Source organism: Dunckerocampus dactyliophorus, chromosome 9, assembly GCF_027744805.1.
Source record: "Dunckerocampus dactyliophorus isolate RoL2022-P2 chromosome 9, RoL_Ddac_1.1, whole genome shotgun sequence".
Taxonomy (NCBI): Eukaryota; Metazoa; Chordata; class Actinopteri; order Syngnathiformes; family Syngnathidae; genus Dunckerocampus; species Dunckerocampus dactyliophorus.
This window is the reverse complement of record NC_072827.1, coordinates 25,293,052-25,539,872: the sequence shown is the minus strand read 5'-3', so window position 1 is coordinate 25,539,872 and position 246,821 is coordinate 25,293,052. Positions and strand designations below refer to the sequence as shown.

Here is a 246,821-nt window from a genome sequence, read left to right as displayed (position 1 = left end):
GCTTCATCCAAACTGTCTGTCTTGCATTGCCTGGTGTGTGATGCACACATATTTCCATAGCCATTGGGGTTTGGAATGGCTTTCTGGAATATTCCTCCCCCGGTTCTTTCATAGCCTGTTATACCTCCCTCTTACAAGCTGTCGATGCAGATTTTGACCACGCCTCTTTCCCACAATACCCCATTTACGCTCTTAAAAGTAGGACCAGATACTGCTTTATTGTAATCAGGAACATCCATTGCTGGGACTGCGTATGGAAGATTTTATACAAGTTCTCTCAAAGTGGGCTCTGCAAAAGAGTTAGTGCAGTTGGCTCCCACTCATGCCTCTGGTGGATCACACTGAATTCTGCCAAGCAGCCTCCCACCTCAAAAGCTCCCCTGACACACCGATTCCACTGAACAATGGCTGCTATTGAACTCTCTATGTGTGCTTTTAATTGGCAGCTGGAATCTATTAATGCTGCAGCCAGCGGCCATGACAACTACATAGTAAATGACTAGCATACCCTATATGCTAATGAATGAAACTGTAAGTTTGTAACATTAACGGTAACATTCAAAGTGACAACATAGCACAACTTTTGTCTCTTGCTTCAAAAAAAGGGTGTCAAGAACGATGGCTGTCAAGTTTTACAGATGTGACTCACTGTACGGTCGTCTTTTCCACCCCAGGTCTATGAGCGCTATTTACCTTGAGATGTTAGAATTTCCATCATTTATATGAATGACTTGTCTTTCTTAACATCTGAGGTTCATTTAGGTTAATCAGGCTTACGATTTTATCCTTTCATTTCCCCTACCATGCAAGGCTGGTTGTTTTTTTTCACAGTAACAGGGATTAGGCATAATACACTGTCATTTCATTACGTTATCTTTTATAAATTGTTTATATCTCTCAAGGGGAAATAATATTCAATTTGCACTCCACTGTAGATATCGTGTTGCGCACCACACAGAGATGTCAGAATGAGAGGGTACGCAAACAGTGACTGCGCCCCTGAGCTGAGAACAGGGAGATTGGTGCTTTGCTCAAGGGCACCTCAACAGCAGCCCAGAAGCATCTCTTCAACAACTACTTACAATTTATTTTTGTCAGCAGCGAGACTCAAACCAGAACCCTCCGTTCCAAAGACCAAGTTACTGCCGAGTTATCCGCTGTATGACTCAGACATGCCATCTTGAAAACCTTAGTGGAAAACCTTAGTGGACTTAACATGTTCTGGTTTACACATTCCCTTCAGCAGATGCAGGACCAGAGTAAAGCAAACACACTTTGAAAGGATCGTTTGCTGTTTTCGAAGACTACATGTGGCCTTGTCCTCATGCTGCATGTAATGGTGTACTGCACACTATTATCACGGTTTATTGGTTCCACACCCGACCGTGATACGTGAATTACCGCAAATTTCTCTATTTATAAAGGGAATATTTTCATAGTATAGAAAACCTGCTTACAACCTCCTGAATACGTTTAACATTATTAGAGTCCGCTAGTCATAAAATAACACCCCCATAGTCCATTTTACACTCATATTACCATATATAGTAGACATAAAAGACAGAAAATAAGACATTTAAGGCAAAAATAAGACATAATATAGACTCACCCATGTTAGCATTAGGAGCGTCACATTATCACTAAAGGACTTCCTGCTGTGGCTACTGTCTAATCAATGTAACACAATGGGCTCACAATTCTCTACATATTGGAGCTGCCACCACGGGTGCTGTGTTTTTGTTTTTGAGTTTGGAAAAGTTAACACGAGGTGTAGTTTTTATTTCTATGTTGCTATGTGAAATCAGTGTGCCCAGGAAGGAAGTTCGGTAATGCTTAAAATACGGCAAAATACTTTAAGTATTACATGTTATCATGAATGTACCCGTTACTACATGGTCACAGCATGTATGTAAATCGATAAAACGTTGTTGGAAGTTTTTGGAGGTGTTTTAATAGCGGGCTTTCTAGGTGGAATAGGTGTGTCCCATTACTTTCCTCTTTTTACCTGTTTTTATATCTTTAGAACGCACAGAAAAGAGAAGTGTGTTCATGTCTCACGTAAGGATTGTGGATGATGGGCAAAATTCCCCAAAAAAGTACAGTTCCATATTGTGTGGGAGTCCCACATAATACACATTTTGTGAGTCTTGTCCACTGTCCTGTTTAAGTACAACAACCAGTGTTATAAATCTGCAACATTTTTATCACACTTCTTTGTCTTTGGGAAACCTGAAACATGACATAGCTGGTCTTTTGGACCCTCTATTGGCAGAATTTATGGTGTAACAAACCTGCGCAGGGCATACTACGGAGGTGGATGCTGAGTTGACAGCAGTCTTATCATTTCGAGTACCTGGTTTTGACTGGTAATGGTAATGGTTTCATTTCATTTGAACATGCATACAAGTGACAATGAAATTCATCACATAATACAATTCACAGTTCCACATGTCCAAAAAGAGTCGGAACAAGCTTATTTAATCCTACCCCCCATCCATTTCACATCTGTTGTGCTGTACATTTATTCACTTCCTGTATTTCATATGTGATCTTTTTAATACATAGAAAAGTGATAAGGTAATGTAAAAATATGGTAATATAATTGTCAAGGTTTTTCCACAATCATAATAAACAATAATAATGTATAATAATCAATATAATAATAAACACATAATAAATATAAATAAACATAACAAGTTCAACACTCTTCTTCCTTGTATTTTGCAAACATCAACTACTTGTATTGTTTCTTGAAATCGCTCATTTTAGTGCTTTGTTTGAATTCCTTACTCAATCCGTTCTATAATTTCATTCCACATACTGAAATGCTGTGGGTTTTTAGCATTGTTCTCAGCATTTAGCATTCATTGTTTAAAGTTTAGTTTTTCCCTGAGATCATATTTCTCCTGTCTTGTGGAACTGAAGGTCAAAGGTGTTGATTTTGCATGTCCTGTTTAACTTTGAGGTTCGGTTTGTGGCTGGTTGACTTTGTCTTGTATTCATGTTCACTGTAAATACCGTATGTCCAACCCCTTTATATGCAGCTGTTTGTGGAGGTGTTCTCTGCCAGATAATTATTTGGTACATTTACATGGACAGCAACTTTCCCATACAGCAGGCCAACTAAAGCAATACTTAGTATTAATAATATATTACAATAATTCATAATATGAATACAATTATTGATATTAGTTAGTTTAGTTGAGACTTGTAAACAGATTAAACACACTTTATGTTTTAGGCTTTTGTTAACTCTTAGCTGTGCAATATAAATTAATTAAATTTAATTATTTCCCTTTTCGTGTTTTTGCTATTTTGGGAACCTATCCCCGCGATAAACGAGGGAACACTGTATTTCACATTGTGTTCTGCAGGTAAAACTGTGATTATTCTCGATAAAATGTCTTTTGTGATAATATTTTTCGGGTGTCTGGAAGGGATTAAATGGATTTACATGGTTTGTTATGGGAAAAATGTATTCGGTTTTCAGTAGATTGATTCAGTTTTGGACAGACCCTTTGGAGTTGATTCGGAACAAAAACCAAGATACCACTTGATGTTGGTATTCTTAACTCACTCAATAGTTCCAGTTATAGTTAGCCAATACTTTGTCACATCTCTACTGTATGCTTGATCTGACCTCATACCCATACAAGTTGTCTGGTACGGTTCCCTAATAATTTACTCTGTTCAGTCATCATGACCCGTGTCCATATTGCTATAATATCACTATCCAAAATAAATTAAATCTTTTTGTGTGCATGTCTACATGGATGATGTTGGTGTGAAAGTGTGCCTACTGTAGATGTGAAAATGTACATATAAGGGGTGTCTTGGAAAAGTCGACTGTTCGCTGATTCAATTTGGAGAAGTCTGAGTCGACTATCAATCTTGCCGTCCAATCATATAAAAATGTCCTGTGATTAAGACTATACCATTCTGACTACACGGGTGGTGGTCACGGCTGCTGCTGAGCACACATTTTTACAAAGAATGGCTTTGTTTTTCTTACAAATAGTCTATTTTGATACAAAAACAGCCAGATTTGTTTTAATAAAGAATTGAAAATGACATGTATGTTTAACAGAAGACATACATTTACCACACATGAATAAAATCACCTGTTTCTCTGGCACAATCCAAATGAGCTGAGGTGAGCGCTAGCTTTGAATGCTAGGAAGACTGTCAACATCGATGCACTTATTGGCTCAAAATGGCTACTAAAAAATCATCCAAAGTGTGGAAGTGGGTTTCAGCTGGTTCTTTCTTTTCATTTCTGAATGTGACCTTCATGTGTAAAATGCCATGAGGTAACTGCTGTTGTTATTTGGCGCTATACAAATCAATCGAATTGAATTGAATTCAATTTGAAGGTTAACGATGACTCCAGAAAGTGAAGTGTAACTTGTGTCAGCAGCTTCCTATCACACAACAACAACCAACATGGCGTGTCATTTAAAACAGGTATTCCTGCAAATGACTAAATGAAGCTGCTTGTTTGGTGACTTTTAGTTGTAGAGGAATGATGCTTGTATCGTTGGAAGGGCTAAGTGTTAACCTTCAACAAGCTAAGTTTATGGCATTACTGTTTTGTTTTATGAAATTAGTCATTGACAGATGCTGGTATCTGACTGTACGCTTTCCATTATGTCCAATAATTATTATTTCCACATGTGGTAAAAGGCTGAAAAAGTCCACCATAACCAAAGTATGTACAGCACTGTCTCTCTTCTGTCTTTTTCCAGGCATATTATTATTGGCATTGCTCTTTTGGGGGGGTTTTCCACCTCAAACGGTTATGACTGTTTTGTTTCAACTGACTTTTTGTAACATTAATTTGATTGTTTTGGTCTGTCCAACTGTACAATTGCAGTACATGGATTTACTGAGACACCCTAATGTAATTTTGTATCTCATACTGACTGACATAGCACATCTGGCTGCGCAGACTGTGTGAAAGTTACAGAGCACATTCCTTCTGTTTCATATCAACAGATGTGCGTTCTAACTTACATAATGAATCCTCATCCCTTGCCTGCTTTGTCCTTTCATGCAATCGCTCGTTTGCTCGCTTGTATGGCTCTCAACATAAAAAAGAAGATACAATACAATAAAATACAATACAATACAATACAATAATAATAAACAATAATAAAAATACCACAAGCATCTGAAAAAGAAGAAGTCATAACATACAGTAGTTTTTATTTTACAATACAGCTAAACTTGAGAGAAAAGTAAAATATTGAGCAAAAAAATTCTGATATTACAAGAATAAGTTGAGTTATTATACAAAATAGCCATCTAGTCACATATTTGTTAGAAAAAACACTTCAACCCCAACCCACAATTGTATTAAACTGCAAACATGCCAACACCTTAACTGTTTGACTGTCTGTGAAAATGGCACTAAAGTGTAACTTGACAACATCTGATATGTTTATGCTCGTAATATTACTATTAGGGCTGTCAAATTATTAAAATATTTAATCACAGTGTATAAATTAATTCACCATGATTAATCACCATTTGCAACTATATCTGAAATATGCCAATAGTCACTGTATTTTATTAACAAAAATATAAATGCTAACAAATAAAGCATTATCACTACCAAGGTTCTAGGGCTAAATCTTGGTTCATTTCTCTGTCATGTTTGCATGGGTTCCCTACGAGTACTCCAACATTTTAACATTGTCCAAAATGTAGAAAATGGATGGTTATTCGCTCTAAACTTATCCAAACAGAATACATTGATGTTGGTATTGTTTTAACCCAAATCACTTTCTTTTATTTCACAGGTGACAACTGTTTTAGCCTTGGCGGTGGTCTGTGCATTCTGAGTGTTCTTGGTAATAAAAAATAATCAAATAAAATGCTTGTTTTGCCTTGGTTTTTTTTTTTTTTTTAGCTTCAAGTGTGAAGTTTTATGTCCAACATTTACATGTTTTACAGGGTGTGGCAACACTCCTGGAAAGAATGGAATAGATACTGAAACTGCCATGCCATGTGTGGAACCATTTTGTCTTGGTTGGACCCCGAATGCAGAAACAGTGGTTTTCGTGGCTCTCTTAACCAAAAAGGTTCCCGACCACTGATTAGAAAAGGTTTATGCTTGAAAATGCTTAATCTTGGCCGCGATCATTAATTAATTAATTATTTTTCGAAAAACTGATAAAGTGAGGGAGCGACGTTCCAACCACGATGGAGGGAAGACTGTTGATCCAAAGTGGGAATACTTCAGCCATCACAAAAAGATATTGGAGGTCGACTAGGACTCAAGCCAGTCATCCCTCGCCACTTTGAGGTTCAAATTTCGAGGCTTCACTCCATCACGGTTTTTCAAAAATATATCATACTGTTTTAAAGTTGAATTATTAGTCAAAACATATGCACGTTTAAGCTAATGTTACACATATTCTGCCTAAATTAAGCATTTCCAAGAATAACAATGGCTAAATGAAGTAAAATACCAATATAAGGCTTTCAAAAGATGCATTCACTTGCTGCCATTATTGTCGTAGAACAACACAGATGAGTTTTAGGGTGAGGAGTGGAAAAGGTCAGGGTAAAAGTGACCCGTGCAGACTAAATAAATGACCTTGTTCTCTAAAATTAAATCCTCGCAGCTCAAGCCTGGGTAAAAACTTATAAAATAATAAAGGTTAGGTAATATATTTGACCTTTTTTACCAAACGTTGTTGTTGTCCAAATAAAATAATGTGCTGATTGGTTCGAAACCACATAATTCACTGATGTGTTGGATGTTTCACAAGTTGCTCACTCCCACATCCCAGATTTGAACCTCTCCTAAGTATGTGTTCAGTATGTGACCTTGTACCAACCAACTAACTCACATATTTGGCAGTTTATATTCTATGCCTGTTTTCAAGTGGGAGTGCACTGAAGCTTTAAAAACATCCATTGCTTCCAGACCTGCAGCACAAAACTGCTACTGTCCAGTTTTTAAGTTGTTTTTGTTTGTTTGGGTTTCACAACACAAATATTAGTAATATTACATATTCATTCACTTGAAACATTAAAAGCTCAAGTTCGTACGTTTGTACACTACTCTTTACTTACTTTATGGGTTTTATCGAGACAATTCTCATCTTCTGAAAACATCTCAACGCAGATAAAACAAAATGAACACTGGGAGGTTTTCCTAGTTACACAGGTCATGTGACATTGTAAAGATTCAAAGACATGGACTGCAAAGCAAAATCTTTTTGATCCAAGCAGCGCTCATGTAAGAGAAAGTGTTTTCTCTGCTATTCCTTGTTGGACGTGCAGAGGGAAACTTTGAAAGCATCCAAAGCTATAAAATAGAGGCTTCACATAAAACCGCTGGATATAATCCACGTTGCATAACACATAAAGATCCTTTCAATATGGAGCTGAAACATCTTACGTTGAAGTCCAAAGCCTTACTGCACACAATGTTTTAAATGTTGGATATGTGAGGGACTCATCTTTGCCTGCATAACACATCATCTGACTGAAGAAAAAAAAAACAAAAACAGAATGGTTTTCAAAGTAGACAACCACTATTTCCATCATTGTACAGTAGATGCAGTATAAAAAAAAACTATGCAGAAAGACACAGGATGTAAAAAAAAATAATTCTCCCACAGACCGGTTATGTGTCCATGAAACACACAAATTAGTCCTGGCCCTTTAGGAAAGTACACCTAATCTCAACACAGTATGTGGATAAAAGACATCTGTCACAGAAACCTCTCCTCTTCAAACCTCTCCAACACCAAAGGCAAGAACAAAGAGCTGTCAAATCTGACTTCAGCGACAAGACTGTAGACCTCCACAAGACTGGAATGCACTACGATACCATCAACAAGAAGCTTGGTGACAAAGACACCATAAATACAATAATTCATAAATGGAAGAAATCCAAGATAACAATCAATCACCCTCGCTCTGGCAGGGTAAAGATGACAAGATGAGTAACATGAGAGACCAGCCCTGAATTACAAGGGAGGAGCTGGTTAACAATGTCAAGGGAGTTGGGAGCACAGTAACCCAAAAAAAAGCATTAATAACAAACTTTGCTGTGATGGTTTTTGTGCAGTGCCCGCAAGGTCCCCCTGCTCAAGAAGACACATTTACAGACCCGTCTGAAGTTTGACAATCAACAGCTGAATGACAAGGCTTGTGAGAATGTGATGTGGTCACATGAGACCAAAATTGAGCTCTTTGGCATCACATGGACTGGACGTGTTTGGAGGCAGAGAAATGGTGAATATGAGCCCAACAACACCATCCCTACTGTCAAACACGGAGGTGGAAACATTCTGCTTTGGGGCTGTTTCTCTGACCAAAATCCCTGCTCAGATGTGTGCAACCCTGGTGACCAACTACAAGAACCCTCGGAGCTGTGTGCTTGCCAACAATACAAATTCATTTATATCCTTTTTATATATGTTGTGTTTTTTTCAGGAATTTTTTTTACACTTTGTCTTTGTTACAATAATCGTACCAGAAAAATGATGCACTGTTCATGTCTTGGTAAGGGTTAAGCTTACAAAAGCAAATACTTATTTTCTCCACTGTATATGTACAACGTGTATGTTTGTGTTGCTGCTGTGCTGCTTTATAAACATCCACCTTGGCAAGGGGTGACTGTCGGTTCACATTTGCGTGACTCTTTGCCTGTGAGCTAGATTGTGTAGTCAAGGAAGAATGTAACCATTTCCTGCAATTATGGCTTCATCACAACACTTTCTATCTTCTTGGCTCGCAATAATTAGTGTCAACTAAGGCCCACTCAGCACGTCCATATCAAAGTGAATGCTTACACTAGACGGTCTTAATCTGACAACAGAGGAAAGAACTCCGGCAAGAAAAGGAGACGCCCAGACCTCATTAACTTAATTGGTCACGAATCATGGTTTTAGTATTGCTTCGGGGGGGTTGTTGTTCTGTTGTTTATGTGTTGTTTATGTTTGTATTTAGCTTTGGATGAGTCCATTTTTTGTTGCACAGGCTTTAAAGCACTGGTGTCAATATGTGATCTTGAACATGATCAAGGGAATGGCATGGTTGATAATAATATCCAGTCTGAGTCAGTCCTGATTGTCAGGCGGTGTTGACAGTGTTTTAATGACTATTAAATGTTTCTTAAAAAATAATCTTGTGACCTTATATTAAATTATTGTTAGAGAGAGCACAAGGCCAAATAAAAATGGCAGATAATAGATACTTTCCCCCTAGTTTAGCAGCTTGTGTGTAAGAAAAAGGTAACTGTGGTTGTCCCATGGCAGTCTTCCTGTAGGTGGAGCTAATGAACAAGACATGATTGATGACTACCAAACAGCATGAAATAACACCCCTTTGCGACAGAAATAAGGCTGGTGCTTCTGTGTGTTGCAATAAATGTGCTCCGGATATCGGAGGTTCAGAGTTGAGTATTAGCTTGGAGTGCATTACGGCCGCAACAGTAGCCCGTGTTATTATTATGTTGATTATTATGTTATTATTATTATTGTTATTGTGCCTGTTGTGAGATAATTCAAGCCTGCAATAAAATCTTGTTGTTTAGACGGTCATGTCTGATGCATGTGTGCCTCACCAAACATTACAGTAGCATTACTGACACCTTGTGGCCAGTGTAGAATACTACATAGCATCACATTGTTTCTTGCATCTTCTGAATGCCTTATATTTGTATTGAATTCATTTAGCCATTTTTATGCTTGATAATGCTAACTGTAAATTCTGGACTATTGAGCCCACCTGAATATAAGCCACACCCAGAAAATTATTGTGTACATATAGGCCGCACTTATCTATAAGCCGCAGGTGTCCACGCTGTAACATGGGATATTTACACAGAAAAACACACTGTAAACCTTGCAATCCTACCTACACTCAGGGGAACTGTAGTTCTTTTAGCCATAAATTAGCCGCACCGTTGTTTAAGCCGCAGGGTTCAAAGCGTTTGAAAAAAGTAGCGGCTTTTTGTTCAGAATGTACGGTAATTTAGGCAAAAAACACATAAAATTTGCTTAATTTTTTTGACTAACAATAGGCCATATTCAACCACAAAACAGCCTCATGTATTAATTAACATGTTTTTGAAATACAGCGATAGAGTGAAGACGCAAATTTTGAACCGCAGCGTAGAGAGGGACAACTGTATTCACATTTGTCATGTTTTTCTTTTTCCTTTGTCCTAGTATCGCTCATGTTCTATACTCTTAACAATGAGGACGATTATTACATCTACTCGGCATACTGGCGTCACGAAACAATTACAATTCCTGCATCAGAGATAAAAACCAATCCAACACAGATCAGAATGATTTACTTCCTGGCTCGAACCCGGAGTTTACGACGGTGTAATAAAAATGCACGGTGGGCATTTTCTTCATTTTGAAAATTAACCACGCAAGCATTAGCCCAGAATTGATACATCTCAGCTACGTGCCATTTTAAAATGTAGCTGACAGCTCAAACTTGTTTGTGTACAACACCTTTGTGTTCTGCCCTTACATGCCAAACACACATGGGTTACATCACCTACACTATGTTCCTGCAGAGGATGGATTTGTGCAAATATTTACACCATTGAACTTTCAGCCTCTATGTTATGCTGTTTTGTGTTGTGTGATCTTCCGGAATGGGTGAAATGTTAATCAGGGATAAACACATTTCGCTGTACCATTACCTCATCTTACATTTACACTACTATTTTTTTTTTACAAAAAATATTTCTTGTAACCATATTAAGTTATACCTTTATCTTTGGCCCCTGGTTTTCCTCCTCTTCTTTCCAAATTGTGCACCTGATGGCCTTGACTTTCTCATTTCCAGTTTTGTTGACAAAAATAGCGGCACTTAATTGCAGTCTCCCACCGTCACTCAACTAGCAGTCGAGGATAAACCAACTCATTGACTCAGTCACAATTCCCTCTTATTTATTATTTTTGTAGTGAAATAACATGTCTGAGACTCTTGGTCTGCGATATAATGAATATAATATAATATGAAGAATTAAATATGTTTTATTTTTGAGCAATTACTGCTGTAATTTACTTTTTTTTAACCATATAATTAACCTGAGCCAGGGCTGCGGCACAGCAGTGAAGTGATCACCCACCCCCCTCTGGTTAGCTCACTCATAGTCTGGTTAGGTTACATGGAGGACATTTGATGACGTCTGAGCAGCATGGGGTATCCCGCCTGTAGAGGGCGCACATCTGCCACATCCTGACTTGATGAGCACAACACAATGTTCCCTCCCTTCGCAGAGCCCCCCAAGAGAATGCCGCCCTGGGCAGTTGTCCATATGGCCCACAGCTAGAAGCGCCACTGGTCATAGTCCTCGTTTAGTTTATGAACAAAAGTTTAACAATGGTATCATAAGGAACATAATATAATATACTTGCACAAAAAAGACTGGGTTGGAGGAAGCAGGTTTCAAATCGGGAACCCTCCGGTTACTGGATAACCTCCTGAGCTACACCGCCCCGATTGCTCATTTCCTGTGTTTGACATGTCCACACTTACAATTTTCTCAAAAAAGAATGACAAGAAGCAAAGAATGTGTCATAAGTAGACAAATAACTTGTTACTGTTCCGTGGTAGACTATGGTCAATTATTAGTCAACACATATTGAAATACAAGTGATATGTATTATTCCAGGAAAATTACCTTACATTACATTACCTTAACACTGTATGACGTCAGTAATTTAAACTAACTCTTCCTCTCATTCTGCGTGAAAGTGGTACGTTTTTGGCTTCTTAAGTTTAGAAGAAATGCTAGATAGTGGTTGTCTCTAGTCCATGCAGCACATTTGAGCAATGTGCTGTAAACAAAGAATAATAGGAGTGTAAAGGTGACTAGTTCAGGTTATTTCAGATCTATAAGGGTCTAACAATGTTAAAAACCGTACTTACAAAGTCATAAACAGGATTTCTATGCTGTAACTATGAAAATAATACATTTCTTAACATTGGATCCCATGTCGTGGAAATTCATTTATCTCGGTCGGGTCTGGAACCGACTAACCGCTATAAACAAGGGACGACTGTAATTTGCAATTAAAAAAGGAAAAGCAACTAAGTGTAAAATCCCTGACTGGACTAAAACTTCTTCACTAGCCCACACATCCTGTTTTGTAGTAAAGCAAAAGACTTGTTAAATTGCAATCCTAATGACTTGATGACAACCAGGTGTCATAATAAAATCTACAAGTGTGGACAAAGCCTTGTGCTGAGAGGCGGGACATTCCCTTGTCACAAATGAAGACAACAAATGAAGCAACAACTTGAAAGTAAAGGACAGGTAGGGTTGTTGTCCAAAAAAAAAGAAGCCGATGTGTGAATGATTCATTTCATCCCCTTCAGATTTTTGTAAGTTTACCAAGATATGAACAAGCCCATCAGTTTTATTGTATGCTTATTGTAGCTGAGAAAGAATAGAAAAACATCAAGAAAAAAACACTAAATAAAGGTAATAAATTAATCTGTATTTGTCTGAATGAAAACACATTTAATCAGTTAAGAGATATTCGCCCACGCTTCGGAGCTCCATGCTAGAGATGTGCGAGTGATAAAGGAGTCATTCAAAACAAACCAGTTTTGTACTGAATCGGGACTCACAGGAACTCATGTCTGTTAACTTGTTAACAGAGCCACTAGCCACTAAATTAAAAAAGGAAACCATGTAACATGTCATTATTTGGACAACTGTTACTCTAACTGTATTTGTATAAGTGTATTGTCCTTGTGGAAAAACCAACAGATCTCTTCCTGCCGTCAAATCAACTCTCCTTTCCTCTTCCTGCCCGAGCTGCATCACAAGCTTCACAAAACAAATGATTCACTTGCTCAGCCCTCGATTTTCACTGACTCATGGGTGCTCGACGAGCATCTACAGCTCGGCATGTTGCACTATTGTTTGGGTTGTTATTACAGTTAGTTTTTAGAGAGGTTTATTTTTCAAAATATTTTGTACAAATGGAAGTTGTTCAGACATTCTTGCAGATTCTTGCATTGCAAGTAATTGTGAATATGAGCCCACTGACACCATCCCTACTGTCAAACATGGAGGTGGAAACATTCGGCTAAATCTCTCCTGAGATGTTGATGAATGAAGTGTCGTCCCTCGCAGTATCACAGTTCGATTATCGCTCCCTCACTATATCGTGTTTTTCCAGAAATTAATTAATTAATTATCGCTTTTTTTGTGGTAAACTATATTCTATCATTAGTCAAAAATATTAACTACAAGTGATATGTAGTATTCTAGTCACTCGGCGGCAGTAATGACACAAAACATTGAGACATTAACTTACATTACATTACCTTAACACTGCATGAAGTCATGTTGTCAGCCATGGCTTCTTAAGTGTAGAAGAAATAAATTTGAGGCTAACTGGTGAGCTCGCTAGCTTGCTACCTTATTAGCTCGCTAGCTTGTTAACTTTCTAGCTTGTTATGTAGTGGCCGTCTTGAGTTCTTGTTATTTCATGTTTACAGGGCTCTAATAATGTTAAAAGCTGTATTTAGAAAGTCATAAACAGGTTTTCTATGTTCTAACTATGAAAATATTCAATTTATTAACATTGAATCCTATATCACGAAAATTCACAGTTGGGTCTGGTACTAATTAACTGCTGTAAACGAGGGACGACCGTAGCTCATGCCTATTCAAGAATTTCTTGTTGTAATTGTGAATTAAAATTGTGAATTTCTCTTGGCGATCAATAAAATATCTGTCTAGCTTTCTATCTGTCTATCTGTCTATCTATCTACATTGTGTGCATTGTTTGCATTTTCAAAATGAAATATATTTGAACAAAAACTGCCTTCATAGTTCATAGTTATACTGTGCACGGTACATAATCAAGATGTATGCTTAACTACAGTATGTACACATGGCACAGTATAATCTAACTTGTTAAGCATCCTTGAAAGAAATCCACCATACCATACAAACCCTTCTCTGATGACCGAGCTTCTCATCCTATCAATAAGGATCTTGCCCTTTCAGTCACAACCCAAAGCTTGTGAAGTGACAATAGGTGAGGATATGCACGTAAATGGTCCGGTAAATTCAGGGGCTATCCACACGGAAACGTTTTCAAGTCAAAACGGCAAAGTATTTTATCGTTTCAGCCTTTCATCCACATGAAAAATGGCGTTTTGTCAGCTTTTGTCTTTGTCTCTACAGTTTGTGCCTAAGAAAAGAAAGCATTGCCAACACACAGGCCAATGCAGAATTGAGCCACAGAAGTTTTGGTGTAAATACATTTAAAAAAAAAACACACAAATCCCGCAAAAAATGTTTTCATGTGCTCCATGATAGATGATGAATGAATAAATGAGAAAACTAGATTTCTGGTAGGGTCCCATGGTTCTCATTATCCACTTTGAAACTATAACCCAGTGAGGAAATGAGACTGAATGTTAATGTGTTCAACTCTTTCATGCCTGCATTCAATGTTTTCAGAGATTCTAATGACTTTAAATGACTACCCCCTAAGATACTCATATAAACCCCAATATTCTTCTACTGTAGTTTCTTATTAGCCTTCTAAGACCCAACAATACATTTTGTCCTCTAAGGGTCACAGCTTCATTTCAATAAGGTTGTGCTAAGAAGAGATTGGAAAAAATTGGAAAAAAATCAAGGTGGAAAAAAATCTATCTGAACTAAGAAAGAGAATGGCTGAAATAAAGACATTGGAGGTGAGCAGTACATAACTGCTGTTTTACTATGCACATGACAATAAAACTCTCTTGTATCTTGTATCTTGTATTGTTCCCTCGTTTATCACAGGGGATAGGTTACACAAAATAGCCTGCAATCAGTGAAATCCGTGAAGTAGCCAACTCTATTCGTTTCCGATTATCATATATGTTTTAAGGCTGTAAAACCCCTAAAAAATACACATTATACACTTTTCTCAGACGTGCAATAACATTTTCTCACATTTTAAACACTCTCAAAGTTCAGATTTTGTTTGCTCAATCTCAATCTACTAGATTGGACACAATAAATTATTAAGTGTCACACCATATTCACTGCTCTTAATTGTGCTTTGTCCTGTCGCCGTTCGGCTGTAGCGTTTTTGTATCTTTTTTTCTCCTGCCGTGGGCCTCCTCGTCCTTGAACGGACGATTCATTTAGTCGTTTAGCTTCTTCTTCTTCTATTGTTTATTGGTGGTTAGCAAGCAGCTCACGCAGTTAGCTAGTTTGTTAGCTACGGCACAAATGAGATTGATTGACAATGGTCTACAGCCAATCAGGAAGCAGAACACAATGGGCGGGTTCTCCCTTAGCCAGTAAAGACTGTTGTGGCTCTGTATTTGGCCGGCTATTGTCTGCTGTGGGTTCCGAGTATGCTCCTACACGTAGGTAAACACACATGTAGGTGGAGCTGCATGAGTATACAACGCCCTCTACTGGTAGCAGTAGTAAATACAATAAGAGGCATACAACAGAGCACCAATAGATCGCTCTAATACACCACAAGGATGCAGAGCAAAATGCCTGTTCATTTGCTGTTAAAAAATTGCACTTAAAAAACCCACGAAACAGTGAATGTAGCAAGGGAACACTGTATATTACATTAGCAGGGGGGTCAGATAACATACAGGGTGCTTCGCAGTCTGCTGATATCTGGCCCAGAATGGCTTCCTGACTGAAACTGTTATACCTCGTCACATACGAATGAATTACATCACAAAAGAAGCCAACTTCTTCAAAATGCCTGCGTGTATAGGAGTTAGTGAGGAGTTAGTTCAAAAGAAGATACTTCCTTAAACGCTTGGCTGCCAACATATGTTTTCAGGACCCCCGACTGGGTCTTACTAGGGCACAGACATGGAGAGGATTCAGGACCCCCGACTGGGTCTTACTAGGGCACAGACCTGGAGAGGAAGCCTGATCAAACAGTGATACTTTGCTGGGGCTCCCCAAAAGCTTGTCACACCTAGGTACAGACAAACTACTAGTTGGAAGTTACATGTAATACACAGTGTGTTGAGTTATAAGAATTTTAAACCAATAAAGAGTTTTAAGAGTGTAAATAAATTGTGCTGGATGGTGGTCATTTCGTGCCGACACAGTGTTAGTTGTTGACTTCTAAATGACAACAGTCATTTGTCCATCGTTTACACGTAATTCATCACAATTAGTCACAGATAGAAAGAAGTTTTTATCTATAATAAGTGTTCCTTTTGAAATATCAGTTTTCAATACACCTATCAACATGAGTCTGGATAATATGTTTGCTTCATGCAAATCTTTGTTTTTTAAACATTCTGTTTTTTTTAAACAGCTCAACACAAAATGGGCCTCAATTTATAAAAAACAAACACAATGTACAACAAGTAGACATTAATAAGGTAAACTGTCCATCACTCAAATATCAACAGGGTGTTGAAAAATAAATATTGACATCTTACAAAAAATAAAGGGCTCAAGAACAGTCAGTAGTTTAAGGACTAGGACTGCGCCCATAAACTGTAGCATGCTATAGATTATACTTCACTTCAAAACACTCTTTTACAGACAAACACACACACATACCCCCTTGATACTTTGTAACACTTTTCTTGGTCTGGCAATTTCAACAGTGTGGAAGTATGACAGAACATGTACGTTTTGTTCTGTCCTCTTTGACAAACACAGCAGTGCAAGCACAAACGCTAATAAATAATAAAAATAATTTTAATAAATTCCCTCAAGAGCCTTTACTGCCATCTCATTGAGCGCTGTGTGTGTGCTTGCTCACTTCTGCCTTTGTCGCCACATACTAAGGTGACATAAGCTCTCCAAATAGCCTTTGGCTCTGCCTGCCGGTAACTAGCACCGCATAACCCAAACACCGTTGCGTTTTCTCAAACTACGGTGTGGGCCGAGGGTTAATCGCGCGTCAAAAAATAGTGGCATTAAAGGGAATTATAGACAATGGTCTACAGCCAGTCAGGATGCAGAAAACAATGGGCTGTGCAGACAGATGAGTGAGGGAAGAAAGACCCTCAACTTCCCACAATGCAATTCTTCTTAAAGGGCCAAGCTCGGCCTGTAACAACGTTCGTACGCTGTAATTGAATTTAATTCCGCGAAACAGCAAATCCGTGAAAGGTGAAACACGATAGAGCAAGGGAACACTGTAGTATAATTGTGACGTGATAGTGATGGCATAAAGAGGGGGCGTGAGTCGCATAAGGCATTACTGAAGGCCCAGGAATGAGATGCACCACCTGTTGCTGCTAAATACCTACATGACAGTAGTAAAATAAACACATTTTCTTACAAAGAGAAAAAAAAAACATTGTGGTATATTGTTAATAGAGGCGTAGATGGAGGCAGGGTATTCCTTGTTTACTACATTCCAAGACTCTCTTGTGTTTGACCTTGCATACGAAGGCATGGATTAATAAAAGGTTCCACTTGTGGAAGAACACATCTCCAGTCATACATTAACAACAGCATATAATAGGATCCATGACATGTGACTTGAGATTTAAGCCTGAACTGGCCTCCACATAACCTCATGGTAATTGCACACTTGGATGCTCCAGGTGACAAATGGCCCAAATATTTTGCTCTCAATGTGATTTGTTTTCTACGAATCAGGTATTTGCTGTCATAAATGATAGTAAGAATAACAGAACCAAATGTGCGAGCAAAGAAAGGCACTGTTTAAAACTTGTTTCCTTTTTTTCCTCCCCCCCGGTTAACTGGACATGTGATTTGAATTGCTGTCTTCTGCTTGATTTGCCTGGCAGTTAGCTGGTGTGCCTTCAAAGGAAATACTGCCTGCAGGCTCTTCAGTCAACAAGGTAAGTTATCGGGTATGGTAATTCATAAATATCATTCTTTGTTTTGTGTGTTTATACTATTTTAAATGCAGAACTTTGTAATGTATACATTTTCTTGGTCTGAGATAATTCCTCCTAGATGTTTTTATTAGTTTCACCAAGGCCATTTTTTATCATTTTTCCACAGATAGAAAAGTTTATCATTGATAATAATCCAAGCAGTATGTCCTGCATATACAGTATACCGTAATGTATTCCTTACCTTTAAATAACAGTTTGTCTTATCAAGCTAATACCTTTTGCAAACACTAAATATATTTCACAGCATACCTAGTGACTATGTACAGCATACAATCTACAGTACAATACAGTATTACATGTCAGTACTGAATATCATTGCAATTACAAAATGCATTGTAGGAGATTAGATAGAATTTTACTTGTTCTCTGGAGACAACAACAAAAAGCTGATAATTGTACAAAGCCTCCCCTTCAGCTTGGCAATGGAAAAGTTCCTCATACATTTCTCTAATACTGCATAATCAGATGCTAACTTTGATACTTACTGTGAATTGCTTTGTTATTTCGGTGTGCTGCTCTTAACCTTTGAAAATAGAACAAAAAGTCATTGACCCCAGATGAATACTCTTAAAGAATATTACTTTCGTGGACTAAAAGAGCTGAAAGCCAGATGGCAGCATTGTCAGAAATGCAAGAAACAATCTCAAACTTGTGAAACTGTTCAGGAACATCAGTTAAGAAGGCTGCCAGTCAGTAAATACTGTACCTGTCAATTATATCGAAAATGTTTAACATACTTTGTGTAGCGATACCTCATTTTTTTAATGAATTTGTTCTAAAAGGTCAGACAAAAACTGAAACGTAAGAAAACCGAAGCAATTTTTTCCATCGAAAATAACGTAAATCCAATGAATCTGTTCCAAATTCCCAAAATGTGAACAAAACACATTTTATAGAGGATCATTTGTTTACATGCAGAAAACAATATTGAATAATTCTAAATGAAGTGAAGACGGAGAGGAGCAGAAAAGACAATTAGTTCTTCTTTGTGTGGCCTTAACTTGCTTACATGACCTACATTATGAAATTATTACTCTCTCTGGAGCGGAGGGATACTAAAGCATTGATAAAAGGTGGAGGTAAACATTTTGCTAGAAATAGGACATGGAAATGAACATTTCAATATATGCTAATGTGTTGCTTCAAACATTTTAAATCAGGGGTTTCCAAAGTGTGAGGAGAGTCTCCCATGGGGAGTGCCCATTGCACTTTAAGGATGACATTGGCAAATAAAATATTACAGGAAACGCCACTGAAAACAGTAGTTGCGCCTCAGCACATTATGACTAGTCACGTCAAATGCAGTGAAAGTTGATCTAAACAAAAGAACATCTTTAGACAGTAGTTGGACATCATGTGTGTCATTTAACGGTACCTCAGCCATTCTTTTTCCAGGTTGGAATATATCTTCAAATATTTTAAAAAACAAGAATTAAGTGCACAAGTTTGAATTCATTTTGATTTTTTTCTGATTTACACAGGGTTCAAATTGTACTTACAGGTTAAAATATATAAATACATTTACATAAATCAATCAGTTTTTTTCTGTCATTCCCCCCATAGAGGACAGAATTTTGCTAATTTTGTTAACAGAACAGAGATCACAAAAAACGATGGAAGATGTTGAGAAGTTGTTGGTGTGGGTCCCTTCCTCCCTCTGCCCTCCCGACCTCTCCCTCCGCTCCTCGCTGTCTTCACCAACAAGAGTCTTCAATAAAAGTGATGTTCACTGTTCATTTAACCATTTCATTCGTCATTTCGCTTTTTGTATGTAAAACGATAATGATTCTCTATGAAATGTATTTTTTGTTAATATTTTCAGTGTCTGGAACTTTGTTTTTTTGTACATTTTAGATTTCCCCTGACATTTGGAACAAATAATAACAAAAAGTGAGTTGCCTTGCTGAAGCTTCCAGAATGTCTTTCAGCTTCAAGTTCAAGCCCTCATGGGAGAGTTGTAGCTTTACATATGCTGGGAATGTCTTTACATAAGTTATTGGGATGTGCCAATGTTTGACAGCCCCCAACTGCCACCAAGCTGTACGCTGTATAATCATTCCATCCTGGTATAATCATTCCATCCAGGAAAAAGAATGGTTAAAATAAATCATAAAGGACATACAATGAATGTATGTAATGTAACGTAGTGTATATTTGATTTTGTTTGTCTTTGTTCCAACAGCGCTACTGAGATATAATGTCGTAAAATGTTCATCAACTTGCTCTCCTTCCCAAGCCGCAATGTCAAATCACTAATTTCAAGACCTCAGCTGGAGTTTGTATGCGTCCTCCATAAAAATTCACTCATGGGACTGAAAACGTGTGTTTTTTTTCTCTCTAATTGGTCTTTAAAATCGATTTTAAACTGTTAAATTTGATTTGCGATTGATACACAGCACTGTATGTTGCAGTGAGCTTTGAAATTAGTGAAAGAGTTGTGTGACCAATGCACTGCACACCAAGCAAATTGATTTGAAGCCTTTCTAATAACTCTCGGAGCTGTAGTCATGACATAAGGACTCCAAACCAACACGGATATTTTAAAAAGACATATTTTTCTATGTGTTTTGGGCCACTCGTGTGGATGAACTTTATTTTAAACACCGGAGTAGAGAACACCAGTGATCTGATTTTATATGATCATTTTAACTTTTAAGGTTTTTACTGGGTTAGGTATTGTATTAACACATATTGTAATACAACTGTTATCTGACAGTAATGCTGGGTGTCATGACCGCGAAGAAGTTGGATCTATCCAAGCTCACTGATGAGGAGGCCAGTCATGTATGGCAGGTTGTTCAGCGAGACTTCTACCTGAGGAAGAAAGAGGAAGACAGGCTTGGGTAAGAAAGCTGTACCACATTCCAGTGTTTCTCAACTGGTGGGTTGCGGGTCTTTCCTGGGCACCCCCCCAACGCTCCGTAGTTATATTTGAAACTCGCTGTCATAGAAGAAGAAAAACATTTGTAAGTAGTCTGCTGCTAAGATATTGGAAGTGTTTGACTGTAAGCATCTCATGCTTATTAAATATCAGCTGTTTAAGTGGAATTTGCATCTCAAGTTGTCTATTTCATTGCCATATTTGGACGTGTTCGAATTTGACTTGTAAAATCGCTAATGCTAATCGGTAGCGCACATATATGGATTTTCAGTGTAAATTTGTATCGAGTTAGCGCATTTGTTTAAATGCATTTTGTTTATGTTGAATGTCAAAGAAAAAAAATCTGGTATTTTAATGTAAGTTTTAATTGACACACTTTATTTTGGAGTCTTTAATGAGAACATGTTATCGATCTGTTGCGCTAGCAAGAAAACCTTTACAGACACTATTTCTTAAAATAATGTTTTGTATCATTCCTGTCGTGGCACATGGTGTTATTTTGCACAACCTCAAATTCAAACTGCGCTGTCTTTTCATTAAATATTTATAAACATTTAAGACATTTTAGTTGCAAAAATATCCACAATTTGAGTCGCCGATTGTCATTAAGGTGTGACGATGGGTCCCGCAGCCAAGTCAGTTGAGAACCACTGATGTGCACTATCATTACATACCCTGTTTCAATTCTGCTTAAATTACAAATCCAATCGAAAGGTGCAACTGCCTGAGCAGAAGCATTTGCTGTGAATTCCACATTTCATTGGGGAACTACAGTGTATACTTTATAACTTTACATCATGTTTCTGCAGAAGGTGAAGCATGTTACTCTCGTGCTAACTAACACTGCTTTGAAGAACAGTGTTGAGTCTCACACGGAGTTTCGAGCATTGTTCATCCACTAGCTCTGTGGTACATTAAAATATACATCGCCATTGCGTCACGTCCTGGTGTGGCACTTATAAAAATTACACTCAATGTTTCAAAACCTTTGACCTAAAACTCATTTATTTACTCATACAAAAATGCAAGTCACGTCATTTTAACAAAACAATAAATAAATCAGAGCTTTTTTAGGTAAATGTTACAATTGAGATTTCAGTATACAGTGCCCTGCTGCTGAAATATACCAAAATGTGACATTTTCTTGCAGGCTTTTGGTACTCCTTTCAGGAATTTGAATAACCCATATCTGTTTGACAATCTGATTTGAAACAAATTAATACTTCTCACATTATCAGTCCAATCTGAAATGTCTGCTGCCTGTTCCCAAAAGAGCAGTGGCGCCAGATTTTGATTATTCAGACATATAGAATTAGTGCAGGTGTACATTTAGTTTGGTGATTCTGCTGATTTCAAATTGCAATTTTGTCAAATCAAAAATAATTGCATGATTTTTACAAGACCATATGAGAATCAACATATTGATTTGTGCAAAAGGACACAGAGAGACAATGTCTGGCAACAAGGTGTTGCTTAAGTCTTTACAGCTGTCTGAGTCCAAGTGAGTGTTTGGCTGGTCTCACATTCCAGAGGTCTGCCAGTGAAGCATAAATGTTCCAGTGCATGGTTTCAATCAAGTACTGCAATAAGGTTAGTGAAATTGCTTTACTCGCTGATCCTCATACATCAAATACTTTTAATACCATAATTGGTGGCTCACGTTTGATACTAGTATACGGCTACTGCCTCCTTTCAAATGTCAGGTTAGGACAGGGGTCGGCAATTAGCTTTCTCAAGGGTCCACATGAGAAACACAAAATGTTGTGAAGGGCCAACAGGCTGAATCAAATGACACTTAATATCAATTCTAGCTCTATTTCATCGTTTTGATTTACGGTCGTAAACAGGTTAACAACTAACTACAAAAATAAATCAGGCATCCTACTGGAAATTCACTTATCACAGTCGGAACCAATTAACCACGACAAATGAGGGTTTACTGTACAGGAGTAAAGATTTTGACTGAATCGCCCAATTCATAATTAATTTCTCTCTATATATTAAGTAAAACTTATTGGTGATCATCGGCAATGTGTTGCTTAATGTTGTTGAAATTGCCATAATTATTGTGTTATTGTTGTGTGATAGTGTCATAGTCTGAAAGACGATTATTGATGACTTTAAGCTGCATAAAATAAATGTGAGTTGTAGTTTTAATTTCCATGTAGTTGAGATGATGTCATCATCAATATTTGTCCAGTTCCTTGATGTCTTTGACAACAAGTACTTTTGGGTCCTCCAGTCCTTGATTTACCTTGATGTAGATTTTACAGTTAGCATGCCATGTTTCTTAAAATTTCCCCTGCTTCCTTAAGCCTCGTACTTTCTTAGCAATGTCAGCGTTGCATTGTGTCAGATGCTCATTTTCTGTTGACATTTGTTTCTTTTAGGTTGCTTCTCGGCCTTAGCAATGCCAGAGTTTTTTTTTTGTTCCTGATGACAGGTGTGGTGTTATTTGTCATTATAGTTATATAAGTATTTAAACACACAATTCTTACATCCAAAAAACACTTTGTCTGCCTTTTTCCAAAAATGATACTGAGTAGCGTTTGGCTGGATGTTTGGCAAGTTGCCATACGTGGACTTTTTAAAGTTGTGCCATGAGATATTTACAAGATCTCATGAAGTTCTTGCACCCCGATCGTTCACAAAATTCAGGAGTGGCATAAAAATCAAACCACGGATAACTGAAAAATACCCCAACCTCATGATATGGCACTTGTACATGTTAAAGAAGAGTACAACCAATTAAAATATAATATACATAAGTCTGAAAAGTTGCAAATGTAAGCTAGGGCCCCCTTAAAGTAGCTTTCTAAACCTTTGCCAATCCAGGCTCTGTGGATGAGTCCAACCACAGTTTGATTTAAGTCTGAATTTAACTTCACTTCGTTATTTGACCAGTCATATTCATTCATCAGAAACACAAGAAATTGGTTGATATTGTAGTGTTTCAAATACTGTAGGGGCAGATTGACATGACAGCACACCACTAATGGTCAGCAGCTGAATCTGCTAGTTTAAGGGATATTAACAAAGCCTTCCATTTAACCCACTAAGCTAGGCAAAGATTGAAAGGCCGAAAGGAAGGCTTAATGAAAAACACGCATCCTCTCATCCTTCCTGGTTTTCTGCCAACTGTCTGTTTGTTGTGATTATTTGTTTTGTTTTGTTTTTTTTACATTTCTTTTGCAACACTGCACGAAATTAGTACTTTTAAAATAATAGGCATTTTTTTCTTCAGGTTGCGCTGCTTTAACTTGAAGCGCTGAAGTTATTTGCATATGTAGTCGCCAAGACACACTAAAGGAAGGATGTGTTTGTTTGGTCAGGATTTTGGCTTAAATTCTTGTGACTTTTTAGTATAAAGGCGTACTGTAGTTCAAACAGCACTTGCAGCACTCGCTTCATGCACTGTGAAGTTAACGATACTGAAGTACAGTGGATCCCCACACATTTGCCATTCAGCATTCACATCCATGCAAATTTGTGGTCCAAAAAAATTATGATTTCTTTTATTTTTATTTTTTGCGCAAAAATAGGCTATTTTTTCCAGCAGAAAACTCATTCACGCTACGTGATAGTAAAGCATAAAATGTACAGTATACAGGTACAATGTAAGAACTCGACTTTAGTGTAAAATGGCAGCGCCCTGTGTGGCAACGGAAGCACCTGCTTCCACAACTTTGTTACAATCCGGCCTGAAAACATGCAGTGAGGTGAACACAAGTTAATACATATATGATCATAAGCCGTGACTGGAATTACAACAGACAAGCAGTGTGGATTAGGTACACACTGGAGAAACGCCTTCTCAAACTGCTAGCCGAGAAGACTCAGCGGTCTAGCCTCTTTAGAGGGAAATGGAGGCGGCCCCACAACAGATGGAGGCCAGGTGTCACGCTAGCCCGATCACCAGGTTAAAGGCTAAACCGTGAAGCTGACTTTCCGATCGATCGTCTATCATTATCACTTATTAGTGATGAGTACCTATACATTTTATTACTTATAATGTGTTTAATAAGTGTGTGAGGCATATTTGGGTCACTTGACACAGTCACTTTTGCTGCAAATTACCGAAATTGAAGGAGAATGTCAAAATCAAGCTAGCAGAAGGATTTGGAGGAGGAGGAGGGGTACCTTTGCAATCGACCGGTAGCTTGTGATCAACGTAATGGACACGCCTGGCCTAGAACATCTTTATGTAGACCAACCATTCTTTTCTTCATTGGTATTTTTCATTTCATTGGTATCATTATCGGGTGGTCCATTGTGGTTAGCATGTTGGCCAACACAGTAACAGTCTGGAGATCGGGAAGACCTGAGTTCCATTTCTGTGTGGAGTTTGCATGTTCTCCCCGTGCGTGCGTGGGTTTTCTCCGGGTACTCCGGTTTCCTCCCACATTCTAAAAATATACATGTTAGGTTAATTGGCGACTCTAAATTGCCCATAGGTATGAATGTGAGTGTGAATGGTTGTTTGTCTGTATGTGCCCTGTGATTGGCTGGCAACCAGTCCAGGGTGTACCCCGCCTGTCGCCCGAAGTCAGCTGGGATAGGTTCCAGCATGTCCCCCCCAAGAGGAGACGAGGTATAGAAAATGGATGGATGGGGTATCAGTATCGGTATAGGTAATACTGATACATAGCTAATCGTGATACTGTATTCACTTGGTATTGAATCGTTTACCAAAATTTGCAGTATTATTGCTCTTTATCATTAATTGGATCCCATCATGCTTTCATATAAACACATATCCAAATATACAAATCCAAGTATACAAATATCCTGTTTTCTCTTTTGCTAGGGATCTTAAGACCAAGATTAAGAGAGAAGACTCAAAGAAAGAATTTTTGGGCCATCAGACGTGGCTGACCGAGTCTTACTGTATCCGCTGTCTCAAACCCTTCAAGTTCCTGGTCAACAGCAAGCGCCAGTGTCTGGACTGTCAGCTGTACATCTGCAAAGCCTGCAGTCGTTACAATATGAGACAGAATGGCTTTGTGTGTGATTCCTGCCACATGACCAGGTAGGAACTCTTTTTCAATTGAAACGTGTAGTGGCTACCATTGACCAGGATTTTCTTCTTTTTCATCAAGTAGTGATGTTTTTAGTACGGATGTAACGGTACGCCAGAATTACGGTTGGGTATGTACAGTACTTCAGTTTTCAGGTCACAGTTTGGTTGATATTGTGTACAGTATGGGTACAAAATACAAAGCATAAAACTACTTAGCTTTTGTGTAAACAGCGTAAAAGATTTAAAAAATGAAATTGACTGCTGGAATAATCAGAAACAGCAGGAATATGGAATCCGGTAGTGGTACAGTCAGTTAAGAGGAGGAGTTCTGGTCCGAAGAAGTACGATCCCACGTCCTCCAGCTGCAGCTGCTGTACCTAAGAATACCGCTGATTGTCAAGTGGCTGTAGGTGAGCCTCGTTGCTCCATCCTACACCGTAAGTCAAGTGAAACACAAAGAAAGAATACCGAGAAGATGGAACAAAATACAAAACAAAACAGTTTTCATATTATTTGTGCACAAAGCCATCTTTTTATTTATTTTATTTGTATGTGTCCAAAGGGTCCTCAAGATTGGCACACTGGAATGGTATCACGAGAATGTGCGGGCACGCTTTAAGCGCTTCGGCAGCGCCAAGGTGATGCGATCACTCTTCAAGAGACTGAGTGGAAAACACACATACTCTTCTGATGATGATGCTGAACGTGAGTACGTTCTCTGGGTATTGTGTGATTGTGATGAAACGTATTTTGGCAGCTTTGACAAACCACTTTGGTTAAAAAATCAAATGCTTGTGAGTGAAAGGTAGCTCATTAATGGAATCCCAAATCCCGGTGGAAGTCTCTGTAGAGTATAATAAATGAGCGGGACTCAGCAAAGACTGCCTTTCAGCAAAACGATGGGGAAGCTGACTCAGTCTATTTGGCGGTCAAAAATCAGTTGCCAGATGGGAACAATGTGTTGAATTCACAGCATACAAACATAATGGGCCTGCTCTGAATTAGCAATGTGCCATCAAACCAGGCAATTAGCTCAGTTTTTCTTTCTTATTAATATAATTTATATTCCCCCAAATATATTTACTATTAAGTACGGGTGGAACAAGATCGCGCGTCACAAGATCTCGCAAGATTAAAACCTCTCGTGGGCGCTAGGCCTGGGAAGATCATAAATAAATGAACTAATCACACAATAAATGAAAATGAACTCCATAATTTTGCTGGCCGCTGTATATGCCATATGCATGCGTGTCTGTTTTCCTCGTCTCCCGCCTCCAAACAGACAGGAAGATGATTCAACCTGTTTCGGCACCTTGGCACCTTTGTTACATAGAACAAGTGCATGAACGGAGGGAGCCCTTTTGTCAGTCATACAGTCTCTTTGTCTCTGTGGGTGGAGGCGGGGCCGGTAGCGTAAACAGTATTTTTTTTTTTTATTTTGTTATATACGTCAATACATCAAACTGTGATATTTTTGCTCAAGTTTATCATAGCATCAGACTCTCATACCGGCCCCAGTTTTCATACGATTTGTTTTTTCACAAAAATTTGCCAAAATTTTGCGGGGTTTTTTGTACACTGGCTCAGTTATTGTACAATATTACGTGTAACAAACTGTTGTATTTTACTTTTTGGCACTTTTTGTGGTATTAATAGAGACATGGGCGGACTATACGCCCAGCATTGCATGTTTATTCAGCCAACTTGGATCACACACCCAACACCAAACCTTGCAATACTTAGTTTACACAAAACTATGGTGTTCTGGAAAGCGCGTTCATTTGGCACACACAAATGAGAATGAGAACAATAAGTTCATTCATCATTTATAATTATTTTTGCACTGCTTTTCATTTTATGGTGAAAAATTGCTTTGATTTTCCTACGTTTTAGTTTTCGTCTGACCTTTCGGAATGAATTAATAACAAAACTCAAGCTACTACTGTATAACAATATTAACAATGTAACAATATAAACAACACAACGACAGCATCACGCTAGTGTCAATCCAATTCTGATATGACCCTTGGTATCGACACTGTGGCTATTTGGCTGGATCTGCCCACCCATCGTATGTAACCTACCTAAGCGATTGGTGCTTGCTCAGTTTTTCCAACTGCAAACATCGTAGAATAGCAGCGTTCATTCTTCAGTATGCCCCACAATATTATTGACAGTCCCCCAGGATGTTCCAAAGTTGAACTCACAGGATGTGCAGGAAGTTTCCTCTTATACAACAAGATATCCCCAATGAGTAACAAGATTTAGCAGCTGGATTCAGTGCTGTGTGTGCTTGTATCTTTTTTATGACTTGTTGGCTTAGCATAACCATGACAAATGGTCAAGTACTTGTTCATGCATGTATGAAAGCCCTGTAAAAATGATTGCGTTTATTTTGACCACTACTCAAACTACTCAAAGCTTCTGGTGGCTAACACCTCCCAAACCCTCTCTGTCTGTGTTTCCCTGTGATTTGCATGAGACTCTTCATTCCTGTGACACTGAGTCAGTTTTTCACATAATAAGGCGTATTAGTGTCCTGCCAAATCTCTCATGAGATTTAATCTATTCCATCTTTCCTGTTTCCCCGTTCTGGCTCCTCACAGCTGCAGCCAGACTAGTGCAGTGGTCCTCAATAGGCGGCCCTAAAGCGTTCCTTTGGCCCGCTAAAGTATGAAAGCATTCAGTCCAATGAGAGAATTACTAGTTCATGCAGTACTTCCTCCGTTCTGGACGGGGCGTCACAATGAAGCAGCAGGAGAAGAAGACGACTACTGAAAACAGTTACTGAAAGTTGGACTTTTAACAGGGGCTGATCTATAAAATAAACATTTATTGGCTGTTTTGAAGGAATATACAGTAACCTGCCGATGCTCTTTCAGATGAAACATCAGAACATCTGAACATCAGCCTCTATTCCCCCTGGCTCGTGGGGCAGTTCTGGATTTTTAAATGTGGACCCGGACTTTAGTGGCTTGGTGCAGTAAAGATAAAAGTAAAAGATAATATGAGTCTATTAACTCTGACAAAAGCTAAAAAATTACTATGTGTAGATATCTCTGAATCTTTTTTTTTTTTTATGATAGCTTTTTGTCCTTTAGTCCTGAGGCATATTGTCTGCGCTTCCCACTTGAAATATAACTTGAAATACTACCAAGATAACAATTTGTTTTTGATTGTTACGTAACAACATCAGCAACAATCTCAATCCAAAACCTTTTCAGGACTCTTGGTCCGCAAGGCAACACCTTGATAAATCAAGCACAGTGGAACCTTGGCTAGCATCCTCCCCGGTTAGCTTGTTTTTCATTTAATGTTGAAAATTTAGGCCACAATTTTGCCTCTTTTGTGTGCCTTCTCCAGTTAGCACACAATATAGCGTGCATTTTTTCATGTTACTAATACACTGCGTGAATCCATCTGCGTCCTTAATTTATTTTTATCACAAAACATCCTCCCTTGTTAGCGTCACATTAGGTGGCTAAACAAAATTCGGTTAACGTCCCTTTCGATTAGAGTCGAACGCTAACCAAGGTTCCACTGTTTACTCAAGTAGTGAGCATGATCATGCCTAGCAGGTCTCCAAGTGAGATCACTGATTCATGAGTGAATTATAAAGAGGCAGCTGGAGTCCCAGTACAGCCTAAAACTGACTCGCTCAGTTGGGAAGCGATGCAGACGAGTTGTTTGGCAGGCTGAGCTGAAGAGACCTTGTGATCCTCCAGTCACATGTCTGCTGTTCTTTGCCTGAACTTATACAATCTTCTCATGACAGAAAGATGGGAGGCAAGATGTTTGTCATGTATGTTTATGTAAATGTTTATGCACAGTTGACAGTGGTTACCAAATGTCATAACTTGTTAAATATAATCCAATTAGATTTGTGAAAATACATATACAATGACTATAACCGAAACTACTTCAAAGTAGACATTCATGTGACCACCAGGATTAAATTCAACTTGCATGACTGTACACACATTCACTCTCTCTCTCACACACACAGACTTTTGTTTTACTGCTGGCCTTCTGCTGTGGTTCTTTGGTCCCTAAAACCTTGGACAGTGCCATCTTAGCGTGTTTAATGAAGTAGAAATACTTTGTTACTGAACTTAAGTTGTTTTTTGTTTGTACTTTTGTGTTTCTGTTAGGGCCAACTTTTACTTTTACTTTGCTTACTTTTACTTTACCATATTTTCAAAAGAAAATGGATCATGGAAAATGATGAGTCTGTTCAATTCCGACACTGAAGAAGATGACTTTAGTGGTTTTACTGTGCAGGAGGACGATGAAGACAGCGATTAATGTTTTTTTCTGTTAGGTTACTGTTTTACTAGCTGTATTACACACACTGTTCAGCATTGTTTGGGAAAAAAATTACTAAAAGTTTTAAAAAATCTTTCTCTGTAACCTGATTCTGTGTACTAAATATCCCATGTTACAAGGTAGACAATTGCGACTTATAGACATGTGCGGCCTGTACACTGTGTGTACAAATCTTTTTTATTCTTATATTTAGTGGGTGCAGCTTATATTCAGGTGCACTCAGAAATGATGGTATTAGTCATTAGTATTGTTACACAGTCACATTAAACTTGTCGTGCTTGTTGTGCCAAATAGGCTGGTAGGACTTGTCCTGAAGGGACTGTATGCAACTGGCTCAAGATCACATCTTTTTCAACCAAAAAATACAATACCACCACTGCCGGCTAACATATGTTACCAATAGTGATTGAAAAGAATACAAATACAAATACAAATACAAAATTGTTCTAAATTTTTATGAATTTTAATAAAATAACTGGCTTTCATGGCTGTCACTCACTGCTCACATTCACTGCTTGCATTTTTACTTTGTGTCCTTAAGTTATTATACTTTTGATACTTAAGTACAACTGATAGCAAGTCAGTCAAGTCATTTACTGACTAGAAAGTAATTTTTCTTGAAGGTATCTTTACTTTTACTAAGTATAACATATGGCTACTTTATACAAGGCTGCCCATGAGCAGACTGGGGTATGTCGCACATCATTTGTGGTTTTGTTTAACTAAATTGTCTGAAAAGGATTTTCAGTTTGTTGGCGAGCTTGCTCAACCTTTTCTTCCTACTTTAATGGCTCTACTGCTGCTGTTGATTATTCTTTTGTGTGGAAGCACAATTACCTAAATTATCTCAAATATCAATGTTCTGTTGTTGGAATTGCTAGAATAACATTGACATTATGACTTTCTCAGCTCTTGGATTTGAAGACAGTCGCATGGATGCCACTGATTCACAACATTATAATCAGGTACGTAAAATCAGTCTGAACTAAAAAAGTAATGGTGGAAATGTATGGAAGAGACTGTTTCTGTGACTGGTGTCTTTTATCCACATAGTGAGTTGAGATTAGGAATACCTTCTGAAAGGTACAGGACTAATTTGTATACTTCATGGACACATAATCGGTAGGGACTCAAATACAGTATTTATGACACTTAATCAAATTCAAATTCATTTTTAACCTGTCGGGGTTGGGAATGATGTCCAGCCCCAGGTGGAAAAGTTGAAGTGTCTCGGGGTGTTGTTCAAGAGTGAGGAAAGGTTGGCGCGCAGCGTCTGCAGTACCGGAACGTTGTGGTGAAGAGAGAGCTTTGCCTTCCGGCTCAGCTCTCAATTTACCGGTCGATCTACGTTCCTACCCTCACCTATGGTTATGAGCCTCGGGTCGTGACCCAAAGAACAAGATCGCGGATACAAGCGGCTGAAATGAGGTTCCTCCGTAGGGTGGTTGGACTCACCCTAAGAGATAGGGTGAAGAGCTCAGTCTCCGGGAAGGACTCAGAGTAGAGCCGCTGCTCCTTCACATTGAGAGGAGCCAGTTGAGGTGGCTCGGGCATCTAGTCCGGATGCCTCCCTGGTGAGGTGTTCCAGGCATGCCCAGCCGAGACAAGGCCCCAGGGCAGACCTCGGACACGCTGGACGGATTATGTCTCACATCTGGGCTGGCAATGCCTTGGTGTCCTCCCGGTGGACCTGGAGGAGGTGGCCGGGGATCGGGAAGTCTGGGCTTCCCTATTGAGACTGCTGCCCCTGCGACCCAGACCCGGATAAGCGTAGGAAAATAGATGGATGGATTATAACCTGTATTTAATGTTTTTTAATGTTCTGTCCCCCTCTGTTACAATAAATACTTCAGAGACACAAGCATTACATACACCAACTGTGGTTGTTGTCACTTTGATTGTTGATTTACATTGAAGAACCCTGTTGTTGAACAAGTCACAGCTGCAGAAAGTCATGTACCTTAACAGTGCCCTCTATTGTTCCTCATAGAGAAGTGTTCAAACACCTCATTCGCCTGGGGAAGTTCTGTCATGTAGAGAAGTTGCAATACAACACAATACACGTATGAGTCAGGAGCATCATTGATTCAAGATGTTAATTTCATGACTGTGGCACAAATATTTTAGTTTAGTCTGACAACTGTGTTTCATTATTCATACCACACCTGTGAGGTCATTACTTTCTTTCATCTTGTTTTAACTACCATTCTTCATTATTATTTTAAATGTGCTTTTTCCTTTCTTCTCCCAAAAGATGAAAAAAAACAAAAGGCGTCTAACTGTGGACCCTGTTGATTTTCATCTGGATTGCGGCATCAGATCAAGGCGACTATCTAATCAGGTATATGCCAAAATTTGTACTGCACCATACACGATGTTATAGGACATTGATATTTCAGACCACACGTGTGTGTACAAACACGAATACATTTATCATCTTAGTGTATTAACAGAATGCTTTTTCAGGAAACGAACAGTGGATGCCTGCAACATGCTACGTACACATTGTACATATTTACATGCTGGCAATACTTCCATAGATAATTGGAGCTTAAATTGGCCAATGAATTAAACAGTCAACATAAAAAAAGAATCTGTTGAGACCAAAATGGTCTCTTTTAGACCCACTAATGGGGTTGGAAAACGGGAATTAATTTATTCAAAAATGTACTATGTACTATTGAAGCTAAGAATCACAATTCACAGGGCAGGAGGATGACAGGATGAGTCCCAGCAAGAAAATACAGTCCGGCATCCTCCTGCAGCAGCCGTGGTGGTTAAAAGGAGCACTTATTGCCAATTGGCTGCAGGTGTTTGTCGTACCGCATAGCTCTTGAAAGAGAAGGATCAGAAAATGGAAACACAAAAAAAAGAATCAGTCAAGCAGAAATTATAACATAAAAGACCTACTCCCAGCCCTACTTTTAAACATGGAGGTGGAAACGTTGTGCTTTGGGGCTGTTTCTTTGCCCAAAATCCCTCCTGAAATATGTGCAACCCAGGTAACCAGCTACAAGAAACATCTGACGTCTGCTCTTGCCAAAAAGGGTTTCTTCACCAAGGACTAAGTCATGTTTTTTTATTGCCATGTATACAGGCATGTACTGGGATCAAGTACCTTTTTTCCTCAGTCAAATACAAATTTGTTTAGAATGTTTATTTAATGTTATTTTTTTCTGCTTTTGTTTTCTGTCTCTCTCTGTTAAACTAAACCTACCATAAAAATGATGGACTGTTCATATCTCTGTAAGAGGGAACACTTACAAAATCAGCAGGGGATCAAGTACTGTAAATGTGCATGAGGACTTGGATGTAGCTCTTCTGTTTGTAGACTCTGAGTTGTGAGGACAAGATGATGATAAATGTTGGTGAAAGGGAGTCGATACATGCAGAGGCTGACATGGTCTCTGTTTTCCATCACTTTTTGAAGGAGCAAAGCAAAAGTCTGGATTTCAATATGGATGTTGTGTCTGATCGTGGATTGACCCCACAACAAGGTAAAAAGTGGTGTGGAACCAGTCTTTAACCAGAAAGGTACACAGGGGTAGTTTGTCATCGTTTCAGTCCAAGTTTTGAACACATTTTGGATGGACAGTATATATGATGTACCATGGTCCTGCATTATTCTGTTCACTCTTTCATTCAGCTGTTGTCTTTCTAGATGACCCTGTGTACTCCGACCACCCGACTGTTCCGTCTCGCTCCATGTCCCGACTCAGCTACTCTTCATGTGGCAGTGGGAGTGCTGGAGGCCCTTGGGGCACCAGTTGCTATGCTGTAGGCCCTGATGACTCAGAGGAGGACCCAGTCTTCCAGTCCCATTTGAGACCATTTAATCACATTTCCCAGGAGAGCCTCAACTACCCGAACCCCCCACCACAGGTAATCAGTCATCCATCCATGTATTCTCTATGCCGCTTATCCTCACTCGGTCGCGGGCGTATGCTGGAGCCTGTGCCAGCTGACTTCGGGCGAGAGGCGAGGTACATCCTGGACTGGTCCCAAGTCAATCGCAGGGCACATATAGGCAAACAATCATTCACCCTCACATTCATACCTATGGACAATTTAGTGTCGCCAATTAACTAACATGCATGTTTTTGGAATGTGGGAGGAAGCCGCAGTACCCGGAGAAAACCCACGCACGCACGGGGAGAACATGCGAACTCCACACAGAGATGCTCATCTGTCATCCATTATGTAAAATCTTTTATTCTTCAAAGCATCTCCATAAATGGGATCATAAACATAAACACAGCAAATATCAATCTTTATATGGAGTCAAGGCCCCCCTTAAAGGAAACCGGCACTCTTTTTGGAATTTTTCCCATCATCCACAATCCTTATGTGAAACATGACCACACATGTCTTTCCCTTTTCTGTGCATTCTAAAGAGAAAAAGATCTAGCATGTGGGAGCTAACAATGCACAGTACGGCACACACGTATTTAGTCTATAAAGCCCTAAAAAATACCCTCCCAAAAATGCCAACAATGTTCTATTTACATAACTAACATGTATGTAAACCAAGCTACAGCGACATTGTTATTGTAGCAGCTAACAAAAAGAACAATTTTTTCTGGCGTAGTGACACAGCGCCTCAAGTCACTACTGAGAGGTAACAGTCCAAAACAATGAGATAGGACACCAATCTGTACAGACTGGGAAACAAGAACAAGCATATGAACAACTATGAATAGACAACCAAATTATCTGTAGCCGACATTCCATGTTTTATTTGTGCACGGCTAGCGTACTGCTGGACTGCGCATATAGCTGACATATCAAACACCATGTGCTCCATCAATCAGAATCAATACCATGGTGACTTACTGGATGGGCAGTCGTCTATCTGGTCCAGCTGGCCTGGGGCATCTTTTCCACTTGATTTTGGAAAGTTTGTACTACTGCAGGGTTTGTTAGCACAAACAATTCTTTGTTCATTGTGTGATACACACGAAGCCTTTCCATCACTGGTAACACTGTACACCACTCAGTGCAGCAGAAACACTCTATTCCTGTCGGCGTGGCAAATTCTATTGAGATTCGTCAGGAAGAAAACCGGATGAAACTAAAAAAAAAAACAAAAAAAAACACACTATCCTAACACCTCCTTTATTATCATGTTCGGCAGATCACTGACCTGGACAGACGAATGTCAGCTATAGAGACTCTGTTAAACCGCTTGCAGATCACTTTGACCTCCAATCAGGTAAGTTAGCTCACCAAAAACGAAAATATTTTGAAAATAGTAAGGTGTATTCTTTTGGCTTACTGTTTTGTTCTTACAGACTAAGGAATCTCCTCGGGTTCCAGACAAAGCGTCTCCTCCTCATGGGTGGGAGAAGGTCGACATTGAGGAGCATCAACTAAGACTAAAACTGAATGAAATGACATGTGACATAAGCGACCATAGCCTGAGTTCTGATGAAGAGGAGTCCAACCTCCAAAAGATGGCAGCAGCAGTAGCAACAAATCAAGAGGGAGACAAAGCACTCACCAGAACACCTTCCAGACCCACTTCGAGAGCAAGCATTGTGCTCCCCAGATTGACAGAGCTGAACCCTCAGCTGTCAGACTCTGACAAGGTAGAGCATCTGGCTTGTTCCATACTCTGTCCGGCATTCAGAATGTAAGAATGAAGGTGTAACATGATGCATATGACTAACAAAGCATTATTTCATCCACTAACAATAATACAATTTTAAAAAGTGTGAACGCTAACCGAACCGCACTGAAGTGACTACCAAGTATCGTTAAAATTTTGGTCTATACCAGAGTATCGGACTACAAGTTTGGACTTACTTTTGGAGATAAAGTGACGAACCGCTGTTGCTTGTCTGGGAATGCCCAACCAGTAGGAGGCCCTGGGTAGACCTAGGCCACATGGAGGGACTAGTTTCCCAGCTAGTCTGCCTCGGTGTCCCCCCCAAGTGGAATTAGAGGAAGTGCCAGCTGCAATATTTGGGAGGTTTTTTTGGCTTATTTCAGAGAAACTCTTCAATTGAGAGCGTGGAAAATAAGTGTCACATCCACGAGGAGGAGTCCAAGTCAGACTTTAAAGGTTCAACAGCCTTACTGTTTGAACTGGAGGACAAGATAGCCCAAGCTGCTGCTGATGTGCAGAATACACTCACTCAGGTGAGTCAAACACTTGCAGCATGTGTGTTTAATTGTGTGCAGTTTTATTATATGCCCGTTTTTCCATCTATACTAAAGGTGTCTTATATTGAGAACAGGATTGCTGCTCTGAACACTGCTGGCATGCCAGTGGACAAAAGGCTGAAGGTAAAGATGATTTTCTTTATGGCAAACTGAAGACCCATAACAAGTTTATAGCTTCCCCAGGGGGGTCAACTGAGAGTTGCACTCAGCATCCACAAATCTGCTAATATTGTTTGCAAAATCACTTTTCTCTTGTGTTTTTTTAACGAGCATTGTTGTACAGTGTGTCCTAGAATATACACATATAATTATATATAATTATATTATATATATATATATAGACATGTGATATACATTATACTTCTTCATAATAATAATAATTAGGAAAAAAAACAAGTAACACGTTAGTTGTTTTTTTTTAACTTAAACTAAAATAATTTTTAAAAATCAAAATGTTATTTACAATACTCCCTTGTTTATTGTGGTCATTTGGTTCCAGACCCGACTGTGAATTTTCTGATTAATAAATCAACCATTTTCGTAGTTACAGCATAGAAAACCTGTTTACGACCTTCTAAATGTGTTTTTTAACACCATTAGAAGCTGCTAGACATGAAATAGTCACCTTTACACTCATATTGTCCAATGTAGTAGATATTATCAAAGAAAATAAGCCATTTAAAACGTAAATAAGACTTGTGCTTGTGTGCGTTGCTATAAATGTGTCGTGACCAGTGTAGAATACTACATAGCACTGCATCTTTGAATGCATTTTCCGAATGCTTTATATTCGTATTTTAGTTAATTTAGCCATTTTTATGCTTGAAAATGTTCATTTATGTAAAAGAAAAAAGTAAAATTTGCTTAAATATGCATTTTTTAAAAAACTGATAATAGGCCGTATAAAATCACAAAACAGCATGATTTATTAATTCATATAGTTTTGAAAAAACATCATAGAGTGAAGCCGCAAAATTCAATGTTCAAATTCAGATGTGGCAAGGGATGACTGTATAATAATAAGACATTTTCAAAAGCATCTCAATTACTCGCTTTTTTCAGTATTAGCAGATGTCTCAGAATGTAATCCCTGTGAATAGTACAGTGTACAGTATATAAATATATACATATCATCTATTTTGTTGTGTTCCAATTCTTTTGTCAATACAATGTACTGTATGTCCCGTGTATTTTCTCATATGCTCTTCTTTTCTCTTTGGTGTTTTTTTAGTCTGGAATCACAAACCAAACCAGAAGACTTTCCCAAAACTTTCCCACAAGTAAGAACCAAAGCTGCTACCCAAGAGATGATCAGTTAAAAATTTGTAACCTTGTTAAAGCCTTGTGACAGAAAGAGACAGAATGGGAAACATTAAGTAAAGCTTAGAAATGTGCTTGTATTTCCATTTTGGAACACTTCTTTGTTGATAAGTTGCTAAATATTTTATGTGTACAAAGCACAAAGCTTTATTCGTCATGAAGTTATTTTTTTCTTTGTTTACAGTTGAAGTTATATCAGAATCATCTTTATTGGCCAAGTATAAAGAACACACAAGGAATTTATTGGCGGTAGTTGGTGTCAGACTAGTACAGGCTGGCCAAAGTGCGGCACGGGGGCCATCTGCAGACAAGGAACTTAAAATAATTAATGAAATTATGGAATAATAATTAAATTAAATGATTAGGGCTGTCAAATTATTAAACATTTGAATCGGATTAATCACAGTTTTCAAATGAATTAATCTTGATTAATCACCATTTGCAACAATGTCTGAAGTATGCCCCTTTTTACTGTATTTTATTGAAATAAAGATAAAAGACAGGACAGGATTATGATATATTTGTATCAAATCAAATCAAAGTTAAGTATAAGTATTGGGATAACACCCCAATGTTGCCCAAGGTGCTTCATAAGAATAAAAACAGCTTACAACAAATACTGTAAGAACACGGTAAGCTTGAATATGATAAAATAAGCAGTTATCTCAGCCGCTGCAGGAAGTACATCCTCTGCTGAGCCTTGTATAGAATGGAGTTGATGTTAGCCTCCCACTTCAGGTCCTGAGAGATTATGGATCCCATGAACTTGAAGGTCTCGATGAGTGACGCAAGGCAGTTTGAGAGTGTGTGGGGCAGCTGGGGCAAAGGGTTTCATGAAGTCCACAGTCACCTCTACAGTCCTGAGCGTGTTCAGCTCCAGGTTGTGCTGGCTGCACTAGAGCACCAGCCGCTCCACTTCCTGTCTGTAAACTTAAGGAGTCCGACAGCTGGACGTGTTGAGAAGCAGTCATTCTTGTTGAGAGAGAAGACGAGAGGACAGAGGACACATCCGTTAGGGGCACCGGTGTTCAATGTGGATGAGGTTATCCGCAAAGGTTGAATCGAGGTGAATGGACTCTTGTTTGTTGAAGACGTTTCACCTTTTGTTGACAAGGCTTCTTCAGTTCTAAAATTTTAGGCGTGGAGTTTTCCTATTTATGGAGGACGCAGGAGGAAAACTCACACAGTGAGTAGAACAGCTTACAGTTGAGAAGGAGTGCCTCCCATTCTGGACTGCAGAGTTCATTGAGCATCGTGACGTCCATACACCAGCTTTTGTTAATGTAAAAGCAGATTCCGCCACCTTTCGTCTTCCCTGATAGGTCTGTGATGTGGTCCGCTTGGTGGTGGCATCGGTATCCGAGAAGATGTAGCGCACCATCAGGGGTGCATTCACTGAGCCAGGATTCAATAAAGCAATCACAATGTGCAAAGTTTGTGTTGGTTCTTATAAGGAGAAGCAGCTCATCCATTTTATTGGGCAAAAAGCACAGATTAGCCAGGTGGACCAATGGAAACCTCTGCTGGCGATGCTTCACCAAGACAACGGCGCATTTCTCTTGTCTGCATCCTCTGCTACTCCCCCTGTTAGTATATCCAAAATCTTTGTGGATTTGTGAAGGTAGGCAGAAAAAATGTCTTGAGTAAACTGCCTGATGTCTAGCAAGTCTTCCCTAGTGAAAATGACCGGTGAAAATTCACCAAAAATGAAGAAAAAAGACAAAAACAAAGAAAGTACTCAAGAGCGCAGTACCGAGGCGGCCATGTATTTTTATTTCCAAATGTTTCAAACAAGACCACTACAAATAACCACTATTTTGGTCAGTAATACTTCAGATAGTGATGACAGACAGCAAGAGAGAGTTTAAAACATCGTATTGCTTCACTTATTTCTCCTGTTTTCTTGCAGAAAGCAGTCAACAAGCAGGACTCGTAAGGAGGAGACTGAGCCTGATGTGAGACAGTCCAAATTCCTCATTCGACTCAAGTCGATTTCGACTCAACTTTTATCCAGTAACATTTCATGCTCCCACAATGTCCAGTTAATCCACAAATTAACCTAAAAATGGTATACTGTATTGAATAGAATTATACTTACAAATGTATTATTTCTTAGATCTTACATAGTAACGCATGCAGTATCTCTCAGTGACTACTGTACATTGCTACCATTTGAGCAACCACTTTATTATATCTTCTCAATGGACAATTCAAAGGAAATGAAACTTGGATATACTCCAGAGCAGTCTAGTACAGGTTATATACAATGGGGGGGGAGTATTTCATACTAAGACAACGCAGTATTTGACTGTGTTGGCCAACACACTAAACACTAGACCACCGTGCAGCCCATATATATATATGTATATATGAATATATGCATATATATATATATGAAAATAAAGGATATAAATGAATTTCTGTCTGATTGAGTGAAATCATCATTTGATCCTTTACCAACCACAGACCGATTATGTGTCCCTGAAACACACAAATGAGTCCTGTCCATGTCCTTTCGGAAAGTACTCCTAATCTTAACACATTATGTGGATAAACGACAAATGCCACAGAAACAGTCTTTTCCATTCAGACCTCTCCACCACCACGGGCAAGACCAAAGAGCTGTAAAAGGACATCAGGGACAAAAATGTAGACCTGCACAAGACTGGAATGGACAACAAAACTTTTGATGCCATTACTGGTTGGACGATATTATCGGACATCGCTACATTTTTGGAAATTAAATTTGTACATGTTCACTGTATTGTCCCTTGAGAAGATGTAATTAAATGGTAGGTGAAAAGTGAGCGGTGTGATATCATATCTAAATATGTCTGCTTTTTTATTTAGCACATTGGAATGGCACTGATTTTTCACTGATTTATGTCTTGTGTTAACACACATATGATGGAAGTAAATTTTTGCTGAAAATGTTCAGCAATTAACCAATGTTTGTTTTTCTGCTTCAGTTGGTTGAAAATGAATTTCAAGTCAGTACTGGCATTGCTATATGGTGACCCTTGTGTGTAACCACGGTTCTAAAAATACATTTGTCTGAATGCTTGGGTCACGTCAAACATGATTTGCGAAAGTGGTGGGTCTATTTACCTGATTAGATTATATTAATGCTAAAATGAAATCATTACATTTCCTGTCAAACGTTACAGTGTATGATAATGATAATGGCCATGTAGGTTGTGACCCTATAAAGATCTTCAGCAATTATCTTCATGTTCTGCTTTTGATGTCTTTCAGTAGCAGAACACCATTCCTCAACTTCACTACAAAATGTCTTGTAAAGTAGCTACGGCCTGTAAATAATTACTTTAGAGTGACCGTAATTTGATTGCTGAAAATCAAGACACTCTGCCCGGCAATAAGATACTCAAATGTTACTAGACGTTTACTCAAAGATGCCATATAATTTCAATACAGTTAAAGTACGCCTCCTCTGTATGAAGTGAAAATTGTTATTACGATATAGTTATTTTGGAATATTACAACATATAGTAGTCCCTCATTTATCACGGTTAATTGGTTCCAGACCCGACTGTAATAAGTGAATTAAAATTAAATAATTTCTTTGGTGAAACAATGTTCCACAGTATATATGTATATATTTTTTGCACAGAAAATGTTTTTACTTAATTCCCAATCAATGTCCTTTGCAGAGGACTAAGACAAACAGAAATGATGTACAATGTAAAGCAGTTTATAGGTCTGCTTGCCTATATTTAAAAAATATTCTATTTTCAGTTATATTAGCATTGAACATGAACATTTCGTGGTTTTGGCGTTTTTGCAGAATTCATATTATTGAATGACTCTACAAGAGGCACTGGAAAACGTTGTGTTTTCAGTATCTTAAACATGACTTAAAAACTACAGAATTTGTACCTTTAAAAACACAATAACTGAATACATTGAACAACTTACCTCTGTTATGCTGTTTTTTTTTCCAGAATTGGTCGTAGTCCGTCTTGCTGAACGTAGTGAAGTTGTACCCTGGTGGAAACCGCGCCAACACTATCTTAAAATGTAGAGTTTCTTTAAATCATTTCTTACATTAGGGAGTGTTTTGCGCTTTTCAGATGATTAGAACGCTGAACACGTTCACTACTGGCACAAGTACAGAATTTACTGGTTAATTCCTCTGCAGGGAATCAACAGTCAGTCGGAGTTTTGATTTGACCTCCAATCATGCATATGAGAATCTGCTTGCCTGCTTAACAACCCACAGATGTGTATTTGTGGGTTTTTAATGTATTTTGATGAACTTTAACCCACATTGCACAGCATACATGAATCAGAACGACCCGCTTATTTGTTCCAAGTTTGTTCCTTTTTATGTACTCGTCCCGAATGAAGAGAAGAATCATTCCAGTGCCTTGTGAAAATGTTCGTGTACACCTTGAGTGATTTATTCGAAATCATCTGGAATTTCAGTATAAATAGTCTAATACCAAGCCTCACAGCTTCCAGTGCCTGCTCCAAAGTAGTGGTTATGTGGTCATTTGTACGAGGTAATTCATCTAGACGTGCACATGCCAGAGTAAACACGGTTTGGAGAGGCTACATTCAAGCTTTATGCTTTCAACTTGAAACCTTCAAAAGGCATTGAAAAACTACCAGGCAGCAGTCAGCTCGGAGTTGCCATTGAGACAGCCTAACCCCCACCTTGACCCTCAGTGTGACTAACATGTGACAATTTACTTAACCTCTTCAACTGTGGGCTTGAGAGGATCGTCAGACAAACCCAAAATAAATCATATTTTTTTTGTGCATTAGCAAATATTGACCCGTGGCTCATTCTAAAAATATGATTTAACAAAAAAAACTACCAATATATATAGAAGCAGTAAAACAGCAGTAATTTACAAAAATAAGTACAAAATCTTAAGAGAAAAAGGTTGTAATCTAATTAGAAAAAGTCATAATTTTACAAGAATGTCGTAATATTATGAGGAAAAATAATGTCATTTTAGCAGCATAAAGTATAAATATGAAAGAAAAAAAGACGTTATTTTTTTAAAGTCTGAATATTATTAGAAACCAACAAAACAAGAAATAAAGTTGACATTTTTGGAAAATTAGGTTGCAAAAAAAATGTATGTTACGAGAATAAATTCAAAATATTATGTGAAAGAAATGTATAACACCAACAACAGCAGAAATGAAAAAAAACAGCTGTTATTTCATGAGAAAAAAGTCAAAATATTAATATTTTAAAAGTACGAGAACAAACTCGTAATATCGTGTGGAGAAATATTGTCATTTTAGTAGAATAGAGTTGAAATATGAAAGAAAATGTTTTGTTTTTTTTTTTAAAGTCATATTATAGAAAACAAACAAAAAAATAAAGTTGTAATTTTGGGAAAATTAGGTTGGGGAAAAGGGTTATACTACGGGAATAAAGCCAAAATATGAAAAGAAAATTTACAAAGATTATTTGAGAATAAAGTTGAAATATTTGGAAAATTTAAAACAAGCAAAAATGGGGAAAAAAAAGAGCAAAGACCGAAGTTCATACTAATAATACAATTTTTCACCTAGATCTCAAGGGTGAGATGCTGTTTTTTCTTGGAATATACAGTATGTAACTTGTTAGCATATCGACATGTGTTGCCTTACAAAATATCAAAGTGGCCCTTGCAACCTTTCGTTTTTTTTACTATGTGGCCCTCGTTGGAACAAGTTTGGACATCCCTGGTCTACATGGATGATGGTGGTATGAAAGTAAAGACTGCGATGGTGACTGTACATGTGAAAATCTACATATCTTTGCTACCGGATAAGAGTAAATGCGGTAGAGCAATGACACTTGTACCACTGGAAGCGCTACGTGTTAGTTTTTAAATGCTGCTAAGTTTATGGCATTAATGTTTTGTTTTATGGAATTATTCATGACATATGCTTGTTTTCCATGTTTGCCCATTTAAGTGTTCGTGCTTTGAATTTTCTTCTGTTTTTCTAAAATCAGTTTGCTTGAACTTTTAGCTGACGTTTATTGCATCATGTGGTTGAAGTGCTCCAACAGGAATCATCATGTATTTGTGGTCATTTTGACCACTCCGATGAGTTTTGTGCTTTCAAAAATGATTGTCAGGGAGCAGTGCTTCTTGGATTGCGGTTTATTCTCTCTGTAGCAAAAACAAAACAAAACCAGGGGTGGCAAAAGGAGAGGGGATTTTTGTGTTTTGCTTTATTGCTGAAGCAGCACACATGCAGTCTTCCTAACTATGACTAACACTGCTGGCTTTGCATTTTTCCACAAGAGCCATAAAAGACACAGACTGTAATGACTTTCACATTGAGCTGTAAATGTGATCCACGCTCACATTAGACCAGTGGTTCTCAATTATTTTCTGCCATGCCCCTACTGGGGGTCAGAAATGTTTTTGTGCCAATGTGAGGCACAGTGACAGCCGGCCAGCCAGTGTGTAAACACAGATGCCATAAAAGTAGAACGGCAATGAGACTGATAGGTGAGCGATTAGACACACTGGTCTCGATTGGCTAAGCCCGTGTCAAGCTGTCGTCAATAGACTCCACATTTTACAGACTAAGGCTGAATCCCAATTCTGCCCCTTAGCCCTTCCCTTCATCTGACCCCTTGTCTTACCCCTCCCCCTACTCCAAAACCGAGGGCCAACGGAGAAACGGGACACCACTGGATTGTCATGACATCATCACCCTTCACTGCTTGCTGGCTGTGACATACTGTAGGCAGAAGAGATAATTCAATTGTTTGTAATAAATGTTCCCTCCCGTAATGTAAGGTGCATACATTTCTACATGATTCCATTGTTATATAGCCTACCTCAGAGCACCTTTTTTTAATAAAAAGGCACACATTTTTACAATCTGTGACGTTTATTGCAAAACAACAAACTCTAATAAACAAACAACTTACAACCAGCACTGTAAAAACATTTATAAAAATAGAAAATGTATCAAATATACATATGAAATAGAAATAACAATATAACAAACTTTATGAACATTAACAAATGTATAAACCTTATCAACTATTATGTCAAGGTTTAAAACCCTCCCTGTTTTGGCCTCGGTCTCCTCCTGCCGTCGATGTTCTCCCTCAGATTATTTTGTTAGAAAGTCCAGAATGGCATTTTGTTGCATTTGACTTTTCCATACTGGGATTACAGCGTTTGAATGGTCCTGGAGTGCTGTGCGGTGTAGCAGAGGGCTGACTTCAGTTGGCTCAGCATCTCCTGCAGGAATGACACATATGCATGACTGATGGGGAACAACTATTAACTCTTTGTAAATACAATAATAATAGTAATAGTACTATAGTAATAGTGTTCTGAAAACAAAGCGTGCATGGACACTTAACGATACAGCAACAAGACACCAGCGACACACTCCATGAGGAAGGGAAAGTCAATCCCTCGAGGACAATTGCAATTCAACCGCTCTTACTATATTTCATCAATGAATTCATATAAAACAAGCTAGAAAAATATTGTTTTCGGGCTTTTGGCCATCAAATTGCTATGGAAAGCCTGATTATTAGTCACACTAGCAAAAATGCTAATAAGACACTGAATAAATGTTACTGTTGCAGTGATTTAAAATGAATCTATGGTCTTTGCTTCAATTCAAAGTACACTTCTTTGTGATGCCACTGGATGCATTCCAAAAAATAAATAATATTTAATTAAATAAGACAGATACTGCAATGTAGAAAGAGTGCCGAAATGCTGCATGTGACTCTTGAGTGATTCTTCCTGAGGTGTGATATTAAATTAGAATAATGTCCCCTTGCATAACCAGAGCTTTATATCATGTTCCGCATGACAGGTTGGACTTTAGTTTTGGCTTTCCTTAGTTTTTATTTCCTGTTATGTGCTCTTATTTTGTTTTTTTGTTTCCTGTTTGGGCCGATGTGCAGCTGCTTTGCGGTCACTGGAAAGTGCATGCAGCGGTACCTGTTTCTCATTTAGGCGGAACCGCGTTATGCACAAAGAGCAAAACGTAATACTGTACAGTCATTGCAAATTGCTTATTCACAATTGAAGACAAGACTGTGGACATACCGAGTTTGTTGCTCTGTTTGGGAGGTCATCATTTGAGTGAGCCGCAAAAGGTCGAATCGAGGCAACTGAACTCTTCTTTTTTGTGGAAGACGTTTCATCTTTAATCCAAAAGGTAGGGCCCTATGATTTCCGCGATAACGGAATCGAGGACGGAATCGCGGAATTGGCCGATAAAAACGGAATCTACTGCTAAACCTAAAATCCCGCAGAAATTGACATAATGTGAGAATAAAATGCTGTCCTCGTGAGGAGAAGGAAGGTTTTTTTGTGGGGAAGTGTTTCCCAAACGGAGTCTCAGCACAAACACTAACCTGCCCCCTCCCGAACTAAACATGTCGAAACGGCGACCTGAAACAACAGTGAAAGTTGACGAAAAAGCTTCCAATACTGAATGGAAGCTTGCTGGGTTAGCTTAGTTTTGCAAAGCATGGTAGTGCGGTTTCAGGCTGTATGAGTGCGTTTACGCCACGTCAAGTGTTTTAAGATGCCCGTTGACGTCGTGGAAGTTCTGAGTGAAACAAGGACGAGAGGCACGTTTATTCTTGCACCCATTTCTGCAACCATGGTGGTCTTTTTCTCACCTGGCTTCTTGTTGATGGCTTAGTAGTCCATTCCAGTCTTGTGCAGGTCTACAATGGTGTCTCTGAGGTCCTTTGACAGCTCTTTGGTTTTGCTCATGGTGGAGGAGAGGTTTGAATGGAAGAAACTGTTTCTGTGTTGAGATTACGAGTACATTCCGAAAGGGACGGGACTAATTTATGTCTGTGGGGGTCAGAATGGACACTAAACCAGGCTGTGGGGGTCAGAATTCATGCTGGCTGGCAGGGGATGAAAAATGTATTTACATCAATGTAATACCATCCATTTACTATGCCACTTATCCTCACTCGGGTCACAGGTATGTGTATCCCCGCTGACTTCAGGCGAGAGGCGGGGTACACCCTGGACTGGTCACCAGTCAATCGCAGAGCACATATAGACAAACAATCATTCACACTCACATTCATACCTATGCACAATAACATAACATGCATATTTTTGGAATGTGGGAGGAAACCGGAGCACCCGGAGAAAACCCACGCACGGGGAGAACATGCAAACTCCACACAGACATTCCCAATGGAGATTCGATCCTCCAGATGTCCTGACTGTATTTTTTTTTACACATTTCATGTCTTTGTAAGGAGGTAAAGTTATACACTTATTTTCCCAGTGTATGTACATATTCCTGCTTGGAATCCATCTTTTGCACATAAGCTACACATCAGTGATGTAATACAGTCAAGTTCTCTCACTTTTAATGATTTAATTGTGATCAAGTGTACAGTATTTGCTCACTTGGCAGTCATCGCTGCCATTAGCAATGTTTTCTATTCTCTTCCTCCCACCACTGAGTTTTTCTTTGGCTCCTGCTGGACCCTCACACTGCTTTCTATTCATTCTCCATCTTTTTCTCACAACTCCTATGAGTCTCCCACGTCCTCTTCGGTCTTCTCTTGGTCTAATGACTCATCGTCCCACATGGAAGCACTTTCGGTGGGGATGTGAGGGAGCTTTTACTCAGAATGACAAATGAAAAAAAAAACAAAAGAGTGTGGGAGCAACCAGAAAATGATAAAGAGGATATCTGATGTTTTTGCCATCTATCAACATGTTTTTGATGAATACTTTATGACTGTGTTTTTGTGTCAGGTAATAAACAAGCAGTGTTTATGCCACGAAGGTGCGGCAGCTTGAGAAAAATCAAGAAAAAAACACATTTAAAACTTGCTAAGCTCATTTTCGTTTATGTGAATGATATTCTATACAGTTGTTCCTCACCACGTCCAGCTTAGAATTTCATGGCTTCACTCTGTCACGAGTTTTCAAAAATTTATTAATAAATCATTGAATATGGCCGATTGTTAGTCAAAAAATACTTGCTTTTTGTGTAAATTAAGCATTTTCAAGCAGAAAATAGCTACTGGTAAATGAACTACAATACAAATTTAAGGCAATCAGAAGATGCATTCAAAGACACTGTGAAACATATGTAGTACATTACACACTACAGTAGTGCACCACACTGGTCATTAAAAAAAAATTCCAGTGAGACACCCAGGCTTTCATTGCAAGTTTGAGTTATCTCACAACAGGCACAACAATCCCTAATAAAAACAGGCTATTGTTGGGAGCGTAACCCACGCCAAGCTGAAACTCAACTCTGAACCCTCCACGCCACTCCTGCTCTCAACACATTTATACCAACACACACGAGCTTAAATGTCTTAAATGCCTTATTTACTCTTATTATGTCTACTATATTGGGGAATACAAGTGTAAAGGTGACTATAGGGGTGTTATTTCATGTCTAGAGGGCTCTAATAATGTTAAAAACTGCATTTAGAAGGTGGCAAAAAGATTTTCTATGCTCTAACTATGAAAATATTCTATTAGTAGTAAAATTAGTAGTAAAGTAGGAATCCTACTTTGGGTGAATTCACTTATCATGGCCGAGTCTGGAACCAATAAACTGTGATTTACAAGGGATGCTGGTATATTTTTTACTATATATTTTTTTATGCCTACGGTGAGATAGGACAAAGCAGAAAACACCAAATAGTCATTTCCGGGCGTATTCACATTGGCCATTGTTGAATGAGTTTTAATTTAAAAAATACACACTCAAGATGAGAATACAAAGAATGTTCAAAAAGGTAGGAAAGTGCAAACAAAAAGGGGGGTGAGGCCACATGGAAAAAAGGCAAAGGTAAAAGATAACACAAAAACAGCATACAAAAAAGCACGAGCTAATAAAGTTTAGCTATAGCAAACACTTGATGAACCAGCAGGTAAATGACAAGGGACAAGTCATCCTGTTAATAAGACTGACAGGATTATAAAACAATGCAAGGCAAAGACAAGGACACAGTCCAGCATCTTCCTGCTACCGCTGAATGGCTTATAAAGGCTGATTGCTAGACTACAATCAGGCGCTGGTAGGTGGCTCCACCCCCAGGAACACCAAACAAGGGAAATGACAAGAGCTGGCAGTGGCAGAAAGACTGGCACAGGTGTGGTAAACAGCTTAATCACAGCCATGACCTGTTTGCTTATCTCATCACTTCTACTCTGTAGTTTGACTGCAACTTCATGGACTTTTTTCCAGTGTTTTTTGCTCCATTCTGAGTATTTCTATCGTGTGTGAGTTGTCATTTATTACTCGCAAGAGACGCGATCACATTAATTAAATAAGGTAAGGTAAGTTCAATTTGCAAAACAGTAGAGGGCAGTCTTGTCTCGTTTTAAGTTTGGCACAATGAAGGTGCCCTCGGGGAGCATAAGGGCACACTCACACTAGGTCAGAGATGTCAAAAGACCTGGGGGCCACTTGAGGCACGCAGCTCTTTTTTGGACTGGCCCTCGTCACTTCTAAAAATATATTTAAAAAGGAAAACTGCAAAAAACAACAGCAAAAATGCAAAATAGAGCAAAAAAGATGTAATGTAAGGAGAAAAAAAATTAAATGTTAATATTAGGGACGTCACGAGACACTCAGTTCATGACACGATACAAGAGATTGGGTCTAGGAGAACGGGACGGGACAAGATTTCAAGATCAATGAAAAGAAATACATGACTGGACAAACAGACTTTTTAATTTAACTGAGTGAAAAATAAAAATAAATCTAAATAATTATATAACAATATTATTTTGACACCAAATGAACCACTAATGTTATATCATAATTATATATACAGTGTTCTCTCATTTATCGCGGAGAATAGATTCCTAAAATAGCCCGCAATAAGTTAAATCCGCAAAGTAGCCAATTTCTTTTCTTTTTTTTTTTTTTACAATTATTATATATTTTTTAAGGCTGTAAAACCTCTCACCATACACTTTATAAACTTGTTTCAGACAGCCAATAACATTTTCTCACATTTCTCTCTTGTTTAAACACTCAAAAAAGTCAAAACTTTGTTTGAATTTTAATCAACCGTAATGATCAACACAAGATATTTCACTCCTGTGACCGTGTCTTTTCGTCCTGGCGCCGTTCCGCTGTACTGTAGTGTTTTTGTATCCTTGTGGAAACAAAATATCCCCACACCGGGGCTGTGGCATTTGGCTTTGGAAGGCATTTTTTTCCCTCCTAATTCCTACTACGTTACCTTGCATTGCTCCTCACGAGGCAACACTCTTCTGCTGTGTGTATGCTAGCAGCCCCGCCTCCCCTCACACAGAGACAAAATGACTGTATGGCTGACAAGAGGGCTCACTTCGTTCAAGCCGTTGTTTAATGGAGCAAAGCACAGAGTGAACCCTCTTCCTGGCTGCTTGGCGGCGAGAGAAGAGGAAAACAGACATGCATGCAATATAACGCGTCCGGTAGAATTACTGAGTTCATTTTCATTCATCTTGTGATTAATTAAAGAATATTAATGATTATTTATATCAATGATGTTTTTTTCTGAATCTCATCACGTTTTAATCTCGTCATAACACTAATACTAACAATCTTTGGCACCTAAAATACACATTGCCCCCAAAGGCCCAATTAGCAGTCTCCACACCCCTTGCCCCTGTTTATACCAGGCTTGTCCAAATTGCAGACCAGGGGTCATTTGTGGCCCACAGCTTGTATTTTATTGGCCCTTGTCACAGTCTAAAAATACAATTTCAGTAGAAAACTACAAAAACACAAAATGCTGGGACTAATACTGGTAATAATAAAAATACAATAAAATACAAACTAATAATAATACACGTTGCCGACTATTAACAAAAAGTTTATAACTTGTTTTTTACTTATACTTACATTTATACGTATAATATACTTATCATATTACTATGGTTTAATATGTTGGGTTGATTTTAGCCTTTTTAGAAATTTAAGTGTCAAAATGGCCCTTGGTGGAAAACATTGGGGCACCTGTAGTGTCTCCCATGGCGTGTATCATGAGAGGTCATCTTTATTAACAAAGGTGACCTCACCAACATCAGTCATCGCTATTTGTGGACATGTTGGAACACTCACTCATTCTTGTGAAATTAATGACAGGTCCTTTTGCTGCCTCATCTTTAGCAATTAAAAGTTTTATTTTATATTTTGTGTTCATTCATTAATATTTTCTATATATTTATTTACAATAAATTAATATATAAAACATATTGTCATTCATTGTAATTATTTTTTAAATAATTTGATGGTGTATTCTTTTTTGCATTAATAAATTCTGAATTAAATGAAAATGTTTTTGTACAATGTGTGTATATTTTAGGGGACACCCTGTAGAATACAACATGAACTCATCTCTCCCCAACAAGCAGGAAAGACAGGAAACGTGAATTACAAAGTGGTCGACAATGTGGAAGCCATATGGACCTTTCAGAATCGCAAAAATGGCGAGAGTTACTGTTGTGCTGACAACTATAAGTGTAATTTGATACAGAACACTTGTGTGTGTGTGTGTGTGTGTGTGTACGCACAATATTGTGGTGTGCCGCAGTGCAAAAAACAGAAATATGCAAAATATGCTGGCAGTAGTTGAATTGTATATGCAGCTATCCTTTTGTCCTGAGATTTGATATGAATTTGTCATTTGTTCAACTTTTTGTTTCATAGCCTACATACATGTACACGCACTGTACAATTGTATAAAAAATGCCTTTTTGCCCACGTGTTCAGACTTGTCCAGAAGAACACAGTGAAAAGCTCCTCGTGCATCATTGCATTCACTCCAATGTATTTGTGTGCGCGCACGTGTCACGAAAACCAAATTTACGTCTTACAGATGACTTGCAGGCCGGCAGGAGTCGGGTAGCTTCTCAAATTGTACTCCGTAGCTGACATGCTGCACAGTCATGAGGCTGCTGCTGCTTCAACACGTCTAGGCACTGGTTTGTCAGCACGTGTTCATAAACGTTTGACACAAACACGCATTGCAGTAGATCTCAGGATATTCATTCTTTGCCAGTTATGTGTTTGTATTTAAAATAGTAATTTAACTCTGAGAAGAGTCTTTGACCCCATGCATGTGAAAATAAGTACGGTACTGTAAAGTACTGTGAAGCGAAGACACAGTAAATTTATAAATACTGGAGTCATAAGTTTGGCGGAGCCACACAATTTGTAAGCAATTTGTGGATCTACATTACGCAATAACTTAGTGGTAATCATCAGTGACTAAAATGTATTGCTGAATATTATTGGATTTGACGTATCTGTTATTTTTGGAGAATTGCGATTGTTTTATTTCCTTGTAGGTTGTGATGACGTCATCTTTAATATTTGTGCAGTTCCTTGAAGTCTTTGACGAGTACTTCGCCTCCATTTAACTTGATGCCAAGTACCTTGAACATCCTCCCTTCTCAGACAAGGAGGGTTACGGTCGACTCAAAATGTCAACTCAGAATCTTGAAAGAAAAAAAATAGATGTGTCTTGTGGATAACTTTGAATTACATCATTAGAATTTCTTTGGCAGCCTCTGCAAACAGCAAATGATGTTACGATAGATGCTAACAAGTTTCAGCACTGCCCCACAAATGACATGAGATTTGTGCTGCAGATTGGTTGATAGATTTTTATTCTGTAGGACTAATTTGTATGGAATAATTTGATCACATCAGATCAACAGACACACAAATACTACATAAAGCTTATAACAAACACATGAGTGTATTACTGGTATCAAAAAATGGCCACAATCTCTTTTAGTCCCACGCAGATGGAAAGGGTGACGGTGGTTATCAGTTCTCCAGGAAAGCCACGTAGTCGGTGAGTCTGGCCAACTGCTGCTCATTTGGAACAGATGAAACAGGCGGAGGATCTGTTCAGAGAAACATTGACGGCAGATCGACAAGGGGACAACGGCTGAGTAATCAAAGAATTCCTTCATGAGTGTGAACGATGTTACGTAATACTGGGGGGGGGGGGGAAGTATGTACTTAATTTGAAAATGTATTTCGCCTCCAAACACATCCATTCTATGATGCCAGAGAGCTCAATTTTAGTCTTGTGTGACCACATGACATTCTCCCAAGCCTTGTCTGCGTCATTCAGGTGTTGATTGCCAAACGTCAGACGGGCTGGCCGACACGTGTCTTCTTTAGCAGGGGGACATTGTGGGCTCTGCAGGATCTCAATCCATAACAGCAAAGTGTGTTACTAATGCTTTTCTTGGTGACCGTGCTCCCAACTCACTTGACATCATTAACCAGCTCCTCCCTTGCATTTTTTGGCTCTCTCATAAACATCCCGACCCCCCCAGGGGAATCAACCTTGTCCCTGAGGTCCTTTAACAGCTCTTTGGTCTTGCCCATGCTGGTGGAGAGGTTTGAATGGCAGAGGCTGTTTTTTTTCCACAGATATCTTTATTCACATAAAGAGTTGTGATTAGGAATACTTTCCGAAAAGGAACTAACGTGTGTGTTTCATGGAGACATAACCCGTCTGTGGCAGACAGAATGCTTGCTCATTGATCAAATACTTATTTCCTGCAATCAGATAAAAATCCATTTATAACCTTTACTTCATGTTTTTTCTGGAATTTGTTGACATTCTTTCTCTCTCTCTCTTTATAAACGTAAATCCACCATAAAAATGATGTACTCTTCATATCTGTTTAATGGGCTAAACTTAGAAAATCAGTAGGGGATCAAAAACGTATTCCTCCCGCTGGATCTCTGATTTACTCGCTGCAGTCCACGTGGTTTAACTCGACACGGCTAGGAGACGAGAGGTTTCCGGTTCAACACGTTGCCAACATCTGCCTATGAGCTCACTGCTTCCCCTGTCACGTTAACAAAACAGCTAACAGAGTTGTATAAATTGAGACTTATTTCAAAAAAAAGCATATTGCATCACGTTACGTTCCTCTCAAAGGAGATGATTTCGTTCAAAAGATGGAGTTGATCACCAAAAAAGGTTTTCATAGCAGTGGCACGCTGTCCTGATCAATGATGAGTGAGCAAACTTGTTTCATGTGGAACATGTGTGCCGCAGATGTTGTTGTGGTTACAGAAATGAGGTCAGACCAAAACCTCCTTCTTATCTGTTTGCATCATTCTAAATGTTTCCACTTCATGAACCTTTTGAGGACATGTGATGACGCAATAGAACTCTAACAAACGGGGGAGGATGAGAAACTATACAGAATATGTTAATTGTTGTCTCATTAAGGTGGTAGATTTAACATTATTTATGTCTACAGTAAAAAAAAAAAGCAATACTGCCACCTACCTGGCTTTTTAGGCATTACCATCCTGGTAGTGGGGTCTGCCTGCCAGCCCTGACTCACCACACCTTCACACAGACGGTAAAAGAAAGTAAATCTCTCCAATTCTGTTCTGAACAAAAATGTCATCCCTGCATTGTGATTGTGCCATGACTTACCTTTGACAGCCTCCTCCACTGAGTAGCCCACAAAGGCAGCAAAATCCTCTGCAGTGATGGAAGTGTATGCCTGCGCTACTAACCCATAGGCCCTTTGCCGCGTACTCTCTGTGTACCAAATCAGAGAACAATGACATGAGTGGACAACTGTCTGGCACCCTGTGTTTAATAAGGCAGGGGTGGGCAAACCTTTTGACTTGTGGGCCACATTGCGTTAAAAAATATTTAAAACTATGTTCATATATAGAGTGGAAACTCTTTTTTTCTCTGCACTGGATCCAGTTTTAGAAAAATGATGGCAACAAATATGTCTCGGTTATCGTACGGCCAAACAGTGCGCCTGACAAACTGGTCTCAGTCTGACAGATTCCGACCAGGGAGTCCTTCAACCATCTTTATTGTGTGTGGGTGGTTCATTTGTTCAGAAAATTAACACAGAACGATGAACAACTCTCTGTCAGTCTCCTTCCGTCCTCCTTTCAAGTACGCCGCCATAAACTGATAAGGGGTTCAAGCGCAGTGCGTATTTCTGAGCGTTAGAGGCATCTGTGGGTATTTCTTTTTTTTTTTTATTTAGGACAGATTTTTCATTATTTCCTATGGAAAAAAAATATTTGGTTTTCGTATGTCTTGGTTTTCACCTGACCTTTTGGAATAGATTAATGACAAAAAACAATGTATTATTATTGTACAGTATACACTGTGTATATATAATTTTACACCTATAATTGTTACAGTCCACTTAGAATTATCTGTCTTATTTTAGCTGCAAGTGTCACACAAACTGCCGTGTGCTTTGTGCACTACTGCTCCAGCAGCTCTCGCATTAATGCCTCAGGGTTGTGGCCTTACGTGTTTTATATCCTAGCAACAGTTTATATGTGTATCAACAGTCCACTTCTGGTCATCCGCAGCAGCTAGCAGCCGTGACAATAACACGGTGGACGAGAAAAGACAGCTGGGAGAAGTCAAAAGATTTGTCAAGTGTTTTCCCATACTTCTGTCCTGTCTTCTCTCTCTCTACTGCTGTGCTTATCTATGATGATGTGTCAGGATGGAATACGTTACATTTTGTAAAGGTTTTATAAGCAGTGAAATATTTACCCCTCTTAAGTAGTAATTATTTTGTGTTGTATGGTAGTCAGAAAGACTTGAAAAATGACTACATTATGAAATGAGGAATAGAAATATTAAGTCAGTGTTGAACTTGCATTTGTTAAAAGTGAAAATGTATGACACTTAATAAAACGGCTACTGGTGCCGGAACAATTTTCTGGCAATGGATGAGCAGCATATTGGAAACCAATGAGTCGTGAGCAATTCCCCCAACGGAGCCAAACAGGTCATCTCAAGGGGCTTTCTGTAACCCAGCCCCGAAGTAGACATGTATTTTTATCACTGCCTCTTGACCCTTGGGAGATGACAGGAGCAGCAACTGGAACAGTCACTCTCAGTACGTCCTTCTGACACTCCAGAGTTGGCCCGAAGCATGCTGAGAGAAGATGTCTGAGTGGAGGACCGCAGTTTTATAGAAGGGGAAACAGGACCTCGCCTGTGCTTCTTTGGCAGTCTATTCTAGGGCAGCTATCACTTCTCACCCTCTCACCTCTTAAAAATAGACTCCACTTTTCACCGGCAAAGGCAAAGTCGACAGGACATAGCGATGCTTTTATTTTTAAATACAGTCTAAAGCCAAGTAAGAGCAGCAGCATACTGGGGACACATTCTGATGGAAACACTCCAAAGAAAATCCATACTTTTTGAATGAGCTCTTCCTATAAACTTAGTTTTCTGATTAGAGCTAACAATAAAGAAGGTCATGCACTTTATTTCAGGTTCACCCAAGACAATGTGACAATGCAAAATATCTAACCATAAGCTACATTTGAATGAAACAAAAACAATCTTAGACATTCTTTATATTAAACTTGACATTTTTTCCTCTTAACACCAACATTCAAGTGGTTCAGAAGTACAAAAGTATAAAAAGGTAAGGAAAGTTATGGATTCAACATTGATGTTAAATATTGCACTGAAAGACTGGCAAGTAATTCTATCCCACATCCCTCATTACTTTATATTATTAACATCCACAGGTCCTTGCCATACTCCCATTGGAAAACCTTCAAAAGCACAGCAGTGTTTTCAACAAGTCCACCATCACTTCAGTTTCCATTATTCCTCCTCTTCCTCAGCGTCATCAAAATCATCATCTTCATCATCACCTGACCCAAAGTCAATCTTTGCCAGGACCGTTTCAACGTGCTCTGTCGACACAGTGAAATGATCCATCTTCTCAAACCCTGGCTCTGGTCGGTCTTCTCCCATTGAGCTTTTAGCTGCATCTTTGGTTTGCGTGATCAGGCCCTTGGATGCCAACAAAAACTCAGCAGCACCACTCTGCTCCAATGCCCTCACAGCTGAGTCTGTCAGCTCGGAGCTCGCCTGAAGTCGTTCGCCGTAACGCTGAGCCAGTGCCCGTAGAGCAGCCACCTTCTCATCTTGCTCTTTCCCAATTTGCTCCAGCAGTATGGTTTTTCGCTCCTCCAGGACAGCATACAACAGGTCAAAGCGTTCCGCTAAGCCTTGTTTAGCACGCTGGGCATTTTCTTGTACAGCGCGGCAAGCATCTTCCATCTGGATAAGTAGAGACTGTAAGCGTGCATTACTGGCCACCAGACTGTCGATAGCGTTGCTCAGTTCACCCTTTTGGGACTGATAAACACTTTCTAAAGGCGCCACCTCACAGTCTTTATGCTGGCCAAACACTTTGCACATGGAGCAAGTGGGGGTCTGGCACGTTGTGCAATAGATGTTGATTCTCTCATCTTCATGTTCCTGACACATTGGCTCTTTTGACTCTTTAGGCTTCAGGGAGGTTTCTGTGTTTCCATTGCCACTCACTTCTTGCTGCTGCTTATAGATGTCGATGATATTCTCGACCAACAGGTTCCGCTGGAGCCCATGGACACCGTGGCGGTCAAGCACAACCTCAAACCTGCATGTAGGACAGCGAAAAACACCACCCGAGAAGCGGTATGGATTGCGCGAGTCATAGAGGTCACTGGCACAGCTTCGGCACAAGTTGTGTTGGCAGGGGAGGATGACAACAGGTTTGGTGAACATGTCCAGGCAGATGGGGCAGCTCAGCTGCTTCTCAAGGCTGTCCATGGGGCTTGGAGGGCGAACCAATGATCCTGTCCTCTGAAGATCCATGATGGAAAGTTGTTTTCAGGAGCTATCAGCTGAAGTTCTTTTTCTTGGTCAGCTTCAAATTGTTGTTTTTTAAATAAATAGCAGGATCTGCTCCACTCTTTTCAGTGTTTCCGCTTATGATATCATGTCCAGCTACTGCTACACTGGCTGGGAACTAGCAGCACTGTCCTTTATACCACCCCCTTACAGCTGGTGACATTTGATCTAACCAACCAAAGCACACATTCCCAACTGCTTGCTGGCCAGGAAGGTTTTCACAGAAATGGGCCCCCACCTACCCATTGCACCACGTGTCACATGTTCCAGTTGGCGATGTGCACCAGCCAACATTGAGAGACATGGTGGACTGAGAAATAAACAGGGTACATGTGACTGGCTTAAAAGGAACCCCGCATGACAGAAGGGGTACAATCCAAATGGTAAACAAGTAACTGTGAACATAGTGTCAAGTGGGTGGTTGCACAATTGTATAACAGTGGACCCCCGCACATTTCCGATTCAGCATTCACGGTCCTGCAAATTCGCAGATTTTTGGTCAAAACATTAGTTAGCATTTTTTTCCCCTCAGGAAAATGTTTATGTTTTCTCCACAGAAAAGATATCCCATTAACGATGAGTCGGTAATAATCTATAAAAACATGATAATACACACACTTCTTTACATGTACATGTCACGATAACAAATTTTGATGGACGACAACTGTCCCACAAATTATTGCAGATAAACAATATTATCGTCAATTTTTTTTTCATTAATTAAATAATATATGGCATAATAATGCAAGTACTCCATATCAAAAGCAACATTTTCTCAAGAGTATTTAACATTGTAAATGGAGCTTTTATATAAAATTAATTCAACAAACAAAAAAAAGACAGAAAAACCCCAATGAAAATAAAATTGTCTCTGAACAAAAATTGCACTTACATAAAATCACAATATTTCTGATGTTGAATCAGTGTGACTTGTGTAATTGTCTGGTTTTTGACAAAAAACAAAAACAGAAAGAACCTGGAACTACTCTGAAGTTCACATCGTGTGCCAATGCGGACGTCAGCTCCTTTGCACTTTCTTGATTGACTTTTAGCAACGCTGTGTGTGGAATACGCCGTTTACGTTTAATGGGGTGTAACGTTTTGTCGAGGTTTGGTTGAAGTACATGTTTTGGATGCAGCACAATGAGTTTGGTGCACAATGAGGCGTTATACTTCGGCAGCTGAAACGTAAGTTCAAAATAAATAAATGTTATGTCATGTGTTTTTAATAACTTGAATGGTTTTCCACTGATGGCATACAAAAAACAGTAGAAAAGCAATAGTCTATTAAAACTGCTTTCATACTAAAACCCACATGAAACTAAATGCTAATGTGAAGTTGTTCAGTTCACAATTGTCAACAGATCCACCAAGCAATTCTCATGCCTGACTTCCTAAGTGCCTTGTGACATACTGTACGTCAACACGCCTGGCAGCTCAACACGAGGCACCGCAAACATGACGCATAAGCTATTATTAAACTCTTGCAAAAGTGAACATCAAAATGATGCACATGTCCCAAAGTATAAATCTAAAGCCAAAAGACAAACTATTATTTTGTGTTTAGTATGTGGAATTACAAACTGCTTTATTCAACAGTTTATGTTCCAACACCTTGCAAGTATCATGACATGGTGTTTTAAATTGTACAAAAATAGCTGCTAACTTTATCAACTTGTTTTCCGTCTGGGGAAACAGCTGGGTTGAAGCAGTGTTCAACTGGTGGCCCCTGATGATTGTTATACAATCATGCATGCCAATAACAATGTCACTTGAGAGCTGGATGATGACAGAAATCTACATAACTCTCGGTGAAGATGTAAACAGGAATCCTCTCTGGTTTACTGATGAGGGTCACAACAAATTCCTGTACAAATGCATAGTGTTGCCAATAACAAAACATACAACCTATATAGTGTATCATTACAATGATTATACGGTCCCTCCAGGATTTCGTGAGCTTTTTTGTGATTGTCGCAGCCTAAAATGCCTGATTTGGCAGCAGCTTTTTCAAAACGTTGCGGCAAAAGTTGCAATTGTTTGAGGGTTATTTTTTCAATAATATTGCACCAGCTTGTGATTTTGTCAATTTGTTATCAATGTTTTCAAGACTTGCGTAAGTGTTCTTTGTAACCTTAACAACAAAAAGCACAGGATTTCAACATATAACTAAGTATGCTTCACTGTTTTTAATAGTTCTACAATTACAGTTTGACATAAAGAAAACAATTTGAAAGGCATATAAATACATATAAATGACGAACGAAAGGGATAAATGAACATTTGAGGTTACTTTTACCTTCAGTGAAGACGTGACTTGTCAAAGACACGATGTGGCAGCGAGATCAACAGGGACACCACCTTCCTGTTTTGCCATAATATGCAGTTACAAATCCCATCGTTTTGGCATTTGTATGTTGTTTGTTGCAAGCAGCGACCCGTCACACTTTGTTCGACGGTCCCTGAACGCACCATCATGCGTGTGCTAACTTTCTCCCATGCAGCACAGATAGACTATTATACTGTAATTTTGCCGTTTTTCTTTCAGCTCATATTTGGTCTTAAATGCTGATACTATGTGGGAATGCATAAAGGTTAAGTTTTGATGACTTATTGAGTGCTAACGTGCACATGTGTCAGCGATGTAATAATCTCTCTGAAAAACAAACTCCAGGCTTGTATTGGTGGATGGTGGGTCTGCATTCGTTTTGTGCTTTTAATTTGATGTTGTTCATGTCTTAGTTTTACACAATACAAAATAATAAGATAAATTTGATCACTATATTGTACAAACTCCCGGGAGTCTGCGGGAGATTTGTGGGAACACAAGCCGGCCCAAGGGTCAAAAAAGGTTGGGGACCACTTTTCTAACAAAAAGCAAAACACATCACAAAACACATCAACACTGCCACCTAGTTGTCACCACAAGGTACATCATGTGATTATGATTATGGGTTTGTTGCATGGCTGGAAAGAACTTTTTATCTTTGTGATGTAACTGGTTGTATTGAAAGGATGTTATACTGTTGCGGTCATCGAATTGTGGCGTTTCGTGGTTACACCGCACTCTATAAATTAATTAAAAACTTAGTTTCAACCTAAACGACTGGTTCATAAATACGAGATTTGCTAGAGAACTAGTAAGTGCACGTCGCTACACTGAGAAAGGACAACTTTTCATTATGTTTTCCAAGCAAGAGGCAGACTTCTTCAGAAAGTGAAGTGAAATTAGACATTGTAAAATGCTCAAAAAGTGGAGAAACAATGATCAATACTGGCTGCATACCTGTTTCCTTTCCTCCTACGAAATCGACATTGACAATTAAGCAGTGAAGTGGTCTCATCATTGAGACTTCTTCCTCCTAATAGGCCTGTCACTCCTTCTGTTGCAACGCCCCTCCCAGTATGCAAGACAACCACAGGAATAAATGTGAGGAGTTGCTCTCTTTTTTCTTTTAAAAACTGCTTTATTTAATTATTGGAGGTAATCTTTTTATTACTCTGTTATTACTGTACTGTATGTTCTTCATGTGTTATGTGTACAGTGTGAGTGTTAATTTAAGTATAAGTTTCGACTTACACTAAAGATTGAATTGACGACCTCCTTGTCATGTGATCATTTGCTGAAGAAACCGATGTACGCACAGAAAGTCAATGAAAACAAGGGTTTATGTAAGACTTACCTTGTAGAGCCTCCATTACAGGAAGGATATTCTCTGACCACTGGTAAGTTGCAATAGCTGTATAGATCCCAGGAAAATCTCGCTGCCATATGCGCTGGCCAACTGCCCAAATAGCTGTTAATTCAGGATTTGCCTGCATTAAAAAAAAAAAAGATATTTACAACTGTTCCATTTGCTTACTGATCAAGGTTCTGGTTTTCATAGTGTATTGTATTAACAGTGATCCCCAAATATATGTGACCAAAAAATTAATTATCTTAAGATGAGCTGGGTGCTTTTAAAAGCATCTCAGCATGTGCAGTTCACATACACTTTGTTGTAACTGTTATTTTAATTTGTGGATTTTACTGATTTGAATGTATAGGCAATAGTCAAGCCCCACAGTGGAGAATGAGTTGGCATGCTGGCCTCACAGTCAGGCGATCGAGGGTGCGAATATCCGTTTGGGCATCTCTGTGTGGAGTTTGCAAGGTCTCCCCATGCGTGCGTGTGTTCATGGGTTTTCTTCAGGTACTCTGGTTTCCTCCCACATTCAAAAACATGCATGTTATATTAACTGAAAACTCTAAATGGTGTAAATGTGAATGGTTGTTTACTGTATATGTACCCTGTGATTGGCTGACCTCATCCAAAGTCAGCTGGGATAGGTTCCAGCTCACTCGTGACCCTAATGAGGACAAGTTGTATCCGAACATCCTTAACTTGTTGTGATTAGTGTAGTTTAGTCTCTCTCTACACGCTTTATCCAAATTGCCTGCAATTACTTTTAATATCCACCAGATGGTGCTATTAAGCCATGCACCAACAGTGTCAGTAGCATGTGCACAATTGACTTCAATCAGTCATACTGTAGGTTGGATTAAAACTTCAATGAACATGTGGATCTTTCGCACAGTGGAATGATCAATTATCCATCTCATCAGGTTCTCCCCTTTCACTCTCTTTCTGTACAGCCTGAATAAGGTGATCTGACTGTTGCACGCGTGCAAGCGTTGCATGTTAATAAGTAATATTTAATTTTGACATAAACCAAATTGCCCAATTTTCCAAAATCCAAAAAGCAGTAGAGGAAACTGATTGATGGTGCCAACAAATCCCACTGACTATATTTGTTGGTATCTTCACATCAACATTCCTCTCTGCCTCTCACGTTTTAGAATTTTGTCTTACTTCCCATTTTCAAAATGGATCTACACTGTGTTCTTTAAATATTTCACTGTTTACCTCAGACACAGACAGGTTTTGGTTGTGACCAATCGTACCGTCACAGACTTGGGTGCGATTTTGCCTCCCTCTCCTGGCCCCCGCTGGCCTGCTTTCATACTGATCAGCAACTTCCCTGACGTTGTGGATTGTTTCCAGTTGTGAGTTGTTCTGATTATTTACATTTGCGGAACGTGGCGGCTGCCAATTACTTGCGAGAGGAGCGGTCACAATAATTAAATGACATTCTTATTACGCACACAAATGTAGTCACATGTGTTCAACGAGCGATTCAAAATGATACAAAAGTCAAACAGACTTTTGTATATTAGTATTTTATTTCTGTTACGAATTGAGTTGCAGTGTTTCCCTATCATTATAATAAAGCGGTGCTTCTTGGGGAGGGCTTTGGACTAAAGAAACCGACTGCTTCTATAAAATGTAAAAATTGTGACCTTTCTTTAAATAATGCTTGAGCTTTCTAAAATAACAACTTGACATATCAATTAACAACAGTACAGTTTTGATAGCACCAGAAGAATTGCACATATTAAAAATGGATGGGGAGTAGGGGTGTCACGAGATCTGGCAAGATTAAAAAGTGACAAGGTTCCGAAAAACTTTATTATAATAAATAATAAATTAATGTAGTAATAAAAGTAATAAATGAAAGTGAACTCAATAACTTTGCTGGCCTCCATATATTGCCAGGTGCATGTACGTGTGTCTTCCAGGAAGAGAGTTCACTCTGTGCATTGATTCAGTACCCACATGCTTCCTAAAACAACGGCAAACAGAGTGAGACTTCTTGTCAGTCGCTTTGTCTCTGTAGGGGCTGTGGGGCTGATAGCATACACACAGCAAGAGTGGAGCCTCATGAGGACCAATGCTTGAATATTCATGAGGAAGGTGAGCCCATCAAAACGAACGAGCCAGTATGTCGAATTTTTAAGTGGTAGCAACATAAAGGGCATCAGCTTGCTCACCTCAAACATATCCACCTTACCCAGTTTTCCCATCTGGGCAAAAAACTACACATCGAGATGCAGAGCCTTCGACCCGACAGCCAACGTTTGGTCAGCAAAGTAAATACAACCGGAATGGCGCAAAATGGTGTGCGTTCACAGAAAGTCATCGCAGAAGAAATGCTTGTTAGTACAGTTGAAAAGCCAGCATTTCAAGAAATGTTGCAAATGTTTGGCAGACAGGACGAATTGCGTGTGAGAAAAGACGTGTCACAAACGCTAATTCCGCAACTTCACAGAGTGAAAGATTACATATTAAAATGAAATATTGCATTATGATGATATATTATTAATATTATTATTATATATTATAATAACAGTTTATTTGGTCCCCAAAAATGTTAGCGTCGATTTGTGGGACAATAAACATTTCAAAATGCACATCCATTGTTTTGAGACTCCATTAAATTAAACAGTTTGTTTGTCCAGTCATATTTTCACATTACACTTTTCTTAAAATGAATGTTAAAGTCTCGCCCCGACCTCGTGGACCCAATCTCGTGCAACATCTTGTCTCATGGGTTGGGTGTCTCGTGACACCCTGACTGTGAAGTGTAACCCGCTTACCGCTTTTATTGCCTGAGGGATCCGCTTCCAAAGATATCTGCCATTATTCCTGAGGAATCCACATTAGAAAAGTAAATATTTGAAGTTGTGACAACTGAGAACAATGACTTGGTGGATAAAAACAATTATGACTTGGCTGAATATACACTACCGGTCAAAGGTTTTAGAACACTCCAATGTCTCTGGAGGAAAACCCTACATTTTTAAATGTTAAGATGGTCTGTCTCGCTTCCATTGTTATATCACTTTTTTCTTAGTATTTTTGTAGCAACAAATGACTTTCTCCAGTACAATGCTGTTCACGGGGGTATAGTACCATAGTGTGTTTCGAACACTGTTTTTATGCAGGCAGAGGAGGTAGGAAGTACTCCAGAACACCTGTAGGAATGAGTTGCACCAACTGCCATGCTTGATCAAGCTCCATTTAGCAGCACAGCTTTAAATTGTTGACCCATTTTGTGGCCGCTGAAGCAGGCCTTTTTGTATAATTCTGAAATACACATTATTTCTTTTTTTAACCTCTGGAACTTCACCACTTACCTTTGTACCATTTCAGCTATTCAATAAATAACTCTAAAAATTGGGTGTTTTAAAACTTTTGACCGATAGTGTATACTGAATATCTAATCAGAAATGTAAAATTAGCTCATCACTGACAAGTGATTTGCTTTTTTTCTTTCAACCAGTCTCTTTTTTTTTTTTTGCTCAATTTGCAACTAATCACAAGTACTACCCACACTTGACCATTGTGATGTTGTCAACGTCACTAAAGTTTTCTTGAAAATGTACAAGACACATTAAACTTACATATCGTTATGCAGTAAATAAAGCGCCAACAGCTGAGCATAAACTTGAGGTGTTGCAATGCCGCCTGGAGCCTGTTGGAACACAAAATTCAGTATGTTTCCATGCACGCAATATTCCTAAACAATAAGATGAAAAAACTGCAAAAACTGTTTCCCTCACAATCCACAGAATAGATTTGGCACGACCTGTTGGTCTTCGCTCATAAGCAAGCACATTCTAATGAGACTGTGGCGGTATGCATCGTAACTCTTGTTTCATAACACCTTCTACGCTCCTGCTTTGCCAAAGAAGAAGATGATGGAGCAGCAGGGATCAGTGTTGCCAATTTAACGACTTCGACCCTATACAAGCGAGTAGGCACGCATTAAAGGTGAAAGATAAGAAGTGTTTCTTACGTCATGCATTTACTCAGCAATCAAATACAATACAACAAATACATGCAGGGCACCTCCACAAACCTGAGGAGCGTGCATTACCACTGTCGTGAAAGGCAAAGTGTTCTTTGGCATGGCAATATTTTTGGACATAACTGTATAACATTTTTTTTAAAAAAGCCTTTGACCCAAAAAAGATAAATGCTGCAATCACATAAAGACGGCAGGATTAAAAATCAATGCAAAATGGAATACCTAGCTACCTTCTCTTTTGTTCTGTGAACTTATATTTCTGCATGCATTAGTTTTTGAGGCTTGTGTGTGTTTTTGGCATTTGCAATATTTTTCTTTTGCATTTGTTTTTGATCCTGCACGGTTTATGTGACTGCAACAGTTTGATTTTGATTTTGCAGCATTGCCCCGTTGCATGTGGTTTATGGTGTTTTTGGTTTTGCATCACTTCTGTGTTTGGAACGTTCGGACGTTGCTGTCGGCCGCCGTAGGAAATGTTTAATTCACATGTTAAGTAATGAATACGTTCGCGAAGCATTAACAGCGCACCTTGCTACAGGTGGTTACAATGACATGACATAGCAGTGGTTAAAAATACACACACTATTATCTCAAATCCAAGATAAATTTGTTAGCCTTTTAGTCTGCTATGTACGACTGAATGCTGATATTAATGCTATGTAAACATTACACTGCTTAGCTTGTTTGGCGTCATAATGCCAGCCTAAATGTGTCATCCTTTAGCCGCCAGCAACATAACGCTGGTGACCATAAAAACAACATTCTTCTCACACCATACTGAGGTTTGTTTTTAGCTGTCTTGTTAGCGTTAGCTAGTGTAACTGTATCGCCACGGTGCTTCAGACAACACACCCGACGCTATTTCTTTACAGGCACATAAATTAAAAATAAGTATTACAATACCTCCAGTTCTTGAGCTTCACATTGTTCTAGTAGTTTGTCAAAATTCTCTTCCATAATCACAGCAGCAGGCATGTTGACGATGATGACGAAGATGAAGACGTTGTTGTCTTGCCTTCCTGAATTTTTTCTTCTCTTGTGGGATTCTCGTCCATTCACAACACATCATAGCGTTACTGCCTCTAGTGGACACGCTAGAATAACAGGAATAAAAGCATGCCTCATTGGCGATTGGAAAACCGGCTAATATGAGCATTGGAACGGGCAGTCAATAAATGTAAAAATAATATTAAAAAAAATACGATTTTTAATTATTCAGAAACTCTTGTTGGAAGGGGAAACGTTATTTTACTGTATGGTTCATTTGTTTCAGACATGCTTAATTAATTACATTTAGGTTATAATTGCACAAATACACATGTGTGAAAAGAAATAGGAAGAAGCTGAGGTCGCTGGCAGCTGTCTGTCGGCGGCGGACAGATAGTGTTGTCTCCGCATGCAGCTCAGCCAGGCCAGGCCAGGCAGTAGGAGCTGCCGGGAGGTTGTGTGGCGGTAGACTGCAAGCCTGCTCGATTGCAAATTCAAGGTATCCTGTTTTGGTCTGGTGCTTCCACTAATGTTACCATACTCATTGACTCTCGTGTAGATTATTTTATTGATGAAAATTGTGCCAGTGAACATAAGATCCCCGTTCTGGTACTTATCAAGCCTGTGGTGGTTCGCTCCTTAGACGGACGGGCGTCTCCTGGCCACGGTCTCGGACCAGACATATCTTCCTCGGCTTTCTCTGTCCAGTAGCCATACTGAATCCATTCATTTGTTTGTTATGCCCTCTCGTTCTGCTCCCTTAGTTCTAGGTATTACCAGGCTAGAGTTTCATAATCCTTCTATTGACTGGGCTAACTTCAAAATTAAGAATTGGAGCATTTGGCTTGTCATGCTCATTATTTAAGTTCGGCTCCCACCTTGTTTCCATTATCCTCTCCTCAGCCAGATGAGGAGATTGATGAAGAATCATAATGTCTTTGCCACCTCATTGACCGATTGTGCCATTGAACTACTCCCGGATGCGCCGTTACCCAGTTCAAGGTTGTACAACACCTCTCAGCCTGAACAGAATTTTTTAGACGAGTACATTTCCACATCCCTGGATTCTGATCTCATTGGCCCCTCATCGTCACCGCTTTTTTTTTTTTTGTGGAAAAACAGACAAGTCTTTACGCCCATGTATTGATTACTGGGAGCTTAACAAGATTACAGCTAAGAAGAAGTATCCCTTTCCGCTTCTTGACGCTTCCTTTACCCCGCTCCACGGTGCTTCGCAAGACCACATTTAAGACCCCACTGGATTTCGAGTACCTCGTCATGCCTTTTGGCCTCACCAACATGCCAGCTGTTTTTCAAGCCCTCATCAATGACGTGTGACGGTATATGCTTGGACATTTTTCGTGTATCTCGACGACATCTTCCTCCTCCTTTGAGGACAACCAACAACACGTCCGAGCTTGATTGCCGTTGTTGCTGTTGTCTGCTCTACACCTTGTACCTTTTTGGGCTCGTTTTTGCCACACATTCTTGTGTGCTATGCAATCTGTACTATTTTTGACTCAACTTTTCTCTGCCGTCTCCTTTTGGTGAGCCCAGTTGATTCCCAGCCTTCCAGCTCAGCCACCTGTTATTTTATCTCGTCTTAAACCCATTTTTGTGGTGCTAGTTTCCTGTTCACCTTCTCCCTTGATGAACTCCTCCAAGGGGCTTTGACCAAATGAGCCCAAATCAAAATCACGGCTATTAGACAGACGGCCAGTGATAAATTGAGGCTTTTTTTGTTAGGCTGTTCCAAAGAATATGAGAGGAGTTTTTGATGACTCGCTTCCTTAATTCATTACAGCACCACCTAGATGCTGTGAGTCCTGTGTTCCGTACGGCCACCCACTTGCTTAAATCCTGGTTTTGATTCAAAGCCTCTTGCAGTGTTATTGTTTACTGTATTGTATTGTGTCTATTGTCCAGTCTAGGGTGTACCCTGCGAGGTTACTATCTCCGTTGGAACATCTTGATGTTGAGTTTCTGTGTTTTCTGTGTGTGTGGGTTCTCACCGGGTACTCCGAAAATATGCATGCTCGACTGGACCCTCTAAATGGTCCATCGGTGCGAATGTGGGTGTGAATACCCTGCGACTGGCGATCAGTCCAGGGTGTACCCTATCTTTCACATGAAGAATGAGCATTTATTGGATACCTGCTACCAGTTTGCATTGTTGCCAAATACATAATCAGTGTTGTGTTTTGCATTCTGTTCCCTTACTGTACCAAAATGACCCAAACTGTGACTTTAAACCATACATAAAGTAAGTGCCATCACCATACCAAAATTCACATTATGCGTTTGAATAAGAATAGAATAGCAACACGGATTAGAGGATATTCAAAAGATTTTCTGGACATTACTAGACTGGAGCGTTGCTGTGTTGACATTTGTCAGGCACCTTGAGTTGCTCTCTGAATACAAACATGGATTGAGGCGAAATGGCCTAGATTTGAATGTGTGTGTTAAAATAGCTCAACCAAAAGAAACTAAAATAACCTTAAAAAGGACAGGAAAGAAAAATAAAAGTTGCATAACACCAGGGACATTATCCGCGGGCCACATGTTACAAAAGAGACTGAGGGATTACACTTGGCACGCTTGCGGACAAGCGCACAAGGAATGCACAAAACCAGCTGACTGTTGGGATTGAGGGCGTTTTATGAAACTATTTTTTTTTTGGTCAACATTTGATATATGATGAAAAGTAACATTCAGAATGAAAGATTGCTTCGCTTGATAGATTGTTTCTCATGTGGGGAAATGAAAACAATTGCAATGATCTAAGAGCACTAAACTAAACCAGTGGAAATTAACCCCAGTGAATTGCACACAAGCAAGGCTTGGCAAGGACCTGATTGGCTGACATGATGGCTGAGTCATGGGGATGAAACAGATGAATGAAACGCCATAAAAGACCAATGCAGATAAAAAAAAAAAACAAAGTTAACAATGGCAAGTGAGAAAAGTGCTGTCTATATTCTTTTCTTAAATAAACAGCAGGAGAGGTACAAAAGTTTATTTGATGATCATGTATACTCTAAAAAAACTAAGTGATATTGGGCTTTTGGAGAAAATTTCAGGATTAACTTAAAAAGGAACACTATACTTTTTGGAATTTTGCCCATCATCCACAAGCCTTATGTGAGCCATCAACACCCGTCTTTCTCTTTTCTGTGCATTCTAAAAAAATAAATAAATAAAAACCTAGCACGAAGCAGCAAATAATGCACTTATTCACTTATTCCGCCTTTAAAGCCCTCTAGTAAAACTCTCCAGCGTTTCATCATTTTATATACACATGCTGTGACTCTGTACTAACAGGCACATTCATGATAACATATAATACTTAGTATTTTGAATTAACGGAACTTCCTTCCTGGGAGCACTGATTTCTCAGAGCCCGTAGCAACGAACGCTACTTCCGTCAACAACAGCAGCGTTACAAAACGGCTGGAAGCCGGAATTGGACCCCAAAGCATAGCCGACAAAAGAGAGTGAACAAAAAGTGATTAACAAAAGGCAAACTCAAACTGAATGGGAAAATTGTCAAAAACACACAAAACAAAGTACAACCAAAAGCTGGGAGAAGACACAGATAAAAGCTAACCAAGGGAGCAAAAGGAAGGAATAGCATAAGCTAACAAAGGTACTCATCAAAGGCCAAGAACAAAGGGAGCAACACGGGAACAGGAACATATCCTGGAAACAGGCGTAGGAGATGCAACAGTCTGGCAGGCACAGTTTGTCCAGGCGTGGCTTATAAAGGCCTAACGAGAAGATTGCTCCCACGCCCCGGACACGCCCCTCAGGTGCAGTGCAACACAAAGCAAATAGGCGGCAGCAGAGTAGCTCAAGCAACACATAACAAGCAACTTATGCCACTAATCATGGCAGGCTTTGTGACAGCCAACACCAGCTACTTTTTACTTTCACTCCCCCCAGGCAGAGAATAAAGTTACCCGGTGTTAGGCAGATCCAGCCGTAGTGAAACACTATGTCATTCACGTAGTGTTTGCATGTAGCACTAGTGCTAAACATTTCATTGACAAAATAAGACCATAACAAAACAGTCACTTACAATGTCCGCTCTCACCGGGATGCCAGCTGATGGGACGGCTGTATCTTTCAGCACGGGACTTGTGCATTGAGCTGGTCAATTCAGCGTAGTCCTCAGGTGAAAAATGCTGAGAGCAAACGAGCATGTAGCTGAGTCTTCCGAGTGATTTCATCGGGTCTAAATTGAGAGCCAGTATCCACTGCTTCAGTCTGTCTGGATGTTGAGCAACTTTTCAGCTTGTTACCCCAACCTTCTACTTACTGTACACGTGTGAGTCATGATGTATAACCTAGCATTAACTTTCCAAACTCACAGGCGATGCAGCAGCTGATTAGCTAACGCTACCTCTCGGTAGTGGCCTGAGGCATTGTGAGTGGCGCTGTTAGTGAGGCGCTCTGTCACTGCACCCGAAAAGTACTTTTTCAGTGTTAGCGTCTACAATAACACTGTTGCTGTAGCTTGGTTAATATGCAGGTCACGTTATGCAAATGGAACATTGTTGCAGTTTTTTGGGTTTTTTTTAGAGGCCTTTATAGATGGAATAGGAGCTTCCCATTAAGGGCATTGTTAGCTGCCTCTTGCTAGCTGTTTTTCTCTTTAGAATGCACAGAAAAGTACCCTCCAGTGTTAACAGTTTCCCATATTTTTCTGATATTTTAACTTTAATCTGGGAAAAAAAATCCTCTCTGGTCTGATTGGCAACACTTGGGTAACATCAGCTAGTACATTCTGTAGCCGGTAAAGTCAGGCCTTCAAAATAAAAGCAGCATGGGAGTAAAATAACATGGTTGCACCGCAGTCAGGCCTTTACAAGATCAGAATTTGTCTTATTTTCCCTTATCTTACCGTCTAATGCAGTACGTCAGTATATGCAGTATATGTTAACGTAGAAACAGTAACAAAACAAATCAATAAATGAATAAAAGCATCAGTCACAGTGACAGTGCAGGGAGCCTTGAGGCACTCAACTTGTGCCATAGGCTTTATCTTGTTATGTAATCGGCAGTTTAAAAAAACTGTGCTCATGTGTCTTTTGTCATTTGAGGAACATGCAGGACAAATTCCTTTATTTTGCTCATCATCCATCACGTGATGTGCAGCCTAGTGTTAAGCTCACATCAGCTGTAGGTGAATGAACAGCCCCTGCACCATCATTGGCTGAGAAACTACGCGTTACAGGACAGGACAAACCAGCGCTGTGATTTCATTCTCTTCCTTTCATTCACTACTGCCATCAGAAGCTCCGTGGTTGTGGTCAAACTACTCAGACCTTCATTGAGCCGTCGGCTGCTTGGCTTCTCCAACATGAACCAAAGCGCGGGAGCAGCACACCACAGTCGCAGGTACTCCTGTGATGAAAAGGTAATGACAGACGGACACTTCCACTGTTCTCTCATGGCTCCCATGTACTACTTTAATAAATATTTTCATTGTTTTTATAAAATGGGTGAGTGCGGCAGCTATTGTGGTTGAACTTCCCTGGAAGAAGTTTAGTCATGTTCAATTGTCAACTTACCAGGAGAATTGTGTCAGTGTTTTACAAATGATTATTTTTAAAAAAAGGCACTTTATGACTAAAAGATAATTGACGAGACCTATAGGCGAATGTCCAGGATTTAAGAGTGCACCGCAGGCATCAGTCTTTTCTGTGTATATAAAACTGACTGGCATGACAGACATCCACAATAGCAGCTGCTCTTTCTTTTTGTGTACCGGTAATCTTTGCAAGGAGAATTTGGTCAGATGGATGTTGAGAGTATATCCTGACTAAACCCTATTTTCGTGAGGTTCCATTTGATACCCGAGGCTGCCCACTGTAAAATGTCAAACCACAATAGTATTGCTTTTTACTCGATGTTGTTATGTTAGTCTTGCTGTGTCAGTGCTCGTGGAAAAGGCGTGACCACTGGGAGGGAACGTTGCACAAAAAGATGATCAAAGTATCTGTGAAGAACAGTGGACATGCCATTCTCATGCATAATCTAAATCCCGCCCCCCTTCATTTCCAATTAAAAAAAATTATTTAAAAAATAAATGCAAAAGTTATTGTAATTACTACCGTCCACCAGCAGGGCGAGCGTTTTACTGCTACGGCTGTGTGAAGCCTGGATTATGCTTCTGGATTGAGGTGCCAGGCTCACTCCTCCCCCTGCAAATCCTGTTGTGGTGCTTGACGTGCACGTCTAAAAAAAACGACATTGTTGCGCAGCACCCCAGACGATAAAGGCTGTGATTGGTCTGCTTTTTTCTACATTATTTCCTGTGTGTTTACGACTCGTTTGCCTGATTTCAGATCAACATTGGGCAATAAAAGTAATACTCCATACTAAGATGTACTCCAATGCAACCTTGTAGCCATGTTCGAATAAACTGAAACCATTCCCATTACAAAGTGTCTGTTGTAACACACTGATTGATACGAGCTCCAGTAACATACAACTTTTTAATTACCATTGTTCACCCACAACAAAGAAAGCTAACAAGCTAATAAATCGTTGACGGGTGTATACTGCTCCAAAGAAATGCTCTGGTGTTTCTTCATGTCAGGTACCACAAGTCAAGATGATGTGAGAAAAAGAAAAGTGAATGGAAAATTGTGTTGCTTTAGCCAAGATGGAAAACAGAGTACTTTTTATTGACCTTAAAGACAAGCCCGTGTTTTTTGGTGTATTTGTAGCCATTACCAACAATGAAAGACATCAACTTGAGGCACCACTGCAAGTTTACCATAATTTCCATTGTATAAGACGCACCGGTGTTTAAGCCGCACCCAATAAATTTAGAGAGAAAAACAGATTTGTACGTATCGCTGCTACGTGACATATTGTGGCACGCACAAGTCCGTGAGGACCAGGCAGCTCTTTATTTGACAGGAGCCAATCAAGAGCTATGAAAACACTCACAACAAGCTCGTCAACCCATTGGAAATTGCAGGTCATTACTCAATATAAGAGTCTGACTCGCGGTGTCATCTTACAAATAACATTAAACTCATCACACATTAACTTAACACTCAAAAGATATACCTCAGAAATACAAACACGTACCAATACGAGTTTAAAATAAAATTTAAAAAACATCGTGAAGTTTTCTTATAATGCATTTAGCTACCGTTTCCTCACTGACTCGGAAGCGTCACAGTATTTAAACGATTAGTAGTAGAAGTATAGGATGTCACAAGATTAGATACATGGGCATAAATTAGCCGCACTGCTGTATAAGCCGCATGGTTCAAAGTGTAAGAAAAAAGTAGCACCTTATACATCGAAAATTAGGGTAATTTCCTTGATAAAGATCAGAGGCTATTCTTGTTCCAAAAATAGGACAGGGAAGTTTGACCCAGTGTATGGTCATGACTTGTAAATATAAATTATATGCTGGCATTATGCAGCAGTGGTGCAGTGGTGTATTCATGTTTTTTTTTTTTAAAGGATGGACACATTTTGAAACCTTGGGTACAGGTAGCAACAAAAGTGTTATTCAGTAAAAATCTGTAGTCGGAATAGCTGTTCTTGTCAGAATTGAGTCATTTAAAGGGTCATTTAATTCACTAAATGAGTTTAGAGTAATTTTTGTTGTATCTTGGTCAGAGACAGTTTTTGATTGGCCCCCGTCATCACAGGTGTTGCCCATCCTTGATGTAAACTACTGATGTGGAGTGGTTTTCTTCATCTGTCTTTCCGCACAATGTCTAATAGATTTCGGGATACATTGTTGAGCCTGAACTCTTTTTGGAAATTGGGGGGGTGATATTGACTAAGTTGACATGCACTAAAACAGTGGGCTTGTCGAAGTAGTTTGTTAGTCTCCATTTTACACACCTCTAAGTGAAGTCCCAGATTACATGCACTCTCTCTAAATGCTATGTGCCTCCTAAACACGAGGGAGTGTTTTTGATCAGGTTGTTTAATCTGCTTTGGTTCTCCTGACTGGTTGGGTATGAACACTCCACATCACAACTTCAGGAAGTTGTTTTGTCCAAGGTGGAGGAGGTGGAGGGGGTGGAGTCAACCATCTACCTATCAGAGTAGGTGTGATCAGGCGAGTATGCAACCCAATCTTTGCATTTTGACCAAGAGGAGAAGAATGCAGATTTGCCCGGTAGACAGCTTGAGATTTATGGAGTATTTTGTGAAAAGAAACTTACTATACTGCCACACTGGGATCCAATACCATTTAAAGTCCCTGAAATGAGCAGCATACGGCCCATTTCCATTTCCATGATGGTAACTACTTTCTGTACAACGAGGTGAGCACTGTACTTCCTCCACAAACCTGAGGACATGCATGTTTTGCAAATAAACCCAACAATAATGATAACTCATAAAAGATGCCTGCTTTCCTGTCCATGCAGTTGTTCAATTGTCATTAGTGAACAATTCATCAGTGCACAGCACTGTTGTTTGTTTGCAGCGTGTAAGGATTATTTCAAACAGCTGAAAGGCCCTTTATGTTGATGTGTATTGGAAGAGAAAGCATAAAAAGAGATTAGTCTCAGCATTCTCTCCTGATGGCATGTCAACATTTATTTTTGGTCCCTCTCTTGGGAGTGCACGTGCACTGCTTTCACTGCAAAAAGCTTTGTTTGACACGAATCAAAAGCGGGCCGTATGAAATTGAAAATAGAAAGAAATACTTGCTACATTGAACAATGCGTCAAATAGTTATATCATTTACATCATTTTAGTGTGTGATTTTGTGTGAGATAATGGCTAGTACCTTGATATAAACATAATTAACATAACTACGTACGTATGGGTTCCGTTCCTATGGGGGCAATGTAAGTACATTTTTTACTGTAAGTCATAACTTATATTTAAATTATACCTAAATTCATACCTAAGTCACTCACATTGTACACAGAACACATAAAGGACATGTAAAATGCAAAAATAAAATGATAAAATACAAGACTTAAATTAAAATAAGAATGAAAAAGAATGATTCCTTACTTTATCCCTGTGGTTGTGTGTGGTTGCACACGAGCAGGGGCTCTGTGAGGGAGGGAGAGACAGGCCTATTGGGAGGGAGAAGTCTCAATGTCAAGACCAATACTCTGCTTAGTTATCACTGTCCATTTCATAGGAGCAGATCATTTCACGTGTTCAAAGTTAACTACTTAATGATGTTCGTGACACTTGAGCGGCCTGGACCGGACATGCAGCCAATGTTGATTGTCATTTCTCCACGTTTCCTTTTCTTTGACGCAGTGCCATCAGAAGAGTCTGTCTCACATTTGGGAGACATCATGAAGGGAAAAAAAGTGAACTAAAAAAAACAACAGTGGCTTTGTCATTCCTAATACTGCTTATTGTTCCGCCGCACACACGTAACAAGTTATCTTTTTGTACACTATCAATAATTTATGGGAGTGTCCTAAACATGAAATGTTGTAACACAAAAAACATCGTAACACAAAACATCATAACATGAAACGTTGCAACACAAGGACTGCCTGTATTTGACGTTTGCCCAACCATTATATTAGCGCAGCCCCACCCTCCCAAGAAGGTGAAGTTAAATTTTATTTAATGTAAGTTTCTTTATTGCGGCAGATGACGCAGAAGTCGTTTAAAAATACCTTTTATGTAGAACATGCCTACACAGTAATACCTCTTTGATACCGCGGTTAATAGGTTCCCTGCCGTGATAAGTGAATTTCCCCAAAGTAGGATTCCTCATTTATAAATAGAATATTTTTGTAGTTAGAGCACAGAAAACCTGTTTAGGACCTTCTAAATATATATTATGTATATATATATAACATTATTAGAGTTCTGTTGTATCCTGTTGTGTGCCACACCAGATATTACTAACACATAGTGACCAGTGAAGAATACTATGTCAATGTCTTTGAACGCATCTTTTGTGTGCTTTATATTTGTATTTTAGTTCATTTACCCATTTTTATGCCTGAAAATGTGCAATTTAGGCAAAAAAATGTAACATTCACTTAAATATGCATATAAATACATATATATCTATATATCTATATACTGTGTGTGTATATATATATATATATATATATATATATATATATATATTCAAACTGTAAAGTGGCTAGGGACGACTGTACATTGTTGTTAAATAAATTGTCTTATTTATCTTATTTACATGACAGCTTGGAATCTTTCTATTGCTTTGTATTTGGAAATGTAACTGTAAAAGAACGATTGGGTGCCAAACTATGGTGGTATTTTGTGTCAAAACACTTTTGACACAAAATACCACCCTAGTTTGGTTTATATACGGTACAATGGTCATTTCGGATACTGCCTTTACCATTTGTGAACTTGGTCAATAATTGACAGCACACCTAATAGGCATACAGTATACAAGATAGAAAAGAGCTGTACTGTTAAATGTTAAAAGACATGTAGTGTGTGTGGCAGAGTCATTAAAGCGAGTTGCTTACACGAGTATAAATCCCATGTGGCCTAATGATAGAGGTCATTTAATTCCTGAAGGACATAAAGCATTTACTGTATGTTGGATCATGAAAAAGATGTGCCTGGGGGTATGTACCGTCTTAATAGATCCAGACCTTGTGTGATTGAAGCTCAGCTGTGGGATAGATTTAAGGTTATGTTGTTATGTAATATAATTTACATTTATATTGCACGCAAGGTTGAGTCCCGAGCAGAGACAAGGGAATATTCAGTACTGCTTTCTCATGGATTTGAAAGCGATCTTCTGGACTGATTAAGAAGCTTGACCACATCTGCAGGAGATGTTCAAAATGATCCCAACAAGCCTCACTGTAAGGCACGAGAATAGCATGAATTCTACAAGCTGATCAGACAATAATGATAATGAACAATGCATCGTTAAACATAACGAAAACAAATCTCAGTAAAAGCATTTCAGTATGATACAGTATTATAAGTATTTGATACTAACTTTGTAAGTTCACCTTTGTACAAAGATATGAACAGTCTCAATTTTTTATGGTAGGTTAATTTTAACAAAGAGCGACAGAAAGGAAAAAATTAATAATGTGTAAACTAATCATCAGGGGGTCGAATACTTATTTCCACACTGTACACATGCAATAAATATTGCACAAAGGCATTGATGAATACATCTATATATTAAATATATCAAATAATTGAAAGGTTTAAAAACCCATTTCTGAACTGGGCCTCATGGAAGAGAGGAATTGGAATTGTTTCACCTGAACCACTTGGAGTAAATCTAGTCTTAGACTAGGGATGAGTTCTTTGTGGAGTTTTTATGACACCAATATATTTACTGATGAGGGTATTGGACAAAACAATACCAGTGTAAGTTTGTGTTGTCTTTAAAATCCTGAATTAGGTTCTCCTGGAAAGCTGTGCGGCTTCTTAATTTTATTTATTAATTGTAATGTATTTTTATTTATATTACAATATAGTATAAATGTTACTGCATGTTTTAATTTGTGAAATTATTTCATTTTAATTATGTTTTAAAGTAATTTTTTAATCATTTAATTAAATCAGAGTGTTTTTTTATGTATGTATATTATATGTCAAGACAATAATGATACCCTGCGGTAACGAATATTACAAAAATGTTAAAAACCAATCAGTACAGAAGTAATGAAATGTAAATATGCCAGCTATACTTTATGTGCTACATCTGAATTATTCTGAGACTTTACAATACCAGTAGGGGGCACTGTTGACTAAAAGAACATTGCCAAATGCAATGAATGGGGAAAAAAAAACTGGAGTTTTTGGACTGCAAATCCAAGGATTTCAGCACTAAACAAGCATTTTGAAATGAAAATAATTTGTTTTAATGTTGCAAATATGTAACTGTGTCAATAAACCAGCTTTGTAGCCTCAAATCACACCTGTCAGATATATGTTTTATGAATACAGTTGTTTTATTTTGTATCTCACTGTCGTAGTAGAAGATTTTAGAAAGATTAAAATTTCTGAAGACGTGATGTCACGGCTACAGCAGACAGTTTGAATGTATAACCAGGTGTTAGCAATGTTGGGCTTTATCTTTTGAACCTCCAAACGCTCCAAGCTAGCTATATAGCTAATAGATATTGAAGCATCAGACGGAGTTGACTCTGGACTTCCAAGCATGCCTTGTGGCACTTTTGGAAATAATTGTTATCTACATGTTTATTGTTAGTTTTGTTTAGTAGCAATGGCTATGTATGTTTTGCTGTTACAGTGTGCCTTGCCATTATGTCATTAATCCGTTCCAGAAGGTCCGATTCAAACCAAAACAGACTCAAACCAAAGCAAATTTTCCCATAGAAAAAGAGAGCTGTGGCCGTAAGGTGGTTGGTGCCTGTCGTGGCAATAGTCTCGTTGGTGGACACCAGTGGTGAGGGAAGCCATCAAGCTGAAGAAGGAGTCCTATCTGGCCTTTTTGGCCCATGGGACGCTGGTGGCAGCTGACAGGTACCGGCAGACCAAGCGGTCTGCGGTTCCGGCGGTCGCTGAGGCAAAAACTTGGAGTTCGTAGAAGCCATGGAGAACAACTTCCGGACAGCTTTGAAGAGATTCTGGACTACCATCCGCTGTTTCAGGAGGGGGAAGCAGTGCATCATCACCACGGTGTATGGGGATGGTGCACTGCTGACCTCGACTTGTGATTTTTTGGACCGGTGGAGGGAATACTTCGATGACCTCCTCTATCACACCAATACGTCTTCAAATGAGGAAGCATTGTCTGGGGCCTCCACGGTGGGCTCTCCTATCTGTGGGGCTGAGGTTGTCAAGGTCCCCGGGGGTGAATGAGATCCGCCCAGAGTTCCTTTAGGCCATGGATGCGTGGGCGTGTCTTGGTTGACATGACTCTGCAGCATTGCGTGGACATCAGGGCCGGTGCCTCTGGATTGGCAGACCGGGGTGGTGGTCCCCCATTTTAAGAAGGAGACATGCTGCAAAACCAAAGTAGCAAGCCAGACGTCAGAGTAAAAAGTGTGGACTGACTGTGTGGCGTAACCGGCATGTTTTACTGCCGTTCCGTGCTTTTGTTTTGACGGTCAGGCATACCGGATACAGGAAGTGTTACGCCGAGTTTGTATTATCAAAGGGACTATTTTCTTTTTCCTTTTTTATTTTTTTAGACAAAAGTAAACATACAGAAAAATATGGCATCAATTTCAAGTAAATTTCCAGGATTAAATAGTGCCAGAACAGGCTGTTGCAAAACAGAAAGTGAAAGTGAAATAAGGAAATTAAAGTATACATATCAACTAGAGTTATCCTACAAGATTCAGATCGTTAAATGTATGAGAAAGTTCTACGATTTCTTTTGTCTGAGGTTGAGAATAAAGAAAGGTACGTTGTGAAATACCCCTGACCGTCTGTTTGAATCCACACATATGCAGAATACGGCAGAATGGCATTTGGAATACCTCAGTTGTCAGGTATTGGACAGGTGTGATACCACAGTGTGCACGTCTGATGGCGCTGACAGACGTCCGAGGAATGCTCAGGTCGTTTCTGTGTATGCTCAGACACTTGAAAAATTCGGGATAACATTGACTGTGTGTTGAGCTTGTTCAGCTCTGTTGGCTTTTGCTTGCTTCAGAATAAAAGAGCAAACCTCTTTGACCAAGCTGAAATGCCTCTGACCATTTCCTGTGCGACTCAAGATTGCCACAGTATATAGAGAATGGAAAATGCGGATTTCCAGACCAGGTAGGAGATGAGCTCGCACATGAAATGAGTAGAGGATATCATCATGTTATTTGGATGAATGACTTTGTGCACTTAGGCTTAGATTCGCCCTCCCTCTCCATCTCTGTGGCCATCTTAAATTCATCGATAGAAATATGAAAGGCTGCAGTCAGGAGATAGCCCATCGAGTAACTCATCCATTTCTCCCCCAAGAAGCTGAGAGTTCAATATCTAAGGCTTCATGCTGCATTTTCTTTGCTTTAATTGCTTTTCTCCAGCCCTCCAGCCATCAAAATTCAAAAGTAAAACAATTATGGAGTATTTGTGTTTGTTTCTCTGCGTGTTAGTTAGCAGGCTACAGAAAATTCACAGTTCAATATTTTTTCAAATACAAAAAAGACATGCTCATGCCTTTTTAAAACCAGTATTTATTGAAATTACCAACATTGGTTCAGTAAAGTCATCCCTCGTTTACAGCGGTGCTTCCAGACCCGAACTCGATAAATTAATTTCCACTGTATAGGATGAAATGTTAGAAAATTGAATATTTTTGTAGACAGAGCAGAGAAAACCTGTTTATGACTTTCTAAATAGGGTTTTTAACAATATTAGAGCCCTGTGGATATTAAATAACACCCCTATCGTCATTGTTACACTCCTGTTATTCATTGCTTACGCCACATTGCGCAACTCTTATGCTACAGGAACTCGAGACGGCAGCTGGCTAGCAAGCTACCAAGCTAACCAGTTAGCCTCAAATTTATTTCTTCTAAACTTAAGAAGCCAAAAACTTCCACACAGGATGGGAGGAGAACTTTTTTTCACGCTATCATGTCGGACATGCCATGGCTAACTTCATGACTTATGAATAATAGACCATTTACTGATTAATTTAATTAATTTTATTAATTAATTTCTGAAAAAGCGCGATACATTGAGAGAGTGATAATGGAACCGCAATATTGCGAGGGACGAATGTATTTAAATTAAAGTTATTTTAGCTGGAATTTGGATTATAAAGACGAAAAATGCAATTTTGCATGCCGCTTGAGACACAGTCTGCCAGCAGCCATAACAGAAGCCGCCGATTGCTTCTGCCTATGGGGATTTTGATGTCAGCTGACTGATGTCATGCGACACCTACTGTACATCTGGGTTACAGTATCGTTCGATTCATAGTGCTCATCAAATCGTTCGATACAGATACATGTATTGTTACACCCTTCATTTATTTATTTATAGTACTATCCACTTATACAAGGACTTTAGTCTTTTCAGGTTTTTAGTGAATAAGTTTTTTTTTAATTATTATTAGTTTGATTCCACAAATGGTTTATGACTTCCAGGAAGTTAAAAGCAGTGTTGCAAATCCTGTCTCCGATGTCTGCTTTGGTTTTGGTAAAATTATTGGCAACACTTTACAATAAGGTACACAAAATTCCAGTAGTTAATGAGGAACGAACCTACCTAACCCTTACCCTAACCACCACTCATTAGTTACTCATTAGTTCCTCAATAACTACTCTAAATCTATGCGCCTTAGTTCCTCAGTAACTACTGTACTCATTAGTTCCTTATTAGTTCTTCATTAGTTCCTCAGTAACTGGTCTAAATTAATGTGCTTTAGTCTTTAGTTCTTCATTTGTTCCTCAGTATCTACAGTATTTTTGTGTACCTTATTGTAGTGACCAGTGAAGTGTGACCAAATTATTTGGAAAAGTTGGGCGGGCCGGATAGGTTAATGTTCCTAACGTCACTGTTAGGTTAAATGGTGACTCTAAATTGTACCTACATATGATTGGGAGTGTGAAAGGTTGTATGTTTATATGTGCCCTGCATTTGGCCGGCGACCAGTCCAGGGTGTACCCCACCTACCACCGCTGGGATAGGCTCCAGCATACCCCCGCGACCTGAGGTTTAAGAAAATGACTGAATGAATGAATGGGCCGGGCAGATTACAAATCTTAACAGGCTTTATATGGCCTTATAGGAGTTATTAAGTGTAATGCTCAAACCACATTTATCATATTTGTTTGTCCTCCAAAAGGATTAACTTCTGATGGAACACTGGCTTTGACATAGCATGAGCACATTTCATCAGCAGGACGCAGCGTTATCATTCAGACAAGGTCAGCAGACTTCATGCTGTAACAGAAGTCCATTACATTGCATTCCAGGGCCCGGTTGTTCAAAACTCATGATTATTTTAACCACTGGTTAACCCCTAACCACCGGTTAAATTCTTAACCCGCAGTTAGCTAACCGACCGTTAAATATGCGTTCTTCAAAACATGGTTAGTCACGGTGTTAGTTAACGACACCGTCAAAGTTAACCGCGTGGTGGACGTCACAGGTCGGCGCCAATATATCCCACGATTCCTCATTTTGTTGATAGCAAAACGATTTAACACATTAAAAATTAAACAAAAATATTTGAGTTGAATATATTAGGAATTAAAGTAAGCAATATTTAACATAGTTTCCAGCTTTACGGCAAAATGAACCTCGGGCCCTACGCCGGATACCGGAACTACTTACCAGCTTTCAAAGTAAGAGCCCAGACGCGCTTAACTTAAAAATGTTGAACTTGGATTCTGCATCAAATGAAGCTAAACGTTTTACGAATTAAAACAAGCGGGCAGTTTATGAACGACACAATTAAAAATGTTTTTGGTTAAAAATATTTTGCTCAGCACAAGTTGTTATAGTTTGGAAAACTACAAGTCGGCTCTCCTTCAAAGTAAGAGTTTTAGGGTTCAACCTACTATTGGTGCCAAGATGATGATACGTATAATAGCTATTCATGCATAAACGACACAAGTGTACAGAACACAGCTTTCATACATTGCAAAGGCAAGACTATGTACATCATCAGACACGGTATACTTACAATTCCTCTGGACAGCTTTAAAAATAATGTAACCATCGCCTCAAATTGCAAGTTCATAAAAATACAATCTTGTGACGCCGATGAAGCCTCAAAGAGCTCTATGAACAGTTACTCCATCAAAATTGTTGATCTTAATCATGATTAAGATAGAATTTGCAAGCTTAACACGGTTCAATAAAAGTTTCCTTTCAAATCTCGGCAGTTAGAAGCATGTTTTTCTGTCTTGTGCTGAAAAGCTGCAATGTACAGTAAAGTGTGAAGTAATGCATAACCCAGACATCAGCAATGCACGTAAGGACACATGACTGTATGGCATCATGAAGGCAGCGTTAGCCGCAAACTCCATTATGAGAGTTAACCACCTGTTAAAAAGTTAGCGGTGGTCCTTAGGTGTGTTAACTTTGACGTCAAGTTAAAGTTAACTGAGGTTTGCACAACAACATAACGGTGCCGTTAAAGATAACGGTCGGTTAAGTCTACTTAACCAGTGGTTAAATAAATAACCGAGTTTTGAACAACCGGGCCCTGATGGACAAATTGTAAGCAGAGACAAGGTCACACATTTTGTGTTATTTTATGTTACAGTTATTCAAAGAAAACCTGCCTGTACTTGCTGCGGTTTAGCATTTGTCATTTAACTTGCCACCGTATGACCGGTACATCTCATGAATGATGCATAGTTATTGGGTAGACATAAAAATGTAGAAAATAAATCACAGTGGGACAGAACATTTAAGAGAAGAAGAGGCGATTCCTCAAAAGAATTTAATGTCTGTCATATGCCATTGCTTGGAATTGGGAATTGGGTCGGCGTGAGTTTTGCATTGTGGTGTGTTTGCATGACCATAATCTCTCCAGCTGATTGTGTTTGGACAGCAGTGACATAAAACTCTGGCCTGATTTGAGATTGGGTCTGTAAAGTAGTCGTCAGGCCAGAAGGGTTGAAAGCAATTAATGGAGGAAATTAGAAGCAAACAACTGCATATTTACAAAAGATGCAAAAACACTGTTCACCTCTCCTCGTCCCATTCTGGCTTGATTAGCTGTCAGACATAGTCACAGTTGAAGCTGTGATGTAAAGCTATGTGTGTATATTAGGGATGCAACGGTACGTGATACAAAAGCGGACCGTTCGTCCACCCTGTACAGGCAGGACAATACACCCGTTTTTAAATTCATTTTGCATAGTATTTGTGTGCGCACGTGCGTGCCTATCCAAACTGTAAAAAAAAAAAACACCTCGTGATGTAATGTTTGTGATGGCATTCGGTGTGGATGCGGCGAGCTGGGTGACAACAGCCACGCGGGCGGTGTCCCACTTCTGCTGCCTGGCCTCATGCAGGTGCCCAACTGTGTTGGCAATGCGTGGAGGCAAATTTGGACGCAGCTCCTCAGCATGGGTGCCCGCCAGGCCCCCTGCCTCCTGGCCCCGACCTCCAGGTGCGGTGCACCTGCTTTTGAACACGTCACCTCCCATGAAATACATAAACGGACAAGGATGAGTGCATAAGATGAAAGCAGTGTGCTGCCATTGTTGAGAAGAGATGAAAAAGGTGCTAAACACTACAACTATTAATTCTGCACTTCAGGTAAAAAAACAAAACACAAATTATCATCACCCTGTTCAAACTCTTACTTACTGTAAACCAGTGGTGTCCAAAGTGTGGCCCAGGGCTGATTTTTGTCACTCAGCTTGGTCTTTATTGGCCTGCGGCTTATTCTAAAAATGTAAGTTGTTATTAATGAGATATTTTATTAGGAATTACACTAATTTGCTTTGTCAACTATAACACAAAGCTTCCAACATCAAAACATTAAGCTCATTCTGGACATCCAGGGTACTTTCCACTTGCCAAAATCTTTGGTTTTCCTGGATTTTTTTTTTCTGACCCAAAAATTCCCATTGAAATGAATGTCCACGGTTCCACATTTCTCAACTGATTAAAACTATTACAGCATCAAACCTTTCAGGACAACAGCTTTCCACATACCAAAAATTCCCACTTTTCCCATAATTCCACAACATTTAAGTTCACCATCATCACTTCAGCATTTACATGCAATTTCTCCACAAATTGCCTTCTGTAGTTTAATATTAATTTTGTAAAAGTAAATATTTCCACAATGATCTGGTGACCACCTGGAGATACACTATCTTGCAGCCCCCGTGGAGTCATCAATCCTCAGGTTGAGAAAGGCTGCTAACTGAAAAAATGCTGACAAAAAACATGTAAATGTACATAAAAGTTGCCTGAAAGACTAATAAGGAATCAGTGAATCAATGCTTGGGGCCACAAATTCCATAGAATACTTTAAATCCACAGCAGAAGTTCTCTACTCAAGATGTTCATGTGTTTATTTTGTCCAAGACAATTTGAGTAACATGCAAAGAACAGTAATTTCAGATATATTTATTTTGATTCCTCTGCTTTTCAGGATAATGGGCCAATTGGACCAGACAGGAACTGGAAAGGTATCTCTATCTCCCTCCTCGTTATTGTGGTGGTGCTTTCGCTCATTGGACTGTCAATTGTTCTGCTATCAAAAGGTGAGACAAAAGGTGTAAAGTACTGTATGTGTGCTCAAACAATAACTGTTTAGCATTGGTACCACACACAAACAACACACAGTACACGCAGTACAAATGTACGTAGAAGCTAACTAAACCAAAGGGAAAAAACAAAAGGAAAGCAGAATAAAATTTTGTAGCTGCAAAAACTACGTTGGGAGGTACTTAACACAACAAAGTAGCAAAATAAACAGGGCAAGCAAAGCAGCAAAGCAGAGGCCAGAGGCACAAAACTAGGATAAGGGATTAAGCTGGGATATTTTGGTTAGTGGAATTTTAACACCATATACGTATCCCCAAATCGTAAACATGTCTCTCTGTTCTTCCTCAGAACAAAAAGTCCTCATTCTCACCAGAATGAGGTGCATTCATTGACACTCTGAATTCCAAAAATTACATCATCTTTATTATGCGTGTATGTGTGGTCTAATTAAACAGAAAAACAAAGAAAAACAATAAGTATATATTCTTATTAGTATTTAAGTATCCTCGGAAACCTCACAAAATAGACTCAAAACGTGTCAATTCAGTTTAAATGACGTGGTGTCTTTAAAGGCAACCCCTCATTGCTCATAATAACACTATTGATAAAGACTAATGACTAGATATGTGTGGTATCTTTCAGCTTGATTTAATTTTCAGTCATTTGAAGCTGTTAATACATTCAAATATATATAATCCTGTCCTGTCACGGATTTTTCTTTTAATAAAATAAAGTAAAAATTGGCATATTTCAGACATATTTGATGGTCATGATTCATTAATTTGAAATCTGTGACTAATCAGATAAAAAATGTAGTAATATTACATATGGGCCTAGTAGTTAGCATGTTGTCAGGAGTCAGGAGATCTGGAAGATCTGGGTTCGTATATCCGTTTGGGCTTCTCTGTGCTGAGTTTGAAAGTTCTCCCCGTGCGTTTTCTCTGGGTACTCCGGGTTCCTCCCACATTCCAAAATCTGTAAGTTTAGTAAATTGGAGACTGTAATTGTCCATAGGTATGAATGTGAGTGTGAATGGCTGATTGTCTATACGTGATCTGCGATTGGCTGGCGCCCAAAGCTGGGATAGGCTCCAGCATACCCCTGTAACTCAATATTGAGGGCAAGCGGAATAGAAACTTTAAGTAATTTTTTTTTAACCAAAAAGCCACAAATATGCGTGGATCCACTGTATGTATGTTTGTATGAGAGTGTGTGTGTGCGTGTGTCTGTGTGTGTGTGTATGCGCGTGTGTACACACCAATTTTAAACTTCATGTGATTTTTATTTTATGTAGATAATTATGGGGAATTTTCTGGCTCACACTTGACCCTAGATGACATCTTCCATAGGAACTTCCAAATACATGATCCTGAGGCAAAGTGGCTTAGTGGTATGTATTTCTAAGAACACAAGCTGCACATATTATACAGTATATAATAGCTGGGGGTGTAATGGTACGCCATCATCACGGATGGGAATGTAGCTTATTGGTATTAAGTTCACTGTTCGGTTCATTTTGGAAAAAAGGCATGTGATCGGCATATGCCGATAACGCTTATCACAAAAGCCGATCACCTCTGGCTCGTACTATTGCAGCATGCAGCCTGTAGCGAGCGTCCCTCGCCCGCTGTCCTTCACACCGCCCAAGCGTGCCAAACCCAAAACAAACATGTCTGCCGTTTGGAACTTACCTGCCGATTGCGAGAGTGATAGAACTTTTGCACCCTGCAAAACCGCATCTGCTACAAAGTGTCACTATCTCTTCTTGCTGGCTTAGCTTCTAAAACCTGTCGCTCATCCTCCATATATTCAGGCGCAGAAAGATGAAGTTCCAAAAGTAGTCGGCGGCGGCGGCGGCTCTCACAAAGTCTGCCATGATTAGTAGTAGCAAACAAGCTTGACACGCTACTGTTGTTGACGGAAGTAGCACTAGAGGTGAAATCCCTGGAAAGAAGTTCTGGTAATGTTTAAAATGATCAAAATACGGCAAAATAATGTAAGTATTACATGTTATCATTAATGTACCTGCTGTGTGTGTGTCATGCATGGTGCATGGTCACAGCATGTATAGAAAACAATCAAACATTGTTGGAGGTTTTCTTTAGAGGGCTCTATAGTGGAAATAGGTTTGTCCCATGACGTGCATTGTTAGCTCCCTCATGCTGTACACAGAACACATGAAGGACATCTAAAATACAGCAATACAAAGATTAAATACAAGAATTAAATAAAACCAAAAAAAAATTAAAAAAAAGAACAAATCCTTACTTGTACCCCTGTGGTTGTCTTGCACACTAGAAGGGGCGTTGCAAGGGAGGGAGAGACAGGCTTTAATGGGAGGAGGAAGTCTCGATAATGACACCACAATGCTGCTTAGTTTTCATTGTCCATTTCATCAGCGCAAAACCCTTCACATGTTCAAAGATACCATCTTTACCGTTGATGATGGCCGTGGCGTTGGACTGGGCATGCCGCCAATGCTGATTTGTCTACTTCTCCAATCAGCGTTTTACGACGTCTAATTACACTTCACGTTTCACTTTCCTTTTCTTTGACACAGTGCTATCAGAAGAGTCTGCCTCACGCTCGGGAGACATAATGAAGGGGAAAACGTTAGCTAAAAAGAACAAAAGTGACGTCCTTCTTCAGTGTAGTGATGCGCGACTACATATGTATTTGTCCGCCGCACGCTCGTACGTAACTGAGTCTCTTTTTTTTGTTAACTGTATTCATAATTTATGGGAGTGTGTGGCTTCAAACAGGAAGGAGTCGAATGTACTTTTGGGATTACACATGAAGTATTGCAGGTAACCTGTCACAGTTCAGGTGTGGTGTGATGGCAGCAAGCAAGAAGAGTTATGAAGCTCAGCAAAAAATGGTATTAACTACCTAAGAACGCTGCGGCCACTGGGGAAACCCAGGATAAAAAATGCAAAATCAAAAAGGAAGATCTTCAAATGCCCAGAAGCACACAACAAACTGAGGAAACGCAAGGAGCAAGGCAACTTCGAATTGTGAATACAGGTACCGTTACACCCCTACTATGGTAAATAGATGGATTAGACAATATATATTTCATAGATTTTTGTTTTATATGAATGTACTGAATATAGTAAAAACAGTTCATTGCAATTTTTGGCACCCTATTTAAGCCTTAGACCTGTTAAATGGCTTTAAAATGAATTTTAATGGCAAAAAAAATGATCTTTTGGAAATGAGCTCGCCTACCTCACACATTGGCATTTTGGGGAACCCGTATCCTGGGATAGTCACATGACAGCGGCTCCAAAATGTTTCTTACACATCACTTAGGGACTTTATGACTTCTCATGGGTCTCATGGTTTGTAGAGAGAAAGGCAGAAGCAATTGTTTGGTCTTTTTACTTTGATATGGTAAGCAAAGCATTGATGGATTTTTTTTTTCCTTCTCCAGCTTTGTAACTTTTCACGAGTAAAATCAATGTCTTGTTTTAGAGAAAGACGTTATCTTCCTCAGCTGGGATGGAGACTTATTGAAAATCAACACAGAGAGCAACAAGACAGAGCTCTTGCTGAAAAACACAACTTTTGTAAGTGCATAATGCCACTGTTTGTCACTTCAAATAAACAACAGAAGAAAAACACATTGGCAGGCTTTTGTAACGTTTGTATAAAACCTTTGGATTATATTTAAAAACATGTCTTTCATATCTTCTTATCCCCAAAGTCCACCTTTAAAGCCTCAAAGTTTGCGGTTTCTCCAGATCTCAACTTCGTTCTTCTGGGATATGATGTCAGACAGGTAAGGCGTTCTTAGCAGTTGTGCTGCATACAGATTGTGGTGGTGGTGTTTGACTCGGAGCGACTAATACCAAGGCTTTATAGTTCATGAGCCAAGGAGGTGTGACTAACATGAAGATATCACTCTGCTTAGAGTGAAGGAGTTAAAGTCAACAGTGATTTCGCAAGGGGGTACACATTTACATACTGCAGTATCCCTATGAAGTATTGGAGTTACTTTACTATGAATAATTTAAGTGAAGGTTTAACTTTGACCTGCTTATTGTTGGATTTTTTTTTCCCCCAAATCATATTGCGAATAGATTGTATCAGACTATGAAATTCTGCTCAGTATATTATTGTTTCCTGTATAAACACCAGGGGCCTCATTTATCAAGCATGCGCATGCACTGATTTGTACATAATGAGTGTGTAAGAACATTCCCATGCAAAGTATGGGATTTACCAACATGCACTTGTGCGTAGGAACATGTTAATTAGAGCACAACTCTTACCGTGAGCACACACAAAACCTAGTGGTAGCATCAGTGGCACGACAAAGAGAACGCACTTAGAGACAGTTTCCTCTAATTAACACATTTTGTTTATTACTAATTTAGTAGACAATTTGAATAATTGGTTTATAGCAGGTTATAAAAGCCGTGACAGGACAGTCTGAAAAGAAAAATTGAAATGCACGTGCCATGGCTTATCTTGCATGATTGGAGGATTTGGAGGATGGTGCGCTCGGCATGGAGTGAGTTTTCAAAGAGCATGCTGATCCGACCAGTGAGAGCACAGAGTGGTTTCTCAGCAGGTATCGCTTCCCCAAAAACATACTGAAGGATCTATGCTGTGATTTGCAACCCATGTTTGAGCGAGAGACAAAACGCACCAAAGCCATCAGAGTTCATCCCGCTTACTGTCTACCCTGGGATTTTTGGCCACCGGAACGTTTCAGCGGGAGATTAGAGACATATTTGGCATTTCTCAGCCAACACTAAGCAGAGTCATGCCAGCACTGCTGGATGCAATCATTTCTCTAGTCCCAACTTCAACATCAAGTTCCCATGCAGACATCACCATCAAGCTGACATGAAATAACGATGTCACACCATCACGTCTTCTTTGTCAGTTGCTTTTTTGTTTCATTCATGGATCTGGTTCTGTCTTGTCAAGTTTGCAGTAATGCCTCCATCAGCACCCTCACCCTGCCCCCAGGATGAACCGAATGGGGTTCGGAATGGGAAATAGGTGTTCCTTTAACTCCTCTGCCACCTTAGGCTCCTAAGCGCAGGCGGGACTGACTGGAGTTTATGAGTTATTGAAAGAACATCACATTTTTGTCACATTTATTTACATTTTCACATATTAAACTGTCCAAATAAGTGTTTATCAACCACCTGCAGTGTGACTGGTTGATTGTGCAGCTCTTTCTGTTGGGAGATTGCCTGTGTCTCCATCAAGGAATAATCCCACGTAATGCCTTGGCCCCCCATGATGCTGGCAATTACGGGTATCCATGGGTGAAAGCCGGGTTGTTGCTTCTCCTCCAGTTACACATAATTCGTGTATGTGTACTGTGACACGTTTTTTTTGGCACTGACTTTGATGTCAAACCATTTCCATATCTGAGACTGCTCATTCCTCTGATCCAACAGAATTAACTGCAGCCTTTCTCTTCTCCCAAGCTGATTTTTTTTTTCTGATGTTGGTCACAGTATGAAGTGTTCCAAACAGTACTTTGTGGTTTCTTTGTACTTCCCTTACAAGTACCTCAATCTCAGAGGTTGGAAAAATTCCTCTTTTTTGCCCTTTCTGACAGGATTTCTGAGAGGGGAAAAAGATTATTCATCCATTCTTAAAGGGGGCGCTGCTACCATACATGGTCAGTAGGAGGCGTTTCTAAATGCAAATGATACTAAACATGCACAACCGTGGTAGTTTGGAACACGTGGAATTTAGAAAGACATTACTTACTGGTGTGTGTTCTACTGGTGTTGGCACATTTGATAAATGTTTTTTTTTTTGTACATACACACATTCTAAGCTTCAGTCGTATGAAGTAATTTAGAAACTTTTGTATCCACAGGTTGATAAAAGGAACCCCAGGTGTTTGTACAACTGTGTTATATCACAGGGATAGGTCAACTGCGGCCAAATATTGTCCATTAAAGTTTTTCATCCGGCTCGCTCAACTTTTCCTTATTATTTTTATCACAACCTTTCAACACGAAGCTGTAGCTTGTGACAAAATTTGCAGTGCTGGTATAACACTACCGTAACTCTTCAACCATTTGAGCAACCACAGTTATTCTAATGCCATTACAGTAAGCTAAGTGACTCTGTCACAGCAGCTCCCCGAAGATGAGGCTTTCATAAACAGCAGAGCGGTGTTTTGTTACAACAGAGCGCTTTTGTCCCTGTTACTAAGGTAGTTCTCACTGTAATATCTGGCAGTTGTTTTGCAGTACTGCATGCTTTAAGTGTCAGATCAGGATATCATAACCAATTCAAAAACAAAATGTATTCTTTACATTTCAATGAATAAAGGATTAAAAGATGTTGGTTTTATAATTTCAACTACAACACTATAATACGCTGAACATCATAGAGTATGTGAAATGTGGGCCATTATTTATTTTTTGAAGGAGTCTTTACGTCTGACCATCAAAGAAAATCATGGGAAAAACATGAAAAGCAACGGTAAGAAAATGACCAATAAAATGTCACCTTTCGATCCGAGCTTGCTTCTCTGTCCGTCTTCATCACAAAGGCTCACTCTTCTTTGAAAACAAACCCGCACTCTGCATCAAAGCTATGCATTCTAAGAGCTGCTGGAGCACAGTCCCATGCATTACCGTAATGACATGTACATAGCTGGAAAGTGCAGAGCGTCTGGTTTCAGAAATAGTTTTTTGATGTTAGTTTCAAGATAGCATTACTTTGTTTTGCTTCAGAACCTGTGTGGCACTTGATGCTGATGATGTTTCATTTAAGTTGCCCATTTATCACATTTGAATGCCGTTGTTACCCGATACCACAATCACAATATGTGGCTTCTCTGCTGGTGCATTCAGTGGCATCAGGAAGCTTGTGGTGTCACTGAACTTATCACGCTTGATAATGATCTCTGTGTGGATCTTTTTGGAGGCGCTCTCTACCCACAGGACTGATAGAGCAGTTGCGTTTGCATAAACAATATGGCGAGAAAACCCCCAGAACTTCATTATATTCTCCAGTGGTTTTCGACATTTTATTTGGAATTTTCATGATGGAATTTTGTTTGGCAGCTCCCAGATTCAAACGGCAGAATGACACAGTAACAAATATGATAAATAACACACTAACACTGTCAAAAGATTCCACAGATGTTTTATTTCTTTTTATGCGTTCCGCTTTATCTGTTACCGCGCTTTCTCCATATTCCTTGTCATTTAGTCAGTCGAAGGACTTGGTCGCTGAACAATCCCGGTTCACTAGTACTTGTGCTAATGCTGTGTCATATCAAAAACGTTTCTTATTGTGTTTGTACTGAAGAAAATGTGATATTCTGAGGTCAACCATTGTTGGCAGTTATCAATGTGGAAATTCATCACAGCAATAGAAGCAGTACAAGAGTGTTGGTTTTTCAGACACCCACTTCTCTTTTGAGAGCAGCTATTGTGGTCTGATTATCATCATCAGCATCAATTTTGGCATGATGGACTTGCATGATTGCATAGCTATTTTGTCTTGTGCTTGTGTTTCCTTGAACTGTCACTTCAAATGCATTTCCACTCTCGTGCTCCAGTTCTAAATAGGTGCTTCATAAAGCATCATAGGGATTACGCAGATGTGAACAAAGCATCACCGGTTGTGTAATTCATGTATAAGCCTTCTGTTACGATGTACATCATAAGACAAGCAGAGCGATGCCGTCCTCTGAGAGCATTCAAATCCGTAACAGGCTTAATTTTCATCTGTCACCCTTATCTTTTTTATTTTATCAGGGACGGAAAGTACAACTGCTATATATGAGGGTTTTTAACGATGTTCTAATTTTTCTGGCTTAAATCCATAAAGAAATATTTAAAAAAATAAATAAAATGGTAGGAAAAGAATTAAATTAAGAAGGTTTACTGCTTCTTGCTAAAGGATCAGATGCCTACCATATTTTCCGGCCATAAGGCGCACCGCATTATAAAGCACATTAGGTGCACCAAAACAGTCAGATTACTCACACTTTATTCAACTGAATCACAGTAACTCAACATTATTCAGTTGTAACACTTAAAATACCAAACAATACGCTCACTTTTTCAGCTCACTCCTATTCCACAAATGCATCAAAGTGTCATGTTCAGCAGGACAGGAGTGATCACTTCCTGTTCTGAGCTCTTAATTTGGAGTGCTGCACTTCCTGCTGAGGGGAAGCTGCAGCCGCTTTACTCCAGTGGTGTTATGCACAGCTGTTGTCGATCTCAATTAGTGGAGTTTAAAATTCCAGCGTTGTCGCAGGTACGGCGCTGGTTCATTGCCTTTGTGTAGCTCGCCTGTGCTGTCACCGAGACGGTTCCTTGACCTGTTGCTGCTCTGTCGTTTTCTGTTGTTTTACCGGCACCTGATTTATTGAAGTATTTTTCTCGTGATTATCCGAGTCAGTCTTGTTGCTGTTAAGTGGCTGTTCAGTGTTGATTCCAGCCTTCGTGAACGCTTGGACGACACTTGAAACGTTAGCCCAGGCTTCCACGATCCACTGGCAGATAGCGCTGTTGCCTTGAGTCAAATAGAGACTGTAGAGATGATTCTACCTGCTGTTCTCTGTTCAGTAATCCACTGTTCAAGTCTTGTTTTCGAACTGTGGCCATCTCATTTTCTCCCCTCTGAAATTCTTTTGGGTCTTCTTAACTTAACTTAGCGCACTTCGTCTTCTTGCTTCCTCCACTTCTGCACCATCGATACATTAATGTTGAATTCTCTCACAGCTGCTCTATTCCCATTTTCTACTGCGTGACTGATAGCCTTAAGTTTGATATCTGCTTCGTAAGTACGTCTCTAAGAGGTGCCGTTTTGGGGTCCTTATCACACTTGCACACCATAACATTATGTTGAAGCACAGCTCAGTAGTATTACTCCGTGAGGCCTCTAACTACCGTAATGCTCCTATAAGCGATGCACTTAATTTAATCATAGTTTACCAAAGTCGTACTAAAACATTTTGACAGATTTTAAAATTGGTTTGACGTCAGTAAGCACAACCAGAATTAATCCATATGTAAACCGCACCGGATTATTAGGCACACAGTCCATTTTTGACAAAATGTAAGGATTTTATGTGCACCCTATAGTCCGGAAAATACAGTACATGAATGAGTCTGTGTAGGCTCTCAGTCGTACAGGAGTTGTCCATCGAGGGAAAGGCTTCTTGAGACGTCATCTGTACTTCTGTGAAGAAGGTGTCGGACGTTTCGCTCCTCATCCGAAGAGCTTCGTCAGCGAACTAATAAGTGCTGGTAGCCTAGGCCTTAAATACAGTAAGAGCGGGCGGAATTGGTGTGCCAACACCCTCCTCCTATTGGTTCCTTACACTAAGCCTGGGCGGAGTAGGTCTAATCCTCTCCCGCCATTAGCACTCCAGAGGATCTTATGGCAACACAAAATTCCTACCTATTTCAAACCAGTAAATACCCTGAGACAAAAATTAGTGCCTAAAGACAAGGCTCCAAACCAAAAACAGAGCAATGTGGTCTATTCCATCCCCTGTAAAGATGAGGAATGCAAAGAGCACTACATTGGGGAAACTAAGCAAATGCTCCAAAAAAGGCTTTATCAACATCGCAGGGACAATTCCAGTGGTCCTCAATCAGCAGTACATCTACACCTTAAAGCAAACAATCACTCTTTTGAGGACAGCGAGGTAAAGATTTTGGCCAAAGAAAACAGATGGTTTGAAAGAGGAGTAAAGGAAGCTATTTTTGTCAAACAACAGAACCCATCATTGAATCGGAATGGTGGTTTGAGGTTTAATTTGGACCCTGTGTTCAGCAGGTTACTGAGACCAAAACCCACAGCTCTTAGTCTTGCAAATGAGGTGAAGGCAGGGCCGAGCCAGAACAATAGATGCTAACGAGCCAGTATCAGAGTCGTTCATACCCAACTCAGGGAGCGACACTTCCCTTTTATCGGAGGTGCTAATAGCAGGAGAGGATTATACCACTACTCCGCCCAGGCTTAGTGTAAGGAACCAATAGAAGGAGGGTGTTGGCACACCAATTCCGCCCACTCTTACTGTATTTAAGTCCTAGGCTACCAGCACTTATTAGTTCGCTGACGAAGCTCTTCGGATGAGGAGCGAAACGTCCGACACCTTCTTCACAGAAGTACAGATGACGTCTCAAGAAGCCTTTCCCTCGAAGTACATGAATGAGTCTGCCAGAACGCAACAACAACAACACATCCACAAAAAGCACAAGAAGCAGGGGAAAATGAAGAACACTGGAAACACCAGCTGAAAAATCTTCCATTTAAATTGAGAACTGGAAGAAGCCAAAGTACTTGTTCAAAACATCAAGGCGTTGGACAAATATGAAAAATCACATCATCTCGACTACAAGGAAAATGGAAGACACACCACACACAACACTTCAACGAAGAAGGTTGCTGAACAAGAAGACCTGGAAAGTTTTCACTACACAGAGGAATAATGCAGCAGCAGCATTCAATTTGTACAGTACTGGAGGCAGTGTGGTTGCATGTGTGTTGCTATGGCAACTGCTACAACGCTTGTATCACTATATACATGCTATACAGCAACGTAACTGAAAGAATGCCGGCTAAAAGCGCAAACAAACCATTTTTTTTCAATAGTATTTGCTTTTGTGTGTAAAATAAAGAAACGTATGTCCACTTTTATGATTTTATTTCAATTTGCTTGTCAAATGTTAATAACTAATCAGTGTATTTTTGATTTAGTGAAGTGTTTTTATTTGTGTTTTAGGTTTACCAGCACTCTTTCTTAGCGTCGTACCTTATCTTCAACCTAAACACGAGGTAAGTGAGCAAAAACCAGCCAAGCGTTTTTTTATTGTATTGTAATAATTGGGCTCCAACAAGATTTTGTGATTTGTGTATGTTGATTATTTTATTATCGTTCTTTGATCAGAGAAGTGCTGGAGCTAAATCCTCCAGAAGTATCAGATTCAGTCCTCCAGTTTGCTTCATGGGGTGTCGGTGGTCAGCAGTTGGTAAGCAGCTCAGGAAATTACACAATGAAAACAGTAAAAAAGGTTGCAGATTCAGACCTTACTATGAAATTAACAGTGTGGATGCTGCCAATACTGCACGGTACGGCAAATATTCAGAAGTATAAGTGATTAAAAACGTGTTACTCTTATCAAACTGTTTTTACAGAGGGCAACATTGCATGAGTATTTCTGGTCTCTGCAGACTGCCATAGTGCTCTAAATAGTCATTGTTGTGCATCATGGCAACTAACCAACTGAACAACATAATCTTGATATTTTCCTATCTATAGTCGCCTTGGGGAAGCTTCTGTCCCTGATGTACCACAGCACATCTGCCCAAGTAATGTTTACGAGTTCATATGTTTTCCTACATAACGGTCTTAAGTCCACATCTATGAGAGTATCCATTTATTCAACACAAGTCACTGAAGTTTAGTCACTGGAAACAAATATATTTTTGCCCAGATGAAAACATTATATGGTAACAAGTGTGTATGCAGTAGAATTTGTCAACATATTGGACGTTCTGTTGGGAGCATCCTGCTGCTTCAACATCATTCTCTAACATGTACACTGTTTAATTGCTGCAATTTGCTGCATGACAAATTGTTTATGAACAGCATAACTGTGACACTTTGTGTATTGCTGGGATCCAGATGCAGAGACGGAGGACAACTAGTTTTCAAAGAGATCTCATGCAGAGCAGCAAAGTCCATGAGAACAAAGCACAAAAGAAAACAAGGGAAAAAGCTTAGATAACGCTAACTAAAGGCGATGGTGAAAAAGTAACTAAAAAACACAGTGGCTTCAAAACTAGATAACAAGGAACAAAAAGGAACAGAATAAGGCTGCTGTGACGAAACAACAGAGGCGAGGCAGGAAGACGCACAGAATGTAATCACAAAAGAAGTCTTTAATCGTACTGTGGTAGGTAGCAGCAAACCGAAAAACAGTCACAAGGGTAAAAACCTGGCCTGGAACTGGAAGTTGGCAAATGATGGCAATTCTCACAGCTCTAATGTAAATTGTAGCTAGGATCAGGGAGTGTAGCGGAATATCGAGGAACAGTCCGACGTCTTCCTGCTGCAGCGGTGGAGTTTAAGTAGGGCATACATTTTGAAGCGGCTGTAGGTGTACCTCGTTGTTCTGCCTCACCAGAAATAAGGGCATCTGGGGCAGAGGCACGGGGCGGAGCGGGAGGCAACCGATACAAAATAAAAGCCACGACAAATAAATGTGCTACATAGTAGTTATTTGATCCGTCTAAGTATGAAAGTTCTACCTTTCATAGTTTAATTTTAATATAGTTGCATAAAGTGGTATGCTTTTTTTTAAATAGTTTTCTTAGTTTTGTTTGTAATGGCATGTTGAGTCTGGCAGATAAAACACGTGGAATGCAAAAGAGATCATATTCCTCTTGAAATGATTTATACAAAGATGGGTGTCAGTACATACAGTATAGTATATTTTTTCACAATATGTTGAGCTTTGTGGCTTTGTTTCCAATAAACCCACAAAATCTTTGTTTATCTCACAGATATACATTTTTGAGAACAACATTTACTACCAAGCAGATGTTCGGAGTAGCTCATGGAGACTCACATCTTCCGGACAAGACGGTGTCATCTTTAACGGCATTGCAGACTGGCTGTATGAAGGTACAATATCGTATTCCGATCTTCATTATAATCCTAATATAATCATGTACTGTATGTTTTGGACCCAGACGCAGACAAGAGAATCGTGAATGTGAATGTGAAAACAAAGCACAAACAAAAAACAACAACTATGGTGAAAAAACGACCAACTAAATAAGTGTCCAAAAGAGAAACAGAAATTAGGGCTTAAGGCTGGGAAAATAACATACTAGGAAGGGAGTAACAAGGCAGTTGAGGAAGACACTGGAGAAAGAATAATAAAAAGTACCAACAAAAACCTAGCAATAACGAAAAAGACTGAACATAATAAAACAAGAACATGGGAACATGGAAGTATTGGCACAGAACAGACCAGAACCATGAGGAATTTGGAGGAAAAGATACTTTGACAGTGCAGTATAAATAAGAATAAAAATTAAGCAGTATATGTATATGTGTAGTAGTATATGTGTATAAACAACAAGGTTTGAAATGTGAAATTTGTGTCAAGTACTACACTGAAAAGCACACCGAAAAGCTGAATGCTTTGTTTACATGTTTGAATAATCTGGCACTGGTGTGGATGCAGGGTTTATGAATCAGAGTATTTGCCGAATGCGTCCATCTGCCTCGTTCTGCTCCGACCCCAGCCGCAAGACAAAGCTATCTGACAAAAACGAAGCAGAAACATAAAAAGGCAGAAATAGGGAAATACAACAATAAACGCATGGCATACAGTAACATCCACCAGATTTGGCTGGAAACAGGTTGACTTATATATACAAGTATATTCATTGAAAAGAAAGAGTTTTCAGACAGAAATGTGACATCACTGACATGTTATTAGAATGGAATGTTTCATGGCGTGCCCAGTAAGAGAAATAGTAGGGGAACATGTATTACGGGCACATTTCTACACCAAGTGACTGCTATTAAGCACAAGTACCTAATGCGTTAGTAGCTCCTGGTTCACAGTTTCAAGTTGGATTCTATTTGTTTTCCAGAGGAGGTTTTGCACACTCAGGCAGCCCACTGGTGGTCACCTGATGGTTCAAGACTTGCCTACCTCACCATCAATGACTCCCTGGTTCCAAAGATGCTATTGCCCTGTTACATTGGCTCGGTTTACCCCAGGAGTAAAGAGTATGCTTACCCTAAGGTGAGAACTACTTATTGATCCCCAAACCTCGTACTGTGTATTGGAGTGAGAGTACAGTAAGTTGGTTGTTATTTTTACATTCTGTCTCTCTTTGTTAAAATAAACCCACCATAAAATTATTTCAAAAGGCATACACTCCTCCCTAGTGTGTGTTGATACCACACCATTGCTATAACTAACACCACTGCAGACTTATGTGGCGCCGTTGTGAATGTCAGTCAGTTAGTTCAGTACATGCCCTGCGATTGGCTGGCGACCAGTCCAGGGTGTACCGTAATGAGGATAAGCGGCATAGAAAATGGATGGATAGTTTGGTACAACTCGGAGCACATTTCAAGTGAGGGAAATTCAACATTGCAATGCACCTGCATAAGCGCGCAAGATGCATGTGGTGTGGTACACAAAAAAGTGTTGCTGTGACTTCTTTTCAAAAAAGCATAGTACATTTCCCATGAACGATGTATCTAAAAAATGTTAACATCACACATCTTTGACATGAATGTGTAGTATTTTAGAAAAAAAAAACATCAAAAATGTCTTCTGTGTAGTGTGTCTGTGGTACATCATCCATCATTTGACTTTCAGCACACATGGCTGTGGGTTCTCATGGGTTAATTTGCTCATTTATTTTTGTGCATTCGAAGGGGGTAACTGCAGCTAACAGGAGGTTTGCCATCATTTTTAAGCAATGTTGTCACAACATATTTCCATTCAGGCCAAAGAACTGATTAATGCATTCGTTCTGGTTTGAAAACAATGTTAAGTCCACGGTTTCCAGCAAGCGAAGAGCAAAAAGTGCAGGTATTATGAAGAAAGGAATAAAAACATGAACCATGATTTTCTTGCTTGCTCCAGGGCCTGCACGTTGTATCTTCCAACTTGTTCTCTACATGTGCATATGTGTATAATAATGTGTATAATCATTGCGGTAGTCCTCCCTGTCGTTCCATTATCATGACACCACATAGGGATATGAATAAGCAATGTTTTGCTTTGTCATCACTGTTCATGCAGAGCACCACAAATTGTTTGTCGTACTTGATTTGATGGGTTCATTCAACTGATTTGTTCTGTTATATTGATCTAGATGGGTCAAATCAATCCCACTGCAAAGCTCTATGTGGTAATTCTCGATGGCAGCTCCCAAACAACTGAGCTGTTACCTCCTGAGAGTCTGGACGAGAGGTAACGGAGATCGTTTACTGCAAATAATTGAGAAATTTAACTGTGTTACCTATTTTCTCACAACATTTAACTTTGTCCTTTATAGTCAATACTACATCACAATGGTGAAGTGGGTGACCGTGGAGAAGCTTGCTGTGCGCTGGGTGAATCGGGCGCAAAACATGTCCATTCTTTCACTCTGTGACGTACTCACCAACAAGTGCACAAAGGTTGTTTTTTTTTTTTTTTTTTTTTTTTTTACAAATTGTCGTGTCATCAGAAATATACTGTCACATGATGAAAGCATGATGATATATTTGCCCTCCTCATTTCAGAGACATGTGATGATATCAGACGAGTGGCTTGATCGCCAGGTAAGCAGATGGTCGAGTCTGTCAAAGCAAACCAAAAACATTTTTATGTAATTATTTGTATTTTAATTTCAAACACAACTGACAATTTACAGGCTAATGTGGCTTCATTGTCTAATCATTCATAAAACGCAGTAGATTGCAGTGAAGTTAGACATTGGTGTTAGCTGGCTCGTTGTAACAAAAATCCTTAAAATACAAAAACAGTTCAAAAATGGCTAATATTTACATGGAGTAGCAAGGGATTGATTATCTGATGAAAAAAATGTGTCATGACTATGAAAATGAAATCAAAGTGTGTTATTAAATGCTTTTCTTGGTGACTGTGCTGATATCATTAACCAGCTCCAGCTGGTCACTCACCTTTCTAACAATCCTCCTTAGTCCACCAGATTAAATCTTGCATGCTCTAAAGCGAGTGCTGTTGACTGTCATTTTTTTTTTTATTTTATTTTATATTTTTTTATTTCTATTTTATTCCATTTATAAATTATTAGCCCAATAGTGGTCTCTTTCTCACCAAGCTTCTTGTTGAGGGTCTTATTGTCCTTTCCAGTCTTGCATGTCTACAATATTCTCCCTTGAGGTCCTTTCACAGCTGTTTGGTCTTGCCCAAAGAAGTACTTTCCTGAGGGACAGGACTAATTTGTGTGTTTCATGTACATATAACCGCTCTGTTGGTGTCTGAATGCTTGCTGGTTGGTGGGGAATCAAATACTTATTTCACTCAATCAAATACAAATTGTGTTGTCTGTTTCTGTTACAATAAACCTACCATAACAAATATGGACTGTTCATATCTTTGCACTTGGGTCAACTGACAAAATCTAATACTGTAATTACTTAATGTATAAGCCGCTACTTTTTTTCTTAAACTTTGAACCCTGCGGCTTATACAGACATCTCCTTTACTGCAGAATTACTACTAGTAGTTTAAATACTGTGCCGCTCACGAGTCAGTGAGGAAACAGTAGCTCTTTCTTTGGCAGGAGCCAATCACAAGCTATAAGGGAACTCAGGGCGAGCTTGTCAACCTACTGGAAATCGCAGGGGGTCATTAATCAATAGAACAGTCTGACTCACGGTGTCATCTCAGAAAGGACACTAAAATCATCACACAGCAACTTCACACTCAAAAGGTAGGTAAGAAATATACTTAACAAGTACCAATACGACTTTAGAATAAAAAAACAACTATTTTAACGGCTTCCCATCATGCTTTTCTTCCCAGCAAAACATTTCATTGGCCATGGCTGCCGGTGCGCTACAATGAGCTGCCTCTGTCCACCAGAGGGAGTAGGTGTTACGATTGGCTGAGGCCAAGAGTACTGGATCCCAACTGCAGAGTCGAGACAGTCCATGTAACAAAAATGTCTTAACAGAGGTGACCACTAGGTGGAAAAAAACAAAGTACAACACAAAACCACAAAGTACAACACAAAACTAGTCACAGGGAAAAGACTAAGAACAAAAGACGCTGCTAGGACGGCAAACAAGCAGGGAAAAACTAGAACTAAAAGGTGCTGCAAAAAATGTAGCAGAAAGGAAAAATGCTAACTGAAAACGCTGCTGAGAACCAAGCAGGACACACGGGCACTAGTAACACTCACCACTGCAGGGAAAAAGCCTGGCAGGGAATACTGAGGTACATACAGAATAAAAAGCAAAAAAGGACCAGAGAGTAGCTTGACGCAAAAGCACGGTGCTGGAAGGAGCCGGTAGCAGGCGAAGAGCAGGTAACAATCTGGCAACAAGTGCAAGTCAGACTGCAGCTTGGTAATTGCCCACAGGTGTGTTAATTAGCTCCTCCTGGTAGGCTCGGTGGTGTGCTGCAACCCATAGCAGATAGAGGGCAGCAGAGCAGCACACAGAACATGACAATAGGGAATGAATCATTGCAGGCAGGCTCCCTCTGGTGGACGGAGGAAGCTGAATGAGTCGTTGCAGTGCCCTGGGAGCCATGGCCAATGCAATGCTTTGCTGGGAAGAAACGCATGATCGGAAGACGTTTGTTTTTTAATCTAAACTCGTATTGGTACTTGTGTTGCTACCTTTTGTGTGTCATATGAAATTGCTGTGTGATGATTTTAGCGTTCTTTCTAAGGCACCGTGAGTCAGGCTGTTATATCGAGTAGTGACCTCCTGCGATTGCCGATGGGCTGACAAGCTCGTTATGACTTTTCTTATAGTTTCCTCAGTTTTTCCACTCTAAATTTGGTGCGTGTGGATTAAACACCAGTGCGTCTTATACACCCTTATACACCCCTAGTATACTTTGTAATGACAGATGGCCAGGAGCAGTTAGTTCTTTTAATATGGAGAAAAAAACTGCAATCTGCAGAGGTCATTCTCCAGGAAAACACAAAACACAAATATGGAGCACATTCCAGGCTACTGTGTATTATGTTTTTTTCCACCAGCACGCCAAATTGGCCTGTCTTGTTAAATGACAGCTATGAAATAATGTAGCCTGTGTACTGGCTTGTAATAAGGAGCATCTCTTTCAATAGTGACCCTAATTACTCCTTTACTTTCTTCACTATTACCACTGATTGCACCAACAGCAAGGTCATTAGTTAGATTAGTTAGAGTTCACACGCTTTGTAATTATGAACGTGCTGAAACAGTAAACACGATCATCAAAAATTTAAGTTTGATGTTTGAATGATGTCACTGCCTAACAGACCACCAATTCTTGGAAATAGTTGTTCAGTGATTTGTTTGTACAACTTTCTCAGTATGAGAAAACATTTCAATTGCTGTGTTTTTCCTAGAATGAAGAGCCATTCTTTTCAAAGGACGACACCATATTCTTCATGACGCTGCCCTTAAAACACGGTGGTCTTGGAACTTTCCACCACGTGACCATGATCTCTACTCAAGTAAAACTTTTACAAACTTAACAAAGCGCACAGCACTTCTTGTCCTTTCCAACATTGTCCATTCTGTGACACTGTACGACCTCAGATTTGTTTTATTTGTTGATTTCCTCATTAATGACAAAAGATGAGTTGTATTGCAGATGCGCTTGACCTTCATATTTCACCATAAAAACGGTTTCTTGTTTTGGTTTCCTTTTTGTAATACCTCACATGTTTGGCATAGTGCAGGGGTGTCCAAAATGTGGCCCTGGTGTCATTTCGGCCCGTGGATGTTTTTTTTATTGGCCCACGGCACAATCTAGAAATAGAATGTAACAAGAAAACTAAAAACAACAACAGCAGCAAAAAATGGTACAATCAGAAATCATTCGTTTGATATTGTGATATCGTATGTGTCGTGTGCCTTAAGCGTCCAGCCGCCGAGCTGGTCACTAATTGCTGAGCCAAGTCCACCATTGCCACCAATTCATGATGTTGTTAGCATGCTATTTCAATGTGTTTGGTGTACTGCTGATAGCTGAGATGTTATGTTGCTGTACAGTTGTGTTTATGCCTGGAAAAGAAAGTTCAGGTAAGGTCAGGCAGGGTATTTCTGCAATATTTAAAGCATTTTCCCCAAAACTTTGGTTGAAATCTTAATTGTACAAAGTTGAGAATGGTTTGATGTTGTTTCACTAGAATAGCTGCAATGTTTGGGTTTTGGATTGGAACCTGGGTGTCGAGACAGAGGCAAAGTTGGCAAAAAATAACTTCTTGAATGGCTTGCTCATGAACAGCGCAATAGTCTGTGCAGAGACAAAAGGCAGAGAGACAGACAAAGGTACACATAAAAAAGCACTGTGAAATGAATAAAGTTCCAACAGGGAAAAAAAGCTAGATCAATAGGGCATCTGGAGCAGAACAACAGACTGTATTCAAAAACCAAAAACAGAAATAGGAATGCTAACCTGTGATAAAACACAAGGAAGGAAGACAGCTCTCTAACTTCTTGCCGTGGTATGAAGCATTGTGGATGAAGAGGAACAAGCTGATGGCGTCCTACCACAGCCGTTGTGCTTAAGAACACCAAGAATTGGAAAACGGCTGCAGGTGTGCCTCAGTGCTCTGCTTGCACCGGAAGTAAATGAATCTGGGGAGGAAATACGAAAAAGAAACCAGTAGGAGGAACAAATACAAAATAAAGACTGGACAGAATAACAAAACGTGACAATGATCATAATGATAATGATAATAATGGCGCTATAAGTATTCCTGGATCTCAGGGTTTCTTCCTTAGCCCATGTCCTACCCTACTGTGGAAATGCATTTAGTCTGTTTTGTGGAATTCCCTTACCACACATACTGTATGTAATCACATATTAGGTTACAGTTAAGTTACTTGGCCTGAGTTCTGTTTTTGAGCTGCCATGATATGACTTTTGCTTCGCCTTGTTCAAGGGACAAGATGTCAAACTACTCCCCTTAACTTCAGGATGCTGGGACGTCACTCAAATTCTGGCGTATGATGAGAACACTAAATCAGTGTAAGAAGAATTAAAAAGTCAGATCAAACACATCATGGGATGAAACGGTGTTCTGGTAATAACACGTGGACTTTGTTTTTCAGTTTTTTCCTAAGTAAAGAGGATGGTACAACGCAGCAACAGATGTACAGGTAGCCAACTACAGTATATATATTTTGGGTGAACAAATTGTATGACTAAAATTAAAAACAGACATACATTGTTTCCAACAGGTACCATAAATGTCAAGGTTATCAAATATGACTGCTGATTGACTATATGAATGTAAATGCAAATGAAAACTGGAAAGAAATGCGCCTGCTACGTGTTACTGACCTCGAGCCCGACAACCCTTGGCAGTGTCCGAACAAAATGGAAATGCTCATAATACTGTATTGGTTAGCATGCCAACAGCTAGCATTCTAGCTAGCATTCTAGCTAACAACACATGTATGACGTCCCCGTCAGCAGTGTAATGCATCAATAGTGACTTACTCCCCCAATTGGCCGGAGATCCGTGACGAGGAACGTAGTTCCGCTTAGTTGCTGGGGCTCTTGAAGCAAAGACTTTGGCTTCTCAAAGCAATATGCGTTCAAAAGAGTAATACATTTACATCACAAAAATGCCTCTTCAAAAAAAAATCAAACCCCACAAATCGCTCGGCGTTCTGTTTGTCTCCAGCCTTATCCCTGCGTACTGTCGCCTGTCCATTCTTGTGTATGTGACGAAGACGCTTGCATCTTCTTCCGCTGTGGAACACACATGTAAACAGGATGTCGGCGGAGCTCCGTCGAGGAAGAAGATGCAAGCGTCTTCGTCACTTACACAAGAATGCAGTTGCTAATAAATATAATGGTCAGGGAAACACTCTTATCTGTCTTTGTTAAACAGAATCGCTTAGTTCTCCAATGACTTTTACTTTTGTTGACTGCAGTTTTAGTATAACAGATCTTACTGACGCATAACTATTCTCAAGTGTTGTATTCACAACTCGATGTCATTCTCCTCAACTAGCGTCTCAACTGTGGAACCATTTCATAAACAATGCCACACATGCTCCCTCTTCAAGCCACAGTGCACATACTACGATGCTGAGCTCAGTACAAACTATCAGCATGTTCTTCTCCATTGTCGAGGTGAGCCGTCAGTTGCATTACCTAACTAACACAATGCATGTGTTTATATTGGAAAAATGATTAACATTTGACATTTTAGTCTTTTTATGTTGTTTTGTGGTACTAGTATCAATCAGCAGTGTAATCAATTAAACTCTCAAAGGAAAGTTTTTCCTACATACAAGGGTTGCAGTTGCATTTATTACTAAGTTCCAAAAGTCACCTTTGTTCTTTGTATTCTTTCATTTCCCCAGGCCCTGGAATACCGCAAACTACTCTTCACAGATTAAACAATATAAAGGGTGAGCACTCAGGCACTCGAAGAATGAACCAATATATTGTTCTGAAATTCCATCCATGAATTACAAGCACACTCTTCACACATTAACCAAACACACAACAATATACAGCTACTTTTCCTGATAATTACTTACTTTGAAATAACTCAGCTACTAACTCATTGACTTTATAGGAGCCGTGACTATAACTAATTACCGTTTTAAAAAGCAAATTACCCAACACTGTTAGTCATAGCCATATGTTTGTTTATTTCAAACGGAGTCTTGTGACCTTGCGGACACAGAAAATGCAGGCGCAGCATGATGGGTGGCGTGGCATAATGAAGAATAAATACAGGAGAAAACGCTGTCAGAAACATTTCATAATGAATTAATAAATATTATGTATTTGTAATCAGATTTTGAGAACAATGTTATTTTTGCCTTTCATGACTTCAGTTTTCAGTGTAGATTATGCTTTATTTGCACCGTGCACATCTTTTTTTTTTGCTAAAACTGAATGTTTGCTTGCAATGTCATCGACAGACCACAAGACACTGGAGATGAACGCCATATTACGACACTCACTGAGCAACAAGAAAATGCCTCAATGGGAGAAAAGAACTGTGCAAATCAACAACTTTGGTACGATAATTAAGCCATTTATAGTCAGGAGCATTCTGATTAATTAGTTCTACCATTGATGCTTTGTAAAATGTAAATAAAAAGTGTGTATACAAACATTGCAGTAGGGTTGGGTTTGTATGTTTTGCAATTAGCGATGCAGGCTTTGTCCACATGAAAAATGATATTTTAAAAATGCATATTTTCGAAGCGTTTTGTCCTGAAAAACTGAACTTTTGGGAAACTCCAGCCAGGGAGAAGATTTTTTAAAAGTGCTCCTTCAGCGTTTGTGTATGGACGATAAAACCGAGTTTTTGTCTTGTGTCATAAGAAATGCCAGTAATGAAGTTGTTGACTGACAGGTGATACTTTTATTTTGTGCAGTGGTAGACTTATAGCACACATGGGTGATTAAAAAAAAATCACGTTGTTTCGTGGGCTCTGTGTAAATGAACACGGACTTTAAAGATAATGTAAATGTTATTTTATGCCAACAAGTCAGCTGTGGTTGCTTTTCAGGTTTCTGATTAGACAAAATGACATCCGGTGAATGTGTTTTTATGTGGACATACATTAACTGGAAAATAAATGGTGGTCAAAAAATCCTCAGTGGTGGATGAGTTCCTTAAGGCCCTGGATGCTGTGGGGTTGTCTTGGTTGACAAAACTCTGCAGCATCGCGTGAACATTGGGGGCGATACCACTGGATTGGGAGACCGGGGTGGTGGTTCCCCTTTTTAAGAAGGGGGACTGGAGGGTGTGTTCCAACTACAGTGGCATCACACTCCTCAGCCTTCCTGGTAAAGTCAAATCAGGGATTCTGGAGAGGAGGATCTCTCGAAGAGTTGAATCTCGGATTCAGGAAGAGCAGCGTGTTTTTCCTGGTGGTGGAACTGTGACACTCTCGACAGGGTCCTTGAGTTTGCCCAACCAGTTGACATGTGTTTTGTGGACTTGGAGAAGGCATTCAACCGTAATCCTAGAAGAATCCTATGGGGAGTACTCCGAAAGTATGGGGTATCGGACCACCTAATTCAGGCGGTTTGGTCTCTGTATGACCAGTGTCAGAGTCTGGTTCACATTGCCGGCAATAAGTCTGACTCGTTTTCAGTGAGGCTTGGACTCCACCAGGGCTGCCGTTTGTCACCGATTCCGTTAATTACTTTTCTGGATATAATTTCTAGGTGCAGCCAGGGCGTTGGGGGTATCTGGTTTGGTGGCTGCAGGATTGGGTCTCTGCTTTTTGCAGGTCCTGCTGGCTTAATCGAGCCGTGATCTTCAGCTCTCACTGGATCAGTTTGCAGCCGAGTGTGAAGTGGCTGGCATGAGAATCAGCAAGTCCAAGTCCATGGTTCTCGGCCAGAAAAGGTTGGGGTGCCATCTCCTGGTCGGGGATGAGATCCTGCCCCAAGCGGAGGAGTTTAAGTACAGAGTCTTGTTCACGAGTGAGGGAAGGATTGAACATGAAATCGACAGGCGGATTGGTGCAGCATCTGCAGTGATGTGGACTCTGCATTGGTCCATTGTGGTGAAGAGGGAGCTGAGCTCTTACCCTCACGTATGGTCATGAGCTTTGGGCAGTGACCAAAAAGATAAGAACGCAGGTACAAGCGGCCAAAATTAGTTTCTCTCGTAGGGTGGCTGGGCTCTCCCTTAGCGATAAGGTGATAAGCACCGTCATCCAGGAGAAACTCGGAATAGAACCACTGCTCCTCTGCAGTGAGAGGAACCAGATGAGGTGGCTCAGGCATCTGGTCAGGATCCCTCCCTGGGGAGGTGTTCGGAGTATGTCTGACCAGTAGGGAGGCCTCGGAGACATATTGGAGAGACTATGTCTCTCAACTGGCCTGGGAACACCTCGGGATCCACCGGAAAGAGCTGGAAGTAGTCAGGGAGCGGGAAGTCTGGGCTTCCCTGCTTAGGCTGCTGCCCTCGCAACCCAACCTCAAACAAGTGGAGGAAGATGGATGGATGGAGATGAATAGCATTACTAAGTGTAAGACAGTCAACCTGGAATAAGACAGCTAATATAGAATAAGACTATATTAATATGGAATCACAGCTTGGAATGCACCAAATGATGACGTTTGTGTGGCTTGATTTAACAACCAACTCTATTATAAGGCGCTGTGTTGACTATAGGTGCAGTAAACAAGATGGAACATTATTTTGGGCATGTTGTTTGTTGGCCAAACACAAACTGAGAAAGCAATCAAATGATTTGGTTTGCTTGTTTTTGCAGGGCTTTGCATGGAGTTAATTGTCCCGCTGGATTTTGATGAAACATACGAACATCCTCTTCTGCTGATACTGTGCGTACATTTTTAATCAAATGCATTTAAAATGATTTCATCTTTCTCTGTTTTGATTCAAAAGTGAGAATAAAAATGAAATAAAAATGTAGTTACAGTATGTGCTTTTGTAGTGACAGCTCCCCTGGTGGTCAGGCTGTGAGTGACCGCTTCAGCCTCAGCTGGGATTCAGCGCTGGTCAGTTCAGACAATGTCATTGTGGCTCGTCTAGATGGGCGGGGCAGCGGCTTCCAGGGTCAGCGGGTTCTTCACGAGGTCCACCAGCGACTGGGCACTGTGGATGTTGAGGACCAGATCACAATTACAAAGTAGGATAAAATTCCAGATGTTTATATGTAATAAAGGTTAATTGCAGGCTGACAACCTAGCTTATTATTATATTGTAATTTATACTTTTTGCAAGAACCTTCACTTTCTTTGTAAAACATAGTAAAATATCAAGCTTGAAAAGCCTTCACCCCTTAGAAAGATATGAACAGCACATCATATTTATGGTAAGTTTATTTTAACACAGATACAGAACTCAGTGGAACCTTGGTTAGCATAATTCATTTGTTCCAGAAGGTCTGACTCTAAACAAACTGACGTTAACCGAATGAAATTTTCCCATAACAAATAATGAGCCTGACCTAACTCTAACCCTTAACCCTAACCTCTAACCCTAAACCCTAACGCTAACCCTACGGCGTCCCCTAGGGAGCATGCAGGAAAATAATTTTGATGTGTACAAAAAAAAAAAGACAAATTTGTGTGTTATCTTGCAAAGCTTTCTAAACTATGTGAAACTACACGACACACGGAAATCGGTTGGAAATGCATGATTTAGTTTCCATCATCAGCATATGCGCATCCCTTACTGCACAGTTGTAGAGGTGTAAAGTGATATTATCGCAATAAGAACAAGTTGTCATTGATCCGTTTGTGTTAAAATTTAACACAAAACACAAATTTTAAAACCACTGTTGACATCATAGACGGGTGACGTAATTTCCTGTTCTGGCTGTCATTTTGTTTGCCTAGCTAATAGGATGCTAACAAGGAAAGACATTTTGTGATTTGAAAAAAAAGAAAAAAACAGTTAACCAAAAAGCACATGATGAAAGTAGTACTGGTATTTCCCCCCCCCCCCCAGACATCTCATCATGCTTCCCTATATCGATGGGAAGAGAGTTGGAGTTTATGGAAAGGTAAGACACAAATTGCCGTAGCTCCATTAACTTCTCATTAGCATGTTCCCTGTTAAATATTCGTATCTGTTTTTTAGGCTTATGGAGGTTTTCTTACATCGATCCTGCTGCTGTCCTACAGCTCAATATTCAGCTGTGGCATAGCCGTAGCTCCTATAACAAACTGGAGGCTACATGGTAAGCTACATGCCCATTCAGAAGATAGAAGACATACTGTATTTATCATTGTTTACTTGTTAGGTGTTAATTGTTTTTATTTTTTATTCACGAACCTCCTATGACAATTGGTGTACCCCTGGGGGTACGCGTACCCCACTTTGGGATCCTAGCGGCTACGCAATAGCATAAAGAACATGCTGGCAGGCTGAGGAGGCAGGTGAGGCAGAGCCTCACTTGTCATGATGAAAAGATAAAACCAACTAAAAAAAACAACAGAATAATAACATAAAATAAATACAAATATTTGTCTATTGAACTGCATTATGAATGTATTTTCTGGATGATTCAAATCGTTTTTCATATTTTCTTAAGTAAAAGTCGCAGAATTTTCACATTTCCTGATCAATACAGGGCAAAAACCAGAGGTGAGGCCACTGTGATTCGCTTCTCGACTTAGTGCGTAAGCCCCGCCTACCCTCTGAGTGCACACTGACTTGGCTCATGGCACCTACATGTTTGTATTAGTCAGCATAATGCCAATAATGTAATGTAGAAACATTTATTATGCGCCATGACTTTGTACGTCCTGTGTAATGTCTTTAACGTAAGCGTGACATCATTATTCTTGCTAATCCGACAATAAAATACACAGAAAGGTCATACAGGAAGCACTTGCAATGCCAATGCATCCTGAAGGGGTGGGGGTGTGCGTGAGCTGGAAGGTGCTTGCCAATTGCAGTGCTGGCTAGAGCTAGATTTACGAGTCAAATGCAAGATATTTTGACGCTCTGCTGAATGAATGTGACTGCCAAGATGGAGGATTATACACCCAAGCTCACCAGGAGGTGATCAGACTTTTACAACAAAGTATCAGAGCTTTTTCTGGAAGCGGAGGGTGCACTTACTTCATATACAGATAAAAGCTAAGAACACAAATGTTTTTCAGTTAATTAAAAAAAAAGGGTTTTAGTAGTATCTGAAAACAATTTGAAGACATTTCTTTTAACGTGATTTAATATCTTCTTTTTTTGGTTATCCTCTTAATAAGCAGCCTGTATTAACATAAAAAAAAAATCCAAAGGAGTCAGTGCCTCACCAGCCATGAGCTTCACTGATACAAAAGTATGTACAATCGTCCATTGCTTGTTTGAAAAAGTTAATTCATTAATAAATTATCGTTGTTTCGTGGTTGACTATGCCCTATTATTAGTCCAAAAATATTGAAAAACAAGTCATATGTAGTATTCTGGTCCCTATGCGTCAGTAATGTTACATTGATGAGACATGATATTACATTACTACCTTCACACTGCATGTAGTCAGCCGTGGCATGTCCGACATGATAGAGTGAAAAAAAAGTTATCCTCCCATTTCGTGTGGAAGTGGTATTTTTTTGGCTTCTTACTTTGTCCTTCTTCCCCACTCCGTTTGAAACATTTTCTTAAGTTTAAAATAAGTTAATTGGAGAGGCTAACTAGTTTGCTCAGTAGCTTGCTATGCTAACGGCGGCAGTCTCTAACGTCGCTGTAGTGATCCCATAGCCTGTGCACTGTGGTGTGAACAAAGAATAATAGGAGTGTATATGTGACTATGGGGTGTTATTTCATGTCTACAGGGGTCTAATGTTAAAAATTGCATTTAGAAAGTCAGTCGCTATGCTCCAACTACAAAAGTTTTCAGTTTATTAACATTGAATCCTACTTTGCGGAAATTCACTTCTGGTCTGAAACCAACTAACCGCGATAAACGAGGGATGACTGTCTACATATAAACCCAGTTTTCTTTTCTTCTTTTTAAAGGGTCTGCCCTTTCTGAGAAATATTTTGGATTTCCGGCGAATGAAAATCACAAGTTTGAGGTACAATATAGTAATACTGTAATCGTTGTGTCACTTTCTACTGTTATAGCATGTAGCGCCACCCCAGGATTTGAGGACATCATGCTGGTGCAGTCAATAGTCATTTAATTCAGGGAAAAAAGAGAAGCTCCAAGGAGCAGAGCTCCACACAAAAGGTGCAAGTCACAAAATCGAAAAAAACAGAACTCCAAAGGCTGGCTAAGGAGCCCTGCTAAATGCTCACCAGAATGCAACGAGCAAGCAGGTAGGGAAAGTCCATGAAAACAGCAAACAATAATCAGGCGACATGCAGAGAGTGCCGACTAACCTAAATAGTAGCCTGATTAAAGGTGATTAAAGTCACTTTGTATGAGCCTCTGTTGTGACACTTTCTGATACTGTATGCCATAGGGTTCCATTTATATTTTCGCGCCTGCACAATAGGCCTGTGTTCATTGTCCCCCTGTTTCCTCATGGGGTTTTCCGACCCGGCTCGGACCCACTCATGACCTGGTACTGCGGCCCAATGGTTGGGAAGCCCTGAAGGACCCCCTTAGAAGTTAACAACTTGTGATGTGTGGAACAAGGCTGAAATATCAATACTGTACTTCTGATACCCACTCTTTAATTTTCTTTTTATTGTGTGTTCTTTCTTTTCTTGGGAGAATGAACTGAATAAGAATTTCATTGCATGGTATAACTGCCTGTTTTACTATGCATATGACAATAAAACTCTGGAATCTTGAATCTTAAGCCCGAGAATCGATTCTCATATCAAAATATCGATACTTTTGATATTTCAGTCATTTGAAGTCATGTTTGTCTCTTGAAACAATGACCTATCATAAACGCAGCCATGTGTGAATTGTCAATAAAGTTTTCTTCGGCTCGGTATCGCCAATACCAGCCTAAATTGGACTCAGTATTGGGTCGGAAACTAAGTCAGTGGTATCGCACATCACTAAAGACCAACTGTGGATTTCAGTAAAACCCAGTGGACTCAAAGCTTCATGTATGAGATTTTTACAAGCACTTTCTTTACAGTATCAGCAAACATCAGTTTCCAGACTGCAAATTCATCTCCTAAAGATTGTGTGTTTGCTTGGTATTAAATTTGTCATCCATATCTGTGTATGGCCGACTGTTGTTTCCTGTATCTGGCAGGTTTCCAGTCTAGTCAGTAACATCACTGGACCGGGTCCATTGAAATTCCTTATTATCCATGGCACAGCAGATGGTGAGTACAGCTACAGGTGCAGACTCAGGAGAGATTGTACTGTATCACACTGTCCATGTGGCAAAGTCTTCTGTGGAATACATTGAACCCCTAATTGCTTCTGAGAGTTTGGCAACGACCTTCCCTTTTTCATTTGCGTCACAAGCTCAGTCAGCAAGAAACTTTTCAAACTAAACATTTCAAAAATATAACTGGACTGCGGTCTTGGTCTGCATATTAATGGTTGTTGTGTGGGGAGCCAGGATGGACTTGAACTTAGTTGCAAAAGCACGCATGTTAGGTTAATTGGAGACTCTAATTTGTCCATAGGTGTGAATGTGAGTGTGAATGGTTGTTTGAATACTGTATATGTGCCTGGCGACCAATTCAGCGTGTACCCAGCCTCTACTGAGTTGAAGCGGTACAGAAAAACGATGGCTGGATATCATATGAATAAAATAATACACTGGACTATTAATAAAAACTTTATTCATTTTACTTAATGCGCTATTGAAGATGTATGGATTTATGGCTTCATTAATTATTAATTGAATTAAACTCTGTACAATTTATGAATTATTCACTATGCACTTAATTGACGCTTTTTATTTGTGTTGTACAAAAATTTGGACAAAAAATGTGCAAGTGCAAGTAACCATTGACTGAGGAAATGCGACATGGTGAATTACACAAGTGTTTATTTGCTCTTGTTTTTCAGCTACTGTTCATTTCCAACACTCTGCTGAGTTGATCAGACACCTGTCTGCATCTAATCATAACTACAGCCTCCAGGTGACGTTTATGATGTTATTTAACTGTGAAGAAGGGGTAGTGACGTCTGTACGAACGCTTAAGCCAGTAACACCTCTTCTGAGTACAGACAAGTTAAATAATGTGAAGCGTAGAATGCAATATATTTGTTTTTGTCTTATTTTGAAATCTATGAGAGCCAGTGGGTGTCACATCACAGTTTGGGGTTTGATGCCTCGATTACAGGCAAACTTCAGGAAATCTCCTTCTCGGGATGGCAAATTAGGTTTCCCAAGGGTCCGCATGAGAACTGAAAATATTGATGCTTAGTAACGTCAGTTCTATTGCTTTACAAAAGCAGAAAAAAATCATTGTTTTGACAAGATACGACTGCTAAGAGTAAAATATGATGGCCGGCCTATGTTTTGGACATGAGACTCGTGAATGTCATGCAACACAATTTATTTAAAAGATATCCAAAACTATGTACATCCATTGCAGTACTAAAAAGTACAAAAACGAAGGTGAAACAATAATCAACAAGCAGAAACAGAGTAGCATACAGTGTTACCATCGATGGAACGTTTTCATGTACGTATATGGCGAGGAGGACATTGCATCACAGCGAACCAAGAATTGTTAGCGCTTTTTAATTGTAGCCCTTAAACGCATCATCTGCTGTCCGAACAACACTGACATCAGGAAATATGAATACTTTTGTTAAAAACTCTGGAGTTAAAGGTGTGTGCAAGGATGTTTATTTTCCAATTTGGGGAAACCTTACATGGACTGGTCAGGGACGGGGAAAGGGACTGATGTGGCCCCCGGGCCGTAGGTTGCCTAAGTCTGCCCTAAACAGTCCCTGTTTCCTATTGGTTGTCCTAAAAGGTTGTGTTTGTCATCTATTTAGCAAAATCTTAAAAGAAGTTTGTCAATTTGTCACTACCCAGATTTTTCCAGATGAAGGACACGTTATTGCGTCTGTCAAGAGCCAGCGCTACATGCAGAACTCAGTGGTCGCCTTCTTTAAGGACTGCTTTGCGGAGGAGAAGATCGTCGACCAACATATATCTAAAGATGACGACTGAAGGAGAGATGGAGAACATCCTGCAGTGAGGCTCTTGTCTAAGACTGTAGCACCTGCTTGCATGAACCAGCATGGAGATACCTTTGCTTCTGAAGGGCTTATCTTGCAAAGTAACCGATGCCCAATACAGCACATCAGTATTCCTCTCTAGCTGAAAAGTTATTGCTTTAACCTTGTTGTTTGTCATCATGTCTCTAATGCAGAAACTAAAGCACGAGTATATATTATATTTAAAAAACGACAATTGACTTATCTTGTTATTAGTCTCTTCAAGTGCAACGTGTTTCCCGGCTGCCGAGAACATTCAAATGTCATGCTCTCATGCTTGAAAGCATTATATCCAGCCCTCTTCCTGCTTTGCGTACGTAAAGTACGTCCCGTGTAACACACACATGCGCATTTATCATGTTTGCGATTTGGCAAAGTTTAGCTATTCACAATAGCATTCGCAAAATGTTTATCGCCTCACTGAGACTGCTTTTGTGTGTGTGTGTACGTGCTATGACATGTTCAGTCGTCCCTTGCAATATCGCGGTTTGATTATCGCTCCCTCTCCACATCACCTTTTTTCAGAAATTAATAAACAATTGCTGTTTCGTAGTAGACCGTGGTCTATTATTAGTCAAAACATATTGAAATACAAGTGTTGAGACATTACCTTACTAAACCTTAAAACTGCATGAAGTCATGAAGTCAGCCATGGCATGTCAGACATGATAGAGTGAAAAAAAGAAGTTCTCCTCCCATTCTGTGTGGAAGTGGTAGGTTTTTGGTTTCTTAAATTTAGAATAAATCCAAGGCTAACTGGTTAGCTTGTTATCTTTCTAGCTACCGGCCATCTCAAGTCCCTGCAGCATAAGAGTTGCGCAATGTGATGTAAACAATGAATAATAAGAGTGTGAAGGTCACTCGGTCTCATCAATGTTACTCTAATGTTCGGTGAGACATACAAGGATCAGACTTGATCGCCCTAATAAAAACACGAGTTATTTTTGTCATGGTTACCTATGCAAAGCTGACACTCAACTCCGAACCCTCAATGTCACTTCCTGTCCGCTTGTCTTTCAGGTGCCCTAGGTTAGTGGTGGGGATGCTAATTTTCTAACATGTTGCAAGTATTATATCCCAAAAAAGTTGTAAAGTTGTAAGTTGTAAAGTGTAAAGTTGTTCAGTACATGATCTATACGAGGAGCTGAATGAGAGCAACTGTACTTGAATTTGGATGAAAGTTGAAACAGTATTTAGAAAATCAAGCTAGTCCAGTTGCTGTAATTCATCTCCTCAGATAAACAAAGTACAATTCACAAAGATTTGAATACACAAATTTAACTTTTTTTCTGATTAACTCAGTAGGTAACTTTAATAATAAAGTTATTTTACTGACTACAAATCTGCCTTGGTCAAGAAATCTAAGCATGAATAGATCGAACTTTGCATGATTCTACCTGCGAGTCTTTATTGTGGGCGGAAGCTGGAGTGGTGAAAGGTTCGTCTCTTTGTAATGCACTCTTCCCCAGCAGATACTGACGGACTGATCGTAAAGTTCACGCTCGATGTCCTTCCCCTCTTGCTCAAGCTTGGCCAAGTCGCCCGTAAACATGTCATGTACCTCGTGGTGGCGTAGCAAGCTAAGACGTGAGGTGCATTCAAGGGTATCGGGTCATTACGATTTTTTTTTTTTTGGCAGGACTGGCGACCCGTTGAAAACGGCTCCGCGGCTTTTGGCATGAGTCATATGTCTTAAATGATTTACTTTCATTTTGTGTACCATATCGGTAATTACGAGTGTAACAGGTGTGTAAGGGTGTTGTTTTGTAAGTATGGCTGTGTTTTTCCTTGGTGTCATGACGTGATGTGCCGGTGGTAGAGCTTGGTTCCTTTTCTCCTTGGCGGCATCACGTGATGTGAATTGGTGACCATCAATGGTGAGTGACCTTTCATCAATGGTGAGTGACATTTCAGTGGGCTTTCTTGGGTTTCGGCACCTCTGCACTGTCCATGCCGGCGTCCGCTGGTGGAGATGCTTAATACGTTTTTTTTTATTTGAATGCTGTTGGAATACCGTAAGAATCTTTACAATGCAGTCAACGTGCAGTTAGAATACCTTTTACTACAATTTTTACACTTCATATCGTCCTTGAAAGTTTTTAGCATGCTCAAAACGTATAACATCTTCAACCAAGACTCCGGGTTCCTCAATTCAACCTTTGCAGATCATGTTTCTTCTCCAACTGAAATTGATCCCATCAGGCACCATGCTGACTCAACACTCCTTTGTTTGTTATCTATTTATTTAGAACCATGACTAGAGGACAATCACAATAACCCCAACATCACGACCCCGCCCTTTTCCCTTCGTAAAACGGCAAGACACAAAGTGACCAGGCATTACAAAATTCATTTTCAGAAAACCAAAATAGCAGAGAAACCATAATAGAAAGGGAAAAAAAATACAACAGATTCATGTCAAATAAATTGATCCCAAAAGACTTAAGTTTCTATGAGATTGGACGTCTCAAAAATATATTTATGTACACACTCTGCTGTATTGTTCTGTACAAAACCTGACACGTTCCCTGTAGACATGCAACCACTTACCCATACTGCATAAACTCCCATCTTATCATTTCTAATTCAGTGTATTTCTATGTATTTGTTCTTTGGACGGCATCCTGAAGAACTCAAATGCACCACTTTTGAGCTTTCCTGTAACAGCGTACCAAGAGGGAACACACTGCGGAAATGACTGGATGTAGTCGTTATCTTCAAAGCAACTTCACTGTGACCTTACCTCAGACTTCAGCAGTTTTATCTTTTTAAGATCCTAAAAAGACTGCAACGCTATGTCTCAAACACCTGAGTTGACATCGGTTTACATGACACCGCTAATGCAAAACTACTGCAGCCAGTAAGATATGGTACAGTATGTTGAACCTTGTAAGGCATTGTACATTTCTACACAACACTTCTGTACAATCAATGTGACCGAGAGAACTTGATTTTATTCAGAGGGGAGAACTAGCGGAGGATTTCAGTGGGAGCTGCACTTGCTTGGTGTTAGTCAGGGTGTAACGGTACATGTATGGGCTTCCCACACGTAAACCACACGGCACACATTCAAAATGAGGGACAGGAAGTGTTTATGACGTCACGTGTCTACTCGGTAAACAAGTACAGTGCAGTCCAGCCTTTGGCTAGCGGGAGTCATTTATTGCGCCAAGAAGTGGCGGACGGGGCGACAAGCTGGAAATATCCATGCTGCTTTTCAGCCAATGAGAAACTCGACTAAAAATTAAAAATCATTTACGCTGTTCAAACTGCTGAATTGCACTTTACTAAAAAAGAAACATTGTCAACAACTGATTATATCACATTTTTAAATCATCTTTTATTTGCTCATTGTACCCGCTAGTAGTTTGCAGGGTTTTTGTTTTTGCTTCATTTTGAAAAACTTTAAAGGTGCTTGTAAAAAGATAATACGTCATAAGAGGTCAGCAGTTTTGTCTTGTTCCCTTACTGTACCCAAAATGAACCGAAACATAACCTTGAAAACGAGGTGGGTACCCAACAGTGTGGTCAGGAGAGGCAGGTGAAGCAGAACCTCACCTGTCATCCTGAAAACATAAAATACATTTTGCCATCACACGGTATTATAAATGTATTTTCCTATGTGAAAATCGCTGAATTTGCACATTTCCTAATGAGACGAGACCGTGGCAAATCTCTCCAGCCAGCATAAGTGCACGAGCTGAACCTCTTGAGTGCACTTCAGCGCATGTTTGTCAGCATGTCGCCAACATGTTTGCAGAAATGTATTATACTCCATGACTTTCTACAGCCCATGTGATCTTTAATGTAATTGTGACATCATTATTCTTGCTAATCAGACAATAACAAAGAGAAATGTTATATGCAGAGGCGCTGCAGTACACTCCTCATCCCGAAGGGGCTGAGGTGTGCATGAGTTAGGAGGTGCTTGTCACTGCTTTCCTACCCTAGACAGGAAACGCCAGTTTATGTTTACTTGACAGCAGCGCCACTAGCGCTAGATACAGCAAAAAGCCAAATGCATTAAAGATATTTTTATGCTCTGCTGAGTGAATGAGCGAGCTGCCAAGATGGAGCGTCATGTATCCGAGCTCAACAGACTTCTGCAACAACGTATCAGAGGCTAGGGTGCATGTACCTTATATACAAATAAAACAATAAACACCACAAATGGTTTTCAGTTCCTAAAAAAAAAAAAAAGACTACGAAGTATTTGAAAAGAAAGTTTTTAACGAAAGTTAATTACAGTAATCCCTCGTTTATCACGGTTAGACATGAAAACACGTCCTTATAGCCACCTTTACACTCATTTTACACAATCTAGTGGACATAATAAGCGTGAATAAGCCATTTACGACATGAATACGAGTTGTGCTTGTGTGTTCTGGTGAAATGTGTTCTGGTGCTTGAACAGCAGGGTGGCGGGGGGGCAGGAATTAATGTCAGCGGTTCAGAGTTGGTTTTTAACTTGGCGTGGGTTACAGCCGCAACAGTAGCCCGTGTTTTTATTAGGGTTGTTGTGCCTCTTGTGAGATCATTCAAACCTGCATTAAAAGCCTGATGTTCAAGTCTCGTGCTTGTGTGAACATTACAGAAACATTACTGACACCTAGTGACCAGTATAGAATACTACTCATGATTCACAGCGTCTTTTAATGCGTCGTCGGTATGCCTTATATTTGTATTTATTTCATTTAGTCATTTGTATGCTTGAAAATGCTTATTTTAGGCAAAATGCACAAGATTTGCTTAAATATGCATATTATTGACTAATAATAGGCCACATTCAACAACAAATGATTTATGAATGAATATATTCTTGACAAACCCTGCTCAAATGAAGCCACAAAATTCGAAACACAGATTCTCCTTTTTTTTCTTGTCATCCTCTTAATGAGCAACATGTATTAAACAAACAAAAAAAAATCCCAAATGAGTCAATTCCTCACCAGCCATGAACCTCACCACAAGTACCGTTACACCCCAAGTAGTAGAGGAGCATTTCTTACGGCGACACATCAGTACATAACCTCTTATCATAAGAAATGCATAGAAGCTCCAATTACAAGTGCATCGTATAAAGTTGGTTGATTCTCAATATTACAAAAAACAACAGCTTGTGATTCTGCTCATGGATCTACTGAAAGCCATGTGCTCATGGGCATTAAAGTATTTGTGACTAAATACTACATTATTTTCCTTTGCGTTTTTTCGCTGCACACGGAGCAAGTCCAGTCACACGTTCACTCACAACGCTGGACGAACGTCAGCTCATGAAGAAAATACTGTGCTTAACCTTTTGTCCGATATTCGGAAATATGTACATATTTCATGACTATACTGTGAACCGCAGTACAACAACAACAGAAGACGTGAGATCAGAAGTGTTCATTTGTCTTCCCGAGTGCTAGCGCAGGAGAGACGCGGGTGTTACAGGGAATGGAGATCACGAAGGGAAACGAGCATGCACTTGGACTGTGTCGATGACAGTGATGATCAGTGTTCAGTGTGCTTTGCCGTGGAATTCTTTGATGCCGGAGGTCATTTCCTGCCTCAGTCCCAGCAGTAAAAAGTGTCACCGTCATCACAGATGTCCATAAGATGCCTCTTGGCCTGTCCATCATCTCTTGGTCCAAAAGCAAAAGGCTTTTCTAGATCTTCTGAAAGCCTGCTGTCTGACTCTAGAAGACTCATCTTACTCGTCCTCTTCCTCGTCGTCATCAGTGAGTGGCAGTAACTCCTCCTTCAGGCAGTCCCTGTAGAAGCTGATGAGAGTGGCATATAGGTGCTGGTGGCTCTGATGCGACAGGAAATGACCTTCGTCAGGGTAGAGCTGGTGGGAAGAAGGCACAGGGGTTCTGATGGTTAACAAATGGAATTATGTTGAGAGCTTCTGTTCAAAACATCTGAAGGCCGGAGTAGGACTTTTCGCTTTTGCTTACTTTTGCGTTATCTATCTTGCTTTTGGTTGGTTTCCCTTTTTACTCATCACCAGCACTGTGGAGTTGCGTTCATATGCACCATCTAGTTCAAGTTGAATTCACATGTTCTGAATGTATTTTACAAATTGTACTTCCACATTGAGTTACGCAGTGCCCTTGAACGCATCGTCATGTGAACAGTGCCTGGCCAGCGCAGGGAGAACAGTGCTTGTTAGGTCCTGCTATGACACCAAGAAAGGAGACAATATGGAGGTGTTTATCCTTTTTGTGCGTTATGTGAACCAATAAGTGAGTTTCATGATTACGTTTTACTCCGTTACTCGGAGTGTTGGTATACGAATATTCACTTACTGTTTTCCTTTGTCTTTGTGTTTATTTACACCACACATACAGACATAATAAAGACGCTGTTGTGATGTTCAGAGTATCCGTGAATGCACCACACGAGTGTGATGGTGAATGAGGGACGTGTTTGCGAGTTGGAGATGCATGTATGGTGTATTACTGTATGTACAGTAATCCCTCGTTTATGGTGGTTAATTAGTTCCAGACATGACCGTGATAAGTGAATTTCCACAAAATAGGATTCCTTATTTATAAATAAAATATTTTTGTATTTAGAGCATAGAAAACGTACTTAGAAACTTCTAAATCGTGTTTTTAACATTATTGGAGCCCTCTAGACATGAAATAACACATCTATGATCACCTTTACACTCGTATTACCCAATACAGTGTATATATAAGAAGAGTAAATACGCCATTTAAGACATAAATAAGACTTGTGGTCGTGTGTTTTGCGATAAATATGTTCCCAAGAGGAGCTGAGTGGCGGGTGGACAGGAAGTGCTGGGGGTTCAGAGTTGACGATTTAGCTTGCCGTGGTTTACTGCATCAACAGTGGGCCGTGTTTTTATTAGGGATCATTGTGCCTGTTGTGGGATCACTCAAACCTGCAATAGAAGTTGGTTGTTCCAGTGATGAAGTCTGGCTTTGATGAACACAGAACATCACAGTGACGTTACTGACACCTAGTGACCACTGTGGAATATTACATATCATTGACGTCCTCTCTTTGAATGTGTCTTCTCTTGTCTTTAGTTTATTTAGCCATTTTTATACTTGAAAATGCTTAATGGAGGCAAAAATACGTAAAACTTGCTTCAGTACGCTTAGTGCAAAGTGGCAACCCTCGCTACATCGTGCATCACACTGTCGTGGTTTGTCAAAAGTTAATAAATGATCACTGTTTTGTGGTTGAATATGGTCTTTTATTAGTACAACATCGGGTCTGGAACCAATTAACCACGATAAGCATGGGAGAATTGCCTGCTAGCTTTTTATGCTTAATTTTAAAAATCATTAAAGCCCAACACAAAAGCTACACAGTTTTACGTTTAGTATTTTGTTCTCTTACTGCACCCAAAATGAACCGAATCATAATTATGGCATACTGTTACACCACAACCCATAAGCCGTCTCTGTCCAGGTGAGCTCAAGGCTCGTGTATATCTGCTACATAAGCACATTTTCAGAAACTATTCATTTGCATCAATGTTTTGCCTTTTTTTTTTTTTTTTTTTTTTAATGCAGAGGTGGGTGTTGCTTCCGTGACAGTCACCTGCATTGAGTAGTTTGCTCTAACTTTCACCAGGCTCTTGACAAGCTCAGCGGTGTGTTGAAAGTGGATGTTGGCTGCAAATAGAAAAGGTGTCAGTGGAGTTCAGCCTTTCATTTCAAATTGGGATTCTTGTCGAACTAAAACATGTCAACAAATTTTGCATGCGCGGCTCAACAGAGATTGCTTTCTTCTGAAAACCCCTGCATCGATTTAGATAAGCCACTTCCCTTTTATTTTTTCATTAAAACAATTTGCCTCATTACCTTTCAGGATTGCTTGCTTCTTTGTGCTCAGCAGCGATGCTCAAAAGATTCAGCATATTCATTTCCGGACAATTTATTTTCACTTACCATCTGCCGTACCGTGCACAAGCATCAGTTTCTGCTCTCTTAGTGCATGAACATTCTGCAGCACACTGGAGAACTGGAAAAAGGTAATGAGAAATAGATAGAACACTTAACACATCCTAGGTCTGGATGAATGAAACATTCCAGATGAAAAAGATGAGATAATACTCCTATAGTCACCATGACACTCCTATTACCCAATATAGTAGACATATTAAGAGAAAACAAGACATTTAGGACATAAGTAAGACTCGTGGTCATTCGTGCGTGTTTCAGTAAATGTGTCCCGGTGCTAAGGGATGAGTGAGGGGTGGATAGGAAGTGACGTTGGGGGTTCAGAGTTGAGTTTGAGCTTGCCGTGGGTTATAGCCGCAACAGTGGCCTGCGTTTTTATGAGGGATTTTAGGGATGCCTGTTGCGAGATGATTCCAACTTGCAATAAAAGCCTGTTGTTCTGGTGATCAAGTATGGCACTTGATTCTTCCGAATGCTTTATATTTGTATATTTAGTTGATTTAGCCATTTTTATGCTTGAAAATGCTTAAATTTAGGCAACAAATGCTTAACATTGCTCAAACATGCATATGTTTTCACTAATAATAGGCTATATTCAACCACGAAACAGCATGATTTATTAATTACTATATGATTGAAAATCCACGATAGAGTGAAGCTGTGAAATTCAAACTGCTAAGTGGCGAGGGACGACTGTATTGTCATTTTGTGTAGCGCTTTGAAGAGGAGCAGTTTTTGCTTTTCGTTCTTTATTTTGCACCACTGACTATATTTTGCTGAAATTGTATGTAACAAAAGGGAAATGCATTATTTTGTTAATAGTGTTGATCAATTGTTAACTAGTTGTTACACATTCACATGAAACATGTTGTGTTCCAAACCGGCTGGTCGGAGTTAACTTAAGAAAGATAAGTAAAAGTACTTTATTTTACATTTGTTATGTAGCAGCTATATTTTATTTATGACGACATAAATAAATACTTTTACTGCTCTTCAGCACTTTGACTTTACATACTCAAGCACATTTTTAATGATCGTACTTGTGATACAATACAGAGTAGCAGATACTTTAAGACTTTTACTCAAGGAAAGTATTTTTCCATCTCCTCAAGTATGGCTTTTGTGTACTTTATACAAGATGTTTGAGATCCTACAAGATCACCATTATTTCTTTGGATAATGGCAAAAAACAACAATTTGCTGTTGTGAGAAATGTTGTTGTGCTTTCTTTCTTCTCTCCCATGTCTCCTCCCTCCCATTGTTGAGGAACGCACCTCTGATTACTAAACATCCTGTCTGCACAGGAGGCTGATAGCGAGCGCAAAGGCAGTCTGAAAAACACTCAAACTGTTGAGCGATGCAACCAAAAAACAAACAAGTTTACTTTGAAAGTAGCCACATCACATTAGTCGTGCTGTCTGTAGTGTATATTAATTTGTTGTTTTTTGTAATTACACATACAGTGTATTATCCACGTATTACGGCATTTCATGGTTACATACACGCTTTCATGAATTCATTTTTTTTTTAATCACTTTTGGGCCGTAAACACAAACCTCGACCAAGAGATAGCTGCAGCGGAAGAATACACTATGTGCCCCTCATGCGCAGCCACACTAAAAACATCATATTCTAGCATCTAACATCTACTTGTGAAGACGAGGAGGTGGTTGATTAACAATCTCTTTACTGCAAAAAAAGCTGTCGGCTGCAACAACGGCAAAACAATAACAAACTGAACTGTCCTCTCCGTATGCAGGCGCCCTCCGCCCGCACCCGGACTTGTGTCACGTTCACACACAGTTGGAAATCACAAAGCCTTTTAAGACTACACATAACTGCCAAGTTGCTACAGTATCCGTGAGTATGTTAAAGGATCAGCTCCTACGAAAGTGACAGTAACAACTAAGCAATGTAGTGGTCGTATTATTGCGATCTAAAGGTTGCTTTGGCTTTTATTGTCTGAATGCTGAGCATTCATGTATAAAATTCGACACCATTTTTCATCTATTTAGTCTTCTATGTCACCTCATTCAACCCACCTTTTTTGTCCGCTAACTGCTCCCACATTTCTCATCTAATTCAAACCAATCCAACATCAAAATACTCAGCTCATTCAGGACACGTTGGCCATCAGGACTTTTCAAAAGATTCCCACATTTAATGCAATTTGATATTTCCTGTGACAATTTTTTCATTGAAAATTAATGTAAAGTTTATTTGGCACCCCCTACTTCTTGCATCATCCACATGATACGCTTTCTTGCTGCGAATGACCTTAAGTCGTCTTCTCTTCAGCTCATTCCTTCACCTCGCCAGGTTTTCTTCCACCTGCTCTCTGCTCTCACTGCAGATCCCAAAGTCATCTGCGAACATCATTGTCAATGGAGCCTCCTGTCTGACCTATCAGTCAATCTGTCCATCACCATAGAAAACAAAAAAGTCCCCAGGGCCAACCCTTCATGGAGTTCAACCTCCACCTGGAATCTGTGACACCTACAGCACACCTCACTGCTGTCCTGTACAACTTTAACATACTTCTCCGTCACCCCAGATTGCCTCACAGCATACCACAGCTCCTCTCTTGGCACTCTATCGTATGCAATTCCTTCTGTCCTTCTCCATCAGGACTTTCAGAGCTAACATTGCATCTGTGGTGTTCTTTCTCTGCATGGAACCATCCTGCTGCTCACTAATTTTGACCACCACCCTTAGCCTTGCTTCCAACTACCCTTTCCCAGAGCTTCATTGTGTGGCTCACCAGCTTTATGGCCCTGTAGTTGCCACAACTCACAACATCACCATTTTCTTAAAGATTGGCACCGATCCACACTACCCTCACTTGTGAGCACATTCCCATCTCTGTCCTTGATCGCCCTAACCTGCCACACATCCTACCCATCACGATCTCTCTGCCTTGCCAAACTGTACAGATCCTTTTCTCCTTCCTTACGGTCTAGTCTCTCGTGCAACCTTTCTACGGCCTCTCGTTTAGCCTTTGCCACCGCTATCTTCGCCCTACAACTTATATCGTTGCACACCTTCCTCCTTTCCTCATCACTCTTTCTATCCCAATTCTTCTTTGGTAGGCTTTTTCGAGCTATACACTCTTGGACCTCTTTGTTCCCCTACCAAATATCTTTATGATCTTTCCACTGTCTACATAAAATGGACTTATTTATGGGAGTCTCAATTACTCACGTTTTTTCACTATTTGCAGGTATAACAAGATTTAACTTCCACTGAATCTTCTGAAATAATCTGCTGAAGTGCTTCTTATGTGCAACAGACCAAATGATTGATACGTACTCTAACTGAGACAACACTAAAGAATGAAAAATATGTATTTTCTTAACAGTGACACAATATAATCATTTCCTGGCCACCACAATACCACTTCACATTTTTTCTAATCATGTTATCAATATTCCAATAGTCCAACCTAGACGGCAGTCAAGGTCTACAGTTTTGGGGTTTTAATCAATGACTAATTACAAGCATCTTATAAATTATTGACACCAAGATGGCAAGAATTGGTGATTACCCACCTGGTATCTGCTGTCATCCTGCGCAGGCATGCCAAGGTATCGCTCAGAGAAGGCTGATGCTATGCAAATGACAAATGATACATTCTTAACAGTCCAGCTGATAGCAAACGTTTTAGACATCCAAAAGCTGCAATGAACTTTGTGAAAAAAAATAAAAAAATGTAAAAAGGCGTGATGAAATTGTAGCCTTCCTGTGTTCCTTCTGACATTTGCTGTCCTCTGCTGTTTCCAGGGAGCTCGGTCTGGTGACTGGTGGCGGAGCAACGAGGCAGGTGGACGCAATCAACAATTAGAATCAACATTCATAAATCAGTCACCCTTCATTACAGGTAGATTTTGCTTGTTACTTTTTGCTGATGTTTTCTCGGCGTCTTCTTGGACTGCCTTGTTGCTCCATTTCTAATAAGCGTTGTTTTCCCAGCCTTAAGCCGCAGTATCTGCTCTTTCGGACTCCACAGCTCTGTCTGTTGTTTTATCGTCGCACTTTTTGGGCATTTCTTATATTGCTGTGGATTTTTGAAGCGTTGCCGTTCAAATTAACTGTGTTGTACAACATTTCACGACTCTCCTGGCTGCCTTGGGGTCTGAATTTCAGACTCGGAATGATGTTTTTCGAGAGATTTTATACTCACCATACAATTTCCAGTCTGTCACAGGCGATATTGCACATGCGCATTTGAATACAATATCTGTAGACTTGAGCATCATTAATGAAATGTAGCCTCCATAACCCTGAAAGGAAGGAAAACAAAGACGCAAGCTGTAAGCATACAGCGAAAAAGACATGTTTCTGTTTGCAAAAATAGAAAAAAGAATTGTCTCACCTTTCCAAAGACTGCTATCCGAGTCTTATCAATGTATGGAAACCTCATCATATATCTGTAACAATGACAGGTAGATGAGTTTCAGATTTAAACGCAGATAACACAAATATCTGAAACGTCAGATCAGCAGTAGCTATAGCATAAGTCTGCTGGGGCAGCACTTAATTCCCGCTGTTTTTAAATGACATCTGTTTACACAAGCACAATTTTGGTGTTTACATGCACTTTTGGTGTGGGAAGAAAGGAAAGGGTTACGCTTCCAAAATGAAAGTATCTGCACGTAACGGTGGGAAAAAAGCTCCACACAACCAATGTAAGCATTACAGGCCATTTGGTTGCGGAGGGAGAGGGGGGAGGGTAGGTAAACACTGCCACCATGTGGACAACTGAGAAACATGTCACACCTTTGAAAGCCCCACAGGCCAGACTCTTCCCCTTCCCCTTCCTCGTTAGTCTGTTGTTGAGTTGTATACTTTATGTTACAGTGTACAACTCAATGTTGTATACTGTATGTTACAGTGTACAACTCAATGTATTGGTCAAACAAACATGGATTGACAATAACTGACAACATACCCCACTGCTGCAATCTGGTCCTGAACATCCACTGTGCCCAGTCGCTGGTGGACCTCATGAAGAACCCTCTGGCCCTGGAAGCCGCTGCCCCGCCCATCCAGACGAGCCACAATGACATTGTCTGAACTGACCAGCACTGAATCCCAGCTGAGGCTGAAGCGGTCACTCACAGCCTGACCACCAGGGGCGCCATCGCTGTGGAGCGCAAACAAAATGTAAAGAAAACTCATCCGTTTCGTGTTTTACAGGTGTGTTCTTTTATGACACTCCTTTAGTAAGTGTGAAAATGCCTCAATTTATGATTGCACTTTTTACGGCAGCCCATTAATCATTCTTGCCTAGTGTGTATGCAGATATGTACATTTCAAACTGGACAATATGGAATAATTTCGCTTTTGCTCTGTATACTTTGTATTGTGTTTTCACAATTCACAAAAACAAATCAAACAACTGTTTTAAAATGTGTGAAAATAAATCATTTCAGATTCAAAATAAACACAAAATACATTACATAGTAAAATACATACAATTACAACTTTTAACAAAAAAGAAGAAACTATTTATTTATATTCTATTATTTTAGTGATTTACTTATTCATAAAATTGAGACATTTCCATTGTTGAGCTTAGATTTAAGTGGCATATCAATGAGCGTGTGCATGGTTGTCAACGGTACGGTATGTGCCAGGTACGTACACGACCAAGAGGAGCCCATAGTGACTCGACTCCGAGAAATCAGGTGGATACGAGATTTTCAAAGGTAAATCTGTGCAAGGGGGAAAAAGACAGAGAAGCCAATGTATGACAAATTATGCGTACTATTCAGAAGGCATTTTAAGAGCCTTTACTTTATTCTCACCGAAATGTTCATTTGAAACACTCCTGAAGTCAGTCAGCTGGATCCTTTTGTAGTTCAAAGCTGCCCTCAGCAATGAGTTGTTCTCAAGAATATAGTAATCTGGACGAGGAAGGGAATGTGCTGTAATGTAATGTACATTTCACTGTGGACAAATACAGGCCAATTACTAGACTTCATATACAGTGGAACCTCGCTTAGCATACGCCCTGGTTTGCATGTTTTTTGCTTCACGTCAAAAATCGATTCCAAAACTTTGTCACAGTTTGCGTCCGTTTTCCGGTTAGCATACAATATGGAACGCGCCTTCTTGTGTTATTACTACACTGCAAGAATCCAGTTGTTTATCACGTATTTTAATGACAAAACATCCCTGTTAGCAGCCAATTAGCTTTCTAACAAAATGGAAAACGTCGTCGGAAGTCAGCTCCGTCGCCTGCCTATGATGCAATCAAAGGTTGACAGTATAGTATCGTTCTTTGCTATACTAACACAGTCTCCACAAAGGAGCCACAGAAAGTTGCAAGTGCCAACACCTTGGCAAAGAAGCTGAGAAACACTACTATATTGAAGAAATAACTCATAGGAAAAGTCAAAGGTGTCACAACAGCGACAACCATAAAGGAGGGAGACCGGACCTGACCAAACAATCCCAACATTTATTGCCAACAAAAAGGTACCACATAGGCTTCATCTAAGGCCAAGCTCTGTCAGTCTGTCTCCCCATTGTGTGATCAGGCTGAGGCTTTTAAGCTCCCACGGTTGCACCTGGGCCCAGGTGTAGGTAGTTGACCTGATTACCTACTGCTCCAGATCCTGCAGTAAGCTGGAGAGAGAGAGAGAGAAAGAGACAGCAAGCAAGAGAGCAAAAGAGAGGGCAAGAGAGCAGCAACACCCTGGCGGCAGGGGCCGTCACAAAAGTGTCATCTGTGCGGCTCTCTCTTCTTCACCTCCTCCCTTGCTGCTTGTCATCGCTGTATTAGTCAACAATCAAGTCTTCAGTCAAGGAAAAAGTAAAGTTAAATGTTTATTTATCCCTTTCATTCATCATTTATGCATTTCATTAGTTATGAAACTATAAAAAGTGTTTTGTGTTAAAATGATTGGGAGTCAGCAAAGGTTTAATTGGATTTGGATTATTGCACATGCAAAAAATTGGTTTGATTATATTACGTTTCAGGTTGAGTAGGCCCTTCTGGAACGGATTAATGACGCTAACCAAGGTCCCACTGTATTATAAAAATATTATCACTTTCAAATAGTAAGTACATAAGTAAAGTCAGGCAACAAATGCTTTACATAACATTCATTAGTGGACTGTTGTTTGTTATGTCTGCTGCTGATTTGTTTCTCTTACTTGAACTGTTAAGGCTGTGCAAGATTACTGCAGGTGCTCCAGGACCTGTAATGAAAAACAACAGGCATGTCATTTGAATGAAATCTCTTCCAACACGTGCTCACTGAAGAGGCGTACTGTACAAGGCCAGCCAAGAATAATTCTATTCCAAGACTCTTCCCTTCATTATCTACAGGATTAAATGTACCGTAGCAATTTCACATTCACTGCATTCTTTGTACAAACTGTAGCACATACTTTACTTATTTTCTCATTAAGTTTTGGCGAGTTCTATTTGCTTTGACCTTCTTAATGCCCACTTGTGTCACGCTGAAATGGATTCATTATGTCCGTGTACCTGCATGAAAACGTTCAGCTTATTAAAAGCTTCTTATGAGTGGAATTATACCAGCCTGGTGAAAACAGGTGTTACGGCGATCTTGGCCATGTAAAGCCAAAAACTTTCTCTCTGTTTTATTGCGGAAGGGAGAGGGAACAATGTTATAGTCCAATAATCCATTACGCCAAAGGTCGGATGCACTTTAACCTGCCACAGAAATTGAACATACAAAAACAATGTGACGAGTCACCCTCTACTGAATAAGCCACTCATAGCACAATATTATTACCTGAAAGTAATTATACACCATTAAGTTTAGAATTGACCTAATTCTAGGCCTCTTCTTTTTAACTAAGCAGAAATTGATTTTAAAATGCAATAATTCTGGGGGAGGGACTTATGTAGGAAAACCCTGACATGAGGCCCTAATACCCTAGTCACACTAGAGGTAGAATAAACCAGAATGCTGTTGGAATGAACATCTGCGGTTTATTCCTGGATATTCCAAGTGCACTCTAAAAATACCGACTGCTTTCTGAGTGCGTTCCAAATATTAGGGGCCATTCTTGTGGCTGGCTGGAATGTCTCAAGCATGCTAAAAACTTTCAAGGTGGATTTGAAGTGGAAAAATATCAAAGAGCATTCTAACTGTGCTCTGACTGCATTCGAAATATTCTTACGGCATTCCAACAGCATTCCAAACATTCTGATTGTATAAACAAAAAACATAGCCAGCTGCCGCTGAAACGTCACTATAAAACGTCTCCTTATTCACATCTCTTCACACGCCAAGTAAAATAGGAGCTAAGGTAACATCACCAGCGGCCGCCGGCATGGACAGCGCAGAGGTGCTGAAAAACCAAGAAGTCCACTGAAACGTCAATTACCATTGATACGTTGCCAATTCACATGCCGCCAAGAAAAAAAGAAGCTTAGCTAACTAATAACTAACAAGCTGATTTTATCTCCCCAAGAGGCAGAAGGTGTTCAAGTGCTCTTGACATTGACAAATAGGAGTTAGAATAAACCAAATAAGGAGGATTACTTTTTTTTTAGGTTGGCATATTTTTTTTTTTCAGAAGCATGTGCCTTCAAAAGAACTACATTGGAAGTATGCACTGAAAACACAATAGGCTCATAACTTGAGTCATCATTTCAAATTTGACAATGATACTATAAAAAGTGAGCATTTTAAACAGGTTAGTCTAAAGCTGAGATGAGAGGTTCCAAAAGCGTTCCATATGGAGACACTTCGTCACACCAGGGGCACGTTGCACAAAAGCGGGATTCAGACATCCAGGATAAACGACTGAGCTGAGCTCAACCAACCCAGAACAAGACTGTCGAGACTTAATTGGTTGCACAAAGTCCAAGCCAGGATGAATACACACTGATTGATCAAGCCGGGTGTAACCAATCCTGGATCAGTGCGCGTACACGGGACATAAGAAGAAAACGGAAAAGAAAACAAGTATCATTCCTCTACTGCTAAAACCCACCGAACAATCGACACCAAGACCATTTATGTAGAACTTACATGCACACAAACTTCTTAGTTATTTTGGATGGCTTTTTGTAGCAAACATCTCAAGCACAGGGTTTTAAGAGGTTCGGGTAGGTTAAAATCTCTTGGTTCATGTGGCTTGTCAGCACCTTGCCATGCAGTTATTTATTCTTTTTCGTCAAACCTTCAGGAATTGAATGATGACGGAAGTAGCAGTACTTCTTCATACTTTTAGGAATTATGTCAGAGCAAGAGCGCCGCTGATCCGAGATGCTAAAGCTGCAGCTATATCAAGATAACAGGCATCATTCAGAATTCTGTAGGGTTTTTTTAGAGTGACGACAAACATGTACCCCTTCCATTTCTGACCAGAGAGGGTTTGCCAGATTGAGTCACATATGGTTAAAAAGAATGGGGCTTGTGTTTGAATGGCTATTTAGCAGACAATTTACACAGTCCTCAGCTACCTGAAAGCCATTTCTTTTTGGGAAATTTTGTTTAAAGGTTTGAAGAAAGTCAGTTGAGCGGTGTGATTGATATGATATACCGTATGTACAGTATATGGAGTAGATATACCTAAATCTAACACAGTAATGCAACTATAGTAATGCAAATATAACAATGACATTGAAATCTGACACCGTCTGCACTGAAAGTGTCTTACCATTTAGTTGTTTGCTTACCTTTACAGTGGAGAATAATGTGCTGGTAGGTGGGGCTAAGGGCAGCATCAAAATACAAACAGTGGGCCTTATTTAGCTCACATGTTAAACACCACCGTGGGAACAATCCTACAGTTTTAACACTGAAAGAGAAGAACAGATAATGAGATAGATGAAGGCTACAACTTACAGTACATAAAGCAAAATATAGATTACAATGATGGCTTTGCTTAAGTGAAACAATGCACTGAAGCTACAGACATCCAGCCAGCGCATACAGAACATCTAAACAAAACTGAACATTTTAAAAAGGATACCGAAGAACATGAATCTGCATGGAAATGATAACCTACAGAAGCTCATGAAGTAGTTCCGCACATTTAGACGTTGCGCACATTATTATCATTATCTTCACATAGGCGGTCCTCGTTTTCTGGTGCTCCATGTTTTGACGTTTCGTGGTTACGACACACTGCCATAATTTATTAATACTGTACAAAAAGTAAAAGAACTATTTAGGTGTGCGCGTTGGAGGGACTTCACTTTTGTTTTTTTGTTAAGTTTTCTGATTGTGTCAACAAACAAAAAGGAAAGTGAAAAGTGAAGCAAATTTGGAAAGGCTCAGAAATGGAGAAACTCCGATCAACATTGGCTGCATGCCCGCTCAAATAAAAATGAGACCACCCTTGTTTCTTCAGTTTCCTGTTCATTTTAATGCCTGGTATAACTCAAGGGACATTTGTTTGGACAAATATATTGATGACAACAAACATAGTTAATTAATGTTTAATTGAAGAGCTGATATCTAGCCATTTCCATGGTTTTCTTGATAATAACTAAAATCACTTAAGTTCTTACACCATTAGCTACGGCACTGCACTGCCCAAAAAATACATTTTATGAGTTATTTTTGTTGTGTTGTATTTATGCAAATGAATGTACCCAGTAGTTGTACTAGGCATTAAAATGAACAAGAAAATGAAGAAACAAGGGTAACTCTATGACTCTATAGCATGACTATCTGCTCCTATGAAATGGACAGTGATAACTAAGCAGCGTAGTGGTCTTCCTCCCCAGTAAGGTCGTTACACTAAACTACCTGTAAGTTCACATTGCTGTCGCAGGAACAGAACTGGTAAGTGTACCGAGGACTTCCTGTACTATCAAAAACAAAAACTGCATTGTTAAAAGAAACTGAACAAACCTGTATAGTTGCCGCCTTCGTGGTGAACCCTCTGTACTGAGAAAATAACTACAGCAAGACAAAACAGATTTTTTAAACAAATGAGCTTCCTCCCACAACACTGTCATCAAATGTGATTCATGGAAAAACGAAATGCTACAAGTATTTCTACATTCATCAGTAAAACTTACAGATTGTCAGTGTTTTCATCATAGCCAAGGATCTTTGTCACTTCCCAGTTTCCTGATGTTAAATGTCGGACTTCATTTTGATCTGCTCTGAACTGATACGAGATGAAAATAGACATGTTATGGTTGTGTGTGTTTAAGGAAACATTATAGACTATGCATAATGCATTTTTGCCTGTGAGCATGTCGTAATGGCTCAGTGCTTGTATAACCGGTGTCAAGAGTTTGGGCCGCATTGCGAGCTGTAAGTCAGAGTCGCTTCCAATGGTTGGACCCCAACAAGGCTGCCCTTTGTCACCAGTTTCATTCATAACCTTTATAGACAGAATTTCTAGCCACAGTCAGGGTTTTGAGAGGGTTCAATTTGGTAGCCTTAGCATTAGGTCTCTGCTTTTACAGATTACAGTATATAGTTCCATTGGCTTCATCAGGCCGCAATCATCAACTGGAGCGTAGAGGTTTGCAGCCATGTGTGAAGCAGCTGGGATGAGAATCATCACCTTCAAATTTGAGTCCATGGTGCTCAACCGAAAAAGGGTGGAGTGCCATCTCCGAGTCAGGGATTGGGCCCCGAGTGGAAGAGTTCAAGTATGTTGGGGTCTTGTTCACAAGTGAGGGAAGAATGGAGTAGGAGATTGACATCCATCCATCCATCCATCCATCAATTTTCTATGCCGCTTCTCCTCATTAGGGTTGTGGGTATGCTGGAGCCTATCCCAGCTGACTTCGGGCGAGAGGCAGGGTCCACCCTGGACTGGTCGCCAGCCAATCGCAGGGCAACCAGACAACCATTCACACTCACATTCATACCTATGGACAATTTTGAGTCGCCAGTTAACCTAATATGCATGTTTTTGGAATGTGGGAGGAAACCGGAGTACCCAGAGAAAACCCACGCACGCACCGGGAGAACATGAGATGCGGATCCATGTAGTATCAGTAGTATTACAGACTCTGCATGGGCCTGTCGTGGTGAAGCTTTACCGGTTGATCTATGTTCCCGCTCTCACATACTGTAAGGTCATGAGTTGCGGGTAGTGACCAAAATACCAAGATACAAATCAGTTCCATATATCATCACATGTTTTGTAGCTCCAGGGTTGTGCTGTAATATAAGGTTTGACAGGTTTTCACGGCAGTATTGTGCCACAAAGTAACACAGAAGTCATTTTAAAATACTCTTCAATGAAAAAGAAAGTTCTAAGGAGACACTGTACCATAGAATAGCATAACAAATAAAGACCTGTGTGGTGAACATCGCAATGTGAAGAAACTCTCCACGCCCTCCTTGTTTAACTGGAACAGTCAGGAAGAATCTTTTGCCATCTTTGGAGAATACTGGTTCTTGGTTCTACAGAAAACAAAGACAATCATTCTTTCAGACATCTCGCAAAGTTCCTGTTTGCAGACAGATGTTAATTCACCATTAGTAATGTTAATAAAGTAAAAAAAAAAAACATTGTTATTTTACTTGTTGTCCATATGTTAAAATGGCATTTAAATGTTAAAAATAGGTACAAATATTTTGGGGGCTTGTAACACTTCCAGATTTACACAAGCAATAACATTTTGTATTTGGTAACAATCGCAAGGCTGAGTTTGAATCACAATGTGTAACGGTCCCTTAGAAAATTTCCAATCAATTTAAAGCCGTATCTAACGCATTACCAAGTCAGCAACAAACAACAATTCTTGAGAGTTTATGCTCTGTTTAGGTTGCCACAGAATGATGATGCAATCATGCAGATGCTCCCTGTAGTCGCCGCGGGTGAACTCAGTATGTCATATGACAACACATGTTAACAAATGTTCACAGTCAAGAAAAACAAATCACATTTTTCTCATCTAGGATTTTAGGTTTTTGGGTGATTTAAGTGTTAATAGACTGTGTCAAAACAAAGAAATAACTGTACAGTCACAGATGTGAGGCTGTATGAAAAAAGAAAACAAACCGAAGCAAGATAAACTTAAACTCTTTAAGGCGCAAGGCTGAGTTTGCATCACAAGGCTGAATTTGAATCATAATGTGAAAAGGTCTCTTAGCAAATTTCCAGTCAATATAAAGGAATACAGTATCTTCTGCATTACCATATCAGCAACAAACAGTGGACTTAAACTGCCAAGCTCGCTGAGCACACTGAGCAGGCAAACATCCCCAGCTGCAGGATCAAATCCGTCCATCCATCCATTTTGAGGACCGCTTGTCCTCACGAGGGTCGCGGGCATCAAATCAAATCAAATCTCTTCTTTCTATTCATCTCATTTTTAATTTGTGAAGTTGATTAAAGTTAATTAAGTACAGAAAAGGCTATGTCTTGTACCTTTTTTAATTTAAGATAAATGGATGTAAATACCAGTAACAACATCAACACATTCATTAGCGCTGTTTAATCTTATAAAAGGGTCGGACCCCAGGAGAGGGGGCAGCGTGGCTGCTATGTGTTGCTATGGTAACTGCTACACAACGCTTGCATTGACATACACATGCTGTACATCTACGTAACCAGAATAACAGCTAAAAGCTCAACCAAACCACTTTTAGAAAAACTGACAATTCAAACCACACGCACTAAAATGGGCAAATGTCAACAACAAGTGAACAGTCTGAGACGAGCGTGTGTCATGAATACTTTCATTCAACAAACACTTGGTACCGTTTCAAAGCTAACGCTTAGCCCTACCAAAGCTACAAGTATCATTTCTCCACAGCTAAAACTCATGGAACAAGCAGGTTCATTTCCTCTTCTCCAGTAGCAAAGCTTTGTACATTTTCACATGTACACTAAGCATCAAAGTCTCCCTTTAATTTGTTCCCATCACCCACTAATCAGTATGTTACGAGATTCATTTCTATTGCAAATGTTGACCAGAAATCAGAGAACACGATGCTTGCAAAGGTTGGCCCACATGAAGTAAATTACTTCTGTATAAGCCGACCAGTCACAGTTTTTACGGTCTGCATCGCCACGACTAATGGTTAGATTTTTTTTGGATGTGCACATCATGCTAAACAGGAAGGTTCGGTGGTGGAGGAGGGCTGGATTAATAAGAGGGTTGCCAGTTGTGCATGTCTGATATAGATCATACAGGTTCAGTTGGCAACATTATTGGTACACACCCTCTTCTGACTATGATACAATGGATCATCTATCTTGTGGGACTCATGATATGAGGGATATTATGACAGATAATGCTGTGACCTGCTGTCGGATATTCTAACTGCAACTCCATCTCATGTCAACTTTAGTTCGCCTCATCTCAGATCATTAAATTCTGCTGCAAGACATATGAGCTTTGAGCTTCTCTCTGGGAATTTATCAGCGTCATTATCCATCAGTCCTCCACCGCAGGAAAGTCTACAAAGTCATGAGAGTCTCAATTTCATCTATTCATAGGAATGATGGGATGACATTGCAGTAAGTCTGTCGGCACACTGGAGTGTTTGCATCATCAGAAGTAGGGAATGACAGGTCAAGCTTTCTCTTAAAACTAAAACTGGTAAATTGGGTTTTGTATGACCAAATCTCAACCTTTTAAAAATGCCAAACCCTACTACTGGTGACAGCTTGGTTGTGACTGTGTTGCTATGGTAATAGGCAACAATGATATACAGCACGTAACCAAAAGAATGTCAGTTTAAAGCTAAACAAAACCGATTTTTGAAAACCACAAGCACTTCAATGGACATATGCCAAAAATGAGTAAACAGACCAAGATCATCATATGCCAATGATTATTTCAAAAACAAAATACTAACGTGACAAAAGCGAACACTTAGCCGTTCCAACAGCGCGAGTATCATTCCTCTATTGCTAAAACACCCTCAACTATCAGCGTTTACCAGTAAAAGAGATATCTCAATTTTCCCATTCACAATAACCGTCTAACCTTTACTTTGATACCAACATTATGCATGTACACCTTGTACATGCAGAAAAAACCTTTTTATTTTTAATACATTTTTTTCTAGCAAAATCAGGAGAGCCCTCCCCTAATGTAGCCAAAAGATTACCTGTTTGGAAAGCCAGAGTTCAGAAGTTTCTTCATGTCTCTAAAAAAGGACAAAGCGAAATGTGTCAGTACTTTTTCTGTTTTTTCAAATAGAATACCAGTTATAAAGTTTTCTCTTTGTGTCTCCAAACTCATCGATTACAGTAAATAGTTGGAAATGTACAAATAATACACACAATCAGATTGGATCATTTTTGTCTACTTGAGATGAGTCTTTTTGTGTGTTTTACAATGAGTATTTTGTTGCAATCGGTTCCGTGTTGGCAAATATAAATAAAGTAGGGGTGTCCAAAACTTTTCCACCGAGGGCCACATAATGAAAAATACCACTTTGATATTTTGTGATTTTTATGTATATTTCAAGAAAAAAACTGCCTCTCAGCTTTGTGACGTAAGTGAAAAAGCATATTATTAGTATGAACATCCAAGGTCTGTGCTCTTTTTTTAACGTTTTGCTGTTGTTGTTTTGTTAATTTTCCGACTTTCTTTCTTCTTAAATAATCTTTGTAAATGTACTTGTCGTAAATAATACGACAAGTAATATTAAGTAATACAAGTATATTATAAGTAATACAATATAATATTTTGATTTTATTCCCTTATTATTATAACTTTTTCCCCAACTTAATGTTCCAGAAATGGCACCTTTATTTAGTTTTGTATGTTTCTCATGATATCACGGCTGGGTATACAGTATACTGTATACTGACCTCCGCTGACAACCAATGGGTTGACAAGCTTGTTGTGAGTGCATAGATAGCTCATGATTGGCTCCTGCCAAAGCAAGAGCGACCACTGACTCGCAAGAGGCACAGCATTTAAACAATCAGTAGTAATTCTGAAGTAAAGGAGCTGCTACAAGAATAGAATTTAGCTATAAATTAGCCGCACAGCTGTATAAGCCGCAGGGTTCAAAGTTGAAGAAAATATTAGCGTCTTATAGAAATTTACGGTGCTTTCTTTTGTCTTCATTGCAATTTGAGAACATTTCCCCTCCTCTCATCTCTCTTAGTGTGTGAGGTGTCCATACCATAACACAAGCTCCTGTAGTGGTGTCACACACAGTCAGGATGGAAATGTTCTGAGCCCGGTTCAACCACCTGACAGCTGTATGGATCTTACTGATCCATTTTACCATGGTCACATAATGTTCCCTGGGGGGAGAAAATGGTCATGACAACACCTTGTTCTCTCATCCTGTAATTTGATAAGACCAATGGATAGGGTTGTATCCAGTAAACCAGGGGTCACCAACGTTTTTCCTTGTGAGAGCTACTTTTACAAAATGAAAATGGCCAAGAGCTACTCATTTTTGTAACATTTATTTTCAGAGCTTATTTTAAACCCAAACAAACATTAACAAACGAACAAACGAACATTAACAAAATGCTGGTGTCCACAACTCACATTTTGTATTTCAGAATGCATTTCTTTCTACTGTTCTTTCATTATTAACTGAAAACCTGAATGAAAAGCAGGCTTGTGGGCACCTCATGTGGTCATGGGGGGCTACCTGGTGCCCGCGGGCACCACGTTGGTGACCCCTGCAGTAAACTATGATTGCTTTGTCATTTTTAAATGTATAAAGGAGAGAAATGGAGCTCTTCTCACCGTAGTTTGAGGCTGTCTGGAGGCATCAGCTCCAACGTGTGGGTCGGCCCATAAAGGTTGACAACAAAGAGCTTCACCACAGGATTGGGCTGGCCTGCCTGCATGTAGAACAAACAGTCAGTGCTTTAGTAAAAAAACCTTAAACACTGATGAAAAAAAAACGTAAAAAAATTCTTAAATAGAAAGTTAAAATACAGGAAAAGAGCAAGTGAATTTTCACTGATGTTTGATGTTTTCACCACTGATTTCACTAAAAGTGCTACAGTCAACACTGCGGTTCAAACATCTATCTATCACGTTTTTTCAAAACTTAAAATAATTAATAAATGATCCCTGTTTCGTGGTTGACTATGGCCTATTATTATTAGCCAAAAAACGTTGAATGACACGTCATATGTACAAGTAGTACTCTTGTCACTAGGCGTCGGTAACGTTACACTGATGAGACATTACCTTACTTTAACAGTGCATGTAGTCAGCCATGCCATGTCCGACATAATAGAGTGAAAAAAAAAGCTCTCCTCCCATTCCGTGTGGCTGTGGTACGTTTTTGGCTTCTTACTTTGCCCTTCTTCCCCATTCCTTTTGAAACACTTGCAATTAACAACAAATAAAAGGGAGGTAATCTAGCTCGGTAAATTGCTATATGCTGTGAGCAGCGGCTGTCTCTTATGTCCCTGCAGTGATCCTGTAGCCTGCACATTAGTGTTGCGCAATGTGGTGTAAACAAAGACTAATAGGAGTGTAAAGGTGACTATAGGGGTGCTATTTCATGGCTACAGGGCTCTAATAATGGTAACAACCTTATTTAGAAAGTCATAAACAGGTTTTCCATGGTCTAATTAACAAGGGATGACTGCATTATGCAGTGCATTTACACAATTACATTGTGTAATACTGACACAGCAGAAAACTACAGAAGGCAATTTTGCATGTGCATGCTGAAGAGCTGAAAAAGTAATGAACTGTTGTATGGAAAATGTGGAATTCCAAAAAAACCTGAAATTTTTTGAATTTCAAAATTAGCCTGATAGCCTGAATTTATTGAATTGGTTGAACGTTTTCATGTTCATCGGTTGAGAAATGTGTGTGTAAAAATTCTCAAGATCAAAAGGAATTTGAGTTATGGAAAATATGGAATTTCAGGAACATTGGAAATTGAAAAAAAATTACAAAATTGTTATTCTGAATGTCCCAAATGAGCTGAATGATGAATGATGGAGCTGAACCTAATCTACATGCAACAAAAAATATAAACACAACATGAGCTGAACTCAAAACTCAAAGATCTAAAACCTTTTCTATGTACTGTATACACAAAAGGCCTGTCTCTCTCAAATATTGTTTACAAATCTGTATAAATCTGTGTTAGTGAGCATTCATGATTCAATAACCTACCACCTCACAGGTGTGGCATATCAAGACGGTGATGAGACGGCATGATTGTTGCACAGGTGTGTCTTAAGTTGGCCGCAATAAAAAGCCAGTCCCAAATGTTAAGTTTAACTGGTCTGAACGCCAGTCAGTATCTGGTGTGATCATCATTTGCCTCAAATACCATATACGCCGATCCAGAGCATCTGTACATTCAAAACATTGTTGATATATCAACACATAATACTTAAAAGGCAATAATTAGCTTGATACAATGTAAATCGCATGCAGGTATAATCAAGCATGTATCATCGATCACAGTTTAATTGTAGTTGGGAAGCAACCTTCAATCAGGCATTGTTGTTATTTGTTGGTGAGTGGTGAGCGTCATGTTTAAGGAATGCTATTTGGATCGGGGGCACTATACACGACTGGTGGCTCGTCAGTGGATAAGCACTTTCCCGCTTCCTCTCAGAATGACAGTGATGGACAGTGACAGCTCTGCAGTTCCTGCTTTGAACAGAGTCGGAGCTGTTGAGCTTTTTTCAACTTTCTCCCTTCAATTACTGTCCTGCTCCACTCAAAGACTGGGCAGATCATTCCTCCCCCACACCATGCGGCTTTTCAACACAACAGTGTATTATGCACTACTATTTTTATTACTATTATTATTATTATGCACTACTATTACTGCACTACAAATTTGAAGTGATCTGTTATGTATTTATGTATTCTTATTTATTTTCTAATCTCTCCTATCTTGCTTTGTTTTATTTTTTAGTGTTTAAGTTTCTTATGACATATTTGCAGAGCTGCTGGAAATATGAATTTCTCTTGAAGATAAATAAAGTATATATCCATCTATCCATCCATCTCCTGTACCTATAAATAGTAACATCAAGTTGCTCTATGACAGTAACAAAAGGACAATGGGACATTATGATTTATTTCTGTGGAAGCACAGTGTACAAACCCTAGCTTGAGGCTGGCTTGTGAAATATGTGAATATGTTCATTCACTTTAGGATAAATAAGCACATTTGTGTCATTTAACTACAATATCAAAATAATGCCCACAATCTAAAAGCATGTCCATCACTGTGGATGTCTTACATAATGACCACCACTGTTTCATATTAAGAAATGTAGCAAGTAGAATGTGGATGAATTACCTTGGGATATGGATACTGCTTTCCTTTGGGGTATGTCATGCCCGTGAAGCGAGGCAAAGCCATGTTGGGCACCAGACTGTCGTTAAGAACCAGGAAGGCCAACCTCTCTCCATCAGGTGACCACCAGTGTGCCACATGAGTCTGAAGGATCTCCTCTGAGGGGACATAGTGATCTTTCAATATCACAAACCTTAACTAGCTTTCATTTGAGGAATGTTTACCACATTTAGGGCTTATTGATTGTCAAACAAGCACCCATTATCCTGGTGTTTTTTTTTATTACTGATTTGTACAGTGGGTGAAACAATTATGTAATCCTCTAATGATTCTGTAAGTTTACTCCCTAACAAAGATATGAGCAGTCCATGATTATCGGCGGTTTATTGTCACAGGATGAAATACTTATTTTCCCCAATGTACAGTGGTACCTTGGTTTTTGTTAATTAGTTCCAAAAGGTCAGACGAAAACCGAAATGTACAAAAACCCAAGCATTTTTTGCCACAGGAAATAATGTAAATCCAATTAATCTGTTCCAGACACAAAAAATCTGAATAATCAATACATTTATGGATAATAATTATAAACAGGAGGAGCAGAGAGGGAGGAGGGCAAGGGACGGAGAAGGTTCTTGAATTCAATCGTATTCCTCACCTCCTTTATCACAATGCTGGCACTCACAACTTTTTTGGGCCGCAGGCGGGTTCTACAGCAGTCACACGCATTAAAAAATGCACGGACAGTGAGTCACCAAGGCGTAGGGTGCTTTGTTTGGGCGCGGAATGATACAGTACAGGGTAAGTAATAGTTTTTTATGTGCAATATTGTACAATAACAGTGTTCAAAAACCGGGGCCACATTTAAGGAAAAAATTGTTATCAAAAACTGAATCATACAAAAACTGGGACATTCGACGACCAAGGTGTGACTGCACATACAACTGAAATGTACCTTCATAAAGCCAGTCAGCAATCCCATTAAATATGAGCCCTTCCTTCCCTGAGGACGTCAGCCTGAGGGAGTTGCTCTTCACATCTGACTGGTAGTAAATATTATTTTCAAATATGTAGATCTGTAAAGACAAAGGAAATTGTTTTGCGTCAATAGTTTTGAAAAATGTATGCAGACAGAGATTTGTCATTCTCTTTCTTCAGTCAAAATTAGGAAACTACTGAAAAAAAGTACTGACATAATTCATGTAAAAATTGTAAATTGTATACATTTTCAAAAGATATGCATTAAGACACCTATTTTTTTCTCACCAATTGTTGGCCTTGCACTCCCCAGGCAGCGTACTGCAGGACTGAATTCAGCACTTCTGGAGGGTCCAGCTCCCAAACCTCCCTGGATTAACAAAAATAAAAAAAATATCATGTGACATAAAGCTGCTTTACAAAAGTAAAGTAGGCGCAGTGGAAAGGGTTAAAAAGGCTCCACAAAGATTGAATCGAGGTAACTGGATGGTTCTTGTTTGTTGAAAATGTTTTGTCTTTCATACAAAAGGCTTCTTCAGAAAAGACGAAAGGTGAAAAGTTTTCAACAAATAAGAAGAGTACAGTTGTCTCGAATCAACCATTCCGGCGGATGACCTGCATCATACAAATGACTGAGAAGAGTTTTGTACTGATAAATGAATAATATAAATACATAAAATAAAATACAAATAAAATGTATGCATAGGTTTCATTGGGGTCACGGTGAGCCGGAGTCTAACCCAGCTGGGTTGGGTGAGCGGTGGGGTACACCCTGGACTCTCCGGGGCCAGCGTTCACATTCACATGAGTAATTTAGATTCTCCAATTGACCTAACATGCATGTTATTGGACTACAGGAGGAAACCGGAGGAAACCCGCACAAGGACATTTATGACGAAAATCTTTTTTTTTACTTTGCAGTTGATTTGCATTAGCGTCATTCACCCTGAGCCTTGTTTTGCCAGATTGGCTGGCAGTGCGGGACAGAGAAAGAAGACGCACCAAGTCTTCACCGGAAAGACGCCAGATTTTTACTTTGTGCTCCGCTGTGCTGTGTTCTTTCTCGCTTCTCCTTCATGTTACCTCCAGTCTTTTTCCTGTGCTCATTTTTTTTATCTCTTTGTAATGTAACTTCCTGCCTGTCTTCGTTTCTTGTTACTTGTTTTTGTTCCTGCCTATGTGCTGTGTTTGCCACACTGCTTTTACCTTTTCTACCGTTTTATTTTTTGTTGTCACATTCCATTTTTTTCCATCCTGTCTTTGATTTTGTATTGTGCCTTCTACTTTTATTCTTTTTGTATTTCCTCCCTAGATTTTACTTCCAGCACAGGGCGGGGCAAGGAAGTAAATTGTACGAGTGCACAATAATTATCGGATAGCTACCGATAAAGACAATAACATTAAAAAATAGCCACAGTGTTATCATGTTGTTGTTTTTTTTACACTGATGGTGATGTTGGCAATAAGATTCCTAACAGTTTTTGTCAATTTGTTCACTATTATAGTTAATAGTTTCATTACCACTGTTACCAGTAATAAGTATGACTGTTTGATACAGTATTATCATTGTGGCTAATGATATTATTTTGTTATTTCCATTATGATCTTTATGACCGTTATAGACATTTGCTGGTGTAGTCCTGTTGTTTGTTTCTGTTGTGTTGTTATTGTTGCTGGTGTTGTTGTCTGTCTCTGTATTGCCCCCGCACTCTCTCCTCTGTCTTATTTTCTCTTCATCTCAATCCCCTCCTGCTCCAAATTTGCATAGCAAGATGTTTAATGCTATGCAAATTAAGTCAAATGAAATCTATGGAACAGGACAAAAGCATCTTTAACTTTTCCCTGGCAGAGAAAATATGTTTAGCATGTAAGGGCATGTGTGCCAATATTACCCGTACTGTGCTGTAGGTGGGCTAGTGTGAGCAAATCAAGTGCTACTTTTCTGTGATGTGCTGCAAACGGCCTGTTGTAACTTTCCCTGAGCTCACGTGTAAACAAACATGGTGTTGATGATGTGGGACTTCTCATGGTTTCAGAGGAAGACATTTTTCCAAATGCTCCAAATGCTTTGTAGACATTGCAGGATGAGGGGAAAAAAAACATTAAGTTTCAACACATCAAACCTTATCAGCCACCTGAAACGCCAACATCGCTACGACGCCCGGGGCTGGTTCCTATCGCCGCGATGTTTGAAAAGAACAAAAAAGTTCCCGAAAGCTAACGGTATGAAAATGATGGCACTGGATGACCAGTCCTTTACCATCGTTGAACATACAGTACCGGCTACTACGAGAGTTTGTACTTCCGAACCGCCGCTTTGTTTTTATGTTTTGTTAATAGCAGCGATGTCATGATATTTGGTTAGAACTGTTATACAGGTTTGTCAAATCCAACTTAGTTTGAGTCGTTCTTACCTCCAGGTATGTGCAAAGTACAGTAAAATCTAAATTTAAAAAAGAATGGATAAAAAGTTCTCGGTTATCGGTATCAGTATCAGAGTATCTTAGACATTCTACCATCTGATCCGTGCCGCCCCTCATACTTTCAACATACACGTTGTCTGCTTTGGGGTCTGACTAGTTGCGAGTCGTCACAGTGATTCCAACTATTAATGAAGAGAAAAACAGTTACCTTGTGTGAATATTATAGATGCTGTACGAAGCCCTGTAGGAATGTCGGTAAACCTGGAGCAAAATAAGCACAGAGGGTGCGGGATTAAAAGATGACACATTAACGTGACAAGCAGCAGTGCCACAGATAATGACATCATGACAAAAATGAAAAGGAAAAAGGCTTCAAACAGACTGCTCGCTGCTCACAGCGATATTATCTGTAGAGAATGCAATTTGCACGGGTGACAGCTGTGGCACGATTCCATCCAGAGAAACACGTCGCTGTGTGCTTTGCCTTTTGAAAAGCTGTGCCTGACATGATAACATGATCATACACCCCACGGATGCTGAGAGCGACAGCACACAAAATTGGCCTTTCATTATTCATCATAAAAATTACAATAAAGGATCTTTTTTTTTAAATAATTGGAAAAAAATTTTAAAAAAAAACAACATAATTCTCACACATTAAAAAAATAATGGTGTTGGTGGTGGCTTTTTTTTCTACTATCACGTTTTTTTAGATTTGTCCCATCCGAGCATTTATGGTAGAAGCTGGGCCTGGAATTTAAACTCATCTCTAGAATTTTTGAATAAATTACTTTTAAAGCTAGTCCATCAGTTTTATGCAGGGCAATTTCAAGAAAAAGTTAGAGCAAAATAGCCTGTCAAGTTTTGCACTGAAAGCCAGAAATAGGGTGGAATTGTGTAGCGGATTGCTGAAAAATACAGCGCTTGCCTTAGCGTGCGACTGTCACTGAAAATCACAGATTAATCTGTCAATGTCAAACCCAAACACGCATTCAAAGTTAATTATTGTATTTATGATTGTTCTTTTTTTGGTACTTCTCAGAGGGAATGGAACATGACAAAAAAAACATGACAAAAGGAAAAGAAATGTCTGTACCAGCTGTGAATGCAGTTATAATGTAGAATCCAAACAACTAGAATTACATGATGACTCGGCATGTCACGAGACATTCGGTTCACGAGATGAGACGATACACGAGATTGGGCTGACGAGATTTTAACATTACTTTAAGAAAAGTAAAAATATGACTATATACAGTACGTATATGTATAGATATACAGTATCTACGTATTAAATTTCTACTACGTTACACTTTTCTGCACACTCTGTGTGTATCGGCCCCGCCTCCACCCACCAAGACAAAGACACTGTACGATTGACAAGAAGGGCTCATTCTGTTCATGCCGTTGTTCTATGGAACAAACACACCAAGGTGCTAAAACCAACAAATAGAGCGAATCCTCTTCCTGCCTGTTTGGAGGTGAGAGACGAGGAAAACAGACATGCATGAACATGGCAATGTATCGAGGCTGGCAGGACCTCCAATGAAGAATGGCAGAAAGACCATTGGAAGTTTCTTTAACTCTTAGGAGTCTTTGATCTTGTGGATGCAGAAAATTAATAAAATAGGTGGCGTAGCATGATGACACAGTCAGACAAATGCTCCCTTTTAATATACCGGTAGGTCGAAAAAGTGCAGATGTCAAAGTGCCTACAAGTTTTTAACTGGTGAAAATCAGTCCAGTAGACCTCAAGAAAATATCCAATCCAGTGTCAGTAAATGTGGCTGAAAAAAAAAACAACCAAAGCGTGTGAGATCTTGTAGAAAACTTGCAAGCAGCAGAACCAAAGCCATTGGAGACGTTACGTCACAAGCCCATTAGATGGAGGTTAAAAAGCAGGCGATGCCTTCAGGGCTTTCACCGCACAGGTGCCTTTGATGGACTGCATACAGTAGAATCTGCTGACATATGGATTGGCTCAAACTGACAGTGTAAGGACACAACTGCTGCACTCATTAAGTACAGTCTGGAAGCTTGTATCAAGCCATAATGTTTGTATGAATTACATTTCATTTGTCATCAGAAAATGATTCAGGGGAAATGCTGTTTTGGTAGTCTCGTCTTTTAAATGTGCTGATTTGGTACTAATATCATGACTGTGATTGCGTACTTAGTTATGTGATTTTATGTCATGCTTATATAGATCCACATCTGCATGCTAACTAATCTTTCATTAATAACATGGCTCCTGTTTAAACTACTGATCACACGTATTGAGAAACGTAGTCTCTCCTGCCAGTATATTCATGTGTGCACACCCCCACGCGAAAAAAAAACAAACATTCCTTTAAGCGTGTGTACAAATCAGTGTTTAGAACAGGGGGGCAGCCAAGCCGCAGCTTGGTTTTTTATTGGCCCCTTCCACAGTGTAGGAATAAAATTTAACTAAAAATAACAGCAAAAATGTGGAAAAACAGAGCAAAAAGGCAAAATGTAAAGAGAAAATGCTGAAATGTTGACACTAATAACTAATAATATAGACATTTTTTAGCCTTTTACAAAATTTAAAAATGCACAAAAATATCAAAGTGGCCCGCCGCATCCTTTGGTTTTCACTATTTTGCCTTCTGTGGGAAAAGTTTGGACATGCCTGGTTTATATCATCTATATTGTACTTGCATTTGCATTTTATATGCACCTTTTACATATTGAATAAACTTATTACATCTGGTAATTGTGGTTACTGTTATTTATTTAACTATTACTGACTATTAATCATAATTCCATCTTTTGTGTAAACATTTGAGACTGAAAAAAATCAGAATTGTCTGTTTTCCTGTTTCAGTGTGGTGCCCTGAGTTGATTTACTAAAAAAAAACAAAAAAACAATACATATTTTCAATAATTACCGCAAATTCTGGCATATATGCCGCAAGTGTCCATGTCACATAATGGCATATTGTGTCGTACATGAGTCCGCGAGGACCGGGCAGCTCTTTGACACTCACAATGAGCCTGTCAACCCATTGGAAATTGCAGGTCAGTATACCTGTGTAAATGAAAATAAATAATGCAGTTCGTTTGAGCAAACAATTTCATTGGAGGACAAGCAGCATAGAAAATGGTGGATGGCTCTGCCCACCAAAGGGTGCCAGAGGACCCGGAGCCCAGAGGGTTGCAGACGTCATTGCAGCACCCCAATGAATGTCTTGCTCAGATGCAATGCATTATAGGAAAACTTTAAAAAAGTTATATTTTTCATGTCAAACTCGTATTGGTACTTTTTTTTATAGTTCTGAGGTATACCTTTAGAGTGTTAAGTAGCTGTGTGATGAGTTTAGTGTTGTTAATAAAAAAATTTTAGTAAGATGACACAAAACATTACACAACCAAATTTAATTGTGCAAAACTAAAAGAAAAAGCAGCAAGTGTTGGCTAGTATTGGCATTCAGAAACACAAATTGCCTCAGCTTTTCTTTCCTGATGTCATTTTCCTCACTTATCCAGCTTGCATGTATGTGTCGCCCCTCCCTCCCCCTTCTGCTTCGCGTCGACACACACCGCACCACACATTTTGACCAATCACGTGAGGCTTCACCATAAAAGAAGGCGAGAAAAAACAAAATGTTGTTCATTTAAAAGAACCGACTCCCGTCGTCCCTTGAGCCAACTATGTAAGAGCTCTTTCGATCATCACTACTCCAAAAAGCAGGCAGTATGCGGCCTTTTCGAAAGTATCGATATTTTGATTTGAGAATCTATTTCAGAACATGAAGAGTTGATATCGGAAGAATCGATATTTCAGTACGGATCCACACATCACTAGACAGAGTATGAAGTTGTTCATTGCTCTGTGTGCATTACATGAATGAACCCCACTCCACTGTATCCTAACGGTAGTCATTTGACACCACTAAAGAGCCAACCGTTCCTGTCTGAATAGACTGAATCTTGCACCAAGCCCTCAGACGAGAGCTGTCCTATCTAGTCTGACTGTTGTGTGTCCTACCTAGTCTTTGAACATAAACTAATAAAGCCTGCTCTGATGAGAGGTAGTCTTGTAAGACTACCTGAACAGTCCAGTTGTGATTGACTGGATGCCCTGAGAACACAATGACCTGGATGAATGAGAATATTCACAGGCTGTGTTAATCAACCCCTTCCCCGCCCTCCATCTACTATATCTTTCATGACTATTCAGGAATGATGACAAAGTGTTATGAATGATTACAGTCCTACCTGTTTGACATCATAAGCAAAGAGCACATACTTCAGGTCAGGCGACACAGAGTACTTGGCCACGCTGAAGTTTATCTAAAGAAAAAGAAAAATACATTGTCAGGTACCTGTTTTTCAAATATATATCAATTAATAAATCATGTTATTTCATGGTTGAAAATGGCCAATTGTTAGTCAAAACATATGCCTACTGAACCAAATTATATATATTTTCTGCCTAAATTAAGCATAAAAATGGCTAAATGAACTAAAATACATATTTAAGTCTTTCAGAAGATGCATTCAAAGACACTGTGTATGGTATGTAGTATTTTACACTGGGCACTAGGTGTCAGTAATGTCACTGTAATGTTCAGTGAGACACACAAACGGCAGGCTTGATGCCTAAATAAGCTTTTATCGCAGGTTCAAATAATCTCACAACAGGCACAATAATCACTAATAAAAATCCCTAATAAAAACGGGGCCACTGTTGCTGCAGCAACCCAAGCCAAGCTAAAACTCAATTCTGAACATCACTTCCTGTCTGCCTGCCACTCAGCCTCCCCTAGGGAACACATTTATAACAACACACATGAGCATGAGTCTTATTTATATCTTAAATTTGACTCGTATGTATACTATATTACGTAATATGAATGTAAAGGTGACTATAGGCATGTTATTTCGTGTACACAGGACCCTAGTAATGTTAAAACCTGTATTTAGAAGGCCGTAAACAGGTTTTCTATTCTCTAACTAAAAAAATATTAAATGTATCAAAAGGGAATCCTACTTTGCGGAAATTCACTTATCATTGTCAAGTGTGGAACCAATTTACTATGATAAACAAGGGATTACTGTATAAATACAGTATTTGGATGTAACATTACATGTGTTCATAAGCGTAATTTTTCCATACGGAACGTTCGGTTCGGTATTGATACATACCAATTTCCCACAAATACAGTACAGTGCAGCCTTTAGCTAGCGGTTTGATGTTTTGTCATTTGTTCCCTAACTGTATCGAAAATAAACAGATCCGTGACCCTAAAACTGACGTACATACCTCACCATGTTTATGGTGTACGGTTACAGCCCTAATATATTTACAGTCGTAGCTTGTTTATCGTGGTTAATTGGTTGCCAGACCCGGCCGCGTTAAGTGAATTTCCATAAAGTATTAAAAAATGGTTATTTTCATAGTTAGCATAGAAAACCAAAATAAGATGTTCAAAATAAGATTTTCACCATTATTAGAGCCATGTAGACATGAAATAACACCCATATAGTCACCTTTACACTTCTATTATTCACATTGCTCAACTGTAATGCGCAGGCTACGGGATTACTGCAGGGACACAAGAAACGGCGGCGCTAGCATAGCAAGCTACCGAGCTAACTAGTTAGCCTCTCCAATTTAGTTATTCTAAACTATATATATATATATATATATATATATATATATATATATATATATATATATATATATATATATATATATATATATATATATATATATACCTCTGTCTATCTATCTATCTATCTATAGTATATGTACTGTATGGATGTACGTATGTGTGTAAGTGTGTAAGTGTATACATACATTTTTTTTTAATTTTGAACAACTCAATACAATTCGTCAACTTACAAATGTTGTGTTTGACAGGACAATCTCAGTTTCGTTAGTGAGAATGTTGAACTTGACGACATGGCCATCACTGTTTCTGTAAATGACTTCAGAATCTGTGGAAATAGGAAAATAGTAAATAGGAGATAATAGAAATAGGAAATAAAGAAACACACCATACCAGTGAAACAGAAAAAAATCAACACTGACACAAGTGGTTTCAAATGTTTGAAACAGTAATTAATTTGATTACCTGTTACTGGAAAACAGTAAAACAGCATTTGTAACACTGTTACTCCTGAAAACAACTATTCCCTGCAATTATTTACCACTGACAAGATGACAACCAGACAGACTCTTGAGAGACTGATACGTGGTATGAATAGCTGTGGGGAAAAGATTTATGAGCCAGACAGCACAAAGGAAAAGCTAAACATTTCATCTTTAAAGCAATAAAGCAAGCACTGTGTTGATGGAAAACAGCTTTGTACTGAGATAAAATGCCTGGAAGTGACAATGTCTGTGTTGTGTGGTTTCATGTTACAGCAAACCAACCATAAACCACAAAAAGCAAGGAACAGGGACTCACCGCCAAATCTCTGTCCACATCAAATCATTTACTGGCTATCGTGTTCATTTTGTCCAATCACAATCATGTATCAGCAACAACTGACTTGGTGACATTACACCACCTCTGTTCATCAATATCCTGATATATTAGATCTGAACGGCGTGTACAATATCTTTCAAATCAGTATTCATTGATATGGAGCGCAGGAAACAACATGAATGTTTTTTTACTCACCTGTGCGTGCTATATGACTACCATTGCACAAAATGAAATCCATTTGGAAATCAACTTAACTACTGCTGTTCAGTTGTTTCATAACATTTAAATACATGAGATAATGTCACACATTCCTCATGACAGAAGACAAAACCTTAGTTTTAAATGCTGGTTTTCGAAAATCTTTCAGCTGGCTTGAGTTTTCCCAAATTTAAAATCTTTTAATAGACAAAATCTATGTTAAAATCTTCTTGCTCTATATGGTATTCGCCAAATTTTTCAGTCCGATTTAAAAGGCTTTCATAGAACTGAATCTGCACTCTTCAGGGTTTTAATGATCTTCTAATAGCCACGGATTCTCGTGAATCTGCCTTTTTAATTCTTTTAGACCAGAGGTCCCCAACCTTTTTTCTTCTGAGTGCTCCTGTCATCTGTCATAACTTTTTCAATCTGTAAAATAGATTTTTTTTTCTAGGGATGCTGTGATGGCCCACTGATCAGTATCGGCCGATTTCCGTGGAAAAGCACATGATGGCCGTATGCTGATCAATGCCTTTCAATGCCGATTACAAAAACATCACCTGTGGCTCATACCACTGCAGTCTGCAGCCTGTCAAGATCCCTGTGTGCAGTATAGTGTACTGCTCTAATGTCCCTCTTTCGTTCACACATGTGGCGGTAAACCCAACATGTCTGCTATGTGGAACTTTATGAAAGTGATATAATGTTTGCATCCTGCAACACATGCCGCAAAAAATATATTGTGGGGGTAGCACGCACACTTAATGGACTATGGTGAGTATGAGGCTCACGGTGCAGCAACAGTCAGTCAACCTGCAGCTAGTCAACGTTGAACACTGGGCAGCACTTGCCCATACATGCGTTGCAGTCAGAAGGCGAAGCAAATAACCCAAAAAATAACTGATTCATCGGACTAGATGACCAGCCTTTCTCAGCGGTGGTAGACCATCCATATCACATCAAAAGTCTCCTTAAAGGAGGTGCTTCTAGAGCGATATATGTTCTCTTCAAAACCTAAAATATATTTCTGTCTAAATTAAGGGTTTTTTTTTCGGTTGTTTTTCAGGTGATATACCCAATGACAGGGGTGCAGCAAGGATTTTATTTTATTTTTTTTTAATTACCTATTTTTTGGGACCTCTGGCAGTCACGGTTGCTTGGAATTGTCCTCACTTTCCTCCCCATGTGGCACCCCTGGCCAATAGCACTCATCAAAAATAAATTGAAAAATTTACAGTTGATCCACGTAATCGGTATCAGGCGATCTCACTCATGGATGGTAGGTATTGGAATTGGCAGGATAAAACCCTCATGAGAGCATCCCTAGTTCTTTTAGATGAAAACTGGTGGTTCTGCCTCCCCTTGTGCTCCCTTGTTTTGTGGTGTTCCTCAGGCCTCAATTGCTGGACCCATTATTTTCTCTTTGGACATCCTCCCATATAAAAAATATGTATAAAACATATCTGTATGCTGATGACGCACAAATTGATGTGCCTCCTAAAACGAAAGGTGACAGCCAATCAAAAGCACTTTTATATTGTCTGGAGTGCACAAAATGTGGGCTCCCCCTGTTGTGTTTGGACCCCTCATACCACAGTCACAAATCTTAGTTTTAAATTTGATACTGATTTCGAATGGGAACGACATACAAACTCTGTCATTAGATCCATCTTTTATCATCTTAGTCTTTTATCCAAGATCAAGTCAGTTTCATCTTTGAAAGGCTTTGAGCAGGTAATTCATTCTTTGATTTCCATTGCAATGTACTTTATGTTGGCGTGAACCCGGCCTCACTCGCACGCGTGTATTACCCACAGCAGACATAATGACAGAAAATAAGTCTTTTAAGACATGAATAAATGTTGTGCTAATGTGTGCTCAGAATTGAGTTTCAGCTTGCCGTGGGTTACGGTTGCAAAAGTAGCCTGTGTTTTTATTAGACATTTTTATTAGGGAATATTGTGCCTTTTGTGCAATAATTCAACCCTGCAATAAAAGTCTGTTGTTCCGGCAATCGAGTTTGGTGCTAGTGTGGTTACTGACACCTAGTGACCAGTGTAGAATACTACATATCATCACAGTGTCTTTGAATGAAATTAGATTTGTATTTTAGTTATTATTTAGCCATTTTATTTTATTTTATTTTATTTTTTATTTTATTCTTGAAAATGTTAAATTAAAAAATATGTAAAATTAAATATGCCTATTTTTGACTAATCATAGAACGTATTCACCCACAAAACAGCATGATTTATTCAACAATTTTTGAAAAACCGTGATAGAGTGAAGCCACAAAAGTCAGTCGCCTGGGATTACTGTATTTGTGATCACGTACAGGTCTAGCCCCCTTCGTGGTCTCTGAGGTCTTCTGATCAAGTCCTCCGTGTTGTCCCAAAGACCAGATTAAGCCATCTCGGCTGTGCCTCCAAAACTCTGGAACAACCACTATACTGACTTTTTAAATTGCATCTTAAAGGAAAACTGTTCTTTTTGTTGGAATTTTAACAATGATTGTAATGGGATGCACCAACTGCGCACATAAAGGCCTCTAAAAAAAAACTCCAACAACACTCCATTTACATAATGTGACCTGCATATTACACAGGCTACAACAATACTGTTATTTTAGGAGGTAATAAAGAAGAACTTCTGGCATAATAACACAGCGCCTCGCTCACGGCGTCTCTGGCCACGGCCAAGAGGTAACGTTAGCTACTGGAGCTGCTGCTTCATTGCCTTTGAGTTTGGACAAGTTAATGTTAGGTTATAAATCATACAATAGTAATCATCAATAAGCTGAAAAGCTGAAAAGTTGGTAAATCTTACCTTAAAAAAATCCGGACAGACTGAAGCAGTGGATTCTGTCTCTCAACTTACACCCGACAACATCGCTAGCTAGATGCTCGTTTGCTCTCAGCATTTTTTATCTGAGAAATATGCTGAATAAACCAGTCCAAAGTCCCATCAGCCAGCATCCCGGTGAGATCCGACATTGTAAGTGACTGTTTTGTTATGTTCTTAGTTTGTCAATGAAACGTTTAACACTAGTGCTACATGATATCGCTATGAGAATGGCTTCGTGTTTCACGATAGTCGGATCTGCCTTGCGCTAAGCAATGTTTTTCTCTGCCTGGAGGGAGTAAAATGCTGTTGCTGCTAGCATTAGTTGCTGTGGGCTCTGTGAAATCAATGCGTTCATTTTAAGCCATGCTTAAAATGACCAAAATAGAGTAAAATACTCTATATAAGTGTTATAAATGTTATGTTATAAATGTTGTCATGAATGTGCCTGTTACTGCATGGTCACAGCATGTACTGTATATAAAACTAGCTGTCAGCTTCTTAATATTTAGAATGCACAGAAAAGGGAAATACATGTGTTCATGTCTCACATAAGCATTGTGGATGATGGGCAAAATAAAAAAAAAAAAGCATTTCCTGTAAGATAAATTTTAATTAGGACAGTCAATTGATTGAAATATTTGCTCACGATTACTCACATTTTGTACATAGTTAACTTGTGATTAATCACAATTAATAGCAAATTGAAAAAAATCTATCTATAATAATACACCTATCAACATGAGACTGGATAATATGTTTATGTAATCTTATGCAAATTTTTGTTTATGACACATTTTGGGTTTTAACAGCACAAAAAAACAAACACAATGTACAAGTAGACTAGACGTTGGAAAGGTAAATTGTTCACCATTCACATATCATTCTCGTCAAGTGAATAATGTCACTAAATTGAATTGTGACTAAGACCAATACAATAAAGGTTTGCAAAAACGCCCAACAACTAAGTGAAATGGAAACCGGGTGTGAGAAAAATAAATACTGACAACTTACAAAAAAATAAGTTGTCAAGAACATTCAGTAGTTTACGAAACTGGGACTGCGCCTATATACTGTAATGCAGTCAGCCTATAGCTTATACTTCACGTCCAAACACTCTTTTACAGAGACACACACACACTTTACCACACTTTTCTTAGTCTGGCCACTTCAACGATGTAGAAGTATGACACCACGGGTCTTTCAACATGCAACTTTTATTCTGCCATCATTGACAAACACAGCAGTTCAAGCACAAACACTAATAAATAATAATAATAAAGCTAATAAATTCCCTCATCTCATGTAAAATGTCACTTGTCTGAAAAATAAAATGTGAATGCCTCTTCATGTACATGCAGCACAAGTAGTAAGACAATTGATGCCTTGCAGCAAAAAAGGCACTTCATTTGGGCATTTCTTCTGATCCTCCAGCACTTTGCGGGGTATTAGCTTGCAAATATTAATGCTTTGTGACCACAGAAGAAGATGAATGAGTGTTGGATGTAGGATGTTCACATGTCTGAGTCTGAGGTTGAGAGTCATTTTGTTATTGGCATATGAATAAAAGCATGATACCACAGAAACTACCAATAAAGTCATGTTTCTCTCCGAGTACGCCCTTTTAAATCAAAATTGCGTACAAGCCTGCTCTTAGAAGAACTCAAGTCATTGGATGGCAGAAAAATTAACATTCACAGCCGGTAAAAGGAAACTCGGTTCGTGATCTTTAAAACATTGCCATTGGTCTGATCTGTACTTGTCTTCTTCAATAATGGAACATCTGTACCTGAGAAAGAACAAGCTAAGACTCTCATGTATAAGTAATGCCTAATGTCTGTAACCCAATGAATAATGAAACACTGGCTTTTTTCTAGCTCTGCAACTCATTGGACTTAACCCTTTAAGTGCCAAAGACGCAAAATTGCGACAAGCAACATTGCTGAATTTAACAAGCCATTTCTGCAAACATGGTGCCTCATGTAGTTAATACTTTACACCAGGAGATGGCAGACATCTGTAACTTTAATCTGAGCAACATTTGTGGCCGTGGTTTTACGCAAAGTGTAGGCGTTTATAGACTTTCAACCACCGTGTACGTGCGGCTGTGGTCACAGTCCACAAGCTACTTTTGCCGATGCTTTGCTAAACCATGTTTACGGTGGCAGGAGGGGACGTGGTGGGTTGTCAAAACATCGCTAATTGTGAGGGGGGCAGTGGGAATGTAAAAAAAAATGCAGGAATAGCGGAATACGGTAGTAATGTATGTATTTTTGATGTGGACAATTGCGCAGTACGTGAGTTGTTCATTAAAAACTACTGTATATATTTTTGCCAGTTCTGCCTCGGCCTCTGCATCCTAGGGTCAAAGCCTACACAACATTTAACAACACTGTTAATCTTTATTTTCCATGCTCTTCTTTTTTGCAGACTTTTAATTCTGGCCGAACTGAAGCACCGAGTGGAAACTCTGTGCATGATGTAATATGTATGATGTACATTGAATAATTTAGCTAAAGTTGCATAACGTTTTTAAATTTCACCAAATCACACAGCTGGTTAAACTCAAAGCCAGCATGTTAAAAGATAGAACTCGAACGCTCGGTATTAAAGATGCTGACAGCCAACCTAGTAGCCTGTTACACATTGAGACAATTCGAAATCATCCTACAGAAAAAAATGCATTAAAAAATGCCACCGGGTATTAACTGCCGTTTGTTGCATTGATGGCAAACCAGAGATTTAAAGATCACTTTTTTTTCTATCTGCAGATACCACATAGAAGTGGCTGACAGCAGCTCCTGTGTGAATGTTCACTGCATGTGTGTTGTAAACAGGTTTTCTATGCTCTAACTACGAAAATATTAAATTTTATAAAGAAGGAATCCTATTTTGTGGAAATGAACCTACCACGGTCAGGTCTGGAACCACTTAACCACGATAAACAAGGGATGACTGTACACCAGTCCAGAGCATTCCATACATGTTCAATGGGTGACATGAACATTGGTGACATGTCCAGTGAGTTTCTGGCCTTGCAAGAACTGGGATATTTTCAGCTTCCAAGTATTGTGTAGAGATCTTTGCATTTTGGGGCTGTGAATTAATTGGTATTTGTAAAATGACATCAATAAAATGCGCCTGTTTTTGTTTTTGTACCACAACTCCACCGCCACCATGGGCCACTCGATCCGCAACATTTAGTGACAGCATTTTGAATGCACAGAGATACCAATATGTGCTTGTTTATTTTTTTGTTGAGTGTAGATTTTCTCCACAGTTCTCTGCTGTTTCAGCATTTCTTATATTACTGTGGACTTTCAAAAGTTCTCAAATAAATTGTGTGCAACAACATTTCACAACTCCCGTGTCTGGGTTTGGGTCCAAAACCCAGCAGGGCCGTCAGATTCCATCAAGACAAGATGGGTAGAAGTAGCACTACGCAATTCCACAATATATCTGTCAGGAACATTCCAGTGACTGGAATCAGAAACATTTTTACATTCTGTTCATTCATTTGCATCACCACCAAGCTAAAAAGAACGGCAAAGAAATAAATAATTGTGCTTTTGATTATGTCCTCTTAGGAGTGTTTTGAGGCATAACATCATTGCTGTGCTTATTTCTGATGGGAAAATTTCAACTGGGACTTTTGGGCTAAAACTGAAAAACCCACCTCGCCTATTCTGTACTTGTGGACCAGTTATGTATACCACTGCAGTTTGCCTTTTGCATGATTCATCAACTGCACAACAGCATGTGGTATATTGCAGTACCTTGCAACCAATCATCGTCGTTATACAGTATCTGGATGCATCAAGGCTATGTGTCATACCTCTAAGTATCTTGGCTCACTGAAATAATGTATTTACCAGCTTGAATCATCCTTAAAAAAAGGCAAGTGTATTTATTTAGTGACACATTTTGCATGTAGACTTGTACAAGCGTATTGTTTTTCCACCAGCGATTGCAGCAACTCCTCTACGACCATATCTGGTCTTCTGGTTGCAGACACATCAACGCACCTTCCTTAAAGAGCTGATGGTCCCTTGGGAGGACCGAAAAGTGGACGCCTTTAAATGAAAAAGTTGTGTTACTTAGACTTGGTGGCAGTACCTGCAAAAAGAGGCTTGAAGTCTCTTCCAGCGCTCTTGTCGCAAGTTTCACCTCCTTAACTCCTTAACGACTTGGAAATCAGTGGACAAGCCCAAAAGAAAGCTGAACCGGGACTCGCGGGTATTCGTCTCTGTTAACTCCTTCATTTACCCCTGCTGCAGTTCGCTAAATTAAAAAATAAACCAGGTAACATGGCATTGATTGTGCAACTGTTACTCTAAATGCATTTGTATTACAGGATTTCCCCTTGGATTTTTTGAAGCAGTGGTGGTGGGCTGCATGGGAGGTGAACTGCCGCTGCTGTGTCATGCCGCTGCTGTTTTTTTTATATTTAAATTTACTGTCGGTAATGATGGTGATTCCAGTGCATGTTTTTAAAAATAAATCGGAAAAAAAACATATTTTTGGGTTAAAGAGCAGTTATAAATACACAAGAGAAAATAAAACATTTCACTAACTATTGAAGAAACAATTGGTTTAATTTTTTAGATAATCAACCATTTTATTTCTTAAATTCACATAACGATGCATCGGAACAAACTGTATTTCCTTAGGTCTGATGGACTACATGGTGCTTTTGTAGATTAATTTATCCATCCTGTAACTATTTACTGGAAAAGGAGAGAAATAATAATTACTTTACGAAAGACATTACCAAGACTAAATTACATCATTGGACAATTTTTCTAACTTTTCATTGCCTCAACAAACAATCGTATCCGTGCTTGTGGTTAAAGAAGATTTCGTTGCAGATGCAATTGCAATCGTTTTATGCGATACACGAGGGATTACTGTACACAACCTTGAGATTCATGGAATATTTTATTAAAAACTTGCTATAGTGTCCTACTGGAATCATTTTAAAAGCCCCTGAAATGAACAGGATAGAACCCTATTACCAATATGTTTATTGTGGTTGTAGTTTGTAGCGGCGTAAAACTGTGCGACATCATATTCTCATACGTCATTTAGCTAAATGGGGTAACCAAAATGTACACTGCACTGTACTAGGTTGCTAATGTTAGTGAAGATTTAGTATAACAGTATAACTCCAGCAATGGGGATGTTACTGTTTAGCATACAAGGAGTTTAAGATATACTTCTGAAAAAGATCATTCTAAGCTGTTGACTTTTAAGTGAATTATAAATGCCGAGTGAGTTACCAAATAAAGTGCATTTAAATAGAATGCAGTATGTAGCCATTGTTTAAATATCTTTGCTGTGTTGCACCGTCTCTGATCCACAAATTCACTCATTTTTATTTTGCATTGTCACTTCGCACCACATTTTTTTTCTTGCAATTTTAGCCAGTGGAAATAAAATTTATTGATGATCCTGTAAAAATGTCTGGGTAAATGGGAAGGCAGGAACAACAGAGCAGCAACAGCTCATTTAAAATCGCGACTGTTACACATTACTGTTACGGATCACTGGACGGATCACGCAAATGGAATTTATACTCTGGGACAGTATTCTGTCAGCACTGATAAGCTTTGTATAAACAAGCAACAGGCATTTTACTTTCATCAGGGGGTTGCCATCCAGTTCAGTGGGAACAAAAGGCATGATCACTGATAGAGTTACTTCAGTTCAACAGAATACACTTCGGAATGATAAACCTCATCACATTTGCATGCAGGGCGTGTAAGTGGGTAGGCAGGATGGAGATGGCTCTGTCAATGTACTGTAAATAGTGCAATATCATTGCAATAGGAGGGCAGGCAATTCAGCACTGAATTTAAGTATCAAATACAGAGAAAACTGACATCTATTGAAATATGAATATCAAAGTAACATCTTCTACAGGAAAACAAAGTAACCCTTTGGAGTCCAGGGTAGTTCTTAGCGTTTTAACATACCTTTTTGTTTAGCTTTACATCTCACTCGAAAAAGTGTTTGTTTCCTCGATTGGTTTGACTTTTTTCAGTAGAGCCTCAAGTGTGACTGTCCAGTTATTGTTCATTTTAAGATTGTGTATTGGGGCTTAAAATGTGAGTAGACATTTTTGATGGTTTTACTGTAAATCTGTACTGTATATTGACCCGATGTTCTGTCTTGTGTGGCTGAGCATTCACACAAATGACCTGAGCATTCCTTGGACGTGAGTGAGTGCCATCAGACGTCCACACTGTGAGTATCACACCTGTCCAAAACCTGAGAACATTAGGTAGTCCAACTTCCATTCTGACGTATTTTGTATATGCGTGGGTTCAAAAGGATGGCAAAGTGTATATCACAATGTAGCTTTCTTTATTGTCAACCTTAGGCAAAGCAGGCCGTCCCATATGGAAAAGATATATATAAATCTTAGAAGTTTGTATCTCATTTGTTTGAAACTTGTATGTAATGCATCAGACAGTGAAACCAGGTATAAGATCCATTTGGAAAATTATGAAAAAATGAAACTTGTATGATTTGGGTACTTAACAGAACAATATACAATAAATGATTAACTTGTATGTCATGTCCAAAGGTTTTGGGAGTGACTTAACTTTGGCTCTGCTGCCTCAGTATTTTTGAAGAAACCATGTTTCGTGTTAAAGTACTGAAAAAAACAAGCAATTTCTATAAAGGTCACAGACATGAAAGATGTTTGCAGAGTTATTGACGCACAAAATTTAAGTCGTTCCCAAAACGTTTGGCCATGGATGTGGTCAAATACTTATGATAATGAATTTACCTTCAAAGCCAGGCGAGGCCTAAGGCAGTTACTGTACACAACAAATAATGTGTCACATTCCACAAAAATGTTTTTGTCCACCTCAACAAAGCTGAATAGAAAATCCTTGATCATCCAGAGGGACAAGTCAGGCTTGTGTTGGCCTTTCAAAGCCATGATGTGCTTATTTGCGTCATTTAGTCACTTGGTGGCACTGTTGGCTCATCTTTCCCCCTGTCCCGCTGCAACCAAACTCCTGTTCATGCTTTGATTAATTGATGATGAGCTATTTTCCACCAATAGGAAGGTGCCGTCATATTTCATTGCCTGTTTACTTTCACTTTGAAAGTGGCTTATAAAGGAGAAATAGCTTGAGGACACAATGACAAAGTCATTATTGATAATAAATCTTACTGATGACAAATTGTGTGTAATACAAACATTATGGCGTGATACTAACTTCCAGACGATTCTTAACAAGCACAACAGTCCTCTCCTTTCATTGTCAATTTGAGCCTATCCACATTAAAGCAGATTCTATACAGTCCATGTGCAGTGAAAGCCCTGAAGGCATTGCCTGCTCTTTAGCGCCATCTAATTGGCTTGTGACACAACAACAGTCCGTAAGACTCAAGAAAGTATTACAGTTATCAATATAATCACCATTTTTATTTTTTTTTTAAACAGCCGCACCTACTGACACTGGATTGTATATTTTCTTGAGCTCAACGTGACAGATTTTCACCATTTAAAGGCAGTTTGAAGTCCGCACGACGTCTGTGTGGCTGCTCCACCACCTATTATGCTGCGCCCGCATTTCCTACGTCCGCAAGGTCAAAGACTCCTAAGAGGTACATAGGCTTCATGTTGAAAAGTAAAAGATGTAAAAAAAAAAAAAAAATCAGCAACATTCCAACAACATATTCAAATGGATATAGATTTTCTCACCAATTTCACAAGAATTCACAAATGTTGAATATGTGCACCGCCTTTGACACGACACGCATCAAGTGGGTAGTCCAGCGGTTGCCACAAATGCTGTACATATATGATTAGATATTAGTCGCCCAACGTCAGCTGGGATAGGCTCCAGCATACCCCCGCAACCTTAATGAGGATAAGCGGCATAGAAAAAGGATGGATGGATGGATGATTAGATATTACACTAATTTGCTAAGATATGAATGTTTTGTTCAGAAAGCTGAGCATGTGGTGACCTACATCAGATTGTTATTAGCATCTTGAATGTGTTAAAGTATGCATTAAAGATGTACAAAATCTTTTTCTCACATAAACTCTGCACGGAACGATGTGGGTATGGTGGGCAACCATATTAAAAGTCCTAAAAAAAGATCAAACGAATCAAAATAAGGATATATGGATGTTCAGCGGGGAAAATAAGGATTTGATCCATTGCTAATTGTGTAAGTTCACCCCCTAACCAAGATATGAAAGGTCCATCATATTTATGCTAGGTTTATTTGAACAAACAGTGATATAATGTAAAAAAAAAAACTCCAGACAAAACAACATTATAAATGGTAATAAATTAATTTATTTGATGGAGGGATATATGCAAACATGAAATCAAATCCAAAGTCCATCTCTATTTCCACTTACCCAGTTGTAGAAATATGTACCATGCAATTGACATCTTAAGTAAGCATCAAAGTCTCACAGTTACTCTCACAGATACCAAGATCATCCATATGTTCACCTTGTAGATGCAGCGAAAAGCTTGACTTTTTGTGTACTGTCATTTTCAGAAACATGGGCAAAGGGCTTAACAGGGTAAGTAAATGTATGCAGGAAATTTAGCCAATCAAATGAGACGCATAATTAGTTAGATTACATCACAGGAAGAGACGGGCAGACGATGAGATATTATACATCTGCCTTAGACCCTAGAAGTCTATATTTAAACCTGCCATGTTTAATTCATCATCAGCTGCCAACCTCTAAAGCTGGCTCTGCATCTGGAAAGATACAGTACCAAGAACACCAAGTAAAATGGAAAAGATATATATAGCGGCCTTGTACAGGTTATAGGTGGGATTTGATCCTTCTGTATTGCATTCATTCACACTAAAAAAAAGGGAACAGGGGTTTGTGAGTTAATTGGTTCTTCACTAGAACGTGTAAGCAGGCAATACCATCACAGTTGGACTAACCTTGACATTGAACACCATTTCTATGCAAGTACATCATTTTAGGGCTGACAAAAATACCTAATTTTTTGACATATTTTTCAAATATTCGATGTAGATAAACGACTAATTTGAAAAAAATCACTTTGTTATTTTGTTGCCCATCTTTATTTCGAATACTACTAAAACTCAAGGGCCAAAACATAAAATGTTACCGGGACCATGAAAAATGTAAATAATGTAAGTAGACATGACGAACCCATTCCTAATATCAAGTTTGAGGTCATTAAGTAAACTGTTCAAAAACATGATGTATGCACTATCAAAACATGAGCATCTGCATTTCCACTTCCACTATGCTAAATTAGTCACAGTCTGGACTAGCCTACTACCTAAATCAAAGAGCTTAGCTCTGCCTAATAAGGAACTGTGCAGAAAGCAGGCAGGCATGCAGCTATGCTGCTCTTGTAACGTTTACACTTGCATGCACGGCCGGATTAAAAACATGACTGCCAGACTCTTAGTAGCCTGTTTAACATCCAAAGTCTGTACTTATCAAGGCTTAATAAACTAGCTTGCCGTTTTATTAATAACATCGTGGTTGTGCTCCCGTGATGAGAGATCATGACAGCATGAATACCTGACAAAAAATGACATTGAATCCACATTTTTGCCAAGATTTCGGCTTTTACTGGCTGTTCTAAGCGTTTGACCAGCGGATGAACAGACTACTTCACTTTAACGGTGGCTTGCAATAACTGGCTTACGCCAAAAAATCTTTGTCTCACTCCCATTTCTGGTTTCTGCATTTTGAAGCTCTACTTAGAAACTCCTTAAGATCCAACAGTGCAAAATGCAAATTATTGCAAATTTTCAACTGCTTTTAAGTTTTTATCAGGAGTATATTTGAGCTGAAGTCATATACCCCCTACTCCTGCACACTTAAAACACATAAACCACAATAAGTAATACATTTTTTTGGAAAAGGAAATCTTTACAGAAGAGCACATACATCGGGAAATGTGCCAGGTTGGTGTTAAAACCATAGTAGCTATTTTAAACCAGTTTTAAAACATCCTCACTCAGCAGCACAGAGCTCAAACATTTGCATTTGTGAACAAGGATGAGGTGAAAGGACGAATAGAAAATACACGTCTGTCTGTGCAGTCCGTCACCCGACACGCAACAACGGTGCGTGCAAGAACGGCCAAAAAAGACAAATTATTAGTGACGCATAAAGCAAATAAATAATGAACATGCAAAATGGTGTGTGCAGCGCATCCAGTGAGCAAACTAATTACACTACAGGCTCATACAGCTCAAAGCGTATTAATTAGCCACAGCAGGAAGTAAGAAGACCAGCTCTCATTGAGCACACAATATACATTAAATCTTCATGATTAAACACTCTTAATGTACGACATCATCATCAGACTTATTTGTTCATATAATGCTGCCTCTTTTCTTTTGCACTCTCAATGGCTGTGCAGGCTGTTCAGATGAAGCGTTGGAGCGCATTACGGAAATCTCAGACTTTGGTGCTAATGTAGTCACGCTGCTTTTACTTATTATTCTTTTATTAACACACCCCCTACGGCAATCCACGTACTACCCACTTTGCGAACCTATTGTCCGATGCGGTCAGGGGCGGCAGGTGAGGCAGTGCCACCTGTCATGATACAAACACAAAAACTAATAAAGACAAAGACTAGCAAAGACAGAGAGAACACAGAAAATGCATGTCACCGTTTTATTTGGGGTATCATAACTGTAGGGGAGCGATCGCATTAGAGATGGCTAAGCTGCTGCTGCTGCTGCTGTTTGTGTTGCTGCCCCCCAACCCAAAGCTGTAACACTTAATACTATACGTACTGTATGTGACAAATACACACACACATTCCCTGCACTGATGCTTTAACAGTAGCTAGTATGGCAGTCTTGGGAGTCGAGTAATTAATAGGAGTCACCAGAGCCTGCAATTCCCAATTAACCCAGAAGAATGATGACGCTACTTCGTGAAAATAGAACAGTCTCACAAGAATGCATCTGCAACAACCAAATTTTCATCCGCTAATGATTATGTTGTAAACTCATTTACAGTTCATTTTTATTTTGATTTAGATTTTTTGTTTGACTCCAGCTAATGCAGTGAGCGGCAAAGTAAATTGGATTATATAGGTCAACCATCATTGATTGAGAAAAAGAAAGGAAGTTGATGACTGAACACCACCTAGGGAGCAATGAATCACTGAATGAGGGAGCCTGCTTTGACAAATGTTAAAAGGGCTCATGTACACACATTATTGTAACTACAGCTGATCATCAGTAGTATAGTGGTTCACACAGCTGCCTTTCACATCCTCAATTGGTGGGAACTTTTCTCTGTCCCAAAGTGCACATTACTGTAGCTGTCTTCTGAACAGCATTGGATCAAGAAAACAAATCATAGCTTAAACTTGAAGACAAAAGATGTTTGGTATTTGAGTAAGAGGAAATAATAATGATAAAAAATGTGCATGGGGGCATAACCCCGGAATGGATTTATAATACAAAGAAAACTGCATTGATTCCGGTCGAAATCCTTTCCATGTAATAATCTGATAGCAGAACCGTCATACATACATCATACTTACGTTATGATCGGAGAACAGCAAAGGCGAGATCAGACTTGTAATCATCGCTTGAGATTGTGATGTTTTGCACTGGTTTGACTTTACGTGACGTGAGTTATAGTGTTAAACAGATATTTGTTACCTTTCACGTCAGTGCATTCAAGTCCAAACAATAGTAAGGGGGGAGCTAACCATCATAATTTGCTCATTGTTGGTAACACTCTTCTTGTGTGGAAGCAAGACGATTCAGGACTTGCAAACTGAAAGCTATATGTCATCCATTTTGTACGCACGCTTGAATAACGGCAGCCCAAGCACATATGCTCTAACCTTGTCGGCACCTTCAACCACCTGCTACCCATCCACACCACACCATGAGGTGCACACTTCCACTTGTCCTGCTCCGTGGTGTAAACATCACAGCACAAAGGTCACACACTACCAAATCGATGTCTTCGGCTACGCCGGTAACATCGTTCATAGCAGCTAATAATTAGTTTTAAAGCTCGGCGAACTTTGTCGCATTAGTTCCATGTTGTTTTATGGCGTTATTATTAATGACATATCCTGGACTTGGACTGTACACTTGTTCTGGTCAATTCAAGTGCTTGTGGTCTGAACGGTCTTCCGTTTTTAAGAATTGTTGTTGCTAAGCTTTTAGCTGATCTTTAAAGAGTTATGTGGATATACTGAATATGCTAATTGATAGAATCATCATGTAGCTATTACTGGAGGTGTGGACTCGAGTCACGCGACTCGGAATATCATCAAAGACTTGCAACTCGACTCGGACTTTGACATCAATGACTCGGGAGGTGACTCGGACTTCAGTCTGATGACTTGAACATATTTGAGATTTTCAGTGAGTGTGTTTAGTATGTGTCCCCATTGAAAGTATTCATCTAAGGTGACTGTTATGTCATTTCCGACTAATTTTCCCACAGAATATGCCTCCGTGGATGCATCTATTAATGTCCAGTCGAGTTGAAGAACAAACAGAGACTGTGGCTTACATTTACTTACCCCAGACTGCTGGAGAGGAGCAGTGATTAAAACCGGGATGTGTCAACATGCTACCGAGGAGAATTTAATTTGTATTCACAAATCGCGTCTGCCCTCTGCTGCCGGGGTGTACGCCGCCTCTCACCAGAACAGACAGCTGGGATAGGCCCCCACACCCTAGTGTGGATACGCGGTACGTAAAATGGATGGATGGATGGAAGTTATGAGGTCATGGTATTTTATTTGGTAAACAGTGCTTGTGTCTTGTAAGGACTTGAAAATTCTTACGCCTTTTATTAATTAATTACTAATTGTATTAGTAGTTACCTATTTTTTGGGTCCCCTGGCAGTCAAGGGACGTCGGAATTCTCCTGACTTTTCCCCTTTATAAAGGTACTCCTGGCCAATAGCACTCATTATAAATAAATAGAAAAACGTATAGGTGGTTGTTAGGTAGGCAAAGGCCTTTCAGACATCAACCAATCAGAGGACGGAAAAATGCCTACTAGCTAGCCCTGTGGGGCAAATCTGCCCCATTGCTAATAGTTAAAGTGACATCAGGCCAGCACTCCTAACTCTGCTACTGGAAGCCAAGAGACACACAAAGAAATTAAGATAATAGAGTGTTGTGAATAAATGTACACAATTTCATGGAACAAATACTAGAATTGAAATTGTAGATGTTGGTCAGTGCTCCCGATAGTGTTTAAGCTAGCTGAGAAGACTTTGCTGGATCTGACCGCCCGTCATTTACAATACATCAGTTATGCATTTGCTCTATATTATATTTATTTATATAATACTATGTGGATCACTTCACTCTAAATCCCCCAAAGCCTCTCAAAAAATCTCAGTGTTGCTCCAAGTCCTTGTGATCAATCTCTCTCCACACCCATCTGTCTGTTATCTTTTCTCGTTTGTCTGGAGTTCATTTTGCCACATCCATCCACAAACCAACCCGCAAAGCTGACATATCGCACAACATTGCTTCTCTCTTTCTAGCCTAAGGTCAGCTCAGGGAATAAGATAGCGTTGAGAAGATAGTGGAAAAATGTCACAGGGGAATGAAATATTGATGGAGAGAAAGGTCTTGCCTCTTTCTCCTGCCCTCAGGCATGGAGTTAGAGTCACGCAGTTGATGGGCAATGGAGGGGAAAGTTAAAGCAAACACACTCATCTGCATTGAAATAGAGCAGCACAGGAACGCCATAATCCTGTCCATACTCTCCAAATGAGAAACCATTATCCTGTTCCTCGCGATCACCAAACCCTAATCAGATTGACTTCATGTGGTTCATCTCCAGCCAAGAGCATCCAGGCTCAACGTACATTATGATCCCGTTCTGGCAAATCAGGAATTAATCCAATGTAAATAAGGAACAGGAAAATGAACCCAAAAGGTGTGATTTGGAGGTAGTGAGCCTCAATTCCAATGTGTGGAAAGACGGCAGAGATTTAGAGGTGAGGCGAAATATTTACAAGTTCATTAAAAGCAGTGGTGTCGTCAGAAGAAAGAAATGTACCACATAATTTCGAATGAAATGAAATAATCCAGTCCTTTATATTGTCATAACAAACACTACTGAAAACAAACACAGAGGGTATGATGAAGGTCCAACAAGAAATACTTTGCATGCCAGCTGTATGACTCACCATTGATCCAATTAGCCTCTGGGTCATGGACCTTGAACTCGGGCTTAAACAGATCCTCCACAGTCAGTTTTGTGTCACTTCCAGCTTGGTTGTCAGCTGAAAATAGCAATAAAAAGACAGAATGACTCTTATCCCTATCAGAGAGTATTGTGGGAATAAATTGTGATTAATGAAAAACAAATGGGTGGGTACTAGAGGTGTACATGTTTTCCTAATTCGTAAATCATTTTCAGTACGAAACTTTTGGTTCGGTACAGAGGTATGCCGATTTCCCACAGAGTACACGTTAAAAGTTAAAAAGTGTTTATCAAGCTTGAAAAAACCTCTACCATCGTTAAAGTTTCCTGTTTGGAAACGCTTGGACTTCAGGGTAAAATATGTAAAACCAGTGCTCCAGACTAACTATTTTTACTCGGAGCACAGTGGCCCCTAACTTAAAATTTTAGGAGCACAAGCAGAGAATTTAGGGGAGGACACCAAAATTGGTCGGCAAAGTAAATATTCACATTTCCTCTCATTTTCACTGATTTACGGATAAATACTTGAACAATAAATGGAAACTGTCTTCTCTAACCAAACTTCTGGAAGGCCTCTTTGGTGGCCTCATATACATTATAACTCAATACCGCCCTATTTTCACACATAAGCCAACCACAGTGGCCTTTTGCCCCCCCGCTCTCACACATATCAGCTTGCCTTCTTCTTCTTTGGTGTTCGTCTCAACTGAGTTATGTCAGTTGGCAAACTTGCTTATTTGCGCATTACAGTCAGCTACTGGGCTCAAGTGTGAAGCACAAGTGTGTCAGCAACAAAAAATATTCAAAATAAAATAAAATGGGCAACTTAACAGGTAGAGTTGCCAACGTCCGCAAAAACAAATAAGGGACACTTTGCTGACAAAGCCAACCAACCCAACGTTTTGTGGGGGTTTTTTTCCTTTTAAATGAGATGCCTATTTTAGACTAATAAAATAACAGAATTAACAGAATAAAGGTGATCCCTTCTTGCGCAGAAAATTGTAAAAAATATTTTTAGAGCTTTTTATAGGTGCAACCTTTATTTGCCTTTTGTTTTCGCCGTTTGCTGGGGGTCTTGGAACGTACCTCCTGCAAATACCATGGATCTACTTTGTCTTAAAATTTGGTGCAGACTGGGGGTAAAGAAGTAGCAATTCATATTTGTATCCATTTTTCTGTATCAGAGTGTATATGTGCTTTGAGTTGTTATTGCTGAATGCAATACAGACCTTTTATAATGCACCACTGTCAAAAGCATTTCATATTTTTGCTACAAGCCCTCCCATTCACACGCTGGTGGCAGATGATATCATGCAAGGTGCCAGTTCATCAGGGGCAGAAAGGGGTATCCGTTCCAGGATACAGCCAACAGACATTTAACTTTTCAATTACACAAAATCACTGCTGATTTAAAGATTTTACATTACGAGCCAAAACAAAGTAGTTGCAGACATCCCCCTTTGCACCGCTCAGACCATTTAGTACAGTACATACTCAGTCGGGCTGTAGATCATTTACATAAAAAACAGACTGTCACATACACCAACAAAACTATACATTTCTATGATTATGACTGGGTTAGACATTTTTCAGCCAGGCTCCAACATGGCCGCTGAAATGTTTGGCTTTTGAACATAAAATGTTAAATAGGCATGGAATGTGCCTTTTCAAATAGGACAGCTGCTGACTGTGAGCAGAGGAGGAAGGCCAAGTGATTTTGAATGTCAGCCATATTGGCGTTCCTTGACACACCACACACCATATTTGTACTTGGAGGCAGTAAAGGTCTAACCAAACATGGAATAGACCAGTGGTTGAAAGGCCAGGGGAAGATTTTATATTTCAAAGGCGTGAAATAACTGTTTTTTAATAACAGGAAAAAATATACAGTGGTAATAAAATGACCAAATAGTGGTAATTGGCCAAAGGGTTCTAACAACGGTACAACATGAAGACAAAAAAGCAGTTGTGAAAGGAAATCACCTGAACTGAGTGCTAAATAAAGAAATACTTTCCCAAAGGCCACATAATCTTTGATGTTCAATTTTATGCTTTATAGTTTAAATCCAAAATCCTTTATTCGTGTCCATTTTGAGTGCCTTATTTGGTAAAAACCTGTAAAATTGCATTATTTTCATTATACACTGGTGTAATACTTTCTTGCAGCATGCACTAATACAAAACAATTGACAAATATTGAAATAAGTATCATAATTTCCGGAAGGTAAGCCGCTACTTTTTCCACACGCTTTGAATCCTGCGACTTAAACAATGATGTGGCTAACAAGTATTGTACACCGTGACTTTTTACATATCACTTGTGTGTACAGAAAGAAGAAAGAACACTTCAACCGAGATATAAAAAAAACTTAAGTAAGTTTGATCATGAGCATTACCTGGTGTGAGGAGGATGACGGACATAGTGATGAGGGAGCAGACCACTAGGATGACCAGCAGGGCAATGGCGATGCCCTTCCAGTTTCTTTGAGGTGGACTCACCCCTCCAAGGTCCTGTAGAAAGAAATGGAGGTCAAACAGGGACAGGAAGACCAGTTCACTGAACAGCAAAACAGTCACATGCCATAATTCAATCTTTTATAATGGACTGTAAGCACAAACACAGTAACAACTAGAGAAGTCCCTACGCTGTCTCCCTTCACTCCTATTCCACCTTTCCCCGCCACACCTACTTAAGAACAGCCAGTCGAGTCAGGCCACCAGCGACCAACCATGCACCCACTTCTTCCTCACACTCCTCGGGAAGATGACCTCTCTGGTCCCTGGGTGGACTGTTCACCGGGGATCCGCACGTCTCCCACCAGTGAATCCTGGGCCTGAATCCTGTGCCCGGGGGTTGCCGCGGGTCGCCTGCCCTTGTGTGGGTCGGGGGACAGACGGTCTGCCCTCCGGGTCGCGGGTTCGATGTTGCACCCCCAGGGTTACCAGCAACAGCTCCAAGTGATGCATTTTACCACGTTCAATCATACAGTACATACGCTAGCATCCATGCATGGTCTTTTTTGCATATTTGCTCATCCCGCGGCTTTAATTTGACACTTTTATTGTTATTTTCATTGTCATCATCATCATTCTTCCTATTACTACTACTACTACTAATACTACTCCTATTACTGATATTATTAGCCTCGCTATCTACAGTATTATTTCTATATTTGCTTAAAGTTGCTCCCATCTAAGGACGAGCAGGCGAAAAGTGCTATTACAACACTGTTACAACAGATGTTTCTGTGACTGTCTGTTTGTTGCGCCCTCTTCTCTCTCCATGTCAATCCCCAGATTCTCCATTGAGACTCCACGACTAGATCCCTGCTATTCCTGCACCCGATGCTTATACGGCACTCCAGCACCAAACAAATAGGCGATGAAATGGACGCTCTCATGCTTTATCGCCCCTATCTTCCTACCCATACCCAATCTGTTCATGTGATCGTTTACACTCTTTATCACGTTTCCTTTCTTTCCTCTTTCCCCTCTTGGCTTTAATAAAACACAATACAACTTGAACAGGAGGAGTATACCAGACTCACCTGAGTCAAAGTCAAAGAGAAAGCGTTATTATTCACCTTGAGATGCTTTCTCTAAAACCTAATCATCAGGTTAGAAATCTAGGAGTAATAATGGACTCAGACCTCAATTTTAACAGCCACATTAAATCAATAACATCACAGTGTTTTACCATCTAAAAAACATCGCCAAAATCAAGGGAATAGTGTCTAAGACAAATTTAGAGACTCTCATCCATGCCTTTGTCTCCAGCAGGCTAGACTACTGTAACGGCCTTCTCACCGGGCTCTCTAAATGAGCAGTAAAACAGCTGCAGTACATCCAGAATGCTGCTGCTCGAGTCCTGACTAGAACCAGGAAATATGACCATATTAGTCCAGTACTCAGGTCTCTGCACTGGGTTCCTGTTGCTCAGAGAACAGACAGCTCTGCTTGTGTACAAGTCTTTTCATGGTCTTGTACATCTCTGGCATGTTCGAGCCACATAAACCGTCTCGGGCTCTGAGAAGCTCAGGGAGTGGTCGCCTGCGAGTGCCCAGTGTCAGGACTAAACACGGTGAGGCTGCGTTTCAGTTTTATGCTACCAAAATCTGGAACAATCTTCCAGAAAATATGCGACAATCCTCAACTTTGGCAATGTTCAAATCCAAGCTGAAAACACGTATATTCAACCACGCATATGCACTGCACTCTTCATTCTTAATCATTTTTGTTTTATAGATTGATTTATGGAATTTTATGTATAGATTTTAGAATAATTATGCTTTTGTAGAATGATTTTATGAAATGATTTTACCCTTTGGATTACCTTGTGTATGAATTGTGCTCTATAAATGAACTTGTCTTGCCTTACCTGTTGTACAGCAACTCTGTTATGGCAAAATAAGCATACAGTCTACACATACTCAATGATTAACTGCCGTACAGGACAGGCTGAAAAGGAAAAATCCAAAAAATTAGAGAAGACAATTAGTATGGCAATTGTGTGAAGGCTGAAGAGCTGAAATTGAACGGAAATGCTGAATGAAAAATGTGAAATTACAGGAAACGTTGCAGCTTTAAAGATGTGAAAAATTGTTAGCAAATTGTTAGCCTGAATACTTTGATGCTGGAATTTTGATGCTGAAAATTCTGAAATTAAAGGGCCGGAGAATGTGGAATTCTGGGACCTCGCGAATGCGGAAAGCATAAAACAGGCTGTTTGATTCAGGAGAGGCTAAGAGATTGTTTCAAACCTTGAAAAATAAAAGGGGGGAGGGGAGTGAAAGTCAAGTGTTTATGGCCAGCAAGGGGTGGTTTATGCGGTTTAAGGCTTGTGGTAATTTGCATAACCTTAAGGTTCAAGGTGAAGCTGCTGGTGGGATGATAAAGCAGCAAGTGAGTTGCCTGATGCGCTGGCTAGGATTAGGAAAGGAATAAAAGTAAGGAATTCTTCTCTCCTTTTGATTACGGTTTCATTTCATTCTTGTATTTAGCGTTTTTATTGACTGGATTTATGTCCTTCATGTCTTTAGTGTACACTGTGAATGACTTAATATATGCGTTCCAACTTACACTAAAATCCGACTTACATTTCATAGGAACAAGACATAAGAAGAAGCTATAATATAATGGTTGCTGAAATGTGAGGGGTATACTCACTTTTGAGAGACACCTTTCATATTTTTGTCATGTTTATCAGCATAAGCTGAAAAAAAACATTTTATTTTGGTATGTGTTCTATGTTTTCCCATTCTTGTTGAAAATAATTTTAAGCAGTGTTGACCAACTTCTGATTTCATTGTACACCTGTGTGACAGTAAATGTAAAAGGTGGCCAATCCTGCTCATTTAAAAAGGGCTTTTAAAAAGATTTTAGATCCTAGTGGGGCACTATAGTAAGTTTATTTTATTTCAATAAATCTCCATTCTTCGCTTCTTGGCCATAACCCGGCATTCGGCAGCCTCCTCTCCAACCACACCTACTCTGTTGCGATTGGTCAGGGTTCGAGGGTCAGCTCCAGCCCCCCCAAGGCCCTGAGCTGTTAGAGATACGCCCCTATCAACCGGCTACGTGCTAATGGTTATCAGCAAACAGTAAAGATAAATTGGGCAATGGATATAACTGGATGAATACTGGAGACTCTGGCATTGAACTGTGCTTTGTTCACGAAAGGTGAAGTGGCAAGAGCAGAGAAGCAGTGACTGTAAGGCAGGTCTTTAGCTCCCCTGAAAACAAAAAATTCTCCCCATTGCTGCCTTACTCCGGTTTACACAATTTTTACCAGACATTTTACCTGAAAAAGTTTCTGACTGACCATTTTCAAGAAAAAGCAACCAACAGTGCTGAGCAACCATTAACACAAGCGGCAAGTCGCCACATATGGACTTCCTAAAGTTGTGATCTGAGATATTCAGATGATCTTGTGGAAATCTCATAAAGTTCTCATACACGACCGTTCACAAGATTTAGGAGTGGCATGAAAATGTTGAAACACACCAACCTCATAATATGGCACTTCCACACCATGAAGAACAAGAGCACATTTTAAACATATACAGGTACATGCTACAGGTTTGAAAAGCTGCAAATGTAGGATAGGGCCCCTTTAAAGTAGGAGATGCGTGAGGTTCATCTGTTATCAAAATTCCTGTTAGCATGGACCACAAGAGACTTTGGGTGCAGTCCCCTAACAAATCAGGCATAGTCCCTGCTTAAAACCTGCTCCTCATAAATACCTACAGGACAAAAAACAAATATTCTTTGGTGCCCATAGTCAGAGACTGAGTTGTGTATTGACCCTCAGAGATGGTGCAACATCTCAGAGAGATAAGGAATGCTAATCATTTGCATTCAAGGCCTCCATTGATCATACTGACTGCAGATAGACTTGTTTGCACAATTTGATTGGCCATGGAGTGTGCTGTGTGTGTGATAATATCTGCTGTGGAAACACCATCCACGAATATTTGCTTCTACCTCCAACTACGTGGCCGAGTCCTCACGTTAGTGAAGCTTCCACCACGGAAGAATGAAATGATTAATGAAACCTCCCTCGTATAAATACTGTAGCTTATCTCTGCAGGCTCTCCAGCCTCAATTAACCATAAACCCTGCAAGTACAATACAGCCCACTAATACACCTTGATCGGTCAGTACGGTAGTTCTAATGGAATTTGGATCATCAAAACTTCATCTGAACATCTCTGTGTAGTACCCCAGCTTCCTCCCACATTTCATAAACATGCATGTGAGGTTCATTGGATAGGTGTGAATGTGACTGTGAATGGTTATCTATGTGCGTGCTGTGATTGACTGTCTTTTGGGATAGCCTCTTGCTCACCCGCAACCCTAATGAGGACAGGTGGTACAGAAAATGGATGGATGGTTTAAGAGGTGGAGACAATATTCGGTTTCAGCAGCAGGCAATTATTTTGCCCAAGGGGCCACATAAGAAACAGAAAATATTGTGGAGGGTCCACCGGTGAACTAAATGATGCTTAATATCAATTCTCTCTCTTTATAAAAGCAGAACAATTCATTGTATTGACAAGACGTGACCTAAATATGATGTTTAAGCATGGAAATCTGTAATTTAGTAAAGTTTGAAAGACTTGCATTAAATCCTTTAATGCAATAATCCTCAGTCCAGCTCAGGTCAAGAGGAAGTTGGACCAACGGAATCCAGGGAAAGCAGAGGGGCCTGATAAAATCAGCCCCAGGCTGATGAAGACCGGCTCTGTTGAACTGTGTACCAATGGATAAGGACTACAGACCTGTAGCGCTCACCTCTTATATTATGAAGGCATTTGTAAGACTGGTGCTCCCTTACATCCATCACAGTGTGTCAGTTCATATAGACCCTCTACAATTTGCATGCCAACCAAAGATTAGTGTAGATGATGCCCTCATACTGTATACAGTATATGCTGCACAGGACTGACTGATGCTCCTGATGCATGTGTGAGGTTCACATTGTTTGACTTTACAAGTGCATTCAGTACCATCCAGCCTGAGGCGGTTAGGTGAGCAGATGAGGAGAATACGTGTGGAAATATCTTTGGTCCAATGGTGTTTGGATTATCTCAATTACAGACCACAGTCTGTTCGTCTGCAACGCTGTATCTCTGACACAATCAGCACAGGCGTGCCACAAGGAACTGTGTTGGCGCCATTCCTGTTTACCACCTACTGTATACTGTGGATTTCCAGCATAACATCAGGAACCAGGAAGTTTTCAGATTGTACGTCAGTTGTTGGCCTAATCAACGAAGGAAAGGAATAGGAGTACAGAGCAACTATAAAGCACTTTGCAGACAAACAATCAGGATCCAACTAATGCCCATCAACATCCAGAGGTGGAAGTGGCTCCTAATCACAGATACCTGCGGGTGGAGCTCGATAACAAGTTAGACTGGGAAAAGCCAGACGGAGGCTGTGTATAGTAAGACTTTATTTCATTCAATGTCTGCCCACCCCTACTGTGTAATGACTACCACACAGCCGGGGCCAATGTTCTGTTTTTCACTATAGTTTGCTGGGGAGAGGGTGCTTGCACTACAGACACATAGAGGGTAAACAAACTCATTAAAATAGCAGCCTCCGTATTGGCGTCCGAATTACCAACAGCCCAACAGGTCATAGAGGGAGGGATGCTCTCTCTATCAGGACCAACTCCTCTCACCCACTCCATGCACTGGAGGTGATTAATAGTAGCACCTTCAGCCACAGACTGATTGTAGCAAAGTGCAAGTCTGAGCTATTTAGAGTTTTATTCCATCTGCAATCAGACTGTTTGATAAACATAATATGCAACTAAGTCCACTTTTGCACTTGTGCTGTGTTTGTGTCTGCTTGTGTTTGTGGTTGTGCTGCTGCTGCCCCAACAATGCAATTTCCTGAAAAAGACTAATATGGTATCTATTCTATTCTGTTATATTCTAAATCAGCTTTATACAATTCTTATAAGCAGTTAGCTTGTCATCCAACCACCTCGTTTAAATTTTTTACTATTTTTTTCTTGTTCAGTAGGAGAAATGTGTGAGGTGGACATGCCAATGACTTACTGTTTTTAGCCAAGCTGCTCTTAAAAAAACCTTTTGTTTTTGCGGCTTAGCAAGAATTGCTTCAGACGTCCGTGCCTGTTTGTCATCAGTCAGTTTTTTGTTTGTCTGCGTGCTTGGTTCCATAATGATGATTCAAATTGTAGTAATGAATAGTTAACAGTCCATCGTTTGTTAAAAACTCAGCATTGTGCATCAATCTTGATGTTTTTTAGCGTGAGCAGTAAGGGTGTAACGATTCATTCACTACATCGATGCATCGATTTATATTGTTGCGATTCAACTGCATCGATCTGGGTTCTCAAGTTTCCATTCAGGACGACGCATATATTGATCTAGCATTGTTTAAAAGGTAATCAATTGATTGAATCGATACTAGTAAATATAGTATAGGATTTAAGCATGGCAGACTTTATATGGATGTGCTTTTTTTTAGCACTTTTTTTTAAATAGTCGTTAAACGTTACAGTCTGCCTGTCAGTGACATCATTGTCTTCCGGGTATGTGGTGGTCATGGGAGTTGTAGTTGACCTGTAAAATACAGTCGATTTGCTTCTTCTTCTTTTGGTCAGTTCATTCACTTTATTCAGTATTGATATTTAACTCATCTGGCCTTATTTGAAACTCCTTTTAAGTGACATTTATGGAGACAATATGCAAATTAAGGATGTTTTGTACGCCTCTGGACGGTAGTTTACGGTGCAGTAGCAGTGACGCTTAGTGACATCATCACCCACCGCGGCGCGTCCAGGTCAAAACACATATGAAGGAATGTTACAAATACAATCCCCGTATTTTAGCGATGCAAAAATCTAACACTGTGCTTGCGCCCTCGATTAGGAGAGCCCGTGGAGACGTCCTTAAAAATGCAATTTTTTCAGACGATATCGGGTGTATTTTCACTCGTATACAGAAAAGTTAAGTCCAGCTTTAAGCCTTATAGATCTACAGATGAAATTTCATTAAAATCCGATGGTGCGAAATACGTTAATATTGCCCCGGAATTATGTGGAAACGAATACAGCGCACTGCTGCAGCATTTATTTTGTAACATTCCTCACATATGTGCGCTGCAAAACATCTGTCAGCGTATTCTTGCTTGTTGCTGCACCGTTATTTCAAATGGCTGCTCTGATCAGGAGGCCAGAAAAAGGTACATTTCCATGCAAAAGAATAATCCACACAATTTCACAATTTTCATCATGAAAAACAATGAAATTGACTGATCTGGTTCATCTTCAAACAGCATTCTCACGCTATTACTATTCCTTCATTCCACCATGGCCAAATTGGACAAAGTCATGCAAGATTAGACCAAATCTAACATTACCAATCTGCCCTCATGAGGTATTTTTTGCACTTTGTATCATTTAAAATTAGGCAATTTAAATAACATTCTTCGATTTAATAACAGAATTATGAGTAGTGAAAGAAGCATTAAGAGTTTTGACACACTGAGTCTGTCATTTTTCTTTTATAGGGTTCTTCAAGGCATACAAAGACACTTGATGAGCAGTTTTCCTACCAGAAGTAATGACAGTCAGAGACAGACAAATAACAGTCATTATACCCTCAAGTGGGACAATACATGTTTCAATGAATCTATTCGAACTGGACGGCAGGCTGGGATCAAAACTACCTGTTTTAGAATATGGCTCTTGGTAGTACTGCGTGTATTTGTTTAGTTAAATTTGTACATGAAGTCGTTCCGTCTTTTTTTACAACTGCAAGTTTATTTGTAATTGTGTACGCCACAACCTCATCACAGATTGTGTTGTCTACATGGAGGCAGATATACAAGAAGATGAAACGTAAGAATTATATTCTGTGGTAAAATGCGGTGAACTGTGACCTTTATGCTCATTTGCTGTGCTTTGCGTGCAACCACATGGTTACGTAATAATTAATACAGGCGCATAACGTGCAGAAAGCAATAAGGAAGTAAATTCAATACGAGGCTTATTACTGAGCCACATGGACATATGAGCACATAGCACGAGATTATGCACCAAGCAAAAATGCAGAGCAGCACATAGCTAATTATTAAAGCTCACCTCTGTGCATTTAAACACGGCATTAACATTAACATTAACGAACAAGGGTGAGGTGAAAGAAAGAATAGATAGTACACGTCTGTCTGAGCAGAAAGTCATACACACGAGTCTCAATGTGCGTCACACATGGTGTGTTCAAGGACCGATGAACAAAACAACTGCAACACCAGAAGAAGACACATTATTCGTGAAAGCATAAATTTACTTACACGTGCAAAACCGGGGCCTTCTAACAGTGAGTGCATTCAGTCAACAAACAATTGACAAGCTCATACAGCTCAGAAAACACACTAATTAGTCACAGCACCACGTAACAAGACCAGCACTCAATATCACTCACAATATCAATGATCTTGAAAAATCTTCAAGATGAAACACTTTGAATGCACATCATCATCATCAGGCTGACTTATCTGTTCATCTAAGGTACACACAACAATGAACAACTTCATGCTCTCACCTTTCTTCTGCACTACAGTATACAGTACTTTGTTACTACCTGCGCTGTGGCTGTTCACGTGAGGTGTTCTAGTACATTACGTAAATCTCAGTGTTTGGTGCTAATGTCGTAAAGCCGTTTTTAAATTCTATTCATATACCCCCTACGGCAACCTGTGTACCCCTACAGGTACGCGTACCCCACTTTGGGAACCTAGGATTTACAAAAGACATTCACGGACATAGTCATTCAGGACGCCAGACGTCTGGACAAACTGGTGAGGAAGGCAGACTCTGTCATTGACACTGAGCTGGACAGCCTGACATCTGTGGCAGAGCAACGGACACTGAGGAGGCTCCTTTCCATCATGGACAACCAGCATCATCAAATGCACAGCATCGTCTCCCGACAGAAGAGCAGTTTCAGTGGCAGATTACTATCACTGCCCTGCTCCACCGAAAGACTAAGCAGGTCATTCCTCCCCCACACCATGCGGCTTTTCAACACAACAGAGGAAGAGCGGTAAAAACACACACAGGACTGGACTTACAGTATTAAATTATGATGTATTACTATGTTGGTGTATTATTATTATGATGTATTAAGCATCTTAAGACATTAAGACTTATCTTAAGCATTACTTGAGCTCCGTCTTTCTTTGCAGCGTCTTTCTACTGCTGCTAGTGTTTGTCACAGTCACTTGCCATCCCTGTTGTTTTTGTTTATTTTTGTATATTTTGTTTGATCCACTGTCTAAAGTGCACTTTTTGTAAAATAGGTCTTGTTACACTGCTCAGTTGTCTGTCTTTGCTTTGCGGCCCAAGACTCGACAGAACATCCTCAACAACAGTCTGCATACTAGCTGTAGTAACTGCAATGAAGAAATGAAATAGGACAAGATGAGGTGATGGATCGTTCTACCCATCATGATCTCATTGCCAACCACAAATTCATGGGGGACCACTATTGATTTTATGTCTCTGTCTGGAATAAACAACTAACCAAGTACAGGAACTATTTGGATTTTCTTTTTTTCCTGCTTAACACTCTTCACTTCCGAGTGCTATGTATTTAAGACAGACGATGATGAGAAGCCTCTTCCATTAAAACACCTAGAGGAGTAATTCTACCTGTCTCCCTTGAACAAATGCCATCATAGTCAATCAATACAATCAATTATTCATCGCGTGAAGGAGGCAAAGAATGCTACGGATCAATGAATGAATTCCAACGGGACATGGCAGACACCTCTGTTGATAAGAACTATTCAAGTTCTCCAGAAAAGTAGATTCTATTTGCATAGAAACAAGCAAACGTTGGCTTCTTAGGCATGGGAAACCTTAGGCCCACAGGCTGGGTATGGCCATTCTGACCCTATGATTAATTTTCCCCCCAAAAATTCTAAAATATACAGCTGAAAATGACTGTAATTACTACAAACAACCACCAGCTCATAACTGATACTGCTGTGTGAAGCCTGGATTCTGCTCCTGTGTCAAGGTGCCATACGCCGACTCAGTCCTCCCCCTCCAACTCCTTCTGCGTAGCATGATGTACACCTCTAAAAAAAAAAACAATTGGAAGAGGGAGCCCAGGGCACAGCACGATTCCATGCACACACAAATGCATGCGCTTAATGTAGTCGAGTCATAAAATGACCGTAACGTGATCACTCCTCGCGGGTTCCTAATGATAACCTTGGGCCGAAAGAGGTCGCACCTTATACTGATCCCCAGTCGATCACAGGACACGTAGTGTATGACATACAACCATTCACATTGGCACCATCATGGAGTGTGGGCAGACTCCACACTGCCTGGACCGAAATCAGGCGAGTCAACCACCCGCAACCATTTTCTGGGTTGCCGTGACGTCACGTCCGGTTACTCAAACGGATGGGTGGCAAACAACCACATAAATGTGTTGTTCTCGCATGTGGAAATCATTCAAATGGGGATTTCAAAACAGTTTTTCCAAAGATAGTCTATCATAAAGGGAAAGAAGTTTAAGAAGCAACCAAAAAATGCAGAGAAAAGGAGCTGCTCCTCCACCTGCCAAGTGAGCAACTACAAGCAAAATTTATACTAAAACCAAAGTTAACATATTGTTGGAACTCAAAAATGATCATGAAAATGGGAAAACTATAGAAAATTATCATTTTTTTATTTCTTTATTTCTTCCTACCACTTCATTGAAATGCTCCAATTATTCAAAAAACACAATAAATATACAGGCAAAATTACAAAGCCTGGCCTGCTGCAAGAAAACAAAGTAACATATGAAAGGGGGGGTGGGGGGGGTGGGGTGGGGGGGGGGGGGGAGTCTACACCGTTCTGCACTTCCATCACATTGTCAGGGTGGCTCTCCCCACCCAACCTCCTCCGCTCCTCCCATTACCGTCTTTGCCAACAAGAGTCTTCAATGAAAGTAAAAGTGATGTTAAAGGTTCATTTACCCATGGTATTCATCATTTTTATGTATGTTGCATTGTTTTTTGCATGTAAAACTATAATTATTCTGTATAAAACGTGTTTTGTCTTAATATTTTTGGGTGTCCTCAACCGATCAATTGGATTTACATGATTTCTTATGGGGAAAATTTGGTTTTCGTACGACTCAATTTTCCACAGACCCTCTGGACTGGATTAATAATGAAAACCGAGGTACATATAAAAAAACAACAACAATACAATACCAAATAGCAATGACTTACAATATTACAGGCTTATGAAAAAGGACAAAATGATACAGGACTGACTGACAAGTAGGAAAGTAATTGCACAGTATATTGGCAACGCCTGTAGAATTTCAGGGACAGCCCAGTGATGCAACATTTTCATTTTAAAGTATGGCCAAATATAAGCATAATTTCCATTTGGCGATCAAAAGACGACAGCAAACTCTTCCTCAAGTGTTCTTGGGACATTTAAATGTATTTTTACACAGTGGTTCTTTTCCCCTGCAGGCCATATTTGATACAAATGCAATTAGATGCAGATGACTGCATTCCAGCAAATGACACTGCAGTCTGCAGATAAGACGCCAGTCAGTTGAAAAACACTTATCATTTATCAAGTGAAATAAAACCGAAAGAAGAAGAAACTCCGTGAACTGGAGTTCATTGTATGTGCACGGGGTATTGTTTTTCCCTGTGACACTAGCAAGTGGTGCTGCCTGACAATGGAGGTCGACTCCCTGAAATATAAATAAGGGACACCTAGTTGGCAGGGATGGCCGACCCAATTTTTATTTGTGTGAAATTATTTTTATTGTATGTATTCGAATCCTCTAGCTTAATCCATCATTGCACTCGGCTTATGGTTGTTTACTTTCAAATATCACTGCACTGTATGTGTTGTTTGATTGTATTTATTCATGTATGTTATACGTAACCGGATATAACGTTTACGTCTGGGCTACGTGCATTGTGTAAGTTTTTACGTAGCTCAGTCTTGGTGAATAAAGGTGATAGAAACATCCGCATCCTAACAAAGTCTTTTAACAAGAGTTACTAATAAAAAAAAATAAAAAAAACAATATATTACATTTATGAAGTATGGTTATTGACCATTTATGTGCATATATTTAAATAATAACTACCACAACACGTGAGGTCGCAGAAGCACTGTCATTAAAAAAAAAGAAGGAAGTGACGTAGGTCTCGCGCATGTGCAGAACCGATCATGTTTCCGGCACGGATTGCATAATGACAGTAGCTTCCCATTTGGACAAAAACGAGCACCAAACTAACCGCATTGATTCTTTTTTTTTCAAGACAAAATGTCACTGTGGTAAAAAGTCACATTTGGAGTTGAAAGACCAGAGCTACGCAGATAACTCTAGTTGGGTTGGCTGCCCCCAAGCAGAGTGACAGCCACAGTAATGGGAATAAATAAAGATACCAGAAAAGTCAAACAGCAATGAGTTCGATGGGTGAACGATCAGACACGCTGGCATGGATTGGCTTTGTCTGTGGCAAGCTGTTGCTCAGCTCGTCAATGAAATCTATTGACGTTTAACAGATGATTTTTTTATTCAAAGTGTCCCTTTTCAGCTCAACACCGGACTAAATACAGGCCAATTACATTTTTCAAGGAATGATTGGTGACCGTGCTAGCAGACACCGTGCTAAAAATTGCTAGCCAAGAGGGCATTAGAAGGACTATAAATGTGGAGGAACAGACGCCACACCTGGGATGTGTGGCTCTGACAACTGATTTAATAATGTAACTCTTGTCTTAAGTGTCTTCCCATCAGTGGTTCTGTACATTTGTGTCTGAACGACACAATGCAGAAAGAGTGTCATGGTCTGTGTCACGGCGTTTCCTGTTCTCTCTTCTTTGTTTCATGCAGCTTGGTCTGGTGACCTTGGGCGGAGCAACACGACAGGCCATCACCATCCAAAAGCCCAGCATCCGCAGCAGGACGACGCCAAATTATTCCTCATGGTCCAGAAGCAAAAGCTACTATTAGCTCTCAATTAAATCATTTGGCTTGTTGCCCCCATAACCTCCTGTTCCCAAGAACATTTTCCCTGAGGTTGTAAACATTATAACAATATATAAATATATAGCCTACCATATGTTTGAAGAACACAACCAAAAAGCACACGGACATTTATGAAAATAAACATAGAATACTACCTGCCATTCTCTTAAAGCCAGGCGGAAATAGTGAATAGTGAATTCTCGATTTTCGAACTCCCCAGTTTTTGTACGAATAGATAGAATAGACAGACAGACAGACAGACAGACAGACAGATCGATAGATAGATACAGTAGCTTGTTTGGATTACACCCCCAACACCAAACCTTGCAATACTTTGTTTACACAAGACTACTGTTTACTCAATAATGCTGGCAAACAAATGAGAATGTTACACAAACTAGTGTGTTTGCTGCATCAACATTATGTTCCATCCTGGCAATCAAGGAGGCAAATGTTGTGAAAGGGGTAACGGTGTTCACGAAATAGAAATCACAAACGATCAAAGCTATTATTGGTGTGGATCCCCTCCTCTCTCTCCGCTCCTCGCTGTCTATGCTAGCGAGAGTCTTCAGTAAACGTAAAAGTGATGTTAAATGGTCGTTTACACATTTCATTCGGTGTTTATAATTATTTTGAATTGTTGTCTGCATGCAGAGCTAGAATCACTCTCTATAAAAATGTATTTTTGTTGTTTTGGGGTGTCTGGAATGGATTATTTTCAAAAAGAAAAATAGATTTTGGTATTCATACGTTTCAGTTTTTGTCTGACCTTTCAGAACAAATTAATTACAAAAACCGATGCACCACTGTAAAGAAGCATTTGGATGAGAGGAAATCCAGTCGTCCTTGATTTAACCCACTCAGGTTAATGATGACTCGGATGACTGAGAATCTTGACGGATGGGACTCAAGAGACATTTTAATGGTGAAACCTGCAAGCACTTATCCATTTAGAACTGGATCTTGAGTCAATGCAAGGTTGGAGAAGGCCAATTTATCTGTCTTTTTCTTCAGTGTTTCCACCTTCCTTTCCGTACCCCCAAAACAAAGCAAACAAACACAACTCAATGTCATGAGAACAAAGCAAAGGAGGAGAACACCACAACACCACACTGACTGACCTCAAGGTCACTTAGAGAGATCCACCTCTGAGTGAGCTCGGATTATTATATCGGTGTTTGGAAGCAACAGTAACACCACACCAGCCAATATCAAACAAGTCACTTTGTTTGGTTTTCTTTCAAGACAGCTAAAGGCTTGAACACGGTACAGTTTGTCAAGATCATGCCGCATCAGTGTTTGTAGCACACATGCACGTGTGCAATGTAAACCATGGCGACCAGTCCAGGGTGTACCCCGCCTGTCGCCCAAATTCAGCTGGGATAGGCCCCAGCATGCCCCCACGACCCTAATGAGGAGAAGCGGCATAGAAAATGGATGGAGGGATGAATGGATCGACTAGGTTAGACACAATAAATTATTAAGTGACTCACGTGTATTCACTCTTCTGACCGTGCTTCGTCCTGACGCCGTTCGGCTGCAGCGTTTTTGGAAAACATATTGCTCCTGCAGTCGTCCCCAAGTAAATTTACCTTAAATTACGTGATATCTTTGAACGCAACCCCTCATTGCTCATAATAACACGGTTTAAAATGTGCTTCAAGTGTTCTGATACTATTAAAGAGGAGTTCATACATACAAGTATATATAATCATTTATCTTATCTGTTAATTCCATACAGTCGAAATGGGCATAGTTGCTAATGGTGATTAATCATGATTAATTAATTTAAAAACTGTGATTAATCCGATTCCAATTTTTAATCATTTGACAGTCCAAATTCCAACATTTACGTTTTTATATGAGCTAATATTGGGCTTGATGCAGGCATATGCAAGAGTCCCGATCAACTATTTGATAAATGCAAAATCACCTTAATTTGGAGTCGGCAATCTAAAAAAGGTGTTTATATGTCACAAACGTTTTCCCAATACAGGTGGTCCTTCTGTTATGGCATTTCGTGTTAGGACGTGTTATGACGTTCCGTGGTTACGCTTGTTAATACTGTACAAAAATGCACACAGCGGTTAAACACGTAGACACTGACAAAGGACAACGTCACTTTTGTTCGCTTTCGTTAACTTTTGTCCCCTCGTTATGTCTCTCAAGCGTGAGGCAAACTCTTCTGACGCCACTGTGTCAAAGAAAAGAAAAGTGAACGTGAAAAGTGACGTGAACTCGTACATCATAAAACGCTCAAAGAGGAGAAACGCTGATCAACATTGGCTGCATGCCCGGTCCAAGACACAAGCGCCATGAAGACGGTATCTTTGAAAGTGTGACAGGATCTGCTCTTATGAAATTGACAGTGATAACTAAGCACTGCAGTGGGCTCATTATTGAGACTTCCTCCTCCCAAAAAGCCTGTCTCTTCCTCCCTTACAACGTCCCTTCCAGTGTTCAAGACAACCACAGGGCTAAAAGTAAGAAATTGTTCTTTTTTTTTATTACTGTTTAATATAATTCTGGTATTTAATTTTTATTACTGTATTTTATATGTCCTTCATGTGTTCTGTGTACAGTTTGAGTGACTTACGTGATCATTCAGGTAAAAATGTAAGGATAAGGGTGTGTCTGTTAGTCCTAATGTACAAGAGTGCACTAACAACCTCTGATTGGAACATCAACAAGCACCATTAGTTGCCAGTGTGATCATTACGCTGCATCATTGATCAAAGTTAACACCGCTCTTGCGTAATATCACACGCAATCTTCTGAAATGGCCGGTAGGTTGGGCTCACTGAGCATTCGCTATCGCGGTGAGAGGATTGCAATCCCATCGCACCACAAGTTCGAGGGGCAAAAATGAAATAACAAGGCGGGGGGGGGGGGATTTCTTGGAATAAGGCTACACGACTGAATTAAATTAGCAGCACCCAAGAAGAAGTTGGCTTCCTCTCTGAGGAAATACTACTGTGAAAGAGAGGAATCATTTCCAAAATGAGAGAATGGCACATTGACCCAGGTTACGACTGCCTGAGGGGACGTTGAGAACATTTAGAGAAAGGAAAGCAGTAATTAACGGTGACACAAAAACAGCATTGTGCTGTAAACACAAGTGTATAATTATTAAGTTGCACTCTCTAGCCCCGACACGGACCAGTATTTCACAAAGGGGAGGTCAGGGGTGTCCAAAGTGCGAGAGCCACATATTGGAAAATTCAATGATGCAGGGGCAGTTGATATTCTTTGTTTATGAAACATGCACAAAACAAATGTATTCGAAATACTGTTTAAAAATGTAATCTGGCAAATAAACTGAAGCAACCAAATAGTCCTTTGTTTTAAATATAATAAACATGATGTAAAAAACATTGTAGGCCTTCCTTTGGCCTGATGTGAGCTATTGAACTCTTAATCTGTTTTTCCTTTCATTTTATTGTAATTTATGGATAATTATAGGACCAATGCCCATTTGCAAAGCAATACAAGCCTTTGATGCAAGAGGCTGCAAATGATAGCAATGTAATCTTATTATTGTGCATGCTATATTATATATTTTTTAATTATATCTTATTCTTCCACAATCAATTCTGGTCACAGTGTGCAAACAACCCCCACACACGTTATAGTATATCGCTTGATGCAATGTTAGCCATGCAACTCGCAGCCTCTATTGCTGAAAATTACATTTTACCATGAATAATAATTTGGTGTCAGAGCTTCTACGTACTGGAGTAGTCAGGAAAACATATTTTAGTCGTTACCGATGCTGTTAAGTCTGTTTTATTTTGGTTTTGTTTACCTTCTGTTTCCATTTCTGTTCCTGTTTCCGGTGGAGTCGTTAGCGGGCTTTATTACCTGTAGCTTTCAGCAGGATGGCATCGGTGTATTGCAGGGTTCCCTCATGTGGTCACATGTTTCTTGCCTGCCTGTCGTCCCCAACTTAAGCTTGTGTTTTTGCTACGTCACCCCCCATGTTGCTAGTTAGCCATCTTACCTCCGGTAAGCTTTACTCCACTCGTTACCTTCTCCATCCTGCTGTGATGTTTTTCCGTGGCTTCGCCTCCACGTTGGTTATGTGTATTGTTGCAGTTTTGTTCCGGTAGTTTTTGCGATGCTATTTTTTTTGTTTGGTATTTTTTCATGCATCGTAGTTTTGTTATTCTTGCACTGTTTTTTTCAACTCTTGCCCTCGCTTCTGACTTCCGCCTCTGTCTCTGCTTTTGGGGTTCAACTCACTCAACCGTAACACAACTGTGGTGAAAACCTTACATAAGATGTTGGTCTATTACACTGTTTCTCAAATTGGGGGTACTTGAATACACTCTTGAATACAGTAATACACTTGAATACACTCACAAAACTAAGTATTCTATCCCAATTTGTTAGGCACTACACACATGCCAGGCTAACCTTTTTTTTTCTTTCATTGTAGCCGTGAACTTTCTTTGTAATGTTCTGATTTAGGTCATCTTTAATTTTATTCTTAGGACATCCTGAAGGATAACACAAAAACTAGCTGCAGGCTGCAAACAGCCCCCGGGCCGCACTTTGGACACCACTGCTGCAGGTGAAAGATGACATTTTTGCCCTCCTGAGAGCACAGTGTGTGTTGAGAAAAGGAGGGGTGCATATTCTGCCCTAAAGTGGTTTTGAAGCAGCTGACAGGAGGCAATGGATGAATGACAATGTGTCCTGCAGTCTCCTCAGCATCCATCCCCTTTTAACATGCACGATACACGCTCACAACGCTTTTTATTTCGTGTTGCAACGGAAAAGAACGATGCCGTGAAAGCTACGTGGTAAAAATGCTGCATCTGTGTAACGTGCGTCGGTCAAGACTACTGATTGAAGCTTCACGGTAGTAGGTTTCGCGGTTAAAGTGCTGTAACGAGAATAAAAGCCGCTCGCCCACCTCTTCCTGCTGCGTTGGATTGGGTCTCTGGTTCGGCTGCTCCTTGCTGGCTGTCATGGTGTAAAGTCCTCGGTCCGAAGTGTTGATCTAACGCCGCTAAGGAAGATGCTAAAGAGATTCTCATCAACGGATGATGAGGAAGAGGAGGGAGATTTCGTCACCAGTGAGGTGCAGGAGAACATCTGACCAGAAGACAACACGATCCCATCAGTAAGTAAGGAACAAGCTCCGATTTGAACACCTTGCTGGGGAGATATTCGTGTCTGCTCCTTGGAGGAGGTATCAGAGATGTGCAGGAGGAGGAGATTGTTCGTGTGGTTTTATATGCTGGAATTTATTAACCCATAAGAACCCAGAGCCATTTAAAGTCAAATGATGGTGGATATATGTCAACCTGACACTTTTTTTGTGTAGCACAAATGTGCTTTGAATCGAAACAAGCTCATATTCAGTGAAACTCACTGAAACAGTGACATTTATTGAGTCTCGCCTTAGCGTCTTTGCCATTGTGACAAACACATATCACACGTTTCCAGAGCAATTTTAAGGCTAAAAGCCAATAGTGGTATTTTCTTAGCTTGTTTTATACAAGTTAATTGAAGAAATATAGTAAGAACAGTTGAATTGTAATATTTGACACCATAGCATTACAATTGTGTGATGATATGAGCTTTCATTGCAAAAAAATGCTTTTAGAAATGAGGTACATTCACCAGACACACTGTCATTTTGGGGCAGCCATATTCTGGGACAGTCACCAGTGTTTTCTACTCCTCAGTAAGGAAAAGCGCTATTGGTCCTGACTCCTATCTAATTTGCAGAATTGGTAATTTCCTGTGTGTATACTACTCCCTCAGAGGGCTGTATACATGTTAGCATATTTGGGCTAAACAGGTCCCATTTTGGGTCTTTAGGATCTTTAATTGGGCACCTGCTTTATTGCGGTGTATAAAATACCTTGCTGATATTATTAATTGTTTAACAAGCACACATTGTCCTGGCAAAATGGCTTTTTGTTTCATGTGTCCCATGTTCTTTAAAGTTTTTAATGTTTTTATCAAATTGCATGACACTTGAAACACTTCCATATACAGTCCATATATAGTGTTGTGCTTGACTTGAACTAATTAAGTCATGAGATTCTCTCATTTCTCACATTTTGGAGTGGTTGTCATGTGAAAGTCATGTGATTATTTCACGATATGGCGTCCCAAAATGGCAGTGTGTCCCGTAAGCTAGCTCATTTCCAAAAGCTAACTTTTTTTTGCCATCAAAGCTCATTTGAAAGCTATTTCACAATTCAAATGCTTCAACAGAGTCAAATACTACAATTCAAGGGCCGCACGGTGCCATGTGGTCAGCATGTTGGCCACACAGGAGATCTGGAAGATCTGGCTTCGAATCTCCTTTCTGCTCCTTTCTCCTTGGTGTTCAGGTGTTCGGGTGTTCAGGCACACTCGTAGTTGTTAGGCGCTAATTGTTTTTCATTTTTATTCACGAAGCCCCTGTGACAATTGGCGTACCCGTGGGGGTACGCGTACCCCACTTTGGGAACCTAGGATGTATATATATTATTGAGACTTCCTCCTCCCAATAAGCCTGTTCCCTCCCTCCCTTGCCACGCCCCTTCCAGTGTGCAAGACAAACACAGGGATAAAAGTAAAGAGTTGTTCTCTTTTTTATTATTATTAATTGTGGTATTTCATCTTTTATTACTGTATTTTACACGTTTTTCATGTGTTCTGTGTACAGTGTGAGTGACTTATGTGTTTATTTAGGTATAAGTTCTGATTTACACTAAAGCCTGACTTACATCGCCGTCATAGGAATGGAACTTGTACGTAGACCGAGGACCTCCCGTATTGTTTTTCCCTCCTGTTTCGTTTTTGCGTTCCTTTACTTCCGTTGCAGGGCGGAGCAACGAGACACACCTGCAGCCACTACCAAATTAGTGGCGTTCAAAAGCGGCTGTGGCAGGAAAATGCCGGATTGTTCCACTTCCTCATCTCATTAAGCTGCCAAGTGAGCATTGCCGTCCTCCTCTGGTTTCTTTTGGGTCAAGCATTTTTATCCCTATTTTTGTACTTCATGTTAATATTCATTCTCCTTCCTCATTCTTCCTGCCATTCTCGTTGCTCCATTTCTGGTGCAACCTATTTCCGAGCAATTCTTGAGCTGTAGCTTTTGGTTAGTTATTTCATGGTATCTTGTGTTTAGTTATTGTTTTTCACTCCTATCTATTTTATTTTGGACAACTCTGCCTCCGTCTCTGCATCCCGGGGTTCAATCCCGGCACACAAAACGTCAGAGCATTTGTGTCATAAATGCCAGTATGCCAACTTTACTTTCCAAATCGAGCTTTGAATGATAATTGTGTATTTTACTACAATACACATTTGTTTTCCATCTAAAAATGCAACTTGATACTGATTTTGATGTCTAGATGGTGGATATAAATTCAAAGCGCTCGTCAACTGAAAACATGCACGCATATTCTTTCAGTTGGGAGAAAATGCAAACATTTTGAGGCTGAGCTCATGCCTGCGTCTAGTGATTGCCGCATGGCTGTGAATGTTATTCCTCTGCTCTTCACATCAAGAGCCCGCACTCAAAAATGCAGTCACTCTCCAACATGTTGCAATTCTGCTGAGGTTTTCTTGAGTGATATTCTTTTAGTGAGCTTCTCCTCGTATCCGTAACATAAGCAGGTGAGAGTGAGCTCACGGCACAAACTGAAAAACAGAAAGAAGAATACAGAATAGTATTGACTGAGGCGCTTCTTTACGTACGCTTGAGATGATGAAATCTAATAATATAGCTGTATTAAAAATCCCGCCTGTAAACAGATAAGAGTGAGCAGTTTTGGTGAGATCGGTATCAATATAGAAAGATGTTTGTTATTATGGTAGAGCATTATTACCTTTTGTGTGGGAAGAATTGTTCATACAGCTCTTGTCTTGGGTCTGATAAAGTGTATTTTTATTTTCTGTCATCATTATTATTATTACTATTATTACTATTATTATTTTGTATTAAATGTAGAAAAAGAAACTCTTTAATTTGTTGAATTAAAGCATCAGGAGGAAGCGTGTGATACCCCGTGCAAACTAATTTTTTCACCCTGAAGCACATACATTTAATGAATATATTAGTCCTGATATATCAAATACATTTCCACAGTGGACATGAATTCTACCCTCAGCCAAAGTCAGATGGGTTTATGTTCTGCGTACGTTCTTGTTGATATTCCTGTAAATATTTGTTATAATACACACATTTATAATGTAATGTTGCAAAATGTGAATGACGTAATCAAGGTAGTAATTATCATCTGTGTAATTCCTTCCTTGAAAATGGTTATATAAGGAGCCTATATTAAGTTTCTTTTTAAAAAATACTCCATAAATCTCAAGGTTGTGTACTTCTCCTCTTGGCTGCAACGCTCCGTTCGGCAGCCTCCTTCCCTGACCACGCTTACTCTGTTGCGATTGGTCGGCTCCAGCTCCACTTTTTAGTCCCAGCCCGCCAGTGTCCTAAAGCCTGGTGAAAGAATTGCCAGTCTCCCTCATTATGCTATTTCCTTGGCAAGTCGTCTGCCCCGTACAGCAGAGAAAGAACACGAAGGACAGGACTCGAGCATGAGACAAATTGATATATTCACATCTAATCGGTACAGATACCGTCATTGCACAAGTCGCAAAATCGAGATGCAAAGTGGAACATGTAGTTGCAGTCATGCTGTAACAATCCATCCATCCATGCATTCATTTTTTATTGGCTTGTCATCATTATGGGCGAGGTGGAGTCTATCCCAGCTGACGTTGTGAGAGTCACCATGAATCGCAGAATCACACATAAACTACGTTTCCATGCACGCAGTGTTGGTTGCCATAATCTTTAACACAGGACTTGTTTGCATCCACAAGCAATAAAATGATTCCTGTTTGCACGTTAATCAGCACTTTCCCGATATTGAGGAAAAGGCTTCTTGAGACATCATCTGTACTTCTGTGAAGAAGGTGTCGGACGTTTCGCTCCTCATCCGAAGAGCTTCGTCAGCGAACTAATAAGTGCTGGTAGCTTAGGCCTTAAATACAGTAAGAGTGGGCGGAATTGGTGTGCCAACACCCTCCTCCTATTGGTTCCTTACACTAAGCCTGGGCGGAGTAATGGTATAATCCTATCCTGCTATTAACACCTCCGATAAAAGGGAAGTGTCGCTCCCTGAATTGGGTATGAACGACTCTGATACTGGCTCGTTAGCATCTATTGTTCTGGCTCGGCCCTGGCTTCACCTCATTTGCAAGACTAAGAGCTGTGGGTTTTTCGATGGACAACTCCGGTACGACTGAGAGCCTACACAGACGCATTTCCCGATATTAATAACATCGTGACGTCAAAACCAATGTATTGTTTTTTCCAGCAAAAAGACAAAATGCTTGAATTTGTTGTATTTGCTTGCTTTGGCGGTTTAGTATCATATGCTGATCAAAAGCATTACAGCATTTGCACGGTGGATTCAGCATTCACAGCCCTGCAAATTTGCAGATTTTTGGCATGTGGCATGGCATGTTAATTTTTTTCTCCGAAAATAGGCAGGTTTCCTTCAGAAAAACGTCTCATTTAAGTCACTAATCATTTATAAATATGTATTAATACAGGTAAAATGTACAGCATGCTTGTAGCACAGTTAAAAAAAGCCCATCATTTTTGACTTCACTGGTAATGTTTTTTGGTCTAGCATTGATTTCCGTGGTCCTTGAACGCACCATAGTTGCTGTAAGGTGCAAAAGTTAAATATATATACATTATAACAATCCTGCCTCAAAACTTGCCTCTTTAATATGTGATCACAAGTCGTTACTCTAATTACAACAGGCAATAAGCGTGGATGATGATGATGATGATGATGATGATGAATACAGCCTGTATTCATTTTTTTTCAAGCGTATTATACATTAGCATGTAAATATATGATGTTTACGTGTCTCTAAAGTTTTGACAATAGTTACTCTATATTGCTTAATACACAAATACAGTGTACTCACATTCACACGTATGGGCAATTTAGACTTTCCAATTAAGATAACATGTACAGTATGTTTTTTAGATGCGGGATGAAGCCGGAAGAAACTTACGCAAGAACATAAAAAAAACTCCACACAGACGTGTGCTAAGTACTATGCCGCCATGCTGACTACATGTACAGGGTATATGTTTGCATATCATTCTGCTAGAAGTGAAACGCGTATATGTGGAAAAATATTATCGACCAAGAAGATAGATACATAGATAGAGAGAGAGGCAGTGGCGTGAAAGGAGGAAAGCGACACAGAATGTAAAATAAAAAAAGAGACCAGAGGGGAGTAGTTTTGCTGAGGTGTCTTCTGTTGATGAAGTATTTATGACCCTGGGGCAATTTAGTGTAGACGTTCAGGAACTCCATGCCACCGGGCAGCTGATGAAAGTTTCATGAGCGACCTCCACAGTGTGCTGCGCTTGGTTGGCATCGCAGTCATATCAAATTAAAACAGCATCTACTGGTTGGGAGCAATTCTACCACCCCAGACTACTTCTGATTGATCTGAGGTCTGGATTTACCGTCTCGCCCTTCAAACAGATTACATGATGTAAAGCAAAAATAAAGCGATTTTTTTCCCCTCGTCCCTCAGAGGCTTTTTTAAAAATATCAATAAGGCTACCCATGTCATTGTTATACAATTGTCCCTCATTTTTCGAGGTTAACTGGTTCCAGACCAAGCCGCGATAAGTGAATTTCCGCAAAGTAGGATTCAGTATTAATAAACAGAATATTTTTGTATAGAAAACCAGTTTACTTATTCAACGTTTTTCGTGTTTACTTATTCCAAACTCAAGAAAGCGTTTCAAACGGAGTGGGGAAGATAGACAAAGAAGCCAAAATCGTTCTGCTTCCACACGGAATGAGCGGAGAACTTTTTTTCACTCGATCTCAGCCATGGCATGTCGGCTCGGCTCTGCTGGCTCAGTAGCCAGTCTCCATGCAGTGTGAAAGGTAAGGTAATTTAATGTCATGTCTCATAACATTACCAATGTCTAGTAACCAGAATACTACATATAACTTGTCTTTCAGTGTTTTCTGTGACGAATAACATGCCATAGTCAACCACAAAGCAGCGATCATTTATTAATTATTTGTTGAAAAAACGAGATATAGTGAGGGAGCGATATTCGAACCACGATATAGCGATGGGCGACTTTAATTGTAAATTCTCCATGTAAATAAATATACATATGTTGGGAATAAGACTGTGAGCTCATGTACTTTCAGCTCCCATGTACTTTGCTCCGTGTAAATAAGCTGTTAGCCAAGTGAAGGTGTCACAGGTACAGTATGTGCTCTCAGCTCGTTATTCCTCATGATTCCCTGTGTAGGTCTGAGCGTTTTATTCTGTATCACTACTTCATTGTTTCCTTATTTGCTTGCTACTGGCTTACACACTCAGTCTTGTTTCTTGATTTTTGTATGCTCAGTCGTTTTTCCCTTCGTTGCAGGTAGGTTTTGGTACTATTACTACTATTACTATTGCTTCTTCAGTATCTCCCTGGACTGGCTTGTTGCTGTGTGCTGTTTACCCCGTCTTGCGACACAATATCTGCTTTTATGAACATTTTTATGGAGTTTATTCATTATTATTATTTTACGGATTTTCTCTTTGTTTCCAGTACTTTTATCCTGCCGTAGATGTACGTAAAATTGTGTTGTACAACATTCAAGACTCTTATACCAAGAGAGGACTGTGAACACGATATGCTGTAAAAACAAACAGATTTAACATGGTGGCGTGCTGCTCGACAAAACTACTTCATTGTGAGAGACCCGCAGTAATAAAACCACTGCCAAAAATAAATGATACCTGCAGATAAAGCCCTCTTAAGATTGGTGGTCATAGGGAAGATTAAGATTGGTGGACATAGGGAAGTCAACCTCTTCCGTCCACCAAGTGAAGGCGACTGGAGAATTCACCATCGCCCGCCACCTCTCCGACCGACAACTTCGCTGACAACAAACTGTCAAGCTTTGACGCCGGAGTTGCACCCGTTGAAATATTACAAAGAGAATTTAAACCGCTATGAGAGTTGCTGGTTTTTAGCCAGCATCAGGGAACCGTGCTGGCTACACAGAATGAGGAACTCCATTACACCATCAAGTCCCTCACCGGACACGTGGAAAAACTTGGCAAAAAAGCTAAACTCTCCAAGAAGTTGTTATTGGCATACAAGCTTGCAGCATGGGAGACAGCTTGGTAATCCCAGGGCTACGAGAGAAAGCCGGAGAGGTCCTGGAAGCTCCCATCAAAAACTTTTGCAGCGAAGCTCCCGGAGGAGACAGTAAAGAACATTGCCTTCCACCGTGTTCCCTGCCTGGGAGCAAGGAGAGCCAATAGACAGAGACCATGACCCATTGTAGCAAAATTCGAGCGCTAAAAATAAAAGGAGCTTGTGAAGATTTGTGGCAAGAAGCTGTGGGACACAGAGTACAGCATCAACAACCAGTTCCAGAAGAAGATCCTGGACTGGCGCCAGGTCCCGTTCTCCATCAGGGAAAAAGTGCATCCAGGAAGGCATGTGAGCTGTCACTGCTACAGACAAGCTGTACTGCAACCCTGAATCGAGGCATCGGCTCTACAACACAGCTCCAACACCACTGGAATCCAATGATTAAATCAATAAAAACAATCTATTTCAAATGCAGGGAATTTGATATCCACATTTTGAACATGGCAACAAATCTGGAAAATTCCTTGCAAACCCAAATGAAAATGAATCAAGAAAAAACAATCCCTTTTATCCAGGACTGAACTTGCAATACCATTTGCAACCCAGAATGAGGAAATCATACTTTGAGAGAGTTCTACATGAACCTACACTCTTCACAAGCATGTTGCATGTTGGCCACACAGTCAGGTTTGTGTGTTTGTCCCTCCGTTGGAACATCTATGTGCGGACTTTGCAATGTTCTCCCTGTGTGTGAGGGATCTCCGGGTACTCCGGCTGCCTCCCACATTCCAAAAATATGCATGCTAGGTTAATTGAAGACTCTAAATTGTTCATAGGTGTGAATGCGAGTGTGAATGGTCGTTTGTCTATATGTGCCCTGCCATTGGTGAGCGACCAGTCAAGACTGTACCCCGCCTCTCGCCCGCAAACAGCATACCTGCGACCCTAGCAAGGACAAGCGGTACAAAAAATGGATGCATGGATAGATGGATCTTTCGAGGCTTACCGAAGAGCAACTCAAGAATCTAGACTCACACACATCACAATAACTGAACGCATGCCCAACAAAAAAGCACTGGGACGAGACGCAGGCAGAGTTGTCCAGAATGTTATAAAGATTTTTTTCAAAATGGTAAATGAAATCAAAGAAACCAAATTAGTACCACAGAACATGAATTCCACCAGCCTTATCCAACCTCTCAAATCAACAAATATCCTGCATTCATTTCCAACTACCAACCAATATCACTCACCAAGGCTGATCTTAAAATCATCTGCAAAGCCTTGCCTCGAAGGCTGGAGAAAAAAACCCTACACCCTAATCAAACAGGATTCATAAAAGGCAGACACTCAGCTAAATAAATATATTCTAACAATAAATATAGATCATAAAATAAGTCTTTATGCGGATGATGTATCACTCTCTCCAAAAGTCGAGTCTTCTCTCTCCAACAGTTGCACTAACAGAAAAATCCTCGTCTATCTAAGATTAGCCCATCAACTTGAATAAATCCACAGCGATGCCTATCAACTGTGTGATCCAAAACTCTTTTGCTGCAGTCAGATGCTATCAAGTATCTGGGTGTTAATACTGTATTTCCTCCAGGCTGTCAAACCTGACACATCGGAATCACACTCCAATATTCGAAACAATAGAAGATGATCTCACACGATGGAATCATCCGCTGATATCACTCATGGGTAGCGTACCCACAGTAAAAATGATGATTTTGCCTAAGATCAATTACCTCTTCATCCCATGTCAACCCCCTACGCTTAAGGACTTAAAAAACAAAAGACTGTGGATGCTTAGGCCTACCAAACTTTAGTTCCTAGACGGCTACAGGCTAAAATATATCGGAAAATACATCAAACTTAGGCCATTTGACAACCTTTCGAGGGATACTGGACAAACGTATTGCAAGGAAATTAATATCGCTGACTTGCCCTTTATTATCTCCAGCGTAAAAAACACAATGCCTGGAAAAATATCAATGTCAACACCTCTTTGTCACCCTCGTGGGAATTCCTGGTAATAACAAGGTCTTTTCTCATCATCGTGCCAACTTACACCCATCTGGAACAATCCCGACATCCTGCAAAACCAAAAACACTAAAGCTTGTCATGGGTCCCTGGTGTCCTGCATGAGCGTTGGGAGGGCTGCATAGTCGCCAGCCTCTGGCTCGGCCACCCTGTGGAGAAGGTGTGGTGGGGTGGTGCTTCCCTGCTCGGGGGGTCTGCCCCCTTGGCAGGTTGGGGTGGGGAGGTGGTGGGCCTGGGTTGCCTGCTATTTCTTGCCTGGCTGCCTCGCAGAATCGGGTGGAACTGGGTCAGGAAGCTGTGGGTGCACGGGATTCATGCGTGAGTCAAGCCATTCCAACATGGAAACATTTCAGATCATTCATTCATTCATTTTCTGTGCCGCTTGTCCTTACTAGGAGCGCGGGGGTATGCTGGAGCCTATCAGAGCTGACTTTGGTCGAGAGGCAGGGTACACCCTGGTGTGGTCGGCAGGCAATTGCAGGCTCATTAAGGACATTCAAACAATACACTTCTCAACCGTCAAACTATTCCAACAACAAAACATTTAGCTCATTCAGGACATTCAGGGTGTCTACATGCAAAATTTTGGTTTGTACTTTCTTAATGGCTTTCTGATTATGATTGTAGTTTTTGCATACTTTTGTACTACTGCTACTATTAATAAAGTGTTTTATACAACATCCACAGCTCTTTCATTTAGATGGGGTCTAAATGCACAGACAGGCCGTCACCTACTTGACAAAACATACAGTATTGTAATTAGGGACCTTAAATAACTATTTCTTATTCATCGTGACAGCTGCTGTGTACGTTTAATAGCATTTTTTGATGGATTAAACGGTTTGAATGTAACAAAATTGGAGATGAAGTCAATAAATGTAATATTCAGTACAGTACATTGTATGGCATGATGCTGCACCTGCTCCAAATGGCTGTTGGTGGAAAAAAATATAGAAATCCCTTAAGTTGAAGATCAGCAATAAGACAATTCGGATAAGGGTGAAGCTTAAAACCATCCAATTAACAAGCGACCTAGATGACATCCGAGCCTTTTGCATCTGAAAGGAATTACATTGGCAAGAAAGGCACAGGATTTGCAGCTTGACAGATGAAGTGAGAGGTGGGAACATTTTAATAGGATTGCAGTGCATGCTTCTCACAGTTCCCCTGACTTATACTTAGCATGACTTATGACGCAACCATTTTGAATATTAACGCTCTCTGACCAGTTTTATGTGTGCTCCTATGACACGGCTTTGATTTTGAATGCATGCCACACGCTGAAATGACAAAGAAAAGATTAACTTGTGTATTAGTCCTGTCCTTTCAGCAAGAAGCAGCGGAGCCTCGTTCTCCTGCTATGGCCACTTCAGAATGAAGTGGAGGCGGCTCTACAAAGGATGTAAGTGCAGCGTTTTAACATTTTATCATTTTAAATATGTTTAATAAATGCGTGAGGCATATTTAGGCCTTAAATAGTGCTACCACTGATTTCCTTTCCGATCCAATGCGGAGTAAAATTCAGGCTGGTATCGGCAGTATCGATCCGATATTGATGCAAATACACCTAATGTGCCTGGTAAATTTTAAAAAGTAGAATATTTAAAATCATAGCATAGCTGATAGCATAACAATACAAGACATCAGAGCAATGTATTTAATAAGTTTAAGTAGTGTATTAATAAAAATAACCAGAACATTAACAATAACTTTTAGTCACTCTCATTATAATGAAAGTGAGTTATGTGGAAATGTACATACGTACTGTGTGTGTGTGTGTGTGTGTGGGGGTGGGTGTGTGTGTGTGTGTGTGTGTGTGTGTGTGTGTGTGTATTCGTGCACAGGTATGTCTGTAGGTACGTATGTACACTACCAGTCAAACGTTTTCAAACACTCCAGTTTCTCTGGAGGAACAACTACATTTTTAAGTGTATGGTCTGCCGCTCGTCCATTGTTAATTCCCTTTTTTCTTGCCAGTAGAAAACGGTGGAAGTTATGTTTCAGCTGCTGTGATTTCTGAAGTATAACCCCTCACTGTGCACCAAACATATTCAAAACATGTACTTGGACCAAACTCCGACAAAACATTATGAATCTTTTGCCGAATCCTCCGCACACAGTGTAACTAAAATTGAATCGAGGAAGACTACATGCAAATGAGCTGATGTCTGCCTTGACACACAATGTGAACTTCAGAATGTTTCCTGTCACACTCTGTGCTTCTGCCTGTGTGCCTGTTTGTTTATTTTCACTTTCATGCCTTCGTTCCAGTTTCATGCCTTTATATTGTATTACTTTTGTTTTGCTCTGTGCTGTTGCCTGCCGTCTTTATGTGTCTTGATTATACGCACCTGCTAATTTTGAGTTTCTTGTATTTAGTTCAGCCGCAAGCTTCTTTTGCTGTCAGAGCATTGATTCTGTTTGTGCATGTATCGCGTGTTAAGCAAGCTAAGCATGTATTGCATGCTAAGCTGTTTCTGCTGTGCTACATTTGTCAATTAAATGACTTTTACCTGGACATAGGTCCGGTCTCTGCAGCCTGAGATCGTCAACAACAAAACACCACGCCACCCTGTGGCAATTTCCAGGTTATTTCTCAGTTATTTTGTCAACAATTCAGACCATAACCAAAGCGACACTGATTCCAAATCATTACAACGCATTACAATCCGTTTTTTGTATACTGACCACCATCATAAGCTTGTTATGAGACTCAAAATGGTCACAATATTAGTAAATACAGCTAAGAAAGAGCTCATTTCAAGATCACTTGTGTTTTTAAGGCTTATATACTGTATAATGTCGTATTTCAGTCATTTCATATTCATTTCATACTTGGAAAAATATTTTGTATACATTTTTTTAAACTTGTTTTTAGAGGGTTGCTTGAATGTGGACTAAAAATTGGAATAAAAGTGTCCTTCCTTACACCAAGATTGTCTTATCTCTCTTGACATTTGAAACACTCAGACAAAGACAAATGAGGGTACAGCGAGAGACTATAATGCATTTCCTCAGCATTCAAGTGTGGCTTCATCACATCCATGCAGCATTTCACCCTGCATCCCTCATTGCCCCTTGATCACAAGCCGTTTTGCACACGACCTGTGCCATGCACGTAGACATTAGTTATTCATCTTGTAATAAATAACAGAGAATTAAATTACTCCTTTACAATACAAATCTCCTGATATGCTGGAGGCTAGTCTTTTCCCACTCGTGTACTGCCTGCAAATCATCTCCTTGTGTCACATGGAAGATTTATGATCGGGTCAAACGACAACCCAACTATCCATCATTGGGTTGTGATGGAAACAATGTGAGAACAAAGTCAAACATGTTACGTCGGCCCACAAAAGCAGCACACTGATTTACATGACTGAGCAACAGGCTATTTTTCCTCCCTCCCTCTAAATTTAGATTTAGATCGGATACCAAGTCAATACAGGGCAAGTATTGTCCATAATGATACCAATATTTTTTTGTTTTGTTTTATAATATAACAATATAATTTTGATGCATTTTTCAAGATCATTGATTGATTTTGTGATTTTGCCTTTAATTTTTTGATCATCGTTATAATTACAAAAAAAACACAGGACAATTATTTTAGGCAAACAAAATAAATATTTCTTTGCAAACTTATTTGTGAGCAATTTAACAATATCTTAATACAGCAACATAGGCCAATGTAAGAATATCAACAAAATAATGCATATCCTGTTCTCTACTCTGTTTCAGGTAGCTTGGTCTGGTGACTGGGGTGGAGCAACGAGGAACATAATTACATAATTGGAATTACCAAACATTACCATGCTTAAGTCCTGCGTCCACTGACGCCAGATTATTCCTTGTTAACCTTTTTGTCATTAAGAGTATCCATGTTAAGCGTTTATTCCTACTACTTGTAGTCTTTTTCACTGCTTACTTTTTTACTTTTATGTCTTCCTGGACCGCCTTGTTGCTTTGTTTCCTTACTGTTGTTTGCTTTCTGGCCTGAAGCCAAAGCTTTTTTTGGACACATTTAGTAATTATGATTATTAGTTTCAGATTTTTTCTGCTCTTGTTTTTGGTTTGTACTTTTGTTCTGAGCAATTTTATCTTTGTTGTAGGTTTGAGTATCTTCTGTATTTCTTAATAAATTCTTTTTGCGTATTCACGAGTCATGTCCGCAATTATTACACTGCTACACTCTGCTGAAGGCTACCAAAACACCATAATATGACACAAATAATGTTCACTCTATAGCATATTTGAGAAGCTTTGCATACAATTACACAGAAGAATCACAGAAATGTTTGAGTCAGGGAAGAGGAAAACTCTCAACAGCAATCAAGTCCAAAAAGCCTTACATAGAAAATACAATCACAAAGAAATGACTCATGTCAAGTACTCTTGTCAAGGTTTCAAATTTTGAACCTTTCACAAAGCGCATCGACTTTATTGGAGCTCTGAAGGGTTGGAATATAGTCAGTGACAAACTGCAAACTTGGCACTCAAGATCAAAAACAAAAAAAAATCACACAAATATGTATTTATTTATTTTATTACTTATATATTTATTTTATTTTTTGAGCATTGATAATATATATATACAACAAAAATACAAACATTTTCATGAGCTAACCTGAAAGAGCTGAAGCTTTTTCTATGTACAGTACACAAAATTCAAATCTCTCTGATGCTGAGATAATCATTCACCTCACAGGTGTGGCATATCAAGGTGTTCATTAGACTGTGATTATTGTACAGGTCTGCCTCAGACTGGCCACAACAAAAGACTGGTTCGAGGGATGGGGCTGTGCATTATCATGCTGCAACATGAGGTGATGGTCACGGATGAATGGCACAACAATAGGCCTCGGGATCTCATCGCGGTATCATCAATAAAATGCACCAGTGTTGGTTCTCCAGAACATAACCATCATGAGAACCCCACCGCAACCATGAGAACACTGAATCCATGACAGTGACATTATCAGTATTATTATTTATTAGCGTTTGTGCTTCAACTGCTGTGTTTGTTAGAGGACAGAACAACACTTGCAACATGCAAGTGCTGTTCTGTCCACGCCGTTGAAGTCGCCACACCAATAAAAGTGTGTGTAAAAGAGTGTTTGTGTGCATATGTCTCTGTAAAAGAGTGTTTGGGAGTGAAGTATAAGCTACGGCCAGTTAATCACAGGAGGATTGTTAATGGCAGCTGAGCCCAGGCCAGCACACTACTAATGAATCCAATCCATGTATTTTGTATTTCCATAACAATGTGTGTTACGTTCAGCTGTGATTTGGTGCAGCATTACCCCGGAAGGGAGCTAGAGGATATACAAATGAAACTAAATAGCTGAGAGATAAGACAGACCTGTGTATAGAAATACTGTACATGGAAGTAACGGAGTACCAGGTCGTTCCAGAAAATAAGAGAAAATTAACCAACTGCTGCTCAGTTGCATTTAATCTAATAAAGAGCAGCACGGAATACATGCAAATTACGAGCACTAGAAACGTGAGCCACCACCCTCCTGGTGCCGCCGCTGTGCTGAAGAATTACTGAACAAAAACACAAAACAGGAAATAAAAGGTATGCACCGAAATAAGCAACATAAAAAGGTCCTCCTGTCATGCAGAAGCAGGCAGGGCTTCTATTTTAGAGTAAATAAAGTAAAGCATTTGTTCTTACTGTATTTTATGTCCTGCATCTGTCCTATGTACATGGTGAGTGACTTAGGTGTTAATGTCGGTATAATTTAGGTAGAATTTCCGACTTACAATAAAACTTGATTTACATCTCTGTTGTAGGAATAGGAACTTGTACAGAGGCCGAGGACCTCCTGTAAGTCCAAAACCAAGAAATATGTCTCCATATCTCTATGTGTTGGCTGATGTAATGGCTTACAGGGCTGCGTGACATATTACAGCTGCCGCGACTTCTGACACAGGTGTTATTATGGCTGCTGCTCTTAGGAGGACGCCGGTGTAGATACACTGCTAAATGTCTCCGCCTTACTGCCATTCTGGAAACAGTGATAACGGCAGGCTAGTGTTTGGCAACACAGGTGCCAGCATCTCCCAGGTGCACATAGGTTATATTTTCAAGAATACACTGGGGAACCCATTATTATTTTTTAGGTTGCAGTATTTCAGACATTGCATCCAGTGATCCCGTTTCTACTTGATTCCATTTAAGAGCGAGTTAATGATTCTGCATGCATGAAGTGATACAGCCGTGTTATCTCACATAGCACCTTATTCCTAAAGTGTATGTCAGGGTTGTGCAAAGTGAGGCCTGGGGGCCATTTGCAGTCCGCAGCTCCTTCTTTGACTGTTTTTTAAACATTTATGAGAGAGGCTCTTTCATACAGACAGCCGTGAGCAGAGAGAGTCAGGGAAAGTAAAATATAAAATTTGTGTCGCACAATCCAAATTTACAAACTACGCACGCAATTGTGCGCATTCACTGCATGTCTGTAAAACGAAACTCATCGAAAATAAAATGCCTGTGAAGAACTTGTGTAGTATTGGATACGGTATGTAGTATTTTCAATGGCAGAAGATGGTACATACTGTGGTGAGTGTTGGAGATGTACGTACATATTAATACATATTAACAATCCAATTGAATACTATATCGGTTCTTGAAATATGCATGTTAGCCTAAGTGTCCAGACTTTAAGCACACCCTGTTGTTTATGAAAAAGGGATATATTGAAAATGTCCTTAGACAGTTGTGCATAAGCAGTAAATTACCAAAGTGAGTTATTTCAGTACAGTACAGTACATTTTTTTCATGGTTTGGCTGGTCCTGTGACATGTACTCCAGAGCAACTCATATATTTTTTTACACTTCTTTACACTGACAGCCGCAAGAAGGCACTCTAGGCCTGTGTGCCAGTATCTGCTACTCCTATCACTCCTGTACAAGTGAAAATTTACAATGTAAACATCCATTTATAAAGACAACTGAGGGGCTATCCACACGGAAACGTTTTCAAGTCAAAACGGCAAAGTATTACAGGCAATAAGAGAACAACAACGTCACTGACCCACCACCGCCTCGTCGCCGTCACGTGACCAGAAGTGACAAGCCAAGATAATACCTAAATATTTTGATGGACATGACTCGCCTCAGTCGACATTCTCCTGATATTTTGTTGTTTTATACTCCATAATGATTCGCAGAAGTAATTCCACTTCTCATAAGCGGAAGACAATAGACTTATGCGCATCCGTTCTGTCTTCCTCTATGATTGAAAGTGTCGCGTGGCTCCGTGAAAAGAAAAGAAAGACAGTGAATTTTAAGTGAATTTCCATTAAGTAGGATTCAATATTAATAGACAGAATATTTTCGTAGTTAGAGCATAGAAAACCTGTTTATGACTTTCTAAATATGGGTTTTAATACTATTAGACCGCTGTAGACATGAAATAACACCCCTATGGTCACCTGTACACTCTATTATTCTTTGTTTACATCACATTGCGCAGGCTACGGGATCGTTGCAGGGACAAAAGATGGCTGCCACTAGCATAGCATGCTACCGAGCTAACTAGTTAGCCTCTCCAATTGACTTATTCTAAACTTAAGAAAGTGTTTCAATTGGAGTGAGGAGGAAGGACAAAGAAGCCAAAAACGTACCACTTACAGACAAAATGAGAGGAAAACCTTTTTTTCACTCAATCTCAGCCATGGCATGTCGGATCGGCTCTACTGGCTCAGTAGCCATGCATGTGAAAGATAATGCTAGATAATGTAATCTAACATCATGTCGCATAACAACACTGATGCCGAGTGACCACAATGCTACATATAACGTGTCTTTCAATATTCTTTTACTAATAATAGGCCATAGATAACCATGAAACAGCAATAATCGAAACACAACATAGCCTGTACGCCATGATTACATCTTTGTGCAGTCATGCTTGCTGCAGGATGAAAGGAGAGGAAACTGCTTGCAAATCAAAAGTATCTGCATGGACAGAGACAAACATGATTCCAATACATCAGTCAAGGGCACCCAAGGGGAAGTGTCAAGCAGGTCCTTGAAGCTTCAAGACACCAAAGTGGTGGTCAAAACCCACCATGAACGAAAACAAAATGGATGGAGTTGTTGGTTGAGATGAGTCTGCTTCTCCTGGCCTGCATCCCTCTGCAGCTTCCCTTTATCAAGGAGCATTATTACAACGCTGCAGTGTAATTAAGGTGGTGATGAGGCTGTCTGCATTGTGTGGCTCCTCAGGAGGAAACACCATCATTTGTACTGGGTTTATCATGAGCACACTGTACTACAACTGGACATATTATTCACATTGTGATGGCTTTAAATCGTATTTATTTTGACCAAAAATGCTTTCTGCAGTACTTTCCTCGGTTCACTGCTTTCATTATAGCCACTTGTCTTTGTCCATGCATGTATTTCAATGGGAAGGCCAAGAAGGAAGAGAGTTTCAACTCTGGCTTATCGCTAGCCATGAATCCCACGAGCCAAATGCTGGGCTGCGCTGGATATGTTTACATAACAAACACTTCCTGCCCCTCACTCAATGTGTACTGTTTGGGCAGTTGGTACGCCTTCATACCAAAGCAAATGTACAGAAAAAATATGATTACAAATTAAATGTACCATTACACCCCTCTATGCAGTGCATCAACTGTCCTCTGACTGTCGAAAACTATTAGAAACTAACTTTTTTGTAGGTGTGAATGTGAGACTAAAAGATCCTCAGTCTCTAAGAACTTTAGTCTGCCCCTGAACCATCTGTCCTCGAGCTTCGGTTTCCATGCAGAGCAAGAACATACAGTAGTTTGCTTTTCATAGAGATGAATACAAACAAGTCCCAGCTTTCATTTCGAATATCTAGATGACACGAGTTGAAAACAACCAAGCATGAACTCTGAAGCGCAACGCTGGATATTGACAGCGTTCGTGAGAGGAGTCCCTAACCTGACATGACAGGGATACTATATCAAATATTCAGCCACATCTATCCACACCAACATGCATATACAGTACATGCAACCCCTGCATACTTATTTACTGTCCCTCTTTTCATTTTCTTCCACAAGCCAGTCTGCTGTTGGTGGCAGACATATTGAGCAATTGACAGCAACTGACTGCAGTGAGCTGTCTGCGTATACAAGGTCAAGGCAAGCACTTTCACATAATACCTTCTTTTGTGTGATGTCTCTCCCACAAATTTGAATCAACCCTGCAGCAGCGTAATCAATAACCCATTTCCAGATATCTGCACTCGCATGTGACTTAGTATTGCTACAAAGCAAAAAGACATTGCTGCCAGACATGGCTACACTTACGGTATCCTTAATAATCCTGAATAATCCTAAAAATGGCACAACATATTGAAATTTAAGGCTCGTAATTTATTCATCTAAATATTAGGTTAACGGGGGTGATTTTGGTTTAGAATCTGGCTCTCTGTGTGTAGTTTGCTTGTTCTACAGTGCTTGCCTGGGTGTTCCTGCAGATACGCAGTCCCCTGCCACAGTGTGACAGAATGACAACAGTGTGAATGGTTGTTGGTCGTCTATTTGGCTATTATTTGCATATGATGTAACAGATGATGTAGGAAAAGTCAGTAATAACACCTAAATTATGTTTCAAACTACAAATAAATTTGGTTTGTTAATTTAAAATTGGCCATCACTTCATCAAAATAAAAATAATTTACACATTTTATCTCGCCCAGTGCCTCTCAAAGTCTAGACAGCGTAATAGTTAAATCCAGACTCGCCTCCACCCCTTATCTTGTAATTAGGACTTTACTTGTTTAATGTATCACACAACATTCTCCTATCACATGTTCCTGACATACTGACAGGTAAGTAACTGGGTCCAAATGAGTCTGGAGTGTAATGAGTAGTAATTTAATGAAGATTAAGAAATACTGTATTTACGCTCTGTCTCAGGGATGTAAGAGACAGCCGCCGCTAGCATAGCAAGCTCCCGAGCGAGCTAGTTAGCCTCTCCAATTTACTTATTCTAAACTTGAGAAAGTGTTTCGAACATAGTGGGGAAGAAAGACAAAGTAAGAAGCCAAAAACTTACCACTTCCACACGGAATGGGAGGCGAACTTTTTCTACATGCAGTGTTAAGGTAATGTACTATAATGTCATGCCTCATCAGTGTCAGAGTTGCTGACACATAGTGACCAGAATATGACATATAACTTGTCTTTCAGTATGTTTTGACTCATAATCGGCCATAGCCAACCGCAAAACAGCGATCATTTATTAATTAATTAATTTGTGAAAAAAACAATAGTGCGGGAGCGATGTTCGAACCGTGATGTAGCGAGGGATGACTGTATGTATACAAATAATGCTTTTCATCAGTATGTGATAAAACTGCCAAGGCAACAAAATGTAACAAAGACACGCATTTCGTCTTTTTGGTGGAAAAAAAACAAGTATTCTTTTTGCTTGTGGATGCAAACATGAAAGACAATTCCAACCGTAATCTCAGTATTGTGTGCATGGAAACGTATGCATGGGGTGTGTCAAAGGCTATCTAGCATGATTCATAGGGGATAATAGAGAAAAGGAAAGTCTTTCAGTTCACCCCCACTGAAGTCAGGTGACTGAGCTATTGTTAGCTTGCTGAGAGCGCTGAAGGTCAAGAGAGACCATGCGCTTTGATCCTGCAAAAAGATAGAGCATCATAAATAAATGAGCTGGTGCCAAACAGAAAACCAGAGTTGAAATGTAAACATGTCCAAAATACACAACACATGTACACAACACATTTGTGTTGTCGTTGTGTTGTCAGAAATCATTTTACAAATCAGTTTTTAAATATCTCGTCTGCCCTCGTTACTTCACGGTTTGAATTTCACGGCTTCACTCTATCACAGTTTTTTAAAAATCTAATAATAAGTCATGCTGTTTTGTGATTGAATACTGCCTATTATTAGTCAAAAATATGCTTTTTTAAGCAAATGTTCTGTATCTTTTAGCCTAAATTAAGCATTTTCAAGCATAAAAGTGGCTGAACGAAAATACGAATATAAGGCATACAAAAGACGCATTCAAAGATGTTGATGAAATGTCGTCGCTAGGTGTCAGTAATGTTACTGTAATGTTCCGTAAGACACACAAGGACCACCAGACTTGGTCGCCGGGACTACAGGCTTTTATGGCAGGTTTGAATTACGGGCAAAATGGTCCCTAATAAAAACACAAGCTACTGTTGCAACAGTTACCCGCGCAAAGCTGAAACTCAAATCTGAATCCCCGACGTCACTTCCTGCCCGCCGTTCACGCATTCTGGTATCACACATGAGCACGAGTCTTATTTATGCCTTAATTGGCTTAATTACTCTAATTATGTCTACCATATTCAGTAACACGAGTGTAAAGGTGACTATGGGTTGTTATGTCATGTCTAGAAGGCTCTAATAATGTTATAAAACATTTTTAGATGGTGCTAAGCAGGTTTTCTCTGCGCTAACTAAAAAAACATTCCATTTATTAATAAGTAACACTACAGAAATTTCAGAAATTCACTTATCACTGAGGTCTGGAACCAATTAACTGCAACGTTGCAAATGTTGATCCAAAATCGGGAGAACGTTGACATCAAGCTAGCAGGAGGATTGGTCAGGGCAAGTTACTGTGGCGACGTATCCTGCTAGGGAGTTAATCACCTTTGTAGTACTACATAACCAGAGTTAACCCTCAAACAATCCTGGATGAGAAGAAATCCTGCTTCGCAGCATTGCCGTGGTTCTGTGCACTTATTAATACGGTACAGTATGGGTGTCACGAGACACTCAGTTCGAGAGATGAGACGATACGTGAGATTGGGTCTACGAGAACAAGACAAATCGAGATCTTAACATTACTTTTAAGAAAAGTACAATGAAGAAATAAAATGATATTACATTATAGTTTTTCAATATGCTAATTTAATTTCTGCTACGTTCCCTTGCATCGCTCCTCACGAGGCTACACTAAGAGAGGCTGTATGACTGACAAAAGGGCTCACGCCGTTCGTGCCAGTGAGTGGACCCTCTTCCAGCCTGTTTGGAGACACGCATGCACATGGCAATATATGGAGGCCGGCAAAATGATCGAGTTCATTTTCATTTATTGTGTGATTAATTTATTATCGTCTCAGGTCTGGTACTCACGAGAAAAGGGAAAACTTGTCATGTTTTAATGTCACTAGCTCTTGTGACAACACTATTACATAGTTACTTTTATGATTACCATATAGTCATATATATTTGTATATACTGTATATTACAGTTCCTGTGCTTCCCACGGGGAAGCTGCAGCTGCAGCAGGAAGGCATTGCTTTATTCTTCTTGTTGGGTCTTCCATGCCAAGCGTGCTCGGACCTATTCTTCATGGACCTCTTACCCGCTTGCCTTTTCTGCTACCTGCTCTGCTTTTCTCCAGCGACTGCTAGTTCCGTCACCTTCCTGCCGGTCTAGTCGCCTGCCAGGCCACTCGGGTTCCCATAGTAACCCTTTTGCTTTTTGCAACTCTTTGTGCTCCTTCCCCACGGAGCCTCCTGACTCCTTTTTGTCATAGATTTCTGTCTGTTGGAGTCTGGAGAACAATTCTCGTGCTCCACATTATTGCTCAATCTGTCTTTGTCTCAGCATCTTGAAAGCCAACCTAGTAGTGCTTAAAAAAGACGTAAGTAGCTTTTAAAAGAGAAGGCTTTATAGTTAAATTGCATGTTTTTTAGCTTGGTGTGCACCATGAGATTCTAAGAACTAAGGCGGCCGTCTTCTTTCCTTGTCGACCTCCAGTATCTTTTCATCACAGTTTAGTACTCCTGTTTTTGCAGTTGCTCGTTTTTGGTGCGTAGCCTATCCTGTGTTTGCTCGTCTCCCTGCCAGCCTTGTTCTGCTCCTGTTGCTCCTTTTGGTCTACCTTTTAGATATTGCTTTCTAGTGTCCTTAAATAAAACGACTAGTACTGTTATGTTTCCGTTCTGCCTTTGATATCGTATCGGGTTTACTTCTTTTTGTGTTTCCTGTGTTCAGACTCCACGACTTCCAGGCGAGACGACGAGGCACACCGGCAAGCACTTGGTAATCAGGCACAGCGGCTACGGCAGATCGTACTTCATTCAAGACCGTTCAAGACCTGCGAGAGCTGTTTCACTTCCTTGTCTGCCTCCAGTACCTTTCATCATTTCATCAAGTATAAGCTTGTGTTCTGATATATCATGTTTCTGATTGACACATTTTATGATATTCTGACTTTGTGCTCACCTTGTCGCTTTGCCGCAGCCATCCCTTTTTTGACGTCTCCGTTATTTTTTGTGACTAGTGGAACCGTGTTGCCTGCGAACTGAGTTTCATTTTCCATTGTCCTGGGGAGTCGTGTCGTGACGTCACAGGGGTTACGAAATAACGGGACATTTCAAGCGGTGAGCATTTTTTAACCAAAACACGCTCAAAACTCACTATAGTCCTGGACACTGCACATTATTTACAGGTAAAAATATTAACATTAAAGGTGCAAAAATGTAAAAATGAAGGTGCAAAATGCTAAACATTTGAACATAAAGATCGCACGTTGCAGGCTTTGTGTTTGGGGGGGGCGCTCATAGCGAGGGACGAATGATCAATTTCGTCACCATTGTTTTCTGATAGAAAGATCAAAACATATTAAACCAGAACACAGTTGCTAATAAACGTTGCTCCTTACACGACTATAGGTTGACAGTGAAACTAGTTTGCTGCCGTACGCGCTAATGAGAAGGGGAGCGTTGCGACAATACCAATCATTCGACAATACCAAGCTAGCATGCTAACGTTAACAGCAGGATAGTATTTACACCCAAAACTGTGCTGTGAACATTAAATTAAACAAATACAACTTACATGAGTCCAGGCAGGTCTGACTTGTGCCTGGGTCTTCTTTTGTGACGGCCTCCATGATTTTGGTGGAGTTATTTGCCAGCATTCACCAGCAAGCTGGCACGCCGGTGTATTTGTGGCCCAAAACTTTGTCAGGCTCCTCAAAATAAAGCATTACTCTCCTCCGACCACTGCCATTCCTGCCTAGGTCTTTCTTTTGGTCTCTGTAGTCCTTCTTTAATTTCTTAAATTTGTTATTTATTTGTTCAAAAAAACGAAAAAAACATGCAGCTGCCATCTTGCCTCTTGATGCATTCCAGGTATTATTATTGTATTTACAAAGAGTTAATAGTTGTTTCTCATCAGTCATGCATATGTGTCATTCCTGCAGGAGATGCTGAGCCAGCTGAAGTCAGCCCTCTGCTACACCGCACAGCACTCCAGGACCATTCAAACGCTGCAATCCCAGTATGGAAAAGTCGAATGCAACAAAATGCATTGAAAGTCCATTCTGGACTTTCTTACAAAATAATCTGAGCGAGAACATCGACGACAGGAGGAGACGGAGGCCAAAACATGTATAAAATATACACATTAAAAGAAACGCATTTTTACAACTGTGACATTCATTGCAAAACAACAAACAACTCTAATGAATATCAGCTTACAACCAGAACTGTAAAAACATTTCTAAAAATCGAAAATGTATCAAATATACATATGAAATAGAAATAACAATATAACAAACTTCATGAACATCAACAAATGTCTAAACCTTATCAAGCATTATTTCAAGGTTTAAAAACAGCCCCGTTTTGGCCTCGGTCTCCTCTTGCCGTTGATGTTTTCTGTCAGAATCTTCTACCCCTTCGTTTCAAGCCTGGTCCTCGAACACACACTTGGTTTCTAGGGCTGTACACCGCTTAGCACTTACCCCTTACCCCTTGATTTAAGGAGATTTGGGACACCACTTAATTCTCGTGAACGCGCAAAACCGAAAGATAAGGGCTAAGATAAGGGCTAAGATAAGGGGTAAGGGGTAGAATAGGGTTTCAGCCTTAGACAGACTTGATTGATCCACAGGGGAAATTGCTCAGTTGCAGCAGAAAACGAAAAACACTCATATCAAATGCAATACAATATGAACAAAATATAATTTAAAAAAAGAATATAAGATAAACAAGGTTGGCATATTTAGAAATAGTGAGTAAAATATAAAGTAAATGCAAGTCAATTTACACCACGCTATACAAGGGACGCCAGACAGTACAGTTCAATAAGGTTGTGAATGAATGAATGATGACTAATTACATTACTAATTACTATTATTACATTACTATTACTATATTATTATTATTATATTATACATTATTATTATTATTATTATTATTATTATTATTATTATTATTATTATTAATATCATTATTATTATTATTATTATTATTATTATTATTATTATTATTATATACATTACTATTAAAACATTACTAATTACATGTCATAATGTCTTCAGTTTTGCCGGACACTATTTTTGTCAAGACTTGCTTCTGTCTCTGCATCCAGGGTCCAACCAATACCAAATCCTCACAAATGCTCCACTATTAACTGTGGACCAGGTTTTTGTAGAGAGTGGTCATTTTAACCGAGGGTCTGGCTTTTTAATGCCTTTAAAGCTAACAGGCTTTTAAAGCCATCAAATTTAAATGAATTGAAAAAAATGTTATAGTTTTTTTTTCCCCCTCCCAGCCTTGAGCACATTGTAAAATGGATTGTCACAGTTTTGTCAAATAGCCATTCAGCCTCAAAAGAGTACCCATGTTACTTCCATACCACCACTGAAAGGTCAAGCTCTTGCATTTTGTGCGTCTCAGCACTCAATTAGTTGAAAATTGCCTTTTGTCTGCTGGGAGCAGGTGATAATTGCTGTGGGTCACAAGCAATAATTGCCAGTGAAACCCTTAGAGCCGCTGCCTATTAAGTGGAGATATTTAAATCGCATCACCTTTGGGGTGCTTCCATCTTTTATACTTGCCATTAATTGGGGAAAGGATTTGTAGAACTTTCCAGTGTTGATTTAACCCCTAGGAACCCCTAGGTCAACACATCTTTAAATGTCCTAAAACGGACCCTCTGCAGCTTTGCTCTTCATTTGAACTCATCCACTCCATAAGTGACATTTTCGAATGGTTGTCATGTGACAGTCATGTGACTCTGATTATTTTTGTGCAAGGTGGCCGCTGTCATTAATTGTGAGAGGAGTGATCACATTCATAGAATGACATGGTTATTACGCACACAAAAGTAGTCGTGGTTGAGCAAGTGTGCTGTGGGTATGACTTTTACATTACTTTGGGTCTTTATGTTTTATTTGAATTTATGTCGGTTATCATTAATAACCAGCGAGGACTGACAGCATTACAGGCATTCCATGACATACGCAAACTGGCCATACAGTCACGGCCAAAATACCAGTGTTTTTGGCCATGGCTGTATAAATCAGGCTGATTTGGATGTATTCCATACAGGCATGGCCAAAGACGTTGGTTTCTAAAAAATTAAAGACGTTGGTTTCTAAAAATTCTTCATGTCCTTCTTGTCTGCATAAGCCTGGCAGGCGTCCGCCTTCTCTCTGAGTCGAAACCACAGCTTTTTATTGCAGGTTTGAATTATCTCACAACAAGCACAATAAAAACACGAGCCACCGTTGTGGCCGTAAGCTACGGCAAGTTGAAACTCAACTCTGACCCGCTGCCACCACTTCCTTTTCAGTTTATAAATAAGGAATCCTACTTGGCGGAAATTGACATATCACGGTCATGTCTGGAACCAAGGGAGGGATAACTGTACTTCTAAATGCTCGCGTTGTGTGGTGTAGTTTTTCAAAATTGTGTTGACGCCATAAAGCTAACGCCAGTGTGTGTTTATATGTGTCCTGTAAGTGACTGACAACCGGTGCAGGGAGCTTGGGTAGACCCACCCATGACCCTGAAGAGGATAAGCGGTGGAAAATGAATGAATGAAAATCCACCAAATACAAAAGTACTATACGTAACAACACGGCCCAAGTCGTTTTCCTAACAACGTGGTGCATGTTGGGAATACGACACTAAAGGGTGTACTCGTGTGACATCTTGAAGTAGAACAAATGTGAAAGAGCAGAAAGTGTACAGCAAAGTAGAAGAGGAAAAAGAAGTCGTTAAGTGGGAGATAAGAGGAATTAGGTGAAGAACGCATGAGCAGAGGAGGGAATGGTAAAAGTAAAAAGGAACATCCAGCGACCGTAGCAATTAACAAAGGCTGCCTTCTGGGCTCCGTCCCTTCAGGAAAGAGCCAAGTAAGCCTTTCTAATTATCACTACTATAAAACACCACGTCTAATCTGTGTGGAGAAGTCACACAGCTAGACTAACTGACCCATGTGACGCTCCTCTGGTGTATGAACCTTACTTAAGGGGGTACAAAATATACTAAAGCTTTATGGGCACGTAAACAGTCTGTAAGTGAACTATATGGGCTGACAGTTTGTGGTCCAGCCAATGTTTTTGGTACAAGAGTTCCATAAATGCAAAGCTGAATCAAGGAGGGTGGAAATAATCTGAACCCCAGTAAGTAGTATAGTTCATAGTTCAAATTGTCAATCAAAAATCCTTTGCTCGTGTATATTCTGGGTGTCTTGTTCAGTACAAACCTGTAAAATTCACTTCCTGGCATTATTGAATTGTACCGTATATACTTTATAATATTAAATAAGTATTCCATCTCTAGCTGATTTTGTAAGTTTACACCCTTACAACGATGTGGGTATGGATAGAAAACAGAAAAAAAACCATAAGTATTATTATTTATTTGTATTTATCATTTATGTTTTATTTATATTTTAATGTATTTTTGTTGATTTATTTGTGTTATTAAGGTAATTCATTTGTATTTGACTGAGTGAAAGAAGTATTTGATACCCATACCAACCAGCATTCTGACCCCCAAACAGGTTACGTCACCACGAAACACACAAATTAGTCCTGCTCGACTGCAGAAACCTTTCACACTCAATGCAACACCGCCCTCTGGTGGCTGTCCCCGGCACAACTTCCGACTTCAGCCTGCATCTAACATAAAATCTTTCACATCTTCACTTCATCTTTGTGCTTGTCGACTGTGTCCTCCTAAGACTTTGTCCTCAGTAGATGTGTCCATCACTCCTGACTGTTTTATCCATTACTGTATGGCTTTTAACAACTTTTAACAACTGACTTTCTACACTGTTTTAGGGGGAATGGCCTCAGCTCCTTCCGCTTTACACATTTTTAATGTGTTCTTCCTGTTGGCCTTGACAAATTCCACTACTTTCTCCTGCTTATTACTTCTACTGCTTTTCCCTGTGCCCCTTCAACCCTTTGGAGTCCAGGATAGTGTCATGTATGGCTTTACTGTTATTTTATACATTTTATACACACACACACAGTTTTTTTAACACCTTGGGCCTAAAATCCAAGAAGGAAAAATGTTAAAAATGTTAAAAATGTCTAACATGTGTATGTAACTCTTCTTATAACTTAGAGAATATTAACTTATGTACACATTTAGCAAACAAGATACAGTAAATGTAGTGGAAAAAACAATTTACTAACTATGTGCACAACAAATAATGTCACTCATTGCAAAACAATGTTTTTTTTCCACCTGAAGACAACACAGTTGTAACATTGTGTAACATTTTTGATCATCCAGAGGGAAAAGTCAGGCCTGTGCTGGCCTTTCAAAACAATGATGTGCGTCTTTGCATCATTTGACCACTTGATGGCACTGTTCCCTCACATTCCCCCCTCCCTCGGCAACCAAACGGCTGGTGATGCTTTCACTGATTAATGACATGTTTTTCTTGTGCGTCATGTTTCATTATTAGTTTATTTTTCGCTGCCTTCCTGCACTGAAAGCGCTAACAAATGAGAAATAAAGTGATGACACAATGACAACATCATAGTGAACATGATTGATCATAAATCTGGTTTCACTTGACCGATTTTTCACCATTTAAAAACTCATGCAACGCCTCCTACAAGTTCAGTACAAGAACACTTCAAATGTGTCCTATGCATGAAGTCCCTAAGTGACGTATAGGAAACATTTTGGAGTGGTTATCATGTGACATTCGTGTGACTATCCCATGATGTCTTCCCCAAAATGTCAGGTACATACACGTTTGTCATTAAAGTGCATTTTAAAGCCATTTAACTATTATACTGCTTTAATAAGGTGTCAAGTATTACCATCTAACGATACTTACTATATTTCTTCAGTGTATTCATAGAAGGAAAGTAGGAAAATATCACAAGAAGGACACGTTTAAAAAAAGACTTAATAATTGGATCGAGGATAAGGCTTCTTGAGACGTCATCTGTACTTCTGTGAAGAAGGTGTCGGACGTAAGTACAGATGTACAGAAGTACAGATGACGTCTCAAGAAGCCTTTTCCTCGATGGACAACTCCTGTACGACTGAGAGCCTACACAGACGCATTAATAATTGGATGATACGTATAATGCGTCCAGACTTTAGGGGGACACTGTAGAGCTGTTTTTAAAAATCAGTTTTTGTTGTTTGGTTTGTTGTTTTTTTTGCTGAATCGTTCAACTTCAAAATTAGGTCATGTTCAGAATTCAATCAAGCATCTTCAATGCATGCCCTGGCTTCCTATAGCCTCGCCTTCCTATCTCTCTCTCCCACTCTCCTCCCCTACAACGGCTTGCTATTCCTCGCACAGGACGGATGCAGGAGAAAGCAAACTGTAGATCTTGACATTCAAACATTGCATGCATTTTAAAATGCCTCACAAAGGTTTGGTCAGGAGGTCGGCCTGCGCGTTGTCTTTTTGTGTTCCTGTTCTGTTTTATCTAAGCACATACCCTGCAAGCCAAGGTCAATTCCGTGTGTACGCAAAAGGTGAGGGGTTTGCTGCTGTCAGTCGCAGACCGCGAACAGCAAGGAGAATCCTTATTAGAACAGTGGTTTTCAACCTTTTCTGAGCCGAGGCACATTTTTTTAATTGAAAAAAACACGAGGCACACTTCCACTCACTCAGTGTGAAACGTGGGCCTGTTTGGATGAACACAGAGCTAATATTATGGCAGGAATCGGAAAAAAGACACACGACGCTCTTCCTCAACGACTCTCAGTCTGTTTTGGAGATGGAGTTGAAGGTTACTTGGGACCAGAGAATCTTTGGATATCGTTTCCTCGCAAGTAAATCCAAATGAAAGACGCGCAGTTTTGCTTCCGCTATCCGTCTTTTGCTTTCTTTTGACCTCCACTCATACTTGGGCCTTCATCTGGGTCCGAATTTTTCCTAGGGTGCAGTTCAGAATTAGCAGGACAGTCTGGAGCAGTGGATACTGGCTCTCAACTTACTTTTGTATGGTTCACCACTTCTTTGGTTTTCTCTTTTCTTAACGTTGCCAAGAGACACTGGGCTGTTCATACAGTAGCCTCTTCTGCAGCTCCCTTGCCTGCTTGATGATCTGATTAGCCCGAGTGGATATGGCTGACAGAGTTTTTGAGCAATCATACCAACTCTTTTTCAAACAGTTTCTATCTGCTTTTTCACAAACGGATTTGAAGCAATCTATCTGAGCTGTCAGTGGCAGCTTTTCACCAGCCATGCATGTGAACACACATTTCCATCTGCAGTGCAGCTCCTTGACTCACTGTCACCATCTGTCCATCAGTGGAAGATTGCATAACCAAGAAGCGCCAGTGACATGCACTTCATACATGCATTCACAATTATCGGCGATCGTGCAAGGAATGCCATGTTCTGCATGGCAGTCATGCTAATATTGTTGTAATTTCCTCTTTTTCTGTAAATGACTCCCCTTTGTTAAAATGTACTTTGTTGTTGTCTATTCTGCTCTATGTGAGCATTAAATAAAGACTATTTTTTCTTACGCCTGTCAGGTACAGTAATTATTACCAAAGGCTCTGTAGTAATGTAAATTGTGAGCTTACTTTCAAGGATTATCCTGTATCATTTTTATTGCATTTTTCTGACATAAGTAACAGTAAGCAGTTCTGACAAAAATAGATATTTATTTATTTATAGGGATGTCCGATAATATCGGCCCAGAGATAATATCCGCCCGGTATTGCATAAAAATGTGACATCGATGTCGTACTTTTTCCCAATAATGAAAACCGATATTAAAAAAATGCTGTATAGATGAACATATTAATGTTGACATGGCCAGGATGACACCACAGTTTGTTCACATACAGACGCTAGGACGCTCTGGGACGCTAGCTCTTAGCTATTCAGTGAAGCACAAATTTGAAGGTCGTCGATATTAACTCGGTAGTGAATTCACATTTACCATGATAATAGACGGTACCGAAGGCTTGATTCTCCACTCTCTTGGTAGCCGCTTGACTTTCATCTTAGGCCCAGCAACGCCGCCTTGATTTCAATGGGTAGACACCACACATCACTCTCACGGCACATAAAAATGTGCTTCAATAAACAAACAGAGCTGCTTTAAAGGCAGCCACTCATGGCAGTGGTGTTAATTCCACGACATACATACATACTCTACATAGATGCATAGATAGATAAATACATAGATAGAAAAATAAGAAAATAGAATAAAAACAAATAAATAAATAAATACAGAACAGATCACGTCAAATTTGTAGTGCAATATAAATAATATATAATAATACATAATAATAATAATATATAATAAAGTAATAAGTCCAGTCCACTCCTTCCACGACAGGAGGCATGTGATGTTACACATTTTGGTATCGGTATCAGTTGGTATCGGAATCGGAAATTGAGAATTGGACAATATCAACATATCGGTTATCGGCAAAAAAGCCAGTGTCAATTTCATGATTTCATTCTTGGGGGTCTCAATTACTCAGCCTTTTTCACCATTTGTGGTACGCAACCCTCACAAATCTACTGTCTAGTAGAACCCAAGAGAAATACTTTGTTTTAATGATGTATTAACACACTGTTGTGTCTACATAAATTCAAATTACTGTAACACGCGTACAACATTCATTTATCTAAGCTTTACAACATGCGGTACCAAAAACAAAACTCAAGTCAACCATAACTGTATGTGCACAGGAGGGAGACAAATGAATGCCAAGAGCAGAAGCTGCTCTTTTTTTATTATTTGGAAGATAAACTGTGTGATTATGTGTGCAGCGGTCTGCAGTCAATGTCTACATTGTACTCATTCACTTGCCAAGCACACAATATTCCTGTAATATTTGTATATACTTTGTATACTGTGTATATGAAAACCCTTTTTTGGATTGCCAATTCCAAATCAAGGTCATTTTGCTCGATTGGAACCCCTGGCATATGTCTGTATCAATATTATACCAATATTGGCTCATATGAAGAAGTAAATGTGGGAATATGAAGTGTGTATTTTCATCTGAGCAGTTAGCTTGGATTCTAGGGTTTGTTTAGGTTGGGCATGGTGTGGAACGTTTACATTTGTGTAACAACAAAGCAGAGTGTCCGAGCCCCATCTCGTCACACACCGCCGAGAAAAGTCGCGCGTTCAGGTTTCTCATCTTGATGAAAATTGACAACATTGTCAGACTCATCTGCCTCGCGGCCAGCGTTTCACTATGTAAGATCCCATGTGCAGTCGTAGTGTGCGCAGTCCATTGTATTTTTCCTGCCACGGGATCTCGCGCCCCCCTGGAAAGTTTCCACGCTCCCCCTGCGTGCGCCCCATAGTTAGAGAAACACTTCCTTCCACATCTAGACAATATTATAGAGTGCAACCAACACTAATATTTTTATACCAGTACAAGAGGTCCTCTTGTTATGACGTTCCGTGTTAGGTTCCACATGCCGTAAATTAGTGATACTATACAAAAAGAAGGAAAACTAGTCGAAGATCCCATTTCCAAAAGGTGCTAAGTCCATCATCACCAAGGTTACCTTCACCTTCACTGACGACATGATTGTTGACAAAAACACGATGTGGCAGCGAGATCAACACAGATAAACAGGCGTTGTGTTAAATACGATATGAACCTTAACCGCAATATTGTGTGCATGGAAATGTAGTCATTGTCCCACCAGCGAGACGGGAATCTGATCACAGGATGCAGATAGCTGCCCACTGTGATGGATTATCTTATTTAAATGCTGTATGAGGAGGGGCGAATAAAGAGCTATCACTTTCAGTGTGACTTTCAGATCCAGTCAAATTTCTTGGTCGATTGTTCCGGGGGACACACAAGATGTCATTTTTGTATGTCAACACCAGCAGCATCAGTAACAATGGAGACTCTCCTAGTGAGAGTAAACCCTTATCGTGGCGGTGTGATCTTCCAACAGAGGTGAAATACGTGATGTGGATGTCAGACAAGAGGCTTCCGTGATGTTGGCAAACAAGAGTCCACTCTGAGGACGTGCACTGAAGTTTCCTAACAGGCTAAAGCAGAGAAAATTGTGAAATGTTGTTTCATTTGGGTCATGGTACTGTATTTGAATCATTTTATTTACAAGGAGCTAGACTTCACTTGACAATGCAGAACGTATATACAGTGGATCGCGACGTATTTGTGATTTAGCATTCACCTCTCCACAAATTTGCGGATTTTTGTAAAAAAATAAAAGTACATTTATTTGTGAGAAAACCCGCCCGTTTGTGCTTTTTTTTCTCTGAAAACAGGCTGTTTTTTCCTCATAAAACCCATCTCACCCACCCTAATAATTTATAAATATGTGATAATAAAGCATAAATACATTTATGCAGTCAATTTTGTTACAATCCGGCCTCAAAATCTGCGAGGTAAACACAAGTTTGTGCAAGTTTGTCGTTTGTGCGTACGGCAGTTCAGAGTACCCGGCCTTCTCGGGGTCCATCAGAGGGGTACTGGAGAGCACCCCAGCTGGTGACTCCGTAGTTCTACTGGGGGACTTCAACGCCCATGTGGGCAATGACAGTGTGACTTGGAGGGCGTGATCGAACCGGTGCAGTGTGGTGTCACTGGGCTTCTGTGCGAACCACAGTTTCCTCATAACAAACACCATGTTCGGACGTAAGGAGGGCCACAAGTGCACTTGGCACCAGGACACCCGAGGCCGCAGGTCTATGATAGACTACGTAGTCGTATCATAAGACCTGTGTCCGCAGGTTCTGGACACGCGGGTGAAGAGAGGGGCTGAGCATTTAACTGATCACCACCTGGTGATGTGTTAGATTAGATGGCGGGGGAGGAAGCCAGACAGACCTGGGAGACCCAAACGTGTAGTGAGGGTGTGCTGGGAACGTCTGGCAGAGTCTCCCGTTCGTCGAGCCTTCAGCTCTCACCTCCGGCAGAGCTTTGCCACATCCCAAAAATTGCCAATTTTCCGTACATCATTTCAGTTCAGCTTCAACTCTTCAGCATTCACGCACAATTTCTACACAGATTGCCTTCTGCAGTTATTATTTATTGTGTATCTTGATAAAGCAGTGGGCGACCCAGTTTCCATATCAATCCTCTGACCATAAATAACCATTTTACCACTCAAACCATGGTGCCCAAATGATCACATAGCCGTTTGTCTGCTTTATTATATTTGTAATTTTGTTAATCAACATATTAAGGAAGAAAACGATTATTGATGAGCATTTCCTCTCAGCCCAGTCCTATTATTGAATCTCAGCAGCCGCAGTTAACATTCAAGCGGGGGACACATTACAGATATTGAAAAAGAGTCTGTTGTGTCCCCTAATGGAACTATCGCTCCATACTTCACACTCATTTATAAGACCGCTGGAGGTGTTTTCTGATCTGAGAAAAAGCATTTTTATTTCCCAGCCAATATCTGTCTCTCCACTTGAACAATATGGTGTTTATCAAGGCTTGTGTCTTCCCTTTAGTCCTCGCCTCTTTGTTTACAATTAGCAATCTTCAAAAATATTAATCACAAAGTTGGAAAGTTGGAGCTGCAGTGTGTGTGCAAAAAAAAACCTAGGGGAAACACTGTTTGCTATCTTGCTTTGCAAGAATATGTAATTTTTCTTTACTTATCATCATATAGGTATACGTAGATTGCAATGCAAATAAGGCACACGCTGGTTTTGTTTTTTCACCTAAAAAAATGCATAGTACATGAAGGCACACTGACAGTACATGCAGAAAGACAACAGAATTGCATAACGTCTGTCCTCAGACAAATGCCTTTCTTCTTTGTGGCTTAATGCCTCAATCGACAGTGTCGACACTCTGCCCCGCTGTGATGAAATGCATGCTTCATCAACTTTGTCATTCTATTACACAGCAAGAAAGGCACAACACATTCAGAATACCAATGCTGTGTCTCTGTCAGTCCCCAAAAATGTCCCACAACAGTCCACTGGCAAAAACAATTTACTGTTACACTGGCATTGCTTTTCACCAGAGGTCAGGTAAATAATTTGCAGAGACTTATGTTATAGCGATGCATTGTCTGTTCACAAGGATTAAAGTAAAAGCTTCATTTTCCTATTAAAAAACATAGCCTCAGGAAATTGCATCATTTGTCAAGTTGTACCGCTACAGATTAGTGCTGCTATTAAATCCTACTGCTGCGTAAATGGTTTCAATTTCTGAGGAAATGTGTTGAGTGTGGAAAGGGAGCAATTATCTTGTACAGAATAGCCACAAGTTCATCAACACAATATGCATGGAGATAATAACAACCACTTTAACAATCCGGATTGCAAGTTTATGCAAATTGAAGTTGGAAGCTTCTGTCAACGATAGAAGGACAAACAAAAAACATTTTTAGCACGAGTGAACATAGCAATTTTTATAAGATACTGATGCGATGGTGACAGCCTATCCCATAAGAATGCACAACCGTTTAAAGTAAAATGATGGTGAATATACCCAGGAGGCTTTAGCTATGTGTCACATGGGCAGGATGGAATTCTCTAGAGTGCGCCGCACAGATGAAAGGGAAGTTCAGCGATCATTTGCTTATCAGGATATGTACTGTATGTCAGATGCACACAGTCTACAGGCGGAATACCAACACCAGCAATACCGCTCACATGAAGTGGATAAAACCAAACCGGGTCTCAAACACTGAGCAAGAGTCTCAAACATATTGTGGTGAGCTTGAGTCGCACAGGAAATGATCAGAGACACAGTTAGACTTTTAAAGAAAGAACAGTCAAATCTCAGTTTTCGAATGTCCATGTTTTGTATGATTCAATTTTCCATCCATCCATCTTCTACCACAGCAGTCCAAGCAGAGAGCCCCAGACGTCCCTTTCCCCGGCCACTTTGAGACGTAGTCTCTCCAACGTGTCCTGGGTCTTCCCCGAGGCCTTCTACCGGTCGGACTTGCCCTGAACACCTCCCCAAGGAGGCATCTGAGAGGCATCCTGACCAGATGCCCAAGCCACCTCATCTGGCTCCTCTCAATGCAGAGGAGTAGCAGTTCTACTCTGAGTCTCACCCGGATGACAGTGCTTCTCACCTTACCTCTAAGGGAGAGCCCAGCCACCCTCTTTTCGGCCGCCGCTTGTACCCGCGATCTTCTGATCTGTTCAAGCGGAGATTTGAACCCAGTTCTCCTGACTGTGAGGCCAATACATTGTATGTGTTGTTCATTGCACACAAATGCAAAAAATGAAGTAATTGTACTTCTGGGCGATCGACATGGTAGTACATTTCCCTTGCCTTGCATATAATAATGGTTGCTTGGTTTTCACACACACGCGTCAAGGTGTAACACCAATCAACACCCTTCTTCTCAAACAGATGAACAAAATATCATCCTGATAAAATAACATGCAAGGTGCAAGGAAATGATTCCTTCAGAGTGGGAAGGGAACAAAAGACTAGAAGAAAACCTTAACATGTAATTTAATCACCTCTGTGGAAAAAAGCATCTCACTCACCACAAATTGTTTGGTTTTTTGATTGTGTTGTTTTGATTACAAGCTCAACCAGTCAGATGAAAGCAGGTATCTACGCCTGTGATAAATCGATTAATCGAAAGATTTAAAAAAAAACAAATAGATTATTTTTCCGCCTCAATAAACTGACATGTGCGTGTATGCCTGTTTGTTTTCCTCGTCTCTCTGTACCACACAGGCTGGATGACAAGAGGGTTTGTTCTTCACGTGTCTGTGTGCATTAGTTCTATAGTGGAATGAACAGAGAGTCAACCCTCCTGTTTCCTCTTTGTCCCCCAGTACGTGGAGACGGGGCTGCTAGTGAGTGGATACAGAGTGCTAGCAGTAGGCCTGTTGAAGTTAGTTTCATGTTGAACGTTGAATATTCGTCTTTGTCACTGTTAATTTCACGTTGGCAGTTGGATAGCAGCGGCGGTAGCTCCCCCTCACTGTGCCCGGCCTGTTCTCTCATGGTGCAGGGAGCTCGCACGGGAAGAGTGTTTGGAAATATTTCCCCAGCAGGCCACTCATTCACTGTGGCATGTCCCCACAAACACTAGCCAGCCCTCTCCTGAACTAAACGTGTCGAGTGACCGGAAACATCAGCTAAGAGGACGAAAAAAACATTTGATACTCTTACGAGCCACCGAACATGAGCACAGCAATTAGCCTGTATAAGATAGCTCTGTTAGCTTGGTTTAGCGGAGCATGCTAACGTAACTGTGTGTGTGCCACTCAGGCTGTGTGAGTTGTGCGTTAGTGGTTGTTAATGTAACCCAGCGTTTTAGGTTGGCCGCTAAATTGTGTGCGAAATAGGGACAACAGCCACGGCTTCAAGAGGCGCTTGATAGCTATCTGACAACACATTTTCAACACACATCATACTTCCGGCCTTCAAAATAAGAGCGGCGCACATCCTGTCTAATAGTGGTAATAAAATAATAAAATAATCCATTAATAAAGCTATTTAAAAGCTCTTGACATTCCAATTACAATGTTAAATACTCTTGATAAATTAAAGACGAACCACAAAGTCACCAGGGGGATGAACTCCAGCACCTCCCTGATGGACCCCAAGAAGAGTTTGTGCCCTGAGCTGCCGTTTGGCGCATACGCACATCAGGACCGTTTCCCAGACACAAAGGCATAGGGAAGTAGCCCACGTGTTCACATAGGAAACCAAGTTGAGCGGCAATTAATAAACCCATGCCAGCTTGCCTTTCGAGGAGTTTGGTTCCAAAGCCCAAACTGTGGGTTAAGGTCATTCAGACTACGTTTAGTCAAAACTTCTCAACCTCTCAGACGAGCCTGAGTCTCCTAGGCTCCTTCCCTACCAGGGAGATGACATTCCATGTCCCAAGATCCATATCTGGCTTCGACTGCCACCCAACACTCACGTGACCGTTATGTTTACACCTAGGGCTGCAGCTGTTCATTATTTTAGTAATTGAAAAATCTATCGATTAATTTGTTCAATTAAACCAGTAATCAGATAAAACACACTCAATGCCTATTTTATGGAAAATAAGTTTAAACAAAACATTTTGTGCTTGCCATAACTTCAACCCAATAGAACTTATAACTGACATCATGGGAGTCAAGCATATAATGTGGTGTTAGCTGCCCAAACAGACTTTATCCTTGTTTCTGGACGCTTGCTCTGCAAACACACGGGGTGCTTTCTGGTGATGTGCTGCAGCGTCGATGCAGTACTGCTGTGGAATTCCAGCTCCGTTTGACACCTCAAACACTGCACAGCGTTGTGTGTCTTTTTGAGTTTGAAATGATCCCCAACTTTTGACAGCTTCTGTCATTTCCTTTGGGTCCTTTCCTCCTTTTCCTCCTTGTCGTTGTTTTCCTTTGAGCCATGTCTCTCCGCTGGTCCCCACCACACAAACCATGGCACCACACTCCCGCTCTCATGTGCGCTCTATTGCAGAAGTCTATTTTAAGTTCTGTGCGGTCCAGATTTTATAATTTTTTATTAGTTACACTCATACAAACAAAGAACACTCAAAACGCTTTTTTCTAATAGAATGATTCAATCAATGCTGAACAGTTAAAGCTGAACTGAAATGCTGTACGGGGAATGGGAGCGTTAAGGAATGTTTCGAAGAAACAGAAGAACAAAACAGAACATGTTAAGAAATGTGGGAAACGGTGGAATTCCGGGAAGACTAGGAGTTTTTGGATTGTCACAACTAGATGACTAACTAATAACCCTCTGAATGAGATGAATGCTTTGACGCTGGGTTGGTTTTAATTGGTTGGGGAATGTGGAACTTTTAAAACTTTTAAAACCTTAATGTCCATTTATTTTCAATGAGAATTTAAATGTGGAATTGCGGAACATGTGGGAATTTTAGGGAATGTGCCAGTAGCTAACCACAGTGCCCTGAATGAGCTGAACATTTTGATGTTGGAATGGTTGGAATCGGTTGACAGATGTGACAGTAGTCGAGCATCCAAAAAATGACTAAAAAGAAGAGTTTTGCTGCAGAATAACGTGCGTGTGAATGATCTTCAGCAGTCGCACAAAGTTCTAGATCAGGAAACCTTTTGTTTGACGTTGCGGCTTCTCAACATGAGTTGAGAGATGCATTAAGTCCTCCCCTATGATTTGTTCAAATGTTTCTGTGACTATATCCTACCGTTTTATGAGAACAAATACAAATTAAAACAAAAATAAAACAAATACAAATTCTATACATTAAAAAATATTATACATCATTACTATATGTGCCCTGCGATTGGCTGGCGACCGGTGCAGGGCGTACCCCGCCTCTCGCCCGAAGTCAGCTGGGATAGGCTCCAGCATACCCGCGACCCTCGTGAGAATAAGCGGCATAGAAGATGGATGGATGGATGTTCTCAAATCAAAAACTTTGCACATAAACAGTCGAAATAAGGCAAGGCACATGAAGTATTGCTTCTCCAGAGAGAGCTTTGTATGCCAATGAGTGTCAGATATGCATCTACCACAAAACAAATTAGTGACACTCGCTTTTGGAATAACAAATGTCCTCACTGGGGAGGATGTATAGAGATCAGCTGGAATAGTTCTATCATTTATACGCTCTCTGACTCAAGAGTCAATGCAATCATTCTTGTGAAACCGAGTCAAGCGATCCATCTCTGCTTAAGACAGTCATGAGCTGGGAACTTGACAAGCATCAAGATGCTGAGTTAGGAGCAGTGCTGGCGTATTACTAACACACAGATTGCAAACAATGGAGGTAGTGTATCCAGGCCTGTTGTTGACACGCAGCATAATCCATACATGAACGTGAGATGGTTTGCCTGTGAAAGCCTACAGTTCCATTTCATGAATGTGCTTCATCATTTCATATGCCTTGCTAAACAGTGGGGGCTGTTGGGAATTAATGTGGCAATAGATGATATGGATTATTTAATTAATAAATAATACACTTAATAATTAATAATTCTCAAAACTAATACATTATTTTAACAATTCAAACATTTAAAATATAATACTAGAGATGCACTCGGAGAGCGCAGACCTCTGCCAAGCGCTATCGTTCCCCCATATTGTGATTCACACCAAAATAATAATCCTACATTTTATGGATCAGTCTTTGATATTTTGTAGAACCTTTAGAATTTTTTTTTTCCAAGTCCTCTGACCATTTTTTGTGGCGTTATATGCACAAATGCCGAAAATGCTCCTATCTCGCAATGTCAAAGAATCCCTTAAAAAACTCCTGGATCAAGACGGTGATCCGGATTAGCCCCAAAATTTAACCAGTTCTTCCGTATCCCATTTCCGAGAATTCCTGAAATTTTCATCCAAATCCATTCAGGACCTTTCAAGTTATTTTGAACACAAACAAACAGATAAACGCTGGCAAAAACATAACCTCCACGCTGTGCTTGCGCTTTGTGCTGCGGTTGGCGGAGGTAATAATTTATAAATCATAGATACTGTATATAGAGATAGATAACGCGCCATTTTTAAAGGAGTGTTTGGCTTTTAGGTTTCACAGTTGTACAGTTGAACGGGATGAAATAATGTGTACAAAAACTTTTTAAACATTGCAAATGCATACAACAAAGTGCAGACCAGTTGGAAGGATTCAATCAAGCAGACGTCAAGACATCAAAGTGCAAATGACACCAAAGCACATGTTAATCTTGTTGTTTTTGCCGTGAAAAATAACATTGAAAATCATATTTCCTGTGTGTTAGATGTCTGCTCAGATGTTGTACATTTTTCACCACTAAAAACTCGTCTCTGGAAGAAGACTGGAGAAGAAGAAGTGGCAACGCTCCCTCTCTGAACTACCCATGGAATACATTGTTTCTGTATTGTAGTGGTGCATTTTTTTGTTCATTTTCTGTTGTTACATATTTTTTTATATATTATGCCCGCTCATTGTACGGCAGGCACTGACGCAGATAGAAATAAATAAAAGTCAAAAATACACAGAAAGTTCAACCGTGGAAAAGCGCGCCAAGGTGACGAGATAAAGTCTACGAATCTTCGAGTAATAAGGGTTTTTATGCCAAACTTCAAGGCTAACTAAACAGCGATCGCTGCTATAGATCTGTCAGTGTCACTCACTGCAGTCAAACAACACTCCCGTTGTTTAAATGCGCTTTAAATTATACTCATCGCAGCACATTATCGGTAAATGGTATTGTTGGTGAATATTCCTTTTTCTTTGCTTTGCTGTGCATCAATGGCTGTGTTTTGTCGTGTCTGGTTGCCGGAAAGCGTCCTTGACGTGACGTCGCAGACGGAAAACTCGCTGGGGGGCGTTTGATTATCATTCCACTCGTATGTTATAGTTGTTTACTGGCGGATGAAAGCAGTGTGATAAAAATGTTTTATTAAGTGACTACTTTAATTTTGTTATTGCTTTTTTGCAACACTTTTTGGTGTCATGAGCACTTTAAAATGCAAATAACGCAAAAAGTCACTGTCAGTATGGCACTAGCAAATGAGCCTGCATCCTGAATTACAACACAGAAGCATAATGTCATACGTCAATGTTGATGTTTTTCTAGCTCATTTTATGTGAATTCATTGAAGAAACATTGTAGTGGTTTACGCCGAAGCACTACAATTCTTAAATGACTTTAAAATGAGCTTTAATGGGGGGGAAAAAAAGCTTTTGGAAATCTGTATAGGACACATTTTGACACATTCAAAGTGTTACGGCTTCTTGTGGATTAAAAATAGGCCTTTATTACAGTATAACTTCCAAATGCCCAAACAAAAGCCAGTCAGTATTAGGCAGCAGCTTGCTTGTGGGCTTCAACTTCAACTCACAAAGTTTAGCAAGACTTGTTAACAGCCGGACAGCCGCTTGTCATTAGCGGCGGTTGCAAGTCAGGGTCCACCCACATGCAGATGGCGGCTATAAAGTGGGATTGATAGAGAACCAGGGAGCTGTACCAGTGGATCTAAGTGTGCACATCAGTGACATGGTGATGAGTGCACAAGGTTGAGTCTCTAATTGAACGATAGGAGTGTTTTTCAAAAGCGAGTAAAAAAAATCCCAGCCAAAGTAATTGTATAGCCGTTGAACCATTTGGAGTAGAGGCATGGTTGTAAAGCTGATCTTTTTCTCCCCAACAGCCAGAATGTGTCTAAATGCTACTGACACTGACAAATAGGAGTTCAGTTCAGAAACATGTGCCTTCAAAATAACTAGTTTGGAGGTATGGACTGGAAATAAAACAATGGAACAATACCTTGAGGCCTTACCTAATCCCATTTAAAATCTGACAATAACAGCTTTTTCTAAAGTTAAGACCAGGAGTGGCCGAGTAGTTAGCATGTTGGCCACACAGTCAGGAGATCGGGAAGACCTGGGTTTGAATCTCCGCTTGGGCATCTCTGTGTGGAGTTTGCATGTTCTCCCCGTGCGTGCGTGGGTTTTCGCCATGTACTCCGGTTTCCTCCCACATTCCAGAACATGTTAGATTCTAAATGGTGAATGTGAGTGTGAATGGTTGTTTGTCCATATGTGCCCCGCCTCTCGCCCGAAGTCAGCTGGGATAGCATACCCAGCACCCTAATGGGGATAAGCGTCACAGAAAATGGATGGATAAGATCAGGAGTTCCAAAAGTGTTCCATTTGGAGACTCTTGGTCAGACTAGGTCAGAACCTTCACTGACACCATGCAAACAGAACTCAATGGCTTCCAGACACTTTCCGGACACCGATATCATTATCGGTAGAATAACAGATACAGATATGAACAGATACCTAATTTTTATGCCAATTATCAGCTATCCCAACTCATGACATTCTACAGAAAAAAATAAACACAGCAGGCATTAGAACATTCCACTGAAAACAAGAAAAACTGGAAATGGCCAAAATCCCACCAAAAAATGTCTCCTGCAAACCAAAATGGTCGACGACCTGTGCATCTTACAGTACAGTATATGCTTTGATGCTTCCCATGCATCCTGGCTTGCGTACCACGTTTCCTGGTCTGTTTTTCACTCTCTGGCGGGAGAACTACTGAGCAGGTTCTGAGAGGTTCTGCGAGGATACACATGCTAGCACGTTTGGTAGGTGTTTTGAGTAAGTTAAAGCGATCAAAACAGCGATTTGGTTGCAGAAATGGCCTGATTGCCAGACAGCAATGTGGCCTTAAGCCATGCAGCCGCGGCAGGAAGACGCCGGACATGTCTCCAGTTCATTCTTGTTCATGGTTTGACTACATCCTCGTTCTTTAGCTGCCTGGTTCATCTTTTGAGTATTTGCCAGTGATTTTTGTGGCATTTCACCTTTGGCTTCTTTTCCCCATGTGGCCCTGCCCTTTTTGTGCTCTGACCTGCCTTAGTTTAATCACATCGACCTTTTGTGTTTTTTATTAATTACCTTTTTAAGGAAGTCTTTGTATCCATTTTTGTGACTAAAAATGTAAAACTTCAAACTTTCAACTTTGTCAGTCTATGCATTGGAGACCAACAATTTGGCAACGGCATATCGTAACAATGGGCCCCACCCTTTTTACTTTGCTATATGTGACTCTCAGTGGGGAAAAAAAAGTGTAACCATCGATTACGTGCCTTTCTTTCCATCATCCATCATGAATTTATGTATTTGCTCAACCAAAACAATACTGATGAAATGTGCAGCCTGGAGGTGAACTCCTACTTCAGACCATCAAGCCAGTGTCCCAAATGTGCACAGGATAGTGGGGGGTTTGCGGGGGATAAATAGATTTGCTCAAAGCTAAATTTCTCTTGTGGGATCCTGGGGTGAAAAGTGATGCAAAAACCCTTGCAGAATCAATACCAGTGTTCAGTCACAGTGGACACAACGGAATTGGTAAATACAAGTGGGCTATACTACAGAATTAGGTATCAATCTGATACCAAGTAAATACAAGTATCGCTGATACCAATACCGATACATTTTAATTGGACATTTGTCAAGATCATGAAATGGTTTTGCGAATTTTGCCTTTAATTTGTTGATCATGATATAATCAAGAACAAAACATAGGGCAAATATTTAGGCAAACAAAAAAAGTACGTGTATCAACCAACCTATTTGTCAGCAATTTAACAATATTTAATACAACAATATAAGCTAATGTAACATCCATCCATTTTCTATCATATGGTCACAGGTAGAAGCAGGGTACACTCTGGACTGGTCACCAGGAGGGAGGAAACTGGAGCAAAAACCCACACAAGCATAGTAGAGCTGCAACAATTAATCGATTAATCGATGGTTAATCAATTACCCAATTAATCGACAACTATTTTGGTCATCGATGAATCGTTTTTTTGATTTAAATATGTAAATATCTTCTGATTTCAGCCTCTCAAATGTGAATATTTTTCATTTCCTTAGTCATCCATGAAAGCAGACCTATTATCTTTGTGTTTTAGCCAAAACGAGATATTCACACATATCAGCTTTGACTTTTTGCCTCTTTTCTGATACGTTGTGGACCCAACCACTAACTAGATGTTCACTTCATGTTAATTTGGTCCATCTATGGCCTAACCGATTGTTCCATTAATTGAAACAAGCTTCAGATTAATTGACTAAAAAAATATCATGAAGGTATTTTTGTGTACGTCGATTGTTTTACTGAAGCTATTTGACAAACATTTACATTTTTTATTATTTAACATTATTTTAACAGAATATTGAAGCGGAAACCAGGCGTTTGTGCACTTATTTGCTCTGTCAGTCCAAATCTTCTATTTCTGAATAAAGAAGGGGAAATTAAAAATGTCTTTTTTAAAATCTGATTCATCGATTCATTGAAAAAATGATCAACCAATTATTAAAATAGTCGTTAGTTGCTGCCCTAATTGGGAGAACGTGCAAGCTCCAGAAAGAAAAGCCCAATACGGAGATTGGAAACCTCGACCTCCTGACTGAGAGGCCAACATGCTCTCCACTCAACCACTGTGCAACCCGACAATGTAACAAGTTCAACAAAATAGTTACAGTTTTATTACGCACCGTTGAGCAAAAGCAAAAGTACACAAAAGCAAATACTAACATTGTCTCGGAGTTTGCAAACAATATATCAATATCCACAGCAAAACAAAAAACATGCCAGAATAAATAGAAGAGAACTGAAAAATATCGACCTCATCACTGATATTGCATTGGTATTGATAATGTCGATATTTGGATCTACCGACTATACCTGTTCCTCAGTCGTGGCTGTAGCGTGCATGCAAAAATATGTTTAACATAATCGTTTAATGCATTCAAAATTCCACTATTCCTATTATTGTGTGAATGCTGTCAAGCTTTCACACATATCATTGTTTTTATTATTTGTATTACTATTATTATTACTGTTACTATTAGTAGTAGTAGTAGTAGAAGTAGTTCAGGCACCGACTGCAAAGTCAGCATGCACCGTGTCTTCAGTGCAACCAGGTGCAGATATGTGCAGAACCACAACAACAACACAAACAATATTTTAATAGTATTTCTAACACGACGTGATATGAATGAAATGTGGCCACTGCGTCACCGTGACTCCAACGCATCCACACATCACATACAAAGGAAATCCTTCGCAACACGTCCACGCTTGTGACAAGCAAACACAACGAGTGTCGTATAATTTCCCACAAGGCACAAAGAAATAACAGCGAACAAAAGACTTATTTGAATGCCATCCGGGTGTTTTTAAACATTCTTTTGGTGCCGCGTCAATGCGCATCGCAGCTTTGGCACTCAACTTTTACGACGATTTTTTGGACAGGAGTTGCAATAAACATCAATGAAATCAAATATGTGTGCCCACGCGGCTTACCTTGATGCTCTTTGTCGACTGGCATTGAACTTGATGCGATACGGTGGCCGTTTGGTTCATCTTGGAACAAAAAAAGACAGTCCTCCTGATATCCAACTGGCACAATGAAGTCCAGCAAATGAAGAATAAATGTCTTATTTTCTTCCAGAGAGTAAAAGCGAGGTTTTCTTCTAGGGAACAAATGTGTTTTTCCCAAGGAATAAAAGTGATCTTCCAGGAAATAAATGTCTTCTAGAATAAAAGTGATGTTTTCTTCCAGCAGCAGCAGAGATGAAGCTTCCAGAGCGAATGGAGGAAGCTGGGATTTTGCGACTGTTCCAATGTGCTGCTGAGCAATGAACGTCTACGACGCTTCACCAAGGGCGCAAACACACACGCGCGCACACACAGTCACCGAAAGGTGTGCACGTTGTAAGTGAACATAAATAACTCAACAAACACTCATCACCAATTCCTGATTGCACTTTACATTTATCTTGCATGCATGTTGCTTTTTTTTTCCTTTTTTAACAAATACTGTGTACAACAAAGTATTTGTCAGTGTAGTAAAGATCCAGACGTTTACAAATGAATGACTTCACAAACAGCAGGCGGAAATGATGGACAAGCAACGGAGCAGGGCATAGTCACCATGGCAACTCGATCTCATCATGTTTGGGCTCTAAGGCCAAAGGCAATGCTTCTATCGAGTCATGTGAACATATGATATAATACAAACACGTGTCAAATAATACTGTATGTTCATCAGTATGTTTCTAAATTGAACAGTGCCGGTTGCCAGCCAATCGCAGCTCAAACGATTACACTTACACAATTCAGCATGTCTGAAAAAGAGCAGGAAGAAGGAGATCTTAATAAAGCCTAGCTCTTGTACATGTCTATCACTGATAATGCATTCACTTCCTGTGTTTGACACGTTAAATAAGATATACATTTCACATGCTCAGTGAAATCGCCTCTGAAAAAAGTAGTAAAAGGCCCCAATGGTCTCGTTCCGCACTTTCTGGTCCTGTCTTTTATTTTGTGTTTGTTGCCTCCACCTGGATGCTCCTTGTGTTTCCTTCTGAGATCACGTGACTTCCAACGTGGGAAGGGAAAGAACGAGGCACACCTGCAACCGCCTGTCAGTCAGTGGCACGCAGGATCGTACTTCTTTACACTGCCCTCGTTTTGGTACAGTTTGTTTTTACTGTCTTCTTGTGCGCCTTCTTCTTCCATCCGGGCTTTCCATTTTGGCTTAGCCGGATATATTTCCTTTCTACTTTAGTCTTGTTCGCTAGCGTTTTCCCACAATGTCTTTTTGATGTGCGGTCGTCCCTTGTTTATCACGGTTAATTGGGTCCAGACTCTACTGCGATAAGTGAATTTCCATAAAGTGGATTCAATATTACTAAATTTTATATTTTCATAGTTATAGCATAGAAAACCTGTTTATGATCTTCTAAATACAGTTTTTAACATAATTAGAGCCCTCTAGACATGAAATAACACCCATATAGTCACCTTTGCATTTGTATTACCCAATATAATAGATATAGTCAGAGAAAATAAGACCTATTAGATATAATATATACTGTATGAAGATTTTTAAAAATTTGCATTGTAGATCTCGCTGTGTAAAACAGGGCGAGCTCCACCCCCGCGGCTCACGTATTAGTGATTCATTCGCACTTACGACACGTAGCACTCCACATCATACTGCCGGCTTGTGACCGCCTTGGGGTGGGGCGGACCTGTCAACAGCATCCGCTGCTGCTCAGTGAGAACACAAAATGCAGAACAATGCGTGCTTTCACTGTTAAGTCCCCAAATACCAGAAAACTCCCCAATGACGCCAGAAAAAATCGCTACATCTGTCGTCAAGGTCGTCATGATTGGAATGTCGCCGAGTTGGCAACACTGTTTAGAAACAGTCGTGAACAAGTTTTCTATGATTAACTATTCTATTTACAAAGAAGAAATCCTACTTTGCGGAAATTCACGTATCACGGCCGGGTCCGGAAGCAATTAAGCCCGATACACGAGGGATTACTGTATATTCTTTGAATATCATCAAAACAGTGACATTTACTGAGTGCCTTATTAGCATTTTTGCTATTGTGCCAAATGCATTACGTCAGGAAAGCCCGCTCTAAATATTTTCTTGGCTTGTTTTATATGTTTTACGGTTGAATTTTAATATTTGACACTCTATTATAGCATTACAATTGTTAAATGGTTTAAAAAAAGCCTTGCACGGGACAGTCACACGACAACCACTCCAAAATGTTTCCTAGCTTGTTTGATATAAATTAATTGAATGAATATAATAACAACAGTTGCATTTATTGTCCATACGACTACAGTAAGTAATCTCCGAAGAATGGATGAAATAGCGACGCTGTTCATGTCTCTGCATGTGCAAAAACAGGAGAAGACATTACTAATATAAGAGCCTGCTTGAAAATGCTGGATTGTGGTTTTCTGACCATGAGAGAAAATGGGACTACTCACTGTGTCCCAAAAGACGCCGCAATAGGAGGAAGCTATTTCCCCTTCAAAGCAAATTGAACAGAAATGATTTTGCCCCATTCTTCAAAGTAATACGTCTCCAGTGTCATTTCACTCAGACCTCCTGTTACGCGTAGGATCTACCCCCCGCTGAATATACAGTTAATTAATTCTTCCATAAGACAATTAGCATGGTCAGTAAAATCCTCCAGGCATGCTTGAATTTGGCCAAGTCTGGTTTCCTGTTAAATAGTTAATCACATGGCTCACCAACACGCCAACATCCGTCTATATTCATCAGCATTATCCATTACGTCAGCAAGTTTAAATTATTCAACACATGGATTCAAAGCATATATTCTTTATAAACTCATTTAATCATCCATCGCATTGGCTGGCTCATGTCGACATAAGGTCTCCTGAAAGGGGTACCAGAGAGGGTGCCCTCACTTCGGGGGGCATGACGTATAGACTACAGTGATTTGCAGCCACAACTAAACAAAAATATACCGTAAACACATTGAATAAACAGAGGAAACAGTGTTGAATATATTCTTCAGGTCCCATCCTCCATCCATTTTCTATGCCGCTTGTCCTCACTAGGGTCGCAGGGGTGTGCTGGAGCCTGTCCCAGCTGACTTTGGGTGAGAGGCAGGGTACACCCTGGACTGGTTGATAATTAGCGTATCGTGGAATGAGATATGCAAATGAGAGACCTCTGCCGAGACATACAATGTCAATACAACTTCAGGTTTTTCGTCAAAATTCAGACAATAACGAAAGTGACGCTGATTCAAAATCAGAAATATGGCGTCATGTCCACGATAGGATTTCTATTGACCCATTTATTTCCTCATCAATACACTTTGGAGAACTGTTCTTTTACATCACGCTTCCACGGAAGGTGAAGTGCGTTACTGCCGTGCTAACTAACAGTGTTTTAAAGAACATGGTGTTGAGCCGCACGCAGTTTGAAGTGGGGTCCATCCACTCGCTCCGTGTTACGTGCAAGATACGTCATCATTTTGGAGCATATTTGTGCCAATTTAAGGTAAGTTTAAAGCATTTATAGCGGTAGATATAGATGATATAGTTATATGTATTAAAGTGATACTTTATTTTAATGTGAAAATTGGTTCGAAAATAATAATTCAATTTTGCTTGCTCTGTCACACTTTTGGTACCGCTTTCAGGAGGCTGACCCAGAAGCAAACATAACAGTTGCTTGCACAGTTACTTGTGACTTAAGACATAAGAAGAATGGGTGGTAAGAAAGGATTTTTGAACCTATAGCAGTTTGACATCGCTTTCCTCCATTTGTGCAAAGTGGAAATGGCTGAGAAGTCACCCTCAGAAGGAAGAAAGGACCTTTGAAGGTAAGTAGCCGTTCCTTCCCTCCCGGCCTTCTTCTTTTGTTTTCATTGATTTTGACAAAACCACAGATCTGCTTTTGCGAAAACACGGCAGCAATAATGATGACGTGAACAATACCACAACACACGTCAACATAAGCTGACTGATTTTTCATTGAAACCATTCCTTTGGGTCTCAAATTTTAGGCTGACAAAAGCATATTTGATTTCATGAATGTCGACGTTGACTTAAGCAGGCACTTTTTAGGAGTAAGAAGACACAGTGGACGCGATGTCCTGGACTTAAACGGGTTCCAATCTACAGTATTTACGTCATCTTAATGCATTTTGTAATCTTGTTAAAACCTCCCATCGAGTGGACTACAATCTTCTCAGCTCCACAAAGTACACAGTAGATGTAGTGTCCAAACATGAACCGTGTTTTGGCCGATGGTTGCTGTGTTCCAACATTACTTTTGCATCCAGCTGGAAGGCACCAGCTGGCCCTTCATTGATGAGAAGCCCTGTTTTTGCACTGATGGCGAGGATGTTGCAGCAACGGCAAAAATGTATAGTGTTTCTGTTCGTGTTGTTCGACCAATGTATTCAACTTCCACAGGCAGACTCGTCGCTGCGCATTCATCTCATCTGGCGCCTCCTTGTCAGCACCTGAGAGTAAAGGAAGCTTAAAACCATAGCAACAGCAGAATAAGCTGTTTGGCATAGGCAGTGAAGAGCTGGCACATTTTCGATACTTTAGGTACAATGCACATACTCTGCTGTGCAGCTCATCCCACGTCCATGCATGTTTCTTCATTCAAAGGAGAAAAATATACCAAACAAACATTTCAGACATTTCACACTCACATTCACACACATGAGCTATTTAGGATCATCCGTTTTTAACATTTGGCGGTTGGTGTGGCCTCCATGCGCAGAAACAAAGGCAGCGTACAAAAAAAAAGACTTATTGTATTCTCACACAGCGCGGCAAATGTCCTTAAGTATTGTTGTCCAATGTGGCGAAAGATACCAAAAAACAGGATCAACAGGCAATTGTGTAGCTAACATCTAATGAGGAACAGTTGAACCCACAAAGCGGCAGCCGGGATGGAACAACAAGGCAGGGCAAGAAGATAGCTCATTCTTAACCATACCAGAAAGGGGGTAGAAGCAATAGTCAACTGTTGTACGCTGGAGATGAAGCAGCCGACAAAGGGAGCAGCTTTCTCAGTAACTGTACACAGAGTCGTGCCGAGGAATGCAGAAGCATCCAGAATACATGGAGTGGAGAGGAATTCTAAAGGAACGTTCCAGCATCCTCCTGCTGCAGCCGCTGTGCTTTAAACACCACGAACCGCAGAGCGGCTGCAGATATACCAAGTTGTTCCGTACGTCACCTGAAGTAACACCGAACAGGAACAGGAAATGACACATGACACAGTTAACCCAATATACATGTTTTTGGACGGTCTGATAAAGGAGCAAACCCAAGCAAGCCAGACCCATCTCGCTGTCAAAACCAGTGTACTGCCTGTGGGTGTCACACGAAGAAACACATTTCCACCGTTTTGTATATATAAAAGTGCCATTTTTAACACTCCAAAGAATTGAATTAGGGCATACAGGATAAGTGTAGTAACAGTCCATGCATGAACCCCTGTTTTCCTTTACACAAAGCAAGGAACGGCTTTAACATGCTGCCTGTCACTAAAATATAATACAGATGTTAGCATTGCTTGTTGATCCCAGTTTTGCCTGCAGGCGCTGCATTCAATGCAATGCACACAAAAGGTGCTTTGTAGAGATGCGACTAAACCTGAAAGCCATTGAAAGAGTATTACTATCATAAGACTGCTATGGGCTGCATACATAGTCAGTCATGCTGCGCATGTCTCATGTGCTGTGTGGACATGTAGTTATACATTTTATTTAGATGTGCACACTGAATGTTGTTTATAGTATAAACACTGGATATTCATGTGCAATTAGTGGTAAATCATTTAACAATCGTCTACTCTCCACAAGTCTAATTCATAAAATAAAATGCCTCCAGTGTTTTCAATGCATTTTTATGTTATGGAATGTGTGGACTACAGAAGTGTTTGGAATTCTGCAATTTATTATCCTTAAAGACAACTCATGCATTGGCTTGGGTGGCATTTAAATACATAATGTATTAAAATGTAAATCTGATTCTGGTTTTGAATCATGGTATGCACATTTATTAAACAAACAAACAAATCGCAAAGGTGGCCTTCGGGGGTTGTGGATGTAATGGGATACGCTGGTACAACCTATTTGAAAAGGATACAGGAGGTTGGACAATAAACCTGAGTTTATTGATATATTTTTTTCAAAAACCCACAGAAACCCATCCTGTGTCCAAAGTAGAAAATAATTCTAACCGGTGAGTTGAACAGGCCAACCCTCTACAGGGCCATCATCCTGTCACCTCACCGCTACCCCTAAAATACACGGAATAAAACCCCAAAACTAAATCCCTAAATTAAACAAACCCCAAAACAGGACGGCCGGTCACACCAGGACAAAACAATAAGCTAAAAACCACCGCAAACCAGTGTGACTGATCAGACATGATGCCAGCAGCCAGCAGGAAGCAGCTGCGTTGCCCAGGACCGCGACCAACATGCGCATGGTTGTGCGTGACACAGAGGAGAAAGTGGGAGAGCAGAGGGCAGTGCAGAGTGCAGAACAGAGCACACCTGTACGTGTTTATGTGCTCCGGAAGATGCGGGGCCAACCTTAGCTGCGTCCTGCACAAAACTGTTGCCTCGTAGGGAACAATGCAATGTAATGGAAGTTAGGAGGGAAAAGATGCTTGTAAAGCCAAATGCAATTCTGGCTTCAAACCATATGAGCAAGGTGAGCCCATCAACACGGATGAGCCAGTAGGCCAAATTTGTTTGAAAGTCAAAAACAGACATTCCCAACAAAAACATAACATAGTTATTACTGTATTATTAAGATATATTATCACATTAGTGGTTAATTTGGTCTCAAAATAACGTTGACAATAATACTTTATCGTCAGTAACTTGTGGAACAACAAACATTTCAAAATGCAACTGCATTGTTTTGTGACTCAGTTAAATTTAAAAAAAAGTCCAGGTATGTATTTTTTCTTTGTACTTTTCTTAAAAATAATGTTAAAATGTAGTCTCGTCCTTGTTAGCATTAGCATTAGCATTAGCTTGTCACTACATGAAAACAGGAACTGCAAGTCAGCTTTGTCGCACAAAACACATTCTTAAAGTTTTCCATGTATAAAACAATTCAAAATAGGCATATAAATGACAAATGAAAGGGATAAATGAACATGTAAGGTTACTTTTACCTTCATTGAAGATGTGGCTGTTCTCAAAGACACAATGCGGCAGTGACACCACCTTCAAACTTTTTCATGAGTTATTTCTTGATTTCAATAGTGTCTCTCACCTTCTTTATCGAATGCTGGCGCTTGCGTCTTTCTTTGGCTCCATTGTCTGTCACATGGTGTCTTTGGGAACAGTCAAGAGTCCAGAATCACGTCTTCATTGAAGGTAAAAATAACCTTAAATGTTCATTTGCCCCTTTCATTCATAATTTGTACGTATTTGTATTCATTTTTAATTGTCTTCTGCATGTAAAACTATAATGGTAAAACTTCAGAAGTGGGTTTTGTGTTAACATTTTAGGTTTTCTGGAACAGATTAATTTTGATTTACATTATTTCTTATGGGAAAAAATGATTCGGTTAGCATCCGTTTTGGTTAGAGTCGGACCTTCTGGAGGAGATGAATGAAACCAAAGTTCCACCGTATGTTTAAGCCAAAAAGAGCCCAAAGTCACCTTTTGCTGGTATATTGCCACTGACGACAACGCATGATTGTCTTGTAGTACAATTCAGTCCATAAAATCCATTACTTCAAGTCCTACTAAAGACTGATTTCCTGAAGAATTGTGTTCTAGACCAGTCAGTAATTAAGCAACATGTTCTCAAAGCCAGCCAACTGAAAACGTTCTCTCACATTTTTTTTTGCTGCCTCGGTTTATCACCGTGTTTATGTTTTGACAAGAGTCAAGTGTCATTTCTCAGCCACTATGTCATAAAGAAAAGTTATTTCTGGTGCCTGCCAGCACGTCCTCCTCTCACTGGAGGTTTCATGCTGAAGTGTGGGAGGGTTGTGTCCCTGTGTGTCACTCCTTATGTTTACCTAAGGTATTTTCTCACCATGGATACCATTTCTGACACTCTATCCTGACTGGTAGCTTGGTGTGGTTACAAAGGATATCACTCTAATTGTGATTATGGAGGGTGCAGATGTATAGTTAGGTCCAAAAGTTGTTACGTTTTATATCTTCTGTTCGTAACTTTTGTTTTAAAGTTACGATGCCTTTTATTCACCACTCTTTGTTTGTCCCTCTTCAGATATTGAATTTTATCCTTTCCTATCTTGACACAGTTGAAGAAAAACAATATTTACACACAATCATGCTGTCTCGTCAGCATCTTGATATGCCGTACCTGTGAGGTGGATAGACGATGAATTATGAATTATGAGTTATGAACGCTCACGAACAGATTTAGACAGATTTGTGAACTGTATTTGAGAGATAGCCCTTTCCTGTACAGTATAATATTAATACAAAGATACAAAAAGTTTTACACCTTTGCATCCAGCTCATTAAAAATGGGAGCAAAACAAATGTTTATATCTTTGTTGAGTACACATGCTTTGATTCAATTCAAAGTAAACAAAAAGTGTCAAGTTGAGTTTCAAATAAGGGATACATAAACAATGTAAAGTATGTAACATCGCACATCTTTGACATGAATTAGTAGTATTTTGAAAAAAGAAAACATCACAAATGTCTTCTATGAGTTCCACTTGGTCTGTGCTGTATCCCCCATTATTTTCCTTTCAGTGGCTCTGCATTCTTATGGGTTGATATTCAGCCTCACGTTTTACTGTCCTTACTTTGATACCTGGTTTAATAGCATCTTATTTTCTGGTAGGATTTTGGGTCATGGCCTCCCCTACGTCTTGTGCTGATTGTTTTCTTCTTTTCACCTAATCTCATTTGTCATGCTCTGTTTCATCCAATCACCTCCTTACATGCTCTTGGGTTTTGCTCGGCTGTTCCTCGTTTTGAGATTACTCTTCGTATTTATTAGTGCTTTCTGTTTGGTTCTGGACGGTTTATTGTCGTTTCATCATCGTGTGCTGTTCCGGCGCTGTCGTAAGTTTCTTTGTTCCTGCCGACTCTCCCTTTTTTATTATTTTATTATGCTATGAATACTGTAAATCCTCAGCTTTTCTGCCTAAACCATCCTGAAGAAATATTAACATTTAAAGGTAGGTTGATACATTTGAGTTTTCTTCAATATCTGGGGTGTAACTGTATTATTTGTATTTGTACGGCTGATTAAATGGCTTGCTGATTAATCGGTCAGGCCCTACATATACAGCTTGAAAGTTTAGAAGTCCAATTGTGCATATATAAGTGCAAAATCAGTGATCCCAGGCTTGGTTTACACGTTACACTAATTAAAGTGACTAACTAAGGTGTTCCAAAGATTAACTTTTTACTGAAGAAGCTAAAGAAGACTAAAGCTCTGCCAGATAACAATCTACAGACAATAAACTACTAGAAGAGATTGAATGGCAAGGCTACAATATAATGTTCTGCCCTCTATTAACAGTACGGCACATGTATTACAGTATATGTATGTTCAAAATACATTAAAGGTATTGTAGTGATACAGTACACTTTTAAAGTGATTGGTGCTTAACACACAGGTGTCCATTGATCGGTTGACAGAGAATTGTCAAGTAAAGAATACAAGCTGTGCAGTGTGTGATGATCGCAGTGGATTATTACGACCAAGGGTTTCTGTTAAGGGTCCCTCGTGACGCTGGTGGCAGTATCATGCTGCGGCACACAGAAGTGGCTCAGAACTCTGCAAATGTCCTTGAGTTGTCCACCTAGAGTCCTGACTTTGACATCTCTGGAGAGACCTAAAAATGTCTGTCCACTGTGTCCCCATCCATCCTGATAGAGCCGGAGAGAATGTACAGAGAACAGAAGAGATATTGAAGTTTGCAGTTTGCACCAATGTCAAGATACTTTCCATTATTATTTCTGCCAAGCATGCGATAGAATTGTTTTGATCACCATTGTCTTTTTTTAGTACTTCCACATGAGACAGCCAGAAAGACAGGGAAACAGAAGAAAAACAGGAATCTACATAAAAATTACAACACCATGATGAAAGATACAGCAGGCAAGCAAGGAAGAAAGGCAGTACTCTCAGTACTTGGCCTGGTATGAAGATGCATGGAAGTTTCTTTTTACTGACTGGAGTTTTTATGAGTCACTCACTGAAATGAATCGAGTACTGGATTCACAGTATCACAAAAAAAAAACTCACACAGAGACTCCCATAGACATTCGTACGCACTTCCTTGGGATGGTTGGCCCGTTACAGCAATACGTTAATAAAGCACCTTTCTACAAAGTTTTTGGAGGCTGGTTTCACAGCGGGAATCCACAGTGTTAAGCCACATCTTTATGACACAAAATCAACAAATTCTGTTCGTAAAATGATGTTATAATGGCCAAATGGAATCAAAAGTTGTTGTTTTTTACCTTACCTGTGAAAGGTAATCCCGTGAGATCATGTTTGGACTGTAAACCGGTAGGTACAATTCCATGCATGAACATGAATTAGGCATCTTACCTGTTCTCTCTCGCCACATCCAATATGGCTTCTAGCACCAAAGAAACTCGCACATGCGCAACCAGTCCACCTTCCCAACTCAATAAAACTATGAGCCCAGCATGACTCACTGCACCCATGAGCCCATGTCAGGTTCACAATTCACTTGTCGGCACCTCATACCGGCGTTGGCGAGTGAATCATCTAGGTTTGCGAATGCTTGGGTTCTTTGAGTGCTCGGCTCGGCGTTAGCGAGTAAGCAGCTCAGACAGAAACATGAAGTGGAGAGTTGATTTGAGGCAATGTCTGTTGCTTTATCCACGTGGTTAATACATTCATACAAATGCAGTTAGAGTAACAGTTACACAATTATTGCCATGTTACCTGGTTTCCTTTTTAATTTAGCCAGTGGCAGCAGGGCAAGTGAACGAGTTAACAGAGACGAATACCTGTGAGTCCCGGTTGAATAAAAAACGTGCAAGTTTTGAATAACTCAGTGAATACTCTACCATCTCTAATGAAAAAGGAACAATCGAACAATCTTCCTGCTGTGGCCACTGTGCTTAAAAACACCATTACAGGTGTTTTTATTTGTGTTAAATGGTTTATTTGCTCGTACTATTTCTACTATATTGGGTAATACGAATATAAAGTGACAATAGGGGTGTTAGTTCATGTCTAGAGGGCTCTAATGATGTTAAAACTGTATTTAGAAGGCCGTAAACAGGTTTTCTATGCTCTACAAAAGTATTCCATTTATAAATTAACTTATGACGATCTTGTCTGGATCCAGTTAACAGCGATAAACGAGGGATTACTGCAATTGCTCGGCCTTGCACTGTAAGTAA

The 246,821-nt window shown here is 39.8% G+C and overlaps 5 protein-coding genes and 1 long non-coding RNA gene across 20 annotated transcripts; 3 read left to right on the top strand and 3 right to left on the bottom strand.

Annotated features, from left to right (window-relative positions):
- Window positions 1-17,778: 17,778 nt before the first annotated feature.
- mlphb (melanophilin b) lies at window positions 17,779-40,715 on the top strand. Its single transcript, XM_054787318.1, has 14 exons — window positions 17,779-17,820; window positions 20,597-20,723; window positions 25,569-25,790; window positions 26,344-26,486; window positions 31,017-31,072; window positions 32,362-32,448; window positions 33,538-33,604; window positions 33,769-33,989; window positions 35,242-35,319; window positions 35,399-35,695; window positions 36,099-36,248; window positions 36,327-36,395; window positions 37,504-37,552; window positions 39,502-40,715. Exons 2-14 carry the CDS (start codon window positions 20,599-20,601, stop codon window positions 39,549-39,551), a joined length of 1,614 nt encoding a protein of 537 aa, XP_054643293.1. The 5' UTR covers window positions 17,779-17,820; window positions 20,597-20,598; the 3' UTR covers window positions 39,552-40,715.
- An 11,472-nt stretch (window positions 40,716-52,187) lies between these two features.
- cops8 (COP9 signalosome subunit 8) lies at window positions 52,188-66,042 on the bottom strand. Its single transcript, XM_054787732.1, has 7 exons — window positions 65,878-66,042; window positions 64,568-64,638; window positions 63,761-63,809; window positions 60,966-61,098; window positions 54,031-54,138; window positions 53,878-53,940; window positions 52,188-52,465 (listed from the first exon to the last, which is right to left on the bottom strand). The coding sequence occupies exons 1-7, from the start codon at window positions 65,947-65,949 to the stop codon at window positions 52,386-52,388; spliced, it is 576 nt and encodes a 191-aa protein (XP_054643707.1). The 5' UTR covers window positions 65,950-66,042; the 3' UTR covers window positions 52,188-52,385.
- trim63b (tripartite motif containing 63b) lies at window positions 55,678-60,959 on the bottom strand. Its single transcript, XM_054787731.1, has one exon. It carries the CDS (start codon window positions 57,244-57,246, stop codon window positions 56,206-56,208), a length of 1,041 nt encoding a protein of 346 aa, XP_054643706.1. The 5' UTR covers window positions 57,247-60,959; the 3' UTR covers window positions 55,678-56,205.
- A 5,073-nt stretch (window positions 66,043-71,115) lies between the features above and the next one.
- LOC129187958 (inactive dipeptidyl peptidase 10-like) lies at window positions 71,116-125,093 on the top strand. Of its 2 annotated transcripts, none has more exons than XM_054787828.1 (26): window positions 71,116-71,383; window positions 84,980-85,016; window positions 86,390-86,485; window positions 88,570-88,664; window positions 88,802-88,876; window positions 95,834-95,886; window positions 95,999-96,080; window positions 97,618-97,738; window positions 98,722-98,876; window positions 99,964-100,061; window positions 100,147-100,270; window positions 100,376-100,414; window positions 103,186-103,293; window positions 104,731-104,816; window positions 104,900-104,947; window positions 105,811-105,932; window positions 106,166-106,213; window positions 106,736-106,834; window positions 109,055-109,124; window positions 109,238-109,432; window positions 110,257-110,311; window positions 110,389-110,488; window positions 112,270-112,328; window positions 113,472-113,544; window positions 114,242-114,315; window positions 115,224-125,093. In XM_054787828.1, exons 1-26 carry the CDS (start codon window positions 71,327-71,329, stop codon window positions 115,359-115,361), a joined length of 2,307 nt encoding a protein of 768 aa, XP_054643803.1. In that variant the 5' UTR covers window positions 71,116-71,326; the 3' UTR covers window positions 115,362-125,093. The 2 variants fall into 2 exon arrangements, with proteins under 2 accessions (XP_054643803.1, XP_054643802.1); XM_054787827.1 differs by having other exon boundaries at window positions 84,980-85,091.
- On the bottom strand, window positions 97,875-235,765 carry LOC129187956 (inactive dipeptidyl peptidase 10-like). 13 transcript variants are annotated; one of them, XM_054787819.1, is made up of 30 exons: window positions 235,408-235,764; window positions 172,015-172,129; window positions 169,602-169,697; window positions 151,785-151,879; window positions 150,155-150,229; window positions 146,121-146,173; window positions 143,778-143,859; window positions 143,467-143,587; window positions 142,518-142,672; window positions 139,973-140,070; window positions 139,392-139,515; window positions 138,363-138,401; window positions 135,594-135,701; window positions 134,354-134,445; window positions 134,184-134,231; window positions 133,001-133,122; window positions 130,495-130,539; window positions 129,141-129,239; window positions 128,978-129,047; window positions 128,282-128,476; window positions 127,706-127,760; window positions 127,514-127,613; window positions 126,882-126,940; window positions 123,322-123,394; window positions 122,972-123,045; window positions 116,806-121,241; window positions 109,221-109,398; window positions 104,241-104,422; window positions 103,499-103,591; window positions 97,875-100,432 (listed from the first exon to the last, which is right to left on the bottom strand). In XM_054787819.1, exons 1-26 carry the CDS (start codon window positions 235,465-235,467, stop codon window positions 121,104-121,106), a joined length of 2,391 nt encoding a protein of 796 aa, XP_054643794.1. In that variant the 5' UTR covers window positions 235,468-235,764; the 3' UTR covers window positions 97,875-100,432; window positions 103,499-103,591; window positions 104,241-104,422; window positions 109,221-109,398; window positions 116,806-121,103. The 13 variants fall into 13 exon arrangements, with proteins under 13 accessions (XP_054643794.1, XP_054643796.1, XP_054643791.1 ...); XM_054787821.1 differs by having other exon boundaries at window positions 103,504-103,591; XM_054787816.1 differs by having other exon boundaries at window positions 103,499-104,422.
- On the top strand, window positions 189,845-220,165 carry LOC129187959 (uncharacterized). Of its 2 annotated transcripts, none has more exons than XR_008572498.1 (3): window positions 189,845-190,294; window positions 212,406-212,565; window positions 213,619-220,165. It is a non-coding gene; the product is annotated as an uncharacterized LOC129187959 (long non-coding RNA). The 2 variants fall into 2 exon arrangements; XR_008572497.1 differs by having other exon boundaries at window positions 212,406-212,794.
- Window positions 235,766-246,821: the final 11,056 nt, after the last annotated feature.

Excerpts from the sequence above, each read along its gene's own strand:
- mlphb (XM_054787318.1), top strand. The coding sequence starts at position 20,599 with ATGCTGGGTGTCATGACCGCGAAGAAGTTGGATCTATCCAAGCTCACT. Across the intron at positions 25,791-26,343 it reads GATTCCTGCCACATGACCAG|GGTCCTCAAGATTGGCACAC; the intron begins GTAGGAACTCTT and ends ATGTGTCCAAAG. Across the intron at positions 33,605-33,768 it reads TGGATTGACCCCACAACAAG|ATGACCCTGTGTACTCCGAC; the intron begins GTAAAAAGTGGT and ends TTGTCTTTCTAG.
- trim63b (XM_054787731.1), bottom strand. The coding sequence starts at position 57,246 with ATGGATCTTCAGAGGACAGGATCATTGGTTCGCCCTCCAAGCCCCATG.
- cops8 (XM_054787732.1), bottom strand. The coding sequence starts at position 65,949 with ATGCCTGCTGCTGTGATTATGGAAGAGAATTTTGACAAACTACTAGAA. Across the intron at positions 64,639-65,877 it reads GTGAAGCTCAAGAACTGGAG|GCTCCAGGCGGCATTGCAAC; the intron begins GTATTGTAATAC and ends GTGTTCCAACAG. Across the intron at positions 63,810-64,567 it reads TATTTACTGCATAACGATAT|GAATAATGGCAGATATCTTT; the intron begins GTAAGTTTAATG and ends TGGATTCCTCAG.
- LOC129187958 (XM_054787827.1), top strand. The coding sequence starts at position 71,327 with ATGAACCAAAGCGCGGGAGCAGCACACCACAGTCGCAGGTACTCCTGT. Across the intron at positions 85,092-86,389 it reads AATTGTTCTGCTATCAAAAG|ATAATTATGGGGAATTTTCT; the intron begins GTGAGACAAAAG and ends TATTTTATGTAG. Across the intron at positions 95,887-95,998 it reads ATCTTCAACCTAAACACGAG|AGAAGTGCTGGAGCTAAATC; the intron begins GTAAGTGAGCAA and ends TTCTTTGATCAG.
- LOC129187956 (XM_054787814.1), bottom strand. The coding sequence starts at position 235,467 with ATGAACCAAACGGCCACCGTATCGCATCAAGTTCAATGCCAGTCGACA. Across the intron at positions 123,395-126,881 it reads AGGATGACAGCAGATACCAG|TTCTCCAGTGTGCTGCAGAA; the intron begins GTGGGTAATCAC and ends ACCTTTTTCCAG. Across the intron at positions 123,046-123,321 it reads TGTGCACGGTACGGCAGATG|CCAACATCCACTTTCAACAC; the intron begins GTAAGTGAAAAT and ends TTCTATTTGCAG.